Source organism: Oryctolagus cuniculus, chromosome 6 (assembly GCF_051225735.1).
Source record: "Oryctolagus cuniculus isolate XC-2025 breed Fujian yellow rabbit chromosome 6, ASM5122573v1, whole genome shotgun sequence".
Classification (NCBI taxonomy): Eukaryota; Metazoa; Chordata; class Mammalia; order Lagomorpha; family Leporidae; genus Oryctolagus; species Oryctolagus cuniculus.
Genome location: NC_142872.1, coordinates 117,244,600 through 117,532,957, shown reverse-complemented (window position 1 = coordinate 117,532,957; position 288,358 = coordinate 117,244,600). Strand labels below are relative to the sequence as shown.

The window sequence follows — 288,358 nt, the reverse complement described above, 5'->3', positions numbered from 1 at the left end:
AAGTTTCCCTTTGCCATGTATTTTGCCTAAGGGTTTTTAAATTTTAATAATATACTTTGATTGAATAATTTAAAAATATTTACTCTGCAAAAGAATAACCACAACTCTGTCTTCAAAAACAGCTATTCTTTCCAAACTTATATGGCTTTTGGAAACAAAATAAAAACAAGATGATATCAAAAACAGAGATAAGCAGCAATCAATAATGGATCAGCACTTTAAGTTTGAATAGAGAAAGAAGTGTCATCTACCTGTGAAGATTAACAGGTACCCATTAATTTATTTTGAAAACCTGGTGACTAGTTGTATAACTCTCTCACATCTCCAGAAAAGTATTTGTGTTCTTTGTGGCCACAGTATGGGGTTTTTCAGTTTTTCTAACATCCCTCTTTAATTACACAGCAGGCCATTGTGTACTTCACATTCATCCACTGGCTTCCCAACTAGCGGTACCATTGTGCTGAACACAGTATGAGGCCTCTCCATTTCTTCAAAACAGCTTTCCCACAGAAATTTCACCTGCAAACTAATGGTTTCACTGCAGATCCTCTTTCTCAAGTGGAAATACCACTTTTGCCATTAAACTTTTTCTTTTTCCCTTTACCTAAGCCACTGTCCCTTCCTCTGAATGAAAATTTATGAAAAAAAAAACCTATTTCATTGGAATAGTGTTCTCTTTGTGTAAGAAAATCTCAAGATATGTTAATGCTCTATGAGCCAGAAATTTTATGTCATTTTCCTTATTGTGACATGAAAATTTAAGGTTTTATTCTTTTAAAAAATAGTATTTAAAAAGCAGAAAGTCCTCCATAATTTTCCTTATTCACACATGGCTTTATATTTAGACTTGTTCATATCTGGAGTCTGATCTGAGTCAGTATTTTTATATTTAATATTTCACATAACCAATTAGCAAAGCTGCTTCACTACAAAATGAACAACAATTTTTAAATTATTATATGAGTTGTCAGTGTACATGGCCTTAATTTATAATCAGGAAAGGTATTGCCATGTCAGAATAATGTACATTAATAATGTCTGTATTTTTTCATCCATTACTTTCTTCATTAATTATCAACTCTTAGAGGATATCATGCTGTAATTGCTTATAAACAATGTCAATGTGGGTAGAACATTGTTTTGTCTTCAGCATTTTTAAAATTTAGTTGATGCAAAAGGAATGGAAAAATGAATAAATTGGTGATATCAGAATATGGTAAATATCACAAGAGACATGCAGAGTACTCTGCTGGTTCACAGAAGAAAGAGTAAATGCATTTCACTGGAGTAGACAGACTGAGGAAGTTTCTTTTGTCATAGATTCAAGATCATCAACTCTACCATCCTTCATACTTGTTATAAACAAAATACGTTTGAGATATGGATTTTGGGGGGTGTAAGACATGCATGTTTGATTATAGAAGAAAATGATCTTCCTTCCATAGAATAATGAGGTAGAAAGACATAGCTGCTTCTGGTCATCCCTCAGTTTCCTGAGGGAAGGGAAGGAATGGTCCAAGGCCATCTGTCCCTGTGGCACTGATGTACTGCCTTTGAGTAGTACCACTAATGGTCATCTCACTCGGCTTGCTGCCAGTTATCCTCACAGATGAGGGAGGAAAAGACCAAATTATTCTGAACAAGAATGAATCTTAGCTGTATTAAAAAATAAACAAATTTATCTTCAGCACATCAGTCTATTCTTTCTGGATCTTTTCCACTCCATTTATCACAACGATTTCCACCAACTTGCCTCAGAAATCCTGGAGTATATCCCATTAAAATTTACTTTTAGATTCCTCAAGTTCACATAAAGATATGAATATTGGTATTCAATAAATTCCAACTATCAGCAATGAAAATAAATTACTAATGGTAATGAAGGTAAATCATTATATTTCAATGTATTTTATGTTTTCAATACTAATTTGGCCTATTTTCTAATTTGATCCTTGCAAGAGCTCTGTAAAGCACTCAAATGGATATTAGTACCCATATTTTACAAATGATAAAAATAAGAGTAAATATCATTTATCAGAGCCACATGATGAGTAAGTCCCATTGCCTCACTCAAACACTAAGCCTTCTAATTCTAAATTCATTACTAAACACAGTTAATGCTGAAAGGTCATGTACCCATCTTGTTCTAAAGAATATTTTGGGGAGCATTACATTCCCAAGATTTTAGGTCATAAAGAGAATCAATTATTTTGCATTCACATTTGATCAGCCTTGTATGTATTTTCAAAGTCATACAAGTTTTCTGATAATTTTCTTTTCCTTCTTTAATTCTGCTTGCTATTCAGAAAGCATTAAACCAAGAGGAAAAAAATCCCACAGGAAATCAACATTTAAAATTCAAGACTAGAGCATGATTTGGACAAATTAAGAATGCCAAGTGGTAACTGCTGATACCATTGCTGTCACTCAATAGCTTTCTCAGGATTCTCCTCCAGCAGCACAAAACAAAGTATTTAAGCTCTGCCAGCGTAGGACCTATGATGACACGGAGTGACAGAGTTTTAATTGCATGGGAGACACTTTAGCGAGTTTTTACATTAGACTCCTGTAAGACACATATGGAGCATTCAGTCTATGAATGAAGCATGTGTGATCTTCAAGGAGAGCCGGCCAAAGCGTTAAAGTGCATGGATTTTAGATCAGTCAGTGTGAACATGTGGTGCCGCGTGAATAAAATGTGATAGTGCTTATCAGAATGAGCCTGCGTCATATTCTTACTTGACATGTTAAGCAAAGCTTTCAGTTCCAGGCTTACAGATGATGGGATTTTGTTCACAATTGTTTCAAGATAGCTTGTTCTGGAATTTAATACCAAGGACTCTTCACTTTCCCATCAAGAAAAACTTAAAGGAAGCACCATACACTTAAAATCATGTGTTCTGTATCTCCCAAGGTAAGGACTTACCTGTTTTCATCTTCGTGCTAAAATTTCCAACCTGTTGAATTACCCAGCTAATATTATGATTTGCATAAAGAAACTTTTCTTTCCATCATCCAGTCCAAAAGCCAAAAGCCCTGGAAGTGAGACAAATATTTGAGATGTTACATCACATTTTGAATTATAATTTTTCAATCAGATGAAATAAAGCAGTGATTTTGTATATGTGTATGTGTCCTACAATACAATTGTACACACTGAGCTAAACAAATAAGGGTGATGTATATGTTTTTATTTATGTTTATTATCTATTATATGCTCTGTTATATATTATTAATATATCTATATATCTTTAATCCATTATATATCTGTCATCTATTAGCTAATTTAAATAATATTTATCTATTATCTAAGTAAATAATAGATAATTTATCTATTATTCTAAACTTTTTTAAAGTTTTATTTATTTATTCGAAAGTCAGAGCTACAGATAGAGAGAGAGGGAAAGACACAGAGAGAGAGAGAGAATCTTCCATCTGCTGGTTTACTTCCCAGATGCCCCAGTGGTTGCAGTTGTTGAGGCTGAGTCAGGCTGAAGCCAGGTGCTAGATGCCACATCTGGGTCTCCCACGTGGGTACAGAAGACCAGGCACACAGGTCATCTTCCTCTTCTTTTCCCAACCAACTAACAGGGAGCTGGATCAGAAGTGGAGCAGCTAGAACATGAATTGGTGCCCATATGGGATGCCAGCATCTCTGGTGGAAGTTTTACCTGCTACACCACAATGCTGATCCCTATTGTAAACTTCTAATTTAAACCAATATAATTCTTCAGTATAACATTTATAGATTTTTAGTATTTATTTGTTTATTTGACAGATAGATAAACAAGCAGAGCTTCCCAAATACTTCCAGTGGTGGAAGCTAGAAACAGGGAACTCAACTCAGGTGTTGACACCCATTTATTCAAGCCATCATTACTACCTTCCATAATCAAAATTAGCAGGAAGTTGGAATCACGATCCAGAGCTAGGACTCCAACCTAGGTACTCCTATGTGGAATGTGAACATTTTCACCAATGTCTTAACCACTTGGCTGAATGCCTCCATATTCATGGTTTATTTTCAAGTTAGGGTGCCTAAGATTTGGTTCCCTAGAAATTAGAACCTGAAACAAAGTGTAGAGGCACTTTACTGGGAAATGTGATTCAGAAAGTAGAAATGAGATGTGAGTGAATGAAGTAGGAAAGAAAGGAGACCCAATATAAAGATACCTCCCTGTGGTGTTTATTGCTTTTAAAATAAATTAAAAAAAAATTCATGAAGCATATTTTAGGAATATCTTAATAGGGCAAGAGAGCAGGAAGTATCTATCATATACTCCTGTCCTCAACCAGTAAAAATCTGTCCTTCGGAGAACTTCCAGGTTGCACTTGGTAAAGGCTTAGAGGATTGTCTAACCACAGCAGCTGTGTCAGAGAAGGCCTTCACGGGAGAGCCTGAGGTCAAGGGTTGTTAGGATACATCTGCATCTAAACAGCTGGGACCAAAGCAGAACTGGTTGCTCCTGTGGTTTTAACAAGAAGGAATCCATGGGGGTCCCTAAGAGGTGTCAGATGCTTGGGGACTCCATGTTTTATGAATAAGCTAGATTCCATACATTCATTTGTGAATTTGTTTTGTGAATTTTTCATTCCTCACATGAACTATCTAAATTTCTATATCACTCTCCCTATACGTCTGAGTATATAAAAAAAAAATTCTCAGGGAAACCACATAACCCATGTAGAAAGAAATAAAACATTGAGTTGGAATATACTATTATATCCGTATAGTACCTTGTTTCAACTAAAGACACTATTTGGAAACTAGTACTTACTGGAAACTGCTACCAACAGTCTTATCCAGACCAGGGCAATTTCTGAAAGCCATTCTTGCTGCAGTATTAGTGACTGATAATTAGATCAGTATGACTGGGAGTAAAGGAAGAAAAAAAAAAACCATAAGAATGATGTGTGGATTGGGAAAAGTGAAAGTTTCTTACATTGCTTTTAACAATCTGAATACAACATAGTTTCCATTCTTCTTATTACATTTTATCACATGCATTGCTTTTGTATTAATTCCACTACAGCCTCTGAGTCTAGTTCTGCAATTCATATTCAAAAAGACATGCCACATAATTTCCATACCATAAATTTGTGAATTAACAAAGTGCTTTTAAAATTTTCATACATTAGTATTAAAATAATTATTTGAGTGGGAAGGGGAAATTTTAGACAGTGATTTACTTTTATTGCATTTTTAATTGCTTTGAATTGTAGGAGAGTACATCTATTTTTATTTTGCCCAAACTTTACTCTTTAATTCTCTCTCTCTCTCTCTATCTGTCTCTCACTTTTTAATTTGGGAAGTGGATTTTAAAAAAAATCTAACTGCTTCTATGTCCTTCTCTAAAAACACCTTGAAGAAAACATGATTTTTTAGGCAAAATTATACCAAAGGGGAAAATATTTCTTGGTTTTCTTAAAATTATTTGTTCATTTATTTATAGAAAGGGAATGGATTGTACGTGTTAAACAAACTTTTAAGAACATAATGCTACTTCCTGCTTTCCCTCCCTCCGTCCTCACACCCATCCTCCTTCCTCCTACCTTTCTTATTTTTCCTTTTAATTTTTCTGATAATATACTTTCGATTTACTTTATAATCACAAGCTTAGTCCTCCACTAAATAAAGAATTCAACAAGTAGTAAGTAAAAAGACCCCTGTTCCTCAGAAATATAGACAGGGGCTACAGACTATAATCAAAACTCAACATGTCAATTTCACGCAGATACTTTTTTTACTTCACATTTAATCATTAGGTTTTGAACAAGCAATAAAAGCTATAAAAAGTTGCTGAAGAATGATGTCAATGAAAAATGGTACCATATGGAACTTCAAAAGTCCATCTCTACAAAAAGATATGAAAAATCTGACAAAAAAAAAAGTACCATAATCAACTTTTTCAGAACTCTGGAAACTAAGCAAAAACTTTCAACTACCAAAAAACCAACAGAAAATTGATTTGAACAAGATTTATGGCATTTCAACTTGTATCCCCATCCCCCACTGCCCAACACATTAGAGATCTGCAGGATAGGATCTGGGCCTGTATTTCTGGCCAAGCACTTCTACTGGTGGAAATAAAGTAGGTCTCTCATTTACAAAGAATTATTGGTGTTTGTGTTGATCTGTCTTGTGGTAACAGGAGTACCAGATTAAGGAGTTTTCTCTTATCTCATCTGACTCAGAACTCTCCCAGTGTTGGGGTGGCCATTGCAGCAGGGGCATGTGAACCATTCACAAGCAACCATATCCATTGCTGTGTTCTACAGCAATGTATAGCAAGTAGACCACATAAATCAGCCAAAACTTGATGTAAATACTGAATAATAAGATACATCGGGAAATAAAGTTTGAAAAGCCTGATATATTCCTGGTTTCTTTAGAAATCTATGTGCCTGCTTTTAAAAAAAAAAAAAAAAAAAGAAAAGAAAAAAAGAAAAAAAAAAAAAAGAACCCTAAACTCTCACTTCTGGCTGATATTCAAGCTGTGCACAAAAAGGAAGTTGGGTCTAAGAATTGTAAACTACCCAATTGAGCGTTGAAAGTATGTCCGAACACATTCATAGAGTTTATCTGTAAAGATTGGAAGATATGAAAGAAACTGATTGTTTCCAGATGTTTAATAAGGTAATCTCTATCCAGTTGGTATCTAACCACTAAGCTAAGAAAGTAGAATAGTGTTTTAAAAGCAGTAAAGTACCACATCACTTAAAAGGGATTTTCCATATGATAATAGCTGATTTCTCATCAGAAATCATGGAGATTATAAAGAAATAGAGTATGTATGCAAAGTGCTGAAAGAAAAAAAATCTTCCAATCAGAATTCTGTATTTGACAAAACACTTATTTCAAAATAAAGGAGAAATTAATCCATTCCCAGGCTAGAAAAAGCTAAGTTTGTTGCTCCTAGATACACCCTACAAGAAACTATAAAAGTAGCCTTTCAGATGAAGGGAAAGTACACTATATAGTAACTCAAATCAACATCAAAAAGTAAAAGAACTGGGGCTGTCATTGTGGTGTAACAGGTTAAACTACCACCTGCTGTGCCAGCATTCCCTGTGGGCATTGGTATGACTTCCAGCTGCTCCACTTCCAATCCTGCTCCCAGCTAATGCACCTGGGAAAGTAGGGGAAGATGGCCCAAGTTCTTGAGCCCCTGCAGGCACATGGGAGACCTGGAAGAAGGTCTTGCCTCCTGGCTTCGGCCTGACCCAGCCCCAGTCATCCATTGTGGCCATTTGGGAGTGAACCAGCAAATGGAAGATCTCTCTCTCTCTCTCTCTCTCTCTCTCTCTCTCTAACTCTGCTTTTCAAATGAAGAAAATAAATATTTTTAAATATTTATTTATTTATTTTAAAGGCAGAATTACAGAGAGGCAGAGGAAGAGGCAGAGAGAGAGAGAGAGAGAGAGAGACATCTTTCATCTAGTGATTCACTCCCCAAATGACTGCAAGGGCCAGAGCTGAGCCAATCCGAAGCCAGGAGCCAGGAGCTTCTTCCAGGTCTTCCATGTGGGTGCAGGGACCCAAGGACTTGGGCCATTCTCTACTGCTTTCCCAGGCCGTAGCAGAGAACTGGATCAGAAGTGGAGCAGCTGGGACTTGAAACAGGGCCCATATGGAATGCCGGCATGCAGGCTGTGCCTCATCCACCACACCACAGTGCCAGCCCTAATAAATCTTTTTTTTTTTTTTAAGTAAAAAACATTGGCAAAAAAATGATATAAGTAAATGTATACATACAAGTCAGTATTAATATATTTCATTTTTGTAGCTCTTGATTTCAGGATCTGATTTAAAAGGAAGCTTCATAAAATAATAATTAGAAATCTATGTTGATGATCATGTACTATTTAAAGATATAATTTGTGAAAATAAAAGTAGAAAGAGGAGGATGGAAAATATGTGGAAGCAAAAATTTTATATCCTTGAAACTTGGTATAAATTTAAAGTAGATTGTTACAAATTATGATGTAAACTATAATCCCCAGTGCACTTCCCAATAAGATAGCCATATATACATAGGATTTTTTTTTACTCATTAAAGATATAGAAATTGATTATAAGATTATGTAAAAATCCTTCCTAGGTTGTTACTGAAGAGAAACAAGCAAATAACACCAAGCATTACTCTTTTGTTTGAAAACTGGACTATTCCTTTTAATTAAACAAATGTAAACATTTTTATCTCAAATCATTGGATTCCCAGGGATAATAGACTTTAACTATAGCTGCCAGTTATATTCATTTTAATTCAAATTTGTGACTAAAATCAAAACTCTTGCAAGCAAATTAAATAAAATGCATTTTATGAAGATAGCACTGGAGGTAGAGCTTCTTAGTGCAATTAAATCCTTCATTTGGAACCATTCTAAGAGTGTGCTAATTGCACTCACACTGGAAATTTGCTGGTATATAAACCATGAGCTAGGACTCTTCCTTTGGTGTGATCACAACTGTGCTTCAGCACAAATGGGCTTTCTCTCAGGGTCTCTATTGCCTTCAACTGTCAAACTCCCTCTCAGGGGCGGGTGTTTGGCCCAGGGCTTAAGACATTGCTTTGGATGCCCTCATCCCATATCAGAGTACATGGGTTCAAGTCCACGCTCTACTGTAGATTCCAGCTTCTTGCTAACACACATTTTGCAAGGCAGCAGGTGGTGGCTCATTTGTTCAGGTTCCCCCTAGTCATGTGGGAGACCCAGATTGAGTTCTGGGTACCTTGAGCACTTTGGGTACTGAACCAGTGGATGAAGATCAGTCTGTCACTGTCTCTCTGCCTCTCCAATAATAAAAGTGAAAAATGGTGCATCTATAAGATGCATTTGTTTCATGATGTTTAGAAGCTGGATAAAAAAGACCAATCAGTACCTAAATAAACTAAACTTGATAATGTATGTTGTTAACCATTTAAAGTTACCATTAGTTCATTCATTTATTCACTTATTCCCTTGACAAATGTTCAGTGACTGCTCATTTTTTAGTGAGGCACTGCTCTTGAAAAGGAATTAAAGTTTAACATTCCCTGCTTTTAAAGAGACCACGGTGTCTTGGAGAATGCAGAAGAAAAAATGGAGGTAATGAAAATTTAACAAGACCAGCATGTCCACAGAAATATGCCTAAGTGGGACACAGACGCACTTAGCTTAACTGGGTGGGTGAGGGATGACTTCTTGGAGAGTAAAGGCTAATCCTGTTGCAAGACAGGCACCTGGAAGAAGAAAGAAGGGTAAATAATTCTAGGCATGGAATATTGAACGAACAAAAACACACAGGTAAGAAAGAGCATAGAGTGCAGGTAAACCACAAGCAACTTTTCTGAGAAAAGGCGTGGTCAACAAAGGCTTTTTATGCCACATTAGGAGTTTGGATCCTGCCAAGTTGGTAATGGAATTTTACTAAACATTTTTAGGCAGCAGCAGCACAGTGCACACTGATTTGCATTTTGCATTGTACACTTTTTAAGGGATATGGAATTTTAGGGGATTTATTCGGTGATTGTATAGAGAATAATCGGTTTGACAGATATCCCATGCATTATAATGAAATGCTTTCAAATGTCCAGTATATCCCTCCCAAAACTAAAGAAGTAGTCTTGGTATATATGGTTATGAGTAGAAATTGATAAAGAATGGCATCTATAAATCCAACCATTATTTCCTCAAAGGCATTTTTTTTTCCTCTGGATCAGGAATAGATGTCACAATAGTAGTTAGAGACTAATCCTCAGATTATGGTTGAGGATTGACCACTACTATCTTAAAAAATAATCCAAGTCTATTGAAAAACACAAAGGCAAGGGACCCTAAATCTAAATGAATCCTAATGTTTGTCTCCACTCATACGCATTGAAACTTCAGTTGCAAAATATGTAATGTAATGTTTGATTTGGACATATTCTGGTAAACTTGAAGAATAAAGTAAAAAAGCAAAACAGAACAATCACTGAGTTTCCCACAATATCCAATCAACATGGCACTTTTTGTTTTGCTTTCTTTTTAGAGAGCTTATAGTGACTGTATCAGATTGACCATCAATGAGGTTATTGCAAACATTGAGAGGACCACAGTCTACAACTGCTTGGCAAAGCCATCAACCACCCTGCAATAAATCCTCAACATAGATAAGGCCAAAGGACAAAGGAAAAAAAAGAGTTGAGACAAATCCTTGATAAAGACATAGATTCCTCTTTTTTTTCTTTGAAAACTTTCATCTCATAAATTGAAACAGTGTCTTATTGTCCTGAACAAAATCCCTCCTTTCTCAGAGGAAAACACCATGAAAATTAACGTCCACTAACATCAATGTTTGTTTGAAGTAAAGAGTCTATTATAACTCCATTAGAAGAGAATTGCTTGTGGCATCAAATTACTGTGGGAAACCAGTCCATGCTCCGCCTTCCCATACACACATTGCTAAGACCCCGTAGAGAATCCATTAGTAGGACCCAGAGTCACACTAGCCTATAATTTTTCTTTGCCTGAGGAAAACAGTAGCCTGTAATTTTTCTTTGCCTGAGGTTTTAAAAGGGCTGTCCCTGGCTGAGTCTCACACATGATGTCATATTCCCTAGTCCAGCTCATGTCCTGGTTAATGTCCGTACACCTTCTCAAGAAAAGAAGACTCAGTGGAAACAGACTTTCTTGTTTTATAGTTAATCTAGTGAACAAGAGAAAATTTTTTAATCTGAGCTCATTCTTTATTTTTCCACCACCAGCCTGGTTTTAAGTTTATAAAATAAAGATTCTTATATATTTGGTTTCAGTTTAGTATTAGATACATTCTGTCAGCAAAAGTTTCAACTATTTTGTAGTCTTTAAACCAATGATATAGAAATTTAACTACAGTGTGTTAAAGCACATTCTTTTTCATAGTAGAAAGTCCTTCTTTAATGATCATGGTAAATGGCCCAATACATTATGTTATCTCAGCTTGATGTTTCTTTAAAAGGCAGCATTTCTCTAGTTATGGACACAAAAGGCTAAAATAATCATTAGAGTATATAAAAAATGAATGTGTTTACTCAAAGACATAATAGTTTCCTGATGGTTCATGGAGGAAAAAGAGATACAAAGCTTAGGATAAGGAGAGTATATATATTTAAAAATCACAGTGTCAATATAGTAATTTAAAATCTACTTTCCTCAACTCTAAGCCCCATTACAGTCCATAAAGGACTGAAGTGCATCTCCTCCAGGTTAAATTTTCTAACTTGTTGGACTAATGGTAATGCAATGGTCTCTACCCAAGAGAGAATTCTATCATATTTTTCAATATTTCAATATTACACACTGTTGCTTTTTTATTTTCTAATGATCCTTGTAGTATTTAGGAGGGATTTTTGTGCCCTTTAAGGGGATAGAGTTTTGGTAGAACAAAGGGAGAAATACCAAATATACAGTTTTACATTTGGGTGTGTGACTCTTAATGGAATTCAGATTTTACCACCTGTGACCTTTGAAACTTTAATAACTTTTGACCATCCAGAGTGGACATCCTAATTATATAAGCAATAGATTATCAGGTGAACAAAAAAAAAAAGAGGCAAAATTTGAAAACTTTATAGTTGACCATGTGTTCAGCCAATGGACTATGAACAATCAGCCTCATTTAGCACAGCTCTCTATTCTTGAGCTACAACTTTTCCTTGACTCTACTCTAGAGGGTCTCCTCTTTTTCTTACTCAGCTTTCTTTCCTCTTTTTCTCATATTTCAGATCACTAAACAATGGGATATCTTAGAACTCGGTCTTGGAATAATTTACTTGCTCTATACACCCACAAATGCTTGTAGATCTCATCTTTTCCCATGGTTTTAAATGCCATTTTTGTGCTAATGACTTTCAGATTAGCAAATATACTCTTACCTTTCCTTGAAATACATCCAATTGTCTATTTACATCCAATTCTGGATTTGACACCAATTCTTACATCTCTAAAAGGCAGCTCAAAATGAATTTTTCCAGAACAAAACTCTAGATTCTTCTCCCCTTATCCTTGCTTTTCCCTCCGTTGCCTTCCACTGATGAATGCAATTTAATTCCTCCCAGCTAAAAAATCATTAAATATTCCTTGTTTCCTCTCTTCCTTTAGATTTTATCCATTTACAAATCCCACTGGTTCTACTTCAAAATACTTGAAGAATCTAGTCATCTTTGCCCAAATCACCCTTATCCCCAGACCAATCCATCATTAATTTCTGTGTGGCTATCACAGCAGTCTTCAGTTATCTTACCTGCTTATTTTGCTATTGTTTATTGCCCACATAGCAATCACAACTGACCCCTCCACAACAACGCTCAGAATACCATTCTAGAGTTGAAATATTTCCCACATGATCCTATCTTACTCAGAATTAATTGACAATTTTTGTCATGGTTTCCAAGTGCTTTCTTTTTTTATTTTTATTTTTTTTTGTTTGATTTTTTTTTAGTGTTCTGGTATCTGTTCATTTCTCTGGCCCCACCTCCTACCACTCTGATAACTCTCCTTTACTATATTGCTATGTTGTCTATTCTGCTGCTCCTTGAATGTGGCAAACATACTTGCACCTCATCACCTTTGCAATTGTTATTCCCTCTACCTAGAGAATTACTTATACCTAATCTATATATATATATGTTGATAAATATTATTGCATCACTTCATCAAGTTTATGTTCAAATATAACCTTAAGAGAAAGACACACCCACCCATATTTCTCTCCATCTCTTTACTTTGACTATGTAACCCAATAGTTCTCAGAGCATTAGCATGACACAGATTTATTGCTTATTATTTTTGTCCTCCCTGGATGTATATCCTTGAAGGGCACAGACTCTGTTTCATTCTCTGGAGAATCTTTGGTGGGCATTACCCAGTAGGTCCAACACTACTAAAAACTAAATAAATTTGTTATACCTGATACTAGGGAATGTGTTCTATTGACTTCATGTTTAAAAAAAAAGTGTTTAAGAGTTTGTCTGTTTTGAAAAAAGGAATATCAGCTTCCCAAGCTGTATTTCAATTTCTCAAAAACTTGCTGAAAATATAAATGATTTGTAAAATAAAAAAAGCATGCTACTTTGGCAAAGAGTCAGCCATGGGATCTCTTGCCATTTATTTGCTAATTATGACTTTTCTCTCTTCAAACTATTAACTCTGTTGGTGGTAAAATCATTCTCATGGAATATCTCTGTCTTAAAACATTTGTTCAATTTTCTAGTCAATGATTCTGGTTGTCTATGCATCTTACTGCTTGCTGTTTAGTGCTATTATAATCAATGTTAAATCTCCATTAACTAGTCAGACTACTTAGTTACTATATTTAAATGTCAAGCACACACACAGATGAAATAATAAGCAGATTGCTTCTATGATTTTTAAGAAATAATATTTTCAAGAAAACATTAAGATTTAACAGACATTGGTTATCAGTCCTTGGATTAAAAGTTTTAACACGGACACAGACACACACACACAGACACATACACTTCATTCAAGGCCAATTTTACCACTTATTAAACTGAACAAGACAAAGACAGACATTGCCTTGCAAAGTATATATCCTGTAAAATCCCACTTTCACTTGCAGGCATTTCTCAAATCCATCCAGAACATCACAGTGATAAAAATACATGAAAGAACTTTACATTATCATAAAACACACAAATCCATAAAACATTTGGGATTTTCTTATAGGAAAATTCAAGGAAACGTTCCTAGAATTCCCCTTCCTCTGGATATTCTTAGTTACGGATACTTTTCTTACTAGTTAACGACAACTTCCTGGCAAGCTTCACATTGATATAATTCTGTTCTCCCCACTTTTTTTAAGTGTGGGAAAAAGCAAACTTTGACTTCCTCTTCAGGATTCAAGTGTTATATTGCTGTTTGTCAAATATCCAGATTTAGCACCAGTTTTCTCCCAGGTGTGTTTGAGTCAAACACAGTATATCTGCTTAATGTTCTCCATCACAAGAAGAACGATGCACTTGGGTTTTTTCCTCATATACACTATTCAAAATCAAACTTAATTTGTTTTTTGGCCAATGATGAGTCATGTATGGTCTGGATTTTTTACAGTACCTTATTCTGGCAGTAGAGGAACTAAGGGAGCCTTCATATAGAGGAGCTAAGAGAACCTTCATATCTCTTTAGATATTAGTATTGAGATACACTTTTCTGGAATTATTTCTTTGGTCTACCACAGTTCCATGTATGATATATGAATATTATAAAAACTTACTTAATTCAGTCTTCCCATCTTTTGTACTATTTTCAAATAGTAAGCATGAATTATATTTTACTTTCAGGCATGTTACTTTCACATGTTATATAGCTCATTATACATTTTAATAAATCACATATATTTTAATGAGATTTTAAGATGAGAAATAATCCTTTATGCTTTCCTATATATTTCTCATTTAAGACACTTTTTCCTCCTTTGTGGAAATATGTGTTTCCATTTGAAACCCTCTCCTTCAGTGTCAAGAACTCTCTTGAACATATATTTTAGCTCAGTTTTCCTAGTGATAAATTCTCTCAGCTTCTGTTATTCTAAAAATGATCTAATTTTAACTTTCATTTTTGAAGAATGTCTTGCTGGATATAAAATTATAGATCATTTTCCCCCCCAATCCTTTAAGAACATCATCCCATTGTCTTGTGACTTACATGATGAGAAATTGGAAGTCAGTTGAATTTCCATTTATCTTTATATGTAATGTATCATTCTGTTCTGAGGACTTTTTTTTTTGCACTATTTCTTATACTTAGTCTATAGTGTGTCTAGATGTGTTTTTATTCATATACATCCAGATATTATTTCATTGAGTTTCTTGAATTTATAAACTCATGTATTTATTCAAATATAAGAAGTTTCCAACCTTATTCATTCAAAATTATTTTATATCCTTGCTCCATGAAGAATTTTAAATTACATGTATGCTTGAGAGCTTAATGATGTACTGTAAGTTATTGAAATGCTGATCATCTTTAAAAATCTTTTTGTTTTCTTTCTGCATTTCAATTTTGATAGATTCTAGTGCCTTAATTCCTTGTCTGGAGATTTTCTGCTGTGTCATCTGAAATGTAGTTAAATGCATCTTGTGACTTTTTTGCCTTGAATTTTTTTTTTTCATTTCAAGAAGTTTTATTTACTTGTACATAAGGTTTTCTTTTCTCTCTGATATTCATGTTTTATTTTTCATTCTTTAACACATGTATATCTATTTTAAATTCTATTTCTACTAACTCTATTGCTTTATATAAGAGCTCAGAAATATAGTCCTTAATAATGTTTTTTGTGTAACTCATGAAATGAGAATGGTTTGTATATTTCAAAAGACTGTTAAACACATGTGCACATATAAAATACAACACATGGGATAGGCAGTCGCATAGCTGGTAAAGCCACCACCTGCAGTGATGGCATCCCATATGGGTGCCGGTACGACCTGGCTGCTCCACTTCCAATGCAGCTCTTTGCTATGGCATGGGAAAATAGGAGAAGATGGCCCAAGTCCTTGGGCCCCTGCACTCACATAGGAGACCTGGAAGAAGCTCGTGGCTCCTGGCTTCAGATTAGCACTGCTCCAACCACCACGGCTGTGGTAGAATGAGAAGGCCATGCCAAGATGGCTGCTAGCAAGCAAGCATCAGTTACTCAGGAATGGCTTTGAACCCACCTGGCAACGGAGCCTGCCTGGCAACAGGCTGTGATCGGATGGCTTTGGAAACCACATGGCAATGGAGCCTGCCTAGCAACAGGCTGTGATTGGATGGCTTCAGATACTGCCTGGCAACAGGCTGTGATTGGTTAGGGCATAAACTGCTCCTTGACCGGATTGGCTGCCTTGGCTATTTAAGCTGCAGTACCAACTGAAATAAACGAGTCTGTGGGCTGCTCGCTTCTGGCCTGCGTTCACCCGACTCCCGGAGTCTCTGTGGTGACTCTGCACCTCTTGCCCCCACCACACTCCTCCTCTCAGAACAAATCCACCTCAACACGGCCAATCAGAGAGTGAACCAGTGGATGGAAGACCTTTCTCTCTCTCTCTCTCTCCCTCTCCCTCTCCCTCTCTCTCTCCCTCTCTTTCTCTCTCTGTGTAACTCAGACTTTCAAATAAATAAATAAATCTTTTAAAAAAACAATACAACAAAGCAAAGCAAAAACATATGTTTAGTAATGGGTGAAGAAGTTAAACATTTTAAAGAAATGAATTCATTCATTACATTGCAACCATTTTTTTTTTTTCAGTGATAGCCATACTACTCTATATAATCACTTTATCCTGAAAGGATGAAGATTTAAGATCCACTAGATGCTTGCTCTTTAAATGGCTTCTGGAAGATTGCTACATGAGACGCATATTAGACCTGTATTTTCTATTTTTCACTTCAGGCTAGGATAAAACAATATGACATGGTAGGAATGCAGGGTTCAAGTATCATTTCATACAGCTCGGGTTTTCTCTTACCTTGGTAAAGATAAAAGTGGATGCTATGTTATGAAATCATCACGGTTACAAGTTTAGTCTTCAGGATAGACAAGACCTCTGGACTTGAATTTTCATTTCACAAAATTTCAGTCCACTTAACACAGGATCTCAGAATAAACCCTAAAACTTTCTAAGCCTCAGTTTTGTCATCTATTAAATGAAGACAATAGGAAACTTCATAGTGCTGATTTAAATTAGAGAATGTATATAAAGCCGTTAGAAAAAATTTGAGTTTATAGTAAGGACTAATCAGAAACTATTCACTGGTTATCTATGCCATCCTATGTTAAGTACCAGAAATCATACAGTGTATCAGAACCAGTCCTGTCCTGTAAAGCAACAACCAATAGATGTTATCATCTCCAGCGCTGTCTGAGTAATATTCATTTTTGGAGTGTATTTTTATATTAAAATTCATCCTTTTTGATAGTCAGATACTTTAATTATTTCTGTTCTTATCCATCCTCCAAAACTACAGCCCCCAAGATAAATGTCACGGTGATTGAATTTCACTTACAGTTGGACTTAAACTCATTCACACCAAGGTACATGTTGAGGTTCATCCAGTTATTTGTTTCTTCATTTATTCATTAATCTGGTCAACAAAATTAACTGAGCACATACTAAAGCCAGGTACTGAGCCAGCTGGAAAAATATAAAAGATAATTTTTTTAACTAAAAGAGAGAATTTAGGTTTAGTTATGAACAAGAATGTAAACAGCAAGAAAATATGACAATTTTGTAATTGTTGATAATTATAAATAAAGACCATAAATGTTCAATGGAAAATAAAGGAAATTTTTGAATATATCATATCAACATTATATTTTATGATATTAAAGAATAAAAACTTCAACAACTGGTGAAGAAGTTGTGGGTATTTGTCATAGCCATTAGGATATTCCTTGGGACATACACATTCCATATAAGAATTCTTGGTTTTCATTCCAACTTCCTGTAAATGCACATCCTGGGAAGAAGTAGATGATGGCTCAAGTGGTTTGATCCCTGAAACCTTGTGGAAGGCCTGGATTGAGTTCTGGGTTCCTGGCTTTTGCCTGGAACAGCCAGGATGTTGTGGGAATTTAGGGAGTGAACCCGCAGATGAGTGGTCTCTCTGTATGTCTCTCTGCTTTTCAAAGAGATTAACTAAATTAATAAAAGATACATTTTTAAAATGTAACAGGTGAAGAATTTTAAGTGGAGGAAACAGAGTTAGATTTTTTTTAGGTCAGGAAAAAGAAGAGGGATAGGAACTTCTCTCTGTTTCAGAAAACTATAATATCCTAAGGATATGATTTAGGACATTTATGGTATTGGTGGACAGCTCTAAAGTATCTCAGTGTTTCCTCTCTCTTTCCTTTTTATTCTCTTCCTTTTGCGTAACTCTTGCTTCCTCTGAAGTCTCTGCTGTAAGACATCCAGATAACCAGATTTCAGACCCAATTTTAAATGTTTCCTCTCATCACTACTCTATCACAACCTATGAAACTGAGTTCATTGATATGAAAAATATGACCACAAAATCACTTAAACATATCATTAAAGTTACAGCTATCAGACTGGTTTCTACTGCTTTGAGAGTTATAAGATCTATTATACAGTCACTGAGAAACAAGAAGTTATTTAGGGAACTTGCTGACTTAGTGAAATGAACCATGCAAAGAGAGCAAAAGAAATTTCAGGGTTCGTTGTGTCTTCAACTTAGTATAAGATTCAAAATCATGATCACCTCACTTTTTGATTAGTCATGCAAACTAGGTCCTGAACAGATAAATACAAAGGACAATTTCAAGCAAATATCATGTACTTATCTCTAAAATATTATATTATAAATTCATTAATGTTGACATTATTTGATACAGGAAATATTTTCTACTAACAAGAAAAGCCTATCTTATGTAGGAAAATTTCTGCCTTTCCTTGATTCTCTGTTTCTTATTTTCAGATCCCACTCAAAGTTCATCATAACTTACCAAACATATTAAACACAAGTACTCCAAAAATGAAAATAAAATGAAAAGAGAAACATAGATATCATTTCATATGGAGTCAAATGCTCTTTGATAATGCATAAAGATGTGTCTCTACCACAAAGTGCTCTGATTTTTTAGCTGTGACCCAGTCAGCACTGTCCTTCAAAGAATGAATGAGATAAATTTCAGTATCTTGTTAGATTAAGACCTCGTATCTAATGTCCAGTGTGAGATGTCAGGGGCAGAGTTTGTATTAAAGACTTCTAGTTATTAAGGAGGTTATAGGATTCAGTGTAAGTGAAAGGGATTAGCTATACGTGCTGCAACTGCTGATGACGGTGATAGTAGTAAAGATGAATAAATATTAGTAAAGGAAAACCTGCAGTCATTGAAATGTAAAATCCACATCACTCATTAAATGAAAGTCACTGGAGAAATAGCAAACTGAAAAGAAAGCTTTTGGGGTTTACATGAACCATATACAAATAAAATTAATTAAAGCAACTAATTGAGTTGTTACTATGTTATTATTTATTCCCATTTATAATCAATAATTATATAGATGTCAACTATATTAACTTTCAAAATAAATATTTGATTAAATAATTAATATACAACTGCATAACTGTTATGGTTTTGCCTCTGATCTGCTTGTAAGATTTTTTAAAATTAGAAGAATTCTACCACTCATGCAAAAATACAATATAAAATATTCAAAATCATTAAAATCCACATTTATGACTATTTGTCAATCTTGAACTATTTTGTTTAATATATCAGGTTATCGTTTTTATTTTTGAAATTTCTCAGATGAATAGTTTGGGATTAATACCTGGTATGTCCTGTCTTTGATCATTATAACTATTTTAAAAACAATTAAATACTTTATATCCTATAGAAGAAGCATTTGAATTAGTTTCTGTAGATCACCAATAGGTTAGTGATCACTATCGCCTTTTGGTTAGTATCATACAGTTTAACCAGATAACCTGTAATTTTATGCACTAAGTTCTTGTGTTTGTTGTAAGATCTTCAGCAAGACTTTTATCTGACCTATTCACTCTTTGAATATAAGTTGAGTAAGACCAAGTTGCTTCCTGAAACCAGAACTGATTCTACTTTGTCCAACAAGAATAAAAAAGTCTCAGAATATAAATAGTTTAAAGATACTTTTTTTCCTACTGTAAGTGGCACACAGATGGTGTTTATTCTTTGAATCGGTTCCAAAACTGCACAACATCCTCAATGGGGAGAACTGAAGATGGCTGAGGTTCTATCAAAATCTTTAGAACTTGTAAAGACTTTTCTAGATTTTAGCTTAAAATTCAATTATTACAAAGTTTTTGGAAGAAAAAAAGATCATTTTCATCGGAAATGACTTTTAATGAGATTTAACAATGTCTAATAAAATGTTTCAATTTACTTTGAACATTATTCCACAGATAGGAAGACTCTAAAAACTCAAATACTTCCGACTTCACCCCCATCCTCTGGCTAGCTTATATATTCACAGATGGAGCTTTTAACAATTTTATTTGGATTTTACTCTTTGAAGGATTTATAATTCTGTTTCCAGAATTCCATCTACATCTTTTATTTTCATAAATTTAATCATACTCTCTTGTATTTCAGAATTCCTTCTCATATTTCATACCTTGTCATTTTTATCTTTGTAACAGGAAAGCAACAAAAGCAATAGAAAAGTACATAAATAAATGGGAGAAGAACAAAAGAAGCAAGGCCAAGGCCTGTCAGAAACCTTAGGACTCACACACAAACCAATGACTTCCGCTGGTTCACGCCCCAAATGGCTGCAACAGCTGGAACTAGGTGGATCCAAAACTAAGAGCCAGGAGTTTCTTCTGGGTGTCCCATGTGGGTGCAGGGGCCTAAGCATTTGGGTCATCTTTTGCTGCTTTCCCAGGCCATTAGCAGGGAGCTGGATTAGAAGTGCAGCAGCCAGGATTCAAACCAGCACCCATATTGGATGCCGGCGCTATAAGCCGAGCTTAGCCTACTACCCACAGCTTCCTATCTGTGCCAGCACCTAGTAGTTGCTTTTAATTATACTAATATATATATATATATAATTATATATATATATATTCCTCTTTTTTTTAGTTGATTCAAGATTTTTGTCTCAGCAGTTTAAATATGATATGCCTATCATAGTATATTTATTCTGCTTGGGATTTTTTGAGATTTTTGGAACTGTTGTTAGCTTCAATTTTAGAGAACTCTTAGGGAGCATTTCTATAGTTGTTATTGTGCCTCTATTACTCCTCTTTGTCATTAGAGATGACAATTTCAGGTATTTCACAGAGTTAGAGATTGACTCAAAGATCTGAATGTTTTATTCTGTTTATCTTTTTTTCTTTTTGTATTTCAAGTTGGATCATTTCAACTGACCTATCTTCACTTTCACTGATTGTTTTCACTTCCCTAGTTTGTTGATAAGTTTTTCAAAGAAATTACAGATGGTCCCTGAATTATGATGTATCAACTTATTAGTTTTCAACTTTATGATGGTATAAAAGTGATACACATCCAGTAAAAATTATTCCTTTAATTTTGAGTTTTGATCTTCTCCCAACCTAGTGATATTAAGTGTGGTAGACTCTTGGCATGTAGGGCCATACAGTGATCTGTAGTTCCCAGTACATAATTCAATAACAGAAGGAAAAACAACCAATGCTCTAAAGGTACTATGTTGCTAAGTTGTGATGGCTGACGGGTTTGTGTATTCAATGCATTGTCAACTTGTGATATTTAAAACTTCACTTGGGTTTATTGGATCATCACCCAATCTACAGGAGCATCTGTACTCACCTCTGCTGTATTTTTCATGTCAATCATTTTCAATTTACTCTTAAATATTTTCCATCCTTCTACTTATATCTCTTCTGTTCTATGTATTGTACATATTTTCCATCAAATTGTTTATACACACACACACACACACACACACACCCAGATCTTTTTGTCTCCAAGACTGTTAGTATGGAGAGTTGAGCTAACCTCACCAGTAAATAAGCTGAATGAAGACTTTTTTTTGTTTACTTGCCGTAATTATCTGAATGCGCCAACAACTTCCAGTTCCTCCAGAGTTGGACTCTAGTTTCTTTGTGTGGTGTGAGGTGTGGAGTGCTGAAGGTTTTATTATGTGTCCCTATTCTATTTTCTGCTTTTATTGGGTCCTTCATTTGATATAGAGATTTTTCTCTGAACTTTTCCCAAGTGATAGGCTGCTAAAGCGTGCTACTCACTTGTGACACTTTTGATTTTTGTGTTGCTTATGTGTCACCACGTGTAGAATCGATACTTGAATTGTAAAGATTCAATAGAGGCCAACGCCATGGCTCACTAGGCTAATCCTCCATCTGCGGCGCCGGCACCCTGGGTTCTAGTCCCAGTTGGGGCGCCTGATTCTGTCCCGGTTGCTCCTCTTCCAGTCAAGCTCTCTTCTGTGGCCCGGGAGTGCAGTGGAGGATGGCCCAAGTGCTTGGGCCCTGCACCCCATGGGAGACCAGGAGGAAGTGCCTGGCTCCTGGCTTTGGATCCGCACAATGCGCTGGCTATAGTGACCACTTGGTGGGGGCGAACCAACGGAAAAAGGAAGACCTTTCTCTCTGTCTCTCTCTCTCTCACTCTCTAACTCTGCATGTTAAAAAAAAAAAAAAAGATTCAATAGTGAGGGGTGGCATTTTGCCTAGTTGGTAAGATGCAGTTGGGAAGCCCCATCCCTCACTGGAATGCCTGTGTTCAACATCCAAATATCCAGCTCCCACTCCTGACTCCGGCTTCGTGCTGGTGCAGACTCTGAGAGGCAGTGGTGATGGCTCAAGTTGCTGGGTCCCTGCCACTCGCATGGGAGAACTGGATTGCATTGCAGCCTCCTGGCTTCGTCCCTGCTCTGTCCCTGGCCATGCAGGCATTTAGTGAGCAAATTAGCAGACAGAGGTGTTGTCTCTTTCTCTCTCTCATTCTCTCACCTTCTTTGTCTCTCTGTCTCTGCTTCTCAACTAACTAAAATAATTTTATTAAAAAATGTGTACAATTAATTTGGAATTTATATTAGAGGGCTAATATTTACATTGAATGCTGCACTAAAACCAGAATGACTATACATTTACTAATGACAAAGCCCAAACTGTTTATTTTTTAATACCAGATAGACATTTATCTTGAATTAATATGTTCTATGTTCAAAAATTATTCTATTAAAATCTTAAATTTACCAGTAGATAATTTTGCCAATAGGTAATGTCATAGTAACATCATAAATCAGGTATTAGGTTATTAAAATCAATTCTAGGAAAAGAAAACAGAATTTCACATTTGCTTTGTGTTGGAGGCTAAAATAAACTGTCTTTGACATTCTAAGTGTAGGAGAATATGATCTCTTGAGATTGGCACAAACTTCTTGATTGTAGATAGTGGCACAAGGAGTATCCACACTGGATTACTGCCAGATGAAAGGAAAATTAAGGAAGAGTTTTCTGACCCAAATGAATCCAATTTGCTTCTAGACATTTGGTGTTTTAACAATCAAACTATCCATTAGTTCAGGCCATCTGGGAAGTGTTTCTGTTCTTGGGCCATAAAGTCAATGATTTTTTCTGCCCTTCTATGTTTAACAGGACTTTTTAGATATTTAACATTGAGCAAGATAGACCTAACTTAACACTTACTCCCTTTTTTGATAATATATCTTCCAATGTTGCTTACTGATAGCTTATAGTTTACATTAAACCTCATTTCTCCCTCTCTTTTTCATTTACTCATTTCTTCTCCACTGTGAATTCTTGCCAAATCTCAGTCCTTTCAATCCTACATAGCGGAACACTATATTTAAACTTCAATAACTCAAATACTACTTTCATGATATTTGGGGATTATTTTTCTGTACCACTTAAATACCAACATTTATTTTTGAATTAAGTCTAAGTTGATTTTTACGTAGTCTTATCTTGTTATTGTATTACAAATCTCAAGCTATTGTATTAACCAAATTTGTAGTTCTTATATTTTAACACATTAGAATCACCTGGAGATTAAAAAAGATTATCAGGTCCTACTTCATGTTTCTGATACAGCTTGTCTGGGTAAAGATCAATAATTTGCCTTTTTAACAACCTCTCATGTGATTCTAGTACTATTTGGGACCCACACTTTTTTATTTTTTTATTTTTTTTTTAAATTTTTGACAGGCAGAGTGGACAGTGAGAGAGAGGGGCACAGAGGAAGGTCTTCCTTTGCTGTTGGTTCACCCTCCAATGGCCGCTGCGGCCAGCACGCTGCGGCCGGCGCACCGCGCTGATCCAATGGCAGGAGCCAGGCACTTATCCTGGTCTCCCATGAGGTGCAGGGCCCAAGCACTTGGGCCATCCTCCACTGCACTCCGGGGCCACAGCAGAGAGCTGGCCTGGAAGAGGGGCAACCGGGATAGAATCCAGCGCCCTGACCAGGACTAGAACCCGGTGTGCTGGCGCCACAAGGAGGAGGATTAGCCTATTGAGCCGCGGCGCCGGCTACCTATTTCACTTTTTAAGAAAGAATTTTTTCCAGAAGATCTCTTTTGATTCTCCTGCAGAATCATTCTCTGTCATTCCTATCATGTTTCCCTATTTTTTCCTTTGACTGTAAAAACTCTGAATGTCTCTGACTGTCTCAAAATGTTATCTGACTCCAGATAAAATATATCTTGTCATATCCACACAACCAGCATAAATATATGGTATTTGGGTTTGCTCATGAGTTCTTTAAAAAATGTTTTATCTCAAGAAACTTAGCATAAAGTTCAAAATGTCCTATATAATGATCAGTCTTCATACTGGTACTCACACGGTCCTGCTTCCTCCATCTCTGTCCCCAAATCTGGATGAATTATATCATTATTCTGAATCCAGAAATGATCATAGTCTCTTCATTATAGTACTTGTAAATTATAACTTAAATGATAAGTAAAGGACTAAGAAAACTGTACTCAAGGACTTGGGTTTTTGATATATGTTGATGCTGGAGACTGTAAGTACAGATTAGACAAACTAAATGACACGGGGATTTTTGAGATATAATGATTATCATATTCACCATTGTTGAATAAGCATTGCTACTATTAATGTTCAAACAAGTCACAAAGGAGAAAGTCTAAAAAAAAAGTAGATGGTAATTCAAGACATTTCTGAGAAGCATGTATAAGCTATTTTGGCTAAAGCACTCAGTATTATTATATTTTCACAAACAAAATAAAAATTCACATCCTGCTTACTTTCACCCTTAGGATTTCCCCCCATGTTGCCCTTCTCATCTGCAATGTCTTCCTTTCTCACCTCTATCAATTCAGACTTGACCTTTGCTTTAAGGCGCAGCTGGAATGCCACCCCTTTACAGAGCCTTCATCAATCTTCTCTTCCTTGGAACACCTAAAGCAATTATCGAATATACAGTTTAGTGCTTGTATGCTGTTATATTTTTTCACAATTGTTTAACAAACACTATTCCTCCCTCAGCCAGACAAGGTGTTGCTCACAGTCTCTGTAATTATGCTGAATATGTTCCTAGTGGTTTATCTTTCATAGTTTTTTTTTTTTAATTTTAGTGACTCCTAAAATAGATTTATAGTTATTTTGTAAATCCATTTCCCATTTTACTCATTAATTGGTAATTTTAAGTTGAAATCCTTAATATGGAGTCAGTTTTACATTATTGCCTAAATGGTTAAATAGGCTCATAACAAGTCTGACTACTTCAGAAATGAAGGGAAATAACCTAAATCACAGTCCATAAGAAACAAATTAAAAAGCACTATATAGTTTTCCTGCTTCAGAAAAATTACACAATAGTTACCATCAGAAAAAGTAAATTTGTGGCTATAAATCATAATACAACTAGTTTATTTGAATTTTCCTTTCATCAACAAGCCATTCTGGCATCATGAAGACAATGTTACCATCTATACAACACCAAAATATTCACCATAACAGCCAAAGGCCATGTGGGGGGAACATGATTTATTTTGTATACTTGATGCTAACTAACTGACTCAACTTATTTTAAATGGAAGCATTCATTTTTATCAATATTTTGAAAGACGTCTACATTTCAGGCCCTTAAATTTAGCCTAAGAAATGATGGGTTTTCTCCCTGTCAGGAGGCATCTCACCCCATCACAGATGCTGCAGAGGACTCCCGGTCCTGAGACACAGTTTTTTGCCACTGTCGGGTCAGCAGCAGCCTGCTGTGGAGGAGGGGGAAGCATTATTGATCCCAGAAATAAATTGTCTCAAGAAGCTTCTACCTTTACAAATAAAAGCTCAGCTGAAAACAATTGAGATACTGAAAGCATGGCAAATTGATTCAGAGAAGGAAACAGAAACTTTTTGATCAGAAAAGGCCACCATTCAGCATTTCCCCTTTACTTAAAGGTACAGAATATAGTATTAACACAAGCAACCATAAATATGGTCTGCCATATTCTAATTGCACCATAGTTTTTTTCCTTGCATTTGGTAACATTTCAGATTCTGACAGTTTCCACTGAGGTGTAAGAACATTAAACTATAAACTTTAAAACTTTTTATTTCTTTTTCAGAAGAGCACTGAGGTAAAACCAGTATCTGATGCTAAAGGAAAATAAGTTATGGAGCCAGAAGACTTGGATTCAAGTCTCTGCTTCCTCATTAACCAGTTCTGCTTTATCATTCACTAGTTGGGTCACCCTAGGCTGTCTGCTTTAACTGTATGAGCCTAAATTCTTCCATTGGTAAAATGAGATTACCAATACTGGGTTTACCCTCCACAGTGAGATTAAATAAATGTTTCCTGTAAACTATAGAAAGTGAAAAGTAAATAACTAAGTAACTGGCAGCCTGCTTCCCTGACTTCTGCGCTGTCACGCATATCCTCAGAGCTGCCACAGCCTTTCACTTACGCAGCAGCCTACAAGAAGTCAGTTCTCCTAAACCTATGGGTGTGCAGAATCCCACCTTTTTTGTGAATGTCCAGCATCAAGTTGGAAAAAGCACCTGCATGTTCGATTTAATTATTCATTTTCTTTTAATATTAGTGATCTGTAGGTCAAATCTGTGTAAATGTATTTGGACTCAGACAACCAAAAAAATGTACACGGAATAGAGTGTTAAGCAAAGATGGAAATCATATGATGAACTAAACAAACAAACCTGTTCCAGTGTAACTAGACATACAATAGTTGACAATATTGTCACATTTATAGGATCTTAAATGCTGGAAGAGGGTTTAGAAATGCAATCCTCTACCTGCCTTCTGAGAGAAACCCACAATTTGTATGATCATTCAGATAATTTTAATTACATCCTGATGCTCAAACGTTTTCTTCTTTCCTAAATGTGTCAGCTGGGTTCACAGTCATCCTTAAATGGAATGATAGGGTTGTTTTCTTCTCCTCAGGATTCTTCTAACTTCTGCCTGTGAGGGGTCACAAAATGTTATATCAAACTACATCATTAAAAATAACAGAAACTTCTAGGTGTGGAAGGAGAGAGTAGCATGAGAAAAATAGCTTTTGTCCGATGTTGATAATGTTAAAGTACTAAATATTTTCATAAAGAATTTCAATCTAAAGACATATAATCCTAAAACAAATATTTTTCATTTCTGTTTGGGAAAATTTCTGTATGCCATAAAATTTTTTTTAATTTAATAACAGTTTTTTGCAGCTATTTCTTTAAAATATTTATTTGAAAGAGTAAGGAGTCAGAGAGAGGCCAGGAGAGAGGGAGATCTATTTTCCATCTGCTGGTTCACTCCCTAAATGCCGACAGTAGCTGGGACTAGGCCAGGCTACAACCAGGAACTGGGAATTCAGTCCTGATATTCCATGTTAGAATTGGTTGGGGAGCAACAAACACAAGTACTCTGGAAATCAAGGCTTCTTCCCACAGTGCACATTAGAAGGAAGCTAGAGTCAAGAGCAAGGACGGGACTCTAATCCAGACACTCCAATATGAGATGCAGACATCCCAAGTGGCATATTAACTGTTGCACCAAACATCTACACCTTCACCAAATATTTTGATAATTTTACTATGTTAGAAATTTTCAGACTATATTTATTTAAGATTCTGAGAGGTGGGACAAGCATTGTTGCACAGAAGGTTAAGCTGCTCTTGGGACAACTTCATCTCATATGAGAGCACCAGTTCAAGTTTTGGCTGCTCTTCTTCTAACCCAACTTTCTGCTAACATACTTATGAAAGCAATGGATGGTGGCCCAAGGCCTTGGGTCCTTGCTACCTGCATGATGTAATTCCTTGCTCCTGGATTCAGCCTGGCCCAGTCCTGGCTATTTTGGGTATTTGGGGAGTGAATCAGAAGTAGGAAGATCCCTCTCCCTCCCTCCCTCTCTCTCTCTCTGTCTTGCTCTCTGTGTCACTCTGCCTTTCATGTAGATAAAGCTTTACATATGTATAGCTGAGTTTGTCTTATACATAAAGTTAACATTAAAAGATATTTACATGTGTTCAGGAATTAATCTATAAAAATAAGTTATTTTCAGATGTAACTTATTAATGTTCTTTATGTTTTCCAAGCTATTGTCCTTTCACTTGACCTTTCTTTTCAAGTATACTCAAGGCATTCACTGGAAGGATAAAACTAGAAATGTTTCTACCCACAGGTGGAAAACTTAGCACATTTGTTTTGTCAGGAATTGGATGAAGAACAAGAAAAGTTGAGAAAAGAAAAAATGTTTTCATGCAAATGCTCCAGATCCCAGAAGGCTGACTTTGAAATAAAGTAGCACTTCCTGTTTAATTCTTTTCTTTTCATTTTTACTATTTCATTTTGGTACAGGCTCTCATCCTGTTTGACTTAGGATACTAGTCTTTTATTAGGTTTCCTTCTCCTGAGTGCCTTTGGGGATCCTGAAACTATTTATTATAAGTTATTGAAATGCATTCTGTTACTCACCCTCTGCTGGTATATACTCCCCAATTCTGAGTTGGAACTTTATTTCATCAATGTCCTGGGGTGGCGAGCAATTCTTATATTTCTTCAGCTCCATCCCAAATGTAAGGGCAAGCTTGTCCTTCAACTATCTAAACAAAACTGGACTATGTAATGTTTAACAGAACTTCTAAAAGAAACAGGAGACCGGAACTATAACACAGAAACCTTAAAATTGCTTGTGGCTGCTTTTAGGAGCTATATTTCTAAACCACATGTCAGTTGTTGTCTCCTGCCACCTTTTTTTTCTTTTTTCTCCAGATCCTGACTTGCCTCCATATGGAAAAATCAACCTCCCTGCCATCTCTTGTCTTCTTCATTTCATTGAGTGCAGCTTACTTCCCAGTAAAGAGGCAGGGAGAACCTCCTAACTGCACTTTTTCTGCAATATAAACACCAACTCCCTGAGGTGAGAGGAAGGAAACGGCTTTTTTTTTTCCTCCTGACTCCCCCAGGAGTTTTCAACGTCTTGATTGATTTCCAATCAAGCTCTGTGCTTGAATGACCTCTCCCAGGTGAGATTCACATTGATCATGTATTTTTGTCAAGAAAACTCCACCCCTACCCACAGGCAATGGTCTCACTAGAGGGTCTTTTCAGGACAATCCAAAACACAAACCACCTGTGTACAGGATCACCCAAAGTGTAGAAGACTAAGCACCAGAGAACTGCAATGGAGTCAAAGCAGTTGGAATTAACAAAGTTTTATAATCTGTTTGCAGTGTTTTGTGAGAAAATGCTTGCATAGGGAAGCTCACAGACCCATGCATTCCCTAAGAACAAATGAGGAATCAATAATGGCAACAAAGAACAATATAAAGCAAAAGCAAATCACCAATGAGAACATTTACTATCTGCATCTCATGTATCTACATGTGGGTTACTGTTCTGATTTCAGTGTTTTCTCAAGGGAAACTGTGTTACAAAGGATAAAAGAGGAAATTCCACCCTAGAAAGCAGAAGTAAAATTCTAATAATATTTTAATTTGTTTTTATTTGAAAGGAAGAGACTACAAATGTACATAGCAAGTGAGATTGAGCCAGGCTTAAACCAGAAGTCAGGTACTCCATCCAAGTCTCCTAAATGGATGGAAGCACCCAAGGACTTGAGCCATAACCTGCTACTCCCCAAGGTTTGCATTGCAGGAAACTGGAATCAAGAGCAGAGCTGGGGCATGAACCTAGGCACTACAATATGAGATGCAGATTTCTCAAGAAGTCTTAACTACTGTGCCATTCCCATCCTATTAAGATTTTAAATGTCAGACCTTCCAGTTTTAACAGAGCAGATATAATTACAAAATGGAAGTCTCTATCATCATTATTTTTTCATTAATCCTATAACTAATTGTAACTTTTGGGATATCAGTATTTATGAAAGGTTATCTATCAACATGGATTCTCTTTTTAAGATATCTTTATTTATTTGAAACCCAGAGTTACAGAGAGAAAAGGAGAAAATCAGAGGAAAGAGGGAAAGAGAGAGATTGGTCTTCCATCCACTAGCTCACTCCCCAAATGGCAGCAATAACCAGGTCCAAGCCAGGCTGAAACCAGAATACTACAATTCCATCCAGGTTTCCCTGATGGGTAGAAGGGGTCCAACTACTTGGGCAATCTTCCACTGCTTTTCAGGTGCATTAACAGAGAGCTGGTTTGGAAGTGAGAATAATTGGGATTTGAAATAGAGAATGGAGATACATAGTCCGAGTCTTAAAAGCAAAAACCTGTCAGCCCAGAATATGGTATCCTGTAAAACTCTCATTTATGAATGCAGATAAAATAAATAACAAACAGAAAATTTTAAAAATTGTCATAACTTGTCCAGCCTTACAAATGTTGCTTAAGAATGTGCTACACACAGAAACACAGAATGATAGTCATCATTATAAAAGAATGTGAAGGCAGAAACTCACCTTATGAAAGCACACAGCAAATCTAAGGCAAATGGTAGCAATATTTACAGAAAAATGGTAAGGCCAAGTCATTACTTATCAATATTAACCTTGAATGTAAATGGCCTGAATTCTCTAATCAGAAGATATGGATTGGCTGAAGGGATTAAAAGACAAGACCCATCTACTTGCTGCCCACAAAAAATACACCTAACCAACAAATATATACACAGTCTGAAAGTGAAAGGATGGAAAAAGATATTCCATGCTAATAGAAAGTAAAATGAGCAGGTGTAGCCATCCTAATACCAGACAAAATAGATTATAACACAAAAACTGTTAAAAGAGTCAAAGAAGGGCATTATGTAATGATTAAGAGATTGATTCAGCCGGCAGCTGTCCTGGGCTCGGAGTGCCTCGTGCGACGGCTAGTGCCTCCCCCAGGTGTCTGTCCGCAGCTGCCTGCGAAGTTCACCGGTAGCCCAGAGGCGCCCCCGGTCCATGGAGAAGGGCCCAGTGCCTGCGCTGGCAGAGACGCTGGGGGCGACCGGTGCAGCAACGGGTTCCCCGAGTGGGACCCGCCGCAGCTCGGACCCAGCTGGCCGGCGGGGAAGCCCCCGCAGCCCGAGGCCAGAGGAGCGCCAGCTGCGGACGGCTGGAAGGGCGAGCTGCTGCGCAGCGAGGAGGATAATGAGCTGAACCTCCCCTACCTGGCGGCCGCCTACGCGTCCATCCTGCGCTTGCTGGGCAAGGACCCGCAGCGCCAGGGGCTGCTCAAGACGCCCTGGAGGGCGGCCACGGCCATGCAGTTCTTCACCAAGGGCTACCAGGAGACCATCTCGGATGTCCTCAACGATGCTATCTTTGATGAAGATCACGACGAGATGGTGATTGTGAAGGACATAGACATGTTTTCCATGTGTGAGCATCATCTGGTTCCATTTGTGGGAAAGGTGCATATCGGTTATCTTCCTAACAAGCAAATCCTTGGCCTCAGCAAACTTGCCGGGATTGTAGAAATCTACAGTAGAAGACTACAAGTTCAAGAGCGCCTTACGAAGCAAATCGCTGTGGCGATCACGGAAGCCTTGCACCCTGCTGGAGTTGGGGTGGTGGTTGAAGCAACACACATGTGCATGCATGGTAATGCGAGGGGTGCAGAAAATGAACAGCAAGACTGTGACCAGCACCATGCTGGGCGTGTTCCGGGAGGACCCCAAGACCAAGGAAGAGTTCCTGACTCTCATCAGGAGCTGAGCGCCCGCCCACAAGTGCTGCGTGCTCTGTAGGGCCTGTGGACTCGTCCGTCTGCTCTCAGTTGTGTGGGTATTTGCTGTGATGTTTGTTCCTTGTCCATAATTGTATTTAAAGAACTATTTATAGAAAGTCAAATAAAATAATTAATAAAGGGGTGAGTCCTCTACTTTCTTCCTGCCACCTTTTGCCGGCAACACTAGTGAGAACAGCCAGTGATGGAAATTGTGCACAACACCACTGCCACTTGGCTAACTGGAGGCTGCTGGGAAAGAGGAGAATTTGCCTGTTTCCTGAATAATGTGGGCCCGTGACCCAAGCTCAGGAGGGCTGGGGTGGCCAGAACTCTGCCCAGTCTGCTGGTTTTTCCTCCTCTGATAAAACCTGGGCCACAGTAAGCCTGTGTTGTGTGCATCGCTGCTCTGTGAGTTCCAAGTGCAACTGTGATCATGTTTATTGAAACACCAGGGACATTTTCCCTGTGTATATTTTTTATTTTTTAGCCCTCCAGGTGTTGTGTTAGTCACCAGGGGAAGGTGGTGGAATATCCATGGTTTTGATTTACAGTGAGTTAAAAAAGGCACATGTCTACCTTCTTTCTTTTTAAATTCAAGCACAGGGTCTTAGTTCCTGGAGTTGTTTATGCGTGGCTTCTCATGTCAACATACAGGGATTTAGACATTGAACTCTCTGTGCCTTTGAGGAGAATATCACGCCATGTAAAGTGTGGACACTTAGGCCTTTTAGTTTATAAGGCTCAGTCTTGACCCTGCAAAGAACTGGTCTTCACGTTTTCACCTTTAGGGGTTCCTTGCGAGCTTATTTTGTGTGTCCCTCGTATGTGCCTTAAAACATTTTACTTTTGATCTTATGAAATGGTTTTTTAAGACCTTCCCAACACTTGAGGCTGCCTGTCATGATCAGTGTGCAGAAGCTGACGTGGGCTCCGGGCATCAGGATGTGTGTCCACTGCTCTTGCATTGCACCACTCCTGGAAGTGCCTGGCCTTGAGTTCGCCTGTGGTCCACATGGGTCTTGTCTTGGGTGTGACTCAGTGCGGGTAATGTAGGATTGTAGTCCCATAAGTCATTGCCTTGCTCATAGATTTCCTCTCCTGGGGCAGCATGGGCCAAATGAAACTATAGAACCCCAGCCTCCCCTCAAACACAGCCCCCCAGGAAGTCTCTCATTGATTGACACATGCTCTTCAAATTGATCCCATTTCCTTCAGATGAATTAACTGCCTTGCTGGTTTTCACTTGGCGTCCTGTTTGCCGATTTAATGCTTTTTAGCATATCATGGGACAATATAGCAGAGGTTTTATTTTATTTTATATTACATTTTCCCCTACTTCCCGCATTTCCTGGATTTTTCTGTATTTGGAGTTTCTGTGGTACAGTGGTGATTTTTGAATTCCTTTAAATTTCGAAGCTGGTGTAAACATCAGCCCACTTAATGTTTAGACATTTATAGGGAGTGCTCTAAGCACTCAACTTGTGTTCAGTGTGTTCAAGTAAAAGCAAGTGTAACTTGGAGGAACCAAAAACATTGTTAACTATGAATTCGTCTTTCTGAAGCCATGTGTATCCTTTTCCATGATTCTCCTAACGTTCCCTTGTAATGTTCTTATAAAGGTGTGATGTAGCCACAGACTCTTGTTTTGTTGGTCAGTGTCATGTCTGTTCCACTGTCCTCTGTCCTGCTTCAAAATGACATTTTCATATCCATGACATTGAGTCCATTTGGGGGATTTTAAAAAGAATTTAAATATACTGTTCAATGAAATTCTTAGCATTTCTTGTATGTGTGTGTGTTGGTGTGTGTATGTTCCTGAAGTGGCTCTGTTTAAATTATTAAATTGTTATAACTTTAAAAAAAAAGAGATTTATTCAACAGGAAGATGTGGCTATAATAAATGTACATGTATGCAATGCCAGGATGCTTGACTATTTAAAACCAATGTCAATGAGTATATAGGGAGATACAGACTCTAAAACAATAATAATGGGTAACTTCAAAACACAATTTTTATCAATGAACAAATCAATTAGACAAATGGGATTACATCAAGCTAAAAAGCTTCTGCACTGCTAAGGAAACACTCAACAAAATAAAGAGGCAACTGACAGAATGGGGGAAAATATTTGCAATCAATGTAACTGATAAAGGATTAATATACAGAATCTATAAGAAGCTCAAGAAGCTCAACAACAACAAAACAAAAAATCCAGTTAAGAAAAGGGTAAAGGACTTGAACATGCAGTTTTCAAAAGATGACATTTAAATGGCCAACAGACACATGAAAAAATAATTAGTGTCACTAACCATCAGGGAAATGCAAATCAAAACCACAATGAAATTTCACTTCACTTCAGTTGGAATGATTATCATACAGAAATAAAAAATAATAAATGCTGGCAAGGATGTGGGGAAAAAGGTTCCCTAATCCACTGTTGGTATGAATTAAACTAATAAAGCCATTGTGGAACATTGTGCAGATTCCTCAGAAACCTAAAAATAAATCTAACATGTGACCCAGCCATCTGACTCCTGGGAATTTACACAAACGAAATGAAGTCATCATATGGAAGAGTTATCTGTATCCCTATGTTTATTGCAGCTCAGTTTACAGTAGCTATGATATGGAATCAACCCAGATAACCATAAACTGAGAATGGAGAAGAAAATATGGTATATATACCTTATCGAATATGACTCAGCTATTAAATGGATGAAATTCTGTCTTTCACAACAAAGTGGATGAAATTGGAAACCATTATACTTAGTAAAATAGCCAGTCCCCAAAAGAGATATATAATGTTTTCTCTGGTCTGTAGCAATAGAGTACAAAAATGTAATGTGTTTTAGCAAAAAATCACATTTTTTAAATTTATTCATTTATCTGAAAGGCAGAGTCACATAGAGTCAGAGGGAGAGACGGAGAGAGGGAGAGAGGGAGAGAGGGAGAGAGAGAGAGAGAGAGAGAGAGAGAGGTCTTCCATCCGCTGGTGCACTTCCCAGATGACCAAAATGGCCAGGGTTGTGTCCATTTGAAGCCAGGATCCAGGAGCTTCCTCAAGGTTTCCCACATGGGTGCAGGTGCTGAAGTATTTGGGCCATCTTCAACTGCTTTCCCAGGCCATAGTAGAGAGATGGATCAGATGTGGAGAAGCAGAGACTTGAACAGGTGCCCATATGGGATGCTGGCACTGTAGGTGGCAGCTTTACCGGCCACATCACAGCACTGGCTCCAAAAATCACATTTTGACAATTGATTATTATTTATAGCCTTTGTCTCTATTGTTGAGGAGCAGTATTTTTATCTTCTTACTATTTTTTGGATTCTTTACTTAGTGAAGGGTTAATCTTATGATTATAAAATAAACTGAAAGTATGTAATTGTAAAAATTAAAGAATAAGAAAGGATGGAGAAGGGAGGGTGGGAGCATGGGTGGCAGGGAAGGTAGGGTGGGAAGTATCACTATGTTCTTAAATCTGTATTTATGACATACGTGAAATTTGTTCACCCTTTTTAAAAAATAAAATAAAAATAAAAAACAAATAAAGTTGAAGTATGTTTTCAAAGTGTTTGCCCTTGTGGTATGCAGAATTCTAAGATATTCCCTAGTGAGAAACATTCCTGTCTAATAGCCTCCCTTCAGTGTGGGCATGCCAAGAACTTGCTTCTAGACAACAGACTATGGAAAACATGATGAGCTAGTCACTGTTTTAATTAGGATGCATTTTATTACAACAGTGAATGGACTTTGCAGATATAATTAAAGTCCACAGTCAGTTGACTGTGTCAAAGGCAGTTTTACTGGGTGAGCCTAAACTAATCAGGTCAGCACCTTGAAAGAAATTCTAGGTCAGAAACTCTCTTTCCCCCTTGGCCTTAAAGAAGAAACATACCATAAATTCTACTGTGGCAAGAAAATTAATTCTTCCATCAATCATGTGAGTTTGGAAGAGTATACTAAGTCTCACATGAGACTCTGCTACATATTTTAACTTAATTGCATGTTTGTGAGATTCTGAACAAGGGACCCAACCAGAATGGCCATTCTCAGACTGCTGATTCCTGGTTGCTTAAGCCACTAAGTCAGTGGTAATTTGTTATGCCATAATGGAAAACTAATAATATCTTGTGTCAACAAATATTTATTGAGTACCTACTTTGTGCCAGTAACTCTTATATCATTTGGGATACAGAGTTCAAACAGGAGAAATTCTTGCCCTCAGAAAGAATTTATTATGTATTTATGAAGGGGATCAATGTTATTGTCAATATAATACAAGCACTTTTTAATCCTCTGATGGAAGTCAGTTGTGTGTTTTCTTTTTCATTAAGTTAACACTAGCAGCTACAATAGATAAATGTCCAAATTTAAGTGGTTAACATAATAAAATATACATTTGTTCTTTATACTGTAAGTCAAGGATAATATTTGACATATAGTCAAATCATGTGGTGATTCAGGATGACGAAATTTTGAGTTTGCTGGCACCTAGGGGTCTCATGATCTTTGGCTTCCTTTTAATGATAAGGAAAAGGAAATCGCGAGAAGGCCCATCTGCTTCTTTATCAACTTGGTTTGGAAGTGGTCCACTCCTGCTCATTTTTAAGAGTTAATCTGAAAAAAAAAAAAAAAAAAAAAAAAAAAAACAAGATCCATCTATTTGCTTCCTATAAGAATATCTCACCAGCAAAGATACATGGAGACTGAAAGTGAAAGGATGGAAAAATATGTGCAGGTGTTGCCATCCTAGTATCAGACAAAATAGACTTTAACACAAAAACTTAAAATTCAAAAAAGTCTAAATCATACCATGCATCTTCTCTGACCACAATGGAATGAAGCTGGAAATCAACAACTCAAGAATCTCTTAAACATATGTAAACACGTGGAAACTGAACAACACGCTCCTGAATGAACAATCTGTCATTGAAGATATCAAAAGAGAAATCAAAAAATTTCTGGAAACAAATGAAGGTGACAATACGTCATATCAAAACTTATGAGATAGAGCAAAAGTAGTGTTAAGAGGAAAGTTTATAGCAGTCATTTCCTACATCAAGAAGTTGGAAAGGTATCAAATAAATGAGCTACCAATGCATCTCAAGCACCTAGAAAGACAACAAACAGACCCCCAAATTTGTAGGAGGAAAGAAATCACTAAAATTAGAGAATTAAAAAATTGAAACAAAAAATACAAAAGATCAGTGAAATGAAGTTATTTAAAAAAATTTAAAAATTGATTTAAACTGGCCCATCTAACCAAAAAAAAATAATGAGAAGCCTCCAATCAGTAAATCAGAAAGAAAAAGGAAAATTAACAACACATAACCACAGAAGTAAAAAGAATCATCAGGAATTACTACAAAGAACTGTATGCAAAAAATTGCAACACCTAGAAGAAATGGATATTTTACTAGACACATAAAATCTACCAAAATTGAGTCATGAAGGCATAGAAAACCTAAATAAATCAATAACCAAGATGGAAATTGAATCATTAATAAAGACCCTCCCAACAAAGAAAAATCCAGCACTAGATGACTTCATTGCTGAATTCTACCAGACATTTAAAGAAGAACTAATTCCAATTCTTCTCAAAATATTCAAAACAATTGAAAGGGAGGGAACCCTTCTGAACTCCTTCTATAAAGCCTGCATTAGCTTAATTCCTAAACTAGAAAAAGATACAACTGTGAAAGAGAAATACAGACTAATATTTCTGATGAACATGGATGCACAAATCCTCAACAAAATATTAGCTAATCAAATCCAGCAACACATCAGAAAGATTATTCATCTGGATCAAGTGGGATTTATCCCTGATATGCAGGGATAGTTCAACATTTGTAAATCAATATATGAGATACATTACCTTAAAAAACTGAAGAATAAAACCATTTGGTTATCTCAACAGATTCAGAGAAAGCATTTGAAATAATATAATATAATGTAATAATAATATAATCCTTCCATGATAAAAAATTTTAAAGAAATTACGTATAGAAGGAACATTCCTCTACATAATCAAGGTAGATTATGATAAACCATCTTCCTATTGAATGGGTAAAAGCTGGCAGAATTTCCCCTAAAATCCAGAACCAGACAAGGATGCCCACTCACACCACTGCTATTCAATATAGTGCTGGAAATTTTAGCCAGAGCTGTTAGGCAAGAAAAAGAAATCAGAGGAATATGAATTGGAAAGGAAGAACTAAAGATATCCCTATTTGCAGATGACATGATACTATATTTAGGAGATCCAAAAGATTCTACTGAGAGAATATATGAACTCATAAGAGTTATAAAGTGGCAAGATGTAAAATCAACATAAAAAATCAACAGCCTTTATATATACATACAATGCCATGGATGAGACAGATCTTTTAAGATCAATCCCATTCACAATAGTTACAAAAAGAATTAAATACCTTGCAATAAGTTTAATAAATGATGTCAAATATCGCTATGTTGAAAATTACAAAAATTAATGAAAGAAATAGAAGACATTAAAACGGAAAAATCAGACGAGATCGGGCATGTTCAGGGTGGTATGGCCATAGACATATGTTCTCCCTGATCGGCGACAACTAACTGAGCACCAAAGGGGAAACCTGTTGAAGTGAAATGGACACTATGAGAAACAGTGACTTGATCAGCTCTTGTCCTGACGGTTGATGTACAATGTAATACTTTATCCATTTTAGTATTTTTTTGTTCTAGTACCATTGGTTGAACTCTGTAATTAACACACAATTATTCTTAGGTGTTTAAATTTGAACTGAAAAGTGATCCCTGTTAGGAATTTGGAAAACATTATGCTGAGTGAAATAAGCCAATCCCAAAGGGACAAATACCATATGTTCTCCCTGATCGGTGACAACTAACTGAGCACCAAAAAGGAAACCTGTTAAAGTGAAATGAACACTATGAGAAACAGTGACTTGATCAGCCCTCACCCTGACTGTTGATGAGCAACTTGATATGGTATCCCTCTTAGTATTTTTTTTTGTTTGTTCTACTTAATACTTTTGGTTGAATACTGTAATCAATACACAATTCTTCTTAAGTGCTGAAAATTAACTGAAAAGTGATCGCTGTTAAATATAAGAGTGGGAATAAGAGAGGGAAGAGATGTGCAATTTGGGACATGCTCAAGCTGACCTACCTCAAACAGTAGAGTTAGAAACATACCAGGGGATTCCAATTCAATCCCATCAAGGTGGCATGTACCAATGCCATCTCACTAGTCCCAGTGATCAATTTCTGTTCACAATTAATCACAATGATAGGACTAAGAACCAAAGGGATCACATAAACAAGACTAGTGTCTGCAAATACTAGCTGATAGAATCAAAAAGGGAGAGAACGATCCAACATGGGAAATGAGATACACAGCAGACCCATAGAATGGCAGATGTCCTAAACAGCACTCTGGCCTCAGAATCAGCCCTTAAGGCATGCGGATCCAGCTGAGAAGCCCATGAGAGTATTTCAGGCATGGAAAGCCAAGACACTCTGGGGAAAAAAAAAAAAAAAAAAAAAAAAAAACCTAAATGAAAGATCTCCATGAGTGAGATCCCACTGGAAAGAACGGGTCCTCAAAGAAGGAGGTACCTTTCTCTGAAGGGAGGAGAGAACTTCCACTTTGACCATGGCCTTGTCTAAATATGATCAGAGTCGGTGAACTCAGGGGGCTTCCATAGCCTTGGCAGCTCATGACAGGAGCCTAGGGTGATTACTGAGGCCATAAACAAGCGTGTCAATTTGTTAAGTCAACAACAGGAGTCACTGTGCACTTACTCCTCATGTAGGATCTCTGTCCTTAGTGTGCTGTACATTGAGACTTAATGCTATAACTAGTACTCAAACAGTATTTTTCACTTTATGTTTCTGTGTGGGAGCAAACTGTTGAAATCTTTACTTAATGTATGCTAAACTGATCTTCTGTATATAAAGAGAAACGAAAATGAATCTTGATGTGAATGGAAGGGGAGAGGGAGTGGGAAAGGGGAGGGTTGCGGGTTGGAGGGACGTTATGGGGGGGGAAGCCATTGTAATCCATAAGCTGTACTTTGGAAATTTATATGCATTAAATAAAAGTGAAAAAAAAATAAAATAAAATGGAAAAATCTTCTATGTTTATGGCTTAGAAGAATCAATATCATCAAAATGTCCATACTAACCAAAAATAATTACAGATTTAATGTGATCCGAATCAAAATACCAATGACATTCCTCACAGATCTAGAAAAAGTTATGATAGGACCAGTGCTGTGGCATGACAGTTAAAGCAACTGCCCGCATCCCATATGGGCAACAATTTGAGTCCAAGCTGCTCCCCTTCCAATCCAGCTCCCTGCTAATGCACTTGGAAAAGCAAATGGCCCAATTGCTTGGGTTCCTGCACCCATGTGAGACCCAGAAGAAGCTCCTGACTCCTGGCTTCAGATCAGCCCAGCTCTGGCCATTGAGGCCATTTGGGGAGTGAACTAGTGAATGGAAGATCTCTCTCTATCTCTCTCTGTATCTGCCTCTGCCTCTTTGTAAGTCTGCCTTGAAATAAATAAATAAATATTTTAAAAAAGAAATAAAAAATATGTTAAAATTCATACGGAAATATAAGAGAGCACCAATAGCCAAAGCAATCTTTAATAACAACAAAGACGGAGGTACCACAATGCTATATTTTAAGAGATACAACAGGACAGCTATAATCAAAACAGCCTAGTGCTGGCCCAAAAACAGACATGCAGACCAATGGAAGAGAATAGAAACTCCAGAAATCAATCCATGCATCTATAATTGACTTTGACAAAGGAGCTAAAATCAATCCCTAGAGAAACACAGTCTCTTAAACAAATGGTGCTGGGAAAACTGGATCTCTCTGTGCAGAAATATGAACCTAGACCCCTACCTTACATCTTACACAAAAATTCACTCAAAATAGTTCAAAGACCTAACTCTATGATCTGATACCATGAAATTACTATAGAACACTGGGAAAAATCTGCAACACAATGGCATAGGCAAAGACTTCTTAGAGAAGACCTCAAAAGCACCAGCAATCAAAGACAAAATTGACAAATAGAATTACATCAAGCAGAGAAGCTTCTACACGATAAAAGAAACACTTATCAAAGTGAAGAAGCAACTGACAGAATGCAAGAAAATATTTGCAAACTATGCAACTGATAAAGGGTTAACATCCAGGCTCTATAAAGAGCTCAAGAAATTCAACAACAACAAAACAATGAAGTCAACAAATAACAATCAGGGAAATGCAAATCAAAAATACAATGAAGTTTCACCTCACCTCAGTTAGAGTATCTCTTTATACAGAAATCAACAAACAACAAATGCTGGTGAGGATGTGTGGAAAAAGGTATCCTAATCCACTGTTGGTGGAAATGTAAACTGGTGGGGCCACTGTGGAAGATAGTATGGCGATATCTTAGAAATCTGAATATACCATATGACCCAGCCACCCAACTCTTGGAAATTTACCCATACCAAAATAAATCAACATATGAAAGAATTATCTATACCTTCATGTTCATTGTAGCACAATTCACAATAGCTAAAATATGGAATCAACCCAGATGTCCATCAAACAAAGGCTGGATAAAGAAATTATGGTGTGTATACACTATGGAGTACTACTCAGCTGTTTAAAAAAATGAAATCCTGTCTTCTCCAACAGAATGTATACAACAGGAAACAATTATACTTAGTGAAATAAGCCATAGCCAAAAGAAAGATATCATATATTTTCCCTGATCCAAGGTAACTAACAGAATACCTAACATGTAATATATCGGAGTGAAATGGACATTTTGAGATTTGATGATTGTTTACAGCGCTTGTCTCTTCCATTGAGGAACAGTTTTTTTTTTCTTCGTACTATTTGTTGAACCCTTTTACTTAGTGTATGTTTAATTTTATGATGATTAAGTAAAATGAAAACAGGTCTTTGTAAAAAGTAAGAGTGGAAATGGAGAGGTAGGAGGAAGAAGGGTTGGAGCATGGTCAGGAGGAACAGTATAGTGGAAGCATCACTATGTTCCTAAATCAGTATATATGAAATAAATGAAACTTATATAGCTTAAATAAATTTTTTAAAGATTTATTATGTATTTGAAAATCAGAGCTACACAGAGAGAGAAGGAGAGGCAGAGAGTGAAAGGTCTTCCAGCTGATGGTTCATTCCCCAATTGGCCGCAATAGCCAGAGCTGTGCCAATCCAAAGCCAGGAGCCAGGACATTCCTTCAGGTCTCCCACATGGGTGAAGGGGCCCAAGAACTTGGGCCATCTTCTACTGCATTCCCAGTACATAGCAGAGAGCTGGATCAGAAGAGGAGCAGCCAGGACTTGAACCAGCTCCCATATGGGATGTCAGCACTGCAAGCGGCAGCTTTACCTGCTGGGCCACAGCGCTGACCCCACTTAAGTAAAATTTTTAAAAAAGTATAGACCTCTGTCCTTAATGTGTTGTACTAGGTGAATTAATGGTAAAACTACTATTCAAACAGTACTCTATACTTTGTGTGTCTGTGTGGATGTAGTCTGTTGAAATTTTTACTTAGTATACACCAAGTTGATCTTCTGTATATAAAGATAATTGAAAATAAATCTTGATGAAGAATGGGATGGGAGAGGGAATGGGAGATGGGATGGTTGCGGGTGGGAGGGAGGTTATGGGGAGAAAAGCTGCTATAATTCAAAAATTGTACTTTGGAAATTTATATTTACTAAATGAAAGTTGAAGAAAAAAAGAAAAAGAAAAAAAGAAAAAATGTTAAACTCATGGCCCCATGAACTTGTAAGGAGTGTGGGAAATGTCAGCTGGAAGAATCCCCTTGCCAGATGTATTTACCACAATTCCCAACTGCTGGACTTTTGACCTCAGTTAGACAAAGTTCTATGGTCATTGAATGAAGGAACGTATTTATGTATATGTTCACATATTGGGGAGAGTCATATTATGTAAAATGAATCTTTAGAGACTATCCTTTGTTTCAATTGTGCAATATTCCTTCCCACTTCTAATTACACATTCTCCATTGTTTGATTATGTTACATAAAACAGTAGATCAGAGGTTCTCATCTTTCCGCAAAAAAATGATTTCAGACATGAGATATAGAGTAACAATAGTTGTGCTAATTAAGTTCAAGTAAGATAATACACCTGACAGACAAGGCAGGCATTTCAGGAAGGAACTGAGAACCCAGTCTGTGTTCAGACGGGAGTTTTTATGCCTATGGGTTTACCCCTGTTTCTCCTCCCTACCTCCCCTTCTGGGATATTGCTGGGTGGAGGGCTTCTGAGATGTGAATTCCTGAAACTCCCCCTGGAACTTCAACAACACTGTGTCCTTGGACCTAATATTCTTGGTGCACAGTAGGGATGTTTTCTCTAAGCTGCCAGCCACTTTCTCTGGAGAGGACTGGGACCCACCTAAAAAGGTTAGCAAAAGGACAAAACTTTAGATACGCAAATGCTGATCTGCTTCCAAGGGGTGCTTCTGCATTTTTTCTCATTCAACCACATAAAAATTCCAATTTCTTTTTTTAAAAATTCCCATTTTCTTTAGTCCCTCGTACACAAGTAGGCTAACTTCTATCCTGCTATCTAACAATTAGAGCCACCAAATCCCTACCCACCACCAATGGGGGAACACACTGACTAGGTCTGGTCTTTCAAAGTAGACCATAGCATTCCTTTGACAGCAATAATTGGCTCATGAGCAAACTGGGTCAACAGGGTTCTCTATGAGGTTAATAGATTAGAATATGTAAATGTAGGGCCTGCCACTAGCTATCACACCTTTTATAACTGCATTCCTTAGGAAGAAGTCCTCAAAGACCATAGAAAAAGACTCAGTCCAATATTGTTCTATATTTATTTTCTCATCTATCACACAGCATTCTTATTTAACATCTCTCGAGTCTTATTTTTAAAGAATGGACTGCAAGAATAGAAAGGGGCTAATCAACAATGAGGATCATCATCTGAACAATAGAGAGGAGTGTGGGACAAAAGACAATAGCATGAAGGCAGAGGGTTAAGGGAAGATAGTTGGGATCAAATCAGAAAATGTCTTTAAACCTGGAAAAAAAAGCATGTGATATTTCTTCTCTGGACAGCAAATGAGATATAAAGATTTTTAACAAAAGTAACAATATGGAATTGTAAAACAACTAAAATGATAAAACTTAAGTAGAGAAATAACACAGAGAGAGAATTTTATGAAATGCTTTATTAACTAGATAAGCAATTTCAGGTTCAGAGCTAAAAACTGGGTAGAAGATCAACATGATACCCTTATGAGAAAATGAAAAATCAAATTTTTCAAGTTGATGTTGAAGTGGGTTTGGAAAGTAGCAGTAAGGAAAAGTGGATAGCTATTGAAAGCATTCCATATGAAATACTTAAGTGAGGAGTATTCAACGCACTGAAGTTTAGGTGATGAAACTGAGGGAAGTGATACCAATAACTATAACAGGAAATTGATGAATTATTATTGTCGCTCCCCCTCTCCGTGGAGGAACGACACAGGACCCTGCGCTATTCTTTCGTCTGCTCGGCCCTCCCCGGGTTTGCTGCTGGTTCTTCCCGGGTTGGCTACTATCCCTTCCACCTCCGTGGAAGGGCAGTTCCCCCTGGCCGCATTCCCCACTTCCGCAGGGGAGCGGCACACCGCCGGCCGGCTCTCTCGGGGGCTGCACGGGTGTTCCTTCAGCTAGATGTTCCCCATAGATGTTCCTGGTGCATGCCGTCTCTCTCCTCCTTTATAGTCCTCCTCCGCCAATCCCAACTCGGCTGCCCACACGCCGAGTACGCTGCTCTCCTCCAATCAGGAGCAAGTCCTACAGTTAATTGGTTGAACTGGAGGCAGCTGTGCGGAAGCTGTTTACTTCTCTCCCAGCGCCATATTGTGGGAGAGCAGATGCATAGAATAAGTCTTAATTCCAGTAACAGTCTAGTCCGAGCTGCTCCCCACATATTATACATTCTATTTCAGATTATATATGTAGAGTATGTAGAGTTTCTGAATATAGCATATCACACAAGAAAACTTATATATCATAGCATATCATTCAGGAGAACCAGTTACAGAGCATATATGCTAGGAAAAGAACTATGATAAGTGATTTATAGATATTAGCAAATGTAGTCAGCACAAAGGTTCATGGAGGGTTTAACAAGATTGTTAATTAGTTTGTCTTAAGCCTCACAACTACTAAGGGCTGGGAGCAATGTCAGGGTTCAACTGACTCCCTGGCTCATCCTTTCAATGTTTCCCATTGTTCTGCTTTCCTAACCATATCTTGGAGTAACCAACACAATTCAGTGATTAACTGCAATGGAAACCTAAAAGAGGTGAAAGAGTCAGATATTTCAAACAAGAAGACATGTGGATTTTTTTATTCCTTCATACAGAATTAATTGTGGATGCTTAGAGAAAGATATCAGCTGTTCTCATGTTGTGATAATAGTGAAAAAAAATATGTGGAACAAGGGCAAGGATTTGATCATCCACACGCAGAAGAAAGGGCTATAACAGTAGAAATATGAAAATTCAGAAAAATGGAAGATTTAAATATGGCAGGTTTAAAAATATGCAGTATCTTAGAAACCAAGGAAGATGTTCAGACAAGATGGATGTGATTATTTAAGTCAAATGCAACAGAAAGATCAAGCTAGAATTGTGAAAAAAAAATAGATTTGGCCAATTATGATGCCATGGTGACTTTAGAAGATGTTGTTCCACTAGTAATGTGGAGCCAGTTTGTGATGGTTAAATAGAGGAATGGAAATAAATACAGCAGATCATAGTCTGTCTTTTGCAAAGATTTTTTTCCATACTACTCATATATCATATTAGCATAACTGCATATAGTCTGTATCTCTAGATTTGACAGTCTAATCAAAATGTTCATTTAGCCTTCGATCCATTGCTATCTTGTTCCCTTGCCATTCTCGGGTCACCTGGTAGTTCCCAGGCACTTATATGTACTCTAAAACCAGCAGACTTTGCTCTCTATGTTCTACATGCGAGTGACTTAGAGCAGACAGGAATCCAATATAGGGCAGAACAGTGGGGAGAGCTGTGTGGTGATAAAAGAAGGAGAACACACTTGATAGAGGTTTTTAAAGGAATTCCTTCCTTTCCCCACTGTTACCTGTCTGGCCACAAATCACTCACCACCACACTGAGTGAGGCTTGGAGGAACTGACTTTTGTGGGAGTCCAGGTTCTTGCCACTTTTCAAAAGGGGGATGGATATCCAGTCTTGCTGTAGCAGCAGCCCTCCTTCTGTATTTCGGCATGGAATTTTTATACAGTTGGGCGCACTCCTCTTTGGTGTTATAAAACAGTCAAGTAAGATGAATATGGCTGGTAATTTATACCAGAAACTTGCATTGAATTATACTTGGATGACTTATTAAATGAAGTATATTATCAATATTACATCTGTCATAAATGAAAAACTCCACGTTTGAATGGATCTAATCCATTCATTGTTTTATGAGCACTCTGGCCTCCAGAGAGAGTCACAAATCCAAATGATGTCCTGGAGTGATGGATTTTATGTTCTTTACTCAGGCATGACTATAAGATGTGTGAAAAATCTTATGCAAAGCAAGGACTCCTCTTTGAACAGGCATCAAAAGAGACTTTCATCAAAAAGTTCCATGATACTACCTGGAAATGAGTCTGTTCAGCTGTGATGATTATGAAAGGTAACACGGTAAATGGCAGAAGGATAAATGTGGCTTCAGATAAACAGAGCTGCAGGAAGGAAGCATCTTGATTCCTTACTAGTTCCTATAAAGTGCATTGATAAAAGAGCCTATATTTGGGGCCGGCACCGTGGCTCAATAGGCTAATCCTCTGCCTGCAGCGCAGGCACCGGGTTCTAGTCCCGGTAGGGGTGCCGATTCTGCCCCGGTCACCCCTCTTCCTGTCCAGCTCTCTGCTGTGGCCCCAGAGTGCAGTGGAGGATGGCCCAGGTCCTTGGGCCCTGCACTGCATGGGAGACCAGGAGAAGCCCCTGGCCCCTGGCTTTGGATCAGCGGGGTGCGCCGGTCGTGGTGCCATTGGAGGGTGAACCAACAGCAAAAGGAAGACGTTTCTCTCTGTCTCTCTCTCTCACTGTCCACTCTGCCTGTCCAAAAAAAAAAAAAAAAAAAAAAAAGAGCCTACATTTGGAAGACTAGGCCTCCTCCACTTGGTAAATATTGGTCAAATCACCCATTGTGTTTTTTAACAAAGCCTAGGAAATTAAAAACTGCAACGACGCCTTCACTTCCTTTAGCCAAATTTCCTATTATGTATTGTATTTCTCTTTTATTTGTCATGTTTAATGTCTCTTTAGTGAATTGTAGCATTTTCTATATAAGACACAATTCATTTTGTTCAAATTCAAGTTTAAGATAAAAATAGAGGGGGCTGGTGCTGGGGTGCAGCAGGTTAAAGCCCTGGCCTGAAGCACCAGCATCGCATTTGGGCACCGGTTCTAGTCCCAGCTGCTCCTCTTCCCACCCAGCTCTCTACTATGGCCTGGGTCAGCAGTAGAAGATGGCCCAAGTCCTTTGGCCCCTGTACCCAGGTGGGGAACCCAGAAGAAGCTCCTGGTTCTTGGTTCCTGGCTTCGGATCAGCACAGCTCCGGCCGTTGCGGCCATCTGAGGAGTGAACCAGCGGATAGAAGATCTCTCTCTCTCTCTGTCTCTACCTCTTTCTGTAACTATGTCTTTCAAACAAATAAAATAAATCTTTAAAACAAAGGTAAAAATGGAGGAGTATCATTACTCCAACAAATTTAGACATCCTATCTTATGTGAGCCAGAGGACTTCTATAAAGCAGGTTATATCATTATCTCAATTTTTAGGTAAGAAAACATAGGAACAATAAAGATTTTTCAATTTTTCAGTGTAAAAAATTAGTTTTAAACCTCTAAAACCCTCACTCTTAGCCATTAGACGTAAATCCTTATAAATGCATTTATACAAGAAAGTTTTTCAGAAAGAACATAGATTATCTGCCAGGAAAGTGTAGAAAGGGATCAGCTAGTGCTCAATGCAACAGGTGAAAACACAATTTCACTGAGGCGTATATTTCTGAAATATCAGTGCAGAGTGAGGGATAGTAACTAAAAGTTTCAGAGAAAAAAAATCACCCATAAAGGAATGGAGGGCCCTGTTGCATGTATCATTTTAACAGGGAGTTTCAATATTAGAAGCTTATAAAGAACATTCTCAAATTGTGAAGAGGAAGTAAAATTTAACTTAGAATTTTCTACCTAGCCAATCCCTTAACTCTAAATATTTACCCGATATGTGTTCTTTCTTAAGGAGTTACTTAAGGGTGTACTGTAGCAAAACAGATGATGAAATCAAAAGAGAAGACACAGAATTCAGGCAACAGTTACTGCTACCCACAGAGCAGTAACAGGCCATCAGAGGGTGCTGTCGCAAGATACTATGCATGCCACAAGCCTGGAGAGCCCTCAGCCAGGATTTGAAACAAGGATGACAAGGAACTTCAAGAGCAAGGTCACGAGAAAAAATGTGACTCATTATAATATAAAAAATAATGGCCTATTGGAAAAGAAAATACTAAAAGAGGATTATTTTAAATCTCTGGCTTGGGAACTAAGAAAGAAGGGATGTTTCAGAAAGAGGATTTGACGGTTTGATGATGAATATTCTGGGGAAGGTATCAGACAGAGCAAGGAAAATATTATTTTGAAACATCAGCACTTACAAGTTCACAGACCTTTATCTTGCGTTTCTAAGATAACCAACCTGGAATCTTACTTCACTTTTCTGATTAGGCCAATTCCGAAGTATCTTTTGTAAGTGCTACTTCTCTGGCTGGGAAGAGACTTTCTTGTGGCTGATGAAGTGTTGGAGGGAGAGAGATGCTGAAAAGACTTTCTTCTCTGTCCCCCAGTTCCACCCTTATGCAATCCCCTATTGTCCTGTCAGCCAAGGCAGAAAGAAACCAGACTCCTAAAAGGGGTAGGTAAAACTTCCCAGATCTAGAGAAACTCTGCAAGTTTCCAAGACTATGTTATGAATTCAGAGAAGGATTTGAAGAGGAAGGAATGAGGAGAGACAGCTTTCACAAAGAAATCAATGTGTAAACTTGGAATAGGAGTTAGGCTATATAAGCAGTAGGGGAAAATTTCAAGTCGAGGGGACAACTTGGCAAGAAGCAAAAAAGACTCTATCACATTCCAGAAACTGATGAAAATTCCACGTGATTAGATTGTCAAGGTATGCAGCCATTTGTAGAGTGAATCAGTGGATGGGAGATCTCTCTCTCTCTCTCTCTCTCTCTCTCTTAACTCCGCCTACCAAATAAATAAATACATCTTTTCTTTAAAAAAGTAACATATGCATTTATTGGTAATGCAATCTCTACATTTATTACCTGAAATTCCAAGTATTTGAAGATTCTGTGACTTGAGGTCTCAGTGATTTCTGTGTCCCTCAGAGACATCATTAACAGTTGTTAACTAAAGTAAAAGCACTTAATAGGTACTTTGAGGGGCCGGAGCTGTGGCCCAGTGGGGTAAGCCATGGTCTGCAGCACTGGCATTCATATGGGTGCCAATTCAAGTCCCAGATGCTCCACCTATGATCTGTTAGTGCTCCTGGGAAAGCAGCAGGGGATGGCCCAAGTGTTTGGGCCTTTATACCCACATGGGAGACCCAAATGAAGCTTCCGGCTCGTGACTCCTGGCTTTGGCTTGGCCCAGCCCTGGTCATTCACAGCCATTTGGAGAGTGAACCAGTGGATGAAAATATCTGTCTCTGTCTCTCTCCTTCTTTCACTTTCTCTGTAACTCTTTCAAGTAAATAAATAAATCTTAAGAAAAAAATAGTGAATTCTAAAATCCACTCTCTATCTATAAAAAGGTTCTAGGATGGAGTTCCCCTTTGAAATAATAACAGAATAGAAATCCAGGAAGATGAAAGAGCAGGTATTTCCTAAAGGGAAAAATGGAAGACAAACCCATATACAAATTATACTATTTTTTCTTATTACAAATAAACTATATCTTTCAAAATTAAAGTGCAGGTTAGCCAAACCACATATGGATGTTTAGAAAGAAATAAATTTATGGGGTGGATATTCAACATAGCAGAGTTACTGGGTTTAATTCCTCACCCCAGCTTCCAGTCAGTGCAGACCCTGGGAGCTAGCTGGTATTGGTTCAAGTGATAGAGTTCCTGTCCCCCAAATGGGAGACCTAGATTGAGTTCCTGGCTCTTGGCTCTGGTTCCAGTCCAGTCTCAGCCATTATAAGAATTTAGGAGAGTTAATCAGTAGATGGGAGTTCTCTGTCTCTCTTTGCCTTTCAAGTAAGCTTTATTAATTTTTTGAAAAGCATTTTAAAAACAAATTCAGATTATAACATACCTCGTTTACTAATCTGTTTATTGTATTTTAAGCATACCATGAATACATTCGATTACCATTACATAGTCTTTCACAAAAATTGTTTTTAGTAATAGCATGCTACTCCATTCTATGTGTACCCTGTAATTTATATTAATAGTTATTAATAGTATCAGTAATTAATATTTGGCTCACTCCTACTTGCACCTCCTCATTTCCTGCTTTTGTAAACCAATAGTCTTCTGATATTTCTATCATTTTTGAAACTATCAACACTTCAAAAGACAGTAAGGGAAAACACTAATCTGCATATATCAACAAAGCCAAGCTAAAATCAAATTTCTCCTTTCCTTGTCCAAGAATTGAAACACAATACTGTTCAGGGAAGACAATTAGCCATCCCTTTTGGTTAAAATGCCAACAGCTCTATGCAATCATCTAGGCAAGATTAGAGTCCAGTGAGATGACCAATAATTCCATTTCACTCTGTATTAAGGCCTATTAGGTGTCTACAAAGGAAAAGAAACCTAGGTGCCTCACAATGTGTTTCTTTAATGAAACATTCAGATTGATGATATTCCAATACATAGATTACTTAAGAAAGAGAACATAAGGTCATGTGTTCCCAATCTCAATCTGAAGGTTTTCAGTAAGTTTATTAGGAAACTATAAAATAAGCTTATTTGCAAAATGCCTGGGATAATGTCCTTCCTCTGCTTCTTATCAGAATTCCTGATCATGGACCTGGGAGGTAGCAGATGATGACCCAAGTATTTGGGTTCCTATCACCCACACAGGAGACCCAGATGGAGTTCCTGGCTCCTGACTTTGGCCTGGCCCAGTCCCAGCTGTTTCAGGCATGTGAGGAGTAATCAGAAAATGGAAGGTGTCTCTTTATCAGTGTGTGTGTGTGTGTGTGTGAGTGTGTGTGTGTGTGAATGTGTATGTGTATGTGTGTCTCCCTCTCTCACTCCACCTTTCAAATAAATAAATAAATAGTTAAACTTATTTTCATTTATCCCTGAATAAAACAACATTTTGAAATAAATCTTAGATGTGCAAGTGTATATGCATGCTTTATATTTATCTATTTTATATATTTAAAATATGCCCTAACAGTGCTTTGCTTGTGGACTTATGTTATTAAATGATCTGATGATTCAACCAGGGTTTCCTGAGCATGAGCTGAAGACCTATCGCACTCCACCTATACTGCTCATATTCTAGGAGTCCATACTGCATTACCCTAACACTGGATATCCTTGCTTGTGTCTCCTTATTTGAATAGAAGCTCCTTCAGGACTAATGTCTTATATCTCATGTTTTCACATTTTCATTTCCTATCAAGACAATGGAAATAAAGCAAAGCTCAACAAATTTGGATGAGCGATTTATCTGTATTCTCCACTCATTCTAGATCATCAAACTGCTTTTTTATTGAGCTAATAGGTATAAGTCTTCAAACATCTGTGGCTCAATGAATACTGGCTTCTGAAAAGTGGAAGACATTCACACCATGCCACCTTGAATGTGCCCAAACTCATTTGAAAAATTTAAGGCTGTTGTTAAGTGTTCTGTTTTGTGCTTTATTACCATGGTGTTCATGTGTTTTCAAGGACTCATGGCAAAGGTATTTTAGTCAGTGCTGTGGGATGAATGTTTCTGTCGCCCCAAGTTCATATGTTGAAGCCTATCTTCCAAGGTAGTGGCATTTGGAGATGTGACCTTTGGGAAATGATTAAGTCTTAGGTGGAGCCCTTATGAAAGGGACTATTGCCCTTCATAGGAGACAAGAGTGTTTCTCTCCCTCCCTCTCTTTCTCTCCCTTTTTTTCTCTCTCTCTCTCTCCCTTCTCTTCCTCACGTGAAAATACCATGAGAAAACAGACATCTTAAAATAAAGAAGAGGATCCTCACTAGACATCAGATCTGCTAGCTTTTTCAGTTCCCAGTGTCTAGAAGTGTGAGAGACAAATTCCTATTGTTACAGTCACTCGATCTATTGTGTCTTGTCTTCATAGTGTAAACTGACCAAGACAAGAAAATAGAACATGAGAGAATGAAGCTAGTTTGAGATAAAACTGACCCTCACACTTAACCTATGCAAATTAAATTGAGTTATTGGTATGTGATCAAATTATGAAATGAGTAGGGGGCTGTATGTTCCTCTCAATCTAAATTTTGATGTTTTTAACGTAATCTTCTATACTTGGGTCAATAAAGTTGGGAAGGCTCAATGAATCCAAGAATAAAAATGCAAGTATTAAAAAGTGTTTGTGAGCCTTCATAGACTATAATTGAAATCCTTATTTTTAATAGGAAAATTATTAATTTAATTTTTATAAAATTATCCACAGGTTCCTTAGCTAAACAGACCATGGAACTATACTTGAATTCTTGTTTTTAAATAAGTATCTACATAATACCCATTAAATTCAGTACTAAGGACATTATACCATGCCAAGATCAAACTTAACGTGTAGGGCTGGGTGGCATAACAAAATGTGTCCCCCTTGTAAAGAGTATGTTATGCTGATGGACTCCCTTTTACAAAAGGAAATTATCCTGTTCAATTCTATTTGTTGAAAATATCTTGTAGGGGCAGACATTTGGCACAGTAGTTAAAACACTGCTTGGGATGTACATACACCATATCAGGGTACCTGGATTCAAGCCCTGACTCCACATTTGATAACAGCTTCCTGCTAATATCTTAGATGGCAGCAGGTGGTAGCCCAAATATTTGGATTCTTGCCACCCTGGGAAGGCAGTAGGTGATGGCCTAAATATCTGGGCTCTTGCCACCCATGTATTAGACTGGATGGAGTTCTTAGCTCCTGGCTTTGGCCTGGTCCAACTCTGGCTTTTTGGGACATTTGGTAAGTGAACTAGAAGAAAATGGAAGACTCTTCTCTCTCTCTCTCTTTCTCTCTCTCTCTCTCTCTCTCTCTCTTTCTCTTTGCTTTTCAAATAAATAAAAATATTACACACACACACACACACACATACTCACATGTATATAGCCTAGAAACAACTTGATGGGAAACCATTTCCACTAAAAGGGAAATAGTGACATCTTGTGGAACCCTATTTTTCTATCCCCAAATCTACTCATTAACATTACTATTCTCTCAAAATAAGTGTTCAAAATATACATCCTCTCCCTTGAGAACAGATGTGCTTTTATGATGGAACTGGCACCTGCTACATATCATGATTTTACTTGATGGTGCCAATATCAGTAATTGATTCTTTTTAAAATAAAAAGCATAAGATTCTTCAGTAAATGTCCAGAACAAAAGAAATCTTTAAAAAGCACTGATTACAAGGATTTCTTCCACCATTCTAGTCATTAGAACAATGCTAACTGAAAGTCACAAGCAATCTGCTATATCAGAGGTATATAAATGTTTATATGTGTGTGTGTGTCTCTCTCTCTCTCTCTCTCTCTCTATATATATATATATATACACCATGCATATAACCTATGAGGTCAGGCAACATGAAGAAAGTGTAATTGGGGTTTACATTGCTCAACAGGACCTGCCCCAGACTTTCATGAATTTTCAAAACTTCAAATACCTGTGTAGCATATAATTTTTAAAAATAAGTTATGTGTGAATATAAAAATTGAGCCACAAATGGATATAAATGACAATGCGGAATGGTGGGCTGGCCTGGGGCCTACACATTAGACATGTAAAGTTTCATAATTATTCATTTTCTTACATGTCCTGGACTGTGGCCAATTTGCAAGTATCATGAGCTGCAAATACTAAGGTGAACAAAGCCAAGGGTCTCTCCTAGGATGTATGGAAGGCAGACTTGAGAGGTCATTCTGCCCTTGATTGTGAATTTCCACAGAACTGAGTCGGAATCCTGCTTCCCCAGCTGGAATACAGCTGTGTAAAAAAGAACAGGTAATTTAGTTTCTCTGAATTTTAGTACGCCCACGAGTAAGGGATACAAATGCCATAGAGCTCTTGCGTTAATTGGAAAATGTAGCAAAATATTTTAACAGAGTGACTGAAAAATAGTTCATAGTGCTATAGATACAGTTATTATATCTCCCTGTGTGTATCATGTTTTGTGTACTTTTGTGCTGTGCAATTTTATTAAAGGGTATTCCATTATCTGAATAAGAGAAATCAGCCACACAGCATTTGAGAACTTGGAGTCTACAGCCAGATCAGGCTCTGGTTCAAATCCTAGCTCTGCCACCAACTAACTGCATGATTTGGGGTAAGTTACTTAATTTCTTTGTGACACAGTTTCATCATTTACAAAATGGGGATAAAACTTTATCTTACCTCATATGGCTCTATTATGAGGATTAAGTGTGTTAATGCATGTAAAGCTCTTTCTTTACTGCTTGGCACAAGACGAAAGCTGTATAAACGTTAACTCCTGGTATAACATTGTCTAAAATGGAATTTATGTAGAAAATGAAAGAACATTTGGCCTATTCATCAAAATAATGGAATGTATAGGTGGGGAAATTAACCTAAGTTTTTCTCCTAAAGTATGAGTTGCCCAGAAGAGACCATCAGAGTGTTTGCTAATTTCTTGACCACTGATCACTCTGATTTGCTTATGCATTTGTGAATATATATGCTCAACTAGAATATGTAACTCACTTTTTCTTTTTTTTTTAAGTTTTTTTTTTTTTTTTGAAAGGCAGAGTAAAAGAGAGAGAGGGAGAGAGACAGAGATCAATTTTCCATCCTATGGTTTACTCTCCAAATGGCTGCATTGTCCGGAACTGGCCCTGGCTGAAGCCAGGAGCCAGGATCTTTCTCCAGGTCTCCTATATGGGTGCAGAGGCCAAAGCACCTGGGCAATTCTCTGCTGTTTATTCCAGGCACATTAGCCAGGAGCTGGATTGGAAGTGGAACAGCCAGGACTCAAGCCCATATGTGATGAGGGTGATGCAGGTGGTGCTTACCCTGCAATGCCACAGCACTAGTCTCTGCCTTTTCCTTCTTTTTAATATTTTATTTATTTATTTGAAAGGTAGAACTACAGGCAGTGAGAGAGAGAGGCAGAGAGAAAGGTCTTTCTTCTGTTGGTTCACTCCCCAAATGGCCGAAACAGCCGGAGCTGCGCCCATCTGAAGCCAGGAGCCAGGTGCTTCTTCCGGGTCTCCCATGTCGGTGCAAGGGCCCAAGGTCCTGGGCCATCCTCCACAGCTTTCCCAGTCCACAGCAGAGAGCTGGATTGGAAGAGGAACAGCCGGGACTAGAACCGGCACCCATATAGGATGCTGGCACCACAGGCAGAGAATTAACCCACTGTACCACAGCACTGGCTCCCCTGCCTTTTCCTTCTTATAAAAATATGATCTCAGCTTGAGCCTGAATTATGCTTGCCATTGGAATTCAGGCATGATTGAGTATTTCTAACAACTGGAAGAATAGGCCAGCTTTGAGCCCATTTGTGTAAGGAATTGAAGAGCTTTTTAGGAAACAACCTAAGAGAAAAAGAAATTTTCACAAATTTGCCCAATGCCAAAGCATGAGTTCTCAAAAGGAGCAAGTGGAGCTTACTGTGTTTCATCTCTCTTAGATTTCTGTGATGTCTGTTTGAATCCTTGGGAAGCAGCATGGGTGATCAATAACCTTAATAATTCCGTAAGATGGTACTGCTATTGTGGTACTGTGAATTAAGCCACCTCCTGCAATGCAACATCCCGTGTGAATGCTGGTTTGAGCTGCAGCTGCTCCACTTCAGATCCAGCTCCCTACTAATGCGCCAAGGGAAGCAGCAAAAGATGGCCAAAGCACTTGGGCCCCTGCCATCCATGTGGGAGACCTGAATGGAGTTCCCATCTCCTGACTTTGGCCTGGCCCAGTCCTGACCATTGCAGCCACAAATTTAAAACCCTGCCTTTCAAATAAATAAATAAATCTTTTAAAAAAATTCATGAGGCAGTGAGGTTCGAAGAAACTCTCATTTTAGAATGAAGATGATAGTGTATAACACAAAGCAAGGAAAATCATCAAGAGCCAATAGTCTTGTCACAGACTTCATTGCTCTCATGATAATCGTAACCGTCAAGACAGTGGCCAGTGAGGCAACGGCTTTAAAAGCAACAGATACCCAAGTATGGGACCTCCCTAAAGGATGGGAAAGCCAGGATGATGAAATGCGATGTAATCAATAGCAATGAAAGGAGTTAATGCTGAGTAAATGAAATAAAACTCCGTAAGTCTCTAAATACGTGAAGTAAAACATGAAACATGAAATTAGACACGGGAAAATAGAACTCATATTTGTATTTCAACTTGCCAAAAGGAAGTTACTTACTATTTGTTGAATGAAGTAGAAAGAAAGAGAGCAAATAGGAAAGAGGGGAAAGACAGAGAGATTGAACATTTCACACCTTCATTTGTGGATGGAAAAATTTGTAAGCATGTGTGATTGAAAGAACATATAGTGAGGCCAGCGCCGCGGCTCACTAGGCTAATCCTCCGCCTTACAGCGCCAGCACACCAGGTTCTAGTCCCAGTCAGGGCGCCAGATTCTGTCCTGGCTGCCCCTCTTCCAGGCCAGCTCTCTGCTGTGGCCCGGGAGTGCAGTGGAGGATGGCCCAAGTGCTTGAGCCCTGCACGCCATGGGAGACCAGGAGAAGTATCTGGCTCCTGCCATCGGATCAGTATGGTGCGCCGGCTGCAGCGCACCGGCCATAGCAGCCATTGGAGGGTGAACCAACGGCAAAGGAAGACCTTTCTCTCTGTCTCTCTCTTTCACCACTGTCCACTCTGCCTGTCAAAAAAAAAAAAAAAAAAAAAAAAAAAACAACAAAAAACAAAAAAAAACATATAGTAAAAATTTTAAGATCCTTTTTAACTTTCTACCTGTCACTGATCAACTATGCATTATTGGTCAAGTCACTTAAACTTCTTCAGACTCAGTTTCCTTGTCCATTCATTACCCATGCATTCATTCGACAATAATTTATTGCACTTCTTCCATTTGCTAAGTACTGTGTTAAGCACAAAAGTGCATATGGCATATTTCCTATGATTCAGGTATTTCCACTCTAGTGGAGAAAACACAAAAGAGGAGCAGTGATATAAGAATGGGGAACAGTACTGGGGAAAGGTTTTTTTGTAGGAGGTTTTTATATAGAAAGTGACTCTTGAGCTAAGTTCTTGAAGGATGATTAGTAGATTAGTAGTATTCACTGAAAAGGGAGAAAACACCAGACATGAACAGCATATGTAAAGGCATAGGGAATGAAATGCAACAATACAGTTGAGAACGTGCCAGAAATTTTGTATGATGGAATCCAAAGGTTTTTTTTGGGGGGGCGGGGGGTGCTGGGGGGTGAATCTGAACTAGAATGGTAGACAAGCTAATTCAAAAAAACACCCTGAGGGTTGGATGTAAGGCCCCTGCATCCCACATTTTAGTACCTGTATTCAATTCCTGCCTCCAACTCTTGATTCCAGCTTCCCTCCAATGGATACTACAGGAGGCAAAGGTGATGGCTCAAGTACTTCAGTCCTTTCACTTGTGTAGGGGACCAGATTGAGTGAGTGCCTGACTCCCAGCTTCAGCCTGGCCCATTTCTGGCCTTCACTGATATTTGAAGAGTGCACTCGCAGATTGGAGTGCTTTCTCTCCCTCTCTCTCTCTCCCTCCTTCTCTCTCTCTCTCTTTCTCTCTCTCTGAACATCTGTCTCTTTATTTCTCTCTCTGTTCCCCTGCCATATCCCTCTCCTCACTTCCCTCTTGAATATATTTTTAAAGCCTATATAAAGACCTCGAGTATTGAGCCCATCTATGAAATGAGGAAGTTGTGCTATGGGTACTCCTGTTCTGACTTTCACATAGCATTTTCTCTCGTGCAAACAATGCCCTTTCTTCTACAGAATTGTGATGTTCAGGATTGGATGAAACTATCTCCTCATTCTAGTCTGAGGCAAGAGTTAAATCTTGAGTGATTGTGTGCTACTTCAATACATTCAGTGATGGAGAATCTATTACCTGTTGAATGGCATCCTTTGCTCTTTAGAAAGTAATTATTGGAACAAACTTGGGAAACTAAACAACCCATTTATCTCATAGCTTCTTTATCTCCAAAATCCAAGAACAAGTAAAGAATTATTAAAAAAAACCTTCCAAGACCTCAAAGAATGTCAATGCAATTTTTGGAGAAAAGTTTGTAGAATAGAGAAATTTGAAATTTAAACCTGCAAGGGAAAAGTTGAACCAAGGGAAGGCTCAGGAATATCCAGGGTATGATATGAAGTAGAAAATGGAAGAACTTATTAAAAGATATATAAGACCTGCTGGATAGGCAGGTTCTTTCTCTCACTACACAAAGCCAGGAAATCATCCTTCTCACCAAGGCAGAAGCAGGTTGGTTACTTCATAAAGATACTCAGCCCTAACAACTGAAAACAGTCACCCCATGCACAGTGGAAGGTGGAGGTACAGAACTTTCTTAAAAACAGGGAATTAAAAGTAAATCTGCACACTGAACACTGGGTTCCTTGAATAATGACGTTGGAGCCTCTCCGTAAGTGATCTTGCTCCAAAAACGATCACCATACAGCATTTTTTTTTGACTGGAAGAGTGGACAGTGAGAGAGAGAGACAGAGAGAAAGGTCTTCCTTTGCCTTTGGTTCACCCTTCAATGGCCGCCACGGCTGGCACTCTGCGGCCGGCGCACTGTGCTGATCTGATGGCAGGAGCCAGGTGCTTATCCTGGTCTCCCATGGGGTGTAGGGCCCAAGGACTTGGGCCATCCTCCACTGCACTCCCGGGCCACAGCAGAGAGCTGGCCTGGAAGAGGGGCAACCGGGACAGAATCCAGCACCCCGACCGGGACTAGAACCTGGTGTGCTGGTGCCGCTAGGTGGAGGATTAGCCCATTGAGCCGTGGCGCCGGCCACCATACAGCATTTTATTGCCTTGCTATTGTGGGTTCCCCTTCAGAGCTAAAGTGAGACTTCCATTGGTGGAAGTGTTGACGGTTTATGGATTATACCCAATTCCTTTTCAGAGAATTGTGCTCAGATGAAGAGAACTACCTCACCTAATGTCAACTCCTTCCCTTGGAATAACCTAAATATAATGACTTATAAATGTGCAGTGAGCAAGTCCAGACCTCTTGCTAAAATTTGATATTTCTCTGAGAATCCTTATCCCAATCCAGAACTTTGAATGTTGCTGGACTTGAATGCATCCATTAAAGTCTATATATTAGAAGCTTCATATCCAATGCAACAATGGTGAGAAGTAGGACTCTTAAAAGACAACTAGATCACAAGGGCTCGTGAATGTTTTGATGTTGTTATCTCAAGAGTGGGCTTACTACAAAAGAAAGTTTGGTTGCCTCTTGCTCTCTTTCTTGTTCTCTCTCATCATGTGAAGTCTACTGCCAAGGTAGGGCACAGTGAAGAGGTCCTCAGTAAATGTAGCTTTTGGATCTTAGACTTCCCCATGTCCAGAACTATAAAAAATAAATATCTATCTGTTCTTCATAAATTATCCAGTCTATTTTGTTACAGCAACACAATACAAACTAAGACCCATGTGATTGCCTGAAAACCTGCTACAACCATGTTCCCGTTCAGTTTGTAGTGCTCTCTCTCTCTCAGGTGGTGATCCCAAGGCAATTCCCAATTAACTAGCTGAATAGAGTCTATACATTTGCACTGAAATATGAAGGGATATTCTTACATGTTTTTGAAAGATTGCATCCAAATCAATACATGGGAGGAAAAAAAGGAACCCAAAGGAGACAAATATTGCACAGAATTTTAGTACTAATCATATAAAAAGATGAAAATACTATATTTATATAATAAAAAGCAGATGTTATAAAGATATAATTCCCAGAAAATAAGGGAATAGTTCTTGGGAATTCAAAAAACAGTAGTCAAAATAAAAATTTTTATGTACTAAAAAACAAAATTGTAGAGCTCTATAGAATATAGCAAAAATACAACAAAGATTGAGAATATGAAAGACAGTATGAGAAAAATAAAAGATTCAGGAGTTGCCACATTTAACTAATAGGAATTCCAGAAAGAGAATAAAAAATAATGGCGTGATGAAGTTTTCTTTTGAAAAGCTAATAAAACACATGAGAAACTTTCTCGGAACTGAAGGCCAGGAGTTTGCCAAAGCGTCCTACAAAATGAATAAAACATTCCACACTAATACAAGTCATTGAGAAATTTCAGACCAACAAGAAGAAAAACAGAGGAAGTTACTAAATTTTCCCAGAAAGGAAACAAACAAACAAACAACTGCAACATGTATGGGAAGACTTGTGCTTCTTAGTCACAATCCTGCATGTTAGAAACAATACAGTAATCAATGCCTTTAACATGTAGAGGTAATGTAATTTCCAATATAGAATTCTAGGATCTCCAATGAAATTTAAGGGAAAATAGATGATCACGTTTCAAAATTTGCATTTCTCAAACATCTTTTCTGTGGAAGCTACTGGAAAAAAACAGTCAAAATAGGAGACTAAGGGACTGGCACTGTGATGTGGTGGGTAAAGATGCTGCCTTCATCACAAGCATCCCACATGGGTGCCTGTTTGTGTCCTGGTTGCTCCATTTCTGACCCAGCTCCTTGCTAATGTGCCTGGAAAAACAGAAGAGTATGGCCCAAGTCCTTGGGCCCCTGCACCCACATGGGTAACCCAGAAGAAGCTCTTGGCTCCTGGCTTCAGCCTGTCCCTGCCCTGGCCAGATTAGCAGATAGAAGATTACTCTCTCTATCTCTTCCTCACTCTTTGAAACTGCCTTTCAAATAAATAAATAAACCTTTAAAGAAAAAAATAGCTTAAAAAGAGGGAGGTTTAGAATCAAAATGAGGACACTATGAGTTTCCAAAAAGAGGCAAATTGTCCTTGCAATCAAGGACTACAACTGCATTGTGATGGGGGTCAATGAGCTGAGGACCTCAGAGAGAACTTTGCTAGGAAAAGAAAGATGCTGATCAATGTGAAAGCTCACAGTTCAGATCAAGAGTTTGGGGAAAAATTAACAAAAATATCTAGGAAAAAAAAACAAAACAGAAATCCTTAATTCAAAGAGAAAACCTTGAATAAGACAGAAAACAAAATCAAATACTTGATGTGGCTCAATCATAACATATTTACATAATGTATATTCTGAATTTTGATTTAACCAGAAACAGGTATTTAATTAAGTATTCAGAACGAAGGAAGGAGAGGGGAGGGTGGCAGAAACCAAATTTGCATTTTTCTCTAGTAGTTCGGACAATGATTATCTCCCCACATGAACGGGCCTGTTGCAAAAGATCTCCATCCCTCTCCAGAATAAAAGAGGGAACACAAGAGAAGAGGAAACAAGGGATGTCAAGTGCCCAGGCTGCTAGAAAATCAACACAGGCTTTACCCATGCACCAATGGTAGCTTTGTGTTGGCTGCTCCACTGTCCTCTGAAGCCTAGAAGGAAAAGCAAGGCTTACAGAAGGATGTTCCTTCAGCAGGAAGCAGCAGCAATAAAAGCATTTGGAATCAAGATGACTTGGAAATCTTCCTAATAAACATATTTGGATATGGTTTTCAAAGAGGAAGAATTGGCATAGTATTTAGAAATTAGAGGGAAATATTAAAAGAATGAGTGATGAATGAAAATAGTTCCCAGAGGTTGTGTTGAAGAACAAGGAATGCAGAAGAGGCATGAAAGACAACAACTGTAGTTTCTTAATTAATTAATTATCTGAGAGACAGGGAGACTAGGTAGATAGATAGATAGAGCACTTCCATCTGTTGGCTCACTCCCCAAATGCCTAAAGTACCCAGGGATAGACCATGGACAAAGTCAGAAGCCAAAAACTCAATCCAGTTATCTCACATGGGTGGCAGGGACCCAATCATTTCAGCCAACACTACGGCATTCCTAGCAGGAAGCTAGTGACAGAAACTGGAGCTGGGCATCAATCCCATATATTCTGATATGGGACATGGGCATCTTAACCCAGTGTCTTAACTACTAGGTTAACACTCACCCAACTGCAGTTCTAATTATGTACTTTGCAGTATTATTTTCTTTGCAAAAACATATATATATATATGTATATATTATAATCTTGATAAACCTTATAATTTCCCTTATAATTACCTAAAATCTGCTACCCTAACTTCCATTCTAAATTATGTTTTCCAGAGTTCTACATAATAACAAAAATAGTAGTAATGACAATAATAATAATGATAATAATAATAGTTTTTCTTCATCATGACTCACTTTGAAGTATCTTCAATTGGAGTTCATGTTCTTCTTTAGTATACATTTATAAAATGTTTATTTATAGTTTATTTAACTATACCTTATGTGAAATAGTTCCCTGTCCCCATCTGAATTCTTTTCCTTATATTTAATTGAGTGGTGTCTAGAACTGAGAATTATATTCTAGATGTAGTCTGATTAATTTATAATCAGATTATATCATTTTTCTCAGTCTGTATACTACAGTATATTAAAAATAACAAAAAACACATGCCTTTTTTAAATGATAAGAATCATAAATGCTTTATATTGTAAACAAGTTTTCCTATACATATGATTTTCAAGTCACCTATCTTATGAGTAACATTTGTTTTTGTGGTCTTTTTTTAAAAATTAATCTTAGTGAGGATCATCTGTTTATCTCAATTAAAGTGGGTTTTATTAAAGTCACTTTGCTGTCAAATTGAAAAGAAAATCTATTTAGCTTTTGATTTATTCTCAGAAGATATTAGCTCTATCTCCTAAATTTGTGGCATTCTAATTTGATAACTCTACTCTCATTCAGACCTTAAATAAAAATGGTGAGCAACACGAAGCCTAGCAAGGCCAAACCCTTTAGCCACAAGAACACATGTTTTAAGTTAGCAGCCATCTGTTAGCCAGCTTTAAGTTGCAAGTTGTTCAGCCATTATAAGTTCATTGAATATGGCTAAGAGCCAGATACACCCAGAAGATGAAGTTCTCTATCTTAACCATTTTCAACCTAGTCATTAAGAAGATAAATTCTTATGATATAATTTATTGCTTTCTTTTCTGCATGATTGTGAAATAAATAACTATGATCCTTTATACTTGACTAGACAGCCAAAGAGATTCATCTCAACTGGTCTTCTGACTCACAGTGGCAGACCTGGGATGCAGATTTTTATTTTGGCTCCTTACTTCAAGCCCTGTTCTCTAGAAGTAGGCATGTATCTTGGTATATATTACTATTATTATCATCTTACTGTGAGGTTGTAAGCTTGCTTTTTGCTTTATTTGCATACCCTGAAATCCCACCTGGGTATGAGATAGCTCAGTCCTGGGGGTCTTGCCATGGACTAAATTGCAATGGGCAAACCCTGCCCTCCCCAGTCCCAGCTATTCCCATTGCTTTCTGACAACTGACTGAGGATACAGCTTTAAGCCTTTTGATATTCCTAGGCAAAGAGTCTGTGCTTTGACATTTGCATTTATCTCATTATGTTTGATTGGCATATTGAGATCCATAAGCTTCTGGTTAATATATTGCCAAGGATTCTTAATTAAGCTGGTTGTGCAAAAAAGGCATCCGAGTCTCCAGAGAAATGTATAATCTTTGCCAGTCATTCACTTTGAATTTGCCTTACTGCCCCAGTGGCGTAGGAGTACTGCTACAGGAAGGGTTGGAGGCTTGACATGACAACCAAAAGCTTTTATAACCTGGTGCTGCAATTTGAGTTGGGAGGAAAGGGAGACTGTTACAACAGAGAGGGAAGACTAGTAGAGTATCTAAGTCCATACTCCCTATGGAAAAATGAAACCGAAGAACAAAATATATGGCAGGCAAAGGTGCAGTTGTCATACCCCAACGAATTACTACACATCACCATGTTTCTTTTTTGTGAGTAGTTGCCTCCTAGCCTTTTGATGAAATTTTAGTTTAGGAAGATGAGACAAATAACAGCAATTTCTACTGAGTTAAAATTGCCCATAGCCAGTGCCACCTGCCCTCTAGCACCTGTGTGCTGTAAAGCAGTGCTTTGCAAAGCTTGTTGCCCAGACCACTAGCATCAGCATCAGCTGTGAACTTGAAATGCAAATTTTCAACTGCTACATAAACCTACCTAATCAGAAACTCTTTGAGCAAGCCTGCCAGGTCATTGTGATGACACTTCAGATACACTACTCTAAAGGATCTGCTTAGATTTTCCCAGGAGGGAACCTCTCAAAGAAGTTTATTAAGTGATTAAGTGATTAGATCAAACCAAGGACAACTCATGAACATCAGTGAGCATGGTCACTGGCTCACTCACTGCCTTCTTTCCTGTCATTGCTTTAGTGTCCTCTATGTGTCAAGTGCCTTAAGGACCCCAGTGTCCATCAGATGTCCTCAGAAGCTCTCTTTAATAATCGGTATTGCTATAGGGGAAGCATTAGGCATTCCCCCATCCCATGACATTACTTGCCAAGGTAACTTCTAGCTTTATCCTCAGCCTTCATTACTCTGCCCATGGCCATGAGTCTTAAAAGAAAATGGATTTTGTTGACTCAACATTGTATATTCATCTCTTTCCCACCTTCCTTCCCCTTTCTGTTCAGGATTCCTTCAGGCATCCCTTTATGGCCTGACTTCAGCAGGATGCTGCTGTTTAAATGTGGGTCATGCAAGGAGTAGTGTGCCGCTGGGAGCTATGTTGCTCTGTTTTCCTTGTATCCTGTTGATTTCAAATGATCCCTCTCTCAAATTTGTTCCAAACCTCTAGGTGATGCTTGCCTGGCACACAATGGCTGAGACATCTCAAATTTACCATGCCCACTGAGAATCCGTGAAATACAGAGACTGGATATTGGGCTTTCATCCAAGAAGGGTGTGGTGACATGTCCCTTATTTGTCATATATATAAAATATCCCTATGGTACACCCCCCTGCATAGTAATTGCTCTACTAGGAGACATTTGGGTACATGCTGTAACAAATGCATTTAAATCTTTTCGATCTGTGGATTCTGAAGTTGTTTTCCTTTGCTGTTCACTCAGTATGCCTAACCTTTGCCAAACAACTGCAGAACTATGTCCTCACCACAGGTTTATTTGCTGCCTTTAGTCATTTTCAATTTCTTACTAGAAGCAAATGCAAGGGTAAAAGTCAATGGAAAGCAGGTTTAGGTAAGCTCCATTCAGTCCATACATACTGCCAAGAATCCCTGTATGTACTTGAAGCAGGGAAAGAGTTTCTGTTCTGATTTGGATCCCCATAAATCAAATAACTAGAGTTCAGCCACCCCCAAGACTGCTGACATGGTCCCCTCCCAGTATTTATTGCCAAATGTAAGAACATACAAATGCCGACATGAGTATGCTGCCTGCACCTGGCAAATTATGTCTGGTTTGTCAGAAAATCCAGGGGTGCTTTTGTTTAATGTTAGCATTGTTCAGTAATTGTTCCAGTGTCATTTTCATGACACTCATTTCATAGCATTTCCTTTTGGAAAGGATGGAAATGATCTGGAGAAGCTTTAGCCCTTTAGTACACTATTTTTTTTCCTTCAGCAGTACTGACAAATTTCTACCCATGTGCCAACATTTTAACATTTCATGCATAGAGGTACCAAGGAGATGTTTTCATAACATTCTCATACAGTTAATTGAGTCGTTACTTTACACAGGTGAAAAACTAATACACTTGGTGGCTGTTTAGTGAGCATCCACTATGTGACAGACAGTGCTGGCACAATGTACACTGACCCTTGCCCTCAACAATGTGTCTTTAGTCCTATTGAGGAAAAATAAACAGATATTCGCTTTTAATCACATTGATTCTACCGTCTCATTCTGGGTGTGAAACTGGCTTTCTCTTTGCTTGTTTATGAATATACTTATATCAGCCTCTATATCCATAGTCTCTGTACCCTTGCCCTCTGCCAACGAATAATTTAAAAAATTTTGAAAAAACAAATTGCATTTGTACTGAATTTGGACTTTTTTCCCAATTGTAATTATTCCCTAAACAATACAGCATAACAACTATTTATATAAAATGTAGAGAATATGAGATAATAAAAATAATTTAGAGATAAATTAAGGTATACAGAAGATATTCATATATGCCAATACTATACTATTTTATATGGGACTTGAACATCTTTGGATTTTGGTATCCTAGAACATGGTCTTAAAGTCAATCCCCTCATAGATACCCAGGATTATCATACTTAGAAATATATGAGAAATTACTAGTCCGCTCAAATTTCCACTGAGCTCTATGGGAAAGAGCTAGTTCTATTGCCACTATAGCAAACCTATTGACAAGGCACTCAGAACTCTTTGTTGACAATGTCTAATAATATCAGTAAAGTTAATCGGAATATACTTTTCGAAGATGAAGATTTTTCTAAAAATTTTTAACACTCTATCTTCACTTTAGATTAGAATAGTAGAAACATTAATATTGAGCCACGTAACCACATTTAATCTTACTTGCCAGAAAAAAGAAGCTATTAAAAATTTTGTTTAAATATAATGACTTATAAAAAATAAAGTATGGATTACAATAGATATGTAGTTTTGAATCTGCTTTGATAAGGTACATTCCATGTAATTAATGATACAAAGATTTCCCAATATTACGTTATTTTAACATTTTTAAATCCATTCTCATATTGTAGGACATTTGATCTACTCCTATTTTTATCAATTTTAATTTCCCATGACTAACATTCCTACACATCACCTTTGTTTTCAATTCTGATTATTTCCTTAGGTTAAATATCTAGATGCTGAGAAATACCTAGGCCAAATCTCATGAGGCATGTCTTTTCATTACACAATGGCAAAGGTTTCCTAGAAATATTATACAAATTTAAATTTTCATCAGAACTTGTTAAGAGCATCAAAGATACCAATTTTTTTCAAAATACTGTAAAAGGGAATATAGATGTTGTGAGAAATTTTGCTTCCAACCAACATTTAAAAACATTGTTTTTGTGTATGCAAAAAATGCATGATATGAAAGGACAAATGTTTTTTAAGTATAATAATAATCTTGACCCCAACGTGGGCTGTAGAAGCTATGATTTAAGTCATCAAGCAAACCTCTTGACTTCCATTTTGTCCTTTATGGTACCTCATTTTTCCTTTGAAGAATAATTTCTCTCATTCCTGCTGATAATATTGTACTTTCATGCAAATGATCATACCTTCCCTTGCACACAAAGCTAGAGAATATGACACATGGCTGACCATCGCAATACGGTCACTGAATTCTGACAGAGCCAATCAGAGCATTTTCTAAAGCTTTTCCTTGAGCTAACAGGGATTCCAGGAGAACACATGTCTATGTAGTGGCAAGTTGTCTTGAGTGCTGAATAGAATTATCATACCTGCAGAATGAAATTGAGTACAGACAAGAAGAACAATGAGAGACAGCTGCAGTGATAATATCTGATTTCCAGGATGCAGGTATATCTGAAGTTGGGTTCATTTCTAGGGTTTTAAGTATCAGGAGGCAATAATTATTATTTAACTCAAATTGGAGAGGGGTTTTTGACACATTCAAACAAAAGAGCACATTTGAATATATAGCTCCATACAATCCTACAGAACTAAAGGAGTTACAAAATTATAGGCCAAGTCAGAACTACATTCAGAAAGTAGCACATGTTTCATGTGAAGAATACATAAACTTGATTATAACTACACATCTCAAGAATGGAACCAGTCTTCTGTTGATGGGCATTTAGGTTGATTCCAGGTCTTAGCTATTGTGAATTGAGCTGCAATAAACATTGAGGTGCAGACAGCTCTTTTATTTGCCAATTTAATTTCCTTTGGGTCAATTCCAAGGAGTGGGATGGCTGGGTTGTATGGTAGGGTTATATTCAGGTTTCTGAGGAATCTCAAGACTGATTTCTATAGTGGCTTTACCAGTTTGCATTCCCACCAACAGGGGTTAGTGTCCCTTTTTCCCCACATCCTCTCCAGCATCTGTCCTTGGTAGATTTCTGAATGTGAGCCATTCTAACCAGGGTGAAGTGAAACCTCATTGTGGTTTTGATTTGCATATCCCTGATTGCTAGTGATCTTGAACATTTTTTCATGTGTTTGTTGGCCATTTGGATTTCTTCTTTTTAAAAATGTCTATTGAGGTCCTTGGCCCATCTCTTAAGTGGGTTGTTGGTTTTGTTTTTGTGGAGTTTCCTGATCTCTTTGTAGATTCTGGTTATTAAACCTTTATCTGTTGCATAGTTTGCAAATATTTTTTCCCATTTTGTCGGTTGCCTCTTCACTTTCCTGATTGTTTCTTTTGCAGTACAGAAACATCTCAATTTGATGTAATCCCAATTGTTAAATTTGGCTTTGACTACCTGTGCCTCTGGGGTCTTTTCCAAGAAGTCTTTGCCTGTGCCTATATATTGTAGGGTTTCTCCAATGTTCTCTAATAATCTGATGGTGTCAGGTCGTAGATGTATATCTTTAATCCATGTTGAGTGTATTTTTAGGGATATGTACTCTATAGAATACTATACAGCAGTAAAAAAAATGAAACCTGGTCATTTGCAACAAAATGGAGGAATCTGGAAAACATCATGCTGAGTGAATTAAGCCAGTCCCAAAGGGACAAATATCATGTGTTCTCCCTGATCAGTGACAACTGAGAACCTAAAAGGAAACCTGTTGAACTGAAATGGACACCATGAGAAACAATGACTTGATCAGACCTTTCCTGACTGTTGAGGAACAACTTACTACTTTATTCCTTTTAATATTTTTTGTTCTATATAATATCATTGATTGAACTCTTCAATTAACACCATTATTCTTAGGTGTTTAAATTTAACTGTTAAATATAAGAGTGGGAATAAGAGAAGGAGGTGATGTACAGTTCAGTAGATGCTCAATTGGACTTGCCCTAAATGGTAGAGTTAGAAACATGCCAGGGGATTCCAATTCAATCCCATCAAGGTGGCATTGTACCAATGCCATCTCACTAGTCCAAGTGATCAGTTTCAGTTCATAATTAATCATAATGATAGGACTAAGAGTCAAAGGGATCACATAAACAAGACTAGTGTCTGCTAACACTAACTGGCAGAATTAAAAAGGAGAGAATGATCCAACATGAGAAGCAGGATACACAGCAGACTCATAGAATGGCAGATGTCCTAAACAGCACTCTGGCCTCAGAATCAGCCCTTAAGGCATGCGGATCTGGCTAAAAAGCCCATGAGAGTATTTCAGGCATGGAAAGCCAAGACACTCTGGCAAAAAAAAAAGTGACCTAAATGAAAGATCTCTGTGAGTGAGATCCCAGCAGAAAGAATGGGCCATCAAAGAAGGAGGTACCTTTCTCTGAAGGGAGGAGAGAACTTCCACTTCGTCTTTGGCCTTGTCTAGATAAGATGGGAGTTTGTGAACTCAAGAGGCTTCCATAGCCTTGGCAGCTCATGACAAGAGCATTGGGTGATAACTGACGCCATAAACAAGAGTGTCAATTGTTAAGTCAACAACAGGAGTCACTGTGCACTTACTCCTCATGTAGGATCTCTGTCCTTAATGTATTGTACTATGTGAATTAACGGTATAATTAGTACTCAAACCGTACTTTATACTTTGTGTTTCTGTTTGGGTGCAAACTGTTGAAATCTTTACTTAGTATATACAAAATTGATCTTATGTATATAAAGAGAATTGAAAATGAATCTTGCTGTGAATGGGATGAGAGAGGTAATAAGAGATGGGATGGTTGTGGGTAGGTGGGAGGTTATGGAGGGAAAAAGCCACTATAATCCAAAAGTTGTACTTTGGAAATTTATATTTATTAAATAAAAGTATAAAAATCATAAAAAATAGAATTATAATGTCATATTTAACATTAAAATTAAAAGAATGGAACCAATTCTCAGGTTAAAGAAGATGAAGGTCATGTAAAAATGTATTCGGTGAGGTTTACATACTATGTGTATGCTTTTCCATAGATAAGAAATAAGGAAATTCCTACTCAGACCCCAACATTATATTAGTCACTGTAGAGGGAAGGATAAATTGAGTTGAAAATGTAGCCCCTGTTTCGAGGAATTGCTAGTTTCTTATGCAAGTTCCTTTATGTTTGGCTAAAATCTAGAAAAGTAATCAAAGCAACCAGTGCCTTTTAGCATATTCAACTAGGACTTTTGAATGTATAAATTATGAATAGGGTCAACACGTTTTCCCCATCTAGTACCTGGTTGACTTTTTTCTACATTTTTATTTATATAAGGTGAACACATTTCATGTACTTAATATATACAGATTTAGGAGCATAGTGATATTTCCCAACTTACCCTCCTTCACATCCAAGTTCCCACCATATCTCATCTTTTCTTATTTTTTCTTTGATTTTTTACAATGACATACTTTCACTTTATTTTGTAATCATGAGCTTAACCCTCCACTAAATAAAGAATTCAACAAATAGTAAGAGCAATAAAACACTGATCCTCAACAGTAAAGACAAGGGCTATAAATAATAATCAGATTTCAAAACATCAACTTCATTCTTAAACATTACATTTCTTGCACCCCGTTAGTTACCACAGAAAAGGGAAAGCATACGCTATTATTCTTTTTTGGGACTTATTTATTTCACTAGTATAATGGTTTCCAATTGCAGCCATTTTGTTGCAAAAGACCTTTATTTCAGCTGGGTAGTATTCCACAGTGTGTGTGTATGTGTGCATATGTGTGTGTGTGTTTATGTGTGTATTGTGTGTGTGTGTATCACATTTACTTTATCCATTCATCAGCTGATGGACATCTAGGTTGTTTCCATATCTTAGCTATTGTGAACTGACCTGTTATAAACATTAGGATACAGATAACTCTTTCATATGCTGATCCATTTCATTTGTGTAAATTCTCAGGAGTGGGATGACTGGGCCACACAATAGATCTATTTTCAGACTTCTGAGAAATCTCAATACTGTCCTCTGCAATGGTTGCACTAGTTTGCCTTCACACCCCCACATCAATGCCATCATTTATTTTTTGTTGATTTCTATATGACAGCCATTTAACTGGGGTAATGTTAAACCTCATTGTGGTTTGATTTGCATTTTCCTGATGGCTACTGATCCTGAGCATTTTTTCATGTGTCTGTTGGCCAGTTAAATTTCATCTTTTGAAAAGTGCCTGTTCAAGTCCTTTGTCTATTACTTAAGCGGATTATTAATTTTGTTGCTGTTGATTTCTTGAGCTCTTTATAGATGCTGGATATTAATACTTTATCAGTTGCTTAGTTTGCAAATATTTTCACCCATTCTGTCACTTGCGTCTTTATCTTACTGAGTGTTTCCTTTGCAGTGCAGAAGCTTCTTAGCTTGATTTAATCTCATTATTCTATTTTTGCTTTGATTGCCTATGCTCCTGGAGGCTTTTTCAAGAAGTCTTTGTTTATGCAAGTGTGTTACAATTTCTCCAATGGTCTCCTCCAGTAATGAATGCTTTCAAGATGTGCAATAGGTAAATGTCTTGGAATAATTAACTGAAAGTCAGGAAACCTTGTGTGCATTTGAGCTCATTGTTTACTTCTCTGAGTTCCATTTTAGTCATGTGTACAACAGGTGATTTGAACTTTGTAGGCTCTGACATCAGCAGTAAGAGATTCATCTGTTCAGACTATTACATCTCAAATAATGAATTAGGTGTCCCCAGAATTGATTCTGTGTGCAACACCAGGTATAGGTCAGCACCTTGGGGAATCGCCTGAGCTCCCTAGACAGGGATAGATCACATCTAAATACTCAAGCTTGTTGAAAATTATGATTGGAAGAAGATATTGTAGGCAAACACTAATGGGAAAGTGGTATAACCATATAACATGAATGTTTAAGTTAACAAATTTTTTTACAAGGTGCACCCTTTGAAACAATCATCCAGATCAAGAAAGAGAATTTTGCTGTCACCACTAGGCCCCAACTGAAGCGCATTTTATGTTTGTTACTGAACAGTGTCATCCCTCCCATCCTAGATAGGGCAAAAACATTATAGCAATGTACCTATTACATTTATAAATTTCCTGCCATTGTTTTACAACTTTGTGTAAGACTGAATTTAAGTATATGCATCCTTCTGCAATTTGCTTCTTTTGGATAACATTGTTCAAAGGGGTTTCAAATATTTGTGGAAAATGGAATTACAACATGAATTTATTTTGGTGCACAATTTTTTGAAATCTCATGTATGAGAGGTCTTCAAACTTTTTCTATCTGAATCCTCTGAATTGTTTAGTCTCAATTATATTTTTCATCTTGTGCTCTATGTTTCTTTTTTTGAATAGTTTCTTCTGATTGATTTCCAGTTCACTAGTATCTTTCCACTATGTCTAATTTGCTCTGAAACTCATAATTCTTAAATTTTTAACATAGCTATATTTGTATAATTTTTCTTTAATTTCTAATTTCTTTTTAAGTTTTCATCTCATTAATAGGTTTCTTTTTTTCTTTTTCTTTTTTTTTTTTGGTTTAGTTTTCTCCCAACATATTCAATCTTATCTTTCCATTTCTGGACACATGAGAGTACTTGTTTATTCTGTATACATGACAGCTCCAACATCTCTCTTATGTGTCTGTTTATTTTGTGTGTTGTACCTGATGCTATGTTTTTACTTTTCTATCCTTGTACAATCGAAGTTTTATTTCATAAATTATTAGGTAGGTTACTTCAATATCTAAGATAATGGTAACTTCCTTCAGAGCCAATTTATGATAATGTCTAGGAGTTGGGAGAGAGGCTTGAATTTTCTTGACCTTAAATGATTCAATTCCAGCTGCACATCTCAATAAATAATTTTTTTATTTACTTCTGGCTTGTACTTCCTTACACTTGTACTTCCTTACAGACTAAGAGTTTTTTTTTTTTTTAATTATTTAGTTATTCATTTGAAAGGGGAGAGGTGAGAGGGAGAGAGAGGATGAGAGAGGGAGAGAGAGAGAGAGAGAGAGAGAGAGAGAGAGAGAGAGAGATTTTCCAGCTGATTATTCAAGCCCCAAACCAACAGCCGGACAGCTGGGCCAGCCTGAAGCTAAGATCTGGAACTCCATCCATAGAGGACTCCTAGGCAGGAACCTGAATACTTGGCACGTTCCAGGTGCATTACCAGGTATCTGGATTGGAAGCAGAATAGCCTGGACTCAAACTGGCACTCTGATAAGAGAAATGGGTGGCCTCCAAAGTGGCTTAACCCCTTCACTGCGACACCCCCCTACAGGCCTAGTTTTCATTACAGACTGGCATCTTCTTTCTTGGAAGAACCTGCATTCTTGGTTCAGTCCTCCTCCATCTATGAGGTCACCAACAGCACACCGTAGTGTGGCAAAGGCTCTCTCAAGTTGGGAAAATTCCCTCAATGCAAAAGCAATAGCAATTTTGAAAGGCTTCCTCCTTCTTCCACATCTAGGCCTCACCATCCCTCATTATTTCATGAGCACTTTAATATATACGCATACATACTTCAACTTCCACCATTCCTTCAGCTTTTCTGAGTGGAAGTCAACTCCTCTGCTCCCATCAGAAGTAAAATTCTCCAAGTCTTGTTCTTTTTATTTTGATCACAGATGCTTGCTTGCACAGGTATATTTTTATTAGGCCATTATCCATTAATAAAATAGAACATTAATGAAATTATAAGGTGGCCGTGAGCTTGGTTTAGATGGTATCGGGTCACCCCCAGTGCTGTAAAAACTAAGAATTTATGCCTCACACTTGAGAGATTGGGGCCCGATCAGAATGTACAGAGCACAAATGCCTTCACAGTTGATGTGGAAGAGCTTTTCCTTGACATTGATTTCTTCTTAGAGAAAGACGATTTTTGACGATAACAAAAAGGATATCAGCTGCAGTTTCTTTCTTTATACACAGCCCTTATATTCAGGGACCCAGAGGGCACGACCTGCCCTGTTCACCTCTTCACCACCATCAGCCTCAGCCACTCCGGCAGTTCCCTGGACGATGCAGACAAGGACCAAGGGCAGGAGCTTGCGAATTCCCTGCCGTGACCTCCTTCCCTCGCCCAGCTGACCGCGCGTCTCCTGCCTCTAGGACGGAGCATCAGGCACGAGGAATCATTGCAGCCCCGTCTCCCTGCTTCTGACCCAGGCTCTTTGAGACCCGGCCCTGCCACAAGAGGTGCAGGACACTGTGATGAAAGCAAGATGAAGCAATCCTCTCTCTTGTCCCCAGAACAAAAATGCAGATGAGCAGCATGGGTAGAAATGCCTGAAATGCAATTGGCAATAAATTGTCAGGACAAAAGCAATACCTGAGTGAAAGAGCAGAATTGGATGGGAAAGGCGTTCCTTGTTAGAACCCACAAGCTCACTTGTTCACTGATAAACGTATATTGCTTAATATGCAAGGCGATTGGGCTCTGCGTTGTATCTAGCTGAAGAATGACACCCTTGATCGGAAAGGCCTCTCCATAATACATGTTTCAACACCAAGTGTTCTGACCGAGGTCTCAGGGACTCTTTCTGTAGACCCCAGACACTGATAGCAAGTGTGGCCTCCTTAACACTCCGCTGGTACTCAGGCTGTCTTTGACGAAGGAAGCTTCCCCACGTGAGACTGGAGAGTTGTGTTTATGCCACCCCTGGTCACCATGGAAACTCGATCATCTTCAGAGAGTTTCCATTTTCCCCCACAACCAGCACTGAGACTGGAGAGCCGGGCTGCGCTTTTTCTTGTCTCAGAAGCAGCCTTGGTGCTGTCACTCATCCTGTGTTACAGTCTTGTCTCCAGCTCTGTTCTGCACTGCTCCGGGAGAGGGGAGGGAGTACAGAGGCCATCGCTGCTGCTTCCACCTTGGCCACATAAGAAGACATCATCCCCAGTTCTAGAACAACTCATGGTCTCGCCATGGCCCCACCCTCGATCATTCCCAATCAAGGAAAAACCCTCCCTTCTCCGGGGGCTCTCATAATGACAGGAAGTTGAAAGACCCAGTCTTCCATCCTGTAGTTAATGACAACTCCAAGTACAAAAACTGCACGGAGCTGGATGTGAGTGCTTTTGAATGTCCAATGTGGGTCTGTTTTTCCCATGGTCACATTTTACAAACTGTATTTAAACGTGTCTATTGAAGGCTATCCTACAGATACATTTTCTTTTCTAAAATGTGAAATAAAGTTTTTCTCAGAATTACAAAAAAAAAAAAAGTCACAGAAAATAAAAAATATATATACATGGATTCCAATGTGGTTTTTTTTCAGAAAAATAAAGTTCTTTTAATGTTTTTAACAAGGTTTTTGAAGTTCCCTCACATTGCAAAGATGTTGCTTGAGGCTGCAATTTATTTACTTTCTTCATTTGAGAGACAGAATGACAGAGATAAAAAGAGAGAGAGCTCCCATCCACTTGTTCACTCTCCAAATTCTAGCAATAGCTGGGGCTGGATCAGAGCAAAAGCCAACAACTCAATCCAGTTCTCCCATTTGGGAGCAAGAACTATCCTATGGAATACTTGAGCCACTACTACAGCCTTGCAACAATAGCATTAGCAAAATATTAGAGCCAGTGCCAGGAATTGAACAAAGCTATTTCTATATGGGACACAGGTGTGTTTATCAGTGACCTAACCAATGGACTAAGTGCCTGGCCCCTGTTTAATCTCATTACCATATAATAGTCCATGTGAACCAGTAAGTTATTTATTTTCTCTTTCTTTTCCTTGCCCTTCCTGTGTGACACTGTTGCTGGACATTACACACACACACATACACACACACAGACACACGCACATATATGTTTCTCCTTTGCCAGCCAGCACAAGGTTAAGTTTCATCAGGAGAAAGGCCTGGATGAAAACTGGAAGGGACTTTTCTAGCTGGTTCTATTGTTTTTCTTTTTCCTGTGGCCTGTGTCTGCCAGCAGCAGTTGTGGGACCCAATGACGGTCTTCAGTGGCTTAGGTGGCACCACAGTGAATAGCTCTCAGGAAGTTCCAAAGTACTGGTAATGTGGTTCTTAAGGAGTTTCAATGGCACTATATAAGGTCCTTATGTATTTGGCAGCCTGACCTGTGGCACTTTAGCCAGTTCCTCTGAGAGATGGCAAGTCTTCCTCATGGGAGCCCTCTTTCAACACATTTCCTCCACTGGGTACTTTCAGCTCTAGGCTGCACCTATTGCTACGTTGGAATGTAGAGTTATCTCCCTTATATTATTCCTTGCTAATAGGTAGTAATCATTGATATTAAATTTTCTCATTGGTTCTATGTTTTCTGTCATCTGGTTGGTCTCTGACTGACCTAAATAAATAAATCTAAATAATTTCCAGATGCTTTTTAATTATACTAGTTATCTCAAGGAATAAATGTTTGGCTTTATGAATCTTCATCCCTGAAAGTTTCTTTTCTTCATCACTGACTTCTATCCTTTATTGCAGCCTTTCTTCTGCTTTGCTTGGATTTTTTTTCCTTTGCTGTTCCTTTATTGACTTCTAGGATGCACGCTTGTATGGTTTATATAAGGTGGAAATATACATCTCATGTTTTTATGTATTGAAATTTAATCCTCAATGTGAGATACTAACGTGGTAGAAATTTAATCTGACTGTGGTGTTTAGAGATGAGGCTTGGGGGAGGTGATTAGTGTTAGATAAAATCGCCAGGTTTGAGCCCCATGAGTGAACACTAGTGGCTTTAAAAAGGAGGAAGAAAGACAGGAAGAGATGGACACATGAGCTCCCTGTCTCTGCCCATATGAAACTGTTCTTTGTATTAGAATTTTGTAAACAAAGCCACCAGCAGGTGCAGGCTGTTGGACCTATAGAACAGTAAGCTAAATCAACCTCTTTTTAAATAAAGTTAACCAGCTTAAGGTAATTCATTACAGTAGTGAATAAAAGACTAATGCAGATACTTATTTTTATTTTGAACCTTTTTTAAATTTTCTAAAACAGACATTTAAGGCTAAAAAAGGTCCTCTAGGTACAACTATAGTTCCATCATGTGTTTTTATGTGTAATATTCTGTTATTAATCACTTCAAAATGTGTTATTTTAATTTTGATTTCCTCTTTAACTCATGGGAAAGTTAGCTTTTTTCCATTGTGGCTTCTTTGTTTTTAGTTGTATGCTTGGAGATGAGTGTTAAACACAGTGGTTGAAACTCTGTTTAGGATGTCTGTAGCCCACATGTGAGTGTCTGGTTTTGATTCCATCTCTGCTCCTAAACCCAGTTTCTTGCTAATGTGCACTCTGGCAGGCAGCAGGTTATGGCTCAAGTAGTGGAGTTGCTGTTACCCTAGAAGGAGACCTAAACTGCATTACCAGTGCCTGGCTTTGGTCTGGCCCAGCCTCTGCTTTTGCAAGCATTTGGAGAGCAAACCAGAATATCAGAGTTCCCTTTGTCTTTCTTTCTCAATGTCTCTGCCTTTCAACTAAATACAAAAATATTTAAAATTAAATAGTATAATTTGATTTTTAAAAATTCCATTTAGAAAATTTGTTTAATTTAAACTTTATTTTCATTTATATAGATACTGAAAATTTTGGATCTAAATCCATCATTTATTTGTCTTGTTAAACAAACCTTGCTTACTTTTACCTTGCAAAATAATTATCATTTCCTTTTTTCCCACAATAGCTTCATACTTTTAAGTGTCACTTGAGAAATTCAAACTTATATGTGTAACAAAGTTATGAAAACATTTACCTTCTTCTTTAAAGCTCTGAGAATGCTTTTTTAAAAGATTTATTTATTTTACTTGAAAGTCAGAGTTGGCCGGCGCCGCAGCTCACTAGGCTAATCCTCCGCCTAGCGGCGCCGGCACACCGGGTTCTAGTCCCGGTCGGGGCGCCGGATTCTGTCCCGGTTGCCCCTCTTCCAGGCCAGCCCTCTGCTGTGGCCAGGGAGTGCAGTGGAGGATGGCCCAGGTGCTTGGGCCCTGCACCCCATGGGAGACCAGGAAAAGCACCTGGCTCCTGGCTCCTGCCATCGGATCAGCGCGGTGCGCCGGCCGCAGCGCGCTGGCCGCGGCGGCCATTGGAGGGTGAACCAACGGCAAAAAGGAAGACCTTTCTCTCTGTCTCTCTCTCTCACTGTCCACTCTGCCTGTCAAAAAAAAAAAAAAAAAAAAAAAAGAAAGAGTTACACAGAAGAGAGGCAGAGAGAAAGAAAGGGAGAGATAGAGAGAGAGAGAGAGAGAGAGGTCTTCCATCCGATGGTTCACTCCCTTTGCTGCAATGGCCAGAGCTGTGCCAATCTGAAGCCAGGAGCCAGGAGCTTCCTCCGCATCTCCCACGCGGGTACAGGGGACCAAGGACTTGGGCCATCTTTTACTGCTTTGCCAGGCCTCAGCAGAGAGCTGGACAGGAAGTGGAGTAGCCGGGTTTCGAACCATACAGGATGCCAGCGCTTCAGGCCAAGGCATTAACCAGCTGCGCCACAGCGCAGACCCCCCCTGAGAACTTTTTAATTCTACTTTCTTTTTTGACTTGTTTATATTTTGTTATTATGACTCAGTAACTTCTAACTCCCTCAAACATTGTCATTTACTTACATTTACCCGTTTCATCACATTTTCCCCCTTAATTACCTTTCATGTCTCATAATTTCTTTTTTAAAAACTTTTATTTAGTAAATATAATTTCCAAAGTACAGCTTATGGATTACAATGGCTTTTCCCCCCATAACTTCCCTCCCACCCGCAACCCTTCCATCACCCGCTCCCTCTCCCATTCCGTTCACATCAAGATTCATTTTCAATTATCTTTATATACAGAAGATCAATTTAGTATGTATTAAGTAAAGATTTCATCAGTTTGCACCCACACAGAACATAAAGTGTAAAATACTGTTTCAGTACTAGTTATAGCATTAATTCACATTGAACAACACATTAAGGACAGAGATCCAACATGAGGAGCAAGTACACAGTGACTCCTGTTGTTGACTTAACAATTTGACACTCTTGTTTATGGCATCAGAAATCTCCCTAGGCTCTAGTCATGAGTTTCCAAAGCTATGGAAGCCTTTTGAGTTCGCTGACTTCGATCTTATTTAGACAAGGTCATAGTTAAAGTGGAAGTTCTCTCATCCCTTCAGAGAAGGGTACCTCCTTCTTTGATTGCTTTTTCTTTCCACTGGGATCTCACTCAGAGATCGTTCATTGAGGTGTTGTTTTTTGTTGTTGTTGTTGTTGTTTTTGGTTTTTTTTTGTTTTTGTTTTTGTTTTGTTTTTTTTTTTTTGCCACAGTGTCTTGGCATTCCACGCATGAAATACTCTCATGGGCTTTTTAGCTGGATCCGAATGCCTTAAGAGCTGATTCTGAGGCCAGAGTGCTGTTTAGGACATCTGCCATTCTACGAGTCTGCTGTGTATCCCACTTTGCGATTTGGGACATGCTCAATCGGACTTGCCCAAATGGTGGAGTTAGAAATGTGCCAGGGGATTCCAATACATTCCCATCAAGATTGCATGTACCAATGCCATCTCACTAGTCCAAGTGATCAATTTCAGTTCACAATTGATCACACTGAGAGGTCTTAGAGTCAAAGGGATCACACAAACAAGACTAGTGTCTGCGAATACTAACTGATAGAATAAAAAAGGGAGAGAACAATCCAACATGGGAAGTGGGACACACAGCAGACTCATAAAATGGCAGATGTTCTAAATGTCTCATAATTTCTACCCATAACCATTTCTATTCTTGTTAAGCATCTTTAGACTATACTTAGTGACTTTTCCATTAATATTTTTTCATTTATCAAATGTAAGGTTATAGATGTTTTACAACCTCTAAATAATTCTACTATCTGAAATCTGTGTCTCTTGTCTACTGTCTCTGCTGTTTTTCATTGATACTGCCTTGTTTCCATTGCATTTATTTATCTTTGACATGTATCTTTTTTTGAAACCTTTTATTTAAGGAGTATAAATTTCATAAGTACATCTTTAGGAATACAGTGATTCTTCCCAACATACCCACCCTCTCACTCCCACTCTCTCCCTTCTTCCTTCTCCCTATCCTATTTGCAGTTCCATTCTTCATTAAGATTCATTTTTTAATTAATTTTGTACACTTGGGGCCAGTTGTGTGGTGCAGCAGGTTAACTCCCTGGTCTTAAGTGTCGGCATCCCATATGGGCGCCGGTTTGAGTCCTGGCTGCTCCACTTCTTATCTGGCTCTCTGCTATGGCCTGGGAAAGTTGCCTGCACCCGTGTGGGAGACCCAGAAGAGGCCCCTGGCTCTTGGCTTTGGATCAGTGCAGCTCTGGCCATTGCAGCCAATTGGGGAGTGAACCAGCGGACGGAAGACCTCTCTCTCTCTCTCTCTCTTTCTCTCTGCCTCTCTTCTGTGTAACTCTGACTTTCAAATAAATAAATAAATCTTTCAAAATATAATTTTGTACACTGAAGACCAACTCTATACTAAGTAAAGATTTCAACTATTTGCACACACACACATTATATAAAATAAACTGTTTGAGAACAAGTTTTACCATTGAATCTCATAGTATGACTCATTTAGGACAGAGGTCCTGCATGGGGAGTAATTGCACAGTGACTCCTGCCATTAATTTAACAATTAGCACTCTTATGCATGAAATCACTGATCACCTGAGGCTCTTGCCATGAGTTTCCTGGCCTATGGAAGCTTTTTGAGACCACAATCTCCATCAGTATTTAAGCAAGGCCAGAGGCAAAGTGGAAGTTCTTTCTTCCCTTCAAAGAAAATTACCTCCTTTTTTGATGGCCCCTTCTTTCCACTGGAGTCTCACTCACGGAGATCCTTCATGTAGTACATTTTTTTTTTTTTTTTGCCACAGTGTCTTGGCTTTTCATGTCTGAAATGCTCTCATGAGCTTTTCAGCCAAACCAGAATGCCTTAAGGGCTGATTCTGATGTCAAAGTGCTAATTAAAGCAATTGTCATTCTATAAGTCTGCTGTGTGGACTGCTTTCCATGTCGGAGCATTCTCTCCTTTTTATTTCTACCTATTCCTATTATTGGACACTAGATCGTATTTATATAATACCTTTAACACTTAGTTCTATCTTTTTAATCTTACAGAGACCCCCCCCCCCCAAAGCCTAGGATGGCCATGTCTTCCACCAGAGGGATATGGTGGTATCACCAAGTGAAGACCCTCTCAACCTAGGGCAAAAAAAAAAAAGAGATATAAATTGATGTCCTGTCCAGATTTTAAAGAATTTATCACTTTTCTATATTTTCTCCTACTTCTAACCTGTAGGACATATTTTTCTGTGTTACATGAAAAAGGCAAAAATAGCTTTAATTATAGGTTTTCCTCACCTCCTTATGGTGAGGCCAATTTCAGTCCTGGTTCAGTGTGGGAGAGAATCTCTCATAACCCATAGGCAAGAGGTGGGCATTTAACACAGTGGTTAAGTCACCTCTGGGGATGCCTGGATCACATATTAGAGTCCCTGGGTTTAAGTACAGCTTCAGTTCTGATCCAGTTTCCAGCTAATGTGTACCATTGGAGGCAGTAGGTGGTGACCCAAGAACTTGAATCCCTACCACCACGTCAGACACCCAAGCTGAGCTCTGAAATCCTGGCTTGCACCTAGCTCAGCCTTGGCTACTGCAGGCCTTTGGGGAGTGAACCAGCAGTTTGAACGTTCTTTCTCTTTTTCTCTACACTCTCTATCTCTCTGTCTTTAAAATTAAAAATAAAATAACTGTAGAGAAGATCCTTTATAACAAAAAAACAAGACAAGTGGCCAGCACTGGGGCAGAGTGGAGAAAGCCACTGCCTGTGGTGCCAGCATCATATATGCGCACTGGTTGGAATCTTGGCTGCTCCACTTCCAATCCAGCTCTCTGCTATGGTCTGGGAAAGCAGTGGAAGATGGCCCAAGTCCTTGGGCCCCTGCACTCACATGGATGACCCTGGCTCCTGGCTCTGGATCAGCCCATGTCCGGTCATTGCAGCCATCTGGGGAGTGAACCAGTGGATAGAAGACTCTCTCTCTCTCTCTCTCTCTCTCTCTCTCTCTCTCTCCCCTCCATCTATCTCTATCTCTATCTCTATCTCTCTCTTTGCCTCTGCCCTTCTGTAACTCTGCCTTTTAAATAAATAAATAAATCTTTAAAAAGAAACAACAAAGACAAGAATTTGGGTATTAACATTCATTTTCCTTGTCCTAAGGCAATTAAGGGCATGTCACTTTCACATACCCTTTGCATAAGGCAGTCTTGGTGTGCAGGTGTTCCATTCTATTTATTTTTCATAGTTCCCTAGGTTTTGACTTTTCCAAAATATTTAATATTCTTGATGCTTAAATATTTAATCATTCTTCATATTATGTCTTTCCATTTTCAAAAAGAAGCAGTAATCCCAATTACCTAACATATCATGTACTGAAGCAGAACATTTTCAAGCCCGGTTATCATAAGGCTGAAATCATAAAAGGTGAGAGGGTAGATTTTAGCCTTCTTGGCCTTGCTACAATGTGACGTGGTGATTCTGGGTCAGTGTGATTGCTGCTTTGAAGCCCAAACTTCCCTTCATGTGGGCTGCTCTCAGGTCCAGGTGCAGAGAGAGAGCTTTTTCAGGCTTACTTGCTGCAGATCGATAGCCATGTTCTTCAGTCAATCAATCTCAAATAAAGCTGACTTTTAACCTCCAGCTCTCTGTTTTTGAAATCTTATCTCTCAATTGCTTCCCAACTAGGAAAATTGTGAAGAGTTTCCTGTTTTACCAACATAGTCCCATCTCTACCAAAAGAAAAACACAACAGCACATATTTTAGAGGTATTTTTCTCTTTAATCCCAGGATAATTTTGTATGAGAAATGAAGGTGGATAATAAACAAACATTACAAGAAAATACAGACAGATTGTGCTTGTTAGTTGTGGCAACAGAGATAGGAAATAAAGCTACTGATAACTTTTTACCCCTCTGCTGCCCACAGAATATCTGGATGATCCAACTACAAAGTCAAATGGTACCTCAAGACACCTTGCTTCAGGCTGTGTGTCTTTGAGTATGTTATATGGTTTTATTTCTCAAGTCAGCTAAGTCTCTCCTTCTAGCATGTTTAACATTGACTGATCTAAACCTCACCAGTTTAGTACACATTTTAGGGGTCTTTCCCCTTGACTTCCTTGGTCAAAAGATTAAAAAAAAAAAACTTAAGTAACTAAAGACCTCTCAAGGAAGTAAGGAAAGAATATAAGTAAATTGCCCAGTCCTTAAAAACATCTAAGATTCTTAGCTACAAAATCTCTGCTCTGTGTGCACTGTTACATTCATTCTGGTGTCTGGTGCTTGAAACAGGCGGAGACCAGCGTGCACAGTAACTCAATTACCAGTCCACTCCTATCAGTTAGGCATCATCAGACAGCATCATATTGGATGACTAAAGAGTCTGTCTAGGAGTGTAAAAAAGTTAAAAGGTCAGAAAGGTAAACAGAATCAGGGCCATTGAGAGCTTTATAGGTCATTAAAAGGATTTGAAAAGCCATATGCTGTCTCAGAGGCAGCCAAGATAGAGATTGTAAGATGGGAGAAATATGATCCATAGATCAAGTCCTAGTAACAACGCTGGCAGCAGCAGCATTCAAAACCATCTGCAGCCAGTTTAGCAAACAATCTGGAATGCCACCAGGAACAAATTAAAATAGTCAATCCTGGAAGAAATGAAAGCCTAGCATGGATGAGTGAAATGATGCTTGCTGGAGAATGCAAAGCCTGTAATATTACAATATTCTAGAAACCATAAAAAGAATTTTTTCACCACCAGTGTAGTATGGAGATGGAAAGTTAAATTGAGGGCCATAAAGAGAAATATGCATGGCATAACTATGTCTTCAAGGCAAGGAACATGAATCCCAGTCTCAGCGGTCTTGCTGGCATAGGGTGAAGCTCAGCTAGGAAGGAAATGAGGTTCACTTTGCAACAATCAGTAAGGGACTGCTTACCTGGCCGGCCCTAGAAGCACAGTAATATCAAGGGTAATCATCAGTTTGGAGCCAGCAACTAAAGCAATACCTCTTGTAAATACCTGAAGTTGACTTTTAGGTCAGAACTTTATGAAGACAACAATGAACTCACACCATTCAACAATGTGTAATTCTTTAAATGGCAATCAAAAATGAAACAAATATGATCAATAACATTTACTAAATGCTTAATTGTGTTCCAGTACAATTCTAGGTGCTTTATACAAAGTATAAGGTAATTCAGTTACAAAGAAGCTCATTATTATATTGTTTCCTTTCAGCTAAAGGATAGGATATGCTATAGCTACTCTATTCAGCATGCCAATGATCTTGCTTGGAGAGAAAAAACAATGTGCCCCTCTTTGCTATTATTGGTAAAGGAAATTTCTAAGACTGAGCATGGAAATTCCATAATTGCAAGGATACATAGAGATCTTGATGGGATCAATATCCCTGATTACATAACCTTACAGGAGAAATATTGTCATCAACCCATTTCACAGTTAAGAATTCCAAGCCACCAATAGTTTCATTTTTATTTTACTATGATGGTAGAGCCAAATTTTGGACTCCACTATTTTAAAATCACTTACAGATCCAGCCAGAGGTTGGCTCGAATTTAGCCCCTGAATCCTAGTTCCATCTCACATTGATAACGATGAAACCCGCAGGTAGGAGTGGTTGAGAGAATTCATCATGCCTGGTCTTTCCTAGAGCTCTTCTTGAATTCATCAAATTCGGTAGCAGTCACTGAATATTTCCTGAGGGAACTCTATTGCAACTCCCCTCCACATCTTTTACTGTCCCTCGTTTGTCATTTTTGTTCTGGAAAATTCTGAAACGGGATGTGCTGCGACATCTGTCTGAAATTCAGAACTTATAAGGACAATTTACTAAAGTGGGATTTAACATCCCCGGTGCTTTGCCCTATCAATTTCTGCAATGCCAACACTCTCAGGCTCAGTCTGGGAAGAAGCCTGCTCCAGGAACTCAGCACAGAATATGGTCTTTTCTCTCTTGTTGATGCCATTGCTAAGTTAAAGGGAGAAGATATGGGAGAAATTTACCCCAAATAGCTTTCTATTAGAACCTAGCTTCCAAAAAGTCTTATCCTGTTGCATTGCCTTTTTAAAAGGCTTGACAGGTACAGTCTGTGTTATAGTCACGAAGTTTCTCTCTCTTTATTGCAGGAAAGGGAGTTCTAAGTGTTGACCAGCAACACTATCCTGCAGTTTGACATTTTATGATCAATGTTTTATGACTTTACTTGCAATTGCTAAAAGAACATCAACTATGAATCATGGGAGATATGAAAGTGTGCTTAAATCTCTTCAATTATAATGCCATCTCAAGTATGGGTGGGCAGAGATACATTAACTACAAATACTGGTATTTAATCAAACTAAACAGCAACTGATGGAAAGGTTAGATGACAGTACGAAGCTTTGGTTTACTATTTTTAAGACTTAGTTATTTATTTGAAAGGCAGAGCTACAGAGAGGCAGAGGAAGAGACAGAAAGAGAAAGAGGTTTTCTATCCTCTGGTTCACTCCCTAAATTGCCACAACAGCCAGAGCTGTGCCAATCTGAAGCCAGGAGCCTGGAGATTCTTCTGGGTTTCCCATGAAGGTGCAGGGGCCCAAGGACTTTGGCCATCTTCAACTGCTTTTCCAGGCCATAGCAGAAAGCTGGATTGGAAGTGGAAAGTGGAACAGCCAGGACTTGAAGCGGTGCCCATACGGGATGCCGGTACTACAGGTGGCTGCTTTATTCACTATGCCTCAGTGACAGCCCCTGGTTTATCTTTAATTTTTATCCTCTAAGAAGGAAAAAAATAGAAATAACACACTTACAAAGAATTCAGATAAAGATTCAGAAAAGATTTAGGAGTGGCTTTAATATTGATAATTAGGTGCTTTTTTATTTTGTTCTAAAATATCATGTAAAAGATTGTTTTAACTTTGAAGAACACTAGTAAAATGACATTTTAAGGGCTAGCCTAGTTTATGAACATTGAAGACATTCTGCTCTTCTCAAAATGTAAAGAATCAAATTTATATAGAGAGATGTTATTAGTCATATTAATTGTAATTCATCCTTGCCATAAAGTTTATAGCATGCCACATTATTTTTCTCTTTATTGCTTCTCTACATAGCAGAAATAATAAGAATTAAAATCAAGGGTCTTAGTAGTTAATTCAACATAATGCATTTGATGATTCTTCCATTTAAACTGAATACCAACTGCTGATTCATTCGTTTTTACAAAAAAAGGAAAGCTTAGGACCAGATGAATATTACCAAACATTTCCAAATTCTCAATTCTTTCTCAAATTCTTCCAAAAATTGAAGAGAAGAAATCATGTCCTAATTCATTCTATGAGGCCAGCAATACCATAATACAAAAACCCAGTTAAATATATCACAGAAAACAAAACTACACATCAATATCCTTTATGAATATTGATAAAAATATCCCAGAGAATACTGGCAAAATTTCAATGGTTTATTAGAAGGATTATACACAGTGAACAAGCAGATTGGATTTATTCCTAGAATGCAAGGATGGTTCCACATCCTATTAAACACAACCACTGTGATAGACATATCAATAAAATAAAAACCCACATGTCAGTGTAGAAACAAAATTTACAAAACTATCAACCTTTCATTATAATAGCCCCCAACACAAAAGAAATAGAGGGAAACAACCTCAGCATGGTGAGGCCATATGGTAACAGCCCACAGCTGACATCGCATTTAGTGTTAAAAAAAAAAAACTGGAAAATTTAAGATCAGAAAAGAGACAAAGATGTTTACTTTGGCCACCTCTATGCAGCATAATACTGGAAGTCTATACCAGAAAGTCATTCAAATTGGGGGAAAAAAGAAAGCGAAGTATCTGTTTGTATATATATTTAGGGATTCCTAAAGATTCTTCCCCAGAAGACCAAATTAACAAATGAATTCAATAAAATTGCAAGATATAAACTCAACAATCAAAACTCTTTATGTGAATGAGTACTTGGCATTTGATCCCAGTTCTCTCCTCTTGCTAATGCACACCCTGGGAGGCGGCAATGAAAGCTCAATTACCTGAGTCCCTGCCACCCACATAGGAGACCAGTATTGAGATCCTGATCCCTTCTTTTGGCCTAGCCCAGTCCTGAGTGTTGGGGGCATTTGGGAAGTGAACCAGTGGATAGAAGATCAGCCTCTCTCTCTCTCTCTCTCTCTCTCTCTCTCTCTCTCTCTCTCTTTCTGCATCTATGTTTGAAGTGAACTGAAAATAAAATAATTTTTAAAAGTCTGTTACATTTCTGTATACTAACAAATTAAAAGAAATAAAAAATCAAAAAGAAAATTAAGAAAATAATGTCACTTATAATAGCATCAAAAAGAATAAAGTACATAGGAATAAATTTAATGAAGGAGGCATTAGTTCTGAAAACTAATTTCAAGCATTACTGAAGAAGGAAATAACAATATCCTGTGTTCATTTATTGAAAGACTTACTGTGTACCATCCAAAGTGATCTACAGATTTGCTGATTTCCTATGAAAATTCTGGTGACTAATTTTTTCAGAAATAGGTAATTACAACCTAAAATTCATACATAATATTAAGAACCAATCTTTAATGAGAAAGTTGGAAATCTCATACTCCCTTATTCAAAATGTACTTGTAAAGCTATGATAACTAAAACAGTATGATACTGGCATAAAGATAGGCATACAAACCAATGGAATAGAATTGAGAATGCAGAAATCAACTCCCACATATATGGTCAAGTGGTTTTCAATACAAGTGCCAAGGCCATTCCATGAGGCAAAGGCAGTATTTTCTGTAAATGGTGTTGGGAAATTGGATATTTTCATGCAAAAGAATTAAGGTGAACCCGTGTTTTAGATCTTATAAAAATTAACTCAAAATGGACAAAAGATATAAAAGGAAGACATAAAACCATAAAGCTTGTACAAGAAAACACCAAGGAAAAGATTTATGATACGGCATTTGACAATGATTTCTTAGATATGACCCTAGAAACACAGACAACAAAAGAAAACAAAAAGATAAATTGGGCAACATCAAATTAGAATTATATCAAAAATTTTTGTACAGCAAAGGAAACAGAGCAAAAACACCAGCTACTACAATAGGAAAATATTTTCAAATCATTCATATGATGAGACTTAATATTCAGGCTATATAAAGACTTCTACAACTCAAAAACAATCAGATTTAAAACAACAAAAGACTTTAAAAGATACTTCTCCTAAGAAGACATGAATAGCCAATAAGCATATAAAGAAATAGTTAATATCCCTAATCACTAGGAAAATTCATCTAAACCACAATGAGATACCATTTCATATACTATTTTTTTCCTTTTATAAATACTTCTTTATTTTATTTTATTTTATTTTTTTATTTTTTGACAGGCAGAGTGGACAGTGAGGGAAAGAGACAGAGAGAAAGGTCTTCCTTTGCCATTGGTTCACCCTCCAATGGCCGCCACGGCTGGTGTGCTGTGGCTGGTGCACCGCGCTGATACGATGGCAGGAGCCAGGTACTTATCCTGATCTCCCATGGGGTGCAGGGCCCAAGTACTTGGGCCATCCTCCACTGCACTCCCTGGCCACAGCAGAGAGCTGGCCTGGAAGAGGGGCAACCGGGACAGAATCCGGCACCCTGACCGGGACTAGAACCTGGTGTGCCGGCGCCACAAGGCGGAGGATTAGCCTAATGAGCCGCGGCACCGGCCACCATTTCATATACTATTAATATGGCTATTGTATTAAAAAAAAAAAAAAAAAAAAAGAAAATAATAAGTGTTAGCGAGAAGGTTAATGTGGAGAAATTAGAGCCCTCATGTACTTTAGATGGGAATGTTAACTGGTATAATGACTGTGGAAAACAGACTGGCAGTTCCTAAAAAAAATAAATTTTAGAATTACCATGTGTTTTAACAATTTTACTTCTGCATGTATGTTCAAAAGACTTGAAAACAGAGACTTGAACAGATATTTGCACACCCTTGTTCACAGCAGCATTATTTGCACAGTCAAAAAGATGGAAGCAATCCACATGTCTGTTTAGGAATAAATGGAAAGCAGAATGTGATATATACATGCCTTGAAATATTATTCAGTCCTAAAAAGGGAGGAAATTCTGACACAAACATAGTATGGATAAACGTTGAAGACATTATGCTAAGTGAAATAAATCAATCAGAAAAAGAAAAATATTGTATATTTCTGGTAACACCAAGTACCTTATTAGGTACAAGGAATGGGATGTTATTAATTGGATTCAATCCTGTTGATTTCTTCTCTGATTTTAATTATTTCTCTTCTCCTACTAGATTTGGGTCTGGTTTGCTGTAGGTTTTCTAGAAATTAATGGGAATAAGTCTCAGTTGAGGGAAATGAAAAAGTTCTGGAGATGATGATGGTGATAGTTACCCAACAATGAAAATGTACCTAATACCACAGAATTGTACACTTAAAGTGATTAGGAGGTTAAATTTAGTGTTATTTATATCATATTATATAAATATATTTAGTTTTTCTTTTTTTGAATAAATACATTTTAAAGTGGGTAGCAAACATGGAATTTGATATTTTAAGATGGCACCACCAGAAAAAAAAAAAAAAAAAAAAGGAGTTCAGGAAGCAACTTAACATCCTTGTGCGTTGGCGCCGCGGCTCACTAGGCTAATCCTCCGCCTAGCAGCGCCGGCGCACCGGGTTCTAGTCCCGGTCAGGGCGCCAGATTCTGTCCCGGTTGCCCCTCTTCCAGGCCAGCTCTCTGCTGTGGCCAGGGAGTGCAGTGGAGGATGGCCCAAGTGCTTGGGCCCTGCACCCATGGGAGACCAGGATAAGTACCTGGCTCCCGCCTTCGGATCAGTGTGGTGCGCCGGCCGCGGTGGCCATTGGAGGGTGAACCAACGGAAAAAGGAAGACCTTTCTCTCTGTCTCACTCTCTCACTGTCCACTCTGCCTGTCAAAAAAATAAATAAATAAATAAATCCTTGTGATAGTTAGCCCATTATGTAAACTAAGAAGAGTTGAACCTATAGATTAGCAGTCAAGAGTTGGTATCCTACAAGATTTTATGTTATACTTCAAAGGCTGTCATAACAGAATGTCACATACTGAATTGTTTTAATGACAGAAATTATATTCTCACAGTTCTGGAGGATGGAAGTCCAAGATCAGGACACTGGGGAGGACTGGTTTCTGATAGGTCTCCTCTTCCTGGCTTATAGAAGCCTGCCCTTGCTGTAAATGCACATTCCTGCTATTGCTCCTTTTCTTCTAAGGATACTGTCTTTATGATCTCATTTGACTCATTTCCATTTATTCCTAAACAGACATGTGGCTTGCTTCCATCTTTTGACTGTGCAAATAATGCTGCTGTGAACAAGGGTGTGCAAATATCTGTTCAAGTCTCTGTTTTCAAGTCTTTTGAACATACATGCAGAAGTAAAATTGTTAAAACACATGGTAATTCTCATTACCACTTTAAAGCTCCTAGTTCCAATTATAGGCACACTGGGGGTTAAGGCTCCAATACACAAATTTTGTATGGACATTATTTAGTTCATTGCACACCCTTATGTTATTTTTTTAAACCACTCAGTAGTACCATCATCAGAAACAAGTTGTTGACCAAATTCTAACACTGCTTGTATGATCAATTTTATAAAATTTTTAGTCTGATAATAAAATGATCATAATTGTGTTGCAAACTGAGTAGAAATTTTAAAGATAGCAAATTAGTTGCAGAAACAATATATAGCTATTCCCTGGGGAAAAATGTAAGCTCAATTAAAAAGAAAGCACAGAGCATCATGCCTTAGCATAGCACCACATCCATCAGAACAGTAACTGCATCTTCATCCATCATCAGTACAGTGGAAATAAAATTGCTATAACAGAACATCAATGTAGACTGCTTCGAAACTAAATACTTCATTTCAATAAATGTCTTGGCTGCTCCTTTGATTCCATCTTACAAGGCAATAACACTCTCTCATACTCTCTCTTAATTAAAGTTTAAGAACATTTGATTAGAAAGACAAAACAAAAGCTTCTTCAGATACGTAGACCATATGCTGCAAGCCAGTTTTTCACTTTATCCTGTTTTATATCATCTAATTTTCAAAAAGCAGTAAGTCACCAGTTTGCAGGTTGTGTTGTGCCTCCTTTGAACATACAGGCCTGAGATCCACAGATTCTGACTTATTGTAGGTTCTTTCCAGTTTTTCCAATGCATTTCAAATATCTAAGGGTCTTAAAACTAGTACACATCTTATCCGCCATTACTGTATTCTAAAAATCAGGATTTGACATTTGAGATTAGTCAATCATTAATATTAAGGAGGCAAATATTTGGTAATTTCCTTTTAGAATGGAATACAATATATAAAATGCTACATTTCCTAATCAACTTTTCACTACTTAAGCAAACCGAAAATATTTCTTTCTGAATGATGAAGTATTTTTTGTGTGCTTAACTTAGAGTATGTCTAGTTTGTAAACAAGATGACCATTACTAAAAATACAATATCACTTTGTTTTCAAATTTTAAATTCCTGATAACATGTGTTTGCTATTCAAATAGGTGATTTTTTGATTCCTAATAATTTAATTGAGCCTTCTAGAAAGTCTTTTTATCACAGAGAAGTTTTTAGTAATACATGCACATTACATTAGCAGGTAAACTGAAAGTAGTCAGTCGATATTAATTATAATAAAATAAGAATTACATTTATGCTTCATTTATTCATTCTGTGTTTAAACTTCAAATTTAGAAATTACTTTTTCATGTAGAATTGGTTACAATCCCTGCTTTCACTCAGAAGTCATTGAACACAATTATTGAATACTTACAATGTGTACGTTTCAGCAATCATCTCTAAAGGATGAATTAGTACATCAAACAACAACTTTAGAAACAGTGAGTACAAAAACAAAACTTCTTTTATCAGCCTGCAGATTCTTTGCAACCTTATTTTTTTAATCTTACAACATGAATTCAATTTGCTTGATTTGCAAGCGTAATATTTTGAATGTTTTTTTCTTTAGTGTTACATGGCCACACTTCTACCAAATTATTTTTATTATCTATTTCTTTCTCATGTGGTTTTATTATTGCTGGAAAATATTAAAGACAGAGATCTGGTCTTGGTTTCTTCCTGAGGGTTCCAAAATTTGGCTCACTGTTCCTCTACTCTTTCTGAACTGCCTGAAAGAGGAAAATAAAGGTGCTTCACCAGAGGCAAGAATATCAAGTTAGGCAGAAGTTGTCCGCACTTAACTCTTTTTATCTCACTGGCATTTCACAAACTTGTATATCTAATAAGAAGAAGAAGAAAAAAATGAGGAGATGGTAAGGAAGAAGAGGAGGAAGTGCTGGGGTTGGGGGAAGATAAGCAATAAAGGAAGAAAAATAATAATAATAAAATAATAATAATAATAAATGTCTTTGAGACATTGCAGTTGGAAATAAAGACGATCAGAAAGGAAATTTTTCCTTCAACATTATGTTTCATAGATTTGCCCCACAGATTTCCTGCTTTTCTACAGGAAAGAATCAATTCATTGATTCACACTGCCACCTTCACCTATGGGATTAGAATCAGATGGACTTTGATAATTTTCTTGGTTGAAAACCATAAAAGAAAAGAGATATGGTAGACTTGAGTGCAGATGAGATCAAGGAATGGTCTCATTCCTGGCTTTTGTGTAGTCAATGAAGAAATGCTTCTATTATAATTCCATCAAACTCAGTGCTGTATTGTATTACCAGAGAATAGATATCTCAGGCATGCTAAAAAAACATTCAAGAAGTTTGCTATTAGAATTAAAATGCACTGTTTACAATTATTATTATATATATATATATTAGTCAACTTAGAAATACATGGCTCTCCAGTACATTGAAATAGTGCTAAATTACTAAATTATTTCAGGGGGTGAACTGCAGTGAACCTAACCACAGAATTTGAAAATGAAATACAAAGGCTATTTGAATACAAAGGTGCAAATTTATGCAGACTAACTTTGACTTTTGTTTTCAGTATTAGAAATCTAAGTTGGGAAGCTGCAGAGCTTTCTTTGAGTAATTGTGCATCAATAAATGGATATATCATTGCTAATCTTTGGGAAAAAAATGAATGTGAAGCTTAGCCCTAAGACAATCACACACACTAAATGCAAAATTGATCATCTTCAGAGTAGTTGCTCTGAAAATTTTGCCTCAAGACTGGGCTCAGTACCCACCACATTGCTTCATGCTAATATCAATCTTGTTTACAATGCCCATAAGTCCAAATCTTAAAAATCTCTTCTTATTTTTATTCTCATCTCTTTTGTTAACTTATATATTTTTGACAAATACTAGAAACTGCATAACTTATTCCTCATAACAACATTTGCTGCTTTCTTTATTCACATATTCAAAAAGTGTAAATGATGTGATAATATGGAGACTTCCAGCAAATAATTTTGAAAATTAGTGGATAAGACTTCCCCCTGAGCACAAAAATAATGCTCCTCAAAAATAGCAAGTATACATTGTGAGATCAAATTAGCAAATTACAAATATTAATTATATCTCTGTGTCTGATATTATTCATTGACATAAAAAAGTGAATTATTTCTCAAAATTCTATCCCATAATAAATACATGAAAGCAAAATGATAAGTTCTGTAGCTATTGTGAGGCCCCCAAAATGTAATGGTCATCTTAATATGGAAATGCTACAAAAGGACTTGGTGAGAAGTGATATTTAAATGATGTCACAAAGTTCTTGAGCTTACCCACAAAAGCCTGAGGACAGATGATGTGTGCAAACTGTGTTGTGGTACAGCTACTGGTGAATGTATCTGTGGGGAACGTATGAATCAGGACTCCTTTGGTTACAAGAGACAGCAATACAGCTCCAAGGAACTTGACCACACAAAGGAAATCCGTTTATCTAAGTAAGCAAACTACAAAAAGTCAGAAGTGGCCTTTGCAACATGAGATCCAAAGACAGAATCTCTGCTGGGACTCTTTCTCCAACTTCCCCTTGCCATCTCTAATCACTGCTTGTTTTTGTGGCTGTCTTTTGTTTTTTGTATTTTTTTTTTCAATACTCTTTTGCCATTCTCTTCAAGAGAGAAAACACAACCACCGAGAGTTATAGAACAATATCTTAACAATTTCGTCCATAGAGAAGAAGGAATTTTTCTCATAGCTCCAGAATGACAATTTCCAGGGAATGACTAATAATAAAGTAGGCTAGAATGAAATCTTATAAAAGGCAGTGCACATACTAGCTACAACAAGGTAACAGGCATCAGTTGTAATGGTAGGCCAGGAAAAGATCACTGGGAATCTGATATGCAACACACAGCAAGTTTGGATTTCACCCCATAAGTTAAAGGGAACCAATGAAGGATTTTTAAGCCGAAGAGAAATATGATCAGGTTTCTATATTTAGAACACAGGGTAAAGGGAGAGAGGGTAGAGTGAGAGGTGATGATTGTGAAGACATATGTGTGAGATGATAATAACTTGAAATCAACCAAAGTAGTAAAGAAGGAGAAATAGAATACCTATAAACTGATATTCACTGAGCATGCAGGTTTGAGAGGGATAATTATGAAGAATGACATATGATTTCTAGTATGGGTGTTGTGTCTATAATGGTGCCATTGGATGACAAGTATAAAAAGAGTAGAGAAACAATTTCATTTCTGGACAAGTGAGATGCATGTGAAATATCAAGGTGATGTCCTTCAGGCAGGTAGATGTCTAAGCTCAGATGGCAGCAGAGCTGGTTATGCACACATTGGAGAATACCTACCCACACAGAGCTGGTAGGTGAAGTCAGGAATGAGGCTGAGGGGTACGGAAAAATATGTTAGGATGAGAAAAGAAGGTTAAAAATGACAGAACTCTATAGACTTATGGTGTGTATGATGACTCTGCAATGTGCTCACTTGCCTAGGCTGAACTCTATGTTTTAGAATTCCCTTTTCCTTTGTGCTTCCATTTAGGGTGGGCAAGAGAGTTTCTTTTTTGTTTGTTTGTTTTTCGACAGGCAGAGTGGACAGTGAGAGAGAGTCAGAGAGAAAGGTCTTCCTTTTCCGTTGGTTCATCCCCCAGTGGCCGCTGCAGCTGGTGCACCACGCTGGATCCGAAGCCAGGAGCCAAGTGCTTCTCCTGGTCTCCCATGCGGGTGCAGAGCCCAAGGACTTGGGCCATCTTCCACTGCACTCCCGGGCCACAGCAGAGAGCTGGACTGGAAGAGGAGCAACTGGGACAGAATCCAGCGCCCTGACTGGGACTAGAATCCCGGATGCCGGCGCCGCAGGTGGGAGAGAGTTTCTTGATGAAATTCAAGGGTAGAAGGAAGGCAACAGCTACTTTGAAGCACAGCCACGTTGTTGCTGATCTCTGACTTGGTTCACTAACATGAAATAGCAGCCAGACCCGCAGTTGCTCTTTCCCCTGCGTTTTCCTTCATTTTCCCAACTCCAGGCAGCTGTGGCTGTCTGTGTTCAGCTCCATAATGAAGGGCATGACTTTTACAGGGCACCTTTATCACCAAGGTCAGAGGAAACAGAAACAAACACAAGTTGCACTATTTACTGATGAGGTTCTAACTCGCTATAATCTCTACTTACTGATTTACCAATGGACTTTGGATTCCAGTAATAGACAGAAAGTCTTTTTAGCCCATCCCAGTAATTGCATAAGCCAGTTCTCTATAATCAGAATATATAATGACTATAGGTTACATACACATATAAACTTAAAATAACCTACAAAATATGCATGTTCCGTGGTTGAGTGCTGTTACAGAGGTCAAAGAAAGGGAAAATCCATGGGAGACCTGGAGGGAATGCTGGTCAGTGATGGAGCAGGTGCCTGAGGTCATAATCACCCCAGGAGGTCTTTCAAGGGGAGAGAGTGAGCATGCCAGTTCTACATAGAAATACACTAAATATAATATAAAGATTAGACATTGGATTTAGCAATTATGATAACGGGTGATATTTGCTTAAATGACATCAGAGCAATAATTGGGAAAAATAACTTGGTAGAAGTGGCTTAAACAGAAAATTCGAAAAAAAAGGAAGATAAATATCAGAGTGTACTAATTTTCCAAATAATTCAAATTTGACTACAGGCTGGATTATAAAGTAGTTTTGTGGTTGAGTTGTGATACATTTGTTTACTTAACTGTATTTGTATGCCTGTATGTTGGAGTCAAACCCACATAACATAAGCTTACTCTCTTAAACATTTTTAGGTGTATAAAACAGAAGTGTGAACTATTTGCTCATTGTATAATGTAACTAAAACTTTTCCATTTTGCAAAATGATATTGTATACCCATTGAACAATTATTCCTCTTTTGCCCCTACTGTAAGCCCCATTTTAACTTTCAAAATATTTGACAATATTCCATATTCCATAAGTGGAATCATGTCAATTGTCTTTATGTGATTACCTTATTTCACTTGGCATAATGTCTTCAAGGTTCATCCACGTTATGGCATATAATAGAATTCCATTTTTTTTTTTTTTTTACAGGCAGAGTGGACAGTGAGAGAGAGAGACAGAGAGAAAGGTCTTCCTTTTGCCGTTGGTTCACCCTCCAATGGCCGCCGCGGCCAGCGCACTGCGGCCGGCGCACCGCGCTGATCCGATGGCAGGAGCCAGGAGCCAGGTGCTTCTCCTGGTCTCCCATGGGGTGCAGGGCCCAAGCACCTGGGCCATCCTCCACTGCACTCCCTGGCCACAGCGGAGAGCTGGCCTGGAAGAGGGGCAACCGGGACAGAATCCGGCACCCCCACCGGGACTAGAACCCGGTGTGCCGGCGCCGCTAGGCGGAGGATTAGCCTAGTGAGCCACGGCGCCGGCCTCCAACGTGTATTATATAGTAATAGTATATTATAATATAGTAATTCTATTTAATTTTCTGAGGTATTTCCATACTGTTTTCCACAGCATCTACATCATTTTAAATTTATATCAGTAGTGTACAAGGATTCCAATTTCTCTACATCATTGGTAACACTGTTAATTTCTGTTTCAGGAGGCTGTTTGTTTTATAATGGCTATTATAATGGATATTAGGTGTTATGTCATTGCTGGTTTTTTAATTTTTAAAATTTATTTATTTACTATTTATTTTATTTTATTTTTGTTAATGCCTTATAATAGTGTATTTGTCACAGTTAATGAACCACACTTGGCTTCCCTGTTTTGAGTTGCATTTTTCTAATGATTAGTAAGTATTGAGCATTCTTGCATTTTCATATGCTTTTTGGCTACTTTTATATCTTCCTTGGAGAAATAATTTCCTATTCAAATCTTTTTTCCATTTTTTTAGAAAAATTATTTCTTTATTCATTTATTTGAAAGGCAGAGTTGACATAGCAAGAGGGAGAGACAGAGAGAGAGGTCTTCCATCCACTGGTTCACTCCCCATATGGCCACAGTGGCCAGAGCTGGGCCAATCTGAAGCCAGGAGCCAGGAGCTTCATCTGGGTATCCCACGTGGGTAGCAGAAGCCCAAGTACTTGGGTCACCTTCCTTTAGCAGGGAGCTAGATCAGAAGTGGAACAGCCATGACTTGCACCAGAACTTATATGTAATGCCAGCATTGCAGGCGGTAGCTTTATCAGCCAACACCATCCATTTTTCAATCAGGTTGTTTATTGTTGAATTGTAGTTCTCTATTCTGGATATTAGTTCCTTACTGGATATACAATTTACAATTGTCTCATTTTGTTAATTGTTTCCTTTGCTGTGTAAAATTTTTTAAGTTCAGTGTAGTTCAATTTATCTATTTTTTTTTCTTTTGCTGTTTGTACCTTTAATGTAATACTCAAAAAATATTGCCTAAACCAATATCATAAAATTTCCTTCTATAATTTCTTCTAGAAATTTTATGAAGTTTTTCATTCAGATTTTTAATTCATTTTGAGCTAATTTTTGTTTATGCTGTAAGATATGGTTGTAACTTCATCTTTTTGCATGTGGATATTTGTTGAAGAGACTATATTTTTCCCATTTTATGCCATTTGTTCTTTTGTTGAAGATCATTTGACCATGTGAAGAGCTATTTCTGGACTTTTTATTTTGTTCACTGATCTCTATGTCTGATTTTATGTCAGCACCATACTGTTTGATTATTGTAGTTTCATAATACAGTAATATGATCTACTGAAATGGTAGTGACAGATCAATAACATAGACAGTGATCTCCTAACACTGCTCAAAAGGATGAGACCTGATTATGTAAAACTAAAGACAGAATTTTATGGAATGAAATGAAAAGGATAAACCTATTCTCCAAAATATTTGCAGGCCGGTGCTTCGGCATAGCGGGTAAAGCCACCACCTGTAGTGTCTGCATCCCATATGGGCACTGATTTGAGTCCCAGCTGCTCCACTTCTGATCCAGCTCTCTGCTGTGGCCTAGGAAAGCAGTGGAAGAAGGCCCAATCTCTTGGGCCCCTATACCCGCATGGGGGACCAGGAAGAAGCACCTGTCTCCTGGCTTCGGATCAGCCCAGTTCCAGCCATTGTAGACATTTGGGGAGTGAACCAGCGGATGGAAGACCTCTCTCTTTGTCTCAGTCTGCCTCTGCCTCTCTGTAACTCTGGTTTTAAAATAAGTAAATAAACCTTCAAAAAATTTGCTTTTATTTTTTGATATTTAACCTCCTATGCACCATTCTGATTATAACTTGATTTCACAAAAAGACTTTGATATTATGAGGGAGAATGCGCTAAGCAAAAGGTGAAGATTCTGATTTCCTTGTAAGGTAGATTTTGTTGTAAATTAATGAATATATCAGCATTCTTGATAATATACTTGTCTTACTATTTTATTCTCTGTTACCAATTATCTTGGGATGTGCTAACAAATGGAACTCCTGGGCCTAATAGCTTTTCCATCAATATATTACCTGGGAAATATTCTCTTAACAGACCCTGTGTGCTCCTGGAGAATGTCTTTCTTCTTCAGCTGACATAGTTACTGTTCAATTTTGTGAAATGAATGAATGAATGGCCAGCCAATATTTTTGAATTATTATTCAATATCAATTATATTTTGAAGATTCCTCCTATGAAAGAACTGATTGAAACTAGAGGATGAATGAACTGGCGACAAAATATTATTAATCTCTATTTTTTGAAATTTATTTATTTGAACGGCAGACTTATGGAGAGGCAGAGAAAGAGAAAGAAAGGGAGGTCTTCCATCTACTGGTTCACTCCCCTACATGGCAGCAAGGGCCAGAGCTGCGCTGATCTGAAACCAGGAGCCAGGAGCCAGGAGCTGGGAGCTTCCTCCGGGTCTCCCACACGGGTTCAAAAGCCCAAGGACTTGGGCCATCTTCTACTGCTTTCCCAATCCATAGCAGAGAGCTGGATCAGAAGTGGAGCAGCCGGGACATGAACTGGCGCCCATATAGGATGCTTGCACTGCCGGCAGCTACCTTACTTGCTACACCACAGCACTGGTCCCAATATCTTTATTTTCTTGGAAATCTAGCATTTTCCTTACTTTATGAAGACAATTATCACAAAAAAAATTAGGTTTTGATGATACTCTTGCCTTGTTACATTGCATCTGAGGTACTGAAGCAGAAGAGCCTTTCAGCTGTTCGAAGGTGTGATGGCACCATCTCCAAGTTTTGTGGGATCTGATGGCCCGTGTGTTTCTAGAAAGAGTCATGGACTAGGACCACTTGGGTATAAATGTTGGCTGAAGCTGGGTTATTATGGAGGATGATTGATTTATAAATTTGAAAATCTTGCTCTTGTAATTTTTGCCTTACACAAAGGAAAGTGGTTGCCAATTATTTGTCCAAGTTTTTCCCAGGACCTCCAATTCCAGTTTCCCACTAATATTCACTCTAGGAGGGAGCAAGTGATAGGCCAAGTGCTTCAGTCCATACCACCCATGTTGGAAAACCAGATCAAGTTACCATCTCCTGAGTTCTTTGGCCAGGCCCTGATTGTTGCATACATTTTGGGAGTGACTGGAATATGGAAGATCTCTGTCTATTTCTTTGGATCTTTCAAATAAATAAAAAAAAAATTTTAATTATATTCTAGCTTTCTTAAGCAGCATGACCCCAGACAAGAGAATTTCTTGGTTAACCTTTAAGAGTAACAATAGAGACAGTGTTTTCATGGTATTAACTGGGATTATGGATGGACTTTCCAGCTCTTTAGAATAAAATTCAAGTGTACACATCTTAGAAATCTTGGTCATGTTGGATTAAATGGAATATATAGATCAGGCTATCGAAATTTCTCTGGTTTGTTAGTGTATGCAAAGTAGGCTGATGCAGCTGAATTAATCACAAGCTCAAGCTAATTCCTTTTGCATCCCTATTAATCAGGTTAGGGTTTCAATTCTATGAATGTAAACAGAGAAAGGTCAACAATTTCACCAGGGGCATTTTCCAGGGCATGGGAATTAAGTGAAAAGTCATCCTTCATTCCCTTGCTGAACTAAAAACAGCCTCAATCCTCAATTCTGAGCGTAAGACAGCGTGGAATGTGCTGTATTCACAGAGCATATAGTTTCTGAGCAACAATGAAGGTAATTTATTACCAGATTTTCAGCCAAGTCTGCAATGATTCTTTGATTAGTAAAAAGTGGTTTTGAATGTTATGCCTTGGGATGTTTCTTTATGCCTTTTTTCTTTCTGCAAAAGGATTTTGTGGATCACAAAATGCTCCACATTAGAATTTTAGCCTGAGATTTGCTGCATGATGTGCCAAAGGTGGTCAGCAATAAAGCAGATAATTTAAATTAATTTAGTAAGTTTGTGTTTTTCTCTGAGGGAGAAAATGTTATATTTCTTGAGAAGTCCTCATAAAAGACAGCAGAGGAAGTTGCATAGAGCAAAGCTTTTCTTTATTCTTACATCTAAGAGGTAACTGTTTTAGAGAACAATTGCAAGACAGTTGGTGAGTTTTTGCATTTTAAACTTCTGCTACTCCTACGCCATGTCCTAGAACCCCACCCTGAAGTCTTAGATCCCTTCAAACAACAGTTACTGCTGCTTACATGGACCACAAGAATGCCTAGGTTCTGCTGAAAGAATTCCTAAGGGCTAGCATTGTGGCATAGGGAGCTAAGCTTCCATCTGCAGTGCCAGCATCCTGTATGGGCATTGGTTTGAGTCCTGGCTGTTTCTCTTCTGATCCAGCTCTCTGCCATGGCCTGGGAAAGCAGTGGAAGATGGTCCAGGTGCTTGGGTCCCTACACCCATGTGGGAGAGCCGGAAGAAGCTCCTGGCTCCTGGCTTTGGATCAGCTTAGCTCCTGCCATTGCAGCCATTTGTGAAGTGAACCAGAGGATGGAAGACCTCTCTCTCTGTCTCTCCTTCTCTCTGTCTGTAATTCTGCCTCTCTAATAAATAAACAAAAATCTTTAAAAAAATTTCTCAAGTAAACACATATGAGTTCTTCAAAAAGTATGTAAAAATGGACCTAAATAACAAATATATTTTGTGCAAATTTTTTGAAATCCATTCATAATTGTTTCATAATACGCATTTTCCATGAACTTTATGAATTGCCCTCGTATACCCCAGCTCCAAGTCTGTGTAATAGTGTTAGACAATCTTTTTCATTTGATCAAAAGTAGGACAACTAAAAATCAGTCTGGCTTTTATAACAAATTTCCAAAACTTTGTGTCTTCATCCAATGTCTGAAATTTTGGCTTTCTAGCAGATCCCAAATGGGGTACTCTTCCTAAAGTCACCAGGGCATTTGAAGACAAGTCCTCAATGATTCTTCAACTCATTTGTTTAATCCTTGAGAAATCATTTTTATTTTCATTTTAAAAATTTTTAAGTAACATGGAATACTTGTGAATTTTACAGGGTACAGTGGAATATTTTAACATATGTATATGGTCAGACAATTAGAATTCACATTTCCTTCTTTATGTTTAGAGTCTACCAGCTCCTGTCTTTCAGTTCTTTGTATGGTATACAACACATTATTTTGTACTACATTCTCCCCACCATTCTAGAAATATCAGAACTTATTTCTATTTAACTGTGTTTTGGTGTCCATTATGGAATCAACCTAGGTGTCTACCAATTAATGAATAAAGAACATTATTTATACATAATGGAAGATTATATATTATACACAATTGAATATTATTTAGCCATAAAAAAGAATGAAATCCTGACATTTACAGCAAAATTGATGGTACCAAGATCATTATGTTAAGTGAAATGAAACAAACATAGAAAGACAAATATATGCATCATATGGTTCCTCTCATAGATGAAAGTTTAAAAAGTCTATCTGAACTTAGGATAGTGATTGCTAGAGCCTGGAAAAGATCCAAAGAGGAGGTTAAAGGAGATTTAGCAACATGGATTGGAAGAATAAATATTAAAATGTCTATAATTGGGCCAGTGCTGTGGCGTAGTGAGTAAAGCTGACGCCTATAGTGCTGGCATCCCATATGGGCACAGGTTTGAGTCCCAGCTGCTCCACTTCCGATCCAGCTCTCTGCTATGGCCTGGGAAACCAGTAGAAGATGGCCGAAGTCCTCAGGCCCCTGCACCCATGTGGGAGACCTGGAAGAAGCTCCTGGTTCCTGGCTTCAGATCAGCACAGCTCCAGGCGTTGCGGCCATCTGGGGAGTGAACCAGCAGATGGAAGACCTCTCTCTCTCTTTCTCTCTCTGCCTCTCCTTCTCTCTCTGTGTAACTCTGACTGACTTTCAAGTAAATAAATAAATCTTTAAAAAAAAAGTCTGTACTACCTAAAGCAATCTACAGTCTTAACACAAACCCTATCAAAATACCAATGGCAATCTTCTCAGAATTATAAAAAAATTCCTAAAATTCATGTTTTTATTATTATGTTTTAAAACATTTATTTATTTGAAAGGCAGAGTTATAGAGAAAACAGGAGAGAGTGAGAGATCTTCCATCCACTGGTTCACTCTCTAAATGGCCGCAACAGCCTGGGCTGAGCCAGGTAGCAGTCAGAAACTTCATCCGGGTCTCCCACACGGTTGCAGGGGCCCAAACTCTTGGGCCATCTTCTACTGCTTTCCCAGTTTCATTAACAGGAGGGTGGACCAGAAGTGAAACAACCAGGACTCAAATTGGCATCCATATGGGATGCCAGTGTTACAGGCATGGCTACCCACTATGCCACAATGCTGGCCCCCTAAAATTCATAAGGAATCACAAAAGATCCCATCCTGAGCAAAAACAAACAAACAAAAACAAAAACAAGCTGGAAGCATCAGCATCACAATATCTGATTTCAAGCATACTGCAAAGCTATAGTAATTAAAACAGCATGGTACTAGCATAAAAATTGACACATAGATCAATGGGACAGAATATAGTGCCCAGAAATAAATCCACATACATATATCCAACTGATTTTTGATAAAAGTGCCTAGACCATACATTGGAAAAAGGAAAAACTGGATACTCACACACACACATACACACACACACAGTTTGCAAGCCACCTATCCAACAAAAGATTATCATCCAGAATATATCTGCAACTCAAAATAACTCAACAACAAAACAACAAATCCAGTTACCAAATAGGCAAAGGGCCTCAGGAGACAATTTTCAAAGAAATGCAAATGGCCAACAAATATATGGAAGCATTCTCAACATCAGTAGTCATCAGAGAAATGCAAACCATAATGTGTTATCGCCTCACCTCTGTCAGAATGGCTATTATTCAAAAGACAGAAAGTAAAAATTTCTGACATGGATCTGGAGAAAGGGGAATACTTATACACTGTTAGTGGGAACGTAAATTACTGCAGCCAATGTATAAAACAATATGGAGATTTTTTAACTTTTATTTAATGAATATAAATTTCCAAAGCACAGCTTATGGATTATAATGGCTTTTTCCCCGCCATAACTTCCCTCCCACCCACAACCCTCCCCTCTCCTGCTTCCTCTCCCCTTCCATTCACATCAAGATTCATTTTCAATTCTCTTTATATACAGAAGATCAATTTAGCTTATATTAAGTAAAGATTTCAACATTTAGCACCCACACAGAAACACAAGTGAAAAATACTGTTTGAGTACTAGTTATAGCATTAAATCACAATGTACAGCACATTAAGGACAGAAATCCTACATGGGGAGTAAGTGTACAGTGACTTCTCTGTTGTTGACTTAACAAATTGACACTCTTGTTTATGGCATCAGTAATCACCCTAGGCTCTTGTCATGAGCTGCCAAGGCTATGGAAGTCTTTTGAGTTCACCAACTCTGATCATATTTAGGCAAGGTCGTAGTCAGAGTGGAAGTTCTCTCCTCCCTTCAGAGAAAGATATCTCCTTCTTTGATGACCTGTTATTTTATGGAGATTTTTTAAAAAAACTAGAAATGGGCCTGCCTTATGATCCGGTAATCACAGTACTGTGTATATACCCAAAAGACATGAACAGATTGTATCAAAGTGAGGGAGGAGGGAGGGGGGAGCGAGGGGGGAGGGAGGGAAAGAAGGAAGGAAGGAATGGAGGAAGGAAGGGGGAGGGAGGGAGGGAAAGAAGAAAGGAAGGAAGGAAGGAAGGAAGGAAGGAAGGAAGGAAGGAAGGAAGGAAGGAAGGAAGGAGAGAGGTAGAGAGGGAGGGAGGGAGAAAGAATAGAGGGAGGAGGGAGGGAGGGAGGAAAGGAGGAGAAAGGGAAGTATGTTCGTAGAATTGTGGCAGGTTAAGCTGTCGCCAGAGACACTAGCACCCCATATGGGCTCTGGTTCAGGTGCCAGCTTCTCCACTTCTGAACTAGCTCTCTACCAATGGCCTGGGAAGGCAGCAGAGAATGGTCCAGGTCCTTGGGCCCAAGCCCCAGTGCGGAGACCCAGAAGAGGCTCCTGGCTCCTCGCTTTGGCCTGGCCCAGCCCTAGTTGTTGCAACATTTGGGGAGGAAACCAGTGGATGTAAGATTGCTCTCTGTCTCTTTTTCTCTCTATGTGATTCTGCCTTTCAGATAAAAAAATAAACCTAAAAAAAAAAAAAAAACAATTATGTCTATCAACTACATTGAATCTGCTCTCTTTGTATTGACATCACATTAGCATGAAAATTATATTGTAATTAGCAGGCATTTGCTGTGACCCCAAAAATCTAATGTATTAAATTCCTTAAAATAAAAGTAAATATATTTGTCAAAAAAAATGAGCAAATGTTTACCAGAGCCTTTCTTTAAACTAGTTGCCATGTGAGATATGAAGTAGGGCTGTAGGTGCAGAGAACAAGCCAGGCATTGTCCCTATCCTTGCAATGCTTCACTCATCCATAGATCCTTTCCCAAAGGATTGGAGGATGCTCCTCTCTGGGGGAGCTAGCTCCCTCTGACCCAAATAGTTCCCTCAGTATTGTCAAAAGCACGTCTCCCTGGCACTGGCGACACTAGTGAGCACAACCCAATAAGGGCAACTGCTGCTCTCCAGTGTAAATGAGCACACCATCACTATTGATAATATTGGCTATCCAATCGCCATTCTATATCCTGGAATAACTCACAATTGAACCAAAGGACATTTCTGATCTCTAAACAAATCTTAAGGAGTCCTGAGTATCTACCACCCCCAATTATCCCATGAAGTGAAAAACCTGTCTAACAAGTAAGGTTCTATGCCTTTCTCAGCTTCTGGAAGATATTTACTAACTTTTCTCTTACTCCAGCAGTAGCCACAAACAGCACCCATTTTTAATGGAACTGCCACCATTGGAATACAAACTCAGACACAGTAACTTCTGCCCTTGTGGGATTAATTGTTTAGCTCAATCTCTGCAGTGTCACCTACACCTGTATGCCTGACACACCTAAGTCCAGAGATTCCTAATGCTATAGTTGTGACCACCACTTGGAGCTTTTAGTCCCAATTCAGATATTTTATCCAAAGACTCGGGTTTGGGGTTATATCTGATCCCACAAACAATGACACTCAGATTAGGAATGCAGAATAGATGAATTCATGTGCAATTGGCCCAGGAATATTCCTGCAGGCCTGGCACTGAGGGACCTGGGTGACTGGCCCACTTGGCAGAGGCCCTAGGGTGACACATGACCACTTATTCAGGGTCTACGTGAAGCCAGGCTTGGTGATAGGAATGCAGCATTCATTAGTAACAACTGCCATGAACAAATTCCTCTACAGGATAGATATAGGAAGCTTTTGTTATCCAAGGAAAGAAAGTAAAAATTTCAGTTTGCTTCAACTTCTGATTGTGATTCTATTTCCTTAGTGAGGCTGATGCACTACCCTGATACCAGTCCAGATAGATTAAATTTGTCTATTTCCTGCATGTTCCTTAAAGGAACTCAAGACTTTAAATGGTCCCCCCAGAACCCAGGAATTCTTGAAGGCTCTTACTTGGACACATTCTGTGATGCTGCAGTTTACCTGGCTAAAATGTCATCACCATGAGGAAACTGCTCCGACACCACCCAGCAGTTCTAACTCCTTGGAGGATTACAGTGATGCAAATAATACTGATGAGGGCATCCAGCTTTGTAGGCCTGCTAAGTAACAGACTTTATACCAGGATATTTAAGTGTAGTAGATAATTTATTCCTCATAAAAACTTTATGACATAAACATCATTGTCTCCAGTTTACAAAAGAGGAAAATTATACTCAGAAAGATAAGCTGGGGCTGGCACTGTGGCATAGCATGTAAAGCCACCACCTACAGTGCCTACACTCCATATGGCTGCTGATTCAAGTCCTGGCTGTTCCATGTGCTATCAACTCTCTGCTATGAGCTAGGAAGAAACAGAAGATGGCCCAAGTCCTTGGGCCCCTGCACCCACATGGGAGACCTGAAAGAAGCTCCTGGCTCTTGGCTTCAGATCAGCTCAGCTCTGGCCATTGTGGCCAACTGGGGAGTTGGACGAACAGATGGAAGACCTCTCTCTCTCTTTCTCTGCCTCTTCTCTCTCTGTGTAACTCTTTCAAATAAATAAATCTTAAAAAAAAAAAAGATAAGCCAAGGGCAAGCGTTGTGGTGGAGTGGATAAAGCCACCATCTGTGATTTCGGCATCCCATATAGGTACCGGTTCAAGTCCCAGCTGCTACACTTTTGATCCAACTCCCTACCAATGGCATAGGAAAAGTAGCAGGAGATGGCTCAAGTACTTGGGCCACTGCCACCCATATGAATCCCCTGGCTCCTGGCTGTGACCAGGTCCAACCCTGGCTGTTGCCACCATCTGGTGAGTAAACCAGTAGATGGAGGATCTCTCTTTTTCCATCTCTCCTGTCTTTGTAACTCTGACTTTCAAATAAATGAATATATCTTTTAAAAATATATAAAAAGAAAGAAAGGTAAGCCTTTGCTCAAATTCAGTTTAGGCTACCAAAGTTCAGGTTCTCTCCTTTAGGAAACACTGTGATACAGGATTTCATTTATGGGATCAGCCTCTATGATTCCGGGTAAATGACCATCCTGGTTCTCCTGGGATTCTAATAGCTTTAACTGAGACCTGAATCCTAGGAAAACTCATGGTCTCCAAAAAACTACAACTGCTGACCACCCTGAGCCCATTAGAAACCTGCTCTCTGGTCCCTTTGCTCTTTGTGATACTGCAGTAAAACCAATGTAGCAGTGGCCTTTAGGGGCTCAAGAAACCTCCCTAATACAACCCAGGCAAGATGAGAGACCTCAGGAGTCATCCAATGCTGAGACGGTTTACAACAGTGAACCTCAGGCTGTTTCCATCGGGAAACAATGGAGCATTGGGTAGCAAAATCCATTACTTCACTAATATTTTTATTTCATTGCATAGTTGGTTTGCTTCTCCAGTAATTAACAGCAGGGGAAGGAAGCTTCAACTTTAGCCAAGTTATCATGCTTGTCAGCCTTCAAATCTGAACCAGTCCTGAGTGAAATGACCTGACTTATCCAAGGGCTCTGGGATGCCTCACCATGGAACCCATCCACAGCTTCAGAGCTCACATGCTTCTGGGATTGCTCATGGCCACACAGTCATCACGTGACCATTAAAGGCCCATTTACAGATAGTTTTGCAGCTTGATCTTCAGAGTCCCTCTCTTGAATGAATATTTTAAAAGTCCCTGAGAAGGCCTTCAAAAGTGTGTTCCCAAGATAGAACATTACCCTAATAACCTTTATAAAAGGAAGACGTTTTAACCTCAGTTGATTCAGACTGGTGTTTCTTTCCACGCCTGTTGTTCTTTCCTAACCCTTTACTGTCTATGGCTGGTTTTCATGTGGATGTGACAGTCTTTTGGGGTCTAGCTAAGCAGCAGTTCGATTGAGAACAGACCATGTTAAATAAAATTTGCCAGGATGCTTTGGAAAAGTGCAATAAAAATGATGGAAATTACAGATAACTGACTTTGGCTTTATATTTTATTTCTTATAGAATTTATATACTAGGGACTGGTACCGTGGTTCACTGGGTTAATCCTCTGCCTGCGGTGCCAGCATCCCATATGGATGCCGGTTTCTAGTCCTGGTTGCTCCTCTGCCAGTCCAGCTCTCTGCTGTGGCCCGAGAAGGCAGTAGAGGATGGCCCAAGTACTTGGGCCCCTGCACCCGCATGGGAGACCAGGAGAAAGCACCTGGCTCCTGGCTTTGGATCGACCATTTTGGGGGTGAACTAACAGAAGGAAGACCTTTCTCTCTATCTCTCTTTCTCACTGTCTATAATTCTACCTGTCAAATAAATAAATAGAAAAAAATTTTAAAAAACGAATTTATATACTAAATATTTTTTAAAGTGCAGATAAAAATCAGTATAGTAGTAAATAGAAAAAAAAATACATGCAAGGAAATCAAGAAAAATATTTCTACTAAGAAATAAATTGTAGCACAACAAAGTCATAGAATACTAAAAGCAATAATTCTTTAAATAATAAGATCATTTCCAAATAGAGCTATGGAATACGAACTTGATCTGTTTGAGAATTCAATCAGTAGAAAAGAGTAAGTTGTGTTTACACATTGTAAAAAATAATTAAATTGCTTGCTCATTGGATTGGTATGAATAGTGACAGAGATGACAAAATACTGAGAACACTACAGCACACCACAGACATCAATAATAAACTGGTGCACCAGCACAGTGGTGCAGCAGGTTAAAACCCCATTCTGAAGTGCCAGCACCCTAAAAGGGCACTGATTATAGTCCCAGCTGCTCCTCTTCTAATCCAGCTCTCTGCTGGGACCTGGGAAAGCAGTAGAAGATGGCTGAAGTGCTTGGGCCTCTGTACCCGCGTGGGAGACCTGGAGAAAGCTCCTAGTTCCTGACTTCAGATCGGCTCAGCTCCAGCTGTTGCAGCCACTTGAGGAGTGAACCAATAGATAGATGACCTCTCTATATATAACTGTCTTTCAAATAAATAAGAACAAATCTTTAAAAAATAATAATAAAAAAAACTGGTTAAAGTCATTTGTCAATTCAAAGTCCTTTTAAGAGTAAGTCATTGCTGGGTTTTCTACTAACTATTTGCTCAAGTCTGTCTTTAGAGGAGGGTTAAGCTTGCGAGTATGAAGAAAACTGAATGTCATTGTAAATATTAAAACAAAAATAAGAAAAAGAGGGAGGGAGAGTGGAAGTGAGAGAGGGAGGAAAGGTAGTGTGGGAAGTATAATCATTCTCTTAAAATTATATATATGATTTACACATGAAGTGAGTTCCATTTTTGTAAATAAAAAATCCATAAGAAAAGATATAAATACTGGAAATGATAGTGTTTTTACTCACAAAAAAGAGTAGTCATTGCATGAGAAAATTTGAAATACTCTGAAATGGCCAAGTAATATGTGGAGGAATTTTTGATAGGTTTTCACATATTTGAAAAATATTCTAAATGTTCATATGACATTAATAATAAAGAATTATGAATGAAAAAAGAGTTTAAATTACCAAAATGAAAATCCTAATTTTATACAGCCATAATAAAAGAAGCAATTTAATTTTTTTCTTTCCTCTTTTTAACAGTGTTACTACTACTGGGTCTGGTGCTGTGGTGTAGTAGGCCACGCCTCAGCCTGCCCCGCCAGAATTCCATGTGCACTCCAGCTCTCTAATACGGCCTGGGAAAGCAGTGAAAGATAGCCCAAGTGCTTGGGCCCCTGCACCTATGTGGGAGACCCAGAAGTTGCTCCTGGTTACTGACCTCCGATAAGCTTAGCTCCAGCCTTTTTGGCCATTTGGGGAGTGAACCAGTACATGGAAGACCTCTCTCGCGCGCTATCTCTCCCTCTCTCTCTGTAACTCTACCTCTCAAATAAATAAAATCTTTTTAAAAAAATACTACAACTGTTGCACCAGGAAGAGGTGATCAAAGAGTACATAAAAAAGAATATTGTGGAAATGAGTCCAGAAGTTAATTTAAAAAAAATTTTCTGGATTTGGAGATGTGTGTGGCATTTGATAGCTTTTAAAACATGATTTGTTTAATTCTTCTATTCATACTAAATAAAAATTCATTTTTCTACCTAATTCACAACCTTTGTCTGAATTACAGGGGGAATTTCCACTGGCACAGGTTCCAGATTCCACAGTCATATCAGCTTTCACCCCTGGAAACAGTGGAATTCTATAGATTCAATCAGCCAGGCTGGCCTGCCTCCCTGTTAGTGCACAGAGTCAGAATTTATCTTATTTAGTCTGACTCCTACCTCCTGTTTTAAGAACTAGCATGGGAATTAAAACTGTTCAAAACTTCCCAATTTTTAGCACAGAAATCAGAGATTCTCCAGGGCAAATTTGAGAGCACCCTGCTATTTCTCACAGTCTATTTTAGAGTCTGTTTTCTATTTTGAAAGTTTTGGCTTAAATACTACTGAGCCCCCAATAGATGTTCATTCATGTATTAATTATGTGCAGTCATTTAAAAGACTTGACAGTAAAGTATCATAAATTAGATCAGACTGATGGTACAATCAGCTGGTTTTGCTTTATTTCTTGTAAGTGTATTATTGTAAAACTAGCTAGCAACATGAGAACTAACCAAAAAAAAGCCCTAAACCTAAGATATCAAATACACCCAACAGGACTACTTTATAACATCCAGCTCAGGCTATCTGGTGCTTCACTTAGCCTAGATTCTATTCACTTATCTACAACATCAAGGATTCTGGAGAAAACTAGATTCTACTATATAAAACAAGGAAGCAAATTAAAGACACCAAGAATTTAAAATAATTTCAATCTTTGGCGAGCTATCTAATTATCTTCTGGTGTGAACAATCAACGTCATTTGAAAAATCTTACCTTATTTAATGGAAAAAGCCCACATCCCATGACATCTAAGAAAGGCTCAAATTATGACTTAAAATCCTGTTGGCATCAAAAATAAATGACTTATTATTTTTAAAAGATAATATTCTTAGAATTGTATTTTTGAAATACATGAAATCTTTTCTCTTTTTGTATATTATAAAAATATATTATATTAAATATTATATATCAGCATAATGTGGTAGAATGGAAAGGCTAGAAGAGTCACATCTAGAGGTTGAAAATGATACTTCCAAGAATAAATTTTTTCATAAGTAGAATTTGCATTAGGAAATAAAAACAATCATAAAATATTTAAAGTAATCATTGGTCTTAAGGGAGTTGAACTTAGACATTGTGAGCACTAGATCTGGAGCCATACAGACATGAGTCCAAAAGCCCTCTGATATGAGCAAATTATTGAACTAGCTAAGCCTAAATTTCTTCATGTGCAAAATCAACTTAAAAATACCAATTTGTAAGACTATACCGACATTAAGTGAGACAATGAAATTTGAAAGTAATAATAGTGTCCATAAGTTGTATGTGTAATAAAACATCCCACTGAATAATTTACTTTATTGGTAATTCACAATTTTTAAGAGATTGGGATCAAAGTGACTTTTCTTTCTTTTCAAAATATATTTGCCACATGCTCAATCAGACTTACCCCTAATGGTAGAGTTAGAAATGTGCCAGGGGATTCCAATTCAGTCCCATCAAGGTGGCATGTACCAATGCCATCTCACTAGTCAAACTGATCAGTTTCAGTTCACAATTGATCATAATGATAGAATTAAGTGTCAAAGGGATCACATAAACAAGACTAGTGTCTGCTAATATTAACTGACAGAATTAGAAAGGAGAGAACAATCCAACATGAGAAGCAGGATACACAGCAGATTCATAGAATGGCAGATGTCCTAAACAGCACTCTGGCCTCAGAATCAGCCCTTAAGAAATTCAGATCCAGCTAAAAAGCCCATGAGAGTATTTCAGGCATGGAAAGCCAAGACACTGTGTCAAACAAAAAAAAAAAGTTACATAAATGAAAGATCTCTGTGAGTGAGATCCCAGCAGAAAGAACGGGCCATCAAAGAAGGAGGTACCTTTCTCTGAAGGGAGGAGAGAACTTCCACTTTGAATGTGGCCTTGGATTGGAGTTCAAGAACTCAAAAGGCTTCCTTAGCCGTGGCAGCTCATGGCAAGAGCCTTGGGTGATAACTGACGTCAGAAATAAGAGTGTCAATCAACAACAGGAGTCACTGTGCACTTACTCCCCATGTAGGATCTCTGTCCTTAATGTATTGTACTATGTGAATTAACGGTATAACTAGTACTCAAACAGTACTTTACACTTTGTGTTTCTGTGTGGGTCCAAACTGTTGAAATCTTTACTTAGTATATACTAAATTGATCTTCTGTATATGAAGATAATTGAAAATGAATCTTGATGAAGAATGGGATAGGAGAGGGAGTTGGAGATGGATGGTTGCAGGTGGGAGGGTGGTTATTGGGGGAAAAAGCTGCTATAATCTAAAAGTTGTACTTCGAAAATTTATATTTATTAAATAAAAGTTAAAAAAAAAAACAAAATATATTTGCCTATTTTTATAGAGAAAGGGAAAAAATAAGCCGTAACCATTCCATAAATAAACAACACCCTTTGTTACTCATAGTACAACAATCAGCAAGAGTAACAGCACAGTAGTGTGAGATCCCGGCCCCCAAGTCCCAGAGGGTAAACTATGGGCTTAGAAGGAAGCTACACATACAATGGACTGTGTGTATTGCCCCTGAAGAAAGCATTGAACAATCATCAAGCAAACCAGTCCTCCTATACTAGGGAATGAGTTACATGGCAGACACACTGTGGTCACCCTGACCTTCTTAGTAGCCATATGACTATGAAGACTGCTCTTTATCAGTCTTTATTATTGCACACACAGCAAGAACATGCAGAGCTGTTCAGAGGCCATGTTTGACTGCTTCCTTTAACAATGTAATTTTCAATAATCAAAAATCCTTTGAAATTAAGAACTAACTGCAGATGCTGTTATGCACACATTCTCATTCTGATCCAATAATCTTTCTCCAAACTGTACAAAATTTCACTTCATCGCAAATAAGATTTTCCAAAATGATGAAGAAACTACTCCTTTTATTGTGACCTGTTCAGAGGTAGCTATCTTAATTAGCCCTTACAATTTAGCACAATAATTCAACTGAGCCATAAGATTATATAAAATTTATGATGTAAATCAAACACTTCACATCAGTTATTATGTTACTCTTCAGCATCTGCACATTGATTTCAGGTTAGTTTCTGCCTACATCCAAAGGAGAACACACTAATAGATAATACAGAAATATGTTCTGAACTACAAAACACTAGGAGTAGTAGTGCAAGCCCATGTTGAGTTTGGGTTTTCTCATTGTCCTGTGTGTTAGCAGGTTGTTCATGATAAGAAAACACATTCTTTTTTTTTTTTGCAAAGTAACTATAAAAGTACCATTTTTAACTTCTATAAAGCAAAAGATTAAAAAACAGTATGGAAGATTATGCTAAACATAATTTAGCACCATAGCTTTTCAAAAGATCAACTGCCTGATAACGCCGTTATAGTTGAATGTGATCCCACATCTCTGTGCAACTTTGCCAAGTTTCCGTCGGCTGTGATTTGCAACAAGCAACATATTAAACCCCCATAAATAGTCATTGTCATGTAAACACTGAACATTCCTTATTGTAGCAGTGAAAGCAGCCTCTCTAAAATGTATAAAACAGAAAACAAATCCTTGAATTTCATCTCAGGGCAGAAGGTGGATTTGAATTTGAAGACTTGCCAAGTGGTAATTTTGGGCACAAATATTTCAGACAAAGCTTATCTATTATGAGTAATAACAGCATATGTTAGTTTCTCAATCACTTTGCATATGTCACAGGAAGCACACTCAATTAGTATGTGAGGCCATTTACACTTCAGCAACGTTATTAACAGTAAATCATAATCAAGTAGGTATGCTCAAATTATACATGCTATTTGAAATACATGTGAAAATATGAAACAAAAGAAATAAAATAGAGAAAACAGAATCTTGAATTAAATCAACAAACTAGCTTCCTTCTTTTTATTATCATTGCTATTATTATCTTTATTGCTGTTGTTGTTTTCTCTTCACATAGACAGTTGCTCTGGTGCTGGACAATTTCCTCTTGGCTAGCTAAGCCTGGAAGGATTAAAGAAGACATTTGGCCTTTATGGTTTTCTGTGTCTGAATGTGTATGTCCTGAGGAAAAAAGGAACTGTGCAAGACGCAATTACGCACCAATGAGCGAGCACGGATTTGGAATGTCTGAGTTATGTTCACTGAAACAGATGTTGTGTCCCAGAATTCCCTGAGGTGCCTCAGGCTTTTGCTGGTGTCAACCCTGTGGTAAATGGGTTTTCATAATGAATTTACTGTTAATTCTATCTCACATACAAACCATTAGAATCACATCATAGCGCTGACTAAATGCCACCAAGGCTCAGAGCCTGACTGTCTTTTGTTTGTTTGGAAGTAGTTCTGAAGAGTTCACAACCTCAAATGAATTGTGTATGGTCATTTGTGGAGAGTCAAAGGCCTTTCATTGGCTGCAGAAGGGTAAACAGTTTGGGGAGGTTCCTGAACCTCACTCACTAGAGCAGGACTCTGTGTTTTTCCAGATAATCACAGTAAAGATTATTGCTCTCAATCCAAACATCGGGTATTTTCTCAAATGAACCTAATTTTTAATTATTTTATTTAGTCATTTCTCTTTTTAAAAATGATCCATAAAATAAAACAAATAATAAACTTTGGTTGATGATTAATGACATAAATATATTCATGAAATGAATATTCTAAATGAACCCCCAATGTTGTGTGGAATATTCAGAACATGACAGTGTAATACTGTAAGTGTAATACTCAAAAGCCACAGGGAAAGTACAAAGATTGTGACAGAAACAGAGGGAACAGAGATTTATTACAAGGAGACACTTGAAGCATGATGTTACTGTATACTATCTGTATACTATTGGATGAACACCTGTATATTTCAAACACTACATGAAATCTTTGTGATACATTCTTTTTTTTTTTTTTTTTTTGACAGGCAGAGTGGACAGTGAGAGAGAGAGACAGAGAGAAAGGTCTTCCTTTGCCGGTGGTTCACCCTCCAATGGCCGCCACGGCCGGCGCGCTGCAGCCGGCGCACTGCGCTGATCCGATAGCAGGAGCCAGGAGCCAGGTGCTTTTCCTGGTCTCCCATGGGGTGCAGGGCCCAAGCACCTGGGCCATCCTCCACTGCACTCCCTGGCCACAGCAGAGGGCTGGCCTGGAAGAGGGGCAACCGGGACAGAATCCAGCGCCCCGACCGGGACTAGAACCCGGTGTGCCGGCGCCGCTAGGCGGAGGATTAGCCTAGTGAGCCGCGGCGCCGGCCGTGACACACTCTTATCACTTCTTCATAATATGCCAAGAAAAAAAACTTCTACCGTTAGTAAATGTTACCTTCATTCCATGCTATGCTCTCATACCAGGAAGTCAGGAATTTCTTATATCATTTATCCGTTCAGTAACAAGGAATAACCAACTGCTATGTTCCTCTGTCATTGTAGGAGCTGGCAATAAAGCATTGAACAAAGCAGATCTGCTTTCACAAAATTTACTTTTTGTTATGTGAGATAAGTGATAAGCAAAGATAGAAAGATGATAGATATACACAGATGATAGGTATTATAGGTGCTAGTTGATGGTAATGAAATGATGATGATGATAGCTAGATACCATAAGCTATGTCATTAATTGTACCATGTAGCATAACCACTATAAAAGCATCAGGAAAAGGGGTACAGAAAGCCTGCATATGATTTTGGATACAGGTTGGTTAGTGAAGTCTTTTCTAGCAGATGATGGAAGAACCCTTAAAAAAATAGGAGAGGAAGCCAGGCCAATCTCTGGGGAGAGCAGTATCATTCAGTTCTGTACCAGGTATTTTCATTAAGGAGAAAGAGACATCCATCTTATTTAAGGCACTTTTTTTGTGGAGCAGAATGAGGAAGGACTCTTACAATTAAACCTATTCCTAACCAAATGTTTCCTTCCATGTTCACATCTGTAGAAGATTGTATAACAGCCACAAACTGATCTCATCCTAATATGACTATCTCTTAAAAGTGCAATTTTATAATCCTTTCCATCCAGGGAAGGAGAGGGTCTCTCTGTGCCCTCAGATAACGGGGTTGATGTGTGACTTGCTTTGATCAACAGGGCTGACAGGGGTGATACTGTGTGAATTCCTGAGCCTGAGCCTCAACATACTGCTCAGTCTCTCCCCTTATTCTCCTATGGTAAAAAAGGCTGAGAAAGTTCCAGAAACATTAGCCATCCTAGCCAGTTTCTCTCTCAACTTTGCATACTGTAAGAACGGGCTTCCTGAGAACATAGTAGACCCACATTACCAATCTATGGAATTTTTTTCTTTTTTTTTAACTTTTATTTAATGAATATAAATTTCCGAAGTACAGCTTATGGAGTACAATGGCTTCCCCCCCATAACGTCCCTCCCACCCACAACCCTCCCCTTTCCCGCTCCCTCTCCCCTTCCATTCACATCAAGATTCATCTTCAATTCTTTTTTATACAGAAGATCAGTTTAGCATATATTAAGTAAAGATTTCAACAGTTTGCACCCACATAGAAGCACAAAGTGAAAAATACTGTTTGAGTACTATTTATAGCATTAAATCACACTGTACAGCACATTAAGGACAGAGATCCTACATGAGGAGTAAGTGCACAGTGACTCCTGTTGTTGACTTAACAAATTGATACTCTTGTTAATGGCATCAGTAATCACCCTAGGCTCTTGTCATGAGTTGCCAAGGCTATGGAAGCCTTTTGAGTTCACCAACTCTGATCATATTTAGGCAAGGTCATAGTCAGAATGGAAGTTCTCTCCTCCCTTCAGAGAAAGATACCTCCTTCTTTGATGACCTGTTCTTTCCACTGGGATCTCACTCACAGAGATCTTTCATTTGGGTCATTTTTTTTTTTTTTTTTTTTTTTTTTGCCACAGAGTGTCTTGGCTTTCCATGCCTGAAATACTCTCATGGGCTTTTCAGCCAGATCCACATGCCTTAAGGGCTGATTCTGAGGCCAGAGTGCTGTTTAGGACATCTGCCATTCTATGAGTCTGCTGTGTATCTCGCTTCCCATGTTGGATCATTCTCTCCCTTTTTTATTCTATCAGTTAATATTTGCAGTCACTAGTCTTGTTTATGTGATCCCTTTGGCTCTTAGTCCTATCATTATGATCAATTGTGAACTGAAATTGGTCACTTGGACTAGTGAGATGGCATTGGTACATGCCACCTTGATGGGATTGAATTGGAATCCATGGTATGTTTCTATCTCTACCGTTTGGGGCAAGTCAGCTTGAGCGTGTCCCAAATTGCACCTCTCTTCCCTTTCTTATTCCCACTCTTATATTTACCAGCAATCACTTTTAAGTTAAGTTTCAACACTTAAGAATAACTGTGCATTGATTACAGAATTCAACCAAAAGTATTAAGTAGAACAAACATAAAAAATACTAAGAGGGATAACGTATTAACTTGTTCATCAACAGTAAGGGCAAGGGCTGATCAAGTCACCATTTCTCATAGTGTTCATTTAACTTTTTTTTTTTTTGACAGGCAGAGTGGACTGTGAGAGAGAGAGACAGAGAGAAAGGGAGGAAGGTCTTCCGTTGCCGTTGGTTCACCTTCCAATGGTCGCCATGGCCGGCGCACCGCGCTGATCCAATGGCAGGAGGCAGGTACTTATCCTGGTCTCCCATGGGGTGCAGGGCCCAAGGACTTGGGCCATCCTCCACTGCACTCCCTGGCCACAGCAGAGAGCTGGCCTGGAAGAGGGGCAACTGGGACAGAATCTGGCACCCTGACTGGGACTAGAACCAAGTGTGCCAGCGCTGCAGGGCGGAGGATTAGCCTAGTGAGCCGCGGCGCCAGCTCAGTGTTCATTTAACTTTAACAGGTTTCCTTTTTGGTGCTTGGTTAGTTGTCACTGATCAGGGAGAACATATGATATTTGTCCCTTTGGGACTGGCTTATTTCACTCAGCATAATGTTTTCCAAATTCCTAACAGGGATCACTTTTCAGTTAAAATTTAAACACCTAAGAATAATTGTGTATTAATTACAGAGTTCAACCAAAGGTACTAGAACAAAAAAAATACTAACATGGATAAAGTATTACATTGTACATCAACAGTCAGGACAAGAGCTGATCAGGTCACTGTTGCTCATATTGTCCATTTCACTTCAACAGGTTTCCCTTTGGTGCTCAGTTAGTTGTCGCCAATCAGGGAGACCATATGATATTTGTCCCTTTGGGACTGGCTTAGTTCACTCAGCATGATGTTTTCCAGATTCCTCCATCTTGTTGCAAATAACTGGGTTTCATTGTTTTTGACTGCTGTATAGTATCCTATAGAGTACTTGTCCCATAATTTCTTTATCCAGTCTACTGTTGATGGGCATTTGGGTTGGTTCCAGGTCTTAGCTATTGTGAATTGAGCTGCAATAAACATTAATGTGCAGGCAGCTTTTTTGTTTGCCAATTTCATTTCCTTTGGGTAAATTCCAAGGAGTGGAATGGCTGGGTTGAATGGTAGGGTTATATTCAGGTTTCTGAGGAATCTCCAGACTGACTTTCATAGTGGCTTAACCAGTTTGCATTCCCACCAACAGTGGGTTAGTGTCCCTTTTTCCCCACATCCTCTCCAGCATCTATTGTTGGTAGATTTCTGAATGTGAGCCATTCTAATCGGGGTGAGGTAAAACCTCATTGCGGTTTTGATTTGCATTTCCCCGATCAACCTATGGAATTTTGAAAGATAATAAAACATTAATTAATATTCAAGCTATTAAATATAGGGATGGTTTGCTGCACAGGAGTAGGTAAGTGATATAAAAACTGGTATTGGTATTGGTATTAACTAGTTGTATGGTAACAGAACAACAGAGAAAATATTGACTTTAGCAACTTGAAGTAAAGATAATGAATTTGAGCATCTGGCTAAGGAGAGTGTCAGGTACCATTGAAAGCATCATTGCATTGGTTTGTGTGGTTTTTATTATTTTTTGGTATTTTAATTAGATCTGATAAATGGAGAGTAGGGAGAGATAACTGAAGGGACAACTGTTTTGTCTTGAGAGAAGGATTAGAAGAACTATAGGAGTCACTATATAGAAAAAATGAAATTTATTCCCATTTCTGTCCTAAAGAAGATCAAGAACCCAAGAAATGACCTCAGGGTTTTAAGCAACTATTTTGGTATTACAGTTATAAAACCCTTTACTACCTAGGAAGAATTAAAGTGGTAGATGGCCAACAGACTCAGAGTCAAAGCCTTCTAATAAAAAAAGAAAAAAGTCTCATCCTGGAGCAGCTTTTGTGGCCCAAATAGAGAACAGTCCCAGCAAGGATTACGGATGTCAATTTGGGGGCATGGCATCAACCCCAGTTAGTTTCACAATTTTAAGAGAATTGCACTGACACAGCCCCTGCCTTTTGGGCCAAAAGAGTGGAAACAGGAAAAAAGAAGGCCTCTGGGGCTTCAACTTTCTATGAAAACAAGGCTAGCTGAGATTTAGTTAGGAACACCAGTTATTTCTGATCAAAAAGTTAAGATGTCTTGGAGGGCAGAGACAGAAGGCCAGAGGGTAGAGCCAACAACCAAGGCAGTGGATTCAAGAATCACTCCCAGATTGCATAACTAGACCCTAAGCAAGAAACATCTTTTTCCCAGAGGAGGGGAGACTGGTGACCTACGCCCCACTACTTTTCTGAATTTCTGTACAGTCAAGAATTCTATGCACTCCCTTTCTTATTTTCTTTCTATTTAATATTTTCTATTTTATACTAATTTTATATTTACTGAAAAGCTGCAAAGACAATCTAGATAATTCCCCTATATTTCTCATCCAATCTCCCCTACCAATATTTTACAGAACAATGAAGCATTTTTCACAAGAACACAGCATTAGTACTTTGCAGTTAACTTAACTCTATCTTGTTTGCATCTCACTACATTTTATCAATATCTTTTTCCTATAGAACACCAAAGTGGTTACTCATCACATTTCCTTAGCCTTCTTTCATATGTGACAGAATATTGTGTTTTAATAACAAAAAAAACAATTTTATTCAATATTTACTTATTTAAAAGACAAAGTGTTAAAATGTGGGAAAGACGGAAAGAGAGAGAGATCTCCTGTGTGCTTTTTCAGTCTCCAAATGCCCTTAAAGCCAGGCCTAGGTGAGGAGACATGAACCGCAGCCAGGTCTTCTTAGATGTGTGGCAGGAACAAAGTACTTGGACCATCATCTGATGCCTTCCAGGGTACGTATTAGCAAGAAGTGGGATCGGAAGCTGGATTGTGACCTGATCCAAGGCACTCCAAAGTGGAGTGCTGACATCCCGAGTGGTGAATCAACCAGCTGCACCAAGACACCTGCTCTGGTATCTTATTTTCTGGGTTTTTTTTTGTTTGTTTGTTTGTTTTTGCATTTGGCAGTCTTGATAGTTCTGAGGTGTACTGGTCAGATATTTCCAAGACAACTTAAAGATACTTGTTCCTCAAATTGTTTTTTTTTTTTTTTATTGTTTTTCTGATTGGACTACTTGAACACTTGGAATCAGACATTTCTCCAGGAAGACCTGCTTCTTCCGGTTGGGTAATATTACTAGAAACCAAACCATGGATAACAGGTGGAATCATTGTGATATTGTTACTATTTTTTAAAAGGAGTGTCTTACAGCTATTCTGCCCCTGTCTCATCATTGTTCAGTGTGGCTGGAAGCTCATTTGTGTGTGGCTCACAGGACTTGCTGTCAAGAAGAGCTGCACCTGGAACTGCCATACTATCCAAAGAAATGCTGTTAATGAGACCCTGGTGCTGTAACTGAGGTGAAATTTTGAAATTCTGAGATGAGGGTGAGTTTACATTGCATAGCAAAAGAATGTTAATAATTTGTCTGAACAAAGGTGAACTTTGGTACATTATTTGATGGCCACATTATATGCATGCTTTTCCAAAGCAACTTTGCTGTTCCTCCCATTTGGAGGTGAAGTCTACTTTTCTACCCCCTTGAAACTGTGCTAGCCTTGTAGTGGAAGTGACATTCTTGAGTTCTTGAGTTTGAGTCTCAAGATGCCCCGTAGCTTTTACATTAATTCTCTAAGAATCTTTATTACCAGGCTTGTGAAGATGTCCATATGACAGACCACATGGTATAGAGCTTCGGCAATCTGTGCTGTCCCAGATTAGCCCAGCCCTCTGCTGAATGCAGCAAAATGAATAAGGCCAGGGGAGACCAACAGAACACAGAAAACCCCATAACCACAAGAGATAACACATCATTAGGCTTTAGAGTAGTTTGCTAAGAAGAAATGTGTATTTAACACACTAGAATTGACTGCTATAACAGTCATCTTTCTATCCATCAAAATCTACTTTCCTGTAAGTTCCATCTATCCAAGTCAGGGTTCCTCGTAGGCAATATTATGCAGTTCATTGTTATGGTGAATTAGGGGCTTGATTTCCCTTTATCATATATCATATTTTCACTGAAGACAAATGTCATTGATGGTCTAACTAGACATGAGACTTTTATCAGTAGAAATTCTGAAAGGTGTCACAAATTGGCAAGATATTTGGAGAATCAAAGCTTCTCATTTTCCCTCAGTATCTTAGAAATGTCTGTGCATACTGTCTGAAAGTAGAGCTTAGTTCTCTTCAAGTCAAGTTAGGAAACTGCAGAGTAATTGTGATTAAAAACTTGCCAAGTTCAGATTGTTCAGAAGGGGTGGCAGATTTTTTCATAAGGAAAGCTTTTTTTACCTCTTCAGATGTACTTCACCTCATCAACCCTGTTCACTCTGTCCTAATCATAGTGACCTTCTGAGTCCTTGAAATTGCCAACCTCTTTTCTTTAGTGGATGCCTAGGTTTTAATTTAGTTTTGACTATAGTTGATTGCTCATTTTACTCATCTCTCCAATAAACAAAGTAAATAACATTTAATGAGTGAAGCATACAATAATGTTTACTACACAGCCAATGCCTTTAGAATCATAAAAGTGCACACTTATAAAATATGGTCAGTTTAACATTAGAAGAAAAAGGTGGACATTAGTAGAGCATAGGTATTCATCTCACCTAAATTTGGGAGAATTATAATAAAGAATACAATTCCATTTTTTGATATTTGACTGTAACTGACAGTTTTAAAGCCGCACATCTCCCTCTTTTGTGTTGTCTCACACCACACCTGGGCAGACTGATAAGAAAGCTTGGGTGCTTCTGTGCTTTGATGAGGGGAATTCAAACCACTCTGGGAACCCTTCCCTAGCTGTACCCCTTAACCACCATTAAAAGTTCAAACTATTTTCCTTTCCTTGTTCTCTCAAGTAATTTTTGGTCCAGCTTTAGAATCTTGCTCTGCACTTCCTAGAAAGCCAAATTACATAATTAAGAAGGTGCCTGTGTGGTACCGTCATCCATCTCAAATCCGATATGTGGTGGAGGTATCAATCTCATCTCTAAAGAGCAGCCACAAAGTAACCGATCATAGAGGGGAGTTATGATGGCATCTGAATGGCATCATAAATTCTGAGTACCTAGTGTGTAGTACTTTCCAACCTATAGATTTTTCTCATAAGTATCTAAGATCCTTAAGGGAAGAAATGACTCATTTTTGTAAACCATATCAACCACCATGGTACCTAGCACAAATATACTTTCAACACATGCATAGTTTCTAAGAGTTTAGGGAGTATGATTTTACACAAGAGAGAATTGTCAAGACTACAAAAGCAGAAAGAATTCACAAGAAGAGAATTGAGAATTACCACCGAGTTTGGAAATTTAGAAGTAAATTGTCATGTGTCCAGAACCCTTTAAAAGTGTAATAGAGACAGGGCTGCCACCTGTAGCACCAGCATCCCATGTGGACGTCAGTTCATGTCCTGGCTGTTCCACTTTGGACCCAGCTCCCTGCTAACATACTTGGGAAAACAGCAGAGGATGGCCCAAGTCCTTGGGCCCCTGCACCTACGTGGGAGACCTGGATGTAGCTCCTGACTCCTGGCTTCAGCCTGACCCAGCCCCAGCTACTGCAGCCATGAGGGGAGCGAACCAGTAGATGGAAGACCTCTCCCTATGTCTGTCTGTCTCTCTCTAACTCAGCCTTTCCAAGTAAATAAAATAAATCTTTAAAAAATCTGATAGAGGCAATTCTCAGAATAAAAAGGCAGGAGATTGGCAAATAATGGCTAAGAATACTGTTTTTAACAAATCAGAATAGAAATTATTTAGACAAGATTGAAAATAAAAGATGAAAAAAAGAAATGAAGCATTGCTAAATGAAGCATTTTTTTTTTCTTTGAGGGAAGGGATGAGGTAACTTTAGTAGTTTCTATACACTGTGCTTATATCCAGATTAGTAAGATTGAAGACACTGGAGAAAGAGGAATTAACAAACAAAACAGTGCCTCGAAATACAAGATAGAAGTTTTCATTTTAAAAAATGAAACTATTATGGTTTGGACAACATTTGACTCCCAAACTTATTTGGACATTAAATTGTAAAGTCATAAGTTAACGGTAATAAGGAGGTGAGTTCACCAACTCTGTATATAAAGATAATTGAAAATGAATCTTGATGAAGAATGGGATGGGAGAGGGAGTGGGAGATGGGAAGGTTGAGGGTGGGAGGAAGGTTATGGGATGAAAAGCCACTACAACTCTAAAGTTGTACTTTGTAAATTTATATTTATTAAATAAAGATAAAAAATAAGAAGGTGGGAACAACCCAGTTACATCGACTAGCTATGGGACCTAGTGAGAGTCCTCACATCACTGGGGGTGTGCAGTCAGCAGGCAGCTATCATGAGAAGGTTGGTAATAAAAGCAGGAGGCAGCCCCATCTGCTCCCCCTGCATCTTTGCTCACCACGTGAGCCCTCCTCTGCTGTGTTTCCCCCCGGGTCATCCACCACTTTCTGACTAGATGCCAAGGTATCAGGACCAACCCATCTTAGACTTGAACTTCTTGACCCATGAACTGAAATAAACTTTTCTTCTTAATAAAGCTAGCTCCTCTAAGGTGTTTTGTGATAGTAGTGAAAAGCTAGTACAGAAACTAAACTGCCAAGCCAGGCCAAGGGGAACTCCAGGAAGCAGACTTGACCTTGATTAGAAGAACAATTCAACCAATGATACCGAAATGGGCAAGCATATATGGATTTGGATGTATTTATCCTTAGGTGGCCAGAGAATCAGTAGGAAAGTGAGAGAGAAAGTGCATTTTCTTGATGATGGAGGCAAGGTTATATGTGGAAAGTCCTTAGAATAGGGTTATATGAGACCTTAAGGATGTGGTGAGGGCTTAAATATTTGAAAGTAGGAATGGTAGAGTCACTGAGCCCAGAAGATAAAGCGCTGACAGATGATGGTGGAGGACCATGTCAGGGCCAGACCAGGAATTTTCAGGGACACCAATCTGCAGAAATGTGATGATCATCTAAGTTACTTCATTTGGCTACTAAACAATATTAAGTCAGCATATGCTACAGTAGTTGGGATCCAGAATCCAAGACTACAAATAGCAGATACTTCTCAATTTTATACCTAAGTTGCCAGTGATGTTGTTTACAATTATTATGTTGAGTTTTACTTTATTCTCTCTTTCCTTCCCATTGTCATTAACTTGGTGGTTTGCCCTGGCAAGTGTGGTGGGAAAAGATACACAGTTAGGTCCCACTCTCAGTTCCTGTGCAACGTGGGCTGCAGAACATTATTACATAACACTCATAAATCTTTTTATTTCTACATTCATTTTGGTTTGTGAGATGGACTGCAAATACATTTTTTTTTCAATTTTTGGATCCTCTGAACAATTTAATGCAATTAAATCCAATATCCTTAGAAAGTAGATAAGAAATATACTAAGTAAGCATATTCTTGAAAATAAAACCTGAAAGACATACATTCATGCATCTGGCAGTGACTCATAATTGAATATCATTTTCTCTCTAGTTATGATAGTTTACATCAGCCTCAATCCCCAAACTGAAAGTAGCTGAGTAATATTGCTGGCACCATCTCTTTCTTCCAGCTCCATATGTGCGGAATAAAGGTTTAACTATAATTCACTCTGGTAGCATTACACAAGGAATCTCAATGAAGGTATTGCAAGAAATAATTATGTATGCACCCTTAGGCTGGAAAGAAAATCTCTCCCTCTTTTACAATGTGCTTTTTTTGTGGATATGTGTAAGAAGCAACCTGGAGTATGGGACCATTTTTTTATATGACTGCATCAATGTCTGTTGAGAACAGTATAAATTTGTGAAACAAGGAGGAGATTAAGTTTTCCATGGTGAAAGATATCAAATATAAACTCTCAGTCACAAGAATGCTATTGAAATTTACCCAAGAATATATGGATAGGGATAATATGTTTCAGACACATTTGGCCCTGAAAGACTCATTCTTAGAAAAAGTATGGTGGTTCTTTGCAATGTGATATAAGTATACACCTAGTTCTATTTAGAATAATACTATGGGCATACTGCATATCTACAATATATTGTGACTGATACATGAGCTGAAAGAGAGCAAGTAATGAAAATGTGGGTGCTGAGAATTAAAGAACAGGGCTTCTTTCAAACACTGGGCTAAACATGTCGATTCCATTTTTGCAGGCACACTGCTATACTCAAATTTTAATTCTGGAACCAAAGCAAAAGGCATAGGTCCAAGCCCCAGGAAAAGCTGCTATATGGGAAGACTTGCCTTTGACTTCATGAATCTGAGTTCTGTCATGCCTGTGTGTGTCACTGGAAATGGCAGAGAGGGAAGAATTTGGTCATCCATGAATACTCAAGGCATATAGCTCAGCCTACCTCTCCAACCATCCCTGTCCCCCATCACTACATCCTACCTCCCAGCACCAAACTGCCACCTCTGGCTCTATCTTCAGCAGCACTCAAGACAATTTTAACCAACCTTTCTCACAAAACTTATACTGTGCACTTGGTGTGCTCAGGTCCTTGGTGACAGTATCTTATAGGCTGATTAAATGGACTCATTCTTCATAAGGCTAACACCATGTATCACATGGCTTCTATGTTAGTTTTCTTTCTTGAAATTTTTACTTCAAACCCAAACAGACTAATAATCAGAACTGCAGACCTGGCCATTGCCGTGGCTCAATAGGCTAATCCTCCACCTTGCGGCGCCGGCACACCGGGTTCTAGTCCTGGTCGGGGCGCTGGATTCTGTCCCAGTTGCCCCTCTTCCAGGCCAGCTCTCTGTTGTGGCCCGGGAGTGCAGTGGAGGATGGCCCAAGTGCTTGGGCCCTGCACCCCATGGGAGACCAGGAGGAGCACCTGGCTCCTGGCTTTGGATCAGCGCGGTGATCCAACAGTAAAGGAAGACCTTTCTCTCTGTCTCTCTCACTGTCCACTCTGCCTGTCAAAAAAAAAAAAAAAAAAAAAAAAAAAAAAAAAAAAAAGAATTTCAGACCCTTGAAAGCCTAATAAAATAGATATTCAGACTCAAAAAACATTTAGGTACTCTTAAAATCACACCACTCCAGGGTCAATCATGCTGACCAACTTCATCCTGAAATATCTCTATAAATCTGAACTTACCCTCATTTTTCTTTTACCTGCACTCTTTTACTTTGTTAGGCTAAATACAGTCATCCTAATTTAAACAATAGGTCACTCACTGCAAATTTAAGAAAGTAAGGCACTTGGAAACCTATAAAGTAAAGTTTAATGAAGTGCAGGAAGTAGGGAGTTAAGTCTGGAAGTTGATTCGGAGGACATCCCTTACTTTTGTAGCTTCACAAGGCCAAAAGTTACTTGAAAACCAACAATTGAAAATAGGATTTTTAGCTCCAAAAGAAATAAAGATGGAATTCTAGTTTTATTTCTGTTTATTTCATTATTGGAGGATTTAATTTTTTAAAAAATTTATTTGACACAGAGAAAAAGAGAAAACTCTCATCTGCTTGTTTACTCCTCACATACCTATAAAGGCTTAGACTGGGTCAGGGTCAAACGCAGATGCCAGAAAACCAATCTTGGTCTCCTACATGGGTGACAGGAATCCAACCATTTGAACCACCAAATGGCTATGCACAGGCAGGAAGCTAGAATCAGGAGTCAGAGCCAGGAGTCAAGCTCAGGCACTCCAACATCAGACACGGATATGTTAACCACTAGGCTAAATGTTGTTCCTGAAGCATTTTATTTCTTTGGCATAATAACAGTTCTTGTCAAGTATGTCATCTTATAGGAGTTACTAGTTAGCTAATTTCTAAATGTGGCCATAAAATAAGAAACCCCAAATAGGACAAATAAAAATCTAACATGAGCTTACATTATAATAGAGAATAGCCTTTATTATTTCAGAAAGAAAAGAAAAATTTGACTGAACTGAATTTTCTGTTGCTGACTTAATAGAAAATGAGAAGATTTCTTAATCATTACTTTGAAAGAGATACTTCAGAGTATTTAAATAACTTGTAGCAACCCAGCCTTCTTTCTTTCTTCTGTTTTAAAAATTTCCTTATTTGAAAGGTAGAGCAACAGACAGAGGGAGAGAAAGAGAAAGCTTCCATCTGCTGGTTCACTCCCCAAATGGCTGCAATGGCCAGGGCTGTTCAAGACTGAGCCCAGGAGCTAGGAGCTTCTTCCAGGTCTCACATGTGGGTGTAGTGGCCCAAGGAACTGGATCATCCTCTGCTGCTTTCCCAGGTGCATTAGCAGGGAGCTGCATCAGAAGTAGAGCAACTGGAAGTTGAACTGGTGCCCACATGGAATCCCAGCACTGCAGGCTACAGCCCAACCTGCGCTGTCGTGCCACAGCATTAGGCCCTCTTCTTTCCTTTTTAAAAAGCAAAACAAAAAAGAAAACAGAGACAAACCACTCAAACCCAAAAACAATCAATAAAAACCCAAAGTAGAAAGGCAGCAGGACTCATTTGTGTCTTGTGACATTTGATGAAATTAAGCACGTTCATGTTATTTTTGTTAAAACAATACAATAACTTAGAGAATACTAATTCAATTCTCTGTAAGTAGATAGCTAATCATTAGCAATTGTAACCAAAATATATATCATAGCTTGTGAATGATCTTTGATATCAAACCACTTTTACTTTCACATCCATAAGCTCATTAAAGGATCCAGGAATGTCTAGCCAAATGTACACAAACCTATTTTGTCCAGCAGTAATTCAATGAAAATATACACTCTCTAATCAGAAAGTTTATAATGAATTACCATGCTTTTATCTAAAAGCATGACTTATAGCAGAGAGAAATAAAATTCTAATAAACTTACTTTTCATATCCACAATGAAAATGTTTTACATGTCCAGGAAATTAATGACTTTCTGGCATGGACTAAATTGTGTTCCTATAAAATTCATGTGTGGAAGCCTTAACCCCTCATGTGAAAATTTGGGGATAGGGCCTGTAAGTGGATAAAGAATAATGAGATCATAAGGATGAGACCCTGCTCTCATGGGATTAGTGTCTGTATAAGACAATAGACAACTTACTGTTTCTGTCTCCATGAGAGCACAGAGAGAAGGCATCTACCTGCAAACCAGGAATGGAATCCTAAGCAGAAAGAAAATTGGCCAGCATCTTCATCTTGGACTTTCTAGCTTTCAGAACTGTAAGAAAGAATTTTCCTCTGTTTAAGCTACCCACTCTAGGATACATACAGTCCTAACTTATAGTGGTCTGATTGAAGATTTTTCAACTTAATGATACTGCCAAAACAATAAATTAGAAATTGCGCTTCCAATTTTGAATTTTGATATTTTCCTTGTCAACAATATACAATACAATACCTTCTTGCAGTGCCCAATTGTATAGGTTAATTTAAGTGTTGTGAACATATGTAAGGTAAGTTAGATAAAGTTGTGATATTTTATAGGTTGGGCATTAAATTCTTTTTCAATTTATGATATCTTCAACATACAATGAATTAATCAAGATATAACCCCATTGTAAATTGAGAAGCATCTGTATTTTGTTATAGCAATCCAACTGATTAAAATAGATTTCGGTATTGAGCAGTAGGGTACTATTCTTCTGAAAATATAAAAATGTAGAATCAGCAGTAGAACTGGGTAGTAATTGGTAAAGGCTAAAGGAGTTCTGAGGTGCATACTGGGAAAAGACTGGATTGCTATGAAGGGACTATAGGTAGAAATATGGATGATAAAAATGGTTCTGGTAAGGGCCCAAAAAGAAAAGAAGGGAACTGGGGAGAGAGCTGCCATCTTAGAGAATACATAAGCAATCATGAACAGAGCATGGGTAGAATATAGCAATGGAAAGCCACACAGAAATGAGGCACTTGTTATTTGGAACTGGAGGAAAGGTGAGTCTTGTTTTAAAGTGGCAAAGAAGGGCCGGCGCCGCGGCTCACTAGGCTAATCCTCCGCCTAGCGGCGCCGGCACACCGGGTTCTAGTCCCGGTCGGGGCGCCGGATTCTGTCCCGGTTGCCCCTCTTCCAGGCCAGCCCTCTGCTGTGGCCAGGGAGTGCAGTGGAGGATGGCCCAGGTGCTTGGGCCCTGCACCCCATGGGAGACCAGGAAAAGCACCTGGCTCCTGGCTCCTGCCATCGGATCAGCGCGGTCTGCTGTGGCCAGGGAGTGCAGTGGAGAATGGCCCAGGTGCTTGGGCCCTGCACCCTATGGGAGACCAGGAAAAGCACCTGGCTCCTGGCTCCTGCTATCGGATCAGCACGGTGCGCCGGCCGCAGCGCGCCGGCCGCGGCGGCCATTGGAGGGTGAACCAACGGCAAAGGAAGACCTTTCTCTCTGTCTCTCTCTCTCTCAGTGTCCACTCTGCCTGTCAAAAATAAATAAATAAATAAATAAAGTGGCAAAGAACTTGATAGAACTGTGTTCTAGTGTTTGTGGCAAGTAGAATTTGCAAGTCATGAAACTGGATATTTAGCTGAGGATTTTTTAAGCCAAGGCTGGTAGGAGTGGCTTGATTGCTCCTGTTTACAGTAAAAAGTGAAGGAAGATGAGTTCAAGGATTGGTTAAGCAAAATAGAATAAAACCATGAAGATTTGGAAAATTCTCAGCCTAGCCATACTGCATAAAATGAGAAAATTTTTTCTGAAAACAACATAAGAATGGATGTGAATAATCACTTGATAAAATTAGCATGGGTGTGAATAATGAATTTAATCAGCCACCTTAGCAGAGTTATACCACCAGAAACACTATCAGTTTGAAGTTAAGAGGGCAAAGATAGGACAACAGGAAGGCAAGCTTATCAAGTTTCCTGGGTCCTACAGAACAAAATCATAGAGCTTATCAGCTGCAAATATGTACTACTCTTGACACTAGAGCCAATTCAAAGATGAAGAGGGCTGTCTCCTTGGTTTGAAAGGTTGGGGACATTGCTTCGGTGCCAATAGGTTAGAAAACCTCTGATCACCTTGCACAGCCATGGGGATAGAGCCACTAATGGAACCCTACTGACAAGACCGCCACTCCAATGGGTTCAGAAGTTGGAGCATTAAGCCAAAGAGGATTGATTTCAGGCCTTAAGATATGGATCTAATGGAATTTTTCTTATTAAGTTCTGGACTTGCTTGAGAATAATCACTCCTTCCTTTGTTCTTATTTCTCCCTTTTGGAATGGATATGTCATTCCTATGCCTGAACCATCTTTGTATTTGAAAGCATATACCTAGTCTGGTTTCACAGGTGCACAGCTAGAAAGGAATTTTGGTTAAGGACAAATTATGTCTCTACTCTCACCCATATATGATTTAGAAAATACTGAGATCAAGACTTTGGACTTTAGAATTGATGCCAGAATGAGTTAAGACCTGTAGGGATCTTGGGAGGTAATGAATATATTTTGCATATGTTAAGGATATGAATTGGGGGAGGGGCAGGGAAGACAGCATACAGAATGAATCATGTCCTCCCCAAACTCATGCTTAAGCCATACCAATGAGTCTGTATTTGAAGATAGGGCCAATAAGAGGGTAATTAAGGTTAAATGAGGTCAGAAAGTCAGGTCCTAATCAAATTAAGATTGTTCTTACAAGAAGAGACATTAGAGCTGTCTCCCTCTTCCTTGTCTCCCACGTGGTACAAGGACATAGTGAGAGGGCAGCCATCCAAAAGCCAAGAAGAGAGCTTTTACCAGAAACCAAATCAGCCAGGAACTTCATTTTGGATTTCTCAGCCTCCAAATCTGTGAAAAATGAATTTCTGTTGTTTACATCACCCAGACTGTGGTATTTTGTCTGATCAGCTTGAACTGATAAAGACATCTCCATCAGTCACTTTCCTGCCATCCTAGCCAAGGATGCAACTCTCAGCTGCTGCCATTCTTCCTATTCTCTTTTCCTAATGTATTCTTCTTCTTGGCACATATTAGCTTTGACTTTATAATAAATATATTTTACAGTTGATCTTAGCCAAAAGGCCAAGAAGTGATATAATAAATATATTTTAGTTTGATCTTTCTTGTTTTCTCTCTTACCTTACTAGAACATAAGCTCCAAGAGGCCGGGTTCTGTTCTTTTCTTTTCTTTTATTCCTTCCTCCCTTTCTCCCTCCCTCCCTCCCTCCTTCTTCCTTACTTCCTTTCTTCCTTTCTTTTTTTTTTATTTACTGATGTATTTTCAACACCTAAAAGGGCAGCTTTTCTTCTTGCCCTTGGATCAGTAACTTTTAAAATCCTGAAGAACAAGTGCAATTTGGGACATGCTCAATTGGACTTGCCCCAGATGGTGGAGTTAGAAATATGCCAGGGGATTCCAATACAATCCCATCAAGGTGGCATGTACCAATGCCATCTCACTAGTCAAACTGATCAATTTCAGTTCACAATTGATCATAGTTGTAGGACTAAGAGTCAAAGGGATCACATAAACAAGACTAGTGTCTGCTAATACTAACTGATAGAATAAAAAAGGGAAAGAACGATTCAACACGGGAAGCAGGATACACAGCCGAGTCAGAATGGCAGATGTCCTAAACAGCACTCTGGCCTCAGAATCAGCCCTTAAGGCATTCGGATCTGGCTGAAGAGCCCATGAGCATATTATAGGCATGGAAAGCCAAGACACTCTGGCAAAAAAAAAAAAAAAAAAAAAAAAAAAAACACCACCTAAATGAAAGATCTCTGAGATCCCAGCAGAAAGAACGGGCCATCAAAGAAGGAGGTACCTTTCTCTGAAGGGAGGAGAGAACTTCCACTTTGACTATGACCTTGTCTAAATAAGATCGAAGTCAGCGAACTCAAGAGGCTTCCATAGTCTTGGCAACTCATGACTAGAGCCTAGGGAGATTACTGATGCCATAAACAAGAGTGTCAATTTGTTAAGTCAACAACAGGAGTCACTGTGCACTTACTCCCCATGTAGGATCTCTGTCCTAATGTGCTGTACATCGTGATTTAATGCTATAACTAGTACTTAAACAATATTTTACACTTTGTGTTCTGTGTGGGTGCAAACTGATGAAATCTTTACTTAATATATACTAAATTGATATTCTGTAAAGAGAAAAGAAAATGAATCTTGATGTGAATGGAATAGGAGATGGGAGGATTGCAGGTGGGAGGGAAGTTATGGTGGGGAAAAGCCATTGTAATCCATAAACTCTACTTTGGAAATTTATATTTACTAAACAAAAGTTTAAAAAAAATTTTTTAAAAAGTCAAATATTTTTCAGTTAGACATATTTTATATATTGCAAATGATAGCTTTATGTGCATAGTAGACACTTATAGGAAATATGTTAAAGAGAACTGTGATAATAAAGAAACTCATGGAATCTTAAAAAAAATGCTGAAGAACACTGAACTTAACCCAGGAACTCAGAAAGTACTTATAAACAACAGGATATAATGAAGAGCTAAAACATACACAAAATAAAAATTTATGCATTAATTAAAATTATAACAGAAAGGATGTAAGTCTGGTGAAAAAGTACTGTGTAAATGTAGTCTTATAGGGGCCAGCGCTGTGGCTCACTTGGCTAATCCTCCGTCTGTGGCGCCAGCATCCCATATGGGCACCCGGTTCTAGTCCCGGTTGCTCCTCTTCCAGTCCAGCTCTCTGCTGTGGCCCAGGAAGGCAGTGGAGGATGGCCCAAGTGCTTGGGCCCCTGCACCCACATGGGAGACCAGGGAGAAGCACCTGGCTCCTGGCTTCGGATGGGTGCGGCGCTGGCCATGGCGGCGATTTGGGGAGTGAACCAACGGAAGGAAGACCTTTCTCTCTGTCTCTCTCTCTCACTGTCTAACTCTATCTGTCAAAAAAAAAAAAATTGTAGTCTTGCAGCAAAAAACTCCCTTATCAGCAGTCCATAAATTAAGGCAGAGTACTTCACAGTCCTACGACAAAATTTTCTAAGGACAAATTACTAAGAATAATGAGTACTTCCAGGAATTTTCAACACACAATACTCTGTGGTCAATCCAAAAAAGCAACATACATTATTTGCTTTGTAGGGGAGTAAATACTCTGAAATAATGGACAAGTATAATACTTATCATATTTCAATTTATTTCGATCTAAATTGGTTGTTACATATTGTTAGTACAAAGAATTATAAAAAAGATCATTAAATGCATTGAAAAGTACAAAAAATAAGTGCAGCATATTAGACTACATGATTTTTTAACTAAAAATCTTTGGATTGTGAAAGCACCACTTAGCTCCCTATTTGAAATCTGGCAACAAACTCATTGCCAAAAACCATATTCTACACTGAATTAGATCATCATTCCACAAGACACAGAATGTGCATTTCTAAGGCATATGTATGTTCAACAACATACTAATGTATTTTGCTAACCACTAAATGTCAAACAGGGCATTAACACATTAATGTTTTCATTAAAAAAGAAGGATCTCTTTCCTCATTACATTACACATTTATAGAATAGAGATCTGTCAAATAAATTACTGCAAAGTAGTTCCAGCTAAACCTTACAACACTTGAATTATATAATTGGGGGCAAATAACCTTTAAAATGAAAGACAAATGGTGAAATATAAGGGCATTTTAATTTGCATAAATGTAATGTTAACAGTCTTTTCCTGGTTACATATTTTATGCTCAATTTATATATGCCACTCTACTAGGTCTTTAACACTCCTATAGGCTAGTTTTAACTTTTTTCAATTTTACTTTACCATAGTAAGTAATATGGAAATAGTTTATCATATATTAAAATAAGAGGGATCTCAAAAATAATTTAATGTGTCACTAGAAATATTGGAGTTTTTTGTTGTGAATTCCTGTTTTGAAATGAACATTATGTTTTCATGTTTGGGTTATGAGCTTTCAAGAGTCAATTCTAGGAACTTTTTCCAGGTCAGCAATCACTGTGGCCTTGGTGTGTAGAAGCCTTAGGACAAAAGGCTGTATACAGCAAACTATTTTTTCTTCCTCAGGATATGAAATTAACATATGACATCCAAGTTATTGGCTTGAAATCTGTATCCATTAAACTTCTACAATGAATACTGAAATTAATTCAAATACGACTACTCAGACAATATGAGTCAACTATGACAATAAAAACAGAACAAATGTCTATCGATTAACCATAATGATTTTAATGTCATCCATGGTCCATAATCTCTAACAAATTAGAAAATGCCTGCAGTGCATGAATTCAATTATAGGCCAAAGATTCATATCAAAATATCAATTTATATGTAGCAAAATATATTTTCTTTTCTTGACTTTGATTCATGTTTGTCTGCCAGTGACCAGTGGATTAGGGGTGGTGAATATTATCATCATCTACCATTGGGATAATTTAATTGCACAAATAATAGCAAAATTTCTTTCTCTAAGGAAATTTCACCTCCAATTATTTTCTCCACCTTTCCCTGGAACAGTGTTTCATGGAATGGGATGTGGTCTCATTCATTTCAAACCAAATTACGGGTAAAGGGATTGAAACTATCATTGGATAAAAAGTATTCCTTGTTGTATACTTTAAACAACACTGAAATGTCTGGACAAGTTATGAGAATTTATTCCCTTTCATTTTATTACATTGATTCATGTAGGAATTAAGGTTAAAATTAAGGGCTATATGAAAGGTTGCTAGTGACCTTTTAGTCTATCACTTGGCAGGCATTAGAATTTATTCTTATAAGTGCCATTGAAAACACCTAAATGGCCATTCTTTAATTTATTGACAACCGTTGCATCAAACTCACTTTAAGTATCTTGCTGTTTGTTACTGTGCTAATTTCTAGAACAGTTAAAATATCATTGAGACTTAAACATAATTATGTTATCTATGTCTATTTTTGAAAGAAAGAATTCCTCCTAGGTAAATCAATTTGCTAGATAAAAGTATAAAACTTTATGTACTTGTATATGATAAATACATAATCAAGCATGAAAACAATCACCTATACAATTCCTCCTGGTTTATTGTACTTAGTTGCCAGTTATCCTGTTTGATGGAAGAGTTTACAGATAATCACATCAAGCCCCCTCTAATAAAAGAAAAAGAAAACCATACTAAAGAGCTCCATCTACTGTGATATAGATAGATAAGTATATTATATCTTATTATTATCTCTATGAAATAAGGAAGCCCCAAACTAGTACAGATAATCGTATACTAGAATAGCACAAGGCTATTCTCCTAGTAGTATTTTCTCATCTAAAAATTATATATGTAAAAAATTTCAAAATGGGCAATTTCCATATTTCTGGCTCAAAAAATACTTGAGCAGAAAACAAAGAATGTGGAGACTAGAATTATCTGGACTGAAGATCTAAGCATTTGCATTACTCATAGCAAAATTAATTTGGATCAAAGATTTGCTTTTATTGGGATACCAGTTTTCTTCTAAATGGGAAAGCCTTATTGGAATACTTCATGAAAGGATGTATTGAAGGGTATAAAGATCAATGGTTTCTAGTTTGTCAACTGCTTTTGTTAGTTTTTTAGTAATTCCATTTTTCTATTGTATAAGCTAATAGTTAGCCTTATTGATGTTTAAATGGCTTTTGTGGGGTGAGGGAATAGGAAAATTGTATATTTACTAAATTGTTTTTATGCTATGAATCATCCTGAAATCATACAAATATTTGGTTATAAATGTTCCAAATCTCTTATGACAAAAGCATTTATCACTTTTACAAATTAACTTACAACCGAATAGATATAAAATGGCACAATATATTGTAGTCAAAGGAAATCAAATCATGTTTACCCATCAGTACACTAAAAGACTAAATGCACAATGACTTTACATAAAATAACTAAGTGAACCTGCTTACTCATAAAGGTTAGGAAAAACTATTGCCATATCTCGATCAGTAGATATGCAGTTACTAAGACACATCCTACTTAGTAGTAGAGGCCATCTGTGGAATCTAAATGAAAAGGGTGTGCAAAATGCCAGAATATGGCCTCCTCAGGGCAGCTGCTGAAGACAAGAGGTGTACTGCAACAACAGGGCCTCAGAGTTCACTGTGGTCACAGAGTTTGTTCAAATTCTGAAATAGAAGAGAAACAAATCAGCATATGCCACTTACTCCACTCTTGAATTGGTACCACAGTGAAAGAACAGTAGCAACTGAAGCAAGCTGTCCAGCCATGCTAAGAAAATGGGCATTCTAAGAGGTAACAGAGAATAGCACCTTAACACCCCAGGTTGGTCCACAGTCAGACTGCTGACTTGGAGACCTGCTCTACCACTTAAAGATGGCATAACTTCCCTCAGTTTCCCATTTCTGAAAAAGGGCCCAATAATATTATCTATGTTATGACACCGTGGCAAATTTAGTTAATTAATATGGGTAAAGCCTTTAAAATTTCCTGGAACATAGTGAACACTCAATACATGTTAGTTATGGAATAATAATATAATAATAATATACTGTTATTTCATAAATACATACTGTTCTGATTGAATGTAAGAAGGCTGACCCTGGGTGACACCAAATGTTCTTCTAGGGATGAGGAAAGGCAAAATAATTTAAAATTCAAAGGAAAAGTTACAGGAAATCAGAGTTCTCGGAACTAAAACTAAACCTTAAAGACAAGTCTTTGGAAAGTAAGTTTACCATTTCTGATCATATTAGCAGTAGACTCCACAAATAATGTTTCAAAACAGAACAAATAAAATAAGCTTGAAGACAAGGGTATCGCAGCAGGAAAAAAAATCTGCATTTGGCATTTGAAACAGGTAAATTCAAATTCCCAGGACAGCTAATGCTGCAAGAAGGATTAAAGTAAGCCGTCCATCCTTGATAGATGATAAAAGCTTCCAGGAGCGGGGAATGATTTTTCTACCAAGGGCCATTTGGATATTTATAATATCATTTGTAGACCATACAAGATTTGCAACTTAAGGGGCCAGCATCATGGAGCAGTGGCTAAAGATTCCATCTGCAATGCCAGTATCTCACATGAGTATAGAGTTTATCAATGTCACTACTCCAGGGGTGAGGAATGGTTGGCCTGCAGGCCAGGTAAGTCCTAGCTGCTCCACTTCTGACTCAATAGATCGATGAACCAACCTGGAAGACCCCGATGGAGTTCCAGGCTCCTGGCTTCAGCCTGGCCCAGTCTTGGCTGCTGAGGCCACTTGCAGAGTAAACCAGTGAATGGAAAATTTTTCTGTCTCTTTTGTGTGTGTGTGTGTGTGTGTGTGTATCCCTTTCTCTTTGTATAACTCTTTCAAATAGATAAATAAATCATTTTTAAAATTCACTTAAAAGTAACCTGCTCGGCAGACTCATAGAATGGCAAATGCCCCAAACAGCACTCCAGAATCACAATCAATCCTTGGGGCATTCGGATCTGGCTAAAAGGCTCATGGGAGTCTCATAGGCATGGACAGCCATGACACGGTGGCAAAAACAACCTAAATGAAAGATTCTGGTGAACAAGACCCCAGCAGAAGGAACAGGCCATCAAGGAAGGAGGCGCCTTTCTCTGAAGGGAGGAAGGAACCTCCACTGTGATACGGCCTTGACTAAACAAGTTCAGAGTTGTTGAACTCAAGGGGCTTCCATAGCCTAGACAGCTCATAGCAAGAGCCTTGGGTGATTGCTGACTTCATGAATAAGAGTGCCAATTGTTAAATCAACAACGGGAGTCACTGGGCACATGCTCCCCATGTAGGATCTCTGACCTTCATGTGTTTTACTATGAAACTTAAAAACAACACTACTAGTTGAACAATACCCCATACCTTGTGCGGTTGTGTGAGGGCAGCCTGTTGAAATCCTTGCTTAGTGTATACTAAGTTGATCTTCTGTATATGAAGGTAATTGAAAATGAAACTCAATGAAGGGGGGGATGGGAGAGGGAGTGGGAGAGGGGAGGGCCGCAGGAGGGAGGGAGGTTGGGGGGGGAAGCCACAATACAAAAGTTGTACTTTGTAAATTCACGGTTATTAAATAAAAAAAAGAGAGAGAAAAAAGTAGCCTGCTGGGGCTGGCACTGTGGCATAGCAGGTAAAGCCACCACCTGCAGGGCTAGCATCCCATATGAGTGTCAGTTCAAGTCTTGGCTGCTCCACTTCTGATCCAGCTCGCTGCTATGGCCTGAGAAAACAGTAGAAGATGGCCCAAGTGCTTGGACTCCTACACCTACATGGGAGACCCGGAGGAAGCTCTTGGCTCCTGGGTTCAGAGCAGCTGAGCTCCTGCTGTTGTGGCCAATTGGGGAGTGAACCAGCAGATGGAAGACCTCTTTCCCTCTCTCTGCCTCTGCCTCTCCCTCTAACTGCAATTCAAATAAATAAATAAATAAATAAATCTATCTTTTTTAAGTAGCCTGCTATAGATTTATTAAATTTTGAGTCCACCTGTGGTTGCCTTGACAGGGCCAGACCAAATTTCATGGGCCTTACATAGCCTGCAGCCCAGATTTTACCCACCTCTGGAGCAGTGACATTGTTAAAAGATCCAAATGATGCTTTAGAGATCAGAATTAGCCCCAAAAGGAAAGGCAACAACCCTTCCCTTGTGGCAGACAGCTCTGCAGTAAAGAGAGATTTCAATAGATTCTAGATTTCAGAAGGGTAATAAGTTTTAGAAAAAAAAAATGCAAAGCCCTTGGTTCTATGTTCTTATTTCTCAGAACTCCTACATACCAATCAACTTACTCCACTCACCTTATTTGAATAGCTGTTACTTATTGCAGCAGACACTGATTCAAAAAAAATTGGTTTCTCTGAGTCTAGGTTTCCATAGTACTTCATTGCTTTAATCAAGGAAGCTACAAGAAAGAATAGATTATATAAGGGCACATGGAGCAGCAGCAGAATTGTGGTCAACGACAGCCCAGGACACGTTATTACCTGTGCAATTGGCTAATGATACATCCACACTCCTGCTATTGCAGTCCATGTAAATCTGAAAGAATATTTGAAATATTAATTAGTTACTTTATTTTCAGTATAGCCACAATTAATTCAGGATAGCTGGCAGGAAGCAATAAGATGGACTTCAGAAAAGATGTTTCCAGTTGAGAGAGAGAGAGAGAGAGAGAGAGAGAGAGAGAGAGAGAGAGAGAAATCCTGTTTATGAAGTCAAACCACCAGAGGGAGGCATTGTTACATGGTTAGGCATAACACGGTGAGTGCCTAGAAGGCCAAGATCAACACAGCAGAGCATTCACCTTTACTGAAACTCTATTTGGCTGCTTAGATTTTCCACTTTATTTAACAAAATTAAAAACATCATCTTTCTATTCCTGTGACAGTGATATAAAATGTTCTCAGCCTCTTCTGTGGGTAGTCAAAGACCCATTTGTGAAAGTATTGAAAGCTGCTGCCTTACTATTTAAAATTCTAGGACAATTTCAGCAGATTCAAGGACTATGTAAATAGCAAGCAGGGTAGTCAGTTGAGAACTTCCCTAGATTCCAAGCCAAATTTTGTTGCTCAGCCTCCTTTGTTAAAGATCCATCACAATGAGACATTCTCATTAATTTGCTTGGCATACTCCAGAGAGTCTTGTCTCTTTTAAGGTCTAGAAAATCTCAAGTAGAGGAGCCAGCGCTGTAGTGTAGTAGGCTTGGCCGCTGCCAGCAGTGCTGGTGTCACATATAGGTGCTGGACGGAGTCCCTGTTGCTTTAATTCTGATCCAGCTCCCTGCTAATGTCCTGGGAAAGCAGTGGAAGATGGGCCACATGCTCGGGCCCCTCTACTCAAGGTAGAGACTCAGAAGAAGCTCCTAGTTCCTGGTTTTGAATTGGCCCAGCTCCAGCCATTGCAGCCATTTAGGGAATGAACCATCAGGTAGAAGACCTCTGTCTCTGTCTCACTCTCTCTGTCTATATTCTGCCTCTCAAACAAATAAACAAATCTTTAAAAAAAAAACTCAAGTAGAAACAACATATAAAAGACTGATCTTAAATTTACCCAGACCAAAGTAGTGCATGGAAGGCAGTGAAAGCAAACTTTTATTGCTTTATTAAATATTATTTTAATAATGCCATAATGTTTACAGTAGGGTGCTTTTGGTTATATAGTGGTAATATATCTTACATATAAAGTACAAAAAGCTGCATTTATAATCTAAGAGAATACATGATACATCCAGAATTTCCCTCATATTCTTCCAGGAGTAAGTAGTTCTCTCTGAGAATTGTGAAGAATTATGCATCAATTTGAGCATAAATGAAAAAGCAAACAAACAAACAACTAAATAAAAAATGCATGGACTGGGAATTTGCCATTGAATAAATGGTTCGTGCTTCTGTAGGATAAAATGATTAATTCAAGGTGACCTCTCAGTGTTTGACTTTTTCTTAAGCTCAATGAAGTACAAACACATTGCTGTGCATGGTTTGTTGATGCTGATAAACATAATCTCCAGTCCACTGACCTCTCCAGTGTCCCATGTCAAAGAGTAAATAGAAGTCAGTGCCCCTGCTTCAGCTGAGATCTCCCAAGAGAATGTTCCCTTTGCTAAAACAACTACAAAGAGAGCGCAGGGGATGTTGTTAGAAGGTAGGAAGACATGCCTGGCTGAAGAGTCCTTGCAACTCTTTTTCTGGATTCTTTGCCAGAGTGGTTGGGCCTAAGAAATAACAGCCTGGTATAATGTTACAAAATTACAGAGACTCACATTACTGAGTACTTAGTAGCTTTTAAACTCTATCTTACAGTCTTTCTATGCAATCTGTCATTTCTGCCTCTCAACAAATGGATAGAAGGAGTACTTCTACGTCCAATTTATACAAAATCAAACAGTTCTTGAGCATAGACCACAGCACTAGCGCACTGCTGATATTTGGATCCAGGGTGTGTCTATCTTTAAAGCCTATGTTCTTAACATATGTAATAATGTTACAATAATGAAGTAAACTGATTGGTAATAAAGACATTAAAGGAAAACTAATTCAAAACTGCTTGTTTTGTGTATATAGATGAAGAAAAAAAAACTGACCAAAGATAAAAGGCATTTCCTGCAGATTTAAAAATAAATGGTTGACAGTTGATTTCTCCATCACTCTGTTGTTTAGAATTTTATAATCATAAGGTGGAAGATAAAAAAACAAACACTACAAAACCCTCTTTCTCAACAAATCCAGTACCCAGATTGTTTGGATTTCTCTGAATCAACCTTCAATCCTAAGATCATTGAGAATAAGATACCATTCCCTTCTCTTTACTAACCTTAAAAATCTTGTTTTTCACTTTCCAGAGAGGGCAGATAATAATTCCAGAGACAAATTTAAAATAGAGTTGATCAAAAATACAAATATCAGCCTTTCCCAGTAGCAAGAAAACCCTAGTTCAACCTTTCTCAAAACAGGATCCTTAGACCACCTGCATCAGAATTACCTACAGCTGCCGAAAATGAAGATGCTGGTTGTGACTCAGGATCTAGGAGACTGTACTTTAAACGTGCACCTCAGATGACTGCTAAGCACACAGTTCTACACTTGAGTAACAGACAGTAAATACAAGTGCCCAACACGAGAAGGCCTCCAGCAATGAGGGCCTATGTGTAGACAACCCTGGTTTAGTTGCAAGAAAGTAAGAATAATTCAGATTGCATTTTACGTCTATTTATGCAAAGATTTTAAAGTAACCAACAAGCAAATAAAAGAATATTACATGGGAAAATAGTAGATTGTCAGAAATAGTCATTAGATGTAAGGTCTAAGATATTTTAACCTCAATTGTCTTTGCATAGTTATTTGCTTCCTAAATATCTGATAATCCTGAATCAAAATCAGCCCCTCATTTTCACAAATGAATAAACTGAAACCCACACAAATGAAATGATTTCTCTAACATCTCAGCTGCACTGAGATCCCACATTTTGACTTTATACTAGCAGTTTAGGAAACACTGACCTCTGTATTATCTTGGGTTTGAAAATTTGAAGTTTCAAAGTTAGCTTAAAATATGAATGGACATAGAAGATGCAATAATGCAACAAAATCATCAAATCCCACCTTGTGAAGGGACCATTCAAGGCTTCTGAGATGAGCTCTTTAAAAGGCAATGTCCAATCTCCACTTCTATCTATGCTGAGTTACTAATACAAGGCTATCCCATCTGCCATAAATAAGTGAACAACTGAACAAAAATATGAAAGCAACTATATTCAGATAAGGAGCATCAGGCAGCACAGAACTGTACTCTCTGAGAGAAGAATAAATGAGGACGGTCCTCTGATCTGCCACAAAGCATTCCAGAGTCATGATGTGATGAGGTCCCCCACACAAAACACTGCAGCTTCCTTGAGCTGAGTAAGAAGAACCAGAGTTCAGGGAGGCTTCTAAGGGTCAGATTTGTAGAGCACAATAAAAGGGAGGGTTATATGCAGTGAAAGAGCTCCAGTCATTTTCACAGGGCTTTAACAGAAGCTTTGAATAAATGCAAAGCCACACAAGGGTAGAAACCACAGGACTCCAGGGGAAGAACATTTCTGGGCACAAGCACCTGAAGACTAGGTGAGCTAAGCGATGTGCATAGAGTGGGCTGAGAAGCTAGGACACCAGGAACAGAAGATTCTCCAGCCCCAAAGTCCCCTTCCCTCCCTGGACAATTAACTGTATTAAGGGAAAGAACAGAAGGAAAATAGGAAAGGGGCTCTGTATTAAAGTCAGGGGCAAAGGGGAAATCTCATAAGGATTTGATCTTTCCCTGAATTAGCAAAATTAAAGATTTTTTCTATTTGTGGAAAATAGGAGTTTGTGAGCTGCATCAGTTTTTTTTTTTTAAATAAGCAAATTGGGTTGTAATTTTGCATACCTAGCTCATACAGACCCCATGAAAATCATGGGGTACAGAAGATGGCACTATTACCCAAGGGTACAGAGAAAAATCCTTGCCCTGGGCACTGTTTAGAGACTAGGAGTGACACTGGGCCAAATTTTACCCTGCCATGATAGGAGGGAACATCCTGCCATCACCACAGTGTACCAGCAGGGGCTTCCTTCTTCTTCCTGGAAGCCTTGTAAGTTAATTGACCAGCAGAAATTATGCCCACAATATCTCAAGTCCATGTGCTGTGAATAAATACTGACATTCACACATGCATACATCTAGAAGCCTGATCTCCTGAAAACAAATCTATGCCCTTGGCAAAAAGGCCTAAAAGATGAGTATAGAACCAAGCAGGCTTAAGACATTGGAGCAGAGATGAGAGGGGACAGATGAAAATCTTTGTTACTGAAGAGTCAGGAAGTTCTCAGTGCAAACGCAGGCTGTAGAAATACCTCAACCAGCATGGAGACTGAAGAAGAGTCAAAAAAGGTCAATCCACTGCAATCCAGGATTAATGAATACTTCTCACTAGTGCAGCGCTGCGAAGCTTCTTCTGTAGGAAGAACAGAGACCCAAGTTATGGAGTAGTCTTGGAGATTTCTGCTACTGAATTTGCTGAATGGTGGGAAGACAACAGGTGGCCTTGTGATTATCAACACTACATCTGAACATTTCATAGTTGGCATTGTAGTGTAGTGTGTTAAGCTGCCACCAGCAATGTTGGCATCCCATGAGTGCCAGTTCAAGTTTCAGCTGCTCTACTTCTGGTTCAGTAGGTTTAGCAGGCTAATGGCCTGGGAAAGCAGCTGAGGATGGCCCAAGTTCTTGGGCCCCTGCCACACAATGCCAGGGCTGAAAGAACCTCATGGCTCTTGGCTTAGACCTGGCCCAGCCCTGGCAGTTACAGGCATTTGCGGAGTGAATTAGCGGATGGAAGATCTTTCTCTCTCTTTCTCTCTCCCTCTTACTCTCTGCCTCTCTTTCTCTTGTAACTCTGACTTTCAAATACATAAATGTTAAAAAATGAATAAATCTGAACACTTCTTATTTTTTAATACTTTTTAGTTAATTACTAATTGCCTCTGAACTTTGCATTTTGATTATTAAAATTTTATTTCAGGAAGTTATCATATAATCTAGAGAGAAAGATGGGATAAGCTGATTATCAGATAAAGTGAGGTTCAGCGAGGTCAAATGCTTTGGAGAGAATATCTTTTTTTTTTAAAGAATGTGTGGGGCATTCATTATGTGAATGAATGGTCTAAGTAATTTTTATGTTAGTTAGTTTATTTATTAATTTATTTATTTAGAGAAGAGGGAGGGAGAGAGAGAGCGAGAGATCTTGCATCCACTGGTTCACTCCCCAAATGGCTGCAATGGCTGGAGCTGGGCCGATTTGAAGCCAGGAGCTTCTGCCAGGTCTCCCATGTGTGTGCAGGGGCCCAAGAAGTTAGGCCAGCTTCTTCTGCTTTCCCAGGAACATTAGCAAGAGTGGGAGCAGAAGTGGAACAGCTGGACTCCCACATGGGATGTCTTCACTGCAGGAGGAGACTCAACCCTCTAGACCACAGTGCTGGCCCTTGGAAAGAATATCTTGTAGGTTAGTGCTAATCACAGACAAACTCTGAGGCCTCTAGACATCCTGAACAGTGTGCTTTCCACGTTATCACACTGTTTCCTAAAGGAGCATGCTGACATGCAGAACCCTGTTTGGTCATGAATGAAATGTTTGTAATTGGGGGCCCATGTATTAGGAAACAGTCCTTTGTTGAGACTTTTTATGCAAGGATCCATGTGAGGGACTAGAAAATTAAACTTCATTTCGTTCACAGTAAATCTCTGAATACACCCAACACCCACCCACCACCTCCACCCCCTAAAAAAGACTTTATTTAGGAGCTCATTTTGTCTTTTTGATTGACATTCTCTGGGCACAGTTTTCTCACGAGGAATTACATGTTTCTAACAGAGACAGGGCCCCATTTTGGGTTCCCCTTGGGAGCACTATGACTCTCAAAAAAGATCACGTAGGCAAAGATTCTCCCCTTATTATTCTATCAAATAAACTCAAATCTATTATGGAATTCCCTGAAAAAAAGTAAATTCTTAATTGGAATATTTTTGCCAATTAAGATCCTCAGTATTTTCCCTTTAGCAGCTATAGAAAAGTAAAAATATGATTGTTTCGCAATTCGGAGAGAAGTAGGAAGGAAAGAGTGCATTTAAAAAACTGCTACTTAGAGAAAAAATAGGCAAGCAGAAATTATAAAATAGTTATGAATATTGCTTTATGGCAATAAAAGTAAAAAGCTACAAAATAATTTTAATGTATTTGAAAAGTGGTATTCATGCATGAAATTTTTTCCAAGTTTCACCTTAAATCTAAATTCAAATTTATTAATTGGATAATAACTATAGAGAATGTGCTTTGTCCAAGAAACATTTTTAGATGTAGTGGGTGATAATCAATATGTGTGACATCATGTTCCTTGAATCAAGGAGCTTATAATATCCTTGAGTGCCAAAGATAGCACTGCTACACAAATGACATGAAAATAACATGAAAAAAGTAGGGATATATAAAAAAGAGAAGTCTTTTTGGAGTGATCAGGGAAGGTTTAATACAGAAAAGTAGCCTTGAAAGATGTGTAAGATTCCATAGAGTAGAAACAATGTAGAGACGTAAGAATCCCAACCATGTGGACAGCCTTAATTAGACACCAGTGATAGCTTAGGACCTAAAACTGCCTGCTCCTGTTCAGGCAACAGTGATTGAGGGCCAACAATGCGATAGGAACTCCAGCAGCAGGAACTTCAGCTTCCATGTCCTCTCATGAGAAGGGAGGCAAAGTATTGGGTATAGATTCAGGCTATGTTTCCATTGGCCTAAAATGGTAAAGCAGAACTTCAAATAAAATAAAAAATTATCATAAATTAGCTTATTTTCAGACAACTCAGTGGTAACTGTTATCAATCACAATTTGCCTAATTAAATCTAGGACTTTACTAATGGAGTATTTCATTGTTTGTTTATTATTTAAATTTACTTACTTATTTCTTCAAAAAAGTTGCCCCTGCGCACTACCAATGATAGGAAAGGATTAAGATTACAGAAAAAGTAAAATACTTATTATAGGCAAAGAATACTGACTATAATGACAAGTGGACTGTTGAGTCTTAAAAATACACATTTTACTAAATTTTTGTATAACAGAATATTTTATTAAATTTTTGTGTAACAAAAATTTCTAACAGTTATTGATCAAGAAAGCTTTTCCAGAAAACATCAATAATTCATTATATATATATATATATGATTAAATTAGATCTCCTCTTAGAAGTTAGATTTAAAATTTTCTGGTAGCACTAATCATGCTTACAATGCATGTTGATATTCAATATTTGAAGGTTTCCTATGACTATTCTTTGTAATGTATTTGTTTGAGATAATAAAATATGTATGGTTTCTCTAAACACAGTAGTAGGTTGGGCCAGGTCATATTAGCTACTAAAAGTCAATTATGTACATATTTTCCCAACTGTATGTTTAATAACATAGATTGTTTGATTTTTGCTTGCATAATGTTTGTTGGCTTAAAATCAATCATTATAAAATACATAAACCATGTAAAATGGTAAAGGCTGCAAATCAGGTGTTTCTCCAGAATCCCACCCTAACTGCCCTGCTCCAAGTAGTTTTGATAAAGGTTTTCAGGCAAAGCACTGCTTAAAGGTGGTATACTCCTTTTAAACATAACAAAAACCAGCTACTTAACAGAATCCAATGACTTTGATTAAGTAACTTAAACCATTTATATTTTCAATAATGGATCAATTAGTCTTTTCTTTCATACATTTCTACAACATTTTGCTAACCATATGGCCTATCGTTTACAAAATTTCATATTTTTCAAACTAAACTGCAATCAAAATTTTTGTTCATTTTGTAGGAAAAAATCAGCATTATCATTTAACCCTAAAAGTTTAAAAAGTAATGAATGATGAATTGTTCTGAGATATTTACATCTCTTTTTTTTTTTTCTTTTGGACAGGCAGAGTTAGACAGTGAGAGAGAGAGAGAGAGAGAGAGGAAGGTCTTCCTTTATCCATTGGTTCACCCCCCCAAATGGCTGCTACGTCTGGCGCACTGCACCAATCTGAAGCAGGAGCTAGGTGCTTCCTCCTGGTCTCCCATGCGGGTGCAGGGCCCAAGTACTTGGGCCATCCTCCACTGCCTTCCTGGGCCACAGCAGAGAGCTGGACTGGAAGAGGAGCAACCGGGGCAGAACCGGCACCCCAACTGGGACTAGAACCTGGTGTGCCGACGCCACAGGTGGAGGATTAGCCAAGTGAGCCGCGGCGCCGTCCTACATCTCATTAGTTAGTTACTAGAAAACATAATAATAATATCTGCAAGAGAGGTGTAGCAAAAATATATCGTAATCTGAAAAAATTTTTGCAATTGCTTTATTTAGAAAACATGGTAGTACATTGCTTTCCCTAAAAGAAGTTGCATAAATTATTACCCATATCTATATGGCATGAACACTAGCATTCCATTACATAGCTAGCACAGACATACATATTCAATCATGACACATTTTTCCAGTGAGGTCAAACAAGACCTTAGAATTTTTCTCAATTCACTAATTCAGGTTGTCACTAGTAGATTATAAGATTTAACTGGTATTTTGAACTTAGAAATACTGGAGTGGGCCGGCGCCGCAGCTCAATAGACTAATCCTCCACCTGCAGCGCCAGCACACCGGGTTCTAGTCCCGGTCGGGGCGCTGGATTCTGTCCCGGTCGCTCCTCTTCCAGTCCAGCTCTCTGCTGTGGCCCAGGAGTGCAGTGGAGGATGGCCCAAGTGCTTGGGCCCTGCACCCGCATGGGAGACCAGGAGAAGCACCTGGCTCCTGGCTTTGGATCAGCAGGGTGCGCCGGCCGCAGCAGCCACTGGGGGGTGAACCAATGGCAAAGGAAAACCTTTCTCTCTGTCTCTCTCTCTCTCACTGTCCACTCTGCCTGTCCAAAAAAAAAAAAAAAAAAAAAAAGAAAGAAAGAAATACTGGAGTGCAAAATAACCTGCATGTATGTGATCCAGAGATTCATAATTGTCTCCAAATGACTAGAAAATGGTGATAAAAAGGTTTTGAAAATTCTTTAAGAAAAAAGCTTTTTTTCCTTTTCTATCCTACCATATTTATAATGTCTACATTGTCCTTGCCTTTTTTTGGTCATAATTTCATAACTTACATGTTGATAGATTAATTATGAAAACATTTGGGCTTTATCAATAGAGGTACAAAAATCTATTGTTTGAGAACTCATTCATGCTGTGTCTTGCTTTGTCTTTTATTTTTACATCTGCTATTCCTTTAATCAAGTGTGTGTATATTTTCAGAAAGAAACAAAACAAAATAAAGCAAAAGAGTCACGCCATGTAGTTGTGAACAATAATTTAAGGCAGCTATTTTAAGAGAAGCAGTTCATGATGTTTCTTCTAAATAAAAAAAAGACATCCTTAATTGTTAAGTTACCAATTGACTCAAATGAAAGTGTAAGCACAATGGACATTTCTGAAATCTTTCCAAAATAAGTAAAGCTTTACATTATACATTATCCTTTTAGTTCTGCCATTGTACTGATTTTATGGCTATAACCTTGTGTTGTAAGCTTCTAAGTAAATCAACCAGTGCAATAAAAATCACATCACCCTAGAAAAGAGAGGAGTGAATGCACAGCTAATATCCTGCCTTAAGCAAAGTGAAGTAGGCTTGGAGCATGTGCAAAGGAGACAACTAATCTATATCCATGTGGAGTGTGGTAAATGATGAGCTTTATCTACAAAAAACAACATTTCAGAAAGAAATTAACCATCAGGTGTGGGTGTGCAATTAACTCCAGACGGTAGAAGCCAGCTCTTTCCTGAGGAATATTCATTAACTCCTTTAATTAAAAAGTATTCATAGTTGCATAATTTAGGAGAGCTTTCATATACTTCAAAAGATTCTTGACAGTCTGTGAGTTGCACAATTTTTTAAAAGAAACTATTTTCTGTTGGTATCAATTAACTGTTGAGAAGCAGATTTACATCTCTAATTTCTGAAGAAACAAGGGTGCAATACACATTTAGGACAAACCACAATACTACCTTTGGAGACATTTGCAATATTATTGAACATTTCATTCATTCATTCATTCATCCAGTCAGAAAAATATATATGTATTCAGTGCTTATGTTAAGAACTATCCCAGGAAATTTAAGTATACCAGTTAACAAGAAGAGATGATGGTCCCTATCCTAAAAATACTCACAACCAAACAGGGAGACAAGTTAGTTGAACTAGTTATTTGAAGCTTTCCAAGTGGTGAAGAAAGTGTGCAGACAGAACTAAGGAGGCATGGGAGACTGGGTATGATAAAATAATGAACCCACAAAGATGTCTACATCTTAATCCCCAGATCCTGGGAATATGTTACTTACATGGTAAAAAAGAAGTTTCAGATATAATTAAATTAAGAGTGTTGGGATGGAGAGCTTAGTCGGTTGCCCAAGTGGTCCTAATGTAATCAGAAAGAAACAGTAGATTCAGTATCAGAGAAGTGAGGTAAGAAGGAGACGTCCTGGGGAAAGATACAAAGTTGTCGCACTGCTGGCTTGGAAATGGAGGGTGGGGCCGGGAGTCAAGGAATGAAGGTAGCCCTGGAAATTCTTCCAGATCCTCCAGAATGAATACAACCCTGCCTGCCAAGACCTTGAGTTTTATGCCCAAAAGATCCATTTTAGATTTCAATCACCCAAAACTGTTAAATACTAAATCTGTGCTTTCAAGACATGAATTTGGTGGCAATTTATTACCAAAGCAATAGGCAACTTGAATACATGGGTTGGTGATTTGGTGGATGGGAAGGCGATTTGGAGGGGTGAGAACTTGTTTAGACATCAGGGTCAACAACGGCAGATCATGTCTAATTTCTTCATCCTTGAACATGTAAATATAAATCATTGTGCCCATGATTTAGCAGATAAATAAGACTATTTCAAAAAGCGTAAGAAGTCTTTACTCACTGGAAAAGGACATAAATTAATATAGGAAGGAAAGGAAGAATGTGATGTGTGAGTCAAGACCACCCCTGGTGGTCATTCCCCCAATGATAAGAACACAAGTTGGAGAGTAGGCGGTAAAAGCGGAACTGGGCCAGCGCCGCGGCTCACTACGCTAATCCTCTGCCTTGAGGCACCGGCACACCAGGTTCTAGTCCTGGTCGGGGTGCTGTATTCTGTCCCAGTTGCCCCTCTTCCAAGCCAGCTCTCTGCTGTGGCCCAGGAGTGCAGTGGAGGATGGCCCAAGTACTTGGGCCCTGCATCCACATGGGAGACCAGGATAAGCACCTGGCTCCTGCCTTCGGATCAGCCATTGGAGGGTAAACCAACGGTAAAAGGAAGACCTTTCTCTCTGTCTCTCTCTCTCACTGTCCACTCTGCCTGTCAAAAAAAAAAAAAAAAAAAAAAAAGCGGAACTGGAGCATCATAACTCTAAAACCAATGTAGAGACAGGGGGCCTCTTGGCTTTAGCACAGATGAGTGAAATGTTTTGGGATCCAAACTACCAAAAATAGTAAAAAAAAGAAAGATATTTCCACAAGTAGAATCATTTTTATTTTGATTCAGAGAAATAACATGATTTCTGTCTTTTATTTAGCTTGTTTTGTATATTTTGGTTATGCTATTATGTGCTCAACTCCAAATCTTTCCCCTTTAAAAAGATTGTTGAGGAAAGGGACTTCTTTTTTTTTTCTTCCACCTTACTCACTTGCTTAGTCAGTTTATGACATCACTTTGGTCACTTCCAGATCTATTCTGTATCCACCCAGAATCCACTGGATGGTCTCACTTTGAGTTTACCGTCCTCCACTCTAAACTCATCTTCCCTTTCAGCCACCCCGTTGGGTTCCCTGTCATTCCCCGTATGAGAGCTTCAAAACTTCAGAATCGTTTGTCTCATAGCAGAGAAAATCAATACGAAAGTCACACTAATTCATTCTGAACATGATCAAGGACAGAATCAGCCACTTCTGTGACTGAAGTGAAAATGTAAAGATAATGAAACTGAGAGTTGCAGGTTTCAGTAATTAAATTGGGAGATTAAATCAATCATGAGAGCAGTAAACATAATAATATATAATGGTATATAAAGCATCAGGAAAAGAGAGCAGGATAGTGTTACTAAACAGGAGAGAGAAAAAAGGACCAAGGGTATTTAGAAGTATCACAAGAGGGGAGAGGAGGAGAATGGCAGAAGAAATATTCTGATCAATGACACCAAGCTGCTACAAAAGGCTACAGATGCCAAAGAGTTTCATAAGGACACAGCAAAGGTGGCCTTACCCATTAGCTGCTGTCCAGTGCAAAGTATGTGTAGGGATGCAGAACTTAGAACTCCTTGAATAGGTTCTTGGTAGAGCAGGCCAGTAAGATGTTCAAGAAATTTTCATTAAGTAAGTATTATACCAGAAATACATAAATATCTTCAAGAGCACATCACAAGAAAGTAAATGTGCTACAAGACGTTAGAAAAGAGAAGCTGACATGTGAGCTTCATTAGTGTTTGTGTAGAAAAATACAGTTACTCATATATTTCTAGACCACTCTATTCTATTCTACATGCTATATTATTATTTAGAACATATTACATGTTGTAACATAACAAATGTTATGATGTGTGTTTTGTTCCTTACATAAACATGTTACATATTATTTATCCATTTTATTGTAATTTTGGTTGTTTCCAGTTTAGCCTGGATTATAAGCAACATTCTTATAAAGGATCTTGTATGTATTTCCAGGAACAAATACTTAGAGATGTCATTTGTATTGTCTTCAGAAGTGCAAAAATTAATATGATTAAATTTTTTAAGTTTAAATGGAATTAGAATCTGTTTTTCTTTGCCTTGTTTTTCCTCCCAAAAGTATGTTTAAAAGATTAATACAATGTTCAGTATTATATATATTATAAACTCAGATGTATAAATATGTGATGATTTATATACACCTGCGACTTATGTTAGACATACAGGTATTTATGATGTTTGTTTAGTCACAAACTACAGTGTTTCTGTGTGTGTGTGTGAGAGAGAGAGAGAGAGAGAAAGAGAGAAAGGGTGAGAGAGAGAAAAAGAATGAACAAGCACATTCTCAACTTCTGTTTCACTTCCCAAGCGCTCCCAATAGTGAGGGTTGAGCCAGGAAAATCCTGGAGCTGGGAATTCAGTTTAGCTCTCCCAGATGAGTGGCAGAGACCCAACTTCTTGAGCCATCACTTGGGGGTTTGTTGAGCCTCTTAATTGTGTGTTTATTCTCCATTTTTGTTTCTGTCTTTAAATATTTTCTCCTTTCTACTTGTATTACATTCATTTTGTATTATCTTTTTATATAGGTAATTAAATAAGTATTTTAGCCTTCATTCCTAATATATGCAGTTCAGTATGCAAAATTTCCAGAAGTACTGATTTAGCTGCACCATTTTAAGTTTTGATATGCACCATTTTACTTATATTTTTCCCCTGTGAGTATGATTTCTTCTTTGAACAACAGAGCTTTGCAAAGAGTATTTCCTGATATCCAAATTTATCAGGGATATTGAGTTATCTTTCTGTTATAAATTTCTTTCTGGTAAAGACTTTCAGCTTAATGGTGTGTCAATCCGAAACCTGCCTTTTTAATTTCCATTTTTGAAAGGCACTGAAATGTGCATTCTGGCACAATACATAGTCACAGAGACAATAATGGTCAGAAGGTCTCTCCCAGTTTTCCACCTGAGAACACAGCAACCCAAGTCTGGCATCCAACTGAATCCTCAACCAAAGACAAGAATGCTTGCCAGTTATTGAGAATAGTCTCCCCTTTTCCCAGATCTTTAACCACATGCTTCTGAATCATGCTCACATCCATTGTAGCACATTTTTTTAAATAAGAAAATTCTCTTGGCTCTTTCTCTTAATAGTGATGCTTATATCATATACCATTAGAATCTCTTAAATTTAGTAATGATTTAATCATTTTATTAAAGACAATTATTGGATATCATTAATTCTACCATCTGGTTTTAATTGAATCATCTGACCAGGGGAGGGAAGGAGAGAAGGAGAAGAGGAAGAGAGAGAGGGATATTCCATCTACTGTTTCACTCTTCGAATGCCCACAATAACCAGAGCTGGTCCACCCAGAAACTAGGGGCCAGCAACTCCATCAGGGTCTCCTGCATGGGTGGCAAGGATCCCAAGTATTTGAGTCATCACATGCTGCCGCCCAGGGTGTGCATTAACAGAAAGCTGGAATCGAAAGTGGAGGTGAGACTTAATCCTAGTTACTCCCAAAGGCATGTTAATCTGCCCTCCCTTGCTAGCTCTCTCCAACTCTCTCTCTCTCTCTCTCTCTCTCTCTCTCTCTCGCTTCCATTTCCTCAAAATTGGTCATCTATTAACTTCTTGTCCCTAGTAATGAAGCCAAAAGAGAAAAAAGTCACAAATTATGTGAGAAACAATAAATAAAATTAGAGCCAACCAAAAAAAGAGAAACAGTTAAGGCTTAAGAAGTAGGGCAATAATCTGGCATTCTTTTCATAAATAATACATTTTAACTGATTTCCCATTATTTAAAAAATTTTAATGTTTAAGGTGGAAATACTAATTACTTGGATTTGATCATTACACATTGTGTACTTGTATCAACTTTTCACACTTTACCTCATAAATATGTTTAATTATTTTATATCTACTTTTAAAAGAGGAAAAAAATCAAAATTAAAAAACTATCCACTTTATCCTAACCTTCAGCATAGAATTATTTACTCAAACTTGTGACCTAATAACAGAATTATGTAATGTGCTCTTTTGTTCTTTTATAAGTTATGTCATTTCTTTAGCTCCATGCTTTAGAAAATCACTTATTTTGAAATATATATTTAAAGTAATAGATATCATTATACTTGCAATACATTTTTAGAAAGTCAAATGAATTTGAGATTAAAATTATTTCAAGAACATTCAAAATGAAAAGGAAAACAAGGACTGGTGGTGTGGTGTAGTTAGTTAAGCTGCAACTTGCAATGCTGGCATCCCATATCCACCAGTTTGAGTCTCAGCTGCTCAACTTCCAATCCAGCTTCCTGCTAATTCACTTGAGAAGGCAGTGAAAGACAGGGCAAGAGCTTGGGTCTCTACCACTCATGTGGGAGAATCAGATGGAGTTACAGGCTCTTGGCTTTGGCCTGGACTAACCCTACCTATTCTGGTTTAGGGAATGAATAGTGAACCAGTAGATGGAAGACTCTTCCTCCCTCTCTCTCTCTCTCTCTATCTCTCTGCAATTCAAATAAGTGAATAAATAAATCTTTAAAAAATTTTTTAAATGAAAAGCACATTTCTCAATAGATACAATAAAACAATTTGTATTTCCACCTAATTAGAATTTTCTAAATATATATCATATCATGTAAAACAAATGAAGAGAATTTATTACCATTATATTAAACAAAAGCCACAATTGTGCACTATTTAACAATTTCTAAGATTTTAATCGTAGTACATATCAAAAGGTAAATATGCAGATTTATCCAAATTCAACTCTTTTATCATTTAGTTTCCATATTAATATAATGCTTTTCACTCACATTTTAAAGTAGTTTATCATTTCTTTCTGTCCTTAATTTTTTTTTATACTGAGACAAAGTCATGTCAACTCATGAGTCTCAACAGAAGGATAATTAAATTTCTAGAGAATAAACATTGACCTGGATAATTTATCAGGCACCTCCACATTAAACCATTTGTTTGTATTACCCAAATATGTAATTGTTTTAAATCAGTGGTTTTTTGAGGAGGTGGAAATCCAAAATCAAAACGATGATATTTGAGGGAAAATTCTGATCACATTAAAACAAATATAATATCATAAACTTCATTTTGTATTTGAGTATTTAAGTAAATAAAAAGAGGAAGAAGAAAGAGAAAGAAAAAAGAAAAGGAAGAACAGGAAGAAGGAGGAGATGTAGGACAGGGTAAACAGAGGAGAAAAGAGAAAGAGGAAGCAGAGGAGGAGGGGAGGGAAGAGCAAACAGGAGGAGGAGTAAAAGAGGAGGAGAGAAGTAAGAAAAGAAAAGAAGGAAGAGGGAGAGCGGAGGAGGCAGCAGACACAGAAGGGAGAAGGACTGAAAAGGAGAAAGAAGGGGGAGGGAGGAAGAGGAGAAATAGAGGAACAGGACAGAGGAGGGGGAAGACAGGGAGAAGACTTTACTCTCTGGTCTGTATTCAAGACAGAACCCTTTGACTTCCCTTTTCCTTAAAGCTAACTCACCATTGCAGTTGCCATTGGAGAGAGAATTGAGCAACGTATTTTGTTCACACTGAAATGAAAACATATAAAGAAAAGTAAATATTGTAAAAATTCATTTATGTCTGAGAAATTAGCATATCTTTCTTTTCTCCATAAAGAATAATAAAAAACTCTACTAATTATGTTCACTGTCTTGTTCTCAGAATGATGTTACACAACAAGCTTTGATATAATAAAATTATTATTATTTCTAAGTATAACCATATACTAGTAAATAATTTATGTCATCAAGTCAGAGCATCTTTTTTTAGAACATTTTCTGCAAGACTAAATTTGTTTTGATTTGAGACAGAAATTAAACATTTGTACATGTTTCTCATATAACATATCCAATCAGAAATTTACATTAAATATACTCATACTCAGCTGGAGAGCCCTTGATCATATATTTCATATTACACAAAAGAGAACCATTTATCTCCAGCTCTATGAAAATGCCTGAGAAATATTTCTGACTTACAGAAATGCTAGAGATGTAAATGGCTCTGCCTCGGAAGATTCCTGACGTCATAAATAAGAGTGCCAATTGCTAAATCAACAACAGGAGTCACTGTGCACTTACTCTCTACGTAGGATCTCTGTCCTTAATGTGTTATACTATGGGAATTAATGGTAAAACTAGTATTCAAACAGTATGTTATACTTTGTATGTAGATGTGGGTGCAATCTGTTGAAATCTTCACTTAGTATTAACCAAGTTGATCTTCTGTATATAAAGATAATTAAAAATGAATCTTAATGAAGAATGGGATTGGAGAGTGATTAGGAGATGAGATGGTTTGCAGGTGGGAAGGTGGTTATGGGGGGAAAAACCGCTATAATCCAAAAGTTGTACTTTCAAAATTTATATTTATTAAATAAAAGTTAAAAAAAGAAAATGTTTCTAGAAAAGACCCGGGAGGCACAGGCAGTCAAAGCCAAAATCAACTATTGGGATTGCATCAAATTGAGAAGTTTCTGTACTGCAAAAGAAACAGTCAGGAGAGTGAAGAGACAACCGACAGAATGGGAAAAAATATTTGCAAACTATGCAACAGATAAAGGGTTAATAACCAGAATCTACAAAGAGATCAAGAAACTCCACAAAAACAAAACCAACAACCCACTTAAGAGATGGGCCAAGGACCTCAATAGACATTTTTCAAAAGAGGAAATCCAAATGGCCAACAGGCACATGAAAAAATGTTCAAGGTCATTAGCAATCAGGGAAATGCAAATCAAAACCACAATGAGGTTTCACCTCACCCCGGTTAGAATGGCTCACATGCAGAAATCTACCAACAACAGATGCTGGCGAGGATGTGGGGAAAAAGGGACACTAACCCACTGTTGGTGGGAATGCAAACTGGTCAAGCCACTATGGAAGTCAGTCTGGAGATTCCTCAGAAACCTGAAGACAACCCTACCGTTCGACCCAGCCATCCCACTCCTTGGAATTTACCCAAAGGAGTTTAAATTGGCAAACAAAAAAGCGGTCTGCACCCCAATGTTTATTGCAGCTCAATTCACAATAGCTAAGACCTGGAACCAACCTAAATGCCCATCAACGGTAGACTGGATAAAGAAATTATGGGATATGTACTCTTTAGAATACTATACCACAGTAAGAAACAACGAAATCCAGTCATTTGCAACAAAATGGAGGAATCTGGAACACATCATGCTGAGTGAAATAAGCCAGTCCCAAAGGGACAAATACCATATGTTCTCCCTGATCGGTGACAACTGACTGAACACCAAAAAGGAAACCTCCTGAAGTGAAATGGACACTATGGGAAACGGTGACTTGATCAGCATAGCCCTGACTGTTAATGAACAACTTAATACATTATCCCTCTTAGTAGTTTTTTTGTCTGTTCTACTTAATATGACTGGTTTAATTCTGTAATTAATACACAGTTATTCTTAAGTGTTGAAAATTAACTGAAATGTGATCACTGTTAAACATAAGAGTAGGAATAAGAGGGGGAAGAGATGTATAATTTGGGACATGCTCAAGCTGACTTGCCCCAAATGGTAGTTAGAAACATACCAGGGGATTCCAATTCAATTCCATCAAGGTGGCATGTACCAATGCCATCTCACTAGTCCAAGTGATCAATTTCAGTTCAGAATTGATCATAATGAAAGGACTAAGAGTGAAAGGGAGCACATAAACAAGTCTAGTACCTGCTAACACTAACCAATAGAATAAATAAAGGGGAGAGTGATCCAACATGGGAAGTGAGATACTCAGCAGACTCATAGAATGGCAGATGTCCTAAACAGCACTCTGGCCTCAGAATCAGCCCTAAAGGCATTCCGATCTGGCTGAAAAGCCCATGAGAGTATTTCAGGCATGGAAAGCCAAGACATTCTGGCAAAAAGATCTCTGTGAGTGAGATCCCAGTGGAAAGAACAGGTCTTCAAAGAAGGAGGTACCTTTCTCTGAAGGGAGGAGAGAACCTCCACTTTGACTATGACCTTGTCTAAACAAGATAAGAGTCGGAGAACTCAGAGGGCTTCCATAGCCTTGGAAACTCATGACTGGAGCATAGGGAGACTACTGATGCCATAGACAGGAGTGTCAATTGGTAAAGTCAACAACAGGAGTCACTGTGCACTTACTCCTCATGTAGGATCTCTGTCCTTAATGTGCTGTGCATTGAGATTTAATGCTATAACGAGTACTCAAACAGTATATTTCACTTTGTGTTTCTATGGGGGTGCAAACTGTTGAAATCTTTACTTAATGTATACTAAACTGATCTTCTGTAAAAAAAAAAAAAGAAATTATCAATTCCCAACTTGACTCTCACTGGGATTAAACATGACAATAGGTCTGATCTGATTTCATCATCATTTAAAAAAAATCATCTATTATTTTTCACTTTATGTTTCTGTGTGGGAGCAAACTGTTGAAATCCTTACTTAATGTATACTAAGCTGATCTTCTGTATATTAAGATAATCAAAAATGAATCTTGATGTGAATGGAAGGGGAGAGGGAGTGGGAAAGGGGAGGGTTGTGGGTGGGAGGGACGGTATGGGGGGAAGCCATTGTAATCCATAAGTCGTACTTTGGAAATTTATATTCATTAAATAAAAGTTTAAAAAAAAAAAGAAAATGGCTCTGTATCTCAGTTAAGCTTCTCTGATCATCACTGATAACCTCTGACAAGATCAGATGCTGTCTACTTCTCAAATAATGGATCATTATTTTTGTTAATGATGATGATAATGATAGTAACTGACATTTCCTCTGAATTCATGGTGCATCATGGACTTTATATTACCATGGAATCCCCAGAACAATCCTATGAAGATATTGACCTCATTTGCTGCAGCAGGGACTTAAACATTAGAAATGTTAGGTAATAACATGTTAAGTCACAAAGCTAGTAAGGGCATAGGCCACAACCAAAGCATTTGCCTTTCTAATCTCAAACCTTGTGTTCCTGGCCACTGCATTTAATGCTTCTCTTGTGAAATCAGTTTTCATCAAATGGTGGCCTAGGAAACTTCTATTTTCTCTTCTTCATGGGCAAAGGTGCAGCTTACATAGTTTAAGACTGGCTCTTACAGTTACTAGCTGCACCATTTCCACTGGGTTATTTTACATTTCTAAGTCTCAATCTTCCTTCTATGTCACATTAAGACACTGTCACTGACATTGTGGGACTGGTGATGATTAAGTTAGGCAGCCTAATTAAAAAGATTAGCCCCTTAGAAACACTCAACAAATGTGAGTTTGCCTTCCCTCCTCTTAAATATATTTCATCTGACATCTCCTAGACAGAATAATTTCCTATAATTTATATAGACACTTCACACAACTCCACACACCTTAAGTGTGGGCTGCACACAGGGACTCATTTCCAAAAACTACCATGTGAAAATGGAGAAAATAGAGCAATTGTGCAGTGGAGAAAGCTAGCAAACACTACCTCAAGGTGCTCAATATTTCCACAAACAAGAATAGTCCAAGTTCATAATATTTATTCTTTTTAAAGCACATTTATATAAAGAGAACAGATTTCATGTATTTCATATCTACAATTTTAAGCACTTAAAATTGTATATACTTCTCACCCTCCCTCTCTCCATCCTTCTTCCTTTCTTTGTTTTTCTTCCCTTTAATTTTTGACACAACACACTTTCAATGTACTTTAGAGTCACAGGCTTAATTGTCCACTAAGTAAAGAATTCAACAAGTAGAAAATAGAAACACGACTGTTACACAGGAGTATAGACAAGAGCTATCAAATATCAAATAATCAAATAACAAGATGTCAATTTCAGTAATACATGTTACATGTTTGTACTCTATATTGGCTACCACAAATCAAAGAAAAATATAGGTATTTGTCTTTTTGAGTTGGGCACTCTTGATATAATGAGAAGGGTATAATGAGCTCTATAATGTCCTTAAAAGTAAATACCTGAATAATGCTACTATAAATTGTCAGAGTTGTCAAACAATTTGAAATCCATTTTGGAAAACAGAACGAAAGTTCCTCAAAAAATTGAAAATAGAACTACCATGTGATCCAGCAATCTCCCTACTGGGTATACATGCAAGGGAAATAAAATCAGTATGCCAAAGAGCCACTTGCACTCTAATGTTTCTTGCAGCAAAATGCACAATAGCCAACAAATGGAAGGTTGATGTACAATGTAATACTTTATCCATTTTAGTATTTTTTTTTTTGTTCTAGTACCATTGGTTGAACTCTGTAATTAACACACAATTATTCTTAGGTGTTTAAATTTGAACTCAAAAGTGATCCCTGTTAGGAATTTGGAAAACATTATGCTGAGTGAAATAAGCCAATCCCAAAGGGACAAATACCACTTGTTCTCCTTGATAGGTGACAACTAACTGAGCACCAAAAAGGAAACCTGTTAAAGTGAAATGAACACTATGAGAAACGGTGACTTGATCAGCCCTCACCCTGACTGTTGATGAGCAACTTGATATGTTATCCCTCTTAGTATTTTTTTTTGTTTGTTCTACTTAATACTTTTGGTTGAATACTGTAATCAATACACAATTCTTCTTAAGTGCTGAAACTTAACTGAAAAGTGATCACTGTTAAATATAAGAGTGGGAATAAGAGAGGGAAGAGATGTGCAATTCGGGACATGCTCAAGCTGACCTACCTCAAACAGTAGAGTTAGAAACATACCAGGGGATTCCAATTCAATCCCATCAAGGTGGCATGTACCAATGCCATCTCACTAGTCCCAGTGATCAATTTCTGTTCACAATTGATCGTAATGATAGGACTAAGAACCAAAGGGATCACATAAACAAGACTAGTGTCTGCAAATACTAGCTGATAGAATAAAAAAGGGAGAGAATGATCCAACATGGGAAGTGAGATACACAGCAGACCCATAGAATGGCAGATGTCCTAAACAGCACTCTGGCCTCAGAATCAGCCCTTAAGGCATGCGGATTTGGCTGAAAAGCCCATGAGAGTATTTCAGGCATGGAAAGCCAAGACACTCTGGAAAAAAAAAAAAAAAAAACCACCTAAATGAAAGATCTCCGCGAGTGAGATCCCAGTGGAAAGAACAGGTCATCAAAGAAGGAGGTACCTTTCTCTGAAGGGAGGAGAGAACTTCCACTTTGACCATGGCCTTGTCTAAATATGATCAGAGTCGGTGAACTCAGGGGGCTTCCATAGCCTTGGCAGCTCATGACAAGAGCCTAGGGTGATTACTGAGGCCATAAACAAGAGTGTCAATTTGTTAAGTCAACAACAGGAGTCACTGTGCACTTACTCCTCATGTAGGATCTCTGTCCTTAGTGTGCTGTACATTGAGACTTAATGCTATAACTAGTACTCAAACAGTATTTTTTACTTTATGTTTCTGTGTGGGAGCAAACTGTTGAAATCTTTACTTAATGTATGCTAAACTGATCTTCTGTATATAAGGAGAAAAGAAAATGAATCTTGATGTCAATGGAAGGGGAGAGGGTGTAGGAAAGGGGAGGGTTGCAGGTGGGAGGGACGTTATGGGGGGGGAAGCCATTGTAATCCATATTCTGTACTTTGGAAATTTATATTCATTAAATAAAAGCTAAAAAAATAAAAAAATAAAAAAAATAAAGAAAGAAAGTGTGGTACGTATACACATTCAAATAAACATGGATAGAACTGGAGGCCAATTTGTTAAGTGAAATAAGCTAAGCACAGAAAAAGACAAGTATCACATGATCTTCATATCTGGAATCCAAAAAAAGTTGATCTCATAGAAGTTGAGAATGTAAGAGTGATTATCAGAGGCTGGGGGAGAAAGGGGAAAGAAGGGATAGAGAAGGCTGTTTAATGGTTTGAGTTGTACTTAGGAGAAAGTTTTGATGTTCTATTACACAATAATGCTATAAGGTGAGTATAGATAGTGATAATATACTACTATTTCTTTATTAAAAATAGAAGAAAGGATTTTGAATAGTTTCACCATAAAGAAACATTAAATATCTATATTACACAGTGTTTTCATATGTTGACACATCACATGATACCCCATAAATATGTACAATTTTTATGTGTTAATTTTTTTAAAAAAATTAAAAGACAAATTTGGGAAACTGTCATAGTCAAGAGGCACATAGGAGCTGTACAAGTAAATGGAACATGATGTATATGATATCCTGGAACGAAAAAAATGACATTAGGTAAAACTGAAAAAAAATGAGTGAATCACAAACTTTCACTCATGGTAACAAAACTAATTTGGAAGTTGTAACAAATATGCCACACTAGTACAAGATGATGATAATAAGGGGCCTGGGTGTGATGCATGTAGGCTCTTTATATTATCTCTCAATTTTTCCATAAATTGAAACTTTCAAAAAATAAAATGGATTTATAAAAATATACCTTGCTGAACAAGAAAAAATTGGGGGTAAATAACAAATCAATTCTTTTCTTCAGAAGAGGAGCCACAAAATGGTGATTAATATTATTTTGTGAGTATCTGTAGTCTATAAATAATATGTAGGACTCCATCAAACATTAGTATCCTAAGAGCTCCTAACTTTTGTATTATGGCTTATATTGCCACAGTATAACAAAACTATAGATCTTTTACAGTTTGTGCTTTGGAATATTTTAAACGACCCTTCCATCACCAGTGCCTGTTGAAAATACATCTGTCAGAGTAGAGAAGACACGGGTATCAGCCAAGTACAGTGGTTCAAGACAGCATACTCAGCATAATGGCAGCAGGAAAAGATGCAGTTGAGATCCACTGATGCAGACTCATTATCTAAAACTGAACTTGGAATAAATGCATAAGCTTTAAACCAAGAAACAAATATCCTTGACAGATAGCACATGACAATAACAGGAGATGCAGTTCCAGACAGCCCATTTAACCTTTTTATATGAAGGTTTATCCCCAGTTCCTCAGACAGCAGCTTTCCAGATGGCCATCTGAATCTTTGATATATCCTTTAAAATTTATGGCATGTACATAATGTTTGCATTGTTCTCATCTAGTAGAACTCAGTCTTAACAGATCCTTTTTTTAGCAGCAGAAAGTTCAGAGTTAAATAATACCCTTTGCTGTCATTACCTATCCATAACTTGAATTCAAGCAATTCTATTTGATTATTAGATTCACATTTCTAAACTTCCGTGAAGACAGAGTCATAAATGGGATATCTCCTCACTGGAGATGCTGTTTAAGAGGTTTATTTCTGATTAGACATGCTACAAAATCAGCACATGCTAATTTTCAACTCCTGAAAATAAGTTGGAGTAAACTTAATCTTGCAGGGCAACATTCTAAAGAAAAACTATTAATTATCAATAAATGATTAGCTAAAAGAATTTTGCAGTAAACCTAATAAAGGCCATACAGTAATATATAATTTCAAGAAGTAAATTTGCATCTTTGAAAAAAAAGACAACAAACTTCTTGCAATTTAATTAGTTGGAACTTTGAACAAATCCTGTTAGGCATGGTAGCTTTTTAGTTTAACATTAGTCCACGAGAACCCACATAACATAATATGGCTTAGGACTGCCATAATATTTAACATGAATTTGTGAAAGAAATAGGCCTAGTATTTACCTGAACAACTAAAAATATACTTCCCCCTTTGGCAACAGAGCAAATTCTTCTCAACCCAAATCTATCGGTGGTGATTCCCAGTACTGTGCTGAAAATCAAACCCTAAGAAGTTCAAGGAGGAATTAAGAGAGGTCCAGTGATAGATATAGTCAAGGGCCAGTGTCATGCTTGCAACCTTTGCACTTGCACATGGCCTCGTGCTTAGAAAGGTCTCCAATTTGGTTTAATGCTGTGCTGTCATCAACTTGAAACTACCAATAACTTTTAAAAAGGGGTCTAACATTTCACTTTGCCTGGATCCCTGCCAATTATTTATATGATCCTAGACGCAAGACTTCCATGATATGGATCATGGTGAGACCCAAAAGCAGCAGTGTGAAGCTGTAAGAGGCAGGGATGTAATTCAGAAAAACTCCTTACACACAAGAAATGGGGCAGCTAATATTTCTTATGTATTTGAGTGACTGAGAGATAACAAGTGCCTATGAATATAAGAGAAAGAGAGGAGGGAGCAACCATGCTGATGATAATAAGACAATTTTTCAGTATAGAGTAGGTCACAAACTATTCTGAATGCTTTGCATTGTGTAAATTAGCTCATTTAAAAAAAAAAAAAAAAAAACCTCAGTTACAGAAAAGGAAACTGAAAAACAACATTCAATAACTCAGTTAAGATACCATAGTTAGGGGTTGGAATTGTGGTGTAACTGGTAAAACTGCCACCTGAGACACCAGCATCTCACACAGGCACTGGTTCAAGTCCCAGCTGCTCCATTTCCAATCTAGCTCCCTGCTAATGTGTCTGGGAAGGCAGTAGAAAATGGCCTAAGAGCTTGGGCCCCTGCACCCACATGGGAGATCTGGATAAAGTTCCTTGTTCTTGGGTGTGGCCTGGCCCAGGCCTGGCCATTGTGGCCATTTGGGAAGTAAGCCATAAAATAGAATCTCTCTCTGTCTGTCTGTCTCTCTCTCTCTCTCTCTCTCTGTAACTCTGCCTTTCAAATAAATAAATAAATCTTAAAAAAAAAAAAAAAAAGATCTCACAGTTAGTAGGTGGTAAACCCAGTCAGCTTAGTTACTGATTCCATGATCTTAATATTGCAGCAGGGTTAAGGATACAAACAAATGATGACTGAAGGGTTATTGACATTAAATCACACTAATGCACTTGATTCAGTGTTTGGTAACTGTCATGACTTAGGAAGATAAAGTTTGCTAAATTTTATAATAATGATAAAAATTGTTTATTCTTTTCTTAAGTCATTTATCATGTTCTAACACATGGGTTGCATTTAACATTTTTCTTCTTAAAAGTTCCCTTTAAACTATATTATTTGTTTTATTTGTTCTTCTCTGGGCTGTAGGACCTACTATACATGTCCTTTAGATATATATTGAATGAATGAATCAATGAGTGAACAAGACAGTGATAACCTAAAAGCTAACTATAAGAACAAAATAAAATATAAAATAAAATATTAGGTCTTGCTGAGAGGGAAAAAATCTCCAGACAATTTGATAATGCATTGCTATTTATACAATATATTTTTTATTTCATGATTACCTATAGTATGACACCCTAATTTGAAACCACTTCTCTTACCTTGCTGATATCATCAAGTGCCTGGCTATTGACATTTTCCTTTTGGATGATGTTCATTACATCAGTACGAAATTTCTTGGCATTAAGGAAAACAAGTGGGTTGTTTACTGAGATGATTTTCACCTGCCGCAGCATTTCCTTTCAGAGGAATAAAAGGGATAGATTCAGATCTCTGAATTCAATAAGGTATGTAATAGTTATAGCCAATGGGTGTAAAATTTTACAAATCCAAATGCCACTCAATTGTAGAAGCAATGTATTAACTACCATTTTCATTATTAAAATTTATTTAGATATTAATGTACTGCCATACTTCTTAGGGAAAATATGTACTTCACCTTTACTAAGAAACATTAATTACCCGTGAACCAAGCCTAGAATATTCAAATACCAGGAAGATCTAGCCTACTGAAAAATCACTTTTATTCAGCCGATCAGTTGAAAATAATTTACTTAGCCATCACTATTTTTGAAAAATGAAAATATGTCATAAAACGTTGAATGTCTACCATTTAGCTCATAATAGCATAGATTTCTTTCAGCTGAAATGTAACTAGAAAAAGAGGAGAGGTACCGTCAGGAATGTTATTTCACTTTGTGCAGTCCTAGATTACACTGGTTTGCAGGAGGTAGGTGAGAGATTCAGAAAATGAGAAGAAAAAGTTTTGACACAAGCATGTCTGCATTGGCCATTTCCTCAGTTATTACTGGCCTCACTTGCTGCTGTGCAACCAAACCACCTTCTCTATGATCTTTGGGACAAATGGTTGATCTAGAAATTGACAGGGCGGTAAATTCTGTGAAATAATAACTGCTTACTAACTAATATAGCAATAAAACTCCTTCTGGTTTTAGCACTAACTTAGAGGAGGAGACATAGAAAAGAGGGACGCATACAGGCAGAGGGAAAGAAAGATGAAAGGAAAAGAAAGAAGGAAGAAATGGAGAAAAATATTAGATAAGTGATTGGGACAATTCATTTAACTTCTCTCAGGTTCTTCACTTTTCAAATTAGGTAAATATTTAAAGCTAGCCATCAAAAATGTTTCTTTAGGTATAAAACTAAACACTAGAAAGTGAGAAGATTTGCAACAAAAAGTCAAGAAAACAGACTAAATTGCGAAACTGATTTTTCATCATGAGAGAAACCCTTAAGCAACAGAAATAAAACATTAATTCTTGGACTTCTCATAGTTAGGTATCAAAAAACATCAAATCTTAGATCTACCCACTAATCACACCACATGATTGTGCTAATATGCTCATATAAGGTAATATGAAAATTTATATATATATATATATATAGAGAGAGAGAGAGAGAGAGTTCCAGAAAAGACCTTCTCAATGGGGTTGAATTCACTGCATGGGAAGAGATTTCCAAAATGGAAATAGGTATTCCATATAAAGAGGGGTTAGAGAATACATAAAAAAACATAAAAAGATGATCATTTATTCTAAGTTAGCTAAAAACTTCACCTAATTGTATTCAAATCTTGCCCTTAGTTTTTTTGTCCTCATTTTTTGACACAAAGCACTAAATAACTAATGAGGTATAATATTTTAAATAACATGAGATTTCCATGCAACAGTTATAATTCGGGGGCGGGGAGGCAGATGACTAGACTGGAACCAGAATCAAGATTGAGACGCAGAGAAAACTGGCACTTCCACATTCAGACCCTAATTCACAAGAAGGTAAGGAATAGACAGATTCATTCACTAGTGATTTTTATGTTGAAAACAGTCAAGGTTAGAGCATGCGCACATGCAGGATGGGTATACAGAGGACTTCAGGGGCCCACAAACTAAGTCTGAAACTTTATACAGACACTTCATGGCCATAGAAATTATAAGGTAAAAAACAAGGCAAAGTGAGTGGAAAACTTCAGCCTGGAACACCCTAAAAGTCTGAATTCAAATAGCTCTCTGTAAGTGTATACTTTCCACACTTGCTAAGAACACAGCCCATTGCCCTTGGAAATCATTGAAGGCCTCCTGATGCTATGTCCTACTTTCCAGAAAATTGGAAATACCCTGACATTGATTCTTCTTGTAGGAAGCTGGTTCTCTCCGTTCTAAGGGGAATCATGTGGTACCGAAACCAGTGAATGTGAAAAATAAATGAGATGGAGTTAGTCAAACATTTACAAAATAGGTTTAAAGAAAGGGCATTTTTTTTTTCATTTATTTATTTGAAAGACAGAGTTACAGAGAGAGGTAGAGACCGAGAGAGAGAGGTCTTCCATCCACTGGTTCACCCCCCAGATGGCGCAATGGCTGGAGCTGCACCAATCTGAAGCCAGGAGCCAGGAGATCTTCCAGGTCTCCCACACAGGTGCAGGGGCCTGAGGACTTGGGCCATTTTGTACTGCTTTCCCAGGCCATAGCAGAGAGCTTGATTGGAAGAGGAGCAGCCGGGACTAGAACAGGGCCAATATGGGATGCCGGTGCTTCAGGCCAGGGCTTTAACCCTCTGTGTCACAGTGCTGGCCCCGAGAGGGCATGTTTTTTTAATTAGCAAAAATAATGGAAGTCAATATTTCTCTCCCTCTCTTTAAACTATTGTGGTCATCCCTTCAAACTAGAACCTAGAATTCAAATACTACCAAATACGCTTCCTAAGCATGGGTAAAGCAAAACAATTTATGTGAGCTGTTTTCTGAACCAAGTCTCTGAAGATGGGCATTTGGCACAGCTGTTAAAACGTCCCTCAGGGTGCTTGCATTCCATATTGGAGTACCTAGATTCAAGTCCGAGCTCTGCTTCCTATTAATGCTTCATGCCAGTGCATACCCTGGGAGGAAGCAAACACATGAATCCTAGCCATCCACATGGGAGATCCAGATTGAGTTCCAGTTCCCTAATCTCGGCCACGCCCAGCCCTTCCCAATGAGGGCATTTAACAATGAACCATCAGAAAAAAGTTTGTTCTCTCAGTGCTCTCTCTCTCTCTCTCCCTCCCTCTCTCCCTCTTTCTGCAACTTTCAAGTAAAAAATTTAGGTATATATAAAATAAGGTGTCCACTATGAAAGAATCCAATCATATAGGCATTTCCAGAATCATCAGATTAAATGACCCTCTACTAAAATACTCTCATCCAGTTTTAAAAAGAAACATACCAACAACAAGATGAGCCAACTAAGCTTTATTCCTTTCTTATTCTCTATTTTCCTCCATCCTTAATTTATAATAGACTATCAGTTCAGTTTGATTACATTATATAAATTTAGTACTGAAAGAGATGTCCAAATGCCTGAACTAATAAGGGCCATGATTCTACTGTGAGCTATATTTCTATGAGCAATGATGTGGTCTTATCTGAACACTCAATCCATAGAGATTTTAATTTGTTGTATTGATTTTTTGCATGTCCATTGCCAAGTGTTTGGTGGTCTTGTATAACTGTTGGAACTTCATGCTAATGAAAAATCAAATTTTCATGTTTTAAATGTCATAATTTATCTGCTTCTTATAATATCTTTGAATTTATCACCCACAAAAGTTATTAATAATTACATAAAGAAAAATGAAAATAAACTTACTTCATCTATTTCTGTCTTCACTTTAAATTCCATTTCTTTCATGTTTTTTATGCTTAGAGTCATTGACCTAAAATAAAGTCAGATAGAAAATAAATTATTTCTTAATCACTAGATTAATAAGGAAGCAACAAAATTGGTAAGCAGTTTTATCTTAACAATTAGAACATGTCTGAAATGATTTAGATCCTATGACCCATTTATTCATAAAATATCTGTGATAGTCCAGAATAGTGGATAACAACAATGGCACCTAAGTAGAGATTAATACATGTAAATTACTTCCCTGGGGTTCCCAGAGATCATTATCTGCAAGCTACAGAAAGTGGACGGGTAAAGCATTGCAAAAAATGTCCACAGAGCACATAATATTTGATAAGATTTTACGTTTAAGGAAAGGAAGTAAAGAGGGAATCAACAGCACAATGGGAACATATAATAATGAGTGTGTATATGTGTGTAGATTCCAGTAGGTAAACACTCCGGAAGCAGAAAAAGAATTGATCAAAACAAGGAAATGGTTCGTGGAAGTTTCATAAGTACACAAAAAGAGACAGTGTATTATTCAACAATTTATCTAGAAATTATGTATATGTATTTTCTGAAAACTAAAAGTTCTTAGTTATTTAATTTTCCAAATGATAACATCTTTGTATGGTTTGTTTTTCATTGTATACCATATCCTTTCACTGAATTAAAAAATCTCTATGATGTAGTATAATGTAGCTAAAGGGTTTATTTTGATAGATTTTATATATTCTCTTTTATAATGTTGATATTTTTTTCATAAGGCCAACAATGTTACATATCATATGTAGATAAAACATTTTCTAATCTGCCTCTAATTTGCTCATAGCATACAAAACATGATTATAGTTTTATATATGTTATATAGAAATGAAGTAACTGGCAACATCACAAAAGAAAGATCTTCAAAAAGTTCATGAAAATGCATATTATGAAAACAATGTGCACGTATTAAATTTTTTTGCATCTTTTAATTCCATTTTCCATGAATTTTTGAAGTACCCTCATGCTTTGCTGCTGTGTCAATGTAAACAGAACATTTGAATCAGATCTTACCTTGGGAAGCGTCCTATCACTATAGCTATGGTACAGACAACACCAAACAACAGTCCCACGTTGGCAGCAAAGCAGATTGTAAACACATATGTACTAACCCAGATACCCTGGAAGAGAAACAGGAAGCACAAGATGTGAATCTCATCTTCTTTGTAATTGCTAAGGTCCTCACAATGTTATTCTACAATCTTATCACCTCCAAACCTCTAAGCAAGAATATGCTATTGATGAAATGAAAAATAAGGGCCCAAGAATATAGAAACAAATCCTAGCTCCCATAGAATCTCAGCAACAGAACTAGGAAATTTTCATTCTTTTATTTCCGTGCTGCCAATCCTTCCTTCAACCCAGGGCAAACACGATATTTAAGATCTGTAAGGAGTTGGTAGATGTGTGTGACTGAAAAGCATGCCATAATTTCCCACTGCTTTTTCATTGAAGGTAATAATATTTTTTTAAGATTTATTTATTTATTTGAGTGGCAGAGTTACAGAGAAGAGAGAGAGAGACAGAGGGAGATCTTTTATCTGCTGGTTCACTACCCAAATGGCCAGAGTTGGGCCGACCTGAAGCCAGGAGCCAGAAGCTTCTTCCAGGTCTCCTACATGGATGCAGGGTCTTAGTCCTTGGCCATATTCTGCTGCTTCCCCAGGTGCATCAACAGGAAGCTGGGTCAGAAGTGGAACAGACAAGACTTGAACTGACATCCAAATGGGATATCGGTGCCACAGGCAGAGGCTTAACCTACTACGCCAAAGTGCCAGCCCCTGAATGTGATAATATTATAAACAATTGCTTGCAGATTTTTTTATGCCTGACAATATTCTATTTTCTAAGATTGCTATAAAAACAACTAATGTAGTAGTTTAAAATGAATCAAATAATGCTAACATGTTACTCTTAGGTCAGTCAATATAAAAATCATTTTTTTTTACAAAGGGTCACTTATTGTGAAAACCACAAAATTAGATATGATTCTTGAGAACATTCCAAAAGATTCAAGAAACTCTCCTTTAGTTGGAATTCCAAAGTCATTGTAGTTTGGCCACCCCTTAAAAATTATAATTTGCAACAAGATATTATATTAGAATTGACATTTCCAGATTTAGTGATACCAAAAAAAATCTGTAAAAGCAAGATAATTAGTGAGATTCAGAAAATTATACTTCCTAAACACAAAATCTAGCATTTAACCAATAGCAGGCTCACAAAATTTTCAAATACTCGCTTTCCTCCGAATAGCCTATATCACTTTTTCTGTGCTTACTATTCTGTATTGGTATCTTTCTTTTCCAATAGTTGTGTTATCACTTTAAAACATAAATCCAGGGGCTGGCGCTGTGCGTAGCAGGGAAACTCACCACCTGCACAGTTGGCATCCCATGTGGGTGCTGGTTTCAGTTCTAACTTCTTGACTTCTGGTCCAGCTCCCTGATAATGGCTTGAAAAAAGGAAACAAAGGTGGTGCAAGTGCTCGGGCTCCTGCATGCAGGAGGAAGACCTGGATGAAGTTCCTGGCTCCCGGCTTTGGCCTGGCCCTGTGCTGGCCTTTCCTGCCATCTGGGAAATGAACCAATGGATGGAAGAACTCTGTGTCTCTGTCTCTCCCCCTCTCACTATAGCTCTGACTTTCAAATAAATAAACAAAACAAAACATAATCCAATTCCATACACGAATGGAAGCGTTTGAAACTACTCCATACCCTGAATGAAAATAGCATAGAATCTTTGGGATTGGGTTTTTTCCCCAGACAAGTTAGAAACATTTTTTTTTAACTTGGAACACTTTTCCCCATGTCTGTATTATCTATCTACATTGCACTTGAGAGATTAACAATAGATTATTTTGAAAATCTGAGACCTTGGAGGCAGATGAAAGGATTGTTATCTGTAAAATTCCTTTTGATATGGGAAAAACACTGTAGAGTGAAAGAGAAAATATATTTAAAATGACTCTCACATTAAGAGCCACCATCTACAAATTTATTGCCAAATTATTTATTTTGACATCATTTCCAGCCTATCATCTCATAGGCTATTCACGACTCAACAGTCATTTGAGTCTTCTGTTTATAGATGGTACATGCTTTCTTCCTACTGTATTCCATTGTATTCAACCATATACAAATTAAGATTTTAGTTTTTGATCATTAATTCAACTTTCTTTGATAACCATGAGTCTTTGCTCATCCCTGAATGCTGAGTCTGACTGAGACAGAGTAACATGCCACCACAGGCTCTATAAGTCCAGTTCCTGCTGATCAAGCTCCATGATTCAAAATGGCATAGCGAACTAAAGATCCTGGTCCCTGCCAGTTAATGTCCCGCAAAGCTGGAGGCCAGGATTCATCAGAGCAACCCAAAGTTTTGAGACCATCTGGTTCTATTTTTAAAGCATATTTACTCTCTCACAACATCATCAATAATAAGCTCGGCTCTTAATGCTTAATTATGTCCTGGGGCTACTCTTACAGCTTTGAAAAAAATATCAAATAGAAATTAATAACATAGATCAGAAATAGTTCCCTTGGTTAGAGTAAGTCCCAACAGTACTCTGTGACAGTTCCTGTAAAAGACCCAAATGTTGGTGTCACATTTATCAGAAATTGGGTAGCTCTTGGGCCCCTATTGTCTTTTATATTTTTCATCATGTGTTCTCAAATATTCCCTTCCTCCTTATTTTGCACTTATACCCTACAATCACAAACTAACCCCAAAGCTGATATTAAGTAGGGAACATATAAATCCTCGCTCTTTTTGAAAATGCATCAGTGTGAAGCACACTTTAGCAACCACTGAGTCACCTTGCCGCTCCATGACCTATTATACTACATTTTCATGACATCTTTGTAGATATGAATTCTATTCCCAGTTTTCAGTTACTCAAACTTAGCTCTGCCAGGACTGAATCTGGATCTCTATTTCCTCATTATTTCAAGAGATTCTTGTAGGTGTGTCCTTCTTAACAATACTTGCTTCCAGAATTAAATCATAAGGTGGGGCCGGTGCTGTGGCATAGCAGGTAAAGCCGCCACCTGCAGTGCTGGCATCCCACACAGCTGCTGGTTTGAGTCCCGGCTGCTCCACTTCCAATTCAGCTCTCTGCTATGGCCTGGGGAAAGCAGTGGAAGATGGCCCAAGTCCTTGGAACCCTGCACCTGTGTGAAAGACCCAGAAGAAGTTCCTGGCTCTTGGCTTCAGATTGGTGCAGCTCCAGCCATTTTATGGCCATTTGGGAAGTGAACCAGCAGATGGAAGACCTTTCTCTCTCTCTCTCTCTCTCTGCCTCTCTGTAAAATCTGCCTTTCAAATAAATAAATAAATTGTTAAAAAAATCATAAGGTAAATTGGGTTTTTCCAAACCACTCAAGTTAGTTAGCATTTCTTCAAAAGTTGTAAATTACACATTCATCAAATTTGAAAAATTCCATTTCTGTTTCTTATAACTACAGACAACTTATGTTTAAATGCATTTATTACGATTTTAGAAAGGTAACTGATAAAGCATACAGGTCTCAGATAACTAAATATATTTTCTATAAATAATGGTATTAGAGTTTATTTGGTAACATGTACTTAAGCCAAAGAGGAAAATTTTAGGTCAAATTTTTACTTACCCAATCAATTTTATCCACATTCCAATACTTTTTTAAATCCCGGAACTGTATTAGCATTCCTTTCAGTCCCACAACAATAATACTTGCAAGAACACACTACAAATAAAAAATAAGTTGATGAAGAAGCAAGACCAAAATTTTAGTCTAAATATAAAAGGTCCAAATTATTTTTATTTGCTTGGTTTTAAAGTATTAGAGAAAGTAATCATCAATAGGGCAAAATACATCCTATTCTAAAAATTAAGGCTAAAAAAAGGAAAATAGGGGCTAGCACTGTGGTATAGCAGGTAAAGTCACCGCTTGCAGTGCCAGCATCCCATATGAGCACCGGTTTGAGTCCCAGCTGCTCCACTTCCCATTCAGCTCTCTGCTATGGCCTGGGAAAGCAGTAGAAGATGGTCCAAGTGCTTGGTTCTCTGCACCTGCATGCGAGACCCAGAAGAATCTCCTGGCTCTTGGCTTCTGATCGGCACAGCTCTGACCATTGCAGTCATTTAGGAATGAACCAGTGATGGAAGACCTCTCTCTGCCTCTGCCTCTCTCTAACTCTGCCTTTCAAATAAATATATAAATCTTAAAAAAAAAAAACAACAAAAAAAGTAAAACAAATCTGAGGAATTCTAAGGGTGAATGTCACAAAGCTGAATGTGCCCTTAACTATGATTATTCACTGCCATTTGCTTGAAATGTGTTGGTTGTAAAATACACATATATATCACATATTTTTGCAATTTCTTTAACTATCAATTATCTAGTTCCACCTAAAGATATTCAAACAACTTTTGGAAACTAGATTTGATTATTGAGCAGTCTTCTCATGGAAATAATATACTCTGATTACGCAACTGAAGATTTAGAAACAAAGGAACAAAATTGCTCAGTTCTCTGAAGACTGGGGTATTCTTTGTATCATGTTGGTGCTTCAGGCTTTTGAAGGGCAAGGTGACTGACTGATACTAGTCACTTCATATAAAGCATGTGTCAAGAGTGGGAAAACGTGTTTTGTTCAATAGCCTCTTGCCCCAGGACACATTTTCTAAGTTCTGATAAAATTCTTCCAAAGTCCGCTTCTTATTAGGGAGAATGCTTAGTTCCACCCCTAGATAAATACTGAATAAATCCAGTTCCACAATGCCATTTTTGACACGAGAGCCAAAGAATTAGGAAATAGACATGGGGTACCTATTCTTGCCTCATCAAATGTGCCATCAGTCCACCTTTCCCCCATTCAAACTTTATTTATATAACATGGTTTTCAGATTTAGGATTATTGAGGATATGCATCTAAGAAATTTTATATACAATGATTCTCATCAAAAGTAAAGTTACAATATAGATAGTGAAAAAAAAAAAACACTACTGTACCATGGGCAGCCAATAAAGCAGAGGTCCTATTGCATAGATGACTATAAGGACGAAAATGCAAGATATTAGACAAGCCACCTGTAAAATACAAGACAGACAAAAAAGAAAGCCTTGAACATTTTATTATTCTAAAGCTATGGGAGGGGGATATTATTCTTAGTTCATCTTGATTAGAAGTAACAAAACATTGGCAATAATTGTTAAACTGCATAGAGTGTCATTATCTATATTTTGCAGCTGAGGGAAGCCAAACATGACAGCTGACAAACTGGTGCCATCAAATTAAGTCACTGAAGAGAGAAAAGTAATTCCACACAAAGAAATAGGACACCATCCACTTTTATCACATATCACAGCAATGGCTTTTTGTTTAATAGTGAAAGTGACATTTCAATTAAAAATTCTATAGCCTGTTGTTGTTTACCCTGACTCCTCTCCTATTTTGTAGGGATTGTTTGAGCAAAAACTGAAAATACACTTAGAGTTTTCTGTGCTGATGACAAATTCCCAGGAAGCATTTACCCTCTTCTTTGGAGTTCTTTGTTAGTAATGGCTCTAGTTATGAAGTGGTTATGTGAGATTAGACACCATCTCTGATAGTGGAATAGACTTACTTTTACTAATCCTAAAAAGCCATCAGAATCATGTTCTAACCCACTCAGGCTGCTGACAAAAGGCAACTCAAAACACCTGACTCACGTAACTATGTTCCATTTAATCGAGAACTTGATTTCACAGAAGCAAATGAACAAAAATGTTTGGCCAAATTGTCATTATAACAAGAAAAAAGGGATTTCTCACGACCACAAAGAAGTCTAGAACACCATTATGGAGATATAAAAGGGAATTTGGATTAGAATGTCTTGAGTTAAAAAATCAATATTTAAACAAACAATCGGTATCAATGGCTTCAAGGACTCAGAACAATTGGAGTTCCCAGGCATTGCTGGTGAAAATGTGATATGGCACATTTTGGCATATGAAGTTAAGCACACATCAAAAGACCCAGGACTGCCTAAGAGAAATGAAAATATATACCTACATGAACTTGTACATACATTTATAGAAACTACTCATAAATACTTAAATTTGTAAATACTGTGAATATACACTAATTAGTGAATAAATTGTGCCATATCCATACAACAGAATACTACTCAGCAATTAAAAAAGAATATGGCTGAAATTCAATCCCAGTAAGCCTAGGAAGGTAGCTGGACTAGACACAGAAAGCTGTATACTTTCAGATTTCATATGTACAACATTCTGAAAAAAGACTAATTATGGGATGCCAGAGGCTAGAAGTTGGGGTCAAAGAAATGGTCACAAAGGAGCATAAGGAAACTTGGTGGGGTGATAGAAAATATTCTATATCCTGATTGTGTTTGTGGTTACACAGGAATATACTCTTCCAAATCAAGTGAACTATATAACTAAAAAGGGTGGATTTTACTAACTGGAACTATACCTCTTAAACCTGAATATTTACGAAAAGGAAATTAGGGGAAGGATCTGTAATAATTGTTTATATATATGGGTATACCCAGAGTCAGCCCAGCAGCAGTGCTCATCCTGAGCCTAGCACTATTAAAAGGTATATTGTGGGAAGTGGGGAATGGAGTGGAGGTGGCTATAAATATCCAGCCAATCCAGTGGTCACTCAAGAACAGACATAGGAACTGACCTGTATGGGAAGAGTCTGAGGGAATCTGGTGTTCCATCCATAGTTAGTGGGAATCGTCAGCACATAATGGGAATAACAATTCTTATGTGAGAAACCATTAGGGAACCAATAATTGTCTACAAAAGGTTACAGTACACTAGGTCATCACTACACTGATTACTTAGGAGTCACTGGTGATTTTACATATTAAAAATTTTTAAAACAATAAAATAAAATGCTTGTCATTCCACTCGACTATGAAAGCTATAGGATCCATCCAGAAAGTCCAGTAAGTTGACTCAGTAAACCCATGTTTATATGGAAATAAAAAGACACCAGCTACTAAGAGCTACTGCAAGACAAAAGACAATGGCATGCACCCCTTTTGTGGAACTCTTCACTCATACATCTACAGTGTTTCTGAAAACAGAATCCTAAATCTCAAGCATTGAAACGAACTTTGAGCAGTCACAGTCAACACTCCTTGGAAGGATTTGAGGCACAGAGAGGCAAAGTGACTTGCCCAAGGTCAGAAAGCTAGGGAGTTAGAAGACATGAAGGTAATAGGGGATAGGTACTGCACCAGGACTCATGAAAGCCAAATTTATTTTAAGATTCCTAGATATATTACAATGCACTAAAGTTGTTATAGAAATTACAATGCAACTCCACAATTTTATGCAGAAATAGTAAATTACAAGTACACTTGGGCTTTTCTTCCAAACGATATTTAACTGTTTTTTATCGGCATGGTGTTTTGTATATACATCAACAGCACTCACTGGATTACAATTCAATCTTGTAGGCAAAGTAAGTTAAAAGTTAAATGGATTTTATTTCGCAAAGATTAACAAACTATTTGTTTAATGTTGTGAGTCATAATGAAATAGACCATGTATGCAAATGCTTTATGCCAGAAACCTGAATGGACTTGTTTCATTTTTTTTTTTATGCACTACATCAAAAGACAAGTAAACTTAATTGGACGAGCAACCCTTACCAGTTCTGCCAAATATATCTGTCCCTAGTCATGGAAACTAATAATAGAATAGTGTCTGCCTTCAAAACTTTCAAAATAGTGATATTCATTCACTCCATAAATAAGAGGCCCAGGCACTGAAGTTTGAATTTTTTTTAAAATCTGAAATTATGCAGTCCATCATTCCATAATCAGCCAACTTGGCAATTTAAAAAAAAGAAGTTAAACTAAGATCAGATATTTGCAATGCTAAACAATTATTTTATTTCTTAAAAGATTTATTTACAGAGAGAGAGGGGAAGAGACAGAGAGAGAAATCTTCCATCTGCTGGTTTACTCCCCAAATGGCTACAACAGCTGGGGCTGGGCCAGGCCAATGCCAGGTGCCCGGAGTGTCTTCCAGTTCTCCCATGTGGATGCAGGCTCCCAAGCACTTGGGTCATTTTCCACTGTTTTCTTAGGTGCGTTAGCAGGGAGCTGGATCAGAAGTGGAACAACCAGGACTCAAACTGGCACCCATATGGGATGTCAGCACTGCAGGTGGAGGTTTACTCACTATGCCAAAGCACCAGCCCTTATACAATTATTTTCAAACTTCAGCTTTCTATCATAATTCACTAGCTATATTTCTAAATATCAACCATTTTCTGAATATCTATGAAAATTACTTTGTACATAAGGAAACACTTTTTTGCATATCTTTGATCTATCCAGAGAAACATTTTTGAAGGCAAGTTACAATCAGAACAAGAGAGATAAACATGTTCCCCTTTTATTTAATCTCAGAACACAAACAAAAGTTAAGTAGTTCCTTCTTAATAAGTTCCAGGTTGACTTACATTGTAATTAGTAAAGAACAACACTCACATCCTTAATTATCCAAGCAGCAAATATTGTCTAAGTATTTTACTCTTCAGTTCTTGCAATGTCACACTAATTAAATGGCCAAAGATAATTTTTTATTTAAAATCACAGCTAATTGCACATAAAAGTTAATTTTACATAAAAGATAATAAAGTAACCTACATGATCTTCTCGCTATGTCTTCAAATATTACATCTGTTGTGCCTTATTTACATAGGTGACCACTGCATGCATGAGTGGTATCCACACTTAAATGTTTGCTGAAGGAAAAAGGAAGTGTCAGTCATTTCCTTCCTAAGCAGCTGTCAAAGAATGCAAAGTAGACCTAGAATTCACTATATGACAACTTTGTGGAAAGCAGGGGAATGGAGAAGTAGATGCAATGGGACAAAAGAGAAAGAGAGAGAATGAATCTTGGGTAACTAAGACTAAATTAGAAAGGCTTCAATGAAAGCCATGAGCCCAATGTTCATAAAAGAAACACAGTTTGGTAAATTGAATCCAGAGATAAATTCCAGTTTGCAGAAAGATAGAGCAGCTGTTGTTTTCAGTTATGATTGAGGTGCCTCTCATCCCTCAGGGAACCATGACGCCTCCCGCACTCCCGGAGGAGCCCCAGGAAATCTCCTCTTCTGGGATCAAAGAGAAGCATGCAGGGTAGAGAGACAGGGGAATGCTGAGCTCCCTCATTAACTAACATTATCCAGAGGCAAGGAGGGAAGAAAGAATGATAACATATATTTGTGCTATTTTTCTTTTTTAAAAATGTTTGAAAGACTGAGTTATAAAGAGAGAGAGAGAGAGAGAGAGAGAGAGAGAAAGAGATAAAAAGATCTTTCATCCTCTGGTTCACTCCCCAGATGGCCACATACGGGACTGGCCCAGGCTGAAGTCAGGATCCAGGGCTTCTTCCACGTCTCCCACATGGATGCAGGGGCCATCTGCTGCTGCTTTCCCAGGCTCATTAGCAGGGAGATGGATGGAAAGAGTAGCAGCCAAAACTCAAACTGGCACACACATGGAATATCAGCTAAGCCACGACGCAGGTCTCGTGTGTTGTTTTTGAGGCAGTAGGGAGATTTTTTTTATTCTCCAAATAGCCTTTCTTAGATATACATGTTTTGCATACCAATCAAAAGAGATCCTTGTAAAAAGGGTTTCTACAAGTGTAGAATAAAAGTTGTCACCCTTTGGTTACAACACTTGGAATTAAATGATGGATATCTTTTGTTATTTCAATTCAAACATTTTCATTTTATTCTTTAATGCATTGAATGGCTTTATCATCAACTCATTTTTACAGAAAATGGTTCTAAATTCACTGTCTAATAAAGCCAGGTACAGCTATTGAGCTGTTGAAATTTGAAATGTGACTGGTCCATATTAAGATGTGCTGCAAATGTGAAATACACATCAAATTTTAAAGCCTTAGTGTAAAAGAAAAATAATGTAAAAATAGCATTCATAATCTCCAGGCAGATTCCATACGGAAACAGCATGGTGCTTACACCACAGATTGGGACACCTTCTTCCCATATTGGAATGCTTGGCTTTGGGTCCTAGCTGATGTTGATTCCCTTTCCATCCAATGCACACTCTGGGAGGCATTAAGGGATGATTCAAGTAGTTAGGTCCCTGCCACCAGCTTTGGCTGAGTTACAAGCATTTGTGGAGTGAACCGGTGGATGAGCGTTCTCTCCCTCCCTGTAAAATTAATTAATTTATATAAATGTTAATAGTATTTTGTCTCTAATTGGTAAATTCAAGTACATTTTTAAGATTAATTCTTAAATACAGTTACCAGAAAATTTAAATTACCTGTGTAGCTTATATTGTTTCTAGTGAACAGAGTAACTGTAATATATAGGATTCTAAGTGTAGCTTTTAGTGGTATTTTCTTAACTTCAAAAATACTATATTAAGTGATAATAAAAACTCCCTGGCCTGACCTGTCCCTTCTAATGTCAGCAAAACTGAATTACTGGATAATTTCATTTTTCATTCATTCTTTCCTCTTAGAGTTATTAACACCTAACTATGACAGGACTGGAGCCAGACAAAGTGGATACAGGGAACTTTAACGCAAAGGTAGAAGGCAAACATCAATCATATGATCACACTCGTACACTTTTAACGTCAAACAGTACTAAAGACTCAGAAAGAAAAGAACATAACGGACCCAAAAGTGGCAGTGAGATATGAAGGGTAGCAGGAATGAACTTAGGGGAGAAGGAGAAGGCAGCCACAACAACACCAGAGCCCGTGAGGCACAAAGGACCATGTGCCCAGAAAGCTGAACATGAGGTAGAGGACAACCCAAGGTGAGGCTGTGCGTGGATGCACTCAGAGCCTTGCAGGCAACATGGAGGTCTGAATTCTAAGATCTATCACAGCCTTTCATGGACTTTAAGCAGGAAAAATATGAGCATCCGTGTATGTTAAAAAGATAACTTTCAACATAAATACTGTATGACAGTATTTACTACAGAAATACCAAAAATGTTTCTGAATAAAATCATTTGACAAATAACAAGGTTGTCATTAGCCTAAAAATAACAGGTTGTCATTAGCCTAAAAGTTGAGGGACTTTTACATCTTCTAGATTAATTTACTGAGTATAAGTCTAGTCCCTAAGAGAGTGAGAACCATTTAAGGGTTTGTTTTGTGAGATCATATCACATAAAAAAAAACTACTTTCACAAATATCCCTATTAGAACAAAACTTTTAAGACTTGGCTAGCCTAGCACATTATTCAAACCATGTCAGTTTTCAGTTATACCCACATAAACTTCACAGTTGTAGTGTTAAAGGTCTGAAATGACTACCATGGGAAAGCATCCTCCATTGGGGTACCCACACTAAATCAGATTCTTTCCCTGTGCAATTTAAGGGGAACTGTTGGAAGAGTTAGTGATCTTGTCAGCAAGCAGAAGAGCATGAAATGATTCAGCTGCTAAACTTTGTCTCCCTGAACTAGTGTTTGATTTCTCTCAAAGTCTGATTGATAGAATTCCATGTACAGAAAAGAACTCTACAAAATTTAGAGAAGCTTCTTTTTTGTTCTAATATATCAAATGTGCACCCTGCAGAATAAAGCAGAGAAAGAGTATTTCTCTAACCTTACTCATAGTCAAACAAATGTATGTTCAATTCAAATGATAAAAGATACACCCAGAGTCTAAAAATCAGCACACGCTTTCTCAAAAATATTCTCTTTCAGATATTCAATGTTAAAAATAATAGCGGTTATTCAGATGGTTTCATTATCACTATTAATTAGAAAAGTATGGTAATGCCAAAGGAAATCCCAGCTACAGAACCTGTTCAAGACAGAAACTTCCCAGGGGTTGTATTTCAACCTTCTCTGTCCATCTGACCAGTGAAGATGCTAAGCTGCTCAAGATTCCCCAGCACATCAGTGGATCAGCTTGGACTCAAAAACCTTCTTTGTTGCATCCCAACCAAACCATGGTATTTTTATATTAAATGTCAAACCAGAGGTTCTGAAAATATCCTAGTATTTTTAAAACACTTAATAATAAAATCAATGGTGATTATTAACATTTAAAGAATTTTTATGTGATGCTCAGAAATTGGTGCTAAATAAGCACACATTAACTCAGTTCTTATAATAATTCTACTTTAATAGCCATACCCACTTAATTTAGAGAGGTTAAGTTACTTATGCACAATCACCCAACCATGAGTGGTGGAGGTGGGTGGGACACAAGTCCAGGCTCTGGCACGTAAGCCCTTAACCACTCACTACATTTACCCAGCCAGAACATGAAGAGAGGAAATCTAATGGACTCACTCTTATGGGAAATCGAGGGAAACTATTATAAAACTCTAGACGTGTATAGGTAGGAGAGTCCTCAGAATAAAGGATGACCTTGAAGTTGGCTATAAATTCAAATGTTTAAATTTAGATCACAAATATTTTGAAAGTATGCTTCACAGAAATGTTTATAATACTGGACACAATACACATAACCATGAAATAATACCTGTGTAGAATTCCATGAGATTACTTAATCTCATGTCAAACAGGGTTGCATGAGGACATTAGCAGTTGAGTTGTGGCAATTTGTCAAATTAGAATAAGAACTAGTTGTTGCTTCCCCTCTGCCCTATGGCATATTGTTTGTAATTTTCTTAACCTCATGCTATATTTAATATGTTTAGCCATATTACTCTTGCCACTTGCCTCCAGGTCAAGAACCACATGCTTTCAAGTTCATTCTTCTACAACTTTAAAAAAACCTGCTTAATATAAGACAAATAACAAATATTTGAATTTACACATAAAATGAATTTAATAATAAATAATTTACATAAAATGAATTAAAATACATTTTCATTCCACTCCTATTTTAAAAGTGAATTGTTTCATTATCCAGCTGTTAATGTTAATTTCTTATACTAACATATACATAGGAGCTGGTGTTGTAGCTCAGAGAGTTAAACTTGCAAAACCATTATCTCATATCAGAGTGCCAGTTTGAGTCTTGGCTGCTCTGCTTCTGATCCAGCTCCTTGCTAATGCACCTGGGAAAGCAGTAGAAGATGGCCCAAGTGCTTGGATCCCTGCACCATTGTGGGAGACACAGATAGATTTTCTGGCTCCTTGGCTTCTGCCTGGCCCAGCCCTGACTCTTGCACATATTTGGGGAGTGAACCTGCAGATAGAAGATGTCTCTAGCTCTCTGTCTCCTTCTTCCTCTGCCTTTTAAACAAATGATATTTTTAAAAAGATATATATGAATTTTTCTTCCATTGAACAGTGGTTAGGAGTAAAAGATTTGGAATAAATCCATTTGGGTTCAAATTCCAGCTCTGCCACTCACAAGTTCTGTTACCTGAGTAAGTTATTTCAACCTTTTTTCTCAACTTTCTCAAGAAGAAACTGAAGATAATAATTACCCATCCTTCATAGAGTTGCCTAAAGGATTAAATTAGTTCATTCATATAAAAGTTATGACACACAATGCCTGGCACATGAGTCAATATTGTTTACATCAACACCACCACTATCACCATCATCACCATCATCATCATCATCATGACCTACCAGTACACTGCATAATGCCAGGCACATAGCAGGCGCCCAATAAATGCTGATTTTATTTAAATTCCTAAAAAATAACCATTGTTTATTTAACCTAAAATGTATGAAGACATATTATGCCATATTTACACCCTTGTACATCAATATAGACAGGAGTTTCAGTGTCAAAGGTTGATTTTGCATATAACTGATTTTATTTCACTTGAAGTGAACAAAAATGGGAAATGCCACATTGACTATTTCCAATAACAGAAAGAAATCAGAGGCACCACTAGAGGGAGCTTTGGTCAAAGGTTGCTAGCAAGGAAGCTGTCCTTTCTGCAGGATGTTTCAGCCTGCAGTGAGCCACTTAGCCTCTGGAAGGGTCGTTCCAGGGAAGGGAAGAGAGAGGCTTCTTTGAGGCTGCTTAGGAAAACCTGAGGTAGTGCAAGTATTCTCAGGACTTAACGAGAAGCTCGCTCTTCCCACTTTCCAAAATGTGAATGAAAGTCCCACAGTGCTCGAGTCCCTGTGGAACAAGTGTTACCTGTGTCTTCGCCCCTGTGCTGTACAGGACAGCGGTCCTTCCCATAGCAGCAGCACTTGGGATGCAGAAGAGAAATGAAGAAATCACATTGCTGAGTCCATGGGCCAAAAACTCCTGTAGTGTGAATATAGAATATACCATTCCTTAATCACAGTCAACTTTTGGAGGCCATGAGCACAACTTGTCAAAGAAGGAGCCTTGTTTGTATTCAACTCTGTTCTCCTCCCCAGTTGGGATTTAACAATTATAATAAAAATAGCTCACATTTATTGAGTGCTTACAATGAGCCAGAAACTGTTCTAAGCCATTGACTCATTCAATCTTCATAACAACCTGATATGGAAATACTACTTATTTATGTTTCCTGCTGCTGTGTTTTAAGTCACCACAATCAGGCTTTTGTTCCCACCACTCCATCAATAATCTCCACAATTCTGAATTCAATGGTTAATTCTTTCTTTATCTGGCCTAAAAGAGACATTTGACACAGTTGCTCAATTCTTCCTCCCTAAATGCTTTTTCACTTGCTTCCAGCACCTCACACTCTCCTGGTTTCTACCCACCTCCCTTGCCACCCCTTCTCAATTTCCTTTGTGGTTCCTTCTCATCTAAACCATTGCAAATATTGGAACCCTTCTCGTCTATCCACGTCTTAGCTACCCAAATATATGTGGACAACCCCCACATTCTTGTCTCTAGCTTGGCCCACTCTTTTGAACTTCAGGCCAGCAGCTACCTCAAACTTAACTTGGGCTGCAGCTCTCTACCATGCAATCTGGTCCTCCCACATTCTTCTCCATCTCAAGTCCCAATTGCTTAGGTCAAAGCTTTACAGTTACTCTTGGCTCCCCCCACCCCAACCCCATTTCCCAGATGACATCTGGATTCAGATCCAAAATCCATGCTCTTCTCATTTCATTCACCCTCATCTAAGTCATCAAATCTCACCTGGATAATTGCAAAAGCTTCCTAACAGTTTCCTGCTTCTGTTGTTGCCAGTAGCACAAATATTTCTCCCTCATAGAACTGTGGTTCTGGTGAGGGAATGCTGAGAGTAAACAAGGTCAATACTGGAAAGTGAAGCAAAGGAGGGCATGGGGAAATTTGGAGTTTAAGATTTTAATTTTTTATACATTTTTATTTTTCATGTTTATTCATTTGAAAGGCATAGAGAAAGAGACAGAGACAGAAAAACAGACACATACAGAGAGAGAAATCTGCTGGCTAATTCTCCCAAATGTCTGCAATGGCTGTGGCTGGCCATGCTGAAATCAGGAGCCCATAACGCTCTCAGGGTCTTCCAGGTGTGTGGCAGAAACCTGATCACTTGCACCATCTCCTGATGCCTCCTGCATTAGAAGTAAAACCAAGACCATACCCAGGCACTCCAATATGGGATATGGGTATCCCAAATAATGCCTCAACCACTGTGCTAAACACCCCTGGAGTTTAAGACTTGAATTGCCAAATAAGGTCTCTCTGAGAAGGGACCATTTAAATAAAGGAGCTATGTAGATATCTGGCGATAGAATTCCTGGGAAAGGAAACAGCGAATGCAAGTGTCCTGAGGCAGAGTCATCACACTAGTGAGTTCAAGAAAAAGCAGGGTGGCAACTATGGCTAGAACAGAATATAAAAGAAATACAACATCAGAAAGAAAGAAAAGAGGATGTTGGCAGGTCATGTAGAGTTTTGTTAACAACGATAAAGAGGTTGTTAACCTGAGTATGATGGGGAGCCAGTAAGAGATTCTGAGCAGAAAAAAGATAGTGTCTGTGTTGTTCACCACTGACTTGTACCTAGACCAGTTCCTGGTACATTCTGTAGTTCAGTCCACATTTGGAGAATGAATAAGTCCACTCTTTTACAAATCAGAAAACTGAGACTCAGAGAGGATTAGAACCCCCTAGTGTCAGAATGAGATCTGTAGAAAGCAGTTCTGCGTATCTAACCACTATATTGCTGCTTCTCTGCACATCCATGTCCCTCTGGTTCTACGGGACTTGAAACAATACACTGGTGGACATGTATTGAGCAATGAGATCAATATAATCTGTATCCTTTGGTGATTTAAAAATTGAGGCATCTTTTATTACTAAAATGAATAATAATAGTGTTATTTGTACTTTGAAATTCATAATTCTTAAAAGTTCTCATATATACATATGGATTTTCCTCTAAAAACAAAGAGTATGAAATTTTTTCCTGTCGTTAAGGAATTATAAAACATGATAGCCAGATTTTCAGTTTCTGTGAATGACATTTTTCTTTTGTTCTACCCATTCTTGGTATACACTTAGGAAAGTTGTGTTTTTCATAAACCCAAACTTTCAGAATCTGAGAGTACACAGTACAATGATATGGTAGGAATGCAGAGGGCCGGGGGTACACTTCACCTGGTTGTCATCAACTGAATATTTGAATTTTTTGGCAGATCCCTGAGCAAGAGCCAGTGAGGCCGCGTAGCCTACAAGTGCCACTCCAAAGGCTTCAGTGATGACTGCTGACAGAATGTTCATCGGTGGTGCTCTAGGTGGAGGAATTCTGTGGAAAGAAAGACCATATTGAAGTCATCAGTCTTTGGGTAATTTCTGAAACAATTTGCAATAAATTCAAATGTGATAATGACACTAAAGTGTACAGAGAACGAATAAAACAGTTGTGAAAAAAACAAGCAGCCTTACCCTGAGAAGCCCTTTGTGTTGAATATTTAGCAGATGAGCAAAAGAACATGCCAGGGAGAACGCTATGCTTTGCCCTTTGGGAATCCAGGTGACCCACAGAACTCAGACAGAAAAGTGCACGTATCAGAAACAAAAGCAAAATCTGGAATGCTCTTTTGCTCCATCTGTTGCAAGTATTTATTTAGCTGGTGTTGTAGACTGTATTTCCTCCTGTGACTACTACAGGGTGGTATGCAAACACTAGTTTACTGTGAAGTGCAATCCTTGACTTAATCCCAAAATTTGCTCTTGAGTACATTATCATAATTAAGATTTTTAACTCAACCCCTTCATGAAAGCACTTAACTATGCCTTACATATGTTTGAGAAAAATATGTAGAAACATTCCATTTACCCGCTGCTGCAAAATGCAGGACCACAGCTAGCTGTTTCCCCATTTTAAAGAATTATTTAAAATTATTTCTATCAAAGAGTACCCAGACATTGTCTTACTGTCTTTTGAAAATCACTTGAGCCAAAGTATCATAATTTATTTACTCCTGATGATTCTCTGGGAGATCTACAAAACAAATCCCTTGGGCAAAAGTGCAAGAAAAAGAAAAGAGAGTTTATGTGGATTTAAAAGCTACTATATATGTAGAATTCTTGGCCAATCAATTTCACCTATTTCTTTTAATTATTCCAACAACCTTCAAACCAAAAGCAATTGTAACTAATGTTAGGAAGAGAACAGATTTTGAGAAAGGTTCAATAACTTATCTAAAGTCACAAAGTTATTGGCAGAGCTGGGATTCAGTCTCAGCTCCATCTCCTTCCAAAGCCATAACACAAAAATAACTATGATAAAGTATAAACTTGCTATATTTTATGATTATTTAAGACTATAGATATGAAAAAGTCACTCAAAATAAAGGAGAATTAGAGGAAATGGCAGACAGGGCTTTTTTTAATCCACTAACTAAACTTTGTCCTCAAACCAAACTGATTTGTATGTTTTGTGGTCCTAAGACATAAACTATGCAAAACCAATATCCTTTCAAAGTATGAGCCTTTGTTTTATGAAAATTGAGTATATTGTTTAAAAATGACAAACCAATCAAAAAGAAGGAATAAGCCAATGTTCAAAGGTGGAAAACAGAAAACCTATTAGAAAATAGAAAGTATTGTTTGAATTCAGATAATCTAATTGATTTAATTATTAGCTCATAGCTACACAGGCTAAAGATGGAAGATTTTAAAAATGTATTTTTAATATCTGAGAAGTTTTCTATTGTTCTTCTATTTTAATGTAGTTAGAAACCAAAATTTGGGACTGAAAGATTATAATACAGAGCACCCAGTCACTCTTACTTTGTCCTCAGATAATATGTGTTGGTGTACAGAATAAACAGCCCACTAAAAAGAAATAGCACGGAAACCCGCTCCCCTCACCTAACATACCCTCATTTTCTTTCAACCTATGCTTCAAACAACCCTTTTCCCTTTAGGGTAAATGCTTGCTCTTTCGTTAAGCTTTCTTTTAGTCCAGAGGGAGGCTGTAGGCAGGTAGGGAACCAAGCATTCTTCTCCACTTTACCCCCTCTCTCACTATCAAATATTGTCCAGGTATATGGATTTACTACTTCAGATGGTGCTTGTCTACTTTTACTATAATTTAAGTGAAGTAAAAATAATCAAAGAATTACGGGGCAGGAATAGAAGATTAAATATCAGGATATGACTAATTTACAAATTCAATATATTCCATTTTTTCAAATAATATATTAATATGTAATTTTCCAAATATTTTACCTAAAACAGTGTATAAAACAATTAGAAACTTACTTAATAATGGTGAGCACTCTACGAAATTACTCTTTCTCTATACATGTAGTGATTGTTTCTATCACTTTATAATAGAAATTATAATTTCATTCTAAACACGGACAAAAAAGAAATGAAATTCATCCCTACCCATCCCCAATGCCTTCCCCATCAAAAACAAACAAATAAAATATTAAGGGACTACATTACCCTCTTGGAATGTGACCAACTACTTCCAATCCATATGTGTTTTCCATATTGGTACAATAACAGGCAAATGATGCAGCAATAATCTATATGGTTCCATTTGGAAAAAGAATAAATATTTCTTATTACTGGCCCCTCTAACACCTTAATTTTTTTTTACTTTTTTCTTTTAGTAATATAAATTTTAGAAGGAACATTATTCTTGTGTCCCATGATTGTCAACAGTGATATAGCAGTTACACAGATTTTTTTAAATTAACCAAATCTTGAAAAGTAAGAATCAACTCTGAGTTTTGAGAACACTTTACTATCTCAAGTTTAGATTATTTACTAGTAAAATGGCTTTTGTAATAGCCTATATCATTCAACCCAGTTATGTCCATTTTTGAAAGGAAGCAAAACACAGAACACAGATGTGTGTCTGTGTGTGTACAAACACCAGAAATCAACTTAACAACCAGTGTTTCATGAAATGAAAGGATTTTTCATTATAAAACATCATGTTCTCCCCCATGACAGCAATTTCTCCAGAGTTGGGAACATTGTCTCAATAGTACTAATCAACATTAGTAATAAATGATGATTTACAGTTTCCTTGGATATATTTGAGTTTTGAACTTCTACTGGTTCTTCATGTAAAGATGTTAGTTTATAGCCTGTTGGGCTCAATTCTTTTCAAATGACCCCTACAGAGTTTCAGCTACCTTCCCTTGCTAGTGAGATACGCTAACCAAAGTCAGCCTCTATACACCAAAAGCATCTTTAAATGCATTGCAGAAACTAAGTTAGCCCTTGTTTTATCAGCCACGCCACCCAATATTTTCCTTCCATTTTCACATTCTCCCCTCATTCTTCTGATGATTTTAATAGATACTGGAGAATTTCCCATGGTTATGCTATTAGTTTGAATGTTTTTTCTTGCTAAAAGAAACACACCAATTAATTATGATAAAATATAAATTTAATATATTTATGGTCATAAAAGCATATAATAAAATCATACAAATAAGGAATATAAAAATTAACATCAATAACATTATTCTGTATGTTTTTTCTATCCGTGTACTTCCATTTTCTATAATGATATTTAACTGAATTTGAAAAAGTTTTTAAAATAGTAAATGGGCTTAAAGAGTAAAATACTCAAAGTTTGCAAAAAGTAAAAATTCAACAGAACTGCACAGGTTATATTGTTAATCTTTATAAATATGATGTAATAGTAATATTTTCTAAAAAAAGATAAAAGTAGCTAATGATTCAGCTATTAGGTTAGAATCAGTCATATTAACATATTCAAAGACTTTTAAGCCAATTAACAAAGTTTAAATGCTCATAATAATCATGAAAAATTTATACCAGGTCAGAAAATATTATAAACCAAAAAGAATAAATACCATAGCTGCTAGATACTGGATCCTTATTGAAAGTGGAATAACACATGATATTTAATACACATGACAAATTTTAAAATTAAGCTAATTCATTGAATTAATCTTGCAGTGCCTTACTTTCTCTCTGTATTTCTTTAATATATTAAACTCCCTTTATCATTTGAGTCACTGATTCCTCTTCCACACTATTTTAGTATCATGTGTATATATAAGAATGCAAAGGGCATCACGTCCCAGGTGAGTCCAGTGCTTTGGAGTGTTCTAATCTGGCCCTCCTCTGACGGTAGCCTTTCCTTTAAGATAGGACCTTTGCGGGAGGGGTGAAGGGTGGTGTCCAAACTAAGTCTACCCATCTTGCTGACCCACACTCTGGATACTCAGAAATAATTTCCTACCCATAGCGTCCCCAGCCTGATTACAAGGAAAGCCCTGCCACTCTACCAGGTCCACCTCCCAGGGTGACCCAAGGAAGGCCAAGGAGCTTCATGGTGGTGGAGGGCAGATGTAATTGAAGTAAGGTCAGTGAGGCAGGGGAATCATGTCCACAGGATTTTGTGATAAGTTAATGCATTTCAGAGCTGTTAATGTAAAAACTAATAATCATGGTACTCTTAACTTTTCTGGTTGATTTGAAATATACACACACATTATATAGAACACCTGTTACATGTAGCTCACCAAATAATTATGAGTATAAAGACATAATGTGGCCCAGCTACAGAGAGAGGCCTTCTTTCCACCCTTGTCCTACAGAAGTGCATCACATCTTTTTCAGAAAGTTTCCAATTTTCTAGACTTATTAATGTCCATAAATTTGTACTACTTCAACAGCACAGAGGTATTTTAACAGAAAAAATTTTAGACACCGTTTATTACATAAATGTATAACCCAAAGACTATTTTAAAAAAAAGCTAAAGCCAAATAATAAGTTAATGCTTTGTTTAGTGAAGGGTTCCCATTACAGAGGCTTTGAATACCACAGGTCATAGAGCAAGGTACAATGTATTTGTACTCCAGGTACAACAACAAAATGTAATTTGAGAAACCAGTGCTGGTTAATGCAAATCATAAGCATCCTTTCAATAAAGCAAAATTAAGTCAGTAACAAAAGTACCATAAAAGATACAAACCATAAATGGACATTGGTTAATTGATGAAACTTCCATGTATATCACATGGGTGCCACAGCAATAGAATATGGTCGTGCAATTCATTATTTTACAGATGATCATACCAGAGACCTTTTGAGTCTCACCCTTAAAAATCTCTCCTTATTTAAGATCTTAGGCTATATGTTCCTTATTTATATATAAAAATTAAAAGCATATGAGAAATGCTGTATAAATTGAAAACATGTGCATCTCCCTTTTTTAAATTATTGACTCAAAATGTTTCCTGTTCTTACATTAATGTATAGCCACGCAAATTAGCCCCACTTTAATGAGAGACAGGAGTAGCTGTGGGTTACTGTAGACGACATAGTAAGCATCTGCAGATTAGCCCAACACTTGGCAAGCTTTGCATGGCAGAAAGCTAAATGTTGATTTCATACTTACCAAAACTAAATCGACAGGAAGAACAACTTTAATTTTCCTTTTAAACTGTTCATTCAGCTCTTTAACAAGAACAAGGACTACAATGCTCAGCAAGGATAAGAGCAGTGCTTCCAGTCGAACAGATTTGATGTTTTCAAAGACATATGCATAAATCTGCAGTAAGGAGGAAAAAAAACTCAAAAAAAAGTTCAGGATCACCACAGTATATCAGCTTGGAAATCTGACCACAAATAAACTCAGCAATGTTTTATAACACCATCTTCATGGCTGGAGGTGGAGGGTAAGGAGGTAAAAGAGTTGCTGTGAGGTAGAGCACAGTATTCATTTGCAGGTTAAAAATCTCTTTGCCCTAGACTCTTCCATCAAAATCACGGTTTGCACCTTCCTGAATAAGGTCACTCCTAAAAAGGATGACTCCTGCAATACTTCAAGGGGCAGAGATGCTGTAACTCATGACTTCCATGCAGATGCATCATAGACTCCTCAACTTTGACCCCCACAACTGTTCCTCCAACCCCAGAGCCAAGTTCACATATAACCCACACACAAAGCTGTGAAGAGCTGGTATTTAACTGATATCAGATATTTGCCTTAATGTTAAATGTTACCAGGTTCTAAACTGATAGGCATTTACCTATTTGTTAATTGCTCCATACTTTATGCCATGCACAATGCTAGTCTAGGTCTAATGATTTCCATATAACCTCAGTATTTACAGAGCTCTTGATCTAGTGTAAAATTGCTAATTAAAGTAATAAATTAGTACAGCATGGAAACATAATTAAAGAAGAACCTGAAGTTTATGACTTCAGAAGTGTGAGTGCTCAAGGTAGCCCTTCCCAAAGAGAATAAACAGGAATTGGCCAGGTATAGTTGGAAGGGAAGAGAGGGAAGGAATCTAGAGGGAAATGTTCTGCCTAAATATCACAACTGTTAAACTTGGAGGACAGAATGTGAAGAGGAAAGTATATGACTTCCTGAAAACTATGGCCAAAAAAACAATATAATTATTGGTCTTTAAAAGTAAATAAGCCTGGGGCCAGCGCCATGGCCCACTAGGCTAATCCTCCACCTGCGCTGCCAGCACCCCGAGTTCTAGTCCTGGTCGGGGCACTGGGGACTAGTCCCGGTTGCTGCTCTTCCAGTCTAGCTCTCTGCTGTGGCCCGGGAGGGCAGTGGAGAATGGCCCAAGTGCTTGGGTCCCTGCACCCCCATGGGCGACCTGGAGGAAGTACCCGGCTCCTGGCTTTGGATTGGCACAGCGCCGGCCATAGCAGCCATTAGGGGAGTGAACCAATGGGAGGAAGACCTTTCTCTCTGTCTCTCTCTCACTGTCTATAACTCTACCTGTTAAAAAAAAAAAAGTAAATAAGCCTATTTGAAATTATATTAGCATCAAAGAACTTGCTCGAACTAAGAAGGCATAATACATTCATATGAATCTTGGACCTTGAATAATCTGACTTAGTAAAAAAGCAGGACACACGTAAGAATAATGTCAAGGAAAAGAATAAAGTTAAAGTTCCTTCTAAAATCAAAAGCTTATGTTCAATCAACTAAGTGTCAATAATATTTTGCTCAATAACATGGAATATTGAAAGTAATTAAATAAGTTAACTTATCTACTACCATAAAAAAGATAGGGTAAGATTTTAAATTGAGTGCTAAAGGGGAAAAACAGTAACTAGCCAAGCCCAATCTTTGCTCTACCCGAATATGCACTGAGAAAACCCATGTGAGAACACTGAGATAGCAGTCACTTGTGAGCCGGCGAGAGGTCTCAGAGGAAACCAGATCTCCTGATACCTTGATCTTGGACTTCCATCCTCCAGAACCCTAAGAAATAAACTTCTATTGTTTAAGCCACCCAATCTGTGCTATCTGTTATGACAGCCCTAGAAAACTAAGAAGAGGTATTTTTATGAAATAAAATTTCATACTTTATGTGCAATCATTTGGTCTAGTGGTTAATTTGCCAGCCAGGATAGGATGCCCACATCCCATAGCAGAGTTCCTGAGTTCAAGTTCTGTCTCTCTGCTGCCCCTTTCCTGCTGATGTGCACCCTGGGAGGCAGCTTAGGTTGGCTCATGAAGTTGGCTCCCTGGGTCCCTGCTATCCACGTGGGAGACAAGAATTGCATCACAGCTCTGTTCCGGCCCTAGCCAAGTCTCAGCTATTGCAGGCATTTTGAAGAGTGAACCAGTAGATGGGATTGATCTCTCTCTCTCTCTCTCTTTCTCTCTCTTTCTTTATCTCTCTCCCTCTTGAATATGTGATAGATAGAAATATAGATAGATATAGATATAGGTACAGATATAGATGACCTATTTTAATCTCTGTCGATCTATCTGGAATGTTATTGTATCTGCATAGGATATTTGTGCTGATCTGTATATTCCATTTTCTTACTTATAAAATGTACCAACAGTATAAGTATAAAGGTTTTTGATATGACATATAATTATCTTTAATATATTTCTTGCCTCTTTCTTGTTATAGATAGACTGAATTTGGAATTTTGTCACTTCACTTCTATTTGCCCAGAGCAGGGTTTCTGAAATCTATTTTTAGGTGAAAAACTAATTTCTAGTTGAACACATGGATTATTCTCATAGGGGTTCAACCTGCTAGTGCTCTTTGCCCTATTTGTAATCTCAGATAAAATGTTACCATAACCAAAAATATTGAGTTAAAACATTATATAGACATGTTGGAAAAACTTATATAAACATGTTTGTTTGCCTCTCTTAAAATTCTCCTAAATAGACTGCCTAAACATAGGATTCAGACCATCTGGTGCAGGGATCGAGAACATATTTGGTATGAATCAAAGGCTATACAAGCTGGAATTTTCTATACTGGACATTATCACTGACTTTATAACAACCTCAAACCAAGAAAATAAACTCAGCTAAAGACGCAGGTTCCCTGGGTAAAAGGGATCAGAGCAATGTTAGTTATCTAGATGTGCTTGGTCCATACAGTTAAAATAAGAACCACAGTAAAACTCCACTAGCTATGTAATCAGATATATTAAATAATTAGGGATGAGGCAGCACTATTTGTTATTTTTTCTCACAATATGCTATTTTATTCCATCTTACTTGGGAAGAAAATTAAGTACTACAATAGTATACTTATTTGAGATGCAAGCAATAGATTCCCCTCTGTCTCTATGTTGTGGATAATCGCTCACAACATTCCTGCACAATTGACAAAACAGGGTCCATTTCTTAAAGTTATACATTACTCAAAGTCCAGGATAAAAACCTAAAATGCTATTAAATCAAATATATTCCACAGGAAATGAAGATACAGGGGATGTAAAAAAAATTGTCAAACTGCATAGCTTGCTCTTCATTTACCATGACTCAAAGATAAAATGGATAACAATTTTCAGATGAATTGTCAGGAAAAAGCTCAACATCTAAAAGTTTTGAAACATTTAAAGGATTATTATTTTTTGTTTTTTTTCCATGGTATTAAAGTTATCCATGTCAGTGCCTGTATAAGGGAGAAATAAACAAAACTCCCAAACCATACCAAATTTGCTCTAATGCACATTTCAAAACCATGTGTTTGCAGTAATAAAAATGACCACCCTAGAATGAAAGGAATGAGGGTAAAAAAACCTAGGGTTTTTATTGTTTGGATTATACAACAGTTCATCAAGCAAAGCACAACTTTAAGATGCTCCAGAAGTATATGAGGGGTGGGTGGAGACTCATTACTAGCAACATGGAGAACACAATAGAAAAGGAGACTGGTGAGGAGTGTCGTTCTATAATTGCCATGTGGACCCATGGTGAGAAGTTTCAAGTTAAAACAAGATCATAGGAAATGAGTGGCATATGCAGACAGAGACAGAGACAGGGATAAGACTAGATATACATGCATGCACACATTCACACACAAACACATGCACCCTGCCTCACATGCTCCCTCAGCAGAATTGTAGGCATCCCAAGCACATACACAATTTCTGTTTTAATTCAACCCAGTCATCTTGAATATGCTATCTCTCTCTCTCCTTCTCTCTCTCTCTCTCACTCTCTCTCTTTCTCTAACACGCACACACACAGACACACACACACACACTACACTCCATTTGATAAAAATTTCTATTGAACATCACAATTTGCTTCCCAGGTCTCATAGAAGCAAAGATAATTTTATATCTATATGGATGAAAAAGTAATCTATTTCATCAGAACTGACCAATCTGTTTAACAAGATAGCCCATCAATTTTGAGACTATAATTCCAGTTCTTTAAACTGCTTCTTATAACTTAACATTAAAAAAAAAATACCAGGCTATCACTGTGGCACAGTGGATTGAGCTACTGCTTGAGACACCAGCATCCCATGTGGGAGTGCTGGTTTGATTTCTGGTCGCTCCACTTCCAATCCAACTTCCTTCTAATGCACCTAGGAAGGCATCAGATGATGGCCCAAGTGCTTGGAACTCTGCCACCATCTGGAAGACATGGAAGAAGTTCTTGGACCCAGGCTTCAGCCCATCACAGACTTGGCTTTTGTGGCAATTTGCAGAGTAAACCAAAGAATGGAAGATCTCTCAGTCTCTCTCCATCTCCCTGCTGATGCTCTGCCTTTCACATAAATATACAATATTTCTTTTTTTAACTTTTATTTAATGAATATAAATTTCCAAAGTACAGCTTATGGATTACAATGGCTTCCCCCTCCCCATAACTTCTCTCCCACCCGCAACCCTCCCATTTCCTGCTCCCTCTCCCCTTCCATTCACATCATGATTCATTTTCAATTCTCTTTATATACAGAAGATCAGTTTAGCATATATTAAGTAAAGATTTCAACAGTTTGCACCCACATAGCAACACAAAGTGAAAAATACTGTTTGAGTACTAGTTATATTTCTGAAAATTATCAACATGCAGAAACAACTCTATTTTGGGATTCTCAAAGAATTAAAATAGCCTATTCAAAGTATTTGTATGTGTGTCTGTAAACAGATAAATAAATATCTGAAGACTTACTAGAAATTACACACATACATATATACAAACATAATACATAGGTATTTTTTACCTACTTCAGTCATTATTTATGATCTTGGTTTGTTCAACTGATTAAGTCATAACTGGAATCATGTCTGAAGAAATTTCATATTCAACAAATATTATTGAATGAATGAATAACTTGGTCTAACAATAACAATTAATCTGAAGATAGGAGATTTTACATTTAATAGATAGAATGACAAGGAGAGGCAAGACTCCAACTTTTCTTTTCTCACTAGCATAACATAATATGGGGACTAGTAGTTACCATGCATTCAATCACTTAATATGTTTATTGAATTTCTAATATGTGCATGTCATTGATATAAATATTAGTTACTATTGCTGTACACATCAAGTAATCTGTCTTTCATGTAGTCAATATGACTCAAAATGAAAATCAAAGGCTGAAAAGGTACACATTAAGTATTTAGTAAAAAAAATAAACAAAGCCCACCAATGAAACAAAAGCCACAACCAATCAATCATTTCTCATTGTATAATTGTTACTGAAGTATTAAACAAGGCCTTGTATAGAAACACTTGTGCAGGAAGAAAAGTCTAAAGTATATCCACTCTGATACACTTCAGATACAAAGAGAAGGATCTTATAATTTTAGAAAATATTAATAAGTGTTAAAAGTTAAATGGACTTTCTGTTCAATTCTGTATCAGAAAAATTCATCAACCATAATATATTTCCTCAGAATTCTCGTTGTTCTAGATTTTGCTGTAATATAATTATGCACGTACTTTAAAAACAGATTTCAACATTTTAATAATATAATGGTATCATTGATAATAATTCTTTAGTAGTAATCATGAGTATATCTTGAACTACTTATAAAAGAACCAGAAAGAATATTAAAATATATATTTGTATGTCAAAAAGAACATATAAATCCTCTGGTATTATTTATCATTCCTGTGCTAGGTTTGTACTAAGGATCTGTCATAAGTAAGTTTCTGTTTTCACAAGAGACTTAACTAGTGATAGTAAAATCAGCAAACTTTAATAAATCTGTCAGCATACTACTTTAATAGGAGGTTTAAACTACTAATCAGCAATCTATGAATCTTAATTCCAAATATATGACTTTGGGTTGTCATCAACCACAAAGCCAGGATTATCTTCAGACAAAATGGTAACATTCATATGTGCTTGCTGCCACATATACTAACTTTGTTCTGAAAATGCATTTGGCATAAGTATAGATATTTGTCTAAAAATTCTGACTCGTTTCTTTCTGTGTCTCAGGAAGAGCATCTTTTAAAATAAGACAGAGGAAGCACCACTGAATAAAGCATTTTACTCTTTGTATTTACTATGAAATCCTCCATTGAATAAAATTTATTACATAATCCATCTAGCTGCATATTGAATATTTAGTGAAAGCTTGCTTATACCAATAGAGTGAATTCATGTTCATTTTTTCTCTCTATCTGAACAGAGAGGAATTTTCATATTTTCCTTACTACAGGCAGATGAGAAGAAGGAATATTCTAGAAGAAAAAATGGGAAAACTAAAACTGCATCACTTTCTAGAAAAATGGGAGAATTAACATTTCCACACAATATGCTATCTTATATGCAATAACTCATTTAATTTCTCAATCAAAACAAGGTCAGCACTATTACTTCCATTTAGTGCATGAAGGAAAGAAGGCTTGGAGAGGGGAAGTTGCTGAAGTCCACACCAAAATTAAAGCAGTGGAGTGGGATGTCATTATTCAGCTAGCTCATTAACAAACCTATATTCTGCTAGCTAACATATAAACCAAGAGTAAGGGCTACTCTGTTAGCCAAATGTCAGGAAGTGATAGGATAGAATCATGGAATTTCTGAAATTCCACTGGAAAGTATCTGAAGAGCAAAACTATTTGTCCCTCCAGCATGTCAGGCTTGTATTTATTGTAGGGGCTTTCTGTTTGCTGTTCTTAGAACACTCAACCCAAATCATTTTATGACAGGGGTCTCTCTCATCTTTCTGTGCTCTACTCACAAGTCATATTTTCAGAGCGGACTTCTCTGCCTTCATTAACATTATCTCAGATTCTCTTGTTCACTAATTTATGTGTTTGTTTACTCCACTGCACATTTAATCCTTCCTGAGTATTTCAACACAGTTCCTTGTGAACAGGAATATTTTTATATTATTTCTCAACTGCATCCTCAATGCCTAGGAAGTATTTGTTGAGTCAGTCCTTCCAGTGGAAAGCCAGGACGCATGTTAACCTCTTCCATTTGTAGTTTGTAAGATCTCCCCAGAGTATTGTGCTGATCATTTCTGATTTTGAAGCCTTGCATTTAGACCAGGTGACTCTCTTCAGACCCTGGGCTTTGTTCTTGAAATCAGCTTTTACACCCTCAGAACCTTGAAACATGAGCCACAATTGCTCAGAAAAGGTTCCTCTCTTCCTCAATTGGCTTTTAAATCGATTGTATTGGATCTAACCTCCAAATAGGTCTATCTTCCTGCCAGGGACACGTAGAGCCAACTCTACTCCTTTCAAAACTGATACGTGTACAAGTTTTCCACGTTCATAAGAATTTAATGTCTATATAAAATTTACCTACATGTCATGACATCATGAAACATCTTATAGTGGCATTGATAATATATACATATAAACACCTTTTCCTTGTAAAGTATTGACACAAACTAAACACAATCCCAGGCTATGATTTAATCAGTATCAATGAATAAATAAAAGGAAGCATGGGTAGACAGCACTCTATTGGCTCTTTTTTTTTTATCTTTTATTTAATGAATATAAATTTCCAAAGTACGACTCATGGGTTACAATGGCTTCCCCCCCCATACCATCCCTCCCACCCACAACCCTCCCCTTTTCCACTCCCTCTCCCCTTCCATTCACATCAAGATTCATTTTCGATTATCTTAATATACAGAAGATCAGCTTAGTATACCTTAAGTAAGGATTTCAACAGTTTGCTCCCATACAGAAACATAAAGTGAAAAATAATAGATGATTTTTTTTTAAATGATGATGAAATCAAATCAGACCTATTGTCATGTTTAATCCCAGTGAGAGTCAAGTTGGGAATTGATAATTTCCTTTTTTTTTTTTTTTTTTTTTTTACAGAAGATCAGTTTAGTGTACATTAAGTAAAGATTTCAATCGTTTGCACCCCCATAGAAACACAAAGTGAAATATACTGTTTGAGTACTCGTTATAGCATTAAGCCTCAGTGTACAGCACATTAAGGACAGAGATCCTACATGAGGAGTAAGTGCACAGTGACTCCTGTTGTTGACTTTACAAATTGACACTCCTGTCTATGGCATCAGTAATCTCCCTATGCTCCAGTCATGAGTTTCCAAGGCTATGGAAGCCCCTTGAGTTCTCCGACTCTTATCTTGTTTAGACAAGGTCATAGTCAAAGTGGAGGTTCTCTCCTCCCTTCAGAGAAAGGCACCTCCCTCTTTGAAGACCTGTTCTTTCCACTGGGATCTCACTCACAGAGATCTTTTTGCCAGAGTATCTTGGCTTTCCATGCCTGAAATACTCTCATGGGCTTTTCAGCCAGATCCGAGTGCCTTTAGGGCTGATTCTGAGGCCAGAGTGCTATTTAGGACATCCGCCATTCTATGAGTCTGCTGAGTATCTCACTTCCCATGTTGGATCACTCTCCCCTTTATTTATTCTATTGGTTAGTGTTAGCAGATACTAGACTTGTTTATGTGCTCCCTTTGACTCTTAGTCCTTTCATTATGATCAATTGTGAACTGAAATTGATCACTTGGAATAGTGAGATGGCATTGGCACATGCCACCTTGATGGGATTGAATTGGAATCCCCTGGTATGTTTCCAACTCTACCAATTGGGGCAAGTCAGCCCGAGCATGCCCCAAATTATACATCTCTTCCCTCTCTTATTCCCACTCTTATGTTTAACAGGGATCACATTTCAGTTAATTTTCAACACTTAAGAATAACTGTGTGATAATTACAGAATTAAACCAGTCATATTAAGTAGAACAGACAAAAAAAATACTATGAGGGATAATGTATTAAGTTGTCCATTAGCAGTCAGGGCTATGCTGATCAAGTCACCATTTCTCATAGTGTCCATTTCACTTCAGGAGGTTTCCTTTTTGGTGTTGAGTCAGTTGTCACCGATCAGGGAGAACATATGGTATTTGTCCCTTTGGGACTGGCTTACTTCACTCAGCATGATGTGTTCCAGATTCCTCCATTTTGTTGCAAATGACTGGATTTCGTTGTTTCTTACTGCGGTATAGTATTCTAAAGAATACATATCCCATAATTTCTTTATCCAGTCTACCATTGATGGGCATTTAGGTTGGTTCCAGGTCTTGGCTATTGTGAATTGTGCTGCAATAAACATTAGGGTGCAGACCGCTTTTTTGTTTATCAATTTAAACTCCTTTGGGTAAATTCCAAGGAGTGGGATGGCTGGGTCGAACGGTAGGGTTATCTTCAGGTTTCTGAGGAATCTCCAGACTGATTTCCATAGTGGCTTGACCAGTTTGCATTCCCACCAACAGTGGGTTAGTGTCCCTTTTTCCCCACATCCTCGCCAGCATCTGTTGTTGGTAGATTTCTGTATGTGAGCCATTCTAACCGGGGTGAGGTGAAACCTCATTGTGCTTTTGATTTGCATTTCCCTGATTGCTAGTGACCTTGAACATTTTTTCATGTGCCTGTTGGCCATTTGGATTTCCTCTTTTGAAAAATGTCTATAGAAGTCCTTGGCCCATCTCTTAAGTGGATTGTTGGTTTTGTTTTTGTGGAGTTTCTTGATCTCTTTGTAGATTCTGGTTATTAACCCTTTATCTGTTGCATAGTTTGCAAATATTTTTTCCCATTCTGTCGGTTGTCTCTTCACTCTCCTGACTGTTTCTTTTGCAGTACAGAAACTTCTCAATTTGATGCAATCCCAATAGTTGATTTTGGCTTTGACTGCCTGTGCCTCCCGGGTCTTTTCCAGAAATTCTTTGCCTGTGCCAATATCTTGAAGGGTTTCTCCAATGTTCTCTAATAACTTAATGGGTCAGGACGTAGATTTAGGTCTTTAATCCACGTTGAGTGGATTTTTGTGTAAGGTGTAAGGTAGGGGTCTTGCTTCATGCTTCTGCACGTGGAAATCCAATTATCCCAGCACCATTTATTGAATAGACTGTCCTTGCTCCAGGAATTAGTTTTAGATCCTTGATCAAATATAAGTTGGCTGTAGATGTTTGGATTGATTTCTGGTGTTTCAATTCTGTTCCATTGGTCTATCCATCTGTTTCTGTACCAGTACCATGCTGTTTTGATTACAACTGCCCTGTAGTATGTCCTGAAGTCTGGTATTGTGATGCCTCCGGCTTTGTTTTTGTTGTACAAGATTGCTTTAGCTATTCGAGGTCTCTTGTGCCTCCATATGAATTTCAGCATCATTTTTTCTAGATCTGTGAAGAATGTCTTTGGTATCTTGATTGGGATTGCATTGAATCTATAAATTGCTTTTGGGAGAATGGACATTTTGATGATGTTGATTCTTCCAATCCATGAGCATGGAAGATTTTTCCATTTTTTGGTATCCTCTTCTATTTCTTTCTTTAAGGTTTTGTAATTTTCATCGTAGAGATCTTTAACGTCCTTGGTTAAGTTTATTCCAAGGTATTTGATTGTTTTTGTAGCTATTGTGAATGGGATTGATCTTAGCAGTTCTTTCTCAGTCATGGCATTGCTTGTGTATACAAAGGCTGTTGATTTTTGTGCATTGATTTTATATTCTATTGGCTCTTAAAATATTATATTCAAATTTCTGATCAATAACTGCAGCTCATGCTCAGAATAAATCCATTCACTATTGTTTCAAAGGATAAATTAAGTCTAAGACCAAAATGTGGTCTAGGAGAAACATGGTATGTTAAATGGCTAAAGACTATTATGGGTACATGAAGCTCAACTGGCCCAATTATGCCAAGGTCCAGGTGGCACCCTGCCATCCCCTGTTTAGAAAAAAAATAAGTTTCATCTGAACTAGTTGAGCATTGGAATTTGTGGTGATGCATTTTTCAGAGGATTGTGAGGGTTGGAAAGAGCTTAACCCAAGATGTTGAGTTACAAAAGTATTGCTCTCTGATTTAGAATTTTAAAGTAACCTTTGTTGCCAATTTCCATATCTAAATAAATCTGACACATGCTCCATTCCCTGAATTATTGATTGAACCTAACTGCGGATGAACTTTCTCTCCTCTGCAATTTATTCTGTCCATTTTTCAGGGTATACTGTAGCACACAATAGCAATGTTACAATCTTCTGAGAAAATATGGGCTTTTGTGAACGACCAAAGTATGTTCTTGATTCAGAAATTCCAGAGGGCCTATGTCTTCAAAGTAGATTTGTTCTCAACATATAAACCTCATTTGTACATATTTAATTGTGACCTCATTCTCTATAAAAGAAAATGTTTCACTGGCTCTGATTTCCTTCTGACGTTTCAATCCCACTTTATTAACATTCTTGGTGCCTGCCTGCAGTCTAAACTAGAAAAGCGCTTTGCTAGTACATCATCAGTGGGGGCAGGAATGAAATTATTCTCCATTTCTGAAACTCTCCATTTGTAAGGAAGAAAATAAAAACTTCCAAGAAGCATAGTGGTATATATTACCAATCTTGCCTTTTGCTCTTGGGTTTAATGTACAGAACTGAGCATAATGATTTAGAATAGTAATTACACAAAACCATGCCAGTGAAACTAGCTTTGCCAGATTTATCATAGGCTGAGACACTGACGCAATCTCAAAGAAATCCACATGTGCTAATATGAATTAGGAATTTTTATGATTTTTATTGTCTTTGAGGAAAATATCCTATGTATTAAAAGATACTTCACCATTTCCCAATTTAAAAAAATATTTTTTCTTTTAGAGAATTAAATTTTCCCTTTCTATCTGTGTGGGTCAAATATTTGAACATGAAGGATGACAAAACAAAAGGTTTTAACTGATAAAATAGGATGTCAAGACAGAAGTGACTCTTGTAATAATACTGATTCAGATTATTGTAAATATTTTATAGCACTGTATAATTTATTAATTGATATTATAACTAATACTGGGATTTCAGTTGAATTTATGGAAATATACATAAATAAAAACAAACTAAAAATAGCACCTCTTCAATTATGATAAGAAGTCCTTATTAGTAGCAGAGATATTTAATTTTCAAAGTTTTAAAAATTTTCAAGTTACCTTTTTATAAGTTGCAAAAACAGACATAACATTTTATTTGGTTTTTGTTTAAGGGTCTTCTATAAAAGAAAACTAGTAGTATCTATTACTCAAGGTACTTTTTAAAAATTTATGATTTGTGGCTGGTGCCATGGCTCAATAGGCTAATCCTCCGCCTGCGGTGCTGGCACACCGGATTCTGTCCCGGTTGCTCTTCTTCCAGTCCAGCTCTCTGCTGTGGCCCGGGAGTGCAGTGGAGGATGGCCCAAGTCCTTGGGCCCTGCACCTGCATGGGAGACCAGGAGAAGCACCTGGCTCCTGGCTTTGGATCAGTGCAGTATGCCGGCCGCAGCGCACCGGCTGCAGCGGCCATTGGAGGGTGAACCAACGGTAAAAGAAGACCTTTCTCTCTGTCTCTCTCATTGTCCACTCTGCTTGTCAAAAATAAAAAAAAAATTTTTAAATTTATGATTTGTTTTACCCAAATATTTATTACTGGTAGAAGGACATGAGCATCCATTTCATTAATATCAATTGTCCAGGTATTTCATTTTGAAAATGAGTCCCTAAAGGTATAGTTATCAACTGATAGAACAGGCAACTGGAAGTCAAAGATATGAGGTCATTTGCTCAGGTCATGGCTAGAGTTATGATCGGAATCTGGGCTTCTCTGATTCTAAACTTCTTTGCCCTATTGCCTCTTTCTATGAAAAAAAAGAAAGAAAGAAAGAAAGAATCACCAACAATTGTCTACCTGATTGTATGGACTCTAATAACACCACCACAGCTAAAAGATAACCCAGAGAAAAAAACTAAAACTAATTTTTACTCAACATACAAGCAGAGAAGTTATTACTGTGTTCATCAAAGCTCACTAAGAAATCATCAGAAATTTAAATTGAGCAACTTGATATGTTATCCCTCTTAGTATTTTTTTTTGTTTGTTCTACCTAATACTTTTGGTTGAATACTGTAATCAATACACAATTCTTCTTAAGTGCTGAAACTTAACTGAAAAGTGATCGCTGTTAAATGTAAGAGTGGGAATAAGAGAGGGAAGAGATGTGCAATTCGGGACATGCTCAAGCTGACTTACCTCAAACGGTAGAGTTAGAAACATACCAGGGGATTCCAATTCAATCCCATCAAGGTGGCATGTACCAATGCCATCTCACTAGTCCCAGTGATCAATTTCTGTTCACAATTGATCATAATGATAGGACTAAGAACCAAAGGGATCACATAAACAAGAATAGTGTCTACAAATACTAGCTGATAGAATAAAAAAGGGAGAGAATGATCCAACATGGGAAGTGAGATACACAGCAGACCCATAGAATGGCAGATGTCCTAAACAACACTCTGGCCTCAGAATCAGCCCTTAAGGCATGCGGATTTGGCTGAAAAGCCCATGAGAGTATTTCAGGCATGGAAAGCCAAGACACTCTGGGGGAAAAAAAAAAAAAAACCTAAATGAAAGATCTCTGCCAGTGAGATCCCAGTGGAAAGAATGGGTCATCAAAGAAGGAGGTACCTTTCTCTGAAGGGAGGAGAGAACTTCCACTTTGACCATGGTCTTGTCTAAATATGATCATAGTCAGTTCTCTCAGGGGGCTTCCATAGCCTTGGCAGCTCATGACAAGAGCCTAGGGTGATTACTGAGGCCATAAACAAGAGTGTCAATTTGTTAAGTCAACAACAGGAGTCACTGTGCACTTACTCCTCATGTAGGATCTTTGTCCTTAGTGTGCTGTACATTGAGATTTAATGCTATAACTAGTACTCAAACAGTATTTTTCACTTTATGTTTCTGTGTGGGAGCAAACTGTTGAAATCTTTACTTAATGTATGCTAAACTGATCTTCTGTATATAAAGAGAAACGAAAATGAATCTTGATGTGAATGGAAGGGGAGAGGGAGTGGGAAATGGGAGGGTTGCAGGTGGGAGGGAGGTTATGGGGGGGAAGCCATTGTAATCCATAAGCTGTACTTTGGAAATTTATATTCATTAAATAAAAGTTTGAAAGCAAAAAAAAAAAGAAGAAAAGAAATTTAAATTTAAAGAAAAAACTGGAAGAGCAAAGGGAAACATAGTTTATGTGTGAAAGAATTGAGTTAGGTTGAATAAGAGGATAATTGGGGCTAATTATAACCACTCATTTAGGATTCAACAGGTCATGACCGTTTTTCTAGAGGCTCCCTCTGAATTTACAGACCCCAGAATTTTTGGTGGGCACTCAAAATGCGAAGGGAAATCCTCAGAAGGGTAAGAGATTTCTGGAGAACTCACCTCCTGAGGAAATCAGCTCATGACTTTTTTTTTTTTTTAATTCACAGGCTTTTATTGGGGTTCCGCTCCCAGGCGAGGTTCCCCGGTCCCAACAGAGCAACAGAGCAGGGGCCAGGGAAGTCGCGCATCAGAGATTGGGAGAGCTCCTTTTATAGCTTCAGGGCATGGGGGTTAAAGGTTGAGGCAGGTCTGTTCCTCATTGGTTGACCTTTAGGCACCCGCAGGGACCTTGACAAGGACTTTCTTCCCCGGAAGTAGGCCTCTCCATTCCCGGAAGTGTAGGCCTTCCCTCCTTGTGGATCCCAAAGCTACCATCCTGACCTTTTGATGATAGGAAAGGGGGCAACGATGAGTCTCTCTGGCTACTTCCTGCTGACTGGGGACATCCTCTACAGGGGCCCACTGCGGGTATCTTGGGGCTCCGCAGGGACAGGCATGTATGGATGGAGAAGCATCTGGTTGACTGCCTGGTTGCTGAAGGCCTTGGTTCATTCCATTATCACCTGCTGTAAACACTTAAACAGACACTGTAGTATACAAGTCAGGGTGAGAATAGCAACCAATGATCCTAAGAGTGGCATTAACCAGGTAATGAGAGGATTTTATAGAGGAAAGGAAATGAGGGGGTCTCTGGCCCCTTGGGAGGATGGTTTGATGGATGTGGTTTAAATCTGATCCCAGCTGAGACCAGGAGAAAGGTCACTGTTTTGCAGGTAGAGGGGTTTGTCTGTAGAGAAATTCTGAATAATCAAACAACATTAAATGTGGGAGAGGACAATCAGTACACACATATTGGGAGTAGAGCCATAATGTTAGAGTAGAGGCTATGATTACAAAGGAATGAGACCCAAGTGGGCTAGACAGGGTCTAGAACAAAGGACAGAGTCATTATTAGAGGACCCAAGAAAGATAGTAACTAAGCCACGAATAAGTTCTGATTGAGAGGCAAACAGAACCTGACAGAAGGGGCTTGAAAGTAATCTGGTGGGCTTTAGGCCTTGTAAGTTAAGAGGCCCAGACTTATCTATCTCTTCACATAGGGTACCATCTTAAGGGAAGTGTGAACCTTCTTGGAAAAGGCACCCTGTTGACTTCCATTACCTAGCTGGTCTGGGAGGAGAGCTGGCCAGGTAAAGGCAGATAGCATCTCTAACAGGAAATTTACAGTTCTGCCTGTAATGTTGCTGACCCTACTTGGCCGTCTCCATTCAGCAGCGGCGGTCACCTTGGAAGCTGGGCTGAGTGAAGGGCTTTTCAGCTTAGAGCCAATAAGATCTGTGGCTCTGACCTGGGTGTCCTTCGACTCCAGGGCAGGTCCATTTCCAGAGATCCAACTCTTGGCTGGCAGAGCTGCCAGGGCTCTTCACAAGCTGATTTCTTCTGAAGCACAGGCTTGCAACACTGAAAGCCACTGCAGTGAACTGGCCTGTTGGGTCTCCTTGAGGGCAGATCACTGTACAGAACTGCCATTAATAGGCCTGCCACCTATCATCACATTTCTGATGCCTGGCTTTCTCTTCCTCCTGGTTTTTGTTAAAGCAGACCAGAGGATGCAAGTCAAGGGGGTGCCAGTCCCAGATCACTTACTGACAATAGCAATATCAAATGAAAACCTAGAAAGCAGTTTCAATCATTAGATAACAAATATAGCAGTTTCAATACTAGCTTTTTAAACTTTTTAACTTTTTTAATTTACCAATTGATTCGAATTACTTTCTGTTCTTAGTAACCTCAGCTAGACATACTTTCAGTTGGTACCTATAATACATTATTGGCTTCATCTGTTTACAGCGCCATCCCAAAGTACTGAATATAGTAGATGTGACTGAAAAAAGTCCATCAGAACCTATAGGAGGACAGCTAAGCACAGAACCAACAATGCTTTAGTTTTATGAGCAGCAACTCTGATTTATAAAACTGTGGATGACAAAAGACTTTCAGCTGCCACGTTTAAAATTATAAACACATTATAAACTCAACAAGAGGCACGTGCTTACTTCACATAGCATTTTTGAAAGCACCTGTAGGATTTTACAGAACATTTTACTCTTTAGGCCTCTGTGGCTTTCTCATTAAGATCCAAGATTTCTTTCTTTTATAACCTTCTGTGACTTCCACACACCCTCTTCAACTTACTTGAAACATTCCATCATTTCCATTCCACTCTAGAGTAAACTAGCCATCAGGATGAAGTCAATCTTACAAACCTTGTCCTTTCTTTATTCAAAATAACTCTTTCCTTTTAACCTTCCTTACCAAATGCACATTTCTATAACATTTTTAACACAAATTTAACATGCTGAGTATACAAAAGTTTACAATAAATTAGCAGTTATACCTAAATGACTTAAGATGCTGATATGATATATCTCTACTTGAACTCAATTAAAATTAAAATTGCATTCATCTAAAACAAGTACCAATTACCCATTGCTGTTTCATTGAGTACTGATTGCCGGGAAACAATTGGTCGAGCATGGTCTGTAGTCAGCCTGGGGCACCAGACAGGTTCAAGGAACGAGGGGGCCTCAAACTCAGAAAGGGGAGGCTCACAACCTCAGCTCCCCAGTTTTGGCACCATCTGCAAGGTGTCTGGCGTGCAACAAATCTTCCCAGGCAGACGAATCAATTAATTCACAGGCTTTTATTGGGGTTCCGCTCCTGGGCGAGGTTCCCTGGTCCCAACAGAGCAACAGAGTGGGGGCTGGGGAAGTCACCTATGACTTTCATCTAAAAGAGAAAGAGTGGACCAACCACCCAAGCTTAGCTGGCATGTGCTGCTCGGGCAAGTTGCAGAAAAGGGGAAGGTACTGCACCATGCCCTCAGACCTTCTGGAGATCTCTTCTAGAAGGCACAACTGATGACATACCACTGCCTGTCTTCATTCAAATGTCCCCCTAGAAAAGTCCCACTTGGGGCCGACACTGTGGCTTAGCAGGTAAAGCCACCACCTGCAGTGCCAGCATCCCATATGGGTGCCGGTTCAAGTCACAGTGGCTCCACTTCCAATTCAGCTCTCTACTATGGCCTGAGCCCCTGCACTCAAAAAAAAAAAAAAAAAATGTCTCACTGAGACAGGACTGAGAATACATCACTACCTGTATTCATTCAAGTTGCTCCTTAAGGAAATTCCATTGAAACAAGAACACCGGCCAACCTGGGGACAAAAATAGGTGTCCCATCTGAGACTATCAGGAGTTGCAACTAGCTCACTGGACAATCTTCCAGACATTAATTTCTGTTCCAAGGAATATCAATAACATATTTATTGTCCTTCATCAGTCTGAGTAGCTTTCAAAAATAACAGTGGTGAAAACCCAGAACCATATTCAAAGAGTAAAAACATCCTCTAGGTTCTTTAATCTGACAGTCAAGGTAGCTCTGTGCTAAGCCCAGATCTGCTCCTTCGGGTACCATCTACATTATTTGGAACAAGTGCAGATCTACATTATCATTCTGTAAATCTTACCTGACCTACACCAAAGCATGCTTTCCAAATGTCCTGTGTAACATATCCATGATGCAGGATTTGCATCTTAATCTAATGCTGATATTGCAAATCAGCATCCATTTTGACACATTTGGGCAAAGAACCAAAGCACTGTTCATATCTGACAGCCTAACAGGGTAAGGTCTGTGACAATGAAAAGAGACACTTTTTTTTTTTTTCATTTTTTCATCAACACAAAGCATAGCAATGTACCCTACTGAAGATCCTGAATTTAAATCTAAATTCTAAATCCGTTTCTGTTTCAATATGAAATCTTGTAAAAGAGCTGCAAAAGTCCCACAGTGTTTGACATACAAGATCAAGATAAAATAGGTTGTATCTTACCTAAAACAAAACAAAATGAAAAATAAAATCACACACAAAACGCTAATGTAGGATTGCCACCAGAGAAAGCTAACAGATCTCTGTCACTCCCACATCAGATCACCCTGCTTGTTTAACCCATTTTATGAAAAGAAAGATGACTGTGTATGCAGATGTTGCTAAAGAGACTAACTTGTAACCTGCAGGCATTTCTCAAAGCTGCACATGACGGAAGTCAAAACAGAAGCTATCACTGATTTGGTTCTGTTGTTAGACTGGTGTCACAGAAAGTTTTAACTCTCACTTGTCACCTGACAGCTTACAACTACTTTGGTCTGTTTTTGTTTCAGCTGGAGCTTAGAATTATATTGCTTCCTAGGCCTAGTTCCAGTGTTCTTGTTTGGTTTTTAAGCTTTCTTACAATTAATGAATCACTGAGCCGGATATTACCTAAGAAACAAAAATTCAGAACAAGCTTCCAGCCCTATATTGGCAATTATTATTTTTGCTAACTATCATCCAATCAGGAAAACACACATTTAAACACATTAATATTATCTCTTCACATTTCAAACCGGCAACTTTTAAAAATAGTAACAATATAAGATCAGAGTAAAATATTAGTGGGTAAAACTTTTCAGATTGAAATTTAGCAAAATATTATATCATTTTGATCCAGTAATCCCATTATGAGGAATTTATTCTAATGAAATAATCAGTGACTCAACAATAATATACAAATAAAGAGGATACTCATGGGCCCACATATAATAGGAAAACACTAGAAACCATCTTCATACCTGGAGTTATATTAGTAAATTATCACCCATCCATGTATTAAGCTATCATTCAGTCATTAATACTCAACATATTCTTACTATAAAACATTAATGTTATTTAGTATACATCAATGCATAAAATTAAGTAAAATAAAATTTGGTTTTCATCAAGTTTGTTAATAAGACATTCTTTTTTGATAAAGTTCCTATAGGATATAAGTTCCTGAGCAGCATAGATTTTACCTCAACTTGGAAAAGAAACCTAGAATATTGCAAAGTGGTTATAAAATATGGTGGAATGGCCAGATGTTTCTCTCTTACATTCAGGAGTACTTTTCCTGTTGTTTTGTTTTAAACCAATCTCTTGATAGTTTAAAAATAATGTTTATCTGTTTTTATTTATTTGGAAGGCAGAGCAACAGCAAGAGAGACAAAAAGAGACAGAGAGGGAGAGAGAATGAGAGAAAGAGAGATTTTCCATCCACTGGTTCACTCCCCAAAAGCTCAGAACAGCTGGAGGTGGAACAGGCTGAAGTCAGGAACCAGGAACTCCAGCCAGGTTTCTCATGTAGGTGTCAGGGACCCAAGTACTTGAGATCGTATATGATGCTTCCCAGGTGTGCATTAGCAGACAGGTGGATGGAAAACAGAGGTGGGGTTCAATACTAGACATTTGGATAGGGAAAGCCAGCTTTCAAAGCTTAGAATTACTCATTGTACCACAACTCCCACCCTTTCAAGTAGTTTTTTTTTTTTTTCCTCAATTGAGTGGTTTTTTAATGGCTGACTCTCTGCAACAGAGACCCCAGGCCCTAATTTTGAACAGGTTCTGATACAACCAAACCATGGTCCACATAGAGGAAATTGATAGGATCTACTGTCATACAGGGCCATATTCGCAGTCTATGACTTCCATTAGAAGTTGGCAACATATTGGGTTCAAAATCATTCATGCCATGTTTTCTAAACATGGCCCAAATTATATCATATTCAGTTATACATTGTAAGAAATTGCTTCTAAAATTAGTAGTTATCACTCATTAAACTTAAATCACATTTAATATATCTTGCAAAATTTCATTTAAACTCAAGCCACTTTAATATATAAACATCTCAGTATTGTAATTAGCCCAATTCTATTTTGTGAAACATACACACCCAAAAGTATATAAACAATGACATACAGAAAACTCACATAAAAGAATCCAAGTGGTCCAGATATATATGGTATTTTCATTCCCAAGAGATACTTGACTTGTGAAGTCACTACATGAGTGGCAGCCCCAGTTGTCATTGCGCTGATCACAGGTTCTGTAAGCAGAAATGTGGCACTTCCCAGTTGCAGCACAAACATGGCCACCTAAGAGCACAAAGAAAGGGTCAGCTGCTACCTCCAAATAAAATTTCCCAGGGTTCCTAGAGAGATTAAATCCAACACATTTCAACTTCATTTTATACACAGAGAACACATTTTGTAAAATTTATATGCTCAATACCTTGAGTTCTCTTAAGAATATTATTAGTTTCCAAGAAAGTCCAAATATAATTTAAGTATCTCAATTAAAATTAACACAATATTTTTTTAATATTGACTTTTCCTTTTTCCTCTTTTCCTATCCCTACATTATAAAATGGGAAAATTGGGTCTGGCTCTGTGGCGAGGTGGGTTAATGTCCCGGCCTGAAGCACCAACATCCCATATGGGCCCTGGTTCTAGATCCAGCTGCTCCTCTTCTGATCCAGCTCTCTGCTATGGCCTGGGAAAGCAGGAGAAGATAGCCCAAGTGCTTGGGCCCCTGCACCCACATGGCAGACCCGGAAGAATCTCCTGGCCCCTGGCTTTGGATCTGCACAGCTCCAGCTGTCGTGGCCAACCGGGGAGTGAACTATCAGATGGAAGACCTCTCTCTGTCTCTCTCTTCCTCTCTCTCCTCTGCTTCTCTTCTCTCTGTGTAACTCTGACTTTCAAGTGAATAAATAAATCTTTAAAAAAATAAAAAGGGAAAATTACTTAAATCAGTTAAATTTGATATCCGTAGAATAAAATGCAAATTTGTATTCCTATAAATGTATTTTTTAATCAAAAGGATACGATTCACTACTTTATAGTAGGCTTAACATCTCAAAAGCAATGGGGCCAGTGCTGTGGAACAGAAGGTTAAGCCTCTGCCTGCAGTGCCACCATCTGATTTAGGCATCAGTTCAAGGTCCAGCTGCTCCACATCAGAACCAGCTCCCTGTTGATGCACATGGGGAAGCAGTGGAAGATGGCCCAAGTCCTTGGGCCCCTGAACCCACGTGGGAGACTCGGATGAAGCTCCTGGCTCCTGGCTCCTGGCACTTGGCTTTTGGCTTTTGCCTGGCCAAGCCCAGCCATCTGGGGAGGGAACCAGTGGATGGAAGATCTCTCTCACACACTCTCTCTCTCCCTTTCTCTCTCTGTATCTCTGCCTTTCCAATAAATAAATAAATCTTTTTAAAAAAATCTCAAAAACATAGAAACAATAAAAATATTCTCTAAGTTTCTTCCAGCTTCTGTAAGCATGCTGTTTGACCAGATACTTCATCAAACAACTCCAGTAGGCTAATATTTAATATGAAGATATTAGGACTTATTTCTTCAAGGGTATGACAAGAAGTTCCTGAAAAAACAGATGCGGTCTCTTTTAAAAATATTTATTTATTTATTTGAGAGGTAGAAAAATAGAGACAGAGAAGGAACTCCAATCCTTTACTGCACACCCCAAATGCTCACAACAACTGGGGCTTGGCGAGGCTGAAGCCAAAAGTCAGAAACTAAATAGAGGTTTCCCACCTGGATAGCTGAAACCCAGATACTTCACATGCTACTTCCCAAGACATGCATTAAGGGGAAGCTGTAATTGAGGGTGTAGCCAGACCTTGAAACCAGAAACTCCAATATCAGATCTAGGCACCTTAAGCATTAGGTTAAATATCTACCCTTGTATTATATTTTAATTCCATTTTTCCACAAAAATTTTGAAATACCCTTGTATTTGAGGAAAACTAAGATGGAGATAAGGTAAAGGTGTATGTCTTAAGAAGCCTAGAAATCAGGATAAAAATCATTGTCTTTAAATATTTCTTTAGTACTTCTCACCTCACCCTCCATCCCAAAACTATGTCAGACAAAATCATAAACTCTGAGTACAAGCTGTGCACTGAGCTCTCCTGGGCAAAAGGTGATGGGAAGAATCATAAACCCCCTGCAACTCACAACACTTCAGTGATGAGTGTTAAAGAGAGGGCTTTCAGAAGACAGTCCACTCTCACTTACTGTAACTGTGTGAATTCAGTCACAGAAACTGAAAAGATAAAATCGCCTATTTTGAAAAGAACATTAAATTAACTTCATGATAGAGTGGAAAGTCTCATTATGTTCCTAAATCTGTATATATGAAATACACGAAATGGGTTTACTTTAAATAAAATGTTTTTTAAATTATCTTCATGACTATTCATTAACTGGAAAAATTAAACAAAACAGGTCAAGCCACTACAACCTCTTAATGCATTAATTATAATATTTAGGTGTGATCATAAAATTATTGTCAGAAAATGAGATTAACTATTAAAGAAGTCAGAAGGAAGAGTAGCAATGAGATCTCCTTTTACCAAGAGGTCACAGTCTTGAAAATGAGAAGTAAATAGTGCTATCTGGTACCATCAGAGCACAAATTACAAAATACATTACTTCCATATTGTAATTATACTGCAATTCCCCTAGGTCAAAATAATCAAGCTCTGAACTTGTGTTAGACTATATTTTCCTGGACTAAAGATTGAAAGCCAATGTGCTGACCCTAGAGTTCTACCACATCCTGGCTCTGCGATTAAATAAAACCCACTGCAATTCTCCAGGTCTCATCATTTATAAATTATGAGAGTGATGTGCGGCCTTTGTCACTTATATAGTTGTAAATTGGGAATAATACATGACAGGGCTTGGAAACCTGTAAAATATGCAGGAACATCATGAAGCATCATGCATATTTATCCAATATGGAAAACCAGCCACCCGTTTTGAAACTGTAAAAAGGGTCACATCACAGTTTCTAACTCTTGAAAACTTGAAAGAATTTATCAGTGCAGAAAGAAATATTTTTGAATTGTTTTCTGCATAGAGTGACCTTTTATTCAATATGTAATAAAGAAAAGAATATGTGTTGCCAAGGTAAAAATCAAGCCATCTACTGTCAGACAGGAAACCAAAGCAGCAGTTCTACTATAAACATTATTTCAGTAACTTTGCCTCAGTTTGTCAAAGAAATGTTCTGGAGGGAATACTCAAGAATGGATACAAGTGGCACACAGTGATCTATTGACAACTCTTATTTCACAGTCTGCTGCTTTTCATCCTGAAAACACAATCAGAAAACATAAGCATTGAACTAGTTAGTCCCAAGTATCTTTCTGTTGTAAATCAGTCCCAAATTAGGACATTAACTCTTACAGTGATGAGGATGAAACTAGCACACGATTGGGGTAAGATGAAAACCAGACAGCTGGATTTTCCTTTCAGCCAAATGCCCCAGATAAGTAATACAAATATTTGAAATTGTAAAGCCTGTTGGCATATATGGAATTTTACGGATGCATAAAATGTTGGAAAGTTCTTATCTGTATACCAAGTAATTTTTTAAAAGATTTATTGTTTATTTGAAAGGAAGAGTTTACAGAGAGGCAGAAGCAGAGACAGAGAGAGATTCCATCCACTGGTTCACTCTCCAAATGGCTGGGCCAATCCAAAGCCAAGAACGAGGCACTTCTTCCAGGTCTCTCAGGGACCTGGAAGCACTGGTGCAGGGGCCCAAGCACTGGGGCCGTCTCCTACTGCTTTCCCAGGCCATAGCAGAGAGCTGGGTTGGAGGTGGAGCAGCTGGGACTCAAACCAGCACCCATATGGATGCTGTCACTGCAAGTGGTAGCTTTACCAGCCATGCCACAGGGATGGCCACCAAGGTAATATTTTTAAAACTGTGTTTCTTTCTTTTATCTGAGAGGCAGAGAGACATAGATAGTGCTGAGTCAGACAGATAGATGAAAAGAAGTTCTCACATACTGGATCAGTCCCCACATGCCCACAATGGTTGAGGCTAGACCAGGCCAAAGCTGGAAGCTGGGAATTCAATCCAGATCACCTATGTGAGTGACAGGGAGGCAAGGACCCAATTATTTGAGCCGTCACCTGCTTCCTCCCAGGATATATATTTGCAGGAAGATTGAATCAGGAGTGGAGCTGGGACTCAAACACAGGCACTGCAACATGGGAGGCCAACATTCCAATATGCAACTCAACTACCAGACCAGATTCCCACCCTTGCTAAGTATTCTTAGCTTTCACTAATTTGATAATAAAAATTTGGGGGTACAATAAATAAATAAGCTAATAAAAATTTATCTTCTGTTTTTCATTTGTTTCCTAAATTCCAGTACCTACTTAGGTTAATGAGTGGCCATGCCCAAGAAATAAGTTACCTAACCAAACGTGGTCACCAACCACTTCCAGCTAAATCAGTATCTTCTAGCAGCAGCTTCTTTGTCATTTCCACAACCTAAGAGTTACAAACAAAAGACTTCCCAAAAAACTACAAGATATGAAAAGATTTCAATCATTTCAAAGTGTTGAAAATATGGAAACTTACCTTATAAAAAATTGAGAAAAGATGGAATATCCTCTTGTAAAACATTCGAAGACTCAAAATACTTTTGTAATATTCTATTTGCACATTTGTATGCTCTTAAAAAATCCTCGCAGCAAGGGAAAAATCCCTAAAATGGAGAGTTCTTGACTCTGAAAGGTCAACAAGTCCCTTAAGACCTCATTTTGATACACACCATTGGGCACATAAGGATGACTGCAAACATTTGAGATTTAACTGAGAAGAAATTATTCTATTGAATCACAACCTTCTGCATAACCCAAGAAAATGGTGGGCATCTTTTTTTTAAGATTTACTTATTTGAAAGTCAGAGCTATGTAGAGAGAGAAGTGTCAGAGAGAGAGAAAGAGGTCTTCCATCCGATGGTTCATTCCCCAATTGGCCATAACGGCCAGAGCTGTGCCGATCCAAAGCCAGGAGCCAGGAGCTTCCTCTGGGTGTCCCTTATGGGTGCAGGGGCCCAAGCACTTGGGCCATCTTCTACTGCTTTCCCAGGCCATAGCAGAGAGCTGGATCAGAAGAAGAGCAGCCAGGACTCAAACCAGCGCCCGTATGGGATGCCGGAGCTACAGGCGGCAGCTTTAGCCAGTGCCACAGCACCAGCCCTAGTGGTGGGTACCATAAGAGGAAGGACAAAGGGACAGTGGGAGGGAGACAGATTTAAGAAATTCTTTATTATCCTCATTATCCACCACCTAAATTTCAACAGCTCATGCACACTGAATTACGGAGCCAGCATGGAGAGGCTGTTACGCATAGTTCAAAGGTAGCAAGTTCAAAGCAATACAGGCTTTACATTTGGGTCCAACAGATTGAACTGTGTTTATCTTCAAAAGTAAGTATGTGAAATCGGGGTTTTCTAGAATATTTTGTTTGGAGATCTGGTACTTTAATTTTGTATCCATGTTGAAACTGAACCCCTATTATGTAAAAGCAGGACTCAGCCTCTAATCTGTCTCCCTTAGTCCAAGATGCCCTTGCCTGTCCATCATCAAAAGGAATTCACTGACTTGGAGTAATACTGCTGGTCTTACAGGGTTCTAATCACTGGACTCAAGGAGTCATTTGCTTGGGGGGATTACAGGTCCAGGCAGACTATAACTGCCACCTTCAAGTAACCCTCAGACCAAATGGAGCCCAGCTAGCCATCAAAAATTCCTTAAAGAGCATGACATCACTAACCAGTCAAATGAAGATCATGAACAACACTGACCAACCAGAAAACTGGACATGAGCTGATCACACACCTCTCAGCCCCAATTTCAGTAAGTATATTCATCCCTAACTCCTCAGGTAGCCCAAGAATTAAACAATAGCTGTCCAGCTCCTTGCTCTGTGCTTTGACATAAACATCTACTTTCTTCCACCACCCCAATGTCAGTGATTATCATTCTGCACGTCTGGCAAGCAGACCCAATTTGTGGGTTCTACAGCAGTATCTCCAACTAATTTGGGGTGTTGCTTGGCAATAATGTGGGGGATTTTTCTAAACTAATGACTTAATAGACAGTCACATCAGCTCCTTTCACTAATGATATGGATGACAATCAGTCTAATTTAGAAACTCAGTCCCCAAAACTTGGCCATGTAGCATTTTATGAGAAAATAAATTTCAAACAATATCTTTCAGCTGTTTGCAGTAATGTTGATGTTCTGGGCTAATGCTGAAAACCTCTGACATACATTATCAAGGTTCAATGGCATGATGCTATTTGGTAATGCTTAAATAAACACCATGTGTTCTATATGAATTGAATGTATCTCAGATTTCAAGTAATATTTGCCTAGTGCCTTCAAATACTTACAGGGGAAAAAAAGAAGAGTGCACAGGAAACAACTATATTACTGAAGTGGATGAAATATAGCATGGATTTCAGGTAATGTTGATTTTTCTACAATCTGGCTCTTACATTATACCAACTAACTTGTTTGTTTATTCAATGAATATTTATTAAATAGCTGCCAGAGGCCAGGCACAGCATTGTTGTAGAATGCAGGGAGAGAGATACAGTTCACACCTTAAAAGAATGTATAAAGAAAGCTGAAAAGGTGATGTTAGGACTGAGGAATGTTAACTAGGCCCATAAATAAGGATATAACTTTGCAACATAAAGTCTCAAAAGCTGTTTAAGTGAGACCTAAAATTTTAAAAAGCCCTGTGTTACTGAGCAGTGTAAACAGGTTTAGGGAGAGATAAATTGCTCATGACATTAGGATAAGAGTTGAGTGCTGCATAGGGATATGGCAGATAAAGCCTTTATGTGACCAGAGGACTTGAGAAAAAAATGTATCAAATGGATACATATGAAGTTTCATGTTGTGTAATTCAGAATATAAAATCCTTCTCCATACTGTTCAGTGATAAAAAAGATAGCTATCAATTCTGCAAAGATACAACTGAATCTTAAATGCATATTGCAAGTAAAAGAAGTCTGAAAAGGCTGCAAAATGTATGATTGTAGAAAAGACAAAGCTATAGAAACTGTAATAGATCAGTAGTTTCCAGGGAGTTAAGAATGGAAGAATGTATAGGAAGTGAAATATCTGGAATTTTTAGGATGACGACACTAATCTGAATAATACTATAATGGTGTATATATGACATTATGCATTTATCAAAACCACTATATTTTACAACACAAAGTCAGTCTTAACATATGCAAACTTTAAAACATTATTTAGGAGAGAAAAATCAAACAATTTACAGCCAAAAAAAAAAAATCTTGGAAAAGAACAAAGCTAGAAGAATCATGCTTCCAAATTTCAAAACTTACTACAAAGTTACAGTTGTGTGATACTGACATAAAAACAGATGACTAAGCCAATAGATTAGATAGCCTGGAAATAAACTCTTGCATGTAAGGATGCTTCAAAAACTTCATGAAAATAGAATTTAAAAATAGGTATACTTTGGTATAAAACTTTTTAAATTCATGCATAGTTTTTTTCATAATATCCATTTTTATGAACATTTTGAAGACTTCTCATCTATGGTGAGATAACTTTTGACAAGAAAAACTATTCAGTGGAGGAAAGGGTTCTCCTTTCAAAATCTGGTGCTGGAAATATGGCATAATACGTGCTAAAGAATGACAGTGGATCATTACCTAATATCATATATAAAAATTCACTCAAAATTGACTAAACTCCTAAAAATAAAATGTAAAACTATAAAACTCTTACAGGAAAAAGAGGGAAAAACTTCACAATATTAAATCTGAAAATAGTTTCTTTAAATATGATTCCACAAGCACAAGCAACAAAAGAAAAAATAGACAAACTGAGCTTCATGAAAAATTTAAAAATTTGTGCATAACAAGACATTAGTAACAGAATAAAAGGACAATCCACAGAATGAGGAAAAGATTTGCAAACCAAACATCTGATAAAGGACTTGATACTAAAATATATAAATAATTAGTACTAAACAAAGTCAAAACTGTCATGATCTTAAAAAACAAGAAAAGATGACAAAAGGGAAGACAGAACAACTAAAAATGTAATGAAGCCTCCTGGATATGATCCTGGAAGAGAAAACAGATTAGGAAAAAACTAAGGAAATTTGAATATAACATTTAGATTTCAATTAACTAACTATTACTGGTTTATTAGTTGTGACAAATATACCATATTAATGGAAGATATAATTGAGGAAACTATCTGGGGTATGTGACAACTCTATGTGCTATCATTGTAACTTCTCTACAAATTTAAATTATCCCAAAATAAAAGTTATTGTCAAAAAAAGGAATAAAGAAAAGAAAACCTTCTCTACCTCAAACACAGAATTACAATTGAATAAACAGTTTTCAGCAACATGTAGGCTAAGCATGAGGAGGTCCTGAGTCTTGTAGACATGGGTATGCAGAAAAAAGACCCTAAGAGGAATGCCAAGCAGTTGCATTTCAGAGGTACAGCATGTGCATAATACAAATAACTACACCAAGGCAAAGATCCAAACAACACAGGTACAAGAGATAAATACAAAACTTGCCACTGGATTTCAAAGTAGGGAGGGAATACTGCAGGGTAGAGTTAAAACTGTGCCTTGACACTTGAGGAGGAATTCAAGACAGAGAACTTTTTGGAACAATTCTAAAAAGAGGGGTGAATATGAAGCAGCTCAGCATGGGACTTGCTCAGAGGACAGAATTGCCAGTTCAGAAGGGGCAAAACTAGCCAAAAGGGAGTAATAGAAAATAACTCAAGAAATTTTGAAGTCAGAATATAAGCACCATAAAATAGTAAAAATGAAGTTTTGTAGCAGTGGTGACATCACTCTTCCACATGCTTATTAAACACCTAATTTTGCCAGGAAGCATGCTGCACACTGGCTCACACATCAGCTGTGCTCTGGTAGGATTGATGTAATGATAGAATGTGGAACAAATGACCATGTAAAAGGTTAACATAAGAAGAATAGCTAAAGGACATAGGTATCTAAGCTAGACAGTAGGATTGAAGAGCAGAGAGATGAGTTTGGGACATAAGACTACTTGATAGACCAATTAATTAACTACATAGGAAACCCAACTGATCTTTTATTTTACTTTCATTTATTGTGAAATGTATCAGAAATTTACTAGACTTAGAATTATTTTTATTTGGAATACCACATATGGTGGAGGGGGCTCCACAGCCTTCTCAGTCCTCAGCTTTTTCAAGAAAATTAGCTCTGATGCAAGCAACAATGACAGTCTGACCTGCTCAGGATGGACAATTGCACTGTTCTTCCCTCCTCCTTTCTGCCCCAGCTAAAGAAAATCAGAAAAGGCATAAAATAGGAAGATGGAAGCATGGCATTACTAAAAAACACAGGGGAGTAGGAAGTTGTAGGAGCTTCAATTTTCATCAGGTATGAGGGTAATTGTGAGAAGAAGTAGATTTTATTGACTCCATCTCCACATTTGAGATGAATGGCACTAACAAAACGTATGACAAAATTAAAGAATGTTAAGTTTTATTGCTTCTTTTTAACTAAGAACTCTGTTATGGTTTTAAAAGATATAGACCCATTTCACATCTTCCAGGAAAGGAGAGAGAAAGTAATAAATCTGAAAAGGTTAAAAAAATCTGTTTAACATTGTTATTTAACATGGTGATGCCACTAACATTTAATTGACCTTTTTCCTCTTCAGTTTATTCAACTCACATTTATTAAGTACAGCTGCTGGAATTATACAGATAGACAGTTTCTGTTCTATAGAGATTCACAGTCTAGAAAAGGAGACGAGGACGTAAAACTTGCTTCCTGATAGATTAGGCAGTTCTGTAACAGAGGACAGGAGCAATGTCTTGTGGGAGCAAGCAGGAAGAATCACTTATAGTGCTCTCCAGAGATGTCAGAGAAGATTTCTCCAAGATTATTGTATTTATTGAGTTGAACCTTGAAAGACAAGGAGGAGACACATAGGTAGTATAAGGCAGGGTCTTGGAAGATTAGAGAATGGCAGATACACAGTAGTGAGGCCAAGAACATAACCCCACCACATCACACATGCTTCATATATGGGGTGCTGCTATAAAGGAAGTAAAATATGCAAAGAGCTAGTACAATGCGTGGTCCTACACATTGCTAAATTAAGTTCCCTTGCTTTCTTTCTCACTACTAGTTTAGTAGCAGAGCAGTTAAGAGGATATATCCTGGAATCCAATTGTTCCTCTGCTGATTTCTAAATGCAAGACTTCTTTATCCCCCAAAACCTTTTATTTAAGGAATACAATCTCCGTGCTTTTCATAAATACAGCATCAGGAATATAGTGATTCTTCCCATTTTATCTGCCCTCGCACCCAACTGCCATCCTTCCTCCTCAATCTCCTATTCCCATTCTTATTTTTTACTGATAGCAATTTTCAACAATCTTTACACAAATATAATTAACTCTATACTCAGTAAAGAGTTCAACAAATTGTTTTAAAAAACTGTTACTCAACAGTTGAGACAAGGGCTGTTCAAAGAAATTGCATCTTGAAGCATTAATTTCGCTTCTATAGATTACCTTTATGTGATCTATTAGTTACCACAGAACAGAGAGAACATATGGTATTTGTCCTTTTGGGATGGGCTTATTTCACTAAGTATGATGTTTTCCAGGTTCATCCATTTTGTTGCAAACAACAGGATTTCATTTATTCTTATCACTGTGTAGTATTCCATGGTGTATATATCCCATAATTTCTTTATCAAGTCTCCAGTTGATGGCATTTGGGCTCATTCCATATCTTAGCTATTGGGAATTGAGCTGCAGTGAACATGAGATACATTGAAGTTCATTTATTTGGTGCCTTTCCAATTTTTGTTGTAGGCACCAATTGCTATAAACTTTCCTCTTAACATGGCTTTTGCTGCATCCCATAAGTTTTGATATGATTTATTGTTATCTTCATGCGATTCCAGAAATTTTTTTATTTCACTTTTGATTGCTTTAATGAACGTCTGTTCATTCAGGAGCATGTTGTTCAGTTTCCCTGTGTTTACATATGTTTTAGAGATTCTTGAGTTGTTGATTTCCAGCTACATTCCACTGTGGCCAGAGAAGATGCATGGGATAATTTTGATTTTTTCTTAATTTGTTGAGACTTGCTTTATGGCCTAGCATGTGGTTTATCCTAGAGAAACATGAATTGGTGAGAACAATGTGTATTCTGCTTCTGTAGGATGAGAAGTTCCGTAGTTATCTGTTAGGTCCATAGTGTCAATTAGCTCTGTTTTTTCCTTGCTGATTTTCTGTCAGTTTGATCTGTCCAGTGCTAAAACTGCAGTACTGAAGTCCCCCATTACTATTGTATGGGAGAATATGTCTCCCTTTAGATACATCAACATTTCTTTTAAATAGCCACATGCCCTAAATTGGGTGCATATACATTTATTATAGTCACATCTTCCTATTTAATTGATCCTTTACACATTATGTAATTCCCTTCTTTGTTCTTTTTAACAGGTTTTCTGTTTGTTTTTGTTTTTGTTTTTGTTTTTGTTTTTACAGGCAGAGTGGACAGTGAGAGACAGAGAGACAGAGAGAAAGGTCTTCCTTTGCCATTGGTTCACCTTCCAATGGCCGGCACAGCCGGCGCGCTGTGGCCGGTGCACCGTGCTGATCCGATGGCAGGAGCCAGGTACTTATCCTGGTCTCCCATGGGGTACAGGGCCCAAGGACTTGGGCCATCCTCCACTGCACTCCCTGGCCACAGCAGAGAGCTGGCCTGGAAGAGAGGCAACCGGGACAGAATCCGGCGCCCCGACTGGGACTAGAACCCGGTGTGCCGGCGCCGCAAGGCGGAGGATTAGCCTAGTGAGCCACAGCGCCGGCCCCTTTTTACTTTTAATGGGAGATTTTCTGCCTTCACCCTCTTTCATAGTGATGACCATGTTTCTGTATTTCTGTGTGTAGCTCATCTTTCAGCATCTTCTGTAAGGCTGGATGAGTGGTGACAAATTCTTTAAACTTCTGTTTGTTATGGAAAGTCTTTAGTTCGCCTTCATTCATAAATGAGAGCGTTGCAGGGTACAGTATTCTGAGTTGACAGTTTCTTTTTTTCTCTTAAGACTTAGAATATATCTCGTCATTCTCTCCTAGCCTGTAGGGTTTCTGATGAGAAATCAGCTGAGTCTAATTGGAGATCCTCTGAAAATAATCTAACATTTCATCATGCACATCTTAGAATCTTCTTTATGTTTTATTGTGGAATGTTTGACTACAATGTGTAGGGTGAAGACCTTTTCTGATCATGTCTATTAAAACTTCTATGTGCTTCCTGTACTTGAATGCCCCTTTCTTTCTCCAAATTAGGGAAGTTTTCTGAAACTATTTCACTAAAAACGCCATCTAATCCATTCTTTCTTTCCAGGCCTTCAGTTACTCCTAAGACCCATTATGTTGGTTTGTTTGATAGTATCCCATAAATCTCCAACACTATTTTTTAGTTTTCTTCTTTTTTTTTTTTTTTTTGGTCTGACTGAAAAATTCGCAGAGATTTGTCTTCTAACTTGGATATTCTTTCTTCTGCCTCATTGAAGGTTTCTTAAGGTTTTCCACCATATTTTTTATTTGTTCTAATGAATTCTTCATTTCCAATATTTCATTTTGGCTTCTCTTTAAAATCTCAGTTTTGTGGGAAAATTTTCATTCATATCATGTATAGATTTCTTAAGTTCATGAATTTGCTTCTGATTACTTCTAAGTAATCCTGCAATCAATTTTTTTGGATTCCATTTCTGGCATTTCATCAATCTCTTCATCTTCACATGCTAGTATTGAAATGTTGTGTTCTTTTGGGGATTTTAGAAGTGTCATGTTGTCTTCTTTATTTTTGTTTCTTAGATTGCTGCATTTATTATTTGGCATTTGTGGTGATACTTCTTGGGTTTTCTTTTTCCCTGTGATGGCTTTTATCTTTGAACTATGCCTCTGTGGCTTAGTGGAGTGCCTGTTCTTTCAGTGAATACCCTGAGGCATGTGCTGGGTGTAACCAGGGAGCTCTGTTCAGTGCTTTAGGGTGAGTGGGAGTGTCTAAGGTAACACTCAAGTTGGGCTTAGTAAATCACACCCCCCCTTTTTTTTTAAATCAGAGGGGAGGTTTGTTCAGCTCTGTTGGCCTAGTCTCACATTCACCTCCTCTCCTCAAAGGAGACCAATGACTGGGCTGTAGTCCTAGTGGGTAAAGTTTTCATCCATGCTACTACAAGAACCACACAAAAGATCCACGAAGTACTCAGTGTAAGCACAAATCCCTAAGCAGGGAATCAGGGAGCCCCAAGCATGTGGAGCCTCCCACAGTGACTACCTAAGGACCGACCAACACTCGGCATCCTCCTACACAGCCACAGTGTTTTTACAGTCCTGACACACAAGGCTTCCACCATCACAAATATACAGCCCCTGTCAATTCTTCCAGCCAGACTCAGGCATCTCCTCTCAGCTGGTTGCTGGGAACACAGACGTGAGCTGGAGCAGCTATTCTGTAAGTCCAAAATGATACCTGCCCTCACTTAGCTGGTTACAAGATGCCAAAGATGGGTGGTCGGGGGAAGAGAAACATCTCACCTTTTTTTCCCTCTCAGTTGATAGATACACTGTCCCCTACAGGGCTCCAATCTGGACTCCAGCTAGGCTCTTCCTGCAGCTTTGTCAGCAGTGGCTTGGCCTACTGCAGTATGGTCTCACCTCACTCCAAAGCTGGTGCTGAGGCTCTTGTCTGCCGGGGTCCTGCATTGTGCACATCCACACCCTGCAAATAGGTCCATAGTGTCCCTCTAATTTGTGTGGAGTTTCCTCTGCCGTTTTCTCCCTAACTCTTCCCTAAGACTGCACTCTCTCCACTTTTTTTTTAACTATCTTCCCCCAGACTAGAGCATTCTGTCCCCCCAAGTCTTTTTATTTTTTTTAAGATTTTATTTATTTATTTGAGAGGTAGAGTTACAGACAGTGAGAGGAAGAGACAGAGAGAAAGGTCTTCCCTCCGTTGGTTCACTACCCAAATGGCCGAAACAGCCAGAGCAGCGCCAATCCAAAGCCAGGAGCCAGGAGACCCTCCAGGTCTCCCATGCGAGTGCAGGGCCCAAGCACTTGGGCCATCTTCCACTGCTTTCCCAGGCCACAACAGAGAGCCAGATTGGAAGAGGAACAGCCAGGACTTAGAACCCATGCCCATATGGGGTTCCAGCGCCGCAGGCGGATGATTAACCTACTATGCCACAGCGCCAGCCCCCCCACCCCCTTTTTAAAATAAATCACTTTATCTCTCAATATCTTCATCTGTATGATGGGAACAATAATTTTACTTATTTCATAAAATGTTACTGAGTACTAAATATATGAATACATAGTCTAAGTTTAGCACAAAGCTTGGCATCAGGTAGTATAATAAATGTTATTCTCTAACATGAAAGTTTTTTTTTATAATTTTAAGAATGTATAATTGTGGGGCCAGTACTGTGGTGTAGCGGGTAAAGTCACCACCTCCAGTGCAGGCATCCTATTTGGGCACCGGTTCGAGTCCTAGCTGCTCCACTTCTGATCCAGTTCTCTGCTATGGCCTGGGAAATCAGTAGAAGATGGCCCAAGTCCTTGGGCCCCTGCACCCATGTGGGAGACCCAGAGGAAGCTTCTGACTCCTAGCTTCAGATTGGCACAGCTCCAGCCATTGCAGCCAACTGGGGAGTGAACAAGCAATTAGAAGAGCTTTCTCTCTCTCTCTCTCTCGCTCTCTCTCTCTCTCTGCCTCTGCCTCCTCTTCTCTCTTTGTGTAACTCTGACTTTTAAATAAATAAATAAATATTTCAAAAAAAGAATTTATAATTGTAACTTTATTAAGTTTATTACTTCCTAGCCTCCCTAGGTATAAGCACAGCTCAAAAGATTTAGATTAAGCACAGTAATGACTTCCTGACTATAATGTTTGTGAAATAGTGAATCATTATCAGAGAAGATTTTAGATTATTCTACTCCTCATTATAAAGAAGGAAGTCAATGATTTTTCTGGAAAGAGCATAATGTGTTGAATACACAGATTGAATTCATTTATATATTACATCCTTTCTATACCTATGATCCTCTTATTTAACACACTCAAATGCTTAGCACAAAACCAAAAGTGGAAATCTCATATTTAGGTCTTCAGTTGATTTTTTTTTAATCATTGTTGAAGATATAAGACCACGTGTTTCCAGAATGTACAATAACACAGGTCTTCGCCGCTGAAACTCTGTTCCTGGGTCACCCATGCTTGTGCAATTGTCCAACAAAGAAGCCGTGTGTCCCCATGTCCCCCAGGGCAGAAACCTTATGGTTGCTTCAGAAAAGCAGAGCTTGGGAAAATTTCCAGAGGTAAGTGGCAAAGGGACAATCCCAAACTTCTCTCAGTTCTTAGAAAAAGGAATGGGCAAAATGCCCATCACAGAAAATAACAGGAGTTATGGGGAGAAGAGAACAATGGTTTTAAAGGTGTATTAACTTTTATTCAGCATTTGTTTCCTCAACAGAAATGTTCATTGATTCTGGCATTTTTCCACCTTGCCTAGAAGTTAACACCTTATTGCTATGAATGAGTATACAAGCAATTCCTCTCTTGGCTGTTACTGTTTTGTGGCTATAAAAATTTTCTTTAATCAATTTCTCTAGATACTAAAATTGCATCAGTAACACCAAAAGACATTCTTTGAAAAATTAGATTTTCAATGTGCCTTATAAATAGATAGTAGAAATAGAAATAAAGATCACCTCAATTAGTCACTATATTATTGATAATCAGAAATTACATGATTTATGATCACAGAAGTTCCTACTGTATTATAAAAACAGTACAATAAACTAGAAAATCAACAATAAAGTTGTACTGAGTGAAAGAAATCAGAAAACAAAAACAAAAGAAAAAAATGGATTTTTATAAAACACCAGAAAATGCAAACAGTGACAGAAAATAGATCAGTGGTTGCCATGGGTTAGTCTGGAGGTGTGGACTATCAACGGTTAAAGAGATATTAGAAGGAATGACAGTTATTTCTAGTATTTTGATAATGGCTTAATGGCCATAAACATATGGCAAAGGTTATCAGTCTGTACATTCTAAATATGTGGAATTTGTTGTTTGGTAATTATTCCCCAATAAAGTTGCTTTGAAAAAGCTTGTGATCTAATGTCCAACACAGAAATATACCATCTTATATTATCATGGGGGCATGAAGGTATTTTATTTATACTGGCAACATAGATGAAATTGTAAGGGAAAAGAGAAATAATTTATTTTGCCTGAATAACAATGAGTGAGAGACATTTATATTTTATGACACACACATTGACAGCTTACCTGGGAGATAATGAAACCACTACAAGACCATTATTCTAGTGAGGGTGAATCTCATAATGAATGTACCATTCTCAGTGCAAGATTAGTCACAAAAAGTAAATAAGGTAGTAAATAAGATAGACTTATACCTATACATTGATCTTTACATTCTGATCATGAAATTATACCTTGGTTTCCCCCTAGAGCTCATGAAACATTCATAAAATATTGATTATATATTAGGCCACAAGGAAAACAATAGTAAATTAGGTAATATAGACATATTATAAACATTAGCCTTGACCACAATGCAATAATACTATAAATTATTGATAAAATGAAAAGCAAAATGGAATAACTGCCTCTAGATTAAAATGTCAGTTGTCTCAAACAATTGTTGAATGAATGGGAAAATTCAAACTGAAATTACATAATCTTTTCCTTTCTAAGAATATTGATAGCAAAACACTAAATACTAGTTTATATGAAATACATTTCAAATAAGAGGACAGGACAATTCAAATCACTAAAATGCTTTCAATAAAAATAGAAGAGTTAAAATAAATTATTTGAATGATCAGCTGAAAAAAGAAAAAGAATAAATTTAATAAATAGGAAAAGAAAGGAAATAATAAATATAAAACCAAAACATGGAATAGAAAAAAAATATTCTTTGCTTAAGAGGAATTAACAGGGAGCTGGCACTGTGACATAGAAAGTAAAACTTCCACCTGCAGTGACAGCATCTCATATGGGCACCAGTTCAAGTCCTGGCTGTTCTACTTCTGATGCAGCTCCCTGCTAATGTACCTGGGAAAGCAGAAGAAGATGGTCCAAGTCCTTGCACCCTTGCATCCATGTGGGAGACCCAGAAGAAGCTCCTGGCTTTGGATTGGCCCAGCTCCAGATTGGCCCATCTCCGGCCACTGAGGCAGTTTGGGGAGTGAACCAGTAGGAGGAAGATCTCTCTCTCTCTCTCTCTCTCTCTCTCTCTCTGTGTGTGTGTGTTTTTCCCTCTGTGTGTGTGTCTGTGTGTGTAACTCTGACTTTCAAATAAATGAATAAATCTTTTTTTTAAAAAAAAGGTATTAACAAAATTGATGATACTGGATAACTTAATTAAGAAAGAATGGAAAAATCACAAACATATATGTAAAATAAACATCAAAGGGAGAAAGCTTTAAAACGATAAATTTTTAAAGATCATAAACATACATACAAATTTGAAAAGATAGATAGAAAAGAAAATTTTTCCAGAAAAATAAAGATTACCAAACTTCATTGTATTAGAAATAAACTAATTTTTGTAAAAGAAACTGGAGAATATTACCAAGAAAGTACCCTATAAAAGGGTACCAACTAACAGATGATTTCAAAGAAAGATTCTAAAATCTTCCAAGACTAGTTGTTGCAAAAGTGCTCTGCATGATGAAAAGCGCCAGATAAGCACATTAAGAAGAGATTAAAGCACTGACACTTAAACTTGGTAAAGACAACAGAGAAAAGAAAATTTAATATCACTGAAGAATGATATAAAAGTGTTAAGTAAAAAATTAATAAAAATTGTGTTCACTAATTTAACACAATAATAAGAGTAAAGTATATCATGATCAAGAGATTTTTTTTGAGAAATTTAAGGTAGTAGCAATAGTAGGATACCCATAATATAATATAGTATACAACAGCTTTAACTAGGAAAGAAGGATTATCTCTATAAATGTTGAAGAAGCCTTTAGTAATATTCAACATTTTTCCCAATTTCTATTAAAAACACAAAAACATAAAATAATAAATAATTTCTTATAATTAAAAATCATTTTTATTCTTAAAGTTGGCATGATAATTAATTGAGGTACAAAGAGCATTTTAGGTATGCTCAAGAAAGGGCAAGAATGCTATTTCCACTATAACAACATTATAATAAAATGCTACCTAATGCTATTGGACAACAGAAGTTACTAATTCTCTGAATTTATAACGAAGTGAAAATATCTCCTAAAAATACTAGCAAATTAATGAATAATAAAACTAATTAAAGCAAAAGAAATCAATAAGGCAACAAGATGTAAAGCTAACATAACAAAATCAATCACTTTCATAGACACAAACAATAACCAGTCAGACAATACGTGGTAAAGAAAACCCCATGATTATTAGAAATAAACTCGACAAAAATGTGCCAAGTCTGTAACAGGAAAATTTTTAAGTGCTTCTAAAAGACACAAAATTAGACTTGAACAAAATGAAAGGCATCTTGTGTTCTTGGGCTGGACAGCTCAGTATCATAAAAAAAAATCAACTCAATACAACCTCAATAAAAAAATCATCAAGGTTATTTTTGGAGCTGGGCAAGTTGATACTAAAGTTCATAGAGAAAGACAAAATATCCAAGAATAGCCAGAGCTCACAAAATATAACTACAAAAGCAGACTAGTCTTACCAGACATTAAATCTCTCTAAAACAGGGTGCTACTGCTACAAAAACAAACACACAGACAAGGGAGGGAAGGGGTACGGTAGGGAGGGCAGAGAAGAGGTGAGGAGAGGAAAGAGGAAGAGTCAAGTCCTGAAATGATCTAACTACCTATGATAATGATAAAGATGCACCTTAAATTATGACAGCAAAGATGAGCTTTTTAATAAATGCTGCTGCCACAGCTAGCTAGGCAGCCTCTTCGAAAAACAATAAGGTTAGAGGAGTTGGCATTGTGGTGCAACAGGTTAAGCTACCTCTTGGGATACATGCATCCCATATCAGAGTGCCTGGAATCCAGTACCAACTCTGCTTCTGCTCCAGCTCCTGACTAATATACTTGGCCCAATTACTCGGATCCCTGCCACCCACATGAGACACTGAATGGAGTTTCTGAATCCTGCCCTTGGCCTGGTCCAGCCCTGAATTTTGCAGGCTGTGGAAAATGGACCAGAGAATGGGGATCAACCCCCTAGCTTGCCTCTCTCCCTCAAGCTCTATCACTGCCTTTCAAGTAAAAAAAATTTAAATAAACAAGAATCAGCTTATAAAAATTATGAAAAGTAAAACTAGCCTTTTTAAAAAGAAATGAAGTTAGAACCATATCTCACAACATGCACAAGCAGCATTGTTTACAATCCCATATATTGAAATCAACTTGAATGCCCAAATAGAGATGTGATGAATAAACTAGAATATATTAACATAATCAAATACTATGCATCAATAGAAAAGCATAAGTAATATTTCTGGGAACTGATATGGAGTGATTTCCAGAATATATTATTAGATGAAGATAGCAAACTGTAAAATAACACTACCTTTTATGTATAGAAGAAAAGATTTTGTGAAAGAAACAGAGGAAGTATAAACCAAAAATAAATGAAGCAGTTCACCTACAGGGGATGGGTAAGAGTGCAGTAAGAAGGAGGGGAAAACAGGCAGTGATGGGGGAGGGACTGGGTGCTGATAGTTCTGAGTGTGTCTCCTGTCTTACAACTTACAATTTTATTCCTGTTAGTACTTCTTTGTTCTACTTAATACCATTAGTTGAATTCTTTAATTAACACACAATTATTCTTATGTGTTTAAATTTAACTGAAAAGTGATCCCTGTTAAATATAAGAGTGGGAATAAGAGAGGGAGGAGATGTACAGTTCTGCACATGCTCAGTTGGACTTATCCCTAATGGTAGTCAGAAATGTGTCAGGGGATTCCAATTCAATCCCATCAAGGTGGCATGTACCAATGCCATCTCACTAGTCCCAGTGATCAATTTCTGTTCACAATTGATCATAATGATAGGATTAAGTATCAAAGGAATCACATAAACAAGAATAGTGTCTGCTAATACTAACTGATAGAATTAAAAAGGAGAGAAGGATCCAACATGGGAAGTGGGATACACAGCAGACTCATTGAATGGCAGATGCCCTAAACAGCATTCTGGCCTCAGAATCAGCTCTTAACACATTTGGATCTGGCTAAAAAGCCCAAGAGAGTATTTTAGTCATGGAAAGCCAAGACACTCTGGCAAACGAACAAAAAAAAAAAAAAAAAATGGCCTAAATGAAAGATCTCTGTGAGTGAGATCCCAGCAGAAAGAATGGACCATCAAAGAAGGAGGTACCTTTCTCTGAAGGGAGGAGAGAACTTCCACTTCGACTTTGGCCTTGTCTAGATAAGATGGGAGTTGGAGAACTCAAGAGGCTTCCATAGCCTTGGCAGCTCATGACAAAAGCCTCGGGTGATTACTGACGCCATAAACAAGTGTGTCAATTGTTAAGTCAACAACAGGAGTCACTGTGCATTTACTCCCCATGTAGGATCTCTGTCCTTAATGTCTTATACTATGTGAATTAACAGTATAACTAGTACTCAAGAAGTACTTTACACTTTGTGTGTCTGTGTGGGTGCAAACTGTTGAAATCTTTACTTAGTATATACCAAATTGATCTTCTGTATATAAAGATAATTGAAAATGAATGTTGATGTGAATGGGATGGGAGAGGGATCAGGAGATAGGATGATTGCAGGTGGGAGGGTAGTTATGGGGGGAAAAAAACTGCTATAATCCAAAAGTACTTTGGAAATTTATATTTATTAAATAAAAGTTAAAAAAACAGCAAGTAGCAGGATCAATTCTTTTTTAAAATCATAAAATTATTGCCTATGTCTGCTATGCTTTGGTTTTCAGATTCCTGAAAAGATAATTTATTAATTCAACATGTTTTCTGAGAATTTACCATATCCAGAGTGCTATGCTAAGTACCGTTGATATTTTAAAATGAATTAAGCTACTATAATTACTCTCAAGAGCTTTGTTCTCTACATGCCTTATATAGAAAAGAAACAAACAAATATAGATATATAGAAAATTATGTGCTAAATAAAAAGCAAATCATAAAGTCAGAATTTTTATATGATGAAAATAATGTGCTTACATCTTAATTTCATTCCAGTTCCTTTATTATTTTGTTATAGTTTCCTCTAAAAATTACATAAGACAACTTAAAGAGCTAGCCATGCTAGAATGATTAAAATAATGTTAAAGAATAGGTCAAATAAAGAAGTAGACAAGAATTGTGTGTTTCAGGGGGTGAAACTAGACAAATAAAAGCTGCAGTGTGTATGTGGGGAAGCTTGTGCACTATGAGAAGGCAAGAAAGGAAATGCACTGATGTCACAGAGAACGTATCATCCGATAAATAAAGCAGATGAGTTACTCAAGTGACTATATCGCCAGACAGCAAAGCCCCTGGAGACCCTGATCTTGCAACTTCCTAGAGTACACGAAGCACTCAAAATCTTTGTGGCATAAGCCTCTCTGTTACTGGCAGCTGAGAGCATTTTTAAATGACATACTCTGATCAGATCAGACAAGAAAGTTTCAGATACATTAACTACGTACTCTTATTAACCTAATCCATCTGTTGGTTCTTCAAAGACAAAAATAAAAATTCATCCTGAGAGTGAATGATGTACAAGCAAAAGCAAACTAATACGCAAATAAGTAAACGCAAACCAGCCAAACAAACACCTCCTGGTTTGTAGGAACTGGATACCTCGGGAACCAGGTCCTCCTGGTCAGTAGATTTCAAAAGTAAAGAAGAATCAGTATGAAGTGGCTTCAAAAGATCCAAAAGACTAAGGTTGCAGCTAATGATAGATGGAGAGATGAGTCTGAAGGTCAAATAGAGCTCAGCCATCTGTTCAAAAATTGGCTAAAACATAGATCACATCTCCAGGACCAGAGCTAAAGAGGGAGGGAAGCAGATATTTGATGAAGTTATAAGAGAAAACATGTAACTCTCTGGATCAGATGGTACATGCAATAAAAGGCCATGAAAATGAAATTATTTTTATTATCTTTAATAATATCCTGTTTTACTCATATAGTTCTAGGGAGTTTTATTCTGGGAAATTGGATATTTTTTTTTTGTATGTTAGAATTCTAGATTTCACTTTCATATTTTATTATTTAAATTCTAAATCCAAATATGCTAGATAATAAGAAAATGCACAATGATTGTTTCAAACTTGTGGAAATTGTTAAAATGAGAAGAAACAGAAGGTTGCTGGGTCTTGCATTATTTAAAAAATTTGATATGCACATGAAACTTCTTGTTTCATGATTCATAGAATAAGGGAAAGCCCAAAGTTATTATGAATCACAAATTCAGAGAGAAATACAGATGGCTAATGTTAATACAGAGATTTTTTTTTTATTTTAAATGAAAAGAAATTGAGGAAAAGCTTTAACAAGGCTACATATCCATATTAGAATCACCAGTTAACATGGCCATTTCTGCAATCAAGACTGATGATAGGTTTCTTAGAGGACTCCACAAAGGCCAAGTGAGAGGGAAAAGGCTCTGTGCAAGTCTCAAAAGACGGTGCCATCACCAGGCCTAACACAGTGGAGTGTCCCACCATGTCGGACCCTGCCATGCACACCAGCTCCACAATCAACACCTTGGACTTAAAGGAAAAGAAGGAAGCGTGCAGGAGGCAGAGCGTGAACGAGATGCCTCTGCTAATGGGAACGCTAACAAGGGAAATGGCAAGCAGGAGGCGGACAATGAGATAGATGAAGAAGAGGAAGAAAGTGGAGAGCAAAAAAGAGGAGGCGGGAGGGGGTGTTGGTGACGAAGAGGACGCAGGTGAAGATGAGGAAGCCGAGGCAGCTACAGGCAAACGGATAGCTGAAGGTTGACAATGTTGATACCAAGAAGCAGATGATTGGTGAGGATCACAAGGGACTAGACAGCAGAAAAGGAAAAGTTAAACTTTATTAAAAAAAAAAAGAAGAAGAAGAAGAAGAAGAAAAGAAAAAAAGGTCGCCGAGACCCAGCCACTCACCCTGCACTTCCCGTCTCAGACCACAAACGTGGTCGCCTTGGAGTATGGAGGATGCCTGCCCGCCACCTGCAGCGCCATCTGCGGACCACGTAGGTCTCTCCACCATGCGACCGAAATCAATGTGGATTGGCAACAGTACAGGAAAAGAACCAAAATTCCAGGCCCTGCTTTTCTTCCTAAAAATACTTTTAAAAGCAAAGCTTGTGTTTTTCATTTACATTTTATATTTTTGTACATATTGTTAAGGGTCAACCATTTTTAATGATCTAAGGATGATCAAACCAGCCGTCAGAGCATTCTCTGTCCTACTTCTGGCTTGACTTGTAGTGTGACCATGTTCATCATATTCTCAAAGGAGAAAAAAGAAAACTTGTTAAAAAAAAAAAAAAAGCAAAAACAACCAAAGTCTTATTCAAAGCCTTCCAGTAGCTTTTGTGTGTGTGTGTGTACTGAGCTGTACTAGAACTAGTTGGTTTGTATGAGATGGTTAAAAAGGCCAGAAATAAAGGGTTTCCCTTTTTCCTTTTCTTGCCTATCAAGTTGTTACTTATTTTGTTTTGGCCTGATTGATGGATGTGTGAAACAACGTTGTCCAACAATAAACCGGAATTTTATTTTGCTGAGTTGTTCTAACAACAACAACAAAAAGCTTCTGAAGTGAAGGTTTCAGGGTATCCAGGAAATAGGTATTTATTCTATGAAATCACAGACAAGCCATAGAAAAAACGGATTGACCCTCTAGTCTGGTTAGTTTCCATGCAAAAATACCACTCAAATGTTCTGTTTTTCTCAATAAAGTGAAGACGATTTCTATTCTCTTTTCATCTTACATCTAGAATTCTTCCATAGCTACAAGGCAAAATAAGTCCAAGACTTTTGCTATTTCCTTCCTTCTGTGTCATATCTTGTCTTCCCATCTGCCAATTCTAAGCAGTCATCAACTATTTCCCCTCTTGGCATTGACATGATGTTTAACCTTGTAAATAATGTTACACTATAAAATAGAGTTTCTAGCAACCCAGAAACAGCCACTTAGGAAATTTATGTATCTGTAATTCAGTCTAGGATAAGGGAGTAAGCAAAAAATGGCTATTAAATAGGCAGTTCCATGTCTAATATTCAATGTCTTTTTTTATTTTATAGTCACTTCTGATTTATCTAATTTTGACCGATGACTAGAAATAGCAAATTATGGGGGCCAGCACTGTGTTGTAATAGGTTAAGCCTCCACCTGCAGCACCAGCATCTCATATGAGTGCCAGTTTGTGTCCCAGCTGCTTCTCTTCAGATCCAGATCTCTGCTATGGCCTGAGAGAGCAGTAAAAGATGGCCCAAGTGCTTGGGTCCCTGCACCCATTTGGGAGACCCGGAAGAGGCTCCTGGCTCCGGATTGGCTCAGCTCTGGCCATTGCAGCCATTTGGGGAGTGAACCAGTAGATGGAAGACTTCTCTCCCTGTATCTCCCTTTCTCTGTCATTCTGCTTCTCAAATAAATAAATCGTAAAGAAAAGAAAGAGCAAATTATATGTTTTGGCATTTGGAAAAAGAAGTACTACAATGAACTTGGAAACAACATACATGCCTGATGCTGAACAGGACAAAGACCAGTAGAAAGCTAAGTCCCCAGATCTCAGAGCAGCAAGCCTATGAAACAAACTCAGTACCATTTACTACTGATATAGGCAATAATATCATAAAATCATAAAATTTGGAAAGATCCTAGAAATCTAGTGCTATCTCCTCCTCTACTCCTGTAGGAATTTCTCCTACAGCATCCCCTTACTATGACAACCTGGCCACTACATCAACACAAGGATGGCTTCAGGGCCTTTCAAGGAAGCCTATTCCATTTTCTAAAGCATGTTTTAGAAAACTCATCCTGTAAAATCCCAAAATTGTATCCCTTTATCTTGAGTTTATTCATTTAACCAACATTTCTACAGTAACTACTGGAAGCCACAGATAGTATCTCCATAAAGCTAAAACATATCTGCCTTTTACCTTCTGGAGAGACAAACTTGTGAGCAAGAACGACAATAAAGCACAATTCGCTTTTCCTTCACCCTACTTCCACTTGTGAATTCCCACGTCTCTGTATGACTCACCTGGATTATACCTCCCAAGAACGAAACCGCTGCTGCCACGCTGATCCTCTGCAACTCAAAGTCAGATAAGCCCAGCACACTTGAGTTACTCTGTGTGGTGAGGTTCTGGTTGCTCTGGGGAACGAGCCGTTCCACCGCATTGGCTGATATTAAGGATGTGAGGGCAAAGGTGCCTAAAAGGGGGTGTGGGAAAACTCATCTCAGTAACTCAAAAAATAGCTTGATTAAAAATTGTTGGATTCCACCATTACAGTTGAAGCTACATTGTAAAACCTAATAGATATACTAGAAATATTCTCTTCTGTAGCATGATTTTTCCACCCTTAACACTACTCCATGGAGGAAACATAAACCTACCTCTGTATACATGTATCCATTCAATGTAGCGCAAGTGTTTGGCCTGATGGTTAAGACGTCCTTGTCCTGTGTGAGAGTACCTGGGCTAGATTCCCAGCTCTGGCCCCCAACTCTAGCTTCCTACTAATCAGACCCTGGGAGACAGTGGTGATGGCTCAGATAATTGAGTTCCTGCTACCCATGTGGGAGACCTGGATTAAGTTGCCAGCTCCTAGATTCAGGACCATGGCATTTGGGGAGTAAAACAATGAATCAGAGTTCCTTCTCCCTGTCTGTACATTTCTCTGTATCTCTCTATCTCTTGAATAAATTTTAAAAATATTTTAAAGCTATGATCACATCTCACACCTATCTACTTGCTGTTCTTTTCTAGGCCATAAATTTTCTCAACTTTCTGCAGATTAGCATAAGGGAATGGCCTAGGGCCAGGAATTATGATCATGTATTCTCAATTCTCAGAACTCCCCTGAATTATACCTCCCAAGAAGGATACTACTGCAGTGGTTTTGGATTTGATTTGAATCCAACACCTCCATTTACAACAATATTACCTGAAGTACATTACTCTACGTCTAAATAACTTCATATATAAAATGTTATAATAGGGCCGGCGCTGCGGCTCACTAGGCTAATGCTCTGCCTGCGGTGCTGGCACCCCAGGGTTCTAGTCACGGTCGGGGCACCAGATTCTGTCCCGGTTGCCCCCTTCCAGGCCAGCTCTCTGCTGTGGCCCGGGAGTGCAGTGGAGGATGGCCCAAGTCCTTGGGCCCTGCACCCTATGGGAGACCAGGAGAAGCACCTGGCTCCTGGCTTCAGATCAGCACGGTGCGCCGGCCATGGTGCACCGGCCATAGTGCGCCAGCCGCAGCGGCCATTAAGGGAGTGAACCAACGGAAAAGGAAGACCTTTCTCTCTGTCTCCCTCTCTCACTGTCTACTCTGCCTGTCAAAAAAATTTTTTTTAAAAAATGTTATAATAGTACATTTCAGGTTTTGGGGAGAATATAAGTGTGATGGTAAGTATGAAACCTCAATAAGCTCAATATAAACTTATGTGAAATGCATGCACCTCCAACCTACCTGTGAAAACCCTACTTGTCTTTCAACTTCTGACTCAAATCCCACATCTCAGATCCTTCTGGCAAGGATTAATCATTCTACCTCCTATGAGTTCATAGCAGAGCACAGCTTTATTAGTATTAAAATGTGCTATTGCCCACAAAATGATCAAACACACAATTTCTGTCTTCTGCTGTTAGATAAAGTTCAACAGTATTTGCCAAACATTCCCATGCCCTCACACGTATGTAGGACTATTTTCATTGCATTGCCCTTTTCATGCCCAGAGTTCTGATGCCTCTCGTCTTGGCAAAGCATGCCCAAAAATGTAACCACATGGACAGGGAAATGCTGCTTCCCACAGAGAGGGCTCAGAAGTTTGGATGAAAGAAAACCTACTGTAGCATTGTGCGAACCCTCCCTCTGACTCATTGCTTAAGGACTTCAGTTTGCTGCAGTCATAAGTGATACTTTATGAAAAAGGGCCTGTGCCAGATGTAGACATTCTAATGAAAAGAAGGCAGCAGAATAGGGCAACAAAAACATGAGTTCTACAGAAATAAGATTCAGTGGAAACCAACACACCGAATCATCTTGTCTTACTGGATAAGACGTATGATTTCTGCTGTGGATTCAGAATAATGTAGTGGTCGTAACTTCCAGTGAACTAAGCCTCAAATCTCAGAACTGCCACATCAATATCTCCTTATTTTTAACAGGTAAACTTTCTCAGCCATGGGGCTGTTACAGGTTTAAATCAGATAATGTAACATAGCACGTGTCATAATATATAGCATGTAGTTAGCACCAAATAAATATTAGTTGTTCAGATGATTCTTAGTAAGACTAAGATAAGAATGTTCTGTTTTGGACTGTTATTCTCTGCTCTTCTCTGTTCATGGGGTAGTGATACTTAAATATACACGGGGCTGGCACCGTGGCTCACTTGGTTAATCCTCCGCCTGCGGTGCCAGCATCCCATATGGGCACTGGGTTCTAGTCCTGGTTTCTCCTCTTCCAGTCCAGCTCTCTGTGGTGGTTTGGGAGGGCAGTGGAGGATGGCTCGAGTGCTTGGGCCCCTGCACCCACATGGGAGACCAGGAGGAAGCACCTGGCACCTGGCTCCTGGCTTCGGATCGGCACAGTGCCAGCCATAGCGGCCACTTAGGGGGTGAATCAATGAAGGAAGACCTTTCTCTGTGTGTCTCTCTCTCTCACTGACTAACTCTATCTGTCAAATAAAAAAAAAATTAAAAAAAAGTACAGAGAAAATTGAACAGAATTCCCTGAATGAGCTAAGTCATCCTCAAAAAATCATTAATAAACACTGACCATCATGGTCATTTTCCTCTTCATAAAGTACCAAACTGAGAAAACATGAAGGAATTAATCCATTTGGTGATTGGGGATACGACCCTAGCACTCACGACAAGCAGTATCAAGCAAGGCAAATTCCACAAGAACATAGTCTTGATGTGCTTCTCAGGGTGTGTTCCATTAGGATACTCATGAGACCAAATTATGTTCCACTGAAAGCTAAGGAGTGTGCCTTTTGGTCTTTAAATCTCCAGGAAAACAAAGAAAACTGTTTTTGTATAAAAAAAAAAAACCATTTAACAAATGATTACCAATGAAAATGAAGATGAATATATCTGAATGTAGACCTATCTTTTCTGGAATTTGGAGAAAAATAAGAAGGAAGTGAATAGTAGAAGAAAAAAGGCCACTGCAAAGCTTTGTTAAGGGAAGTACACTTCATCCATATATGAAAGTATTGCCTCTTTAGGCTGTTTGCAAGTCAGTAGAGGAGTTAAGGACACTGCTACTGCAGGTGAGTACGTGCGGATGCTGCGCATGACAGTCCACCTTCCCAGTCTCGTGGTCCTCATTTTTAAAAATTTCAGGTAAGGTATATGAATTTCATGTATTTCATAAACAGATTTAGGAACATAGTGATACTTCCCACCATACCCTCCCTCCCACCCCCGCTCCCACACTGCTCTGTCCTCCCTCACCTATTCCCTTATTTTGTCTTTATCCCCTCCCTACTATTTTACTATTTTTCCCTTATTTTCTCAATATTCTACCTTGGTTGAGCTTTACGCCTACTCATAGTACTTGAAATACCACTAGCCCATCTGGTCACTTAGCAGTGCTGTGGGTAGCAGAGTTAAAGAGGAAGTGAATATGGACCTTAGATTTGTACAGACTCAAGTTCAAATCCCAGTTCTCTGAATCTTAGCCTCTAGTTTTGGTCAAGTTACCTAACCTCTCTCAGATTCCATATTTTTAAAATGATGATAAAAATACCTAGTTTAAAAATTTGTATGGAAGGTAAACAAGATTTCATGTTTAAAAAATTCTGTCACAAGCACTACTGCATTGTAGGCTTTCATTAAATAATTGTTTATTTTTACTTTTCCCATAAGTGTCCTCTATTGTCCCTCTAATATTTTCTCTAAATTGCTGAAAGGAAGTTGCTCTGTGAAAAGATTTGGTAATTTAGAACTAAATATATTCCACCAATTGTCATATACTAGTCATCCTTAACAATTCTGTTTCCACTAGATTCAAACTCAGGCTTCTATTCTTTTCATTTTAATTCCAAGATATACTATATGCAAACGAAGATAAATAATCAGTTGGTTGAATTCTTTTTCTTAAAAACTATATTTAAATTGGGGCTGGCACTGTGGTGCAGTGGGTTAACGCCCTGGCCAGAAGTGCCAGCATCCCATATGGGCACTGGTTCTAGTCCTGGCTGCTCCACTTCCAATCCAGCTCTCTGCTATGGCCTGGGAAAGCAGCAGTAGAAGATGGCCCAAGTCCTTGGGCCCCTGCACCGCATGGGAGACTCAGAAGAAGCTCCTGGCTCCTGACTTTGGATGGGCACAGCTTCAGCCGTTGTGGCCAATTGGGGAGTGAGCCATTGGATGGTAGACCTCTCTCTCTCTACCTCTCCTCTCTCTGTGTAACTCTGACTTTCAAATAAATAAGTAAACCTTTATAAAAAAAACTAATTTAAATTAAAATAAGAAAATTCTTTATATTGAGCAAAACCACATATCCAATGTTAGTATGGATAACTATATGAATTATTTACCTCAAAACATGTCTCTAGCATAATTTATTGTATCATTTAGTTCTTCATTTTGAACTTTATTTTGAACACTTCAGCTAGAAGTAAAACCTCAGAGTTAATTTTCTTCATGGAACTCACAATGCAAACAGTTGGGCAGGCATTTGGTGTTCACATCCAACATGAAAGTACCTGGTTCAAGTCTCAACTCCTCTGCTTTGGATCCAAATTCCTGATAACATACACCCTGAGAAACAGCAGATGATGCTTCAAGTACTTGGGTCCATGGGACTCACATTGGAGACCCAGACTGGGTTCCAGTCACCTGGCTTCAGCCTAGCCTAGCCCTGGCTGTTGTTGGCGTTTGGAGGGTGAATCAGTGGGTAGAAGAGCTATTGCTCTCCATCACTGTCTCTCTCTTTCTCTCTCTGTGTGTATATGAGTGTATGTCGCTCTGCATTTCAAATAAAGTGAGAATAAACCTTCAAAAAGATCTTACAAAGAAAGGAAATAATGTAGAAAAGGGACTGTCCCCATACTCATAAACTAAAATTAAATTGTTCTAAGAAGAAATATATTCTATATATTAATGTTTGCAAGAATTCCAGTGAGACAAAATTGACCTGTATATCTATTATCTTATGAAGTTAAAAAAAATTGTTTCTGTATTTCTCCTAACATATACATTGTGCTATGAGGGAAAAAAATCATCTTTCTTCACTGACTGTAAACAATTGTAAATATTGTGACAAACAAAAGAAAGAAAATATCCATCTGGCTCTGTCCTTTGGAGAAGTACATATGCAAAAGTAAAATGTCACTAGTGTTTATTGTATGTAAAGTGACTATAGTTAAGTCTGTAAATTAAATGTATTCTTAAATGTCTATTATTTACCTAGTAGACTACACGTTTGCTATATCTGTTAATAACTTGTTAGAATAGAGTCCTATATAAATGGAAATTTCAAAATCATGCAACCAGCAAAACATCTACATTGACTCCTCAAGAGATAATATGATTTATGTAACCGTACATTTACATATTACAAAATGGTATATTTTGATTGCCTAAAGTAAAAATAACCTTCAGCAAATTTGTTTTGTCTTTCTCTCTTATCTTGTATTAAACAGAAGAAATGCATCTGGGACCAGATATAAGACAAAATGCCTTTTCTTGCTAAAGATGTATCTAAACATTTTGGAAAATGAAAATAAGTTCTTAGGAAATTAAGTTGCTGGACAATTTGAAAACAATGAGCTTTAAGAATTGCTAATTCATTATTATGCTTTTTCTCATTTTACGTCATTACAAAAAGAAAGCTTATCTGAAACACTCAATTGTAAAGAAACAAAGTTGGGGCTTAAAGTTTGGCTATACATGGGTTATAATCTATACATCTTGGACTGCAACCTATGCTCTCACAAGAGATATTTTTAATTTTGGTATTTGTGTTTTTTCACCCAAAATAAGCAGACAACAATGTCTATTTTAGAAAAATTGTGTTAGGGCAAAATAAAATCAACATGTATAGCTTCTAATGAATATTACACACATAGATCTAAATTTAAGTTTGTATACATACACATGTACGCATGTGCACGAATCCATGTATAGTACAGAAATATAAATCCTGGGGCTGGTGTTGTGGTGTAGTGAGTAAAGCTGCTACCTATGTTGCTGGCATTCCCTATTGGCACTGTTTCCAATCCCAGCTTCTCCACTTCCGATCCAGCTCCCTGCTAATGCATCTGTGAAAGCAGTGGAGGATGGCTCAAGTGCCTGGGCCTCGGTACCCACATGGGAGACCTAGAAGAAGCTCCTGACTCCTAGCTTCTGTCTGGCTCAGTCCTGGCCATTGCAACCATTTGGGGAGTGAACCAGTAGATGGAAAATCTCTCTGTGCCTCTCCCTCTCTCTCTCTCTCTCTCTGTAAATGACTTTCAAATTAAGAAAATCTTTTAATAAAAGAAATATAAAACCTAGGGTTTTTTTGAAAATGCTGATTCTAATTTGATAGGTCATCTCTTTCCATCTTTTTTTTCTTTTAAGAGATTGAAAGAGACAGACAGAGAAGACTGTTATATGTTGGATCACTCTCCAAATGCCCACAGTAGCCAGAGCCCAACTGGGACCAAAGCTGAGAGCCAGGAACTCAAATCAGGTCACTCACATGGAGTGCAGGACTCCAATTACTTGAGCCAACAATGCAGCCTCCAAGGCTCTGCAGTAGTAGGAAACTGGAATCAGAAGTTGGAGTCATGGATTGAACTCAGACACTCCAATAAGAGATGCAATTCCAATTGGCATGTTAACCACCAGGCCAAATGCCTACCCTAGATGGTGTATTTCCAAACAATTCTCAGATAACAGTGATTCAGGAAGCATATTTTGCATAACAATGCTGTAAATGACTAATAACTGTTGATCATTCCTTTGTGACAAAGTTAATTGACACAAAGAGTAAAATTCATGTAAATAAAAGAGTGTTTCAGAGGAAATTTAAATATTGATAGGTAGAACTATGGCCTCCCTTAAAAATAGGCAAAAGATCAGAATCAAAGAGAAATCTGAAGATGCCCGATTGCTGGCCTTGGAGATGGGTGAAAGGGTCATGAGACAAGGAATGCAGGCAGCCTGCAGAAGATGGAAAAGTCAAGAGAACAGATTCTCCCCTGGAGCCTCCAGAAATGAATGCAGCTCTGCTGACGCCACCCATCTAGTCCTGTGAGACTCATCTCAGACTTCTGACCTCCAGGACGCTAGAATGATAGCCATGTCTTGCTTTAAACCACTAAACCCGTAGTAATTTGTTACAGTGGAAACAGAAAATTTAGAAGTGATAGTACAAACTAACCATTGAAGAAGTGGTAGCAGAAGATCTTATGTGCACAACATAAATAGAAATATCTTTATGGATATTCCCAGTTAAAACCAATTTTTGTTACTGTTACTATTATTACCTTGATATTTAAGACTAAGGTATAATTTTAGAATAATAATAATAATGGCTTCCTTGACTAAATCTTATTACATAGCAACTAGTAAGTTGGACACGGTATATCAATTATCTAGCTCTTACTATAATCATATGAAATTTTGAGGACCATCTTACCATCAAGAAAGCAGAAAATAGAGCTTTATAACTTTGTATGGGGCCAGCATTGTGGTGTAGCAGGTAAAGCCACCACCTGTAACACCAACATCCCATATGTACACCAGTTCAAGTCCCAGCTGCTCCACTTCTGAACCAGCTCCCTTCTGGTGTACCTGGGAAGGCAACAGAAGATGGACCAAGTGCTTGGACCACTGTGCCCATGTGGGAGACCTGGAAGAAGCTCCTGGCTCTTGGCTTCAGATGGCCCAGCCCCAACTGTAAGCCATATGGTGGATTGAGCCAACAGAAGGAGGATCTCTCCCTCTTTCTGTCTCCATAGCCCTGCCTTCCAAATAAATAAATAAATCTTAAAAAAAAAAAAAAAACTTTTAAAGGGCAGTGCAGAAACCCAAGTTGGCTAACACCACAATCTTGTCTGCTCTGTTCTCAGAATAATGACTGCTGACACTATTTGATAATGCAGAGTACACAATGTAAAAGTTGCACTAATTGAGGAATATTATAAAACCTATCTTGGAAAAAAGCCAAAAAGGTCCTTTAGCCCAGGTAGCAAATACATATAAAATATTTTTCAATATTTAAATAACTAAATTTTATATAGTCTTATCTTTTCTTTGCAAATGCTTACTTTCTGTCATTTCATTGTAAACTCAGAGCATTAGCCTGCTTCTTTCATGGTCTTTTACTTCAACTTAAAAATTCAAAGAATACTTGGAAATAACCTTGGTTACATAGTAATATAGCAATAAATCATCATATATTGACTGCTTGATACACAGACAGATGTCTTGCCCTAATGTTTGCTGAGATTTTCAGTAATAAAGTTAGAACAATTTTGGAAATGTAATCAGTAACCAACAATAACAAAGAGTCCCTTCAATTAATAACCTGAGACTGTCAAATAGAGGAATTATTACCTGTGGCAACGTGTTGTCCCATTCCAAATATGGCATAAATGACGGCAGGAAATAGAGACCCATATAAACCAAACACTGGGTGCACAGATGAGAGAATAGCAAAGGCCAACCCTGTGAAGAAGAACAGAATAATTAGACCCATCTTATAATTCCAAGATATAGTACATTACACAATAGGATAGATACTGGTTTATTTAAAGAGTAAATGAAACACAACTTAATGAGTCAACTTGCTCAATAAAAGACAAGCAGTACTGTTCTAAATAGGAGAAAATTCACTTAACAATTGATATTTATATTTAAATTCCAAAATCTATCCTTTTAGGGTTACTTTTTCCCTTGATTGCAGAAATATCTACAAGACAACAGCAGTAACAATGGTTCACAGTGTCTTCCTAGTAAAAGGTAGGTTTCATTTCAGAGCAAAATATCTCCAGGAAAACATATTTTAGAAGCATTCGCACATGTACCATTTTATTTGCACAATAGCATCTGTGAAATAGGCAGAAGTGGTAGCTTAACTATTGACAGGTGAGAAGCCTTACATGGAATGCAGATTAGAATTAGGGCAAAAAGGACAAAGTCAAAGTTGGCTGGTTGGCCAGACCACTTGGGACTGTGTATCACAGTAGCAGGCCAGTGTACACACCTACAGAGTCCCAGACTGCGTATCAGGGACAGTTTCTTAGAGTGGAAAAGTAATTGACTTTGGTTATCTAAACAATAAGGAATAATTCCTAAATATTAATTCTTACTCCCCATACATACTACAGCCTACACAGTTTGTATATTATATACACATAGAAAATATTCCTAATCATGTCTAAATGACCACTAGCGGTTTAGATGTAAATAAAATATAAATCACAAGGGCCAGCACTGTGGTGCAGTGGGTTAAAGCCCTGGCCTGCAGCACCAGCATCCCTTTTGGGCACCAGTTCAAGTCCCAGCTGCTCCACTTCCTTTTCAGCTCCCTGCTAATGCTCCTGGGAAAACAGCAGCCATTTTGGGGAGTGAATCAGCGGATGGAAGACCTCTCTCTCTCTTTGTCTCTACCTCTCTCTGTAACTCTGTCTTTCAAATAAATAAAATAAATCTTTAAAAAATGAATCCCTGTAAGTTCATTAAAATTATTTTATTTGTAGTTGGTCCTTGAGCTTAGAAAGCTACTTGCACTAGGTTCTGATAAATCCATTGAAGTCTATCAATTTAGTGCTAGATATTTGCTTCAGCATAAAGGACTTTACAAGTCACACAGAGACCTGAGGAAGGAGAGGACATTAGCATCTAGAGTGCCTGGAGGATTTGGAGCATGGCAGTCTTGTACCAATAGCAAATCTTACCACTTTAGATTAATTTTAATTTTACTCTTAAAAATAGACTCTGTAGTCATACACCAAATATTTTTCAAGGAACACAAACATTTTAGTTGTATTAAAATACATGAAAAGGTTACCAGTGGCCATCCTCTTCTTTTTTTTTTTTTTTTTTTCAGGCAGAGTGGACAATGAGAGAGAGAGAGAGACAGAGAGAAAGGTCTTCCTTTGCCGATGGTTCACCCTCCAATGGCCGCCGCGGCCGGCGCGCTGCGGCCGGCGCACCGCGCTGATCCGACGGCAGGAGCCAGGAGCCAGGTGCTTTTCCTGGTCTCCCATGGGGTGCAGGGCCCAAGCACCTGGGCCATCCTCCACTGCACTCCCTGGCCACAGCAGAGAGCTGGCCTGGAAGAGGGGCAACCGGGACAGAATCCGGCGCTCTGACCTGGACTAGAACCCGGTGTGCCGGCGCCGCAAGGCGGAGGATTAGCCTAGTGAGCCGTGGCGCCGGCCTTCTTGTCTATTTTTCATAAGGAGTTACCTGGTAAAAATTATCTACCAACAGATAAGAATGAAGAGCAAGAAACAACATGGCCCACATTTTCCAAGAGTATCCAGATCTGCTAAAGAGGTAGAGAATTTGGGAAAGAGAATGAAGCAAATTTAACAAAAGCATCTGGGATGAGTCATGTGGACACAGAATTCTGGTAAGTTTCAATACTTACAGGATTGGAATTGACCACAAGAAAGCCCCACTTGGCTACATTTGTACTCTACTTGCAATAGCAGGTGTTCATTCAAAACTAGAAGCAGCCAGATCTTTGGATCTTGCCCTAGGAATGGCTACTTCCTGTTTCGCTGCCTGCTTTATTACAATAATATTCTTCTTTCACATATATTTTATCCCAACGAAAATTCATAACAAAATTAGCTCACAACTTGAATCTCTTTGAAACTTACATTTCTATCTATCCTCAGAGAACGGCAGTCATATCTACCTGCATTGGCTCTGGTAGGGCCTGCAGCAACCTGAGAGACTGGAAGGAATGGTGATAGTACACAGAGCTTCTCCTCCAGAGCCAGGAAAAGCTGACTTCTCAGTCCTGGGGTACCTCAGCTGCTTGGCCTCTGTTCACAGAGACAGAATCTCCTATGCCTTCTATAACTTCTTTGTCCTACTTGAGAGATCCTAATGGCCGATGTGTATCAGTATTGTATTGAGTGAACACAAACTCTATGTAAAACTAATTTGATAGGTTTCAAAGTGACCAAAGGAAAAGAAATCAAACTGAATAATCTAACGACTTCCCACCAGGCTCTACTTGTTAAAGGCTCCACCTCACTTCCTAGCATTGCCACCCTGAGGACCAAGCTTCTCACACACGATAACTCGAAGAACAAACCACATACAAACCATAACACTTCCTATCCCTTATGGCAGGTACTGTTGGCTTACAGGAACAAATGACCCATGAGTGGGAGAGGGATGATTATCCAAGGTCACGTGGGTAAGAAACGCCACCACAATGAGATATCACACAAAAGACAAAAGATAGTGTTTTTTTAAAGTTATTTATTATTATTTATTTATTTATTTATTTGAAAGAGTTACAGAGATGGGGAGAGAGAGAGAGAGAGGTCTTCCATTAATGGTTCACTCCCCAGATGGCCGCAAAGGCTGGAGCTGTGTCAATTCAAAGCCAGGAGCCAGGAGATTCTTCCAGGTCTCCCACGTGGGCACAGGGGCCCAAGGACTTGGGCCATCTTTTACTGCTATCCCAGGCCATAGCAGACGGCTGGATTGGAAGAGGAGCAGTGGGACTAGAACCAGTGTCCATATGGGATGCCAGTGCTTCAGGCCAGGGCTTTAACTTGCTGCGCAACAGTGCCAGTCCCAAACTGTGTATTTTCTTAAAAAATCTAGAAATAGAACTGCTGTATGATCCAGCAATCTTGGTATTGAGTGTATATACAAAGGATATGAAATTATCACTTCAAAAAGATATTTATACTCTCATGTTCATTGCAACATTATGATTTAGGTCCCAGAAAACCTGGATCTGCCCCTGGGATCCAGTGTAATTTGTACTAAAACTAATAAGAAAACAAATAAGTTCAGCTTTTCATGATTCCATGTCCCCTTTGGCATGACATCTTTTTGTCTCTTCTCTTTGGAAACAGGATTTTTCAAAGACCACATCATATTTCCTGGTCTTCACTCTACTCATATTCTTCCTTTCATGGGCTCCTGTTTGATTTCCATATCTGCTGTATAAGAAAGTGCTGTTTCTAGGGCCACCAGTGACCTCTCTATTGTGAAGTTCAGTTAACATTTCTGTTGCTTATAAAAAGTGCCATGTCTGTAGAATTGGTACAGATTCTTGAACTTTCCTTCTATATCTCTCTATATCTGGTAATTATTCCATTCCTAAAATTTTGGTGTTGACCAGGCTTTCAACCAGCTGAGAATAGACTTTTAATAGTTCTCACCGCAATAAAAATGATAAGTGAGGTAATGAATATGTTGATTAGCTTCATTTAGCCATTTCATAATAGATATGTATATGAAACATGTTGTACACTACAAATATATACAATTTTGTCAACTATATAGCAATAGTAATAAATCAATGACCAAGACAACCATTTTAAGATGAAAAGAATCCCTCCAAAACGTAAATGCTAAGAAGCTGACAAATCCATGACCAATGGAAAAAATAAACATAATACTTTTACTAATTTTCTGATACACCTCTATAATATGTTTCCTCTGTCACAGTCTACATCATGGTCTGCATTGGGATCTTGGTCCTCAAAAACCTATGTTAATTTTTAATGGATCAATGTTAATGACTAGTAGATGATGGAGATATGTTACCTGAGAGGTAGGCAGAGTGGGGGATCCTTAGATCACTGGCTGTGTCTTTAGAAGGTAGTTCTTCTGAAAGGGTTGGTTACAAAACTGACTCAGGCCTAGCTGCTCTCTCTGCTTCCTGGTATACCATGTGGTCACTCTCATGCATTCTGTCATTCCCTGCCAGTGTCAGATGCCAGAGGAATGACACTTCCCAATCTTGGACTGTGAACCTCCCAAAATGCAAGCCAAAATTAATCTTCCTCTTAAGTGACTTTTCTCGGATTTTTTTATGCAGTGATGAAAATATTCTCCTACAATTTTAGACTGTATATTACTTAAATATTTCTAATGATCTACAACATATTCTATATAGAGAACAGAAATGTAATTTGTCTTTTTGAAAATCAAATATTTGCATCATTTAAAGTATTCTTGATCTCATCTATTTTATCTCAGCAGAGCCTCTGTCAGATTTCATGTGGTGCAATTTGACAACTCCTCTGCTTTCTGCAATATGAGGGCATCCCTGTTGACACCTGCTGAGAGATTGTTTTAATGCCCAGACTCATGCATTCCAACTCAGAGGATCACTCTAAGGGTGAAACTTTGGCCAGTAAGAAAGTGAGCTAGTGAATAGATGTTTGTTCTTTTCTTCCCATTGAAATATGGATGGAGGTGCAGTTGATAACTTCTTGAGGGTGTGGTCCCAATGACATTGCAATTGCCACTGTTAGGGGTAGTCAGCCCCATAATTGGAGTCTTCTCACCATTTCTCCCTTCTTGTCCCTCACTTCTTCCCTGTGGGCTTCTATACCCTCCTGATAAGTGCATATACCCTCTGCCACTAATTCTTGCAGAATTGGATTAAGATAGGATTGCCTATTTAAGTTTGTTTTAAAAAGTGGTATATCAGAACATTTTACATTTATAATTAGTTAATAATACCATGTGAAGTTTAAACTGTCACTTGGAAAAGTCTCTGCTAAGATGCTTGGTATTGGTAAGATTTCAGTACATTTCAAATTTCCTTATGCAGAAACTTTAATAATTGGAATACAGACATAAAGTAATCAGTGTCTTGACAATGTCCTTATTATATTGTTAGTTCCATGTTATACATTTTATTTTGTGGCAACATCCTCTTAGCCAGGTCTCAAAAACATCTTCATTCACTCCAAAGCCTCCAAATGTAAGCAATATGACCCAAGGGAAGTTGGGGAGAAGAAAATGTATTATTTAATCAATTTCTGTTAAAATCTCTTATGTTCAAAAATAGATGACCATGTAGAAAAACTGGCCTTGAAGGACTTAAATACAGGTATAGTGTGCTTTATACATGAATTACCAAGGGCAGTAGGAGAATAATTAACCCCTACTTGAGAGGGAAGTTCAGGAGAAAATGCCTTTGTGTGAGAGAGCTAGGTTTGAAGAAAGGCAAAAAGGTAGAGGCAGTTGTGAGAACACTGTGGATGTAGTGTTTATTCCCTGAGAAAAAGGGGCCCCTGAAGATGTATTTGTAGAGTCTAGCAATGGAGATATCTGAAAGTGCAAGCCAGGGAGGAGGACACTTGTCATCCCAGTATTGAGAAAGGATCAAATTTATTATGGTGGCTAAGGACAACAGGAACCAGAGGCACATGTGCCAGAATGAATCGAACATGGACAAAAATGCCATTTCTTTGTTTCTTCTTACCATGTTCACTTCAGACTTTGAGATGCCCTCATAAGGACGAAGAAGGGACTGTAGCAGTAATAGCCCCTGATTTTCTGGATCTGAATGTGATATGGAAGGAAACCAAAAGTTTGTAGAATGTGAAAGGAAGTGAATGATAAGATATAGTGCATTTTAAAAATTCAGCGATTCATATCCTTGACTGAAAGCTTTAAATAGATTACTGGCAAAAGAATTGTTTCTGCTTCAGCAAAGTTTAAGCACAGCGGAAAGAACAGTCAAGTATGAGTCTTAATGAGAGTTCTAACATGACCTTCTAATCCCATGGACCCAGGGCATGGAAGGAGGGGATAACGATGGTCAACTCGAGTATAGACATAAAACCAAAAGTAAGAAGTGATCATAGTTATAAGGAGGCCTGCTTTGAGAGAATTCTAGTAAGTACTATTCCTACTCCAAGAATCTCCTGGAATCTTCACTATAGTTACAGAATCCAGGATATATGGAATAAATGGGGCTCATAGCATGACATTAAGCATCAAGTACATCTTTGAAAAGTGAAAAAAAAGACATCAATGCAAGTTAATAGTAATAATAAAATAATTTTTTTCTCAAAATGGACTTTAAAACTCAATGGATTGATTGTTCAAGATCACTAATAAAATTTACAGAATTTTTTCCTTGTCGCTTCTACTTTTTAATATTTTTAATAAAAGGGATATCACTATTTTCCTAACTATTCATAACTATTTTCAAAATTTTAGTTTGGGGGGTAGGGAGCATGGGGAGGAAGTTATCCCTTCACCTTATAGTGATAGAATTGTATAAGTGAACATCAGAGCACGCATGGGAGAGGATAATCATTTTCAGGTTATTAAGGTTTAAATTACTTCAGAAACGGATTATACACAGCCATCATGCTCTGAAAGAGTTAATTTATTACTTAAAATAATCCAGCTACTTCCAGAGAGGATTAGTTACCTCACTGACTTCAAGTGGATAAGTGTATAATAGGAAACATTAAGGACCACATGAAAACAAGGAAAAACCAAGCTGGGAAAGGCACTCATTGCTAATCTCTGCCTCTGACCAAGACTGAGGAGCGATTGTCTGCTCAGAGCAGGGGATACAGCTGCAGTCCAGGCTGGCACTCCCTTCTCACACAAAGCAGTCTTAGAGAAGGAGGCAGCTCAGACACCCAATATCATACAAAAGCAATAATGATGTCTGTCTCTCCACAGTGCTATTCTCCAGCAATTCTCCAAACAGTTTATGCACAATAAACCAAATGAGAATAGTCATGGACCCTGAGTATACAAATGATCATTAAAATGTTATTTTATCCAGTCATAGACATAGTACTGGCTCACTGGCTTAGAAATCTAAATAGAATGATGTAGTGAGCCTAAAATGCTACATAGGCTATTTGACATCTCTTTCTGTTCCTTTTTGGATTTTTTTTGGTTTTGTTTGTTTCTGCTTTTTGACTGGGTGTGTGGTGGGGAGAGGTGCAGGTGGGAGAAAGACTACAAGAAGTCTGAAAAGTCCATGGCAATGCATATTATGAAAAAAGTATACATGATTTATTTATTTTTTTTTTTTGACAGGCAGAGTGGACAGTGAGAGAGAGAGACAGAGAGAAAGGTCTTCCTTTGCCGTTGGTTCACCCTCCAATGGCTGCCGCGGCCGGCGCGCTGCAGCCTGCGCACCACGCTGATCCGAAGGCAGGAGCCAGGTGCTCCTCCTGGTTTCCCATGGGGTGCAGGGCCTAAGGACTTGGACCATCCTCCACTGCACTCCCTGGCCACAGCAAAGAGCTGGCCTGGAAGAGGGGCAACCGGGACAGAATCTGGCGCCCCGACCGGGACTAGAACCCGGGGTGCCAGCGCCGCAAGGCGGAGGATTAGCCTAGTGAGCCGCGGCACTGGCCAAAAGTATACATGATTTCAATTGTTTTGCAACAACATAAACTTATCCTTTAATTCCCTTGCCTTACAAGCTTTTTGAAGTATGTTTTGTATGTGCATATTAATGTTCAAAGTACCTGCAAAGGTTAAATGCTATCTATATAGCAATTGATGTCAATAATGATTAGAAGTAGCTTCTAAGTACTCCTCCTTGGTAAATTTGGAGGGGTTTTCCTACCATTTTATAAGATGCTTAGAATTTCCCTAACAATTGTTTTGAAAGATTTCTGACAAGGCTGATGTTCATTGTTTTGCCTTCTGCTTATCTCTATGTATCAATGGTGAAATCTACTGATAGGAAACATCTTCCCAGATTTAAGCACCTACTATGTGATAGACACCTGAGATGTGTCAATAACCCAGATAAAATACTTTGCCTCTGTCAAGTTCACATATTCATTTATATTCTATCTATCACAATAATAGTATTTATTGGACACTTCATTTGTACTAGATTCCACCCTGGGCAATTTGTGTTTTATTATTTCTCCTACAAAGCTTGTCTGTGTCCTCAATATTATTAGTCTTATTTTGTAAATTGGAAGACTAAATATTAGAGAGGTAAAAGAATTTGCCTGAGTGATACAGCTGGAGTCCCAAACTGAGGGGTTTCCACAAGTTACTCTACACATGAACAAGGCACACACTATGTACTTAAATCCCTATTAAATTCATGGGAGATAAAAATAGACTTAAGATACAAACTGTAAGTTTCTCAACTGAAGCAAACTTTACCCAACAGTAAGCAATTACATTCATACACGTAGTATCTAAGATGAGTGGTATTGCCAAATTTCAAAGGTAGAGAAATGACAGGAAATATAATCACAGAAAGTTTACTTAGAAGGTAAGACTGTGTCCTGGTTGAAGTATGTACATAACTTTCACAAATTAAGGGCATTTCTAAGCTGCTCACCTTCCAGATAATTCATGAAGCATTTTGTTCAGGTATATCTGATCTTGTCATTAGTATGTTTTCTATTGCTCTCTTTTTGTTAAATTTCATTCTTTTGGTATCTAATCATCACTGTTTTCCTTCCTGAGAGCTCAGTGTTTCTTACATATGTTTCGAGATTACTACATTTGACCTTGTCAACCATACCTTTCCTTAAACAAATTTAGCCCTTGGCTCCCAAAATACCACGGACCAAATTTTCTCATTCTTGTCTACTAGATTCTCACCTTTATATTACCCTAAATTTCACTGTTCATCAAGTTTGCCCCAACATTATTCCGCTTTTTGTTCTACACATTCTCCATGATAAACGCAGTCAGACCCATAACCATAACTACAATACAAGTAATATATTTTAATGTTATCTTTCCTTAGCTCTAGCTCCAAATAGACAATAAAACATACCACAAACACTCATATCCAAATGCAAAATAGAAATTGTCTATGTTTTTCCCTCTTCTATCAACCCCTACATAGCAACATGCACTAAAAATGAAGCTGAAACAAATAGTTGTGTTCTTTTCTCATTTATGCCATATCTCAGAGAATCACCACCCTTCCAGTTACCCAATTAAGAAAATTGTAAGTCATCCAAATATTCTCTCTTTTCCACCATCATCTCGTATAGGACACAGAACAAATCTTGTCTATTCCCCATAATATGGATGGACTCTGTCTCTCAATTCTTTGTGTCCTTGTCTATCCAAATCAGAAGGCTTTCTTTCCTGAATATAATTTCTCCTCCTAGTGTCCTAATGAGTCTATTGCCTCTTTCAAGCATGCAATGTAAGCTGCTTCCAGGGTCTCTGGAGCACAAACCCTATCATACCACTTCCTGCTGCTTCATGAAATCCACCAATGGCTCTCCATCCCTGCTGACAATCAGCCCAACAATTTCTCCACACTATTCATGTCTTTTATGGCTTGGAGTTTGCTAACTTCTCCAGTTTCAATTCCCAGAAAATTGTATTACAAGAAAGTATATAACAAGTTGTATCCCTTTTTAAAGGAAGATTTTATTTATTTATTTGAGAGGTAGAGGTACAGACAGTGAGAGGGAGAGACAGAGAGAAAGGTCCTCCATCTGCTGGTTCACTCCCCAATGGCTTCAACGGCCAGAGCTAGGTTGATCTGAAGCCCAGAGCCAGGAGCCAGGAGCTTCCTCCAGGTCTCTCACACAGGTACAGGGGCCCAAGTGCCTGGGCCATCTTCTATACTTTCCTAGGCCATTGCAGAGAGCTGGATTGGAAGAGGAGCAGCCAGGACTATAACCGCAGGCAGAGGATTAACCTATTGAGCCACAACACCAGCCCCAGAAAGTTGTGTTCTTTCATTTCTTCTTCTCATTGCGTGTCTGCAGTGCTCTTCATCTGTGGTCTAGTTAATTCTTATTCAACGTTTAATATCAGGTTATATTTTTATCTTGAGGCTTTTGCTGACTACCAAGTGCATCTCTACTCTAGGTAAATTTGTATTTTTAACAGTTACTCTACCCTACATATTCATCATTTGTACTATTTACCAAAATTTTTGTATTTAGCTGCATTTGTGTACGTAAGTCCAATTGGATTGTAAAAGTCTGTTACTAAGGGACATAGTAATAAATATTTCCATTTATTAGTGAAATATTATATGTCAAAAAATATTAGAGTCTCTTCCACAGAGCTCAGATGAACTTAGAAAAAACCCTAGGGATAATGCATTTACCTTGAGTACCAGAGAACACAAGGGAAACAAAGAATCAAAGACAAAAGGAAGCACCTGATTATCAGGTAGATGAAGGAATAAAGCAAGACCAAGAGGCCAAAAAGACTGAGCAGGTCAAGAAATGAGTTCAAGAAACAGCTCATTACAGAGACCAGTAACTATACAAGGGTATGAGAGTCCAGTTTTTAGTAGGTAGTAAGCAGATAAGTCAGAACCATGGCTAGCGGATGAGAAGCTCCTGGTAGATCCTGACACTCCACTTGAAAACTTCTAACCTAGGAAAGGTAAACAGGGATTTCCTCTGCATGTTTCAGTGTTTTCTTCTTTCTGTGAGGACCAAGTTTCCACAACATTCCTACAGATCACCCTATAAGCCTGAATCAGCAGAGAACAATTTTTCTCCACATTTATTTAGTTCTTCATCCCAGCTTTCAAGTCAGATGAAGAAAGTATATAACACACACTCTCAAGTTGTCTAAGCTTAGTAAACGACAATCAAAATAGGAATATTTATTCACTCAACAAACATTAATAGAATCATCTACTATGTTCTCAGTACTGTTCTAAACACCTAGGATAAACAAAGAAGCTGGATTTGTTGTGTAGCAAGTAAAGCCCCCGCTTACAATGCTGGCTTCCCACATGGGCACTGGTTTAAGTCCCAGTTGCTCCACTTCCCATCCAGCTCCTGCTAATGTGCCTGGGAAAGCAGCAGATGGTCCAAGTGGTGGGGCCCCTGTCATCCACATGGGAAAACTGAAAGAAGCTCCTGGCTCCTGGCTTTGGACGGACCCACCCCCAGCCACTGAGGACATCTAGGGAGTGAACCAGTGAATGGAAGATCCTTCTCTGTGTATCTCCCTCTCTCTATGTAAAACTCTGCCCTTCAAATCAATGAATCAATCAATCCATAATAAATCTTTCAAAAAAGAAAAAGAAAAAAAAATTTAAAACTAGGTTAATATTCTTGTTTCCATGGAGCATATACTCTAGTGTGAGACGTCCTGCAATAAGCAATAGACATAAAACATATGTGAATTATTTAGTGCTATGAAAAAGAAAAAAATAAGCGGTGGAAATTAAGGTGCAGCAGGTTAAGCTGCTGTCTCACATCCTATATAAATGTGAAAGTTTGAGTACTGGCTCCTCTGTTTCTGATCTAGCCTCCTGCTAATCCATCCTGGGAGCCAGCAGGTGATGGTTAAAGTGCTTGGGTCACTGCCACCCATGTGGGAGTCTGGGCTTTGGCCTTGTTTTTGCAGGCATTTGGGGGGATAAATAAACAGAAAATCAATCTCTCCCCCTATTTCTCTATCTATCTATCTATCTATCTATCTCTATCTCTCCCTCTCTCCTTCTTTCTCCCCTCTCCCTCACTCAGTCTTTTAATTAAATGAAAATAAATAAATAAACCTTAAAAATAAAAGAGAAGAGCATCATAAGATACCTGAGGAGGCTTGGGAGAGCAAGGAAGAGAAAAAATTTTCAATAGGATGATTGGAATAGTTTTCATTTAGAAAATAATACTCGGGCAAAGTCTTAAAAGTGAGAGGTATATGTACATGTACATAAAAGCTAGTGGTAGAAAGCATAAGGAATCATATTATTCAAGGTAAAACTGGAAAATGGTCTTCATGTTTATGGCAGACATAAGTGGTGAAGGTTGAGATAGAGAAAAGCCATCACAGATTTTCTTCTTGATGGTACTTGCAGAGAGAAACCTTATATAATCATGAATTCTAGTACCTTAGAAACCTCTTGGATAACCCGTAATGCCAAGCAGCATTTTGGCTTTCATGTTCTATTCTTTGGGCCTAGCTTCTGTTTTTACATGTTTCTATGGTGGTCTTTGTAGTAAAGGCATTTTAAGGATAAAATGTTTTGAACTGGCAGGTTGGTGGGGCTATTGTGAGTCTAAAGTCTGGGGCTAAATCTGTGCTGATACTATGGCCCCCTTTCCTTGTATGAAAATTTGACTAAAAGGAATGCCTCAACTAAATGGTTCTGAGATTTCTGCAAAGTGTTACTGGAGAAAAATTATAATTATTTTACAAAGACTTCTTGAAAGCATATAATTTTCAGAGAAAGACATAGAAGCATAAAGCTCAGAAGAAAGAGAATTTTCCCATGATAAGTGGATTATCATATCTTGTTACGGGGTCTTGCAGCACCCATTCCCTCTAGAATTAACTACCTATCCTCTGAACTTGTGCTAGAGGTAGTAAAATTAGGAAATCAGACCAACATGGATTTGAATCAGTTTTATCACTTTTAGTTTCATCGCTTTTTAGCCATGAGATTGTTTTAAGATTTATTTATTTATTTGAAAGAAAGAGTTACAAAGAGGCAGAGAAAGAGAGAATGAGAGAAAGAGAGAGAGAGAATCTTCCATCATCTGGTTCACTTCCCAAATGGAGGCAATGGCCAGAGTTGGACTGATCCAAAGCCAGGAGCCAGGAACTTCTTCTGGGTCTCCCATGTGGGTGCAGGGGCCCAAGGACTTGGGCCATCTTCCACTGCCTTCCCAGGCCATAGCAGAGAGCTGGATTGGAAATGAGCAGCCGGAACTTGAACCAACACCCATATGGGATTCCAGCACTGCACTGCAGGCAGCAGATTTACCCACTACGCCACAGTGCCAGACCCTCGCCCTGAGATTTTACACCAGTTATTTAGCATCTTGAGGCCATCCACTGGGGCTTGGGGCTGTGGGTCCCTCGGACATAGGTAGAATGTGCTTCACAAGCAAGCTGCCAGCTGTGGCTGGAAAGCCTGTCTCCAGACTGACTGGCATCTCCCCCACCAACAGCTTCTTGTGCTGCAGGTATGACCTTGCGGTTTTAAATCACACCTTCAGAGTGGATGCAGTCTTTCACCCAGAGCTAAAAGGGGAAGGGGCTAAGCCCCCAGGGGAAAGCCAGACTGGCTCCAGAAGATCCAGGCTATCTTGTATGACCTTGGCAATTTTAAATCACACCTTCAATTAGTTGCAGTCTTCCACCCAGAGCTAGCAGAGGAGGGGGCTGAACCTCTAAGGAGACTGGCCATCTCCAAGTGACCCCTGCTATCACCATGAGCCCCAAGCCAATCGACATATAGTATGTGAAACCCCCACAGAATGACCCAATGAAAAAAAACAGCAATGCCTTAAAAACCCGGGACATTTCCTCAAAGACAGTGGCCCACTCAGGCACTCTGCCTAGTCTCCTCTCAGACCAGACGCTTTTTCTGTCACTTGCCAATTAAATTTAAGTTTCTTTGCTGTCAAATAAAAGTTTCTGCCTCTTCGCAAATTGGTTCCTGGCTTTTTATTTCTACACTAAGCTGAGGAAAAGAACCCATGAAATTCGCTCCTGCAACCACTCTCCTTTCCATGACCGGTAACATCCCTCTCTATTCTGTTAAATAAAGAAAATAATTAGGCTGGCGCCACGGCTTACTAGGCTAATCCTCCGCCTGTGGAGCCGGCACACGGGGTTCTAGTCCCTGTCGGGGCGCCGGATTCTGTCCCGGTTGCCCCTCTTCCAGGCCAGCTCTCTGCTGTGGCCAGGGAGTGCAGTGGAGGATGGCCCAAGTGCTTGGGCCCTGCACCCACATGGGAGACCAGGAGAAGCACCTGGCTCCTGGCTTCAGATCAGCGCGGTGTGCTGGCTGCGGCAGCCATTGGAGGGTGAACCAATGGAAAAAGGAAGACCTTTCTCTCTGTCTCCCTCTCTCACTGTCCACTCTGCCTGTCAAAAAAAAAAAAAAAGAGAAAATATTTAGGGGCCAGTGCTGCGGTGCATGGATTAACGCCCTAGCCTGAAGTGCTGGCATCCCATATGGGCGCTAGTTCAAGAACCAGCTGCTCCACTGCTCCACTTCTTATCCAGCTCTTTGCTATGGCCTGGGAAAGCAGCAGAAGATGGCCCAAATTCTTGGGCCCCTGCACACTCATGGGAGACCTGGAAGAAGCTCTTGGCTCCTGGCTTCAGATTGGCACAGCTCCAGCCATTGAGGCCAATTGGGGAGTGAACCATCAGATGGAAGACCTCTCTCTCTCTCTCTCCCTCCTTCCCTCCCTCCCTCCCTCATCTCTCTCTGTGTGTAACTCTTTCACATAAATAAATCTTTAAAAAAAATGAAAATATTTAGCCTTCTATTCTGTGAAAGAATGAATGAAGGGAGGGAGGGAGGGAGGGAGGGAGGGAGGGAAGGAAGGCAGGCAGGCAGGCAGACTGAGGCAGGCATGTGGTGTAATGGTAAGGTCACCACTTAGTATGTTTGCATCTCATTTTGGTGTGACTGGCTCAGGCCTCAGCTCCTCCACTTCTGATCAAGCTTCTTGCTCTGGAATGCAGCAGGTATTGGTTCAGGCACTTGAGTCCTTGCCACCATTTGGGAGACAGTGATTGAGTTCTGGCCTCCTGGCTTTGGCCTGGCCCAGCCTTGGCTGTTGTGGACATTTGAGGAGTGAACCAGCAGATGTAAGATTTCTCTTCATCTGTCCCAATCCTCTCTATCTCTCTGCCTCATAATTAAATAAACTGTTAAAAGGGGCAATAAGTCTATCAGTAAGATTCTTTTATTTAATTAATATTTATTAAACACTTTGTTTTTGCTGGTCACCCAACTAGATACAAATAATTGAGTGAAAAACAAATAGATATGACACTATTCTGCCCTTCTATATCTTAAAGTTTAGCATGAAATTTGAAGAGCAAATAAGGTCTTATACACTGAGATGCTAAAAAGAAAGAAGCATCAGAAGCTACAGAGTCACATGAAAAAGACGTAACCGGTTGCAGAAGGATTGCCATGGTGCTGTTTACTCTCAGCCTTGCAAAGGGGATAGGAAGGAAAGAAAGGAGATGAGAGGACGTCCCAGGCAAAGCCCAGAAGAAAGCGATCTCATGGCCCAGTACAACACTGGCACAAAGAAAGAGCTCATTTAGTAGCCACCATTTTTCTAGGAGTTGGATGTCATCATCATCTTCTCCAGATGGTGTCATCATGCACTACATTCCATATTAAAGAGAAAGTTTCACTTATGCTTTGTTTCAGTCAGAAAGAGTTTTCTTTCAAAATAAGAGGTTAACTGAAGTAACCCCAGGATGATGTCAGAAATCCTTGCATCTGTGATTAACATAATGAACCCAGCCTGCAATTCAGGGAAGCATGGTCATGCTGAGTCAAACAACAGAAAACTTAAGAAGCCACTCAGTTTCTAATATCTGCCTGGCGGTTATCACCTCATAGCATAATATTCATGACTTTCAGAACTCAAATAACCTTTTGGCTGAGATACCTATATTGTAGATTTTTTTTTTGAGACCAGAGAATTAGCTTTCAGGGCCAATTTTTTCTCTCTGTAAAATGGTAAACTTACTACTTGTTGAATTCTTTATTTAGTGAAGGATTAAGCTTGTCATTATAAAATAAACTGAAAGAATGTCATTTTAAAAATCAAAAGAAAAAAGAAAGGAGGAGGGGGGTGGGAATGTGGGCAGGAGGGAGGGTAGAGAGAGAAGTGCCATTATGCTCTTAAATCTGCGTATATGAAATACATCAAATTGTTCACCTTATATAAATAAAAAAGTTCTTTAAAGAAGTTACAAAAATGTATGTACTCAATAGTAAAAGACCAGCAACACAATTCAAACATGAATAAAGATTGTAGATAGACATTTCTCCAAAGAAGATATACAAGTAGCAAGAAATGTAAGAAAGGATGCTTGGGAACTGTTCATTTAGCCATTAGGGAAATGTAAATCAAAACTACAGTGAGGTACCACTTCATTCCTAGTAGGATGGCTGCAACAAAAAAGATAATAAGAAGTATTGGTGAGGATGTGGAGAAACAGGAACCCTCATACACCACTAATGGGATAGTAAATGTCACACTATGGAAGTGAGTTTGACAGTTCTTTAAAAATATATTTGGAGTTATCATATGCTTCAGCATTTCTACTCCCAAGAATATAGCTAAAAGAATATATATATACACACACACACAAAACCTGAATACAAGTGCTCAAAACAGCATTACTCACAATAACAAAGAAGTAGAAGAAAATCAAATGGCCTACTCACTGATGAACAGATAAATAAAACGTGAAATATCTAAACAATGGAATATTACACACAAAAAGAATGAAGAACTGATATGTGCTACAATACGGGTGAAATTTGAAGACACTAGGCTAAAGTGAACTAATGCAGTCACATGAAATGTCCAGAATAAGCAAATATGCAGTCACCAAATACACTGGTGGTTGACTAGAAACGGGGATGTTGGCAAGCAATAGTTTCTACGTATGGGCTTTCTTTGGGAGATGGGGAATGAAAATGTTCTAAAATTAGATTGTGATGATAGTTGCACAACTCTGTGGATACACTAAAAAAATTGAATTATACATTTCAAATCAGAGAATTATATGGTATAAGAATTATACCTCAATAAACAAAAAAAAGTTATGTATGTATATGTAAAAATTCAGCTACTGAAACCTTATCTAAGTTTCATGTCATGATTATATATGTATTTGAAAGGTTATCTATTCCTGTTATGAATTCCTTTTCATAAAATGAAAAATATATAAAATTCATGTTTGCTTTCAGGAAACTAAAAAAAAATGGTAAACCTAAAATTATCATCAATCACTTTGCTGGGTTTCAAAAATTTGAGAAAGAATAGGCTTGGCTACAAATAAAGAGATCCATAGCATTTAAGATAAGAATCCTGCATATTGGTTCATTGATACTTCCTTAATTCTTAAATTATTTAGATTTATCCCAAAATAATGGTTCATTCACATACTAAATGTTGAAATATTAATTTTATTGTAACTAATTGTGTTCAAATAATAACAGGATTAAGCAGTATGTTCCATACCCTTCAAGACTTATGATTTCATTACCAAAACTCAAATGCAGACAAACATTTTTAATAATGAGGAAACACTTTAACTGGTATCAATGAAATTCTCTTACCCTTTGAGAACTAAGAGGCACTAATGAGAGAGATCTGCTGCTTCACTTCCCAGATGGCTGTAACCACCAAGACTGGGCCAGATAGAAGCCAGGAGCTTCATCTGGGTCTCCCCAATGGGTGGCAGGAGCCCAAACACTTGCGCCATCTTCTGCTGCTTTTCCCAGGACATTTGCAGGGAGATGGATGGAAGTGGAGCAGCCAAGACTTGAACCGGCTCCCATATGGTAAGCCGGCACTGCAGGCTGCTGCAGCTTTACTCACTACACCATAACACCAGCCCTGACTCAGGTTCTAATTCTGAATTGTTCCTGCATTTTGCCCAAGTTTCTAACACTTTATTCTTCAGTTTTACCCATAGTATCCCAGTCCTACTTGATAACACTTAGGTGCCAAATATGACACTCACCCGGCTGCCTGTACACTCCCTGAACTTCACCCCAATCTTTCTTCACCCAGTGTCTTGATTGTATTCCCCTCGCTCCATAAAATGTGCCACAACTGCAGCTCAAGAGGCAAAGCAGAAGATCTCAAGTCCTTTCTCTCCACTACGTCTCACTTCTCCCACCCGAAGATCACTGTTACTTAGAGGGGTCAACGCTGAGAGCTCTGAAGAGGACACACTTTTCCTATTGGGAGAAGGCCATTTCCAAGTGTGTATGTTGTTCTTGCTTCTACTATTTCCTACCATACAATTGGTATGAAAGAAGGATCAGGGCCTGCCTCTGAGTGAGCTCTGATGTTTCTCTTCCTTTTTGCACAACAGATCCAAACCTTAGCTTTAAAAGGAAAGAAGTGCCTCCTAGAGCTCCTGTCTAAACCATTTTTGCTCCACTGTAGCCTTGCTAGAGTGATGCTTTGCATTCTAACTCAGCCTACAAATGGGCCAGTGCTTGCCACTCCCCAGATCTACCCGTGAAGATAGTTCCTGAGTGATCTGCTCCAGGGAAAAACTGATTAGGAAGCCTTGATTTTTTGAAATGACATTTCATAAAATACCATATGTCTGTAGCTAAGCTACAGACAAATGTACGGACAAATCTTGCTACCTTCCTATGACTGCTGCCTTTTTCCTTCTTATTGATTCAGTTTTTACCACCAAATATTTATTTCATGTTAGACTAAGTAGATGGGATTGTGTTAATCTTCATTTTCCTAAATAAAAAACAATTCTTTGGCAGCTCAATCCACTCAAGGCAAAAAGTAGCTGAAACCAATACCCCACAAGCTTTCATTAAGAAAATGGTCCCACCCTACATACCCACACCAGAGTGATATCTTTAAGGTTAAAATAACAAGAGCTTATTCTTGTATACTTTTACACATTTCTGAGGGCAGAAAGAAATAATAAACCCCTTGTGGACTTGATTGTTGTCTTCTCTGTCTCTTTCCAAGAACATAGCAAAAGAATGTGTATTCTTTCAATTATTTTTTGAATAGGAATGAATAAAGAACCCTAGCAAGACAGATTTAAGTATTCTTGAAAACAAAATAATTAGGTAGTGGTAGGCATTTCCAAGAATTATGCATATAAAATCAAACCCAAACTGTGTGGGTAATGATGAAAGTTATTTCTGTCTAATAACTGGTTTGTGGTGGTCTTAGCATTATTATTAGCAAACCACAGTATAACCAGCTGTCTGGTTCACAAATCAGCAGGCCCAGGGTTAAGCGACATTACAAATGGGTCTCCCAGGGTAAATTTACATATATTCAAGAAGCACAATTGTGTGAAAACAGTTTCTATAGACACACATTCTTTTGGTTCAGACTACTATTAATCGAAGCTCATTAATTCTAATCATTAGAGGGTTTAAGGCAAATACATCATGCTTTCATGCTGTGAACGTGGATGGGACCCCTCAAGCCTGCAAATAACCTGATTGAGAAGCCTCATGATCAACAGGCAGAGAAAAGGATAAAAAGTTTCTCTGGGGAGAGTGGACAAAGGAAAGCTTCATTAACCTGTCTTAATGTTTCATTGTCAACAACCGTGTTCATTACTGTGGATAGGAAATGAAAGAATTTGCTAGAATCAGGACTTTGAGCACTAAAACCAAGGTGGTTGGTCAGTGTAAACCGTAAATACAACTATTTAAACCATAAATACAAATCCTGACCTCAAGGATTTGTGTAGCTTAGAAGAGAAATCAAACATGAATAGAAAACAACTGTTATAGATTTTATTTTTTTTTTAAGATTTATTTATTTAGTTGAAAGGCAGAGTATCAGAGAGGCAGAGGCAGAGAGAGAGAGAGAGAGGTCTTCCATCCACTGTTCACTCCCAAATGGCCACAATGACCAGAGGTGGCCAGGAGCCAGGAGCTTCTTCCAGGCCTCCCACATGGGTGTAGGGGCCCAAGGACTTGGGCCATCTTCCACTGCTTTCCAAGGCCATAGCAAAGAGTTGGATCAGAAGAGGAGCAGCCGGGACTCAAACCAGCACCTATGTGGGATGCCAGCATGGCAGGGAATGGCCTTACCCACTACACTACAGTGCCAGTCCCTAGATGATTCTATTTAAATGAGGGAGAGGTCCTCAATTTTAAAATGAAATCTTGTAATGTTTAAATGTTGCCTCTCCGCCGGCATCCCATATGGGCGCCAGGTTCTAGTCCCAGTTGCTCCTCTTCCAGTCCAGCTCTCTGCTGTAGCCTGGGAAGGCAGTGGAGGATGGCCCAGGTGCTTGGGCCCCTGTACCTGCATGGGAGACCAGGAAGAGGCACCTGGTGCAGCACCAGCCGTAGCGGCCATTTGGGGAGTGAACCAACGGAAGGAAGACCTTTCTCTCTGTCTCTCTCTCTCTCTCTCTCTCTCTCTCACTGTCTAACTCTGCCTGTCAAATAAAAAAATGTTGCCTCTCAAAGTTGTGCTAGCTAATAAAAATGCACATTCAGTCCCAAGGCAATAGTTGGAGTTCTACGAAGAGAAAAAGAAGACAAAATAGATAAAAGGGAAAGTGGGAGGGGCCAACAAGATGACATGAACTAGAGGTGCTACCCTGAGTATAACAGCAGGCAAAAGCTACTTATAATGGATTGGTGAAGGAATTTTAAGAACAAGGACCTCTGCTATCTAATTCAAAATCTGATTTTCTTGCAGCTTGAAATAAATAATAGAGAAACAAGCTGTAATCAGGAAGATACCCTAGTGGCGAGGGATTGATTTTAGTAGCTCTTCATTAACGCAAAAACACAGGTTTGGGAGTCAGAAAGATGCATTTACATACTCCTGTGGCCTCCTAGAAACTTTCTTTCTTTCATCTACAAGCCACAAATAATAATATCAAACTGTTGGGTTGCTATGAAGATCGAGATAGTATACAATGTATGCTTAGCACAGTTTGTGGGACATTCTAAGCATTTAACATTTTTTTTTTATACTGGCTATTACCATGGGAGCTAACATAAGGACAATAGGTGTCAGGTTTATAGGATTTAATTAATTGAATATGGCTTTTAAAGGAAGAGAGACTAAGGGTCACTCTCCGATTTCTGGAATGGACAATTGATTAGAGGGGTGATGACCTTTGTTATAAAGAACAAAAGAGGAAAAGGACTGGTTTGGGGACAATTCACCTGATGCCCTGAGCATCACATTCCTCTCCTCCTGAACATATGAAGCACAACAATACTTACCATTCTGGTTTTCATAAGATTAGAAACAACTGATATAATACATCCTAATTGTAATAGTGCTCAAATGCGTCATTAAGGCAAAGTTGAAGAAATCCCATTTAAATTTATATCAGCAAAGAAATGCAGGGTTTGCACATGCACATCAACATTAGGGATGTGATAGCTGCCATTAGGTCTCACTTTCTGCTCTGCCCTGGCGTGGCTTGGGTTCATTTTCAGGCTGTGGAATGTCCTGAGAAGCTAGAGAAGCATGTCATCCACATTGTCCCCAACCTCTTCCTGAGAGACCCCCCCACACACAGGGATCCAGAGTGACTGCACCACTCACATCATTTGTGTTATCATTGCCACTCTGAAACACCTGACCAGCCTGTGGTGTAGTAGCCCCACACTTTGATGTCCACAGGTAAGCACTGATTCCTGAATCCATCACTGGACAGGAGTATGGAACTGTGCTAATTAACAAGTGTTAGGTCAGAGACCTTCAACTGGACCAGTAAACTGTGTCTGGAGATAGTTCTAAGCACTGTTACACATCTGGGACAAATAAAAGAAGACCACGCCTCCATGCCTGGGCACCACCTCCAGAAAATCTTGTTTAATTATTTGAGACAGAACCCAGACATTAGTAGTTCTTTTAAGCGCCAAGATGGTCACAATGGGTCCTCAAGGTTGACAGTTCTAGACTAGGGGACCTCAGGCACCAATCAGCCAGAATTAGAAACACACTTAAACCATGTGGATCCTAAATGGAAGAGAGGTTTCTCCCCAAACAAATTGGAGGTACAGTTACCACAAACAGCAGGGATGGATCCTGGCTGGCAGACACACAGGCCTTTTATTCTATGGGCTGTGCAGCTCATCCTCGAATTTTCCAACACCCTCAAAGGGAAAGTTGTGACATTTCCATGTGGACAGCTCTAAATACGGGAGCATTAGCATAAGTTCAGAAATATATGAATAGTCCTTTAATATCTGAATCACCTTTCTTCTACATTTGAGAAAAATGAAAAGGATATCAGAAGTGCTGAAGAAAGTCTGAGGCTATAGTGAGGAGATGGGTCATGGAATGAGGGAAAATGGGGAGGAAGGGCAAGCCAGCAAAGTTCCACTAGCTTCTTTGTATGTCTCATGGGGGTCAGAGAAAGCATACTTTAGATTTAGAGATATTTAGCTGCCATTGTTCCTGTAGGAGAAAAAATTTACTAGCAAGATGATATAATGATTAAGGGGTTTGGCTTAGGGACACACAGCTAGTGCTAGAATTCTGTGTCCCCTAAGGCTGAGACAATGCAGGGAAGAATTCCCAGACAAGCTTTTAATCTTTGCCATGCATTATGCTTCTGGAATGTCCATGTATTGTTCCACATGTCACTAAGCTGCCCTCGGGAGTACAATGAAGCTCAGCTTCCGCACATATGTTTTGGTGCCATTAATGCCACACATTCTGCATAATTATAAGGCGCATTCATCTTTTCTCTCTGGCCCAAAATACTGTGGTTGAACACCAGGCAACTCCATGGCAGCTTACAATTTTCATGGTTCGGGAACAAAAATTCTAGGTGATCCTTTGGAATGCAAGGCAAAACACTCTCATATTACCCCTCAGCAGACTTGGTTCTTAAATGACAAGTCATGCGTTGTAGGCTTCCACCCTGTCTCAATGTTTGAGTTTTCATGTTTGAAACAAAGTAACTATTTCCATCAAGTGGTCCTTCAGGCTAGAATGTGAACTGAATATTGTAGAGACCAGATTCCTACTCTACTAAGATTTCCAGCCATGTTGGTGACATGTCTTAAGTCAATGACTTTCTTTACAAAAGCTTTCTCATCTTTAAAATACATTTGGAAGTGAGGGCCTTCAAAACAGTTAAAGAATAATGTCATAGGTGCTAACTAGGATGACTCATACCTGGTATTAATAATGAGAGCTCATGAACGCTTTGAAATACAGATTGTTTCCTGAACATAAAGAAGGAGTGACCTAAAGATTCTTTTTCTTGGAAATGGGAAAATCTGTATTTATATTTATATACCTTGGGCAGGGGCAGAAACCCCTTTAGCAGTATGGTAAAAAAGATGGGCTCCATATTTTTTTTACAAAAAAAAGAAGTAATAGTACACAGGATTATAAAGATAGGAAATATATTGGAATACATTAGCCCAGTTTCACAGGCCTGAAAGTTCCGTGGATCTAGCTCAATAATCTAATTATATGTATCTTCTCTGTAAAGGTCTTACCCAAGGATAAGCGCAAAGCATTTCAACAAAAGATGCTGGAAAGTGACTTGATAGGTACCAGTGCTATTGTGTAGTAGGTTAAGCCTCTGCCTGCAGCACCAGCATTCCATATGGGTGCCAGATTGAATCCTGGCTGCTCCATTTCTGATCCAGCTCCCTGTTAACAGCCTGGGAAACCAGTGGAAGATGGCTCAAGTGCTTGCGTCCCTGCATCCATATGGTTGACCCAGAAAAACTCTCGGCTCCTGGATTGGATCAGCCCAGCTCTGGCCATTGTAGTCATTTGGGGAGTGAACCAGTGAATGGAAGACTTCTCTCTGTGTCTCTCCCTCCCTCTCTGTCTGTAAAAAGAAAGAAAGTGAGTTGATAGTGAAAACAAATTAAGCCACACAAAGGGCTTGTCAGGTAACAGGAATATAGGCAAAAGAGTGGTGGTGGATGTGTGAGTGGTAGAAACTGTGGGAAAACGAAAAAGTTCAGGTCCTGTCTCAAGGAGGTACCCTCTATTAAGGTCCAGCAAATTTCTGTCCCATGAGAATATTGTCCTTGTCTTGTCAAATCGTCCCCTTTTTTCAAGGGAAGTTAGGCATCTGGATTTTTATAAAACCTATTCATTTATTGATGGTGATTAAAGAAAAAAGTAACATTATTTGGGACAAAGGAAACATTATCTTTTACCAGATTTTTCTGGAGGGCTGAAAGTTTGTAATTTCCAGAAGTAAGAGAAGTTGCAAGAAATCAAGTACTCATATTTGTCATATATGTTTAGCTATTGATATCTTCATTGCATTTATGTTTAAAACAAAAGATTTAACTTAAACTCCCTTACTAGTGTAGCAGCATGCTGTAATAAAACAATCAGTGGCTTCTAGAATATGTTAATTCTTCCAAGAAACATTTATTGAAAACCTACCTATGTACCAGGCAATACACACGTGGCTAAGAATATAAGGATTAAGATATTGTCTTTGTTCCCAGAGATGACAAACCAGTATGGAAAGATTTGTACCAAAATATGTTAGTACACTGTATTAACACTTATCACAGAGATATGTCAAAAGTACAAGGGGAGTAGAAGAGAGGAAATCATAAATTTTCCCAAGAGATTAGCAGGGATCCGCAGAGGAGAGATCATTTTGAGTAGAGCTTTGTTTCAAAAGGGTTGGATGTTAGTGATATAGTAAGATATGCTAGAGAGGAATAGAGTATCATTATAAATTCTAACAGGAAAGCAATACATTTGGATTTATATGATATTCTGGCTGCAGTATGGAAAATGGCCTACAGGCGGAGACAGAGTAGAGAGTGACGAACTACAAGACCAAGATTTCAGTAGTTCAAACAGTGAATTGAGGCAAAAGCTGAGGTCATGAAAGAGGACTACTGGGTGAGAAAGGTAATCAGGGGGGTCAGTGCTGTGGCACAGCAGGTTAAAGCCCTGGCCTGCAGTGCCAGTATCCCATATGGGCGCTGGTTTGAGTCCTGGCTGCTCTACTTTTGATCTAGCCCTCTGCTATGGCCTGGGAAAGCAATAGAAGATGGTCCAAAGTCTTGGGCCCCTGCACCCACGTGGGAGACCAGGAAGAAGCTCCTGGCTCCTAGCTTAGGATCAGCTCAGCTCTGGTCATTGAGGTCATTTGGGGAGTGAACCAGCAGATGGAAGACCCCTCCCTCCCCGGCTCTACCTCTCTCTGTAATTCTGTCTTTCAAATAAATAGAATAAATCTCTTTTATTTAAAAAAAAGATAATTAGGGGATATAAACAAAGGAACCTGATAGTGATTGTATCCAAGTGAGAAGGGTGAAAAGGCAGGGTGGGGGGATGCAGGGGGCGGATTGAGAATGACTCACAAGACTTTCTCTGAGAGGTCCTTTAGTACAAAGGTAACAGTGTATTCTCTGGAGCCAGGTTACTTCAGTCCAAATCCTGTCACTTCCACTTGCTGTGTGACTCTAGGCAACTTATTGATTCTCTGAGTTTCAGTTTTGCACGTGAGGGAGCCTCATAAAGTTCATGGAAAATGGATATTATCTTTTTATCTAAAAAATTTGAGTTGAGCCATTTTTAATTATTTATTTAGTTACTTAGTTTATTTGAAAGGGAGTGAGACAAAGAGATAGACACAGCTCCTAGTCACTGGTTGATTCTCCAAATGCCTGCAATGACAGAAGCTGACAGTCTAAAGGTGAGAAACAGGAACTCCATCAAGACCTCTCATATGGGGGGCAGGCACCCAACCACTTGAGACATCACCTGCTGCCTCCCAGGGCCCACACTAACATGAAGCTTGAATCAAGAGTAGAGTTAGGTGCTGAACCCAGGTACTCCAATCTGGTTGTAGGTATCCCAACAAGCATCTAACTGTTGCACTTGAAGCGCTTTAGAACATTTTAGATTTGTATAGCTAACATTGTGTGCAGATCTCAGGTTAAGGAGAAAGTAAACTTTCATTAGCATGGTAAGGGTGGTTAGAGTCACATGCAGATTAAATCTCCTATGGTTGTTTTTGGGGAAAGCTAGAGTTTGAATCTTTGATGTTTAATGAGTAGAGTAGGAGGCAAAAACCTGCAGAAGCTTAGAAGAAAGCAGATATGTATTGGAGAAAAATGAAAGAGCAGCGGCTCAAAACAAAGAAAAGGATATATTTTTAGAGTACATTCTAAAATGCATATGGCAGTCAAGTACCTTGATAACCAAGAAGCATTTATATTTAATAATTAGAAAATCTTTAACAAAATAATTTACAATGGTGTCAATATTTGACATGTAAAATACTCAAAGTTGTCCTCCTTAATCTTAAATGCATTTTTCAAGAGAGGAGAATGAAAACAGCTACTACATTGAATGATAAAAATTTCCTGTATTTGAAAGTAAAAAAAAAAAAAAAACACTGAATATGACAATTGCACAAAATTCAACTACGTAGAGTAATTGAAAAGTATATTTTAAGAAAATATTTGTTCCTGTTGTATGTGATATGGTGCAAGACCCCAAAATTTCTCCTTCTTACTTCTAGTTTTCCTAAAAAATTGGAGCTTAAAATAATTGCCAATGTCATAGTCACACAAATAGGAGATAGCACTGTCTGGATTTCCTCCCTTACTCTGTATCTTATTTTAGTTATTTTTCTTGTTACTTTACCTTTGAGTCTATAAACTGCAGGGATGAAACCTGAATGCAAAAATAATCTGAAAGGAAGAATATTCATACTTTTACAAAGGAAGGTGTTCTATTTCTAATAACATTGGTTTTACAAAAAGTCTGGTTATTTTGGCAATGTAGAGTATAAAGCGAAAATGTTAAGAGTGTTGGCTTTGGAATAAAAAGGAAAATCTACCACTCCTCAGGTATGAAGTCCAGGGAAAACTACTTACTCTTCTAGGCCTCCATTTTCCACAAGTAAATGGAGAAGAGACTTCAATGTCTGCAGATTTTGTTAAGAGCCAGAAGAACATACAGAGAAGGGCGTAACGTACTACTTACAAGAAATGGTGGCTTATGTTATTTCACTCTTTAACCTCTTCACACTCCATAGTTGATGAATATGAAAAAGTTTGAGGTAATTATTTTTAAAAGAATAGTCACTTGTAGAATGAATGGTCTTTTTCATACATGATTAAAAACATTTAAGTCCTTCCTAGCCATGTAGTCTTGTCCTTCTCCCGGATAGTCTTCCAAGAGAACCAACAGCCAGATCCATAACTTCCCATGGCACAAGGGCTGAGTAAGCTTTGGGCTTCTCATCAAACCAATGTGTTTCTTCATAACCAATGAAATTTATGACTCATAAAATAAATATTTTCAAAATCTATACTCAAGTAAAACCATACAGTTAATACATATCACTAACAATATATCAGAAGTAACATTATCACATACTAAATTTCTTATTAATCTGATATTATCAAGTAAAATACCAAATTATTATTACAAACATAATTATTTTTCATTTTACATAAATTTAAAACAAAATAAATTTATAACATATGCTGAATCTATCTGCTGAAAAAAATCATTTTAAGTTCATCACCTAAGTTGTCAAATTACATACTGGTGTTTCATTTTTAATTTACAATCAAATAAAGAAAAGTGAAAAATGCCCCTAACCTGTTATTTACATTTCATTTTTCTGAAAGATCACTATGACTTGCTATTGGCAAAATGATCCTTAAAAAGGTAATAGAAGACTATCCAGGAGAGTGGAATCCCATAAAGTATGATAGTATTATAAATCCTAAAGTAAGATTACCAGTACAGATGTTCTTAATCATACTGAAAACACAAATACACAAACCAGTTTGTTCCAGCTACAGAATAATTAAAAGAGTGCTTATAATTTAGCACAATGGTAAAGCCAGGGAAGTAGTGAAACTCAAAAGAAATATAAACCTACAGTGTCTATGCCAAGGAAAGTGTTCCAAATTCTCAAGGATGAGAAATCAATTCCTTTCTGCTGTACAGGTAGAAAATTATTACCTGAATTAGTCAAAAACCTACAATAAATATGTCTTTAAACAAAGCATATACACACCTATGAACACACATGTGCACAGACATGCATACTTGTTAACTAACTCTTACCAAAAGAAACACCTATCTAAATCCATCCAGAATATCAGTTAGAAACAGCTTTTGGAAAACTAAAATTGGACTTCTCACCAATTTAAATTTCTTTTTTTGAGAAACATTTACAGTAGATAATATGATACAGAAGCAAACTGGCATACATGGTAAGACATCAGCTCTAAAGACTTGGAGGATTCTCCTTGCAAATAATTTTCTTGGCAAAGAGCCTTCTTTATGTACAGAAAGATTTGTTCCTTACTTATAGCAACCCTCAAGGCCACAACAGGGTCATTGTGTACTGCTAATTAGGCTGAAAAGCAATTGTGTTCAAGCCAGGAGATATTCTGTAACTGGACTCAGTGAAAGTAGGAAATTATATTAACAAGATCAAGTTTAAAAGACATTCTCCCACAATTACTAGTTATTTATTCTAAAACAGTGTGGATTTTAACACTGCAAAACTATAGTGAAACTCAAAAGTTGATTTGATGCTTAATAGCTATCAAAAGACCACAAGAAATGTCAAAAGACCCTTAGGAAAGCTCCTATACACAGATATCCAATATGCTTAGTTTCCAAAAGTTAGTATTCATGCCATTAGCTAATTTGTCCATCCCAGGTCACATCTATTCTGCATTAAACTGGAAAAATCAAATGCAGTACATTACCTTGCGTCACCTGTTGAACTGCCAACATTATCCCAGATACGGTATCTGGGAGCAGGTTTTCCTTCAGATTGTAGCGTGGTGCCCATTCCAAAATAGGTAGTCGCCTTCTGCACCACTGTTTAATGTCTTCACACTGAGGGCTATGCACCTTGCTCCAGAGCACGTTTTTCCTTTTCCTCTTTGCCCCTGTCATTTTTCAGACTCCCTCTTTCAAAAGTAAACTTCTTAAGACAAGAGAAAAAATCGTTGCAGAACACCTCTTTCCGATGCCAGGCTCCAACTCTTCTGTGGTTTACAATGACAAAGCTACCCAGAAAATAAACAAATAGAAGAGAGATGGGGAGAGAGAGATTAACAGAGCACTTAAATATATGCAGCTGGATTATATGTCTTATTATGATGCAACTATTTATTCTAGACAAAAAACCATAGATTAAAACCTTGAATTCTTATCTGAATGAGAAGTGGTTCCTGTGAATGTAAAATTGTTTCTGATCTTGGGGAAGTAATGGGTTCAGTGCTAAGTTGGTCTACAGCTCTCTCGCCAATAATTCTCCTTATATTCACTGTAGTCTTAGGCTTTTGGCTGCCATCCCAATGGTTAATGAGGTAGTGCTGGGCGTGTGTTGGAAGTAGGCTGGGCTATGCTAATGAAACCAGGAAACATCCAGCTAGTCCAGTCTCTGCCTACATGCTATGCAAAACCATAAAACTGCTGAGAGGTCTGCTGTGCAAATACGCTCAGAGAATCCATGCTTACTTCTTTGAGAGATACATATTTCCAACCCAGCAGATGACTGCCCGTTCTACAGAATTCAGAAACACGACAGGGAACTGCTGAAGGCTCTCCTTGTCTTTATTCCCTGCCAGAAGAGGTTTCATTCATACAAAAACATTCAGAAAACTGCCCAGTCTGGGAAAGGAATAGCTGGTTCTCATAAACAAACTGAAATTTCATCTCATCAGCTAAGAAAATAAGGATCACAATGGACAAATATTTGTGGCTAGAATTCTTCCCTGTCTCTGAAACAGTTCATTCAGTTGTCTCTGTTTCTCAAAGTCATATAATTCACACACTTATGCTGCTGTAATTGAAATGTATTGAAGAATAACATATGGTTTAAGCTATTGTTTGAAGTATCTCTAACATCTTTTCCTTTCGTGGTGCTGCCCCTTTTTCATATGACTTTTGTTGGGGGGAGGTGGGTTCTCTTTTTAAGGAGAGGTGTTACATTTTATAATAGAGCAGACCAACTATCAAAGATTTTTATTTTATGATTGTTTCCCTCAACCCCCAGAAGAAAAAGCCTGCATTTATGAGCTGTGCCATTGGAATTAAACCAAAAAGCCAATATACAATAAAATTGTGAAGCCAAGAAAAAGAATACCATGTATATAGTTCACTGCCGTGCATTTAATGCCCATTTGTCCAGAGCACAAAAATCTGATTTCTGGAATCCTTTAGAATAACAAAGTTCTTGGATCCCTTGGCTATTTCTAAGATCCCCTGCTGTACTTTCTCCCATCGTTTCTGAAATTAAAGTGAAGAGTTACTCTCTTAACCTTCCAAAGATGACATCTCTGAATTTGGATCTGTTCAAAAAATACCTTTTCTTTTCAATCCAATGAACACACATACACACACAAACACAAAACAAGGGTACTTCAAAAAGTTTGTGGAAAATGGAAATTAAAGGGTAGGCTTAATGTAGTGCAAAAAAAACTTTATGGACAATGTATATTATGGAAAATGTTTGATGAAATTTCAAAAAATTTTATACCAAGTGGTGAGTGCTGTACCATAGCAGGTTAAGCCTCTGCCTGAGCCCTGGCACCTCACTGGGCTCTGGTTTGAGTCCCAGCTGCTCCACTTCCAATCGAGCTCACTGCTAATGTGCCTGGGAAAGCAGTGGAGAATGGCCCAGGTCCTTGAGCCCCTGCACTCATGTGGGAGATCACATGAAGTTCCTGGCTCCTGGCTTTGGACTACCCAGCCCTGGTGGTTGCAGCATTTGGAGAGCAAACAAGCAGATTGAAAACTTCTCTCTCTCTCTGCCTTTCAAATAAATAATTTTTTTTAATTTACACTGATATAAACTTGACTTCTAACTTCATTTTCCATTAACATTTTGATGTATTTGTCTATATATGGAGCAGGAGTTGGGGAAAAAAGCTAGATTTATTCATACCTACAGCATAGAATTTGATTTGTATTTTTAAACTAATTATATTATATTAAATTTCCAAGCTATTCAGGAGTTCAAGTTTAAGACTTATATAAAGCAATTCCCATTAAGAGACAGAGTTGTAGCAATTTAACCCAATTCTCTTATTATATATATATTATATTATACATCAAATCAATGTAAATCTACTCTTAGTAGAGACAGCATTTACTTTTCCTTTACAAATAGCAATCTTTGTTTTATATACTGCATCCAGAATAAACACAAATTCAGAAGTTATACATATACTGATTATGTATCACTTTTATAAACAAAATAAACATTAAAGATATTTTTTCTTTTCTTTTCTTTTTCTTTTTCCTTTTCTTTTTTTTTTTTTTTTTTTTTTTTGACAGGCAGAGTGGACAGTGAGAGAGAGAGAGACAGAAAGAAAGGTGTTTCTTTTTCCATTGGTTCACCCCCCACAAGTGGCTGCTACGGCCGGTGCGTTGCAGCCGGCATGCTACATTGATCCGAAGCCAAGAGCCAGGTGCTTCCTCCTGGTCTCCCACGTGGGTGCAGGGCCCAAGGACCTGGGCCATCCTCCACTGCACTCAAGGGCCACAGCAGAGAGCTGGCCTGGAAGAGGGGCAACTGGGACAGAATCCGGCGCCCTGACCGGGACTAGAACCCGGTGTGCTGGCGCCGCAAGGCGGAGGATTAGCCTATTAAGCTGTGGCGCCAGCCTTTAAAATATATATTAAATATCAATAACAAAGAATTCAGACAACAGGATTTTAAAAATTGAAGGTAAATGTGTGTAGAAGTATCAATGTCACATCTGTGCCAACAATTGCTGTTAACTATTTGAAAACCAAGAGGGAAAAAGAAAGAGTTTAGTAAAATAATTCTGAAATCTCTCAATAAAAAGTTCCTAAAAATTAAAATAAATTTCTGTTAAACTCAGGGCAGAATGAGTAGAGCAATAATCAAGTCAAACAATCAGTGATACGGGAGCTCAGAAGGGAAGAGTGAGAAATAGGCTATCCATCCTGCCTAGACCCTGTGTGCAACCAGGTGGCTATCACCACTGACTCTTCAGGCTGCCTTTGTATGAATTTCCAGTCTCATGGCCTTTTACATTTCTAAACATGTACTCAATATTTACCTTTTGCACAAAAATTCCCTTGATTTCCCCACAGTTCTGCTTATGTTGTATGATCATCACGCAGGCTACCCTCAGAATGCTGATGGGTATAAGAGCTTTAGTCATCTTTACTCTTTAGGATTTTCTTCCTTTAAATCTATGCCATGCGGTTTTTATCCAGTCTAGCTCATGAGATTGTAAATCCCTTGTGAGTAGGGGTTGTTAACATCATTCATTCTGCCTCTTTCCTTTGGATTACTAGAAGGAGCTGCAGACATAGTATCTAATCAGTACTAACACATAATCCTATTCCTGAAGTTATCAAAGAATCTAATCTATTTCAGTCTGGTTTCTAGGGAATGATGCTTAAGAATCAGAAAAATAGGTAGAGAGAGAATGAGAATTAGGTATGAAGGGGTTAAAATGAGAGATTTTATCTTTATTTATTTAGCTTCTCATTCTTTTACAATCTTTAGAAAGTTTTGTTTTGTTTTTTAGCATAGTGGTTTTTCTCTTATAGAAATTGGTGAACGGGATAACGAAGAAGAACTAGATGGGAATTACAAGAGAAAGGTAGGAGACAAAAGAGAGGTAGAAAACCTCCTGGATTGGAGCTTCCAAGAGAGAGTTTTAGAGGGCTGGCATATGAAAGCCTCGGGATCATTGTGAAAGGTGAGGGAATTTGGTCAGGCTTGAGTGAGGTAAAGCTTGAGATACATTGTGCAGGTTATAGATCAGCTCACATTTAATGGCTTTTGAGAGACAGGAGAAAAGACTGATGTTCTTCTCACATTACTTTCTCTTAAAAAAGATTGATTTATCTACATATTTGTATGAAAAACAGAGTGGCAGAGAGACAGAGAGAGAGAGAGAGAGAGAGAGGTCTTCCATCAGCTGGTTCACTTCCCAAATAACTGCAACATCCAGATCTGGGCCAGGCTAACCCTGGAGCCACGAACTTGATCCTGGTCTCCCACCTGGGAAGCAGGGGACCATCATCTGCTGCCTTCCCAGGTATATTAGCAGGGACAGAGATTGGAAGCAGAGCAGCTAGAATTCAAATGGGCACTCTGATATGGGATGACAGTGCAGCAGGTAGTGGCTTAGCCTTCTGTGCTACAACATTGGCCCCCTCACATTGCTTTTAATATCAGCATGATGCCTTTCCTATGTGAAGACTGGAACTTCTAAAGCACTGAATTATATCCAAGGTACATTTGGAAACATAGACTCATAAACTTGGGAGGACATCAGCTCCACACTCACACCTACTGCAGGAAGTTGATCTTTAGCATTTCTAGTAAGAGAACTCTGCAAAAGGCTCCCATCTGAGGAGAGAAGTAGGGGCTGAAACTAAGGCTATCTCTATTCAGTAAGCCTCACAGAGGGAACAACTTTCATTAAGTCCACTGAACGGGATACCTTTTCCTAATTTACTAAAAATTTGGCCCAGCCCTAAATCTAACCACTGTTTTAATTCATCCAACAGCTGAAGTTATCAAGTTTAGGAAAGTATCCTATTTCAATTTTCAGACGTTCTAATTGTTAGAACATTTTTTCCCATTTATCCAGCCAAGATCTGCTACTTAAGATTCTACACTTCAGTCTTCACCCTAATCCCTATGACATACAACTTTCACCTTCAAGTCTAATTCATTTAACACTACCTTAAAAAAAATGTTCTTTGTATGAGTGTTGTTAATTTCAGAAATACCATTACATTCAATTGTGGGTGCACATATTTTTATAAGTGAATTAAGTCCTGGACACGGCAGTTGATGTTTTTCTCATAACAGAGCAACAACTGCAGTGCAGTGAACAAAACTCTATGCTCTCAACCATGATTACTAATGTATCATACTTGGCTTCTTCGGGTTTGAATGGAACTTTCCAATCTGTTATTTTACCATGCTTTTTTCTTTCTGTCATTATTTTATACTCTGTAACCTACTTTGATGCAAAATAGGGGCTAAGGATATAAAGCTCTGGTAAAGTCAGAACACATCTCGGAAAAGAATCCTTTGTACATTCAAATGAACATTGCATAATGATATACATAATTTTCAAGATATGGTAAGGAAAGCAAGGGAAGAGAAGGCAGAATAAAAGGGAAGAGAAAATGAAGGAGGAGGGAGTGGAAGAGGGGAACGGGAAGGGAAGAGAGGGGGGAAGGGCAATAAATAAAAGCAATTCATTGAGGATCAGTGAAAGCCTTTGCTAATTTCTGACCGAAAATTGCTCTGCTTTGTTTTGTTTTAAAGAATTATTCATTTATTTGGAAGTCAGAGTTACAGAGAGAGAGGGAGGGATAGAAAGATCTTCCTGGTTCACTCTCCAGATGGTCACGATGGCCAGGGCTGGGCCAGGTCAAAGCCAGGAGCCAGGAGTTCTTCCAAGTCTCTCACATGGGTGGCAGGGGACCAAACATTTGGGCCATCTTCCACTGCTTTTCCCAGGCCACTAGCAGGGAACTGGATTGGAAATGAAGCAGCCAGGCATGAACCAGAGCCCATATGGGATGCCAGAATTACAGGTGGCTACTTTGCCTGCTATGCCACAATGCCACCCCTGCATTTCTGACCAAATATTGTCAAAGGGCAAATAAATCTATGCCTGAGGACATATAATGACTTAAGCAAATTTGAAGATAGTAAAAGAGGGAGTTATCCCCTATAGTGATAGCAATTCACCTTCCTAACGTCTGCAAGACTGTGGCTGTGTAACTGCTGCTTTGGCCAAACCATGTTTAGGAACATTACCCCATTCTACTGAAAACTTGTTTTGGCAGATTTTGACTGAGCCTCTCTTATGTTGTCTCATTTTTGAGCTACGTGTCCTAAGTTATTCACTACATGATATGTTGTTTTTCATCTTTTTACTTTTGTCCAATTTGTGATTTTATATTTCAATCAGGCAGCATATAGTTGGGCCTTATTCTTTTAGTGCAATGTGAAAATCTTTGCCTTATTTAGACCATTTATTTATGTTTCATGTAATTATTGATGTGGTTGGTTTATATTTAGCACATTGATAACTTATTTGGGGATTGTAAGGTATCCACTCTGCTACTGAAACATCAATTATTATGGAAAAAGAAATTACGTGAGATTCTTCCTTCTGATCATTTCCGCAATGCCTGTAGATTCCTCACACATAAGTACTGCTTGTTACTTAGCTGAACACTCTATGTCCAGATTTCTGGCATTCTCTAAGTACGTCTTTTCTTTCTTGGTACTCTGCCATGTGAATTCTCTCTGTTTTGAACACTGCAACTTTCCAGTTCCTTCTTTTCATGTTACAAAGAGTGCCAGTCTCCTTTTGCGTTCTGCACCACCTTTCTGTGGCACTGTAACCAGGAAACTTTCCTAACAGAAGCTGGAACAATCATAAGGCTCATTTTACTTATTCCTCATCTCTTCAAGTTCACTGTCCTCTGTTTCCCATGTCTAAAATCTTGACATTACCATTTGACATATTGTGTCAGGTTAATTTTTGTTTTTATGCATTGATTTATTTTGAGAAGCGCAGAAAGAGCGAAAAAGAGATCCCATCTACTGCTGGTTCACTACCCAAATGTCCAAAATGGCTAGGGCTGGGCTGGAGCTGAAGCCAGAAGCTGAGAATTCTTTCCAAATCTCCCACATGAGTGTCAGGCTCTTTATCGCTTGAACTATCACCTCTTGCCTCCAAAGGTGCACTTTAGTGGGAAGTTGGAATCATGAGAGAAGCCAAAACTCAAACCTAGGCACACTGATGTATGTTTCAGGCATCTTTACAGGGTCTTAGCCACTAGACAAAATACTTGTCATATGTTATTTTTATTTGTTTTAGGCAGGAGGATAAATCTGATCCCTGCTACTCAAAACTGGGAATTGAAGTTATCCACTTTGGAATATGACTTTCCATTAATGCTCCATTATACACACCTTCCTCATGACTTGCCACAGCTTTAGAGTTTTCCATTCAGAATGTGACACAAAAATTTAGCACAGTCCTTAGCTATGTTCTGACTTAAAACATGTACACAGTATTACACAGTTAAATTCTAACTTTCCAAATCCATAACTGTGAGATATTCTTCATCTTTCTACGTGGAGGAGCAATGGAGTTTTCAAATAAAATCTAAACACTACATTTTATAATAAATCATACCTAGTATATTGAATCTAGTCAACTAATTCATTTTGTCAAAATCTTTCTGAATCTGACCCTTTCATTACTAATACTGACAATTATGCTCCTCATATTCTTCAGATATTGTTACCCGCATTTGTCAGCTCTGGCTTCCATAACAAAATCCCACAGTGTATCCCTGATGGCTTAACCAATAGGGATTTATTTCTCATGGATCTGGAGGCTGAATTATCCTAGATCAAAGTGTCACCCAGTTCACTTTCTGTTTTCACGTGGCCACCATCTGTATCTTCACATATAGAAAGGAAAAGGGAGCAAGCTCGCTGGTGTTTCTCTTTAAAGGCAGGAATTCCACTGTGAGAGTCCCAACCTCATAACCTCATCTAAACCTAACTATCCCTCAAAGACCCAATCTACAGCTGCCATTATATTGAGGGTTAAGATTTAAAAATACGAATTTTGGGAGACACAACTCATTCTACACCAGACATATCTACTGGCTCCTAACATCCAGATTAAAATTTATTCTTTAATATAAATTATTTGTGGACAAATAGAATTTTGTTCATTCTGTCCAAAAAAGATATCTTAAGAGTTCATATAAATCTCATTACTGAAGTCAAATATACTATGTCTTCAGCAGTAACTTTTCAATCTAGTGCTTCTATTAAAAGAGGCAATAGAGTTTGTCCAATAACTTATTTAGACTTTCCCCCTAGATACAGAATCTCCTTCTGAAAGGGATGATGACAGTAGCAAAAATAGACTATTTAGAACTATTTTGTTACTCAGAGAAACTATTCCATATAGCTTAAACTTCTACAGAGACAACTCCACCAAAAAAAAAAAAAAAAAAACTTTTCCAACATTCAACATTATCAAGCAGTGTTTGACTTAAAAAAATCACATTTAGAGGAAGTCTAAAATTAATTAAAAGGACTCAAGCAACGTGGAAATTGTTTTCTTAGCATTTCTGTATAAAGTGGGGAATTATTCTAAGATACAGTACTTGTCATTAGTATCAGAGTTCTCACTTGCATCAAGGAGTGTTTTTAACAAAAGGTAGTTATTACACACATAGAAATATGAACAAGTTGAAAAAAAACTGCTCTCATATTAGGATTTTATATGTCAAAATTAAAACCCAAGTTTTTATTCATCCATTGTTCTTTCGCGATTTTTTATTCTTCCTGGCAAGGACCAGTAGAGAGAATGCAGAACATTTACACTTTGATAAGAATTTAGAAACTTTCTTTTTTCCCAATATTTTCTTCATTTTTTTTCTGACTATTAAATAGCTGAATTCTCACTATAGAGTAAAAGATACTGGAATATATACAAGAGGGTTGGAAAAAGAAAAAAAATGAGGGCATACCAAAAAGATAAAATCTAAAATATAGGTTTATTTTGGGGCAAAATAACTTTTAAACCCATGCATAGTTTTTCTATAATGTGAATTTTCTGTGAACTTTCAAAGATGCCTCACATATTCTATAATCATACTGTGGATTTAAATTTTGGCATAGATGTTTTACTGATATTTTGTTTTATGCTGTCGAGGCATTGCTATACACATAAGTTTTGATTTCCCTGAGTATTATATGATAAGCATTGGCCATATCATGAAGCACACTTAGAGAATGCCATTTGTTAAGGATTATACACTATTCCTTCACAAAGAGGTACAATGGCTTACATACCCATTTCCCAAGGAGTAGACTGTTTGGTGGCTCCCAATTTTATTTTTATTATTACAGATAACACTGGGAAAAAATCCTCAGACAAAAATGTTTATCCAGATTTCTGATGATTTCTTTAGAAGTCCAAGTGTCAAAGAATCATTACTGATGATGTCATTTTTATGGGTGGATATTTTTCCCATGCTCCAATGAGGCTTTTCTGGGTCAACATCTAACACAAGCCCAGATCTCTAATAAACTTATATTTTGAGTGGCCTCAACAAACACTGTCCTTTGTGGACTTCCACAACATTTAATGAAGGCTAGTTTTTCTGGATAAACTGATTTTCCAGTAAAAATTTAGAACATTTATGTTGTTTAAGCTTTCCTGAGCCCTTAAAGTCATAGAATATATATTTTTTTGAGTTTGTTTTCACTTATTGGTTTACATTCCACAACTGACAACATAATTCAAATATGGGTTACCACTATTGTTTTATTGCCAAAAAGCTCATAATAATCCTCACAAATTCTCAGCACTCAAATTTATTCATCTCAGGAAGTCAAGTCAGATGCCTAAGTCTAACTCAGAAATTTGGACCACAATGTTAGGAAAAGGAACAGTGAATCATTACAGATGTATCATTTATTGGAAGATGTGGACAAGTTCTCAAAGTATTTTAGTTTGTTGAAAATTCAAAATTTTAAGGGACTTCCTAAGCCTTCCACACAGCACTTTCTTCACTTCACGAAGTAGCATACAGGATATAGTATAAGAGTTCTCATTCTCTCTGTTATTTAGTGATTTAACTGAAATTTACTATAGTAGTTTCAGGGTATGCATTGCACACAGATTGCAGTGGTATTTTGTACATGTTCACGATATTACTAGCAGTGAATGAAGGCACATACAGATGCAACAAACTCCAAAGAACATTATTTTCTATTCATGTCAAAAGGAACATAACAAGAAATGCTTGAAGCATTGTACCTTGGAGCCAGGAACCAACCAGCACACTGGCAAGCACAGTTGCAATTCAATGCCAACTTTTCAAGGTCTTTAGGGGAAGAATTAAGATAAGTAGAATACCAAGGACAATGCTTGGCATATGGGACAGGCACTGAAAAATGCTAACTATTATAATTTTATTTCACCATTTGCTAAGATAATTTGGACAATTTTTGAATCTTTCAACAGTTTGTTTTTGACTTGAGTTTTAAAATTATCTGAATACATTAAAATCGTAAAGGAATAATGTCATATATGTTTCATTTCTCATCATTATTCAATTTGAATAAAATATTTTCTTCTTTTTCTCCTGGGATAGACAATATTACTTAGTTCTTTTTTTATTTTATTTTATTTTATTTTATTGCAAATCTGTCTAGATTCTGAATCCCCAAACTGAATAACAACCCAAATCTATTTACATCTGTGTTGGCCCTGTGTCAACATAAATTAATTAGTTATTGAGTGGAAATATTGAAATTTGGGGTTGAGAAGAATTCTGAAACAGTGAATTTTGTTGAGTAAGAAAGTTTACAAAAACTTATTAATGATATCTGACATGGGAATTAGCTGGAGTGACCAGAAACACAGTGAAATTTTACCATTATTGGTCTATGAGTTTTTAATTCCTCACGAAATTGCCTTAGCAGAAATATTTTCATCTATAAATTGCTTTTAACAAATTGACTGTGTGCTTCAATCCAATCTGTAAAAGCAAGATTTTATTGTACTTAGAAACATGAAGCCAGTGTCAAAGCAAGAAATAATGAATAGACTTACTAGTAGATAGTAGTCTAATTTATCAATCCTTTCAACTGTCTATAGAGAAGGAAATTTTTAATGGACTATCCATTAATCTATGTTTAAATGAAAATCTCCATCTAATCAAATACATATTTCCAAAGTCTCTAATCCCATGAAGATTATTATTCATTGAAGTCATTGTTCAATGGCATGCTTCAAAAATTATGCAGAATGATTAGAATGTTTTCTGATACATCTTCATAGATTGCCCACATGCAAAAAGGTCACAAGAATGAGGTAGAGTTAAACTTCAGGAGATGTAACCTAATTGTAGATAAAGGTCTAAACTATTGCCAAGGAGCTGATCTTTGAGATTAGGAATAAGTCAGATGTATAGATGATCTTCTCCCACATTCGAATTAGCATCTTTAGCAGAAGATGCTCCAAAAAGTTAATGTAATAAAAGTGGCCCTATCACATTCAGCAATAGCTGATTCTGGTGACCCACTTGGAGTACAGGATAAGAAAAGCATTTTTATATTACCTCTATTCTCATTGAAACTGTCAAATAGAAGCCAGTTGAAGGCAGAAAGCTTATAAGTCTATTCATAAGTCCAGCAAAATAAATACTTCTGCCATAGAATATGACTTTTATTCCTGCCAGCCCCAATATGATCACCAGGTTAGAAAACTAAGACACACACACAAAAATGAAAACAATTCCTTCCTTGTTCATCTTGAATTATTTCAAAGAACACACTTCCCTTTGCTAATGGTGTCATCAAATTGAAAAGGAAAGGGACAGGTCAATTCAAAAATATAGTAGAGGGGCTAGCACTGTGGCATAGCAAATGAAGCCACTGCCTGTAGTACTGGCATCCTATATGAGCACTGGTTAAAATCTCAGTTGCTCCACTTCCAATCTAGCTCCCAGTTAAAGTGCCTGGAAGGCAGCGGAATAAGCCCCAAGTGCTTGGGCCCTTGCATCCACGTGGGAGACCCAGAAGAAGCTCCTGGCTCCTGGCTTCGAATCAGCCCAGCTCTGGCCATTGCTGGCATTTAGGGAGTTAACCAGCAAATGGAAGACCTATCTCCCTCTCTATCTCTTCACAACTCTGCCTTTCAAATGAATAAAATAACTCTTTTTAAAAAAAATAATATAGAAGTATATAACAAAAAATATGGAACCAAAGAATGTCAAAGAGGAATGTTTTAATGATACAGAATATGATGATACAACAGAGATGCAGATTGGGAATCTTGGAAACTACCACTAGAAGGGGATGATAAACCACAAGAAATAACACTGACAGAGTTAAATAAAGGATTAGTGATGGAACATCATTAAATATCGAGGAAAGAAAAGAAAAATGAGACATAGAAAAGCATGTAATTTAGTAATCAGTTGCTCAGTGATCTTTGGGAGAAAAGCTTTAGGATAGCAATGGCTGCAGAGACCAGATTGCAATTTGTTGAAGAATGAATGATTGGAAAATATGGGCTAATCTTTCAAGAAGTGTAACCAAATAGGATGCAGTGGAAGTGTGACCGCTTTTAAGATAGAAATCTCTGCTCACTCATAGGTAGGTAAAAGATAGAGGACAGAGAAGAAAGTGAGAATGAGGCAAGCAGGATGACACCAGATGAAGTCTATCTGGAAAGAGACAGAAGTGAAAGTATAAAGAACAGGATCACAGGAGCATCCTTTAAGAGAACAAATAGAGGGGCTGATGCTGTGGCGCAGCAGGTTAATGCCCAGCCTAAAGTGCACACATCCTATATGGGTGCTGGTTCCAGTCCCAGCTGTTCCACTTCTAATCCAGCTCCCTGCTAATATGCATAGGGAAAGCAGAGGAGAATGGCCCAAGTCCGTAGGCCCCTGCACCCTTGGGAGACCCGGAAGAAGCTCCTGACTCTGGCTGTTGAGGCCATTTGGGAAGTGAACCAGTGGATGGAAGATCTCTCTGTCTCTACCTTTCTCTGTAATTTTGTCTTTCAAGCAAAATAAATCTTTAAAAAAAGAGAGAGCACAAATATATACATTTCAGACAGGAATGGAGGGGGAAGTATAGAGAATGGTAACAGTCAGAGATAGAAGAAAGTGAATTTTTGTTAAACTGCTCAAATTAATTGGAGTAACAGTTAAGGTAATATTGCCAAATTTAACAAATAAAAATACAATATGTTTACTTAAATTTGAATTTCAGACACACTAAGAATTTTTTAGAATAAGTATATCCCTGCCATATTTGGGACATATCTACATAAAAATTAAATTTATTTGCTGTTTATGTGAAATTCAACATTTTGCATGTGATGGGCAGTAGATAAGACATTCATCTGAAACACAAATTTAATCAGGTATCTTGTGTATTTTGGCATAATGAATTGGATTTTAAATACCATCACAGAAGACAGTTGATGTTCTACTGCTACCCATTAGTTTGCTGTGTGACCAGAGACCACATCTGTCAATTCAGTCTTTTGTGTCTTGTTTTTCAGTTTTTTCTTCCTTTCTTAACTTTCTGCTTTCTTCTTTTGTGAAGCAGGGAGCCAGAAAGACTGAACTTCCATTTGTTGATTTACTCTCCAAATGTCTGCAAACCTTGGAAGATGGCCAAGGGCTGAAGCTAGGAGCTAGGAACTCAATCCAGGTTGCCACATGGGTGGCAGCAACCACTTGAGTCACCACTTGACTTGAGTCACCACTGCTGCCTCCAAGGGTCTGCAGTAGCAGGAGGCTGGAGGCAGCAGCAGAGC

At 38.1% G+C, this 288,358-nt stretch overlaps 1 protein-coding gene and 1 pseudogene across 1 annotated transcript; one reads left to right on the top strand and one right to left on the bottom strand.

Annotated features, from left to right (window-relative positions):
* Positions 1 to 30,855: 30,855 nt before the first annotated feature.
* On the top strand, positions 30,856 to 31,695 carry LOC100354172 (GTP cyclohydrolase 1 pseudogene; annotated as a pseudogene).
* Positions 31,696 to 133,932: 102,237 nt separating this feature from the next.
* SLC26A7 (solute carrier family 26 member 7) lies at positions 133,933 to 275,254 on the bottom strand. Its single transcript, NM_001195763.2, is given in 19 exon segments — positions 133,933 to 136,923; positions 139,554 to 139,657; positions 139,740 to 139,794; positions 144,123 to 144,223; positions 156,029 to 156,077; positions 165,740 to 165,877; positions 169,283 to 169,349; positions 170,363 to 170,469; positions 173,980 to 174,075; positions 175,345 to 175,422; positions 184,446 to 184,559; positions 186,842 to 186,989; positions 189,143 to 189,225; positions 192,088 to 192,240; positions 212,422 to 212,586; positions 237,636 to 237,808; positions 246,163 to 246,273; positions 274,721 to 275,026; positions 275,161 to 275,254. Coding segments are annotated over 18 exon segments (1,971 nt in total). The 5' UTR covers positions 274,914 to 275,026; positions 275,161 to 275,254; the 3' UTR covers positions 133,933 to 136,887.
* Positions 275,255 to 288,358: the final 13,104 nt, after the last annotated feature.